The 288358-nt window shown below is 37.6% G+C and overlaps 8 protein-coding genes and 2 long non-coding RNA genes across 28 annotated transcripts; 4 read left to right on the forward strand and 6 right to left on the reverse strand.

Annotated features, from left to right (window-relative positions):
• Window positions 1–955: 955 nt before the first annotated feature.
• On the reverse strand, window positions 956–72074 carry mib1 (MIB E3 ubiquitin protein ligase 1). 5 transcript variants are annotated; one of them, XM_038301527.1, is made up of 22 exons: window positions 71195–72074; window positions 68836–69007; window positions 66316–66445; window positions 62131–62235; window positions 58772–58838; window positions 58126–58330; window positions 56657–56840; window positions 56002–56146; window positions 55748–55881; window positions 50472–50579; window positions 50138–50335; window positions 49851–50002; window positions 16802–16934; window positions 15562–15648; window positions 14936–15094; window positions 10829–11010; window positions 10287–10476; window positions 9290–9368; window positions 9102–9188; window positions 5831–5899; window positions 5035–5135; window positions 956–3845 (listed from the first exon to the last, which is right to left on the reverse strand). In XM_038301527.1, the coding sequence occupies exons 1-22, from the start codon at window positions 71421–71423 to the stop codon at window positions 3705–3707; spliced, it is 3057 nt and encodes a 1018-aa protein (XP_038157455.1). In that variant the 5' UTR covers window positions 71424–72074; the 3' UTR covers window positions 956–3704. The 5 variants fall into 5 exon arrangements, with proteins under 5 accessions (XP_038157455.1, XP_038157454.1, XP_038157453.1 ...); XM_038301526.1 differs by having other exon boundaries at window positions 5831–5902; XM_038301525.1 differs by having other exon boundaries at window positions 9042–9188.
• A 334-nt stretch (window positions 72075–72408) lies between these two features.
• On the forward strand, window positions 72409–75133 carry LOC119794162. Its single transcript, XM_038301573.1, has 5 exons — window positions 72409–72583; window positions 73395–73500; window positions 73642–73725; window positions 74121–74339; window positions 74608–75133. Exons 1-5 carry the CDS (start codon window positions 72535–72537, stop codon window positions 74810–74812), a joined length of 663 nt encoding a protein of 220 aa, XP_038157501.1. The 5' UTR covers window positions 72409–72534; the 3' UTR covers window positions 74813–75133.
• On the reverse strand, window positions 74439–76876 carry LOC119794163. The gene is made up of 3 exons (XR_005282192.1): window positions 76709–76876; window positions 75856–75961; window positions 74439–75449 (listed from the first exon to the last, which is right to left on the reverse strand). It is a non-coding gene; the product is annotated as an uncharacterized LOC119794163 (long non-coding RNA).
• Window positions 76877–82900: 6024 nt separating this feature from the next.
• On the forward strand, window positions 82901–108300 carry abhd3 (abhydrolase domain containing 3, phospholipase). Of its 3 annotated transcripts, none has more exons than XM_038301568.1 (9): window positions 82901–83161; window positions 86286–86449; window positions 88576–88758; window positions 90342–90387; window positions 92956–93068; window positions 93240–93413; window positions 93872–93920; window positions 93999–94164; window positions 108244–108300. In XM_038301568.1, exons 1-9 carry the CDS (start codon window positions 83000–83002, stop codon window positions 108249–108251), a joined length of 1065 nt encoding a protein of 354 aa, XP_038157496.1. In that variant the 5' UTR covers window positions 82901–82999; the 3' UTR covers window positions 108252–108300. The 3 variants fall into 3 exon arrangements, with proteins under 3 accessions (XP_038157496.1, XP_038157493.1, XP_038157494.1); XM_038301565.1 differs by lacking the exon at window positions 108244–108300 and adding an exon at window positions 96453–97963; XM_038301566.1 differs by lacking the exon at window positions 108244–108300 and adding an exon at window positions 94819–95240.
• On the reverse strand, window positions 105740–171719 carry greb1l (GREB1 like retinoic acid receptor coactivator). 11 transcript variants are annotated; one of them, XM_038301555.1, is made up of 34 exons: window positions 171593–171719; window positions 137765–137878; window positions 133039–133198; window positions 131196–131387; window positions 130905–131081; window positions 130580–130756; window positions 130305–130418; window positions 129263–129385; window positions 126814–126951; window positions 126590–126715; window positions 125596–125733; window positions 125237–125422; window positions 123866–124165; window positions 123648–123776; window positions 123264–123398; window positions 121585–121785; window positions 120630–120810; window positions 118843–119032; window positions 117920–118056; window positions 117492–117834; window positions 117098–117213; window positions 116634–116866; window positions 115789–116354; window positions 114803–114908; window positions 114328–114474; window positions 114098–114237; window positions 113821–113982; window positions 113490–113694; window positions 111483–111645; window positions 109441–109668; window positions 109225–109366; window positions 108906–109106; window positions 108433–108571; window positions 105740–107821 (listed from the first exon to the last, which is right to left on the reverse strand). In XM_038301555.1, exons 2-34 carry the CDS (start codon window positions 137828–137830, stop codon window positions 107658–107660), a joined length of 5925 nt encoding a protein of 1974 aa, XP_038157483.1. In that variant the 5' UTR covers window positions 137831–137878; window positions 171593–171719; the 3' UTR covers window positions 105740–107657. The 11 variants fall into 11 exon arrangements, with proteins under 11 accessions (XP_038157483.1, XP_038157484.1, XP_038157488.1 ...); XM_038301556.1 differs by having other exon boundaries at window positions 171598–171616; XM_038301560.1 differs by lacking the exon at window positions 171593–171719 and adding an exon at window positions 142717–142975 and having other exon boundaries at window positions 117920–118053; window positions 121585–121782.
• A 3003-nt stretch (window positions 171720–174722) lies between these two features.
• rock1 (Rho-associated, coiled-coil containing protein kinase 1) lies at window positions 174723–221565 on the forward strand. 3 transcript variants are annotated; one of them, XM_038301575.1, is made up of 33 exons: window positions 174723–175594; window positions 194147–194228; window positions 197127–197227; window positions 197313–197450; window positions 197561–197736; window positions 200983–201067; window positions 201186–201330; window positions 201427–201565; window positions 201718–201809; window positions 202498–202657; window positions 203589–203661; window positions 203754–203842; window positions 204154–204202; window positions 204431–204566; window positions 204811–204902; window positions 205703–205949; window positions 206284–206390; window positions 206475–206625; window positions 210081–210241; window positions 210759–210943; window positions 211423–211492; window positions 211570–211673; window positions 211759–211924; window positions 212022–212115; window positions 212535–212623; window positions 212704–212895; window positions 212982–213147; window positions 217209–217279; window positions 217409–217497; window positions 217618–217696; window positions 217785–218046; window positions 218765–218972; window positions 219202–221565. In XM_038301575.1, the coding sequence occupies exons 1-33, from the start codon at window positions 175502–175504 to the stop codon at window positions 219251–219253; spliced, it is 4143 nt and encodes a 1380-aa protein (XP_038157503.1). In that variant the 5' UTR covers window positions 174723–175501; the 3' UTR covers window positions 219254–221565. The 3 variants fall into 3 exon arrangements, with proteins under 3 accessions (XP_038157503.1, XP_038157504.1, XP_038157505.1); XM_038301576.1 differs by having other exon boundaries at window positions 219635–221565; XM_038301577.1 differs by lacking the exons at window positions 217209–217279; window positions 217409–217497; window positions 217618–217696; ... (1 more) ...; window positions 218765–218972; window positions 219202–221565 and adding an exon at window positions 215195–215566.
• A 1849-nt stretch (window positions 221566–223414) lies between these two features.
• On the forward strand, window positions 223415–233415 carry usp14 (ubiquitin specific peptidase 14 (tRNA-guanine transglycosylase)). The gene is made up of 16 exons (XM_038301580.1): window positions 223415–223430; window positions 224262–224407; window positions 225182–225214; window positions 227047–227151; window positions 227804–227907; window positions 228046–228104; window positions 228189–228319; window positions 228409–228489; window positions 228566–228648; window positions 228780–228894; window positions 229052–229117; window positions 229229–229321; window positions 229428–229556; window positions 229640–229700; window positions 230393–230500; window positions 232571–233415. The coding sequence occupies exons 1-16, from the start codon at window positions 223415–223417 to the stop codon at window positions 232714–232716; spliced, it is 1476 nt and encodes a 491-aa protein (XP_038157508.1). The 3' UTR covers window positions 232717–233415.
• A 30-nt stretch (window positions 233416–233445) lies between these two features.
• thoc1 (THO complex 1) lies at window positions 233446–242954 on the reverse strand. The gene is made up of 21 exons (XM_038301579.1): window positions 242842–242954; window positions 242554–242627; window positions 241998–242058; window positions 241838–241907; window positions 241301–241419; window positions 241157–241205; window positions 240972–241067; window positions 240797–240879; window positions 240647–240720; window positions 240422–240530; window positions 240103–240237; window positions 239879–239979; window positions 239716–239782; window positions 238585–238635; window positions 238410–238480; window positions 238175–238270; window positions 236563–236628; window positions 236122–236205; window positions 235857–236004; window positions 235671–235755; window positions 233446–233828 (listed from the first exon to the last, which is right to left on the reverse strand). Exons 1-21 carry the CDS (start codon window positions 242887–242889, stop codon window positions 233551–233553), a joined length of 1965 nt encoding a protein of 654 aa, XP_038157507.1. The 5' UTR covers window positions 242890–242954; the 3' UTR covers window positions 233446–233550.
• Window positions 242955–249885: 6931 nt separating this feature from the next.
• On the reverse strand, window positions 249886–256218 carry LOC119794196. Its single transcript, XR_005282194.1, has 2 exons — window positions 255906–256218; window positions 249886–250226 (listed from the first exon to the last, which is right to left on the reverse strand). It is a non-coding gene; the product is annotated as an uncharacterized LOC119794196 (long non-coding RNA).
• A 5885-nt stretch (window positions 256219–262103) lies between these two features.
• Window positions 262104–264224, reverse strand: LOC119794198 (aquaporin-1-like). The gene is made up of 4 exons (XM_038301624.1): window positions 263862–264224; window positions 263213–263374; window positions 262953–263033; window positions 262104–262699 (listed from the first exon to the last, which is right to left on the reverse strand). Exons 1-4 carry the CDS (start codon window positions 264222–264224, stop codon window positions 262520–262522), a joined length of 786 nt encoding a protein of 261 aa, XP_038157552.1. The 3' UTR covers window positions 262104–262519.
• Window positions 264225–288358: the final 24134 nt, after the last annotated feature.

Genomic DNA, 288358 nt, shown 5'->3' on the forward strand with positions numbered 1-288358 from the left:
AAGAGACCCCAGTTTTAACCCTAGCCTAGGCTCGTTCTGCATGGAGCTGACATGTTCCCCCTGCGTGTGCATGACTCCTGTGTTCTCTGGCTTCCTCACACGGTTAAAACATGACTGGGTGGTTATTTGGCCTCTCTGACATTACCTTTAGGCACAAGTGTGTCTGTGTCACTGGCGACCTTAATTCTTGCCCAAAAAGTGCTGGAGATATCCACCAGCATACCTGCAAAAACAAACAGGTATTAACAATATAGATCTCTATATACAAATAAGACAGAATTTAATGCTGTATATATACGCGTGATCTAATGTATTTTATCTGTTCCTCTATAGATAATGCCTTTGCTGAAACCCTGCAAGTCCTGCCAGGTCTGCAGGGTTTGAACAGGAGGTGTAAGCTTAAATCATTGTTACATGGATTTGACATGGTGTAACAAGTTGTCATTTCGCTCTACAGCATGTTCTGAGAAAAGGGGAGTATAATAACATTGCGCTTCAAGCAGCTGCACATCGCTGCTTCCTCCAAAGATGAGCCCACACCTTTCCTCGTTATGAATGAAGCAGTCAATGAGCTGCAACAGAAATTACCTTTGCTTGTAATTCTGCGAGGTGTCTTGTCATCCAGTTAACAAAGAAAGATGTTTTTTCTCTCCCCCCCTCACATCCAGTTGGGTGTTTTCCTGCTCTCTCTCTCTCTCTCTGAGGAGCATAGCTGAGCTATCACACGCTGGTGCCAAGTCATCATTAGGTGTCAGTGTTTTCAATTACCCCACACCTCTCCTCCCCGCTGCCACGTCTCCTCTGTGGGCTAGACACAGCACAGCAGGAGAAAAGCAACAAATGCTAATTTTCTTGCTGACATCTGAGCTCAACTTGGAAAAGCAAAACAAAACGAGAGTTGATAAACGCTGCAGCAGCGGTGGGAGACGGGGAACAAACTGCACTTTTAATATGGCATGGTTCGTTTAGGTCTTTATTTCTGTAATATGGTTGTTTTGAAAGCACTTGATCGCAATACAAACTGAATGTTTCTTTCCAGAGGTACAAGTCGTACTGCATATGTCAAACATTCATGCCAAAGATAAAACTACTGATACATATTTAACAGGACAGATTGAAAATAAATTTCAAATGTTTTTATTACACCTTTATGATGACAATACTATAATAAAGCGTATTAGTACTATAGCTTAAATTTTCATAATAGTCAAAGAAATCCAAACTGTTTTCAATGTTTGCTTTGAGTCCTAACAAAAGAAAACACTTTCTGTGGTTGCAATTATTCCACATATTAAAGGGGAGCCAGATAGCAGACTCTCCATTTGGATAAACTCTACTCTTACCACAAAGTTCAGACTCCAAATTAAAACACCATGGAAAAGTCGCTTCACACCTTTAACACAAAGGTATTTTATTTTCGTATGATGCAAATGAACTGACATAGACCTACCTCAAAATAAAAAACAAAAAAAATAACATACTGATAACTGCTACAAAGCTATTGTCAACAAAAGTACATCGCACATGTAAAAACGCATTTCAAAGCAGAATGACTGAGACTTTGAGGCTACATAGTCGGAAGGCAGTGACACCTAGAAATCCTAACGTTAGGGCAATAATACAAAATAAATTATTCTACACTTTCTCATAAATTGTTCTCTCTATGCTCAATAAATGTTGATTCCAAGAAAAGGGAAAGCACTTAAATAAACCTTTCAAAAAATTTCATGTGAGATCGAGAACACCTCCTCCCTACGCATACAGCAGCATCTCATTTGATTACAATATTCATAAAAAAAGCTTTCATTCCAGCAATTCAATCTCAACAGTGAAACTTATCCTTTTTATATTCATTACACTCAAACCGATATATCTGAAGTGGTAATTTCTATTATGTTCAATGATTATGGCTTATAGCTAATGGAAACCCATTAAGTTTCTCAGAAGATATGAATATTTCGTATTAAACACAGACATTTTACCGTCTAGTGTCACGTTGGAGGTTTCTAACTTGACTGGAGCTCAGCAGAGTTATTAAGATCCTGAAAAGAAAGGGAAACGCACTAATACTCACGGTTAAAGTAGGTGACTGTTAACAGAATGCTTTTTCTGAGAATATCAATGGAAAGTTAAATGGATGAAAAAAAATGTTGCAGAGGTTGTTAAAAATGTAAACACCAGATCGAGAAAAAAAAAAGATGGCAGAACTGTTATTCTTTGTCCATTCAGTAATGGGGACGACTGCTGACTTGATGCTTGTCCAGCAGATAGTCAAGGACACCTTCCTATTTAAGGGTAAGCAAAAAACAAAACAAAAAAACTTCAGTTTTTAAGAAGCAGAAACTCCATGAACTATGGAGTTTTGTCAACAAGTAGTAGGGAGACAGCAAACCCAACCTAACAGAAGCTGTTAAAGCAACTAAAGCTCCTTTCACTCATGCAGAAGGAGCCCGGACCATAAACTGTACTGAACCTTATCATCCTTCTCAGTTGGCTTTAAAATAATTCCCCTTTTTGTTGCACTTGTTTAACTTTGAGAGAAACAAAATATTTGGTTTCGATTTGCTATTAGCCATCGAAATGAAACAAAATTAGCATATAAAGATGTATCGCTCTGTGTGTCAATAAACATAAATAAAACAGGTTTGACTTTTTTTTTTCTTAAATTTACTTAAATAAATTTACTTGTCAAAGTTCTAATGTATTGAGATGCAATAAAGACTTCTTGTGAAGATGGCACAGATTGGATGAAGGGTAGATAGCAGTGCTCGCTAAAACTTCAACAGCTAAGTAGAGTTATGTCAGGGTCCTTTGTACGCCAGAAATGTTTTCGTCATATTTGCGTGCAAAAAGGTTACAACACAGGCTGCTCACAGGACTGAAAGCTGAACAAGTTGGCGTGTTTAAGTCCATGAACCACAACTCCAAAAAAGTGCTTTGCAACACTGTGATGGTTGCAGCATGGTAAACAGACATCAGGATGTGATGTGCTACCTGTAGGCAATCAGATTAAAGTGTCCATGTTCTGTCATGGAGCTGAAGCAGACCTAACCAGTCAGTTTTTCAGCGTTTCTAGTGCAAAACTGCCAACCATTTGGTCTCCTGCTTGGAGGACAGTCAGGATAGAAAGCATCAAATAAATCAGGAAAACTCCCCGAACTTCGAAATACAACACCTTGTCTGAAACTTTTCATACTGTAATGAAAAATCAAGTTCACATCTGGAACTTCTGATGCCAATACATTTGCATATGGGTTTTAAAAATACAGTGATGGCAAATGTCACCGGCTGTAAAAACATGCATGAGAACTTTACAACAACAGAAAACAAAACGATAATAAACAGACCTCCCTTTGTCAACGCCTCTGGATAAATCCAGAGGAAGACTAAGCTGAATCTGAACCTCAGTCTTTAGAAAAAAAAAAAGAAAAAAACAACGAAAAAAAAACGATAGGTTTGTGAGTTAAAGTTTAAGAAAGAAAAAAACGATTCCTGCAGAATAAGCATCTGTCTGACTGCTCTAGAAACAAAAAGACGGTAACAGCAAAAAAAAACATATGGGTTTGTAACAGAAGCTCCATCTGATATGACAGAGCATTTGTAGTGTAATGTTAAGACGTGGCTGGCTGACTCCACAGCAGCTGGTGTGGATGTGGCGTTTGTGGGAGTTGTTCGCGGGTGAGTGTCTAAGGAGAGGGCAGGGCCTAGTAAAGGAGGATCCGGCGCTCGATGGCTTTGCGGCAGATGGGACACTCGCTCATTCGGTCTCCACACAACTGGCAGGTGCCATGGCCACACATGAAGATCATGTTCTTCAGTCGGTCCAGGCACACCGGACACATGGTCTGAAGGAAGAAGTAAAGCATGTTTTAGTTTATGTTTCAAGGATAAGTTAAGTTTATATCATACTAGTATTAATACTAGGGCTGGGTGTTTTTAGGAACCTCGCAATTCAATTCGATTTCGATTATTGCTGTTGCGATTCGGTCCGATCCGATGCAATTCGATTAGATTCGATTCAATGCTGATTTTTGAAGCCGTGTGAGTCCAGGAGTTTTAAGTGCAGCCCGGGATGCCAAGTTGTGCACATGGGCAAAGCAGCCAACATGTAATAGTGATAACAGTGATATCGACAGCAACTAGCATACTGGCAGCATTATCTGTAACAACAGCAGCTACTTTTCCGGTTATGCCCCATTAGCTTATTGCCTCCATCAACATGCTCCCTGTGTGACTTCCGTGAAGCGACTTGGTCTGAAGCACATTTGAAACTAATTCCCACTCATTTCATATGAAATGAGAAGTGATGGTTATGTAGGGGTCAGTCGCTCTCAAAGTCCAGCCATCGCACGTCAGCGCGACTCTTTCAGCAGCCTTTAGCGACTCCAACACAGCCGTCTTCACCTCTGTGTACAGTGCCGACAGCGCCCCCAACCGTCAGGAGGTGAATCGATTCTGAGGGGCTCCCGCATCGATTATGAATTTTGCGTGTAATAAATGCGATGCATCGATTCTTCAATTATTTTACCCACCCCTAATTAATACTACATGCATTTACAGTGATGTTGCATCTAAAACTTTTTTTAAGACTTAGACAGGTTTCTTTCACCTAAAGATCAGAAAGATAGAATCAAATTAGATCAGATAGATGAAAAAGATAGAATAGAATTAGATCAGAATGATAGTATAGAATTAGATTAGATAGATACAATAGAATATAATTCAACATATATGGAGAAAAATAAAGTTCAAAATGTAAATCTTCTGTATAACCGGGGAAAAGACAAGCAAACATTTGACAGAACTCATAATATCCTCAAAAGTAACTACTGAGATTCCCACTAAGTTTTCATAAAAGCTGGACCAGAATTTGGTCTGTCCAATAACCTTTTTACAGGGAAGACAAAGATCAAAGGGCATGCATATTTTCAGGACTCCATACAGGGACTTCTAAAAATGAAATTTACAGCATCGTTTTCCTTTTTATTGCCAAGTTAATGATCCACACAATGTGTTGTTTTTTCCCGCTCTCACCTGTTCTTTGATGTCTTGAAGCTGTTGCTGTAGTTTCTGTACATCTGCGTTGACGTTGGTGTTATCTTTATCTCTCTGCAGGGCTGGGATGTTTCCGCTGGCTGTTTGGATATAAAATGGACACAAGCTCACTTTGAGTGGGAAAAATAAGATCCACGCCTAAACAAATGACTAAACAAATTAGGCTATTGACCACATCGGATTTTACTCTAACTATAAACCTTACTGTCAATTAAAATAAAACAACAAAAAAACAGCAGAAATATGGCTTCAGAGGCATTCCCGTTTTGACACAATCTTGGCAGTTAATTATATATGAAAGCTGGAGTTCTGTAAACAAGCAGGAAACACATGCGTTCTGGGTTTTTATCATTTGGCACAACACTTCTGGCTTAGTTTTCTGGCACACATTCTGACCACTTTACCTCAGTAATCCACAAACCTAAAAATCATAATATAAATCATCAGCTGGCACAACACAAATCAACATGCTGTGAATTTGTCAGCCTACAATTCATGATGTACTCCTGAAGTACGTACACAAAACATTCAATCAGCACATTTGGACGCTTTAGTGACAGCTGACATCCCAGAATCTACTGGAAACAGTGAACTCCAGACTGATATACATCACATGTCAATCATATGTTAAATGTCTGCATGAGTTTATGGAATCGTAACAGAGAGAGTAATGGTTATAGAGAACGGGAGATGGGCCAGGGCAGCACTGTTGGGGGGAGAGGGCTGTTTTAAAGCAAGGCTTTGATAGGGGAGGGGCTCGGGGAGGCATACTTACACCAACTTAGTGCCAGATTGTTGGGCTGGAGAAGATCCTGGGATCCCCCTGCCATAGTGTTAGAGCTCCCTGCTGGGAATAACCAGTCACATTGTTATAGCAGGGCTGCCCTCACCAGCTCAGCTGATTGGCCAGTGATCAATGCAACTGGCTACTATCAACTATAGCCTCTAAAGGAGACACAATTTGAAGAGGAAGCCAGAAAGTTGGAAGCAGTAATCAAAGGGAGAGAAATGGAAATTATGGTTCAAAGCAGCAGATGTATATAGATATTTTTTGCAATCAGCCAATGCTTATCACTCATTTAGAAGGCAATAAACAACCTAAGCAAATTAGAAGGGGGGAGTCCAATCAATGAAGGTAAAAGTCATTTTTAGGACAATGATCTGCTTTTACAGCAAATAGCAACAGGCAGTAATAATGTGTAAGCTATAAGCATCCAATGCTGCCCTTTGCATGAGTGTATGTGCGTTTAGGTCTGTGCAGCTCATCAAGGCTGCCGTTAAGACCAGCTGGAGAGATTAAAAAGGCAACAGTGGATGAGGATACAGTTGGTTTCCCTTTTATCTCAACAAAAAATGTGAAAAACAGGATACTAACAACCACTAGTGAGATGCACTGAAATAAATCCCTTGAGATGACAGAAAGCTCATTTAACAAATTAAGATCAAATAAAATTATCTGAAAAGAAATTGAATATAAAATTAAATGATTTTAGGACTAAAATATTTTTTTTTCATTTTATTCGGAAATTAACAAAAGGGATTCTTATGTTCACAAAAAGTTTTCATTAAAAAGCAAGCCGATATTTTACGGTTATAAACCTTACTCCGCCAGATGGATTTGCTCCGCATATCCACCTGGAAACTTTCGGTTGAAGTAATTTTGGGAAGGGGAGAAAATACTGGTTAGCTGATTGGACTATGTTGGTGATAGACGGGCCAAATAAACCAATCAGATCAACGAAGCATATGACGTACTAAAAGCCAGGCTACTCTTGCCGAAACCAGTCGGGAGAAGAGCAAAAACATCTTTTCCTCTGAGAAAAGCCTCCAGAGCAGTGTTTTGCTCTTCTTTCAGTGAAGAAATACTCTGTAATTCCGATAAAACTTGCTCGATAGCCACGCTAACGCTAGTTTCATCGGCTGAAGCCGCCATGTTCTTTAGACTGAACTGTCGCGCTTCTCGTAGCGTCACACCTCAACCCGCCTCAAAGCCAACGCTGATTGGACGTTTATTTGGTGAACGGCTCCAAATTTTTTTCTACGGAGAGTCTCCAGACTGATTAGCGAAATCTTGAAAGCTTGCGAGATCAGGATGGTCTCACGAGGCTATACGGTTATAAGAATACCTATTTTCATACACTGGAATGTCATTTTAATTCAAAATATTTCAAAGTAAACATGTAAATCAAAAAGGGCATGAATGTCAAATTTGTTTTAAACCCTAAATGATGCATTTGAAACATTTTCCTTCCAAAGTGGAATAAATAACAAGGTCACCTTTAAAAAAAAAAACTGGCTTATTCCACAGGTCCTAAAGCTCATTCTGTCAAAATAAACCATCCACATTGATTTGAGCTAACGTTGAAGAATTCTGAGATAATACTTTATCATCCAATCTGTTAAATTTGTACGGCTCAGAGCCCTAAGCATGATAAATCACGAGCATCATAAAAAAAAAATCTTCTTTAAAGAACCTTCAATTATCCGATTATTAATCAATAAATCGGAAAAAAAAATAAACGAAAGATTAATCGATTTGCAAAATAATCATTAGTTCCAGCCCTAGACTGGATTCTAAGCTGCTGAAATACAAGTCTCACTCCACATAGCACAGCCAGCATTTTTTAAATCACAATGGATGGAGAAGCTGCAAACTAATAGAGAAATCCTGGCAAAAACAATATATTTGGCTTAGTGGAGTCAAGGTCAGAATTTTTCACATAAGAAAACTTAATCGCCTTCAATGCATGATGGTAGCATCATCATCATATGGGTCTGTTTTATTGTAAGTATTCCTGATACACAGTTCAAATGAAATTTAATGGTGTCTAGACCAGACAATAACCCTAAAAAAAATCTTACAAGCTTACAAACTTTTTAAATAAAGAAAGAAACCTAAAACAATGCACTTCTGGAATGATCACATTGTCACTGAAACTTTATGGACCCTGATAAGGAAGCAAGCAAGAATAAAAACAGCGGTCAAATATCCATAAAGATTTCTGCCCAAGTGTTTATGACTACAAAAAGCAGAGGATTATTCATTCACTTTCCAAGGGATACCAAAACAAATATTCGCTTGCATTTAGATACCGTAATTTTGTAAATATAAGCCGCAACTTTCCCCCCCACTTTTTCAGCCTTGTGGCTTATATAACAATGCGGCCATTAGGACAATACCTAAATCTATGGATTTTAGCATCCATCATGTTGGCGTCACATTTGCTTCAACACACAAGTACGGTAGCCGCGTGTGTGGGAATGTGGAGATCCTCTACCGCGAGTGGTACAAGACAAAACGACAGCGAGAAAGACGGACATTGCGAGCGCAAGACAGTTTGTGTTAAACATAAAAAACCTGCGGCTTATAGTCCGGTGCGGCTTGTATATGTACAAATCATGCAATTTAGCTTCTGCGGCATATTTTCAGGTGCGGCTAATAGTCCGAAAATTACGGTATATATTTGAAACCTGTATGTATAATTTTTGACTCTAAAATACTCTATTGGTGAACTCAGTTTTATTTTATTTTTTTTATTTTATTATGGTTATACTTTTATCATCAGTTGACTTTAACGCTAGAATTAAAACAACACTCATGCTGAAGCTAAATGCACGCAGTTTTTTTTTAAAACAACAAAAACCCTGAAAATATTTTGTTTAGAAAATTATTTATTATTTTGGAGATTTAACATAAGGCAACAAAGGCCACCTGATATATTAAATAAGCATTTAGAGTGATTGCAGAGATAAAAACATGAAGATTTAACAGTGTTAGCCTAGAAAATAAGTCTAATTGATCTAAGTTTAGTGTCTTTTGCCACTACTGGAAATAAAATGAAAGCAAAGCTAATAAACGTAAAAGAGAAAGAAACTAGATGACTGATTTGAAAGAACTAAAAGTGAATTAGGAAACAAAGGAATGAGAAAGAAAGGAAATATAAAAATGGATGGATTAAAAGGGAACACTTTGAAAATTCACTCACTAAGGTCATCATCATCATCATCATCATCATCATCATGATCAGCGGCATCATCCTCCATACCTTTCCCTCCACAGCAGAGGACAAAGGGGGTGCGGCGTTCCACCACAGCCCGGCACTGTACGCACTTCTTCATGAGGCTGGCACAGTCTGCAGAAAACAGACATGTTCACATCTAAAGGTCGGAGCAAAGCCGCTGCAACCAGTAGCAAGATGGAGGCTATGACGTGATGATGCAAGAGGCGACTTACTCTCACAAGCGCACATGTGACCACAGGGCTGAAACAACACAGCTGCCTTTTTGTCAGAGCAGACTACGCACTCCTCAATCTGGAGAGGGATACAGAACGCACAACTTTTGTTAGCTTTAGCCATGTTTCTGTAGACACAGGTGGCTGGTAAACACAGGTGAAACATCAAAACTGAATTTGCTGTTGAGGAAAAAAAAAAAAAAACTTATGTGGTAGTTATATTGAAAATACACAAAAATATAACAGATAAAGATGACCGCTAAGGAATTTTATAGGTAATTAGAAGGTAAGTTGTAATTATATTTATGTGTAGTATGAATGATCAGTACTGTAAGTAATTAAATAAAGAAGCGTTATATCAATGCAACAATTGAAGAGAACTCCTATAAAACAATGCATAAAAATATCTTAAAGGTTATTAAAGATCACTGTTCTTTAAACAACATGGATACTTAGATTTTGGTCAGTCAATGCCCTAATAAAGCTTGCAAATAACAGGTTTTGTTTAACTGTTGACTGTGAAAAGTTTAACCATATTTGATGTTTTTTTTTTTTTTTTTTTTTTTTTTTAGTAAGTTAAAAAAAAATAATACTTGTGTGAAGACAGCATATTTAGAATTAACAACATGGAGTTTAATTTAATATCGATCTTAGAATTCTATACATGTCCATGTGTAAAACACAACTGGTCCAAAAATACAACCCTGCGGGACCCCGCATCGTGTAATAGTGCAATTAGATGTATATTCATCAATACAAAGTAGCCTGCTGAGTATTAACTACATTGTGTAAAATGTACTAGAGAGCATCGAAGGCTTTATATAAAAATTCATGAAGCATTTGCATTACTTATGGGTAGATTCATCTTATTAAACCAAGTAAAGCACAGTTATTTAATTTGAAATATGTATTTTAAAACTCTCACTGATATGTTCGATTCCTGCAGTTGTTACTTCATTAACTCCTGGACTAGAATCTCCAGAATGTTTAAGATTACCTTTGTTCTGGACTGAACCTGCTCCTTACAGATGAGACATTTCTTGACTCGTGGCGAGCAGAGCGAGCATGTTGCGATGTGTCCGCAGGGCCCAAACAGGGTGTCTCTCTTCATGTCTGAACAAACCATACACTCCTCCAGCGACTCAATGTTGCTATTCAGAGATGGGCTACGGGTGTCGACCTGGCCACTGGAACATTAAGAATAGAGCATTATTAATGTGGGAGTAATTACAGACATGACTGTGTTAGAAGTATCCAATTAGCAAAGTGTTTTATTTTTGCTACAAGTTAAGATAAAAGCAAAAGAAATTATTCCATTCGTTGTCTTATTAGGGTTACATGGTCAATAGGCATGAAAGATTCAGTCGATACTTTGAGTTTTCCTGCTTTTTCTTTACATTAAGTTCAGCCCACCCTCTCCTGGGTATAACACACATTTACCGTACAGACCAGAGTGATATTGATCTTCTTGTTGAGTTCTCAGCAAGAAAGCCGTTAAATGCATTTCCCCAAATGTCAACCAACTCCTGGGACACTTACCTGCTCTTCTCCTTGTGACATTTGGCCAAGGCCTTACAGAGGCTGGGGTCAGGACAGAGGTCCAGAGGGGACTGGCCCTTTTTGTTGCGAATGGTCAAGTCTGCTCCATTTGCTGCCAGGAAGCAGGCGATGGATGCTGCACTCTTCTTCTCTGCTCCCTGGGTGCCCAAGCCCATTATTAACTGCAAGGTATTGGACAGGAAGAGAAGAAAAAAGATAAAGTCTGAGACACATTCCAGAGGTGGGTAATACCTACTTACGCTTACTCAGTTACATTTATTTGAGTACTTGTCAACAAGACTGCACTTTTAGGTAACTTTGAGTAAATTTACGTCTTCCAAAACAAGCACATGTTGACCTAAAATTCAACACAGTATAAAAAAAAAATGTTTGTTTTAATGGTACTTTTATCTACTGATACTTCTAGAGGTCAAGGTAATATGTAGAAAAGATTTATATATTTTCACACTAGAGGTAGTTTAGCCTGTTCTATCATAAATACATTATGAAATGTTAGAAACTGTTCCATAGTTAGAATTATTTTGAGAACTGTTTCTTTTAGCCAAGTTCATTTTCCAGTTACTTTTTTTATTTGTATAAATGACCTTCATCTAGTCTTAAAAACAAAAGGAATTTTCATATTAGCTTAATTTATAGTTTATTAGATTACATCATTTTAAATAGTTATACTGTTATTCTGTACTTAAGAACCTTAAAATACTTTTTTTTTTAACTTGAATTATTTCTTGGCCAGCTACTTGTTTTGCTTTAATTCAAGTAGAAATATGTTGAAGTAGTGCTACTTTTACTTGAGTACAAATATTTGGTATTGCACCAACCTCGGATCAATTCTGCCAATTAGAGCTTTTAGTCAATCTTGTGCTAACGGATCAGGACTTATATCACGATATATCTTTTTTTTTTATCTCGACAAATTAAAAGCCTCAAAAAGACCACCAAAAAGTCCTCAATAGTTGCCTACACAAACTTAGGACCTTTTTTTTTTTCTTTTTTTTTTTACCAAGTTTATAAAGCTCCTTTTAACGTTTTATAACCATTTGCCTCAAAAAACAAACAGATAAAACAACATATATCCTTGTGACATCAGCTCATGATGAATGCTTTCATTATACATTTTTATATTAAAATTAGCGCTGGGTTATTAATTGCATTTGCAATATAATCTCAGTTTAAGAAAAAAACATTTTTAAATCTCAGAGGCACTCAATTTTACATTTACATTTAACAAGAGTAAAAGACTCCATTTCTCGCTCCGGCTCTTTGGGTGGTGCTAATATGCTTAAAGTGGGTTTACCCAAAGGGAACAGAGTTGAAGTCAACACGCAGATTCAAGTATACAAGTAGAAGTAAACACTTTTTCACATAAAGCAATGAAACATTTAGATCCTGCTGAGGACATTTGAAATAAAAAAAAATAAATCAATAAAAAAAACAATATTGGCTCAAAATGAGCCCAATTTTGATCTTTCTGTACAATTGTTCAGCCCCAATTAAAATAAATATTTTTTCAATAAAGGTGACATGACTCTTCTGGTATTTATATAAACCAGAACAGGCATATCATGTTTATTGGAAAAAATATTTTTCAACACACATTGATATTAATTTATTGTCCATAAGTTTTCAAATTTTTACAAACTGTAACAAAATTCTATGCATTATATTATAGTTCAATGGACGGATAAATAAAGAAGCACAAGGAAAATTGAAAGTAGAGGTTATATCTGTTATGTAAATAAAATCCAGTGCCACCAACAGACTGTGTACATGTACCGGTATTTTCCCTTCATTTGAGCCTTTAATTAAGATGACCTGCCAGTGGAATAAGTATTATTGCATTGTTTTATAATACATTTAAACAAAATGCACTTTAAACAAAAGTGTTTTTCCTTATTTTAAACATGCATAATTTTACTCCAATTGCTTACTTGTTGAAATCCAGGGAAAAAACTCATTTCAAGAAAAATGTATTTACTGCTAACTGAATTTTTCCAGCGTTAAACAAGCAGCATCATAAGGACCAAGAATAAAACAGAACATGTTCGATCAATCTTTGTTCAGAAAATGAAAACCTCAGGTCCTCCTTCAGCGAGGAGGCTCATGGTAACTGGTAGAGCTGCAGGGATTCAAAGCTCAGATACGATAACTGTTGACAGGAAAGCTATTCGTTTTTCACTCACGTAATCTAGCCAGAAGCTGCGGTAGAACGAGGTGCTCTGCTCAGATATGAGAATATTATAGGTTTTTGATGAACACGCATAAAAAGTCCTGCATGGTGGGAAACTAACAGTGCATCACTCTGTGGACACCATACCTAAGGTGAAGCATAGAGGTGGCAGTATTATGCTGTGCATCAAGTTATGCGATTGTAACAAATGTGAACAAATTCAGATTGTTGTTTTTTTTTTTTTGCAAAGCACTGTGCATATATTCTGGATTCCTATCTTATAGTAGAAATTAGGTTAATATATCTTAGCTAATCTGAGGAATAGAAGATGTCAGGCAGCATAACCATGTAAACCAGTTTAATCTCTGGTCCCTGCATAACTCACCCCCTTACTCCCAGGAATGAAGTACAGATGAACCCTTTCTCAACCAATTCCTACCGTCCATGTTTGATTCTCCTCAACCAGTAGCTTTTACATCTCTGCTGATGTAGCCATTGGGCCAGCTAATTCAATTCTCATCTTGAAGGGAGGGCAGGACTATGTGAGTGTGACCCAACTACACATTTCTCAAATTAGGCCCGCTGTCTGTCTGTTCTGCTCCCCTGAGGGAGAACCAGAGAGGGGAGAAAGAGGGGCTGAGAGAGAAGGCGGAAAAACAAGTGGGTGGGAGACGGAAGGTGACAGGTAAGGAAAAATCTGTCGCTGACTCAAGGCTTTAAAGTCTTCCCAGCAGCGATTAATGATGTACCGTTAACATGCAGAGGGCTTGAGTCTGACATGCCCTCTTTTGGCCTCTACAAAGGATTCATTTGGTCTGGTGGAGGCGAAGCAGAAAGCCAGCCAACTGCTGGATGCTTCCACTTGAATGATGGGCTGGTGCAGACTCAGCTGTCCATTGAAGTAGTGATGGAGACTGTGAGCTTTCTGACTAAACAGGAATCTGTCATCATCCCTCACAGCGAGCCACACACTGTGTTTTAGTCTAAGTTTGTGAACTGAGGGAAAACTGTGACAACGCTAAACAATCGTCCGGATGATAAATGCCAAAGACAATGACATGATGCTTCAGTGAGCTGCCTAATGGGAAAAGGCAGGTAGCAGGATATGAAAGGTAGGAATTTTATAGATGCAGCAAGACCAAAGATAAACGCACCACCTGTTTGTTTGCATGCATTTTTCTAATCATCTGTTTTGATGATAATGAGAAGCTGCATTCCTTTATTTCTACTAGTAACCTCGAGCTGCCACATTGACCTGTTTTTTGTTTTGTTTGAAAGTATCCTTAAAATAAAATCTTTTATCCTAATGTGTATAAATCTTTGCAGCCCTATATTGAATTAATTCATAATCCCAAATCTTTTCACACTTTTTCTCTTTAAAAGCAACAATTTTCATAAATTTTATTTGGACTTATCCTAACAAAAAATCAGTGCAGAACTATAGCACATGTTTTAAAATCTATGCTGAAAAGTGTGGCATGCGTTGGTATTTAAAGTTGGCGTTTCTTTTTGCTTCTCAGGTTTAAAATTCTTTACAACTTTCTCCCTGACCTGTCTGTCGTGTTCCTTGGTATTCATGATCCTGTTTACCCTCTAATTCTCTCCTAAAAAGAGAAAACTCTGAAGTCTTTACATAAAAGATTGACTTACAGAGATTCAATCAATCATAGATGGCCTCTGTTCACCAACCTTTTAAAGCAGAAATGTCGCTTTCAAACAGAATGTTAAGTAATGTCTCAATGCAACATCATTAAATGTTAAGAGGGAAAACTTTCTCAATGCACTCTAATACCTTTTCTTTTTATAAGCTTGTGATTAAAGGTTGGTTAAAATTGTATTCCTTAAAATCTTAAATGGGTGAAGCTCTATGATACGTCTAAAACAGTAAAGAGGAAAGGTAAAACTGGAACTGAATGTACCGTGTTCTTGGAGGGTTCCCACGGCTCCACTTTGCTGACATCCTGCATATCCTGGAGTTGTCGCAACTGGGACAGCGTGTGGTGACGCAGTGCCTCGTGAAGCGGCGTGTCCCCGTCCTTGTCCTGGACGTCGAGCTTAGCTTCTGCTCGCACCAGCAGCTATAAAAAGATAAAAGATGTAAACAACAAAACAAAAACTGGCAATTAGGCTGGAACTCAAGCAACAAGCATAGAACAACTTTTATTTTATGCTACAGTGCAAACACCATGAATCTGATTTATTGTGCCGCTCCACACAGTGAGCTTCTTCAGTTTTTACTAGCCTCTAATTATGGAGTGTACTTTTGTTTTGAGCCCACAAGATGGCAACGTGGCAGTCTTAATCCAACGCTACACCAGAACACATTTTCTCAAAGAGCATTCTCCTCAGCCTCTTTGAGGCAGGACATCCAACCGTGTAAATGAAACAGGGAGCTGCAATCATGCAGTTCTACTGCCTTTTGTGTTTAGGAGAGGGAAGGAGCAGATAAATCAAGACAGCAGTACCTTTTGGTAGTACAAGGAAGACATTTAAAGATCAGAAGAACAGAGAAGACCAGAATAAGAGATGAAATATAAACACTAACCCGAACTATCTGAGTGTGCTGGCGCTCCACTGCGAGGTGTAATGCTGTCTGCTGGTTAACATTCTGGATGTCTAAGCTGGCGTTGCCCTGGGATGTGGAAACAACAGAAGCATGTCAGTATAAAAACATCTGCTTATGTGGACATTCATCACCCAATGTGTACAAAAATCAGAAAACCATTAGAGCTATAAATAAATAGAAAGAAACGCAATTTCTCTTTCTGTCATGTAAAGAAATATAACTTCAGCAGGTAAAGGGGAAACAGCTGCTCAGGCTTTGTGTGCCTTGACAGCACCTTTTGTCCTCCTGACCGGCAGAGTATCAACCAGGTGAACGAGAGAAAAAGAGACCCAGCATCCTACAAATATAAACTGCTGCACAGGATTTTCATTTTCAACAGCAAACACGCCGTCTGTGGAGATGTGCAAGAAAGATAACTATTGTGATCAGACGGTGTGTAAAATCCCAACGTAATAAGACTGACTGACTGCCTGGCTGGGAATCTGCAGTGCACCTAGGAGCGTGGTGCAGTTTCTGAATAGAAAGCTGAGCCATCACTGCGAACAAGCCCATTGCAGGAACTTAGAGGCGGGGGGGGTCTGCCCCTGCTGAAAGGTAGATTGCACAGTGAACGCTAACGCATTGGGATGTTGCAGCAACATTTCTGCCTTGCACAATATCCTCGTTAACCCAGTTTTAGTCTTGATCAGGTGACTTTTCTGTAAACTCCTGTATGTGTCAGCCTTTAGGGAGCTAAACCTGCAATCCCTGAAGGGAAAAAAGGAAGAGCTTGAACTTATAATTGAGCAAGAAAGAGGATATGAGAGCGGAGCAGCACTAAAGGACACCCCTGGAGGCCGTGTGAACCTTATGGGTTCAATAAAAAGAAGGCAGTTAAAGAAGATTCAATCGGTCTACAGCTTGCCGGCTGCAGGGAGTGCAGTGAGGGCTGCTTTCTATAGTCTTTTGTTGGCTGAAGTTTAAGCTCGGTTGATGCAGGCTAGATTAATGCAGCAATGCAGCTTTATACCCATCCTAATCAGACATGGTTAGAAAAAAGGAGAGGTTTATTTTTCTTTTATTTGATAAAACCAATACAGTAGGTTTAGGGTTAAAAGTGTTTATTTTCTGCTTCTTTTAACAGATAATATGACAACACAAAAAAATGTCTGAACGCTAACAGAAATCAATTAAACAAATAAGCAGGCATGAAGGCTTCTTTTTAAAATGGGGTTACTACCTGGTGCACCAAGAGCTCAGCCACTTCCACATGGTTGTTTAGTGCGGCCAAATGCAGAGCGGTGTAACCGTCGTCCTTCTTCTCGTCTACGATCCACGGCCTCGGCAGTTTGGACAGCAGCACACGCATGGCACTGAGGAGCAAACACACAAATAGGACAGAGGTGAGAGCTGAGCTGTACGAACAGCTTCAATGCATATGAAAGAAGCGCTTTCTGCTGTGAGGTGCAAGTCTAGAAAGTCAGTACTAAAAATTATGTATCAGAAATTTCTCATTTACAATGTGCACAATGCCATGTAAGAGTATTAATTCCTGTCTCTATGCTGAGATTAGATTACTCAAAAGTCGCCCCCTATTTATTGACAAGATCACTTCTACGTAATTGGTTGAACATTTCAGGATAATATATAAAATAATACATATTGCCTTTGACAATGCATTCAAAACACTTATTTTCCCCATTTTGTCTCCATTTGATCGTTTTTGTTTTATTAATTTTTTTTTAAAACTTTACTTTTTAGTTTAGGTCCCAATTTGGATACATTTGAAAAGGTGATAGAGAGACCTACAGGGTAAAAGCAGAGGGCGATAATCTCTGAAAATTTAGTAATTTCCATTTATAACAGCAACCATAATCCAACATCTTTGTGAGAAACGTAGTACGCAGTGGACAGTAGCAGCCCGAAATATAAACTTTACAACATCCTAAGTCTAAAAAAGAAGAAGAAAAAAATAATATTAACAAATAAACATTGTCAACAATGACAATGATGAAATCATTTCGTTGACGCTAATTTTTTCATGACGATAATCCAATACCAAAAATAGCCAGAAGATGGCTAAAGTGCATCTATAGCTAGTGTGAATGAAGGCTGATGTATTTCGAAACCAGGTCGTCTGCGTACGTGTTGCAGTGAACGCAGAGACGTCCCCGCTCACTATGCAGACACTCTGCTGCACCTCTCCAAAATTGCAGGTGACAACAGAGAGTGCTGCCTCCACCAATCAGAGGCCTCTTATTGGTCAAATCTATATCCACTCTACTTTATCCTTATTTCCTTTTTGGTACCTTGCCGGCTTGTTTTGTTTGACTGCCATTGGGAAAAACGACAATGGCACTATTTACAAAACAACAACGCCACAACCTCTTGCGTTGTGGAGTGGAATTACATAGCATAGACCACGCTTCAAAACCACAAACAGCACCCGCCCTCTTCTTCTTCTGTTTGGCTAATACTGTTAGTTCCAGAACGCTCCTTTGCTACCATTGGCTGACAAATGCAAGAGGGATTTTGATTGTCTTTTTTAAAAATGTATTTTCTGTCAATTTATTTTGAAGTTATTTTTTTTACCCACAGGCAATCACTACGGGCCGGAATACTTCAACCCCTGCTTATATGTCTAAAACCATTCCTTTATTGTACATTTTGTTAGCTTATCTGTTATTTTGTTAGCTTAACCAATATGATGTGTTGAACTGGATCTGTTATTTTCACAACTATTGTGAGACACTTTTTCATAAAGCAGGGCAGTAATTTATAAAAAAGTTGACTTGAATTCTAGAAATCAAGGTTTTCTGTCCAACAGCAATGATTAACTGGACGGCAGCATTCTATACCCAGCAATTGTAGTATCTAGGCTAGTGCGGGCAGTCTGGTAAAGAACCTGGTTGTTACTCAAAATTGTAAAGGTTAACTTTTTTGCAACATAAAACTGACTAAAACCGACTAAAACTATGACATATCGCAATGACTAAAAATTCTAGTAAGACTAATAATAGTTTTCGTCCTGAAGACTATGACTAAATCTAAGATGGCTGTCAAAAACAAAAGTGCCCCCGCTGTATTTTTAAAGAAAAATTATGTGATCTATGGTGTCACAATTCAATACGATCTAATGAGAAATTGGTGTAATATTTGAAAAGGCTCAGCTTGTCTCTGTCAGATTTGTCTCTGTGAAGTAGCAGCATTTCAAACATTGGACAGGCATATTTGGATTAACAGCAAGAAACCAACATGTAAAATAGATTTAAAGCAGACGTGTTCCTCCCATTCCTTTAGTCAGAGAGTAATTCCACACCTCCTTCCACACTGCGCTCAAGTGTCCATCACTGACAGCCATAATGGTAATTACACAAGATTTATTTGTATTCACTCGAGTCTCTTCCGCTAATAGAAACAGAAGATAAGGAAGGGGAAATATCCAGTGCTTTAACAGTGCTGTTGAGCAGAAGTGGTCTGTTGAAAAGAGGCGGTGGTCTGGCACTAAAGGTCATTTAAAGGATATGTGAGGAAAACCGAGGAGGCAGAGCCATCACTCTATAGATCGTAGCTGAAGAAAAAGAGATCTGCTTCAATGGAAAAACAGGAATATTTCTAAAAAGAAGAGATGAAATCCTACATTTGTGAACCCCACTTGGTGGTTTCAGTTGCATTGCAGTATTGTTTTAATATATGAGGCCATTTATCTCTTTACACCTGATCCTTTATCTCTTCCTATACTTCCTGCTCAAGCCTGAGGCCATGAATTCAAGCATGAGGTGCAAAAGTAATAGAAATATAAGGCTTATTCTACCATTAAGGTGTTGAGAGTACATCAGTGTTATCTGATGGGAGCAAAAGCAACAAAATGAACATCAAACAAGACCTGTAAGTCATATCCTTTAGTAGCTCCTGTCTTGTTGCGTACACAGTGTACCCAGGATAGGAATTAAAGTGACAGCGCTTAAGGGAAAACTTCTGACCTTGTTTAACCCTGAATAATCATGCAGGGCATATTTTTGAACTGCGACAAAAAAGGAGGCGGATGATTTCTCCTATACGGCTGAACTGCACGCACTGGAGTGTTTGTCTAAGTTAAATAGGATCTCCGACATTACGCTGAGGTAATAAGAGAGAAAAGGCCAGTAGTTGCTTAGTCAATGAAAATATCACACTACTGAGACAGACGTTTAGAGGGAAGGAAGGTGCATCAATAGGACAGTATGAACTAAGATGGCTGGTTTTCTGGGGATTCTTGCCTTACCCTATATCTACTTCATAAGAAAAGATGAAGCAGCATCGTATGGAGGAGAGCAGAGGAAGTGGGGCAGAGATGGAAAGGGCAGGCAGTCAGCACCTTAGATCGGATAGCGCTTTGGTGGCTGGTGTACTGCTGCAGAGACGTGCAGCGTAGCACACAGATCCCAGTCTTTCTCGCTCTCTCTCACCCTTTCTCATTGCACAGAGGCTTATACGCACCTGCATTGCTTGCAGCCATCTTCAGCTACTTAATGCAGAGGTGCACTCCTTAAATTTGATGGCAGCCTCGCCCCTCCTGCCTGATCTCACATTCACCACGTGTCGCCACTGTTACAAAGAAAGCATTTGCTCGCATGCTGTCGATTTTACATCTCAGAGGGCACTTCAGGGTAATTTCATTTGTGGCTCGCCCAGAGGGGAGGGAGCTAAGACTTAAACAAGCAAGTTATTCAACAAAAAGCCACATCAGAGTCTTGCCTAAAGCTATTACAAAATAAACGGCCTCCCGATGGGTAAAAATATCACTTTCTAGGTTTTTTCACCTCCAAGACAGGTTGACAACATAAAAAAACAATGGTTTTCTTCAGCAGAAATAAGAAAATTATGTCAAATTAAGCCATTGGGTTGGGTGAAACCTTCTACTTTATGTCAAACAGCTGCCCATTGAATGATTGTAGCGACTGTATTAAGGCAGATTAACATTTCAAACTCGCCACTGTAAACGACTACTCCAATTCAAGTCCACATTGCTGGAATCTCTGCCATGTTCACTGAGTTTTGCAGACTTTAATACTAATAAACAATGCAGACACTGCTGCATTGCAGTTGAGTTATTTGTGGTAAAAGCAGGAGAAAAAAGGTAAATTAAGAAGGAACTTTAAAAACTATTGTTAATTATTAAACTGTGATTCAAGAGAAAGATTGTTCTGGGCCTTATGAAAAAGCAGGCTATTTACAAACCTCAGATATAAACATATTAAGGAAAAGCTTGGTGGAGGAAAAACTGAGGGAGAGAAAATGTGCTCAAACAAATAATAAGGCTTCTATTTCTCATGCAATAAAATTATTTAAGAGGAATACTTCTTCGATTTTTAAAATAGTGAGCATTTAGCATAAAACACACATCAGTTAAATGTTAAAATCCAAATTGGAATGCAATAATAAATAATGAGGCAGATCATCCAAATATCAGCAAAATCCAGAAAACTTACTGCAGCGTTTTGCCCTCTGAAGAACTCAAAGTTTTTACAGATAAATGAATAATCTCTGTGCATGTAAACCTAGAAGATTGTTAAACAAAATCTTAATCCAAAGAAAAAAATTTTTTAATAGGCTTTCATTTGAAATTTTACTTTTGAATGTGAATTAGAGAAACTTATTCTTTACCTAAAGATGTTGTGATTTCTTCATCATAGATTTGATCAGAGCTAAAATTCAGACAGGTTTATTTATCTGCTATGAGGATTATATGAAGTACATTGAGAGATATTTTTTCTTAGAAATCAACATTCAAATGTATGCAACGGTTACTTTATATGGAGGAGGAAATGAGGTGTAGGCGTTAAGTAAGAAAGGTGATGGAAGTGGGTCATCCTGGGAGAAATCCCAAAAGTCCCTTAAGAGAGTGGGACTTGCAGCCCATCCTGTTGTTTTTGGCTGTAATTTGTCACTGACTGGTACAGTGACACCTCCGGGTTCTGCATACATCAGATTCTCTCGTTGGATGAAAGAGAGCTGAAAGCATGCACACGTTTAATTGCATTTGTCGAACGCTGGGGTTGACGGGGCCCTTCTGCCGCTCTCGCCTGGCTGACAGCCATCTGCGTGATGGTCAGCGTTTCCTTATTACAAGTGGAAGTGAGGAGAATAACTTGGAGAGGACAGAGCAGAACTGGAACAATCAACACGCAGCGAGAGATTAATGGCTGCGCGCAAACATATGGTTGCTCTGACGCTGAAGACGTGTTTGGCATAACAGCTTATAGCCCATGAAAAGAGAGAGAAAAAATCTCTGCATTAGAAATAAGTCCCCAAAATGCCCCACTTTCCTCGTGCAAATGATCGCAATCAACAAACACTTTAATTCAAATACTGGAACAAACCCAACTCTAACTTTATTTACTTTATATTTAAAATACATTCAATATATTCTTTTAATTTAGGAAAGACACTAAGGATTTTTTAAGATTCAGAAGAAAAATGAAAACTAAATCTAATTTCATAGATTATAATTTTTGTAGAATAAACACTGTACACATTTAAGCCCTCTAAGGAGAGAAGAGAGAATAGAAGTAATTAGTCCAACATATTTTCTGAAGCTGGGCTACGATTTTCGTCTTACGCCTTACGAGATGACACAACTTCAGACGATACATGTGGTGTCAGCTCATTCAAGACTGGATCAATACTTCCAGGTCTTTTGAAATAGTGCGCCCAGTCCTTTATAAATCACCCCGAAAGGCAGGAAACTACTTCCAAACAGAATCCCTTCCCTGCTTTCCACTCAGAGTTAGGAGATGCTCTTCATCATGCTTGTCTCAGAGTCCCTAAGTCACCAGCAGCTGGGAGTGCTGCTCGTAAAACTGCTTCCCAAATAAAAAAACAAACAAAAAACAGCTTTGAATGAAAATGTTTGCAAGATATCACATGGTGATATGGAAATAGGTTTACCCAAAGCCAAAACTGAATGATATCAGGTGAGAAGAGACAGAACAAAAGACAAGTAGCAAGATCAATTTTCTAGATGCCTGCCAAAGGTATCTGCCACCCTGCTGTCGGCAGTGAGAATAAAGGCTGAAAGGGTCCGGTCCAGCACTGCTGCAGAAAGCAGAGGACAAGGACCTAATTGACAGCACTCAGTAAAAACTGCTTTCATTAACATGCTATGAAGAGAATCATTTCCCCTCCAATGTGACCTTCCCCTCCCTGCCTGTACCTGAGGCCCGATAGAGAGCATGCCTTTATTATGGTATATTTGCATAAACAGGAATAGGCAGGATGAATTTCCATGATGTTTATAGTTGCTGTACTGTTTGCTGTTGCTTTCAAGGTTGTGTTAGAAGCACTAGATTCGCTGTCAGACATGCCAGGTAGCGTTTTAATAGCTACTCTGAGGGTTATTGGGAAGCATAAAGGCTTAGATTTAATTAAGCGTAAATCACCTGCTCATGCAGAGTGTCTCAATTCATGACAATTTATTTAAATAAAAGAAGTTAGCTAGATAGCCTTATTGATGTGTGGAACTAGTTCTACATATTTTAAATCTGGGACTGCTCCCATTGAATCAGAAGGGACGTGACATTCAGTAGAAATTTTGGAGCTGAACCAACACCTAGTGTCCACCTACCAAAGTTTGGTTTTAGCCAATCCTGGTAGCAAATGAAACAGCAGCAGACGCCATGAGAAACCATAACTTGCGCTTTTAGGCCCTTGCTGTACTCTTTCAAAGAGGACACTGTGAATTCTGACAAAACAGATGTGTAGCTAAATGTACGCCCTTCTACCATGTTTATTACGGTGGGACTGTGGGCTCGGTAGCTCTTGCTTTCACTACAGCTTCATTTCCTGCCGTAAATCATATTAATCCAACGTGATTGGTCTTTCAATTTAGGCTCAAACGATTTAAGCTGGAGTGTTGCAGGATGACTTCATGTGTGAACTTAGAAATTATGAGATAATTCAGCTAGCAGGGAAGTTTCAAAACAAGCGAGTCCATTTCAAAAATCTGAAATAGCATTCTCCTCACAGAAAAATAAAATAAAAAAAATATTTATATATATATATATATATATATATATATATATATAAATAAATAAGTAGAATGTAAAATAAGAATAGGTAGACTGACTATTTAAACAAAAGTGTTACTCTCTATATATATAAAAAAAAAAGCTAAGGTTACTTCCACTTACTTCAGAAATGGTGTAAACTAAATTATCAATTTGGGTTTTTCTTGTTTTATCAGTGTTGCTTCTTTAGAGCAGGGCCTTCCAACGCTAGTCTCTAATTGATATAGCTCTGTAAACCTGGGCAACAGTCTCTGCTTCAACACACCTGAATCAAATGAATTATCTTCAGCATCGCGACAAGGCCCTGTAACCAGCCATTCATTTGATTCAGGACTGTTGGACCAGGAATGCATCTAAATGTTTAAGGAGGGTAACTCTTGATCACAAGCAGAGGGAATTTTTTCCCCCTATATTAACAACCTTGTGCACAAAAAACAAGCCAGTAAGGGTAGCTTGCAAGTTTTGAGCACACTGGATGTTAAGGTGTCATTAATTAGGTGAGGAAATATGTCAATAATTAAACTAAGATTTATATAAAAGGTTTATAATATGATTAAATTTTTTTTTTTTTGCAGAACTTTCCAAAGACATGTTGGAATCTCCCTCTGCTCTAAATTGAACTATTTTGTCTTCGACTTGGCTTTAGATGTGGAGATATCATCTCAATGTTTAAGCTCAATGATGGCCAATTTTTTTAAATTATTTTTTTGGTGTGTGTGTGTTGCCGTTTGTGGATAGCAGATGGAGCTGAGACACATCTTAAAACTCCCCTTCAACTGTCCAGCAGGGAGGTTACCAAAACCCAATAGATGTATTGAATTCACGTAAATATAGATTGTGTCAGCTATTGAGATTAAACAGAATCAAGACTTTTGAAGGTGGAACATCATGGTGTCTACTTCATTAATGAACTAAACTAGGGTTGTAAATAATAATCGTTTTGTATCGATGCATCGATCCAACAGCCGACGATCCGGTGCATCGATACGTCCGCAAGAGTATTGATTCATGTTTTTTTTTCCCTCCGGTTGATTTTTATCCATTTTGCTCCTGGACGTAATTCTCCCTCCCGTGCTGCGGTGGCGATAAACCTATTTTGCCCTCCTACCTCACTTCCTGGTTATACTCTTACAGCAGTGTGTTGCAGTAAGCTTGACACAGACATTTTTAAATTATGCTCAATATTGAAGCGTGGTCTGTGCTACACACTGTGGGTCTAGATATGGCCGAGGCAGCGAGGAAGTGGGGGCGAGTTTAGTCCGACGACGGGGGGACGTGAGGGCCAAAAAGGTCCCAGCATTCTCGCGCACCTCGCTCTTCTAGCGGGTCAAACTTCACGAGTTGTTTTTCCGCAATTTCGGTCATGAAAACAAAACGGGCCATCCTCCTGTCTGTGGCACTGTTTGCGGTCAGCTACAATTTGGGAGAGGTGCAGCGGAGCGTCTGTGGAGGGGGCGGGCACGTCTGGAGCTGAGGTATTTCATTGCACTCATTGCACTGATTTTGTGCAGTATTTTCTGATGCAAAGCCTTGCAGAATCTATAACACAGGGGTATTATTATTTTTCAGTGAATGAGGTTTTAATAGGAATAGGTGGAGTGCAACTTTTCTACTTCTGTTATTTTCTGTAGTTTCTCAAAAAAAAAAAAAAAAAAAGCATAACGATATTACAAAACATTGTCTAGCCTGTAAGGTGTAAAAAAATAAAAAAAAATAAAAAAAATAAAATGAACCAATTAATCGAAAATAATAGAATTGTTGGGTCAGGAAATCGATACTGAATCGAATCGCCATGATGGGTGTGATTTACACCCCTAAACAAATCATACATACATAAACTTATGTTTGAAGGAAAAATTAGCACTAAATCGTTTTACGAGATCTTAATAAGGAGGGAATAAGAGACCACAGTTTCAAACGTGGTCTAAATGAACACTTTAAAGTCTACGCTTTCTGTTAACCCTCCTATCGTCCTCAAATATAGTAACAAATTTGGTCCTTGGGGTCAATTTGACCCCAGGGATATTTACCTCCAGAAAATGATTTACAGAATATTGTTGACCAAGTTTTTGTGACAGGCACTTTGTTTATTTGTTGAATACATAAATAACCCCTTGAAAATCAGTGAGTTGACCTTCCCTCTAGCGCCACCATCAGGCCAAACCTTTAAATGAAAATGAGTTTATTTTGATTTTTTTATACAAATCTTCTCAAATTTACAGGTTTTGAGCACATTCATGACTCTGAGCACATTCATGACTCTTACCAAATGAACCATATTGATTAATGTTGGTGACTCCCCCTTTCCTCTCATAAACATATTTATTTACTTATTTTTATCTATTTTGTTGTAATATATTTGTTGCTAGTTACTGTAGGATCTTACTCACCCCTCCTCTTTTGTTATCCGGGCTTGGGACCGGCAATGGCAGAGTTATAGAGTTTTTTTGTTTGTTTTTGTTTTTTTATGATTTTTTTTGGTTGTTTTTTCTGTTTTTTTTTTGTTGTTTTTTTTTATTCATTTGTGTGACAGAAAATGGATAATGAGAACATGTCACGTAGTAGTTAGAACATGGAACAGTTTTTAGAGAGAAACAACATGGTGGCTGGAAATATTGCCCTTCCAGTCTCAGCATTCCAAAGACTTGCTGTTGCTTCACCTTTTGACTTATAAAGTCCTGCCAAAATTAGCAAGCCAATGTAGGCTTCCAAATCAACTAGATCCAAGTCTTTCCAACTGTCCCCATAAACACGCTTTCCCTCTAAATTTGTCATCCCAAGCACAATATTTTTGATTGATGGTGTTATGAAGAGCTCGAATGATGACGTCATCAACATGGCTGACTGCATATCTGGTGGGTCCTGGAACCATTTTGATTATATTACTTGCGCTATGTCTACCCTGCTGTTTCAGTGGGGAAAGGGACCATATTATTTTTCCATTTTTGGATGAAATTGTGTCTGCTGGTGGTTGAGGGACAACAGGAGGGTCAACACTCTCATTCTCATCAGATGAGAATTCCTCAAAATCAGGGTCCTCCTCAACACAATCCTCAGTCTCAGAGACAGTCTCCTCTAAGTCACTTTCACTGTCAAAGAGCTGCTCCAAAACCTCTTTGACAGTAAACCTTTTCCAGAAGACATTTTCAAAGAGAGAGTGTGCAGATTGCAGTATACTCAGAGCACAGTGAGGAATGATTTGGATAGAGGACTGTAGTGCAAGCTTATGTTTGCTCCTCCCTGATTTGGCATGAACTACCAATGGCGTTGTAGGAATAACCCGCCCTTCACAAGGCGGGAAAAATCAGTTCTACTTTGGCAGGTGTGAGTTCAGAAGGTCACACAGATCCCCAGATGTCTCAGTTCAAATGTATCAACTAAAATGTATCAACTCTGCACCTGCAGGTGTTGTCATGTTAGGTCACTGACAAGTTTTAGCAGCTAAAACAGCTTGGGGTCAAATTGACCCCAGAGGACAACCAATGCGTGTAATATGTATTCAGCACATTAAAAAAATAACATCACAAAAATTTTATGCTTTACCAGTTGTCCCCATCTAATTAGGAAAAGTCATGAAATATGAAGCAAAAAAAAAAAAGTTAACTAATATTTTTTGAATGATAAACATTGAATGGGGTCAAATTGACCCCAAGGACGACAGGAGGGTTAAGGAAACTAAATATCTTAATAAGAAATACTGTTTTAGAAAACATTAAAATTTTACTTTCAATTTTGAGATATCATTAAAAGCAAATATATTTTTGCTGTTGTTGGATCTTATGTGTTGTTGTTCTATATCTGTGTTGTGTTTTGCTTTTAAGGCTTAGCTTCAGTCCTCTCTTACTGCAGTATAATCATAACTTGTCATTCCAAGGCATGGGTCAGTATAAAATGTCAAGGTATGATATTTGAGAGGAACTAAAACCCATTTTGTTATAGAAACATTTAAATCTAAAATGAACAACAGCATGTAAAAGCCTTTAATCAAACACAAAAAAACCTTCTTACAGCAGCAAGATAATATAATAAAAAAAAGAAAGCTTTAATGTTTTTTTATCACTAATTTGTTTATATTTTTAAATAAAGACAAGCAAAATCTAGAATAAACACCCACTAAATTTAGTAGCAGTTTAACTAATCTGTTTAAGGCTGGTTCAGACAGACGACTTCTGCATATCAGGAGCCTATCAGGACCGATAGGAGGGGAGATAATGCTGCCATGTGTGGTGCAAGGTTTAAATAGTTTTGACTTTTTTGTTTGTTTTTATTCATTTAATTCAGATTTTTTATTCTATTTTAGTTTTCATTCACATCTGTTATCTGTTAGTTTGGTATTCACTTAAAACAAGAGAAAAAAACAAAAGAAAGAAAACCCCAGATATGGGAAGACTGCAGCAGCGACACAAGTGAGCTGACTGATGTACCTGGCAGCTGTTGGTGTAATGCAACAACAACCGGAAACTAGACCCGATCGAAACTGAACATTGAGTCAGGGAAATCCAAAAAGCTGGATAGTCTTGGAGTTTGAAATCCTCCCTTGACAGCCTGGCTTAGGAAGCTGTCACTGAGGATTTCCTCAGACCACTGGTATGCAGTGGTCTGCTGCTCCCCACAACTAAAGAATATTTTAAGGTAGGATCATAATCTAGGTGAACTGACTGCAAAGATGAGTGTTAGAGGTGTACTTTCTCACCTAAAAACATCCTAGTTAAATTTACCTCTGCAAAATATTACTGATTGCTGCCAAAAAGGCATTGACAAGGAATTGGTTGAAACGTGACCCACCTGGGCATGGACAATGGCTGAATATTGTAGATGAACTATACACCATGGAAAATTTGACTTTTCGTCTGAGCCTTAAAGAAGGTGACTTTGAGAAAAAATGGCAGAAGTGGTCAATGTTCAAGGCCAAAACCAAACCATAAGAGGAAAAAAAAAAAAAAAAAAAAACCTTTGGTAAATATGGCAACGGATGCTCCCCCCAGCTTGTTTTTTGTTTTTTTCTTCTTGTTTTTTCTTTTGTTTTTGTATTATGAAAAAGACTAAATAAAGAGTTGAAAAAAAAAAAAAAAAAAAAACATCCTAGTTAACACCTAGTTTTCCCCTCATTATAAATAAAGCTAAGGCACTCTCAATATTGCATCTGTCATTGTACACAGAGACCCTCTGCAGACTTTTTGCTCTATGAGAGTGGAGAGAAATAGGCTGGTGTGTGATGTGTTGCGCTTGTACTGTAGCTGGGGAAACCCACTGTATGACCAAAATTGATCTATCCCCAATTTGTTTGTTTTTTGTTTTTTTATTGTCATGTGTGGAGTCTCTAAGTTAAGTCACCCAACAATTTAAAAACATTGCCATGTTACAATCAACAGTGCGACAGAAATCAGAAAAGTAAACAATGGTGAGCAACATTGAAGGGAGCCGGGGCATAGTCGGTGTGCTTTATTGTTCCGCCCTTTTATCTGTCCAGATCTCTCTCACCAGAGCTGCGCCATGTTAGATCAGATGCGACTGGTGTGGTGTGTTTATGTCCATTCCTTACGCTCAATAGTATCACGTAAACTATTGATAACCCAGGTCTGATGCTCCCACTTTATGCCAATCGGATCTGAACTGTTTGAAGGCGATTTTGAGATCGCTTGCAGAGTCGTCTGACCCGGGTAGACATGGGTCAGTGAGCCGTTACCACTGCTACTAAAAAATGTTTTTTTTCCGGGTTTAAACAGGTTTTTACGTCCAGTGGGAAGGGGGTCAAAGAAATCTACAGACCAATTGTGTATATCCCTTTAAAAAGCTAGATCTCGTGTTTTATGGTGGACAAAACACCTTGTTTCAACAGAGTGAAGAGACTGGGTAAGGAAGAGCAGCAGAGAATTGAGCTTTTCTGAAGGTCCTTCGATCAACATCAGCCCCGCAAGCGGCTGCTGTCACTGTATGGGAAGACAGTCTGAGGGACTCCCATGATCTACAGCCTCATGACAAATCTACAACTTTAAATCAACTCCCTCTGCCTGGTGCACCCAGCACATTCCCCCCTTAACATTTACTGCCTGGGCCATAGTGATTTCTTAAAGGAAAGGGGATAACGTAAATAACCAATTGCATCCTAACAATCTGTCTGATTACGTCTGATGAGTTGGACTTCTTTTGTTGTTAAACTCCCACAATGCAGACAGAAGCCAGGGCTGAAAAATTAGTTTGTTAATTACAATCTATTGTTTGGTGGAGTAGAGTGGGGATCAAAGGATCTTGTACAAGCTACTGCTTCTGATGAGCACCGAGACAACAGCCCATATGCTCCAGGATGGCAGAGAATGTGTCTCCCAGCCAACCTGTTACCAGCAAGGGAATGGAGATTGTCTGATTGTACTGTACATTACAGAGACAGGACTAAATAGATATGAAAGATTCCTTAAAGATCCAGGACTGCAATAACACATCATCATTTGTGGTAGCTTGATAATTTCACGATGACGTGCCACAAAGGAGGTGCATCTTTGAATTTCTCTGCATGCATTCGTGCTAAAACATGCCAAGAAATCAATCCTGCTCCTCTATGACCACACAGCGAGGACCAACATAAACCTCCGTTTTGTTATAAACTCATAAAAATCAAAGTAAATTATTTTAGCTTATTTCAGTATGCCAGGTAAATAGATAAACTACACAGTTTTTAAATAGAAGGAGACAGCATTAAAGATGCCTGACAGCTGGGCTGTGGTAGTACATCACCTCGCTCCGTCATATTTATTACAGTCATTGCTGAGGCTCTTAAAGCTGCACAAATAAATCTCTCCCTTTCTAGGTTTGTCAGGAGTAAAGATACTGTTGGTGTTTACAGTGGCTTCATACTGCAAGCTTTTCTCTTTGTATGTTACAGCTACTTTCCTAAAAGCTTTCTATGTCCTTGAGTTCTTTCACTAAGGGCTTTAAACCTCCACATCCCAATGCCATCCCTCCTTATATCCAAATATCCTTCCTCTTTCCTACTTTCCCTCTGCTTCCATCACCCATCGCCTGGTCCAGTGTGTGCCAGTATTCAGGACTCACTGCTTAAGCATGCCACAGGACAAACAGTGCGTTACAGCATGGCTGAGCTTATCTATTGGCTCAGAGCCACACTGGCCCAGCCCTGAGAGGACTTGTGGGCACTCTGATTGGTCACGAGGGTATTGGGGCATGTTTAAGCTTGTCCTCTGGCTGTTCTGCTGGACTGGCACCAGCTCACAGAGAGAGATGTGGGACGGCGGCACAGCGTCTACTAGTGGGGGGACTTTTCAATTCGCAGAGGATGCTGCAGCAACCTGGCACTCCAGCTCGGTGAATGAAGCAGTCGCTCCACTACAGATGGTACTCTAATCAAAGAGTATCTGTACAGCAAGACAACAGAGAGTCTAACTGAACACCTGGGAATACTAACATGCAAAAGATAAATAAATAATTAGAGGAAAACAGCAGCAGCAGAATTCATTGCTTCAAACTACATGGATGGCTTAAGACACTGGAAGATGTGAGATTATCTCAGCGTGAAACCAGCAGCAGAAATAAGGCATTTTCACAGCATTTACTCAATGATCCCAGCTGCTCTGATTTCAAATTAAAACAACATTAAAATAAAACAACATATTCAATGCAGTTTTAATATAACCTACAATCAAGCTGTTTTCTGCCAAAGAGCTGCACCTTTTTCTATAAAACCATGTTGCTAACGTGACAATATTAAATGTTATTTCATTACCAGCAGCTGTTTTGCCTACTCTCTGTCTGAGGTCTTTGTAATGGTCAATGGCCTGTACCTTTTTAAGTCAGATTTAATTTAAATTCAGTCATTAATGTACAGACTCACACACTGCTGGTGGCAAGCTATAGGCAGCCACAGCTGCCCTGGGGCACACAGTGAATCAAAGGCAGCAAAGCAGAAAGGAGAACTCAATTCAGAAGTTATAATGATACATAATAACCAATGGTTCACGCTATTAAGTCCCAGAGGAGTATTTTTTCAGTATATTTTAATTAGGAGAGACAAATAAAATATTTCCATTATGATGAATGATGGATAGATGAATGAACAATAAAAAACACTTAAAAATAATATTGTTATTTGGATGTTTTAGTGTAAGACTTTTTATGACTTCACTTTGATATAATGGTTTAATCTTTGGAGATTTTTTAATATTTAGACAACTATGTGCATGAGCTGTACTTAAATGCAACACAAAAGCTCAGTTGTAGGCTCGTTGTAGGTTTTTACAAACTGGCTATATTCCCATGGCGCCTTGTTTGAGCCGGATGACTGACAGTGCATAACAACAGGTGGAGGAGAGTTACCCCTCTTCTCCTTTTCTGAGTCTCCTTAAAAGTTTTAAAACATGGACACTATGATGGGCTGGACATATTTAGAGGTTTAGGAAATGTAAAATACCTAAAACTTTCTTATACCTTATAACAAGAAACCCACCAATGCCTGGCGGTGTTATAAGTTTTCTTATGATGAATTGGAAAAAATAAATAAATAAATAAAACACACCATCATCATCCTCTCAGTTTTACAGACAGTGTGGAAAAATGTAGTGACTAAAATAGACTCATAGTTTGCAGTTCAATTGTTTATCTGTTCGCCTTTTCTTACACTAACATCTGAAGTAAAAAAAATCACAAGTTTGGTTTAATAATCAAACCTGCCCAATTTATGTGGCTTTATAAAGCTCTACAATGTAATGGTATTTTTGCAGTTTGTGATTTGCTCCAAATGTAAAAGAAAAAAGTTACACATAGTGAAAGATCAGAGGCAGGAGAGACAGAGCAGCTTTTTTCCTGCAGTGAGGCTTGAGGGAAAAATGCGCTGCTGGATCAGAGAGCCTAACTGCCATTGGCTTCCTCCCTCCAGCATCCAGGTTGGTTGGCCCATTCATAAATCATTTTTATTCCTTCAAGCGCTCAGCAGCTTTACCTCTTCAAATGATGCACCATGTTAAGGGATGAGGAGGCAAACAGAGGGGTGTGGGAAGAGAGGGAAGGAGATGCAGTGATGGAAGAGGTCTGACTACATTAGAAAAGGCTAAATCTGTGTTCCCCCCTTTGCTCCTGTCCAACCTAAAAGGCACAATTCTGTATAATAATAAAAAAAACTGCAAGGTTATACAAAGCAGTCACAATACCTAATTTTACTTTTTTGTTTTGAGGGGGAAAAAGTGCTTTCAGCCTAAATGACCATATATTCAGCAATGACTGGAGATCCAATGTAAAATCTTCATGACAACAAACCAAGCAGAAAATAAAATCACCAATTAACATGAGCAGCTTGAGCTATTTCAGAACCTACTGAATGCATTCAGGTTTCCTGGGACTTTCTAAAGGATATTTCACCAAATCCCAGGACTGGGTATTGATTTAAATTTAAAGAATTCTCAAGAATTAAAACAGATTATCAAATCCTTCAACTTTAACAGTATCCTTGTTTTTACTTTTAAAATTTGGATGATTGCCTCAGAAAAATGAATCAAAAGCCTAAAATTGATACGAAATTCATGTAAATGATAAGAGCAAGTCATATTCATATAAGCACAGTCATCTTTACGTTTCTATAAGCATTTTATTACTGATAATCCGTGTCCCATCAGTTTTAATGCACATTTTATCTTTAAATTAAGTGCAGATAAATGGATAGCCCTTATGAATACATGTAAATTGTCTAAATGGAAACCTATTTTTAAAAAGTCCTCATAGAAAGAAAACCTGACCTACCGTTCATCCAGTGAAACAAAACGCATCCATTAGTAGACCCTTAGACCCTGTTCTTATTGATCGATTAACTGCTCAGCTAAACATTCAGCCCCGTGCTATTCATCATGAAGGGAAGACATAAGCCATGCTGTTGTATTTCAGGAGCAGATGGGATTGTGGGATGTAATTGAGATTAAACTGGTGGGTTGGGTGACTACAACAAGCAGAGTGTAAACCCAGAGAGAGAACAAACAAGGCACACAAGGGCATCTTCAGCTGAGACAGTAACGCAACTGGATTGAGGATAGAAACGCAACTTCTTAGTTTGAAGAAAACAGGATGCCAGGACCTAATGTTTTATTTGGACATGTTATTAGGAAGACTTGGGTTGTTCTATCAATTTATTGGCTATTTCATTAAAAAAAAAAAACTGTACATTTATTGCAATTGTTAAGCTGAAGTTCATTAAAAAACAACAGAACTCACACCTTTTTCTGTGTCTTCAAAAGCAAAATATTAATTGAATTCAATCATTTAATTTCAGGTCATAAAATTTGTTAAATATCCGCAAAAAAGGGGTCTTAAATTACATGTAGTTACATGATACAACATTTAACATCCCATCACACACTCCCACACACACCCCTCAATCAACAAACCAAAAGTCCCTCTCACTCTTCTAGCACAAGCTACACTTTATGCAATTACTAAATACTGCATTTTATGTAAACATCTGTGGAAGATATATCTACAATATGTGAATATCCTCTACAAATGTTCTTCGAAAAGTTTTCTATCAATCTTTCTCCAAGCCTGTTAAATATTTTACCACTTCATCTGAGAGTGTTTTATAGTTTTCATCCATTTCCTCTAAGGAAACATTTTCTTCTATAGATGTTTTTAATCTGTAAGTTTGTTAACAAAACGTCATTATGCTTCCATAATAAGGATAAAGATTCTTGGTGTTACAATTTTATGCTGTAGTTCAAGATTAGGGATTTAAGGGTTATTTACACTGTAAAGAAAAAAAAAATCAATGTCTGGAGATTCATACTGCAAAAAATTTGGGTCCAGGAAATGCTTAAGATAAACCCACAACGAAAAAAGGATTATATTGGTTTCACAAGGGGAAATATAGTATCATTATTATCAGAAATAACAAAACAAATTTCAAAATAATGTTTAAAAATCCCAAGAACTGAGAATGACGGTTCAATCAAATCATTAATATATAAGATCAGGTAGGAGACAACTACCGCCTGGTATTTAGAACAACACTTACACAACTCAATGTAACTATAACTCAAGTGTACTTTAATACCCTTCTTGATCTTCTAAGCTACTTTTAAGCCCTTATGTAAAGTTTTGACTAAATGTTTCATCAAAAACATGAATGAAATTCACAACTATTTCTGACTTTCATTGTTTCAGCCATAAACACCACAATAGTAGAGTTTGGAGTCTGTGACTGAGTGCAGAACAACTGTGGGATTGATTACAACTTATCATTTTAAGAACCATTACACTGGGATAATTTTAGGCTCATCCAATCAATCTGTGTCTGATTCCCATATAATTGCATGAAAGAGCATTTTAATGCCTCTTTCTTGCCATACTGCCATTTGCTTCAAAACAGCAAGCATTCCTCTTGAAGAGGACCTGTGTAGCAATATAAGGAAGAACCGACCAGAAGCTGTAGGTATAAAAGGAGCAGAGCTGAGGCTGAAGAACAAGGGAGGGCAAAGAGGACATTTCTCCTGTACAGAACGGATGTGCAGCATGATGAGACCAACTAATTAAATAGATTCTTCAGTGGGTGCGCCTCGGGAAAGCTTGAAAAAGACACTTGAAAATTAATGAGAACTCAAGAAAGTAGAGAGCAATTCAAACTTCCCAGCACCTCAGAGGTAAGGCCGCTGCCTCTGTTCCCAAAAGCAGGATAAATAAATGAAACATCAGAAAACATTTTTTTGTTTTCCATATCCTGAATGTTTCTGTGCATCACAGCTGCCTAGATTTCATTAAAAAAAAGTGCATTTACTCCAAGTTTAGCAGACGTACCATTAGCAGCATTTTCTAGCTCTATATTAAAATGAGTGATAAAGACTGAAGGTGGGTCAAAAAGACAGTGTGCAGGGTGGTACCGGAGGAGTCAGTGCAGCTGGTGGCAACGAAGCAAAGCAGAAGACAGGGATGCTGGTTGGTGGGGTTAAGTATATACAAGTGGAAGCACGAGAAGACCACTTTATTTGGAGCTACTAAAAATAGCCCAGCAAATTGTGCGGGGTCCTATCTGGTCTAGTGCAGCTCTCTCCTTCCAGGCGGGTGGAATCGATGGGCCGGGAGCTATCTGCATGGGATGCTTCCCAGAGCCTGTGGCCAACGCTTGGGAGGGTGTGGGGTGGATATGGAGTGGGTGGGGCAAGAGGAAGAGCAGAGTGGGAACTATTTTTTGCACTGCTTGACTAAAAATGGTCAAAGGAGGTAGTGAGACAAGACACAGGAGCAGCGCAGCAAAATGGGGCTGAGGCGTGTTTGAAATGCTTGGCTCTCTACAAAGGAATAGCCATGCAGTAGAGTCCCACACACTCTAAAGGAGAAAACATGGATGAGTTGAAAGAAGACTTGCTCCAAACTCAGGTGCATAGCTTGGAAAAATAATCAAGAAACATAAAAATCACAAAATGATTTTTCATGATCTGGTATTGTTTATCTGGGGCAATTATAGAATGTAGATAGCTCAGAGGGAGAACTGTAAAATTAACCCTATATACATGTAACATGTCACCTCTGATAGTAGTATTTCTGGAGTACTTCTCTTAAAAAAACATTGCGCATCAAGCAAACAACTCAAAAAATATTCTAAATGCTATTTAAGACTGGACATCCTTTTAAAATGCAACTAAGAGCGACATTCTTTCGCATATGATTGCAGGTGTGTCAGCTGTCATTAAATCATTCTTATTTTAACAATGCAGCAGCTGAAATTTGCTCCACTTTGCAGCAAAAACAAAAGCAGGAGACACAGTGATGAAGATTTAAAGGGGAGGGAGTCTAACAAAACCTGCATAAACTGGAGAAATGTGGTCATATAAGAGTAGTGTATGTCCATCCATTAAATAACCAATCAAAGTGTTAGTGATAGCAGACATCATACTGGACAAACCAATGAGACTTGATCGCTTCAACAAGAGCTGATGTTCTATAGTGGCTACTTTTTGAAATGCTACAACATATCGATTAACAATGACTATGACTTAAAAAAAATTTACTCTGGTATTTGTTTGTCATGTTTCCTAACTCATCAATATGTATCATTAAATTCAATAAAGTTAATGATCCAAAAGGGAAATAAAAATAAATTTGCTAACTAACAAGGCAAAATAGAGAGAAAACATATTAGATATATGTTAAGTTTCATTCCTTTTCTTAAAAGGTATATTGCCTTAATACACCTAAAAAAAATAAGGGTGTTTCAATATTTTTTCCTAATACTATCAGAAAATTGAAGTATTGCTATATCCTTTTCAGTCCATATTATATATATATATATAAAAGATCCTTTCTTCCTATAGCCATCAACACCTACAATAACTAGTAAAACAAAAAAAAAAGGGTTAATGCAACGTTCAATTTCCCTTTGGGATTAATAGAGTATTTCTAAATTGCATTTGAATACAGTGTAGTTATGAGAATTATAAATGTTAAAGAAAAAGTCTTATTTTAATTTAAGATGTATTTTATAGAATCAATTTGATAATAAATAGTACCTTTTCTTAAGGACAAAAAGGAAAGGAAAAGTTTTCTGATTGGATAAAAGCACATCTGTTGTCTACTTCAGACGATGCTTTAAATAAATCTGTCATATTTACTCTAAAATCTTTTGCCAACTGCACAAAGTTTCACTGGGGAGCAAAAGTGCAGTTTAGGAGCACGGTGAAGCTCCGCTGCTCACTGAGTGACGACAGAAAGCCCGGCGAGTGTGGTGGATACACTTTCTCTCTCCTCAACTGATCAGGGCGTCCTCCCAGTTTTCTACCCTTAGAATGTAAATGATGGAAAGGAAAAACACTGCAGTTTCTTTTTTCTACCCCTGCTTCAAAAAAACTGCAGCTGAACATCTTCCTCCGCTAAAGGTATGAGTTGTGTAGGAATGTTTGTATGTATATGTCTGTGTGTTCCTCTTCCCCCTTCTTTCCCCCCCACCTCCCCTCTCTGTAGCACTCAACCCGCCTGTCATTCCTCCACACCGCCTCCCCCCAAAACATTTCTCCATAGAAGCTGAATCAGCGAGTCAGGCGTGCACCCGGCACACACGATGGCTGCAGCAGCTGGAGCGCTCTCTAGGTCATTATGGCTCCCTTCACTACAAGAAGAGGAGGGGAGGAGAAGAGGAGCAGCACAGATGAAACAAAAACTGATCTGACAGGTAATATGTACTTTTCTTTGGCTTTTGGACGGAGTTTACCCCTGATTGGCCTTGACGTCTCACATCCCATCTCTTGCCTCCCTTCTTCTTCGGACATGTTAAGCGCATGGTTTGCCTCTGAGCCGCATAGCCGAAAGAGGGAGTGGAATACACCGTTCTGCTGCAGCAGCTGCATCATTGGGATGCAACTTATCCTGAGAAAACACCTCTTTTAGCTTTTACTGTATCCTTTCACTTGCTCCTCATCTTCAAAAAAAAAAGGAAAGATGATAAATGGGGGCAATGAAAACGGGAAAAGTATGGATAAAGAGAAGATGCAGATGGAGGCGAGGAAATAGAAGCTGGGGGAGTTGCTATGGTCCACATGGATTTTATCCCAGTTTTTTGCACTCTCCACTCTATCTCTCTCATCTTATCCCCCACCCCTCCCTCTGTTGTGTTGCTTGCTCTTGCTCTCTTGTGTTCCTGGCACTGGCCGGACATGCTGCAGCAGCACAGCTCTTTGGCTCATTAGGCTTCATGGTTGCAGCTCTGCTGCTGTCTAATGACGGACTTGTTAACTCAGACCTGCACGGGTGCGGACAGAAAAATGCACCGTTTGCATCCTACGGCTTTTCAATTTAACTTGCCTTCAGGATTCTATCATTTCATGGACTTTTTTTTAACTGTTGTTTATATATCTTGTTTTATGTTTTTCAGACTTTTTTATTTTTTTTACTAAATACAGTGGCAGAGGGGTCTGCTAACCAGAGGTAAGTTTGCAAATGTGCCACACTTTTTAGGACCATGGGGCAGGAGGAGGGAACACTGCAACCAATGAGAGAGAAAAAAAGTATTGGGAGTGAACGAGCAGCGGGCAGGTCATGAGTCTTGGGGCAGGAGAAAAGCGGATTGATGGCACACAGCTGTGAGCAGTGTACTAATACAGATGTGGAGGGAGGGGAAGGAGGGGGGTAAAATTGGGCAGCAATGGCCAGCTGAGCAGATGTGTGTCACAGGATGAACCTTCAGCACTCGGGGCTTTAACCCAGTTCCACCCCCCCCACACTTCTCTCTCTCTATATCAACCTGCTATGGGCTAGGCAGGACATGCAGGGCACACAGTACTGCAGCAGACCCAGCAAGCACCAGGCTAATTCGCTGGTCTATCCCAACGAGCATAGGAAGGAATTTCGCTGCCTCTCTCACCCTCTCGGGCAGCTGTGACATTTCCTAAACAGAACGTCACACCTTGGAAAGGGGGCTTAACCACCTTTCCAACGCTATCTTTGTACTGAGAACAGCTGTCACATCTGCTAACACCTTCTCTCATTACTATTCAAGACGCCACCACTGCAAAACCATTGCAACACTGTTTCTTACTAGATTTTCTGTTTTCTTTTATTCACCCAGTCTCCCACCTTTAAAAGCTGAGCTTGGTTCCCATAACCTCATGCCCTAGTGGTGGTCCCCTTAGTGTGGTTAGAGGCAGCGTCAACTTGTGGAATGTGCTGCTTTGGGGGTAAAGACTCAGAGGACTACTGAACAGCTCTCACCACCTTGCAAAGACTTATGGATTTGTTTGGATCGCTCAGCAACATCAGCTCTGGTTCTGATGGGAAGGGAGACCGGTGAAATCTAAGTGAGATAGAGTGAGGATCTATGAAGAGGGTGGGTCAATGTGCAGGGAGGGGGGCATGCTGAGTACCAATCCACAAGTGCTGAGTGGGCATTAGCTGCTTCATGTGACCTATGGCCTGCCCGCACGCCTAAAGCCTAAATCCTGCTCACAATAGCTTCCTGTTCAACGTGGATCATTGTCGTTTTCAACCATCAGCAGGCGCTTCAGAAAGCTACACTTGGTGGGGGGGGGCTCAGGCCAGTGGTAGAGCTGTGCATACTGGTACGGCAGGAGGAGGCATGCTGGGAATGGTGTTAAAACTGGGTGACAAAATCGCAGCGGAGAAGTCGGATTCAAATGCCAGTGGGCGGAGAGACACAGAGACGTTCAGACTATCGGAGGGACCCTTCATATATAGGCGCACTGCCGCTGCTGCCAGGGAACGTCAAGTGCTGGAAAACCTCTACTAATAACTGATAACTCTTCTTTTTTTTTCTCAACATTTTTTTTCACCCCAATACAAATTTTGCAACTGCTCCCCTGTCAACCATCCAGACTAGTCCCGGTGGCCTTGAAGACAAGCAAGGGGGTTTGCTGGGACTATGGTATGGACAGCCACATTTCTGTTGCCTTCAGGGGCGGGGGAACTGAGTGCTCAGCCTTACATGGCAACCAAAGCGAAGCCTCGAGTGTGGAACTGAATTTACACTCAAAGTCACCTTACAGTGCACACTACCATACTTGGGAGAGGAGAACAGTGAGGGGAAAATGTTCTGCTCCTAACTCCCTGACCTTGGCAAAAAAAAAAAGGTGAGAATATTTGAAAAATAAGATTACCTCCTTGGAGTACATACTTCTTTATGTACCCATATGAACATATGAAAGCTATGGAATGTAAAGAAGTATGTATTCTTGGTGGGGTGCAAGTCCTCGTTCTGAAAACATGTTTCTGTAGATATTTGAATGTTTTTTTATGAATTGTGTGTGTGGCAAAAAAAGGGATAAAAAGTAAGAGAGAATGAGAGCAAACTGGAATGAGAGCTACGACTCATACATTAGCAATACTGTCTCTGGGCAGCCTCACTGCAGCAGTAATCACTGTAAGGAAACTTAATGCTTTTCCCAAACTAGCTGACTTGGCCAATAAAAAGCTCTCATCCAAGCTTTAACAACAATACACTTAAGTAATTATATAAGTTGTCATAAAAAGGTTGAAAGCACGTCTTGTGTTCAGTGATGTAGCGGCATTTGCCACCTACGGCTGTTTGGAGATTCCTTGTGACCTTGCTGAATAAACTGGGGCCACTTTTCATTCTTGGGTGATTTTGCTGCATTACGGTTTCTGACAGTCAGCCAACTGCAACTTAGCACCAACTTCACTCAGCAGTGAGTAGTACGCAGGGAGCTGCTCCTCACTATTAATACTATAATCTTTTCCAGTGCTCCTGCATGGCTCAAGCAAGGTGACTTGGATCAAATCTCCAGCGTTGCTGCTCCTTATAACAAAAAATAAAGCTTGTAACTGAAGGACAGTAAGGATGTTGCATTAGAGTTGGAAATGTATGGATTCTATGTGAACAGTCTTAGCTCCAACTGTCCCCCCTCACCCCGCATTAACCCAGCTGCGCCATGACCCCCCCTCCCCTTTCTCTGAGTCCTGCTCTCATTGTTCACGTTTGCTATGCTTGCCAAATGCTTTGCTGGGCCGCATGGCAGCCAGATTAGACCATCAAAAAAAGTGACAATGCAGGATCAGGGTCAGCTCCGGCATGTCAGCTGATTCTAATTGTTGAATGCTTCAAACAAACAAAAAAAAAGCCAACAGATATGGAAAGAGGTACAGAGGGAGAAATGAGGTGAGGGGAGAGCGATAGCTTAGCATGCAGTTGTTTGCATGGTGAGCTATTCATATCTAGCACTTTCACCCACTCTGGCCCCCCTTCTCTACCCTTTGCTGGGACCATAAATGAGAACCAGACTAACATTAGCACAGGTTTACCTCTCTTTGAAAATCTGCCGATAGCCTTGTATTTCAAAGCCATTTTTATAACTATATTTAGTTTTTTAGGTTAGAAAACAGTTAAGTATTTATTTTGAAAAATATGATTTTTTTTGAATTTGGATTTCAGTCTGAAAAAACGTTTATATTATGGGCCGAGATGCAGTAAGTGTAAACTCAAACAAGCTTGATGTTTTACATGAAAACAAGTAAACGTAATACCTAAGGCTCCATATATATCAGGTATCTGCAAGCTGCAGCTTTTTAACTTTAAACAGTGGCTTAAAAATGACTTTAGCCAAAACTGCTAAACTAAAAATAGAGAGGTAATACATAAAAATGATATAGTTTCAGCTGATTTTTTTTATACAATCTCTGCCTAAAATAATCTCAAAAGAATAACACTTATTTTGCAATGCGCCATTTTAGCCACAAGGTTAGAATCTAAGCATGTTTTTTTCTAAAACCTAAAAATACAGTTGTTGGTTTTAAGTAAATTATCAAAAAACTTGTTTTTAGAGAAGGCTTTTAGAATAAATGATAACCTAGTTGCATCTTCAAGGGGTTGTGCAGGTTTGGGGGATCTAGACAGATTCAATTTAGCAGGACTAGAGAGGAAAATGTCTTAAGATGTGAAGCTGCTGACCTTTGACCTATCTGCACCAATTAATCCGCACAGGGCTCAAAATAACTATTAACACAAGAAAACCTAGCCTGCAAATAAACACCTGAAACCAGCTTCTTACATGATAACCAGATCATAAACAAATGTCCATTATCTCCAGTTAAACTATGCCTTTTATATCTATCAGCCTGACATTTGCGTTAATTCAGCAACCTTTTCTGTAAAGCCATGAGAGGGGTGCGAGTCTGTGCCACGGCCTGCACGTTTCACCAAGCCCTCCCGATAGCCTTGACCTGCTGTCTAAGTGACAAACGCGGCAGATGCTGACATTATCAAATGCTTAGTGCTTGTCGTGCCCCTGGCTTTTGCCCTGTTATGGCCCTTAAATGAGCTGAGCAGCGCGGCCACCTGACTCTGGAGTGAGCAAGCATGGATGTGCATGTGTATGTTACAAATAGACCTGCCTGGTGTGCCATATCAACCTGGCCTTATATTGACCTCTGGGCTGTCTACAAGCAGCGCTGTATATCGCTCAGCTGTCACCAGCTACTCAGAGAATTTCATTTGTGCCTGGCAGAAAAAGTCAATAATTATAGCAGCTGACTGTGTTCATAGGCCACCCCCCGACCCCTGCAAAATAGGGCGACAAAAAACAACTCGGATATTAGAAATAAATTGGTTTTGATTGAAAACATCTAATAAATGTCAGTCAACTGGGCTTTGAATCAATAAATGTGCAGCAAAGTGACTTTTTGAGTGTGAGAGAAGGAAAACAGAGTATAAGGTTTAGAGGGGAAACGATTAGATTTTTTACTGCTTGATGCCAATTGCCAGTTTTCTTTGAAGTCTGACCTGCTGACTTCGATTTTTGTTTTTGTATAAAGGACTATACAAGACAGAAAAAAAACTGCTGTAGGCTGTCAGATTTAAATGTTTTTCCTCAATCAAGAAGAAACTAAACATAATGCAAGTTGATGCCCAAATATGCATCAAAACACAATCTTTTTAAAAAGGGGCTTGTAGTCATAAGAGATCATTTCAGGGGGAAGTTCCTTTCATGCGTTGAATGAATAGGAGATTAAGTGGATATATTATAGTATTTGACCAACCAGTTATACATCAGAGTTCTGCAAATAATCCTTACAAAAAAAGACACAAATAATATCCAATGTTACTCTGCAAATTCACCTCAAGGACTCGAATGAATGCTGCCCCTTCACACCCCTGAGTGCTGCTGTAGAAACACGAGTCAGAGAACCTGTGCATGTAGTTATGCCCCTGCATTTGTCTGTTGGCCGTCTCTGTGACCGGAGCACCAGCATGCTTGCAGCAGGGCCCCATCTGTCAGAGCCGGTAATTGCTTCACGACTCCCGGACGCTTGACTCAAGCTGCACTGCAACAGATTATTATGATCCCTTTCCTAGAAAACGTTTTCTCACTTTGTGAAAGGAAGGGGTAAAAATCCTAGAAAGATTGCAAGGAAGATAAATAGACTACATGGGAGGCGGCTAAGGTTGATAACCTGTACCTGGGTATTGTAGGTGTGAAGGTAAATGGGGTGCAGGTGCTTAATATACCTGGGTGTCACATATTGCTGATAAAGGTGAGCAAGAAAAGTGAAATAAGGAATGTGTACTAGAGATCAAATCATGCGGGAAGCTGGGTTCAGAAATCTATCAGAATGCTAAATGTTCTTCAGATGAAACAAGAAAAACAACAACAACCTTTTAGGTATTTTACACCAACAGGTATTATGTGAAACAATGCTTTGCTAAAGCTGGTAAAATGGAACCAAATCACCTCTTGAATGGATTTGGTCCCCTTCAACCAGCTGTAGCTATGCTTTGATGACTACAGGATCCAGGACTGGGTTTGACGCCTTCGCCATTGAAAGAACAGCACACAGGTCCTCCATCATGAGCGTTGTATGGCTGATGTATCTCATTATCATCTGGCATGATAGGTGACTAACTGCTAAATCTTTGTCCTTTATTTAATAAATAAAAAAATAACATTTCCAAATGAAAAACTGCTGTAGCGTCGTGTTATCTTGACTCAGTGTTGCCTCTCTGCCACAACACACTCCAAACAGCTGTTTGAAACACAGAGCAGGGGATAGGCATGCAGCTGACACTGTGAGTAATACAACACCCAATGTGAGCAAATGCCCTGCTACAAACACACCAGCTAGATGTTAGCAGTTAGTTACACTTTGCATAGCTTACAGATACTTCAATAAACTAATAAGTCCGGGGAAAACAGAACATAATAGACCAATTTTTTAATAAAGCTTAAACCTGAGCTTTTCTTCTGACCTGTACACGTGTTGAATCAATATATTGGACCCAGGTAGACATGATGTAGTCTGGATTTTTAGTTGCACTGAAAGGTTCATATAAAAAATGTTAAAAGTCAAATCCCATTGGGAATTTATTAGGCTGAAACTTGACATTAAATCACCTGCCTTGAAAGATCTTCATTTTAGAACAACTCATAAAGGCAGCGGTAAAGACCAAAGTGTCTTATTTTGGTCTGTTTGTTGGATGTTATTTGAAAGTATAAAAAAAATGTAAGTGATTAAAAAAGAGGTGCAGAGGAACTGCAGAGGAATGGTTCACCTAAGTTTAAAAAAAAAATGTTTCAGGCATTTGGTAATAAAATTGAAAAAAAGGTTTTTATCATTATCATCAGAGAGAGTATTACATGGTATTTAGTATTAAATCTCATAAGCATAAAGGTTTAGGTGTAATAAGCTTGTGTTTCTGCGTAATTCTACTTTTTTCATTAAATTCAGTCATTTAATCTACAAATTATGAAAAGGACTGAAAAAAAAAACATCTTAATTGTTATATCAATTTTATATGACGACTTAAAACAAGCTCTAAATGTGGAGGCAGATTTGAAGAGAGCATGGTTATCGCCAGAATATCATCTCTTTAAGTGTTCAGCTCTTTCTAAATTGAAGCAGGGGGAATGAAAGGCCTAGATGAAGTGGGTAATTAGTCCCTAACAACCCTGCAGTCAGCTGCCTAACAGACATGCACCATTGTCCGTTATTGAGATTTTGATGTCCAATATTTCCAAAAAGGACAGATTCATCTTTCTGGCAGGAAAGAGATAAATAGATGTAGTAGCCGTTTCTCTGTCGGCTGAGCGGCAGCGCTGCGTTATGCTTCCAAAAGGAGAAGGTCTGCTTTCTGCTGCTCCTTCTGTGGCGTCTCACTAAAAAGGCTTTCATGGAAAATGTATGATTTTAACATATGCAGCTAAAAAATGTTAAGTATTTTACTAAATCATCTACATAGGTAATACACGGTAATATGACGTTATTGGCAACCATTAGTTATTTTCTATTATTTGTGCCATGAATCTATTGTACAGTTTCTTTATTACAGAGTTAAAGTTTATTCCTGAATACAAGTCATTCATGAGGAACATTTCAGAAAACCTAAGAAACTGTATTTTCTATCCAACTACATTTTATTTCCTGACACTAAATTAAAGTTGCAGGCTATTAGTTGCCGTGCTACATCCGAATGCTTCCCAAATTTACGTGTTACCTAATAGATCCCTTCCATCTCCTCAGGGCCAGTCACCCTTTGAGGTTTGTGTGTTTCAATCCATTTGAAAAGAAAACTGAGAAGGGTGAAGGAAATCGAGGGGAGCACGTTATACATGTAAAAGACTGCAAAAAAAAAAAAACAATAAAAAAAAACTGTGGGAATGCTTGTTTAAAGCCCATTTATGAATCATGGGATATTAATCTTTTGTTTACAAACCAGGGGAAGCTACTGGCATCTAGAAGCACGGAGGAAAGAGAGATGAGGCAGAGTCCCTGTGTAAAAGTTTAAGTGAAAGCAAAAAGCAATGTACAGCATATACCCCAACTGTTTAAATCCACACAGGTCTTAGGTTTCAGGCGCTACTGATGTGTGTTTGAGTAATTAGCAGGCTGAAGTCTGGAAGGACTCCCCAGTGGGTAGAGCTGATTTCTCTCAGAGTTTGGGACTCCAAAGTGAAAGATGTATTCATCTCCCACAGAGTTCCTCCTTTATATCTTCCTCAATCTTCTTTTCACTCATGTGCAACTAACCTTGTGCTCTTAAAACCACCTTGCAAACAACATGGACAGTGCTGGATCTTCTGCTTCCAACCAAACAGCAGAATTTCACATTCATAGCTTACATTATGAATGGAAAACAATGAGGGCTTCACCTCTCTCTGCAGGCGTTTTGTATTTAAGAGTAAATTACAAAAAGATATTTTTAACTTCAGATTTTTATAGTATTATAGTTTAAAATTATATTGTCAGCTTCCAATTTAGGAAAAAACAATATAAAAAAAGAACATACTTTGTTTATTAATGCACTTTTTATCATTTTCTCTGTTTGTTTTTTTACATCTACAATTTTCTTCTAAACTTGCTTTCAAAATAAATCAAAATTTGTTTTCTTAACCTAGATTAATTAATTTAATCTATTCAGTGGCTATTCAGTAATATTTGTTTCTTCAGATTTTAAGATATCCATAAATATTTTTTTTGGTAGAGTCTAATGTCTGTTTTATGACTGACTGATTCAGTGCTTACAGGTGAAAAACATCCTGCTCTATATTTCTAATGAATCTTTTAATTTGTTTATTTTATTTGAATCCTGTAATCAAAGTCTTACAAAAACAAACGGATTGCTTTTTTAAAGTATTTACCACATACATTGGTCGTCTTTTTATTATATCAGCAGATATAACTTAACATTAAACAACAGTGCTTCTGTCTGTCTCAAAAATGACACAAAAAAATTTACATTTTAAAATCTGGATTATTTTATCTGCTTTCTAGAACCAATATTACTTTAGCTTTTTAGCCATTTCTGCTCATGCATCATTCTGCAGTTGCTTTATGACCCATTGTACTCAATATATCAAATTTTCATCTGAACACGATTCTTCAAATTCCAATTAAGAATGTAGATTTTTAAAAAACGGATGTAATTTACTGCTCTTCTTAACCATTTTGTTAGCTTGTTTTGAGAGCAGGTTGATAATTACCTGATACTTTTTTTGGTATACAAATTAAATCGGATAATCGAATAATAGATTTTACTATTTTAACCTCCCGTATAGCAAAACAACCTGTACTTATGTTTAAACTGAACACAACTCGGTAGGAAATCCAGTTCTCCAAGTTCAAGTTATGGTGCTTCTGTCCCACATGCTGACCTCTAAATAGGGCCCTCTGATTAGCCCTTATTTCTTATGGGCCAACATCAGTACTTTTTTAGAAATATGATTCTATGGCAGAAATTCCTCAAAGCAATCAATCGAAGTGACTGTCTCTCCACTAAACATGCTTGGACGCGGAGCTTTCACTTGGACCTAGGGAGAGATTTGGGGGGCTTTAGGACTTGTGGACTCTCTCTCCAATATTGCAGCAGCTCGAGCGTGAAATAAAAGTAAATGGGAATACTGGAGATGGGGACATATATCTTTGTTTCTCTGAAAGCGAGGGGACAGAGTGTGGACTGAGGCAGGTAATTCACACACAACACAACCGAAGCCCTGATATAGAAAATGCTGTACTCCAGCACTTTTTGCCTGTAAATCAATGCCTCCTACTGAAAACCGGCTTTCGACTGTATGTTCTGAAAGCTGCTTTGCTAATACAAATTATGCAGCAACTGATTTTAAATATCTACAATTCAAATTAGTTCTGTTTCATGCAGTGGGTTCTTAAACAATTTCCAATTACTTTTCTTTGGCAAACTAAACGATTTGAAATGCAGGTAATCCCTGATGCCTTGGTTTTGCTTTTTCTTCTATGTTGTGATAGAAAATTTTAACAAGACCAACTTTCTGAATCTTAAACGGTTTACAGAAGTATAGACAAGAGAATGTGCTCAATTAGATTATTTTGTTCTTGTCTACACTTCCTCAAAACATCCCCAGCACTTAAAGCTTTTGCATCTGTGCCATTAAAGCCATATATCAAGCGGTTGTACAGAGTGCAGTGTATTCAGAGGGGCAAATCTAGTAATGGCTGGTGCAGTTTAGCACGTGTATATCAGTTTTAGTATATCTAAAAAGAAGATTAACGTGAGTACCAAAAGGAGGAAGAGTGAAGCTGGAGAAGAGGAACATTGTAAACATAAAGTCCAATTATAAGTTCCTTTATTTACTTACTACTTTCTTTACTCTAATCTCCAAGCTGGAAAAATAAACAAAATGCTCCCATAGGGTTGGAACTTCATGAAAAGTCAGAAGTTTCTTACCAACCTCAACCTCCAAAATAGCTAACATATAACAGGTGCTGTAAACAACAAATAATTTGCACGTTTGACCATTTTTATAGACAGGTTACAAAGCCAGAACTATGTGGGCCGCCATTTTTGTTGATTTCTGCTAAGAACCTTTAGGCAGAGATTAGGCTTGTCCCGATCCGATCCACGTATCGGATCGGGACGCCGATATTGGCAAAAAAATGCGTATCGACAAAGCATGTAAAATGCCGATCCAGTTAAAAAAAAAACATCTCTAGCAGAGATGGCATGCAGGACTGAGAGTTGTAGATGCAGTGGATCGCGCTCTGACTTTTGGCTAAAGGTGGCAACTCTGTATACCCAATGTAAAACTGTGTGAAAACAGTAGGACCATATTCAGGTGCCGTACGGGAGTCTTTCCTCCTGCGGCAGTTATTACAGAATGAGAAAAAATTAACTGGCTCCACCTTTTCGGGTTGCTCAAGGTAAGAAAGTAATCTGCTGGTTAAAACACATATTATCATACCAGTTCAATATCACAACAGGCTTTGGAATTGATAAGCCACCTACTTTTATGAGAATGTACCCAAAAACAGGTAGAAAAGTCAGCTTGGTGGTGGAAGTAAACCTAGAAATAATACATTATTCACACAAACCAACAATGACAGATTATTGAATCTTAAACATTAAAAATGGAGAACAAACAGCATGTCAAACATCTGTAAAATACAATAAAGAACAACTTCCTTTAATGTTGTCCCAGCATCTACATCAACCACCTTAACAGACCTTGAATGATCAGTCTCATTCAGCTAAGCTCCTCTCTTAGCCAGCTTTACATTCCCATAGTGATAAGAGTAAGAAAAAAAACAACCTGCTGGCCAGAAATAGCCGTCGCCAAGGACAAGACGAGACACTGCTGCAGAAAGCAGCCTCCTCAGGCCAGCCTCTGCTCCCAACACATGGTGAGGGACAAGCAGAACAGTAAAATAAAACTACAAATTAAGTTTAAAGCCTATCAGCTAAACTACCAGTAGTCAACATAACAGACCTGGCCATCTGTTGGAGTAATAGCTGCAGCCTTAAAGAATAACTTGAAATTAAACTGCAGTAAGTGTCTCTAGTGAGGCAGCACAATTACACTTATTTAACTTTTAATGGCCTTACTTTAGGGCTTAAGAGGAATCTGTGAAGGAAAACCCTGCATCAAGCCCTAGGTTTGTTTAAAAGGCTTCATTCAAAAAGATTGTATATCTTTGGAGGGAAGCAGATTGATCTGTAAAGAAAACACAACACAGCCTCTACGGTTCTATTACCAGAAATTCAGACGCCCTGGATCTTTCAAAGAAGCTCATTAAGTCACTTATGAGCGACTCTGGCAGTGCTGCCTCCGTCTCTACATTAAAGAAGCACAGCAGTCTGGGGTTAAATCTGACCCTCATGATCCCACTGTGTGTGCCTAAAATAACATGAAGAAATACCCAGTCATATGAGTTTAAGATTCTGCAACCAAAACAGTGTTTATCAACAGCACTAAGCATCATCCTGAGCATGTAGCCTCCACACAGCCCCGCTAAATAAGCAACCAGGTGCACAAAACGATCACATACCTGGGGTTTCCTCGCAGGGCAGCGTGATGCAAGGCGTTGAAGCCATTATTGTTAGTGATGGTGACGTCTGCGCCGGCCTCCAGCAGCACCGACAGCATGTCATCTCTTTTCTTGCTAATTGCATCGTGCAGAGGTGTGTCACCTTCCGAATCCTTAAAGGGAAAACTTAGGTTACTCAAAACCCTTTAAGTAATACATTTAAAAAAGGGTTTTCCACGTTTCCCTGAAGACACACCTGACCTATATGATCTGTCCAGCCCTGTGAAAAGGTTCAAGGTAATATTTACCTGAAGGCTAGGGTGGCAGCCAAAATCCAGCAAGGTTTTAACAACCTGTAGATGACCCTTATTGACTGCTATGTGTAACGGAGTCTGTCTTCGCTTGTTCCTAGCGTTCAAATCAGCCCCGCCCCTGTGGAGCACCTCAATGACAGAGCCTTCATCACCGAATGCTGCATGGTGCACTGCCCGATCTCCATCTTTGTCCTAAACACAGCAAACACATTAAAAATATATAATATTATAATTACACACAAAAAAATGATATATATCCCCACTTTTCAGCTTTATGACACGCTAAAAATTACACTTTTAGGAATGAATAGACAGAAATCCCACAAACCTCTGCTTCTAGGTCTACGCTGTGTTTAAGCAGCAGCTTGAGGACGTCCACATGACCATTCTGACTGGCTGCCTGCATCGCTGTGTGTCCCGCACACTGTCCATTCACCTGGAGCCATTTTGAAAGTAAGAGGGGGGGGGGGGGGAAACAAAAAAACAGTTAAATGCAGTCAGGCAGTGACCAGTCATCGTAAGAATTAAAATTCTGATTCAGTAGTAAGCGAGTCCATTTGACTGTGCCAGGGATGTTTTTCCTGTATGAATTTAGCATTATCTATGGTGAAAATCCCTGAAAAAGGTGAACTGAAGAAATAAAACTCTGCATCTCACACACACACTGAGCAGTGCAATGTTTTGATGCATGCCCATAGCATTGTCTTTTTATATCACCAATATACAATTTTTCTCTTACAGCGTTTTATTGTCATTGCACTTTCATAAGTACAGAGCAACGAAATTAACTCTCTGCATTTAACTCATCCTCTTGGGGATGCAGTGGGCTGTGGCCCCCAGGGAGCAGTGTGGGGGTTAAGGGTCTTGCTCAGGGACCCAGAGCAGTCCACTCTTGTTCCCTGAGTGGCTTCAGATCAAGAGATCGCACTTGATGTAGCCAGCCATTGGATTACACATCAACAAAACAAACTGATGTTCTATGATATGCTTTTATATATTTAATTAATGTTTGTGACATATTTAGTCGTTTGCAACAGCTAACAGATGCACATCACTATGCGCTATTCAGCTACACAAAGTGTAAGGATTTTTCTCAACTGGAATTAAATAATTAAAGGCAGTTTTAGAGGACGAGAGGCCAAACGCTGGCACTCAAGTATCCGTGCATTCCCATGTCCACCTGAGCTGGACAATCCAGAAGAGTTTGGATCAATCATTGAATGGTTATAGACTGAATCACTGCCAGAGAGATGAAGGCCAAGTGGTTATGAAAGACTTGATGGATGAGACTCCGTTCCTCTGGCTTCATATGAACATAAAGATAAGATTATACAAGATTTCCAGTTTGGATAATGAAAAAAAAAATGTTTTCTTATTATGGTTTGGAACAGGTTTTCAGAAAACACGGTTAAAATGAAGACTTAATCAATAATTTTTTTTTTACTTTCTTCCTGTCATCCATCCATATTTAGAACATTTTATTCATTTATTGCCAGTATTCAATCTGTGGATGTATTATTATTATGTAATCCATCAAATTTTTTATTGGGGTTAAAACTAGTGTTTGATGCCTTTGGGTAAAAGCTTTTTGGAGCTAGTTTTTTTTTTTTTAAAGTAATTTTTTAAATTTATATGACTATTGGTTAACTGTATGTGAAGACAAAAAAATAAATCACTAAATTCTGGTTTTCTGATTCATTAAATGCATTTTAACTAAAAGCTTATTTTCATATCAAAAATAAAAACAACATAAAGAGATTAGGCAGCTTTATCCATTTTGAGTTTATTTTTTTTGTTTAGTTAAAAAGAGAGATCAATATTATGGACATATGCTTTGAAACATAAATGGGGATTGTCTTGTAATATTATTGGTCGGATTTACGATACCATACAAGCTAAAGCACCCGTTTTTTTATTTCATGCGTTTTAGTTGTCAGATAAAAATGAGCAGGTCAAACTAAGACGAAAATGTAGTAAACAAAAATATTTGAATTCATTCTGAAATCATCTCCACTTATATTTACTTAGTTTTGACACATCTGGATTGATTGCTCCTTTTCTTTGCAGGCTCACTTCTGTTAGAACCCCTCTAAAGCATTCTGTATTATATCTACATGCATAAAAAGTGGTTTCTAAATAAAACTGGCTGATTGCTTGATTGATGCAGGAAATTAGTGGGATAGAAGATAAGGGATTAGCGAGGGTGTGTTTGCATGAATAGATACGTATGCAGGACTGGACGTGCATCTTTCATCACCAACTGCAGCACTGCAAGAACTGGGAGCATAAATATTAATGTGGACTCCTCTGGGAGTCTTGAGACATCTCTTGTCCTGGCAGCAGGATCACTTGGCCAGACTCCGTGTGCTCAGCTTTAAGCAAATAATTCCACTGAAAGGCAACAGGGCATCCGGCCAACGTTCACCAATGACACACGCACTCTCATTCACTCTCCTGGTCTGATGGAGAGCGCTGCTGCAGACTTGATGTAAGGATTTCTTTGTATTTCCAGCAGCCATTAGTTTCTGTCATTGGGTAAATACTTTTTTTTTTGTGTGTGGGACTGGCTGCATCAGGACATAATCCTCAACCATATGGGACTTTGCAGCTCCCCAAATGAAACTGAGTGTATGAGGGTTTGTGCTGCATTGCACACCAGAGCTCCCTGGCCCCTCCACTGGGTCCGTCTTAACGTTCTTCTGACTGAGAGGAGAACCAGTGGGAGCAGCTCATTGATTTATCGAGGGAGACAGGAAGATTACTCAATAGATGTTAAGACAAGAATAAAGAAATGATTGTTTCCAGTCCAACAGTCAATGTGCTCAGATCTTTTACATTTTTGGTCATAAAACTTCAAAAAATCAAAAAATGACTGACATCCATCTGGTTCAAGGTCAAATGAGCTGAGATCTTAAAGTCTGCCAGCAGTCTAAAGTACTTGAAACCCTCAAAGAACGATCTAGTTTCATCATTACAGCATAATAATGTCACCATGTGCATGATCACCGTCTCATCAGACAAAGCTATATACAGGTGCTGGTCATAAAATTAGAATATCATGAAAAAGTAGATTGATTTCAGTAATTCCATTTAAAAAGTGAAACTTGTATATTATATTCATACATTACATACAAACTCATATATTTCAGATGTTTATTTTGTTTAATTTTGATGATTACAAATGACAACAAATGAAAATCTCAAATTCATCATATCAGAAAATTAGAATATTACTGAAGACCAATAAAAACAAAGGATTTATAGAAATGTTGGCCAACTGAAAAGTATGAACATGAAAAGTATGAGCATGTACAGCACTCAGTATTTAGTTGGGCCTCCTTTGGCCTGTATTACTGCAGCAATGCGGCGTGGCATGGAGTCGATCAGTCTGTGGCACTGCTCAGGTGTTATGATAGCCCAGGTTGCTCTAATAGTGGCTTTTAGCTCTTCTGAATTGTTGGGTCTGGTGTATTGCATCTTCTTCTTCACAATACCCCATAGATTTTCTATGGGGTTAAGGTCAGGAGAGTTTGCTGGCCAATTAAGAACAGGGATACCATGGTCCTTCAACCAGGTACTGGTAGCTTTGGCACTGTGTGCAGGTGCCAAGTCCTGTTGGAAAATGAAATCTGCATCTCCAAAAAGTTGGTCAGCTGCAGGAAGCATGAAGTGCTCTAAAACTTCCTGGTATGTGGCTGCGTTGACCCTGGACCTCAGAAAACACAATGGACCAACACCAGCAGATGACATGGCACCCCAAACCATCACTGACTGTGGAAACTTTACACTGGACTTCAAGCAACGTGGATGAAGTGCCTCTCTTCTTTTCCTCCAGACTCTGGGACCTTGATTTCCAAAGGAAATGCAAAATTTACTTTCATCAGAGAACATGACTTTGGACCACTCACCAGCAGTCCAGTCCTGTTTCTCTTTAGCCCAGGCAAGACGCTTCTGACGCTGTCTGTGGTTCAAGAGTGGCTTGACACAAGGAATGCGACAGCAGAAACCCATGTCTTTCATACGTCTGTGTGTGGTGGTTCTTGAAGCACTCACTCCAGCTGCAGTCCACTCTTTGTGAATCTCCCCCACATTTTTGAATGGGTTTTGTTTCACAATCCTCTCCAGGGTGCGGTTATCTCTCTTGCTTGTACACTTTTTTCGACCACATCTTTTCCTTCCCTTCGCCTCTCTATTAATGTGCTTGGACACTGAGCTCTGTGAACAGCCAGCCTCTTTAGCGATGACCTTTTGTGTCTTGCCCTCCTTGTGCAAGGTGTCGATGGTCGTCTTTTGGACAACTGTCAAGTCAGCAGTCTTCCCCATGATTGTGTAGCCTATAGAACTAGACTGAAAGACCATTTAAAGGCTTTTGCAGGTGGTTTGAGTTAATTAGCTGATTAGAGTGTGGCACCAGGGGCCATCAATTTTGAACCTTTTCACAATATTCTAATTTTCTGATATGATGAATTTGAGATTTTCATTTGTTGTCATTTGTAATCATCAAAATTAAACAAAATAAACATCTGAAATATATGAGTTTGTATGTAATGTATGAATATAATATACAAGTTTCACTTTTTAAATGGAATTACTGAAATCAATCTACTTTTTCATGATATTCTAATTTTATGACCAGCACCTGTAATTTAGATGTTTTCAAATTGAAAAAAAAAATGAAATAAACTATCCTAGTGGCTTCCACAGGTGGTCCTAAATCAGACATAAATCCGATTGTTTTCAAAGCATCCACAGTCATTATTTTATGCGACTATTACGCCATGTTTCTGGCTCCCTCTACACTTCACCACATTTACTCCGCTAAAGACATTTGTTATTAGCTCTGCTGCATTTTCTTGCCTTCCTTTGTCTTTTTATGACATGGTCATGGTGCTGTCGGCTTAAGTGTTTAATAATAACACTAAGATACTGGCATTTAGCGTTATTTTTTTGTGCTTTTGGGTTTTTTTTCAGTAAAGCCTTGTTGAAAACTTGTAGTGACAGTAAAATCCATTATTATTTCTGTAAACAGTGTGCTGCAGTGTGACGTCTACACTCTTCCTGTGTATGCAGGTCGCTCTGGAGTGCTGAACCATTAAGACAGATCTGATGTGGTCACATGTAATTAGCAGTATTGAGGCCTGGGCCAAAAAGATCAGATTTAAAATAAAAATAAAATAAAACGGGTCAGAACTGAGCATTAAGACCTGCTGTGTTCACCTGTGAAAGTGTTTAAGATTCCCATTTAACTGAGGCTGTCTGCAAGTTTTAAAGCTGCAGCAGGACTTTTTGAGGAAGTCCCGAGATGTTGCTTCTCTTTATTTCATATTATTATGCTGACATTAGATCTTTATGTAGATATGAAAAACTTAAAAGAACAAATGACTGATAACATTTTATTTTACGGTATTACTTAATTTAAATCGAGATATGAAACAAAAATTGGAAATAAAAAAAAGAATTGTTTAAAAAAGTTAACTTTCATTACCTTTTTTTTTTTTTTTTACCAACTACATAGTAAAAACAATGAAATATTTTTGCAGAAAATTTGCGTTTGAGTTTGATTCAGCGATTAACATTTTTTTTTCCAATGGCAATCCTACTTACATCCACATCAGGTCTCTTCAAAATGTCCTCCACTTTAGCCAGGTCTCCATTAGCCGCTGCCTTGACCAGCTCCTCATTGATGTCCCCAGACTCTTGCGTCTCAAATAGTTTCTTCAACAACTGAGACAAACGCTCTGGGAAAACAAGCGGAGACTCAGATTGATTTTCTGTAGGTGCCACAGAAAAACAGAGCAGTGAGGACAAAAGACTAATATGATACTCTCCAAGCGACAGCAGAGCATGTTCACATGTACCTCCTGAGGCATTGCTGACAGCAGAGCCGGAGGGGGCGATCTTAGTGACAGCCGCAGGGTTGTACGTCCAGGAAGTCCCACAAACCTCGACCTTCAGGTCACTGTCAGAGTAGATCTGCTGCACACGGCCCACCTTACCCAAAGTCTAATCGAAGAAGTTGGACAAAATTGTTAGTATTTAAAGGGCAGGCCTAGCATTAAGATCATGTGTGAGACAGTGTGAGGAAGCTAAGACACAGAAAGAAAGTTTAAAATGGAGGAAACAGCTGCAGAAAAAGGACAGAGTATAATCCTCCAATTTTAAATGACATCATCCTGATAACAGCTATATAGGAGAGCTGCACTCTGATCAAGTTAAGCTGGGTCAGGCTGTCCTCAAGGATGTCATCAATAAGGAGGACTGCTGCTGTATGACAACCAGCAGGCGGCAAACAGCCATAGTTAGTGATCAAGGCTACAATGCATTTCAGGTTTTCGGGCTCAGCAGCCATTGAGGGGAGCCAGTCTGGGAGGGGCTGGTGGCATAATGGAGTAAAACTAGCATTATAAGACGGCTCTTTCTTTGAAGCAATGAACAAACTTGACATTGGGGCTGGTAGTGAGACATAAAGGGAGGAACATTTTGGATTTATTCTCAGGATTTGTTCAAACTTACAGGCAGCATGGCCTCAGCCCACTCCCCATGCCCTCTTTGTAGCAGCTTGATGCGGTCGATGTCATAGCAGATCTGGACCAGGTCTCCTACATGAAACTGTGAGCTTCCTCCCTCTGCACCTGCTGCAACTTCCCCGCTGCGCACTACATTAGCCTTCGTTAGCACTGCTGGGTTAAATGTCCATCTGTTAAAAAAAAGTGATGCATCCAAGCAACAGATCTAATTATTTATAGTAGAAATTCTGACAGCATAGCACAAGAAAAACCCTCAGTAGATTCCCACGACAGCATTTTTAAGATTTATCAAAGCAAACAACGCTTTAAAGAAAGCAAACTGATCAGGGAAAATATGAACACTACGCACTGACAGGCTGTGCTAACATCACAAGGAAGAACACTCAAAATTTGCTTTCACCAACAGTGAGACCACTAAAGTGAGGCCATCGGACACCTACAGATGTACAAAGCTGTTCAAAAGAAAACTGTTCTCTACACACCTTAACAATTCTTAATCATTCAGGTAGAATACATAAAAAAACAAAACAACGGTTTTTTTTTCTCTTTTTCTACATAAAGGAAAAGGCCACAAAGAATTGAATAAATAAATGAATTGCTGCTTTAACTAACTTAACTGCATTTTCACTAAAATAGCTAAAGAAATGCTAAACTAGCTTAAAAGCTCAAATTTGTGATCTTTTTAAAATTGCTTAAAAAAGTATTTTTGGGAACTAAGCCTTCTTCATGACATCGCCTCTGTGAATACTCATTGAGGATGGGGGAAAAGAAATATTAAATATTGTTCTTTTATTATTGTATATCATAATTTTAAGATAAAACAACATAAGCTAAAATGTGAGGCAATGGGTAGCGCTGCGCAGCAAAAAGGTTTTGGGTTCGATTCCCGGGCTGGGGTCTTTCTGCATCGAGTTAGCATGTTCTCCCTGTGCATGCGTGGGTTCTTTCCGGGTACTCCGGCTTCCTCCCACAGTTCAAAAACATGACTGTTGGGTTAATTGGCTTCTCTACATTGTCCTTAGGTGTGAATGTGTGCGTGAATGGGTATGTGCTTTTGTGTGTCTCTGTGTTGCCCTGCGACAGACCGACAACCTGTCCAGGTCATACCCTCCGCCTCTCGCCCGTAGACTGCCAGAGATAGACACCGGCCCCAAGGCGACACTGACAAGGACTTAGTGGGAGAAAATTAATGGATGGATGCTAAAATGTGTCTTGGAAGATTTACAAAAAAAAAGGTTGGAATGTAAATAAATCTTTTTAGTATTTCTGTCATTTTGAACACTTTTAGAAGATTTACTTTACTTACTCATTTCATTCATTGACAAGAAATCTACTCCCTCAAGTGCAAGAAACCATGGTTATAGGTGGGACATTTAGAGATTTCTTAAAAAATGCTTTTGTTTTTACCATTCCTGAAAAGCTAGAAAATCTAATCCCATCCTAAACGAGACTTGCCTGTTCCCACTGGGGTACTGGACCACAATGTCATGGTCCTCATCAATGCCGCACACCGTCCCTGTAGTTGTGAGCGTCTCAAACATTCCGTCGGTCCATCCCCCGTGGCCATGCTGGAGGGACTGAACAATCTCCAAATCCAGATCAATGTTGACCAAGTCTCCAATCTGAAGACCACCAGGATTTCTGTTTCCATTCTGCTCACCTGGGGGATGAAGGGAACTTTAAATGTATCAACTGTTATCAACTGCATTAAATATGTGTGCCGCACTGCAAGTCTTAGGAGTCTGTCTGTAGGTGACCTTAAGGAGAAGTATGAAAGAGATCAATACACTGAGCGCTATTTCAGAGAAATACGCAACAAATCTTTCTACAATTTATAAAATAATGGTCATATTGAACCTAATAAGTCAACCGAGCTGTCCTGAACCATTTATCTATTTATAGACTCATATCAACATATATATGATATACATTGTACTCTACATTGTATACTCAAGTAACTATGCACTACTGCCATCTAGTGGCCAAGCAGATGGAAGTACAAGTATAATTGCCCTAATGCCCTTGAATTCACTGCGCTAGAATGAGAGGTGAGAAATTTGGTGCAATAATGACGATAGACACACATCACTGGATTACTTACCTAAAACAGGACAGTGGTCTCTGTAAAACGAGCCTCCTTTGGCATCCTGCACGCATTTCAGGTCCGACTGAGAAAAATTTTAAAGAGAAAACAATTTGAATAATGTGACAGTAGTATTATTGATGCAAATGAATTTCAAAAGACAACTGTATATCTACACAGTTTGGCTACCATAGCACAATGTCTGTAAATACCAACAACATCATGGCGCTTAGGTTAGGCAGTGAAACATAACAAGCAAAGAACGGCTTCAGATCCTTTGGGGGTGACTCAGATGTGTAACCTCTGAGGCAGAGTTAGATGGCAGATATGACACCAAGATGAAATAAAACACCTGAAGCAAAAAATTTACTGAATACAACTAGCCTGAACAGATCTCTCCTGCTAAACACAGGCTGTTCTTTCTAAAGGGGTAAATACTAACTCACAGCAATGAGGCCATCTTCTTATGTTCCTTTTCTTTTGACACGCTGAACTCTTAAAGATATTCACATAGATTTCAAAGTCAACTGGAGTAAATACAAAAACAGTTTAAAATCATTTCATTTATCAAAAATTTAATGTTGTAGAAAACCAGCATTTCCATATTTGAAAAAGAAGTGTTACCTTTTATGAAATATTAAGCTGGATTTCAGATTTACATTTACCAATGTCTCATCAGTCTGTAAAATAATCTATCCAGACGCTATACGGATTCTCAAGATGTTAATTTCTCCCATGGATGTACACATGTTCAGTCTCTTATTCAGGGTTAAAACATGTTGCCATCCAGCAGTGGTCTTAAATTTGTCCTGGGTGATTTTGTGACATCTTGATGAGTCATAACTGCCCTCCGGGATTTGGCAGGTACACTGAGACACAAAAAAGTCACAAGTTCCCATCACACCATTCCTGCAGCATGAGGAGTTTTTTCATATCTCATCAGAGAGAGATCCCTCAGTACCTGTGCACTACCCTGTGCTGACCCCCTAATAGCAGCATATGATTGTTGAATAGGTCTAGCACCCCAAACTCCCATGGAAATTAGTGGGAGTCTGCGAAGGCAACACACCTGATAGGACAGAGAATTTACAGGAGCAGTGTCAATACCTGATCCGTACCGGAAGCACGATCCGTATCATTTCCTCATGTGCAGGAAGATATTTATCCAGTTTGCCGTAAAAAAATAATAATCATGATACTAAAAGTACTTATTTCTATCCTTAAATCTCCAAAGAATGCTAAACTACCTCTTTAGAAGAATATAATGACTTTTCTGAGACTAACTGCGTTTTACATTTTCTCAGTAAAACTGCTTGTTGACATCATCACTGAACATTATCAGAGGAGTGCAGCAAAATAGGATTACACTCTGTTTTATCCGCATTTAGTCATGCCTTTCTTTAGATTATGCACTATTTACCATAAAAATAAAACAAAAGACAAACTCAAAAAGACGACATTTATGGATAAATCAAAAAACATAGTTCCAGGAAGAAGAGTAGGATCCTATTTCCAGGATATATCAGGCACAGGTGACTGATAAAACAAAAAAGGATTTAAACACATGTATTTTCTCAGACAGTAAATTGTGAACATTTTAAACTGAAATGTTTAAGAACTTAAACTTAGATGAGCCTGTGGTACGGATCGTGCTAGCGGTACAGATCCGGTAGTGACAAGCACCACACACTACCTTTAGCTTCTAGTATAAGTGAAACAAATTCTATGAGGCAGACAGCCTGGTGGTTGTATTGGTCACTACATGTCCTCCAGAGCTTGCTGGACTTGTTGGAGTGTGTATGTGATTAGTTTAAAATGAAAGGTGAAAGCAGTGAATGCCTCCACAGCTTTGAACCACTCTGAATTCTGTTGCTTCTCTGTTCACATCTATACATATAAAATCTTAAAAATAGCCTAGTACCTAATCTTCAGTCTTTCCAGACTGAAAGATCTCATTGAACTTATTGTTTGCCTGCTATTTGTCTTAATTTAGTAATTTTACAGGCCAAGCTGTAATAAAGCCTGGACTCTGCTGTCTAAAGGTTTTGGTTCATCAACTTTAATTCATGATATAATGATATTTAGCTTAACTTATAATTTACCTTTATGTTGGTTTGATCACTTTTTTCCCCTTAAATCGAATAAGGATTTGAAAACTGCCTTTTTTATTAAGTCAGTTTTTTATTTTGTCTAATATCAAAATCTGTCCAAAGCCCCTGTCACATCATGACGATTTAGAATAGCATATACCTGACGTACGAAAATTCTGGCAAAAACGATGGCTTATGTCAGATAAGTTATGGGTACGTTTTCTGTAAGTAATGAGCATCCTGAAACACGCTGGCACACGTCGACATTGACGTTGAGAAATGTACGTCTCGTACGTCTAAAAATTTCCAGATGAATACCAGCGTATGCCATACGTGGGACATAGGATACAGGTAAGTTATTTGATCATTGACATACGTTAATTGTAAGTTAGTCATGAGTCGTGGTGTTTATTGAGTCTTTATTGTTTTTTGGGGAGCAGGCGGTAAACAGCAGCTATGTTAATCTTGCCTGCATCTTTTGATGCAGGCCTCATTCCTCCAACTTAAATTTAACTGATTGTTCATAATGTCCATGAAATGACACTTGTGCATTATTTCATGGGCATTACTCTGCAGTGAGTTATATGTAAGTTAGGCTGTTTTTGGACATAAGTCATTCATTATGAATACACTATTCATATGACTGAAATTTAAAAAATACTAAGAAAGTTCCGCGTATGCCAGCGTTTTAGGAGATTCTGGGACGAAGTAAGAAGTAAAAAAAATCACCAGGTGAATAAATATAATTTTATAAAAACATAGAAACAATTCTTGCCATAGTGTTTTGGTTGGATCCTATCCTAACCTCTTGAACTAAAGCCTTGAAAACGAACATCAGATATGGAGCCATCAAGGGGAGTCTACCTTATGGTTTCCTCAGGAGGCAGATGTCAGCCACTTCCCACAAAAGTGAAGAAACCCGATTGGCCATTTTTGTAAAACAGCAAGTGGAACCCTTAGCCAATGAAAAGGAGGCTTTTTATTTGAGACACGCGTGTCGCTGCGTCCACAAAACCCTGAAAGTTGACATGCATGTTCACTTGCCCCCCCCTAAAGAAGCAGGAACAGATTGCTTTTATCATGCAGATATCTTCCCCATTCCATCTGCCTCCACAATAGTTTCTTACACATTCTGGCTGTGCGGCTCTCACAAAGGCCTGGCAGGCATAGAAAGAGACCTCAGCCATGTGGTCAAACACAAAGGGCCCCTGACAGCTGTTCTTTTCAGGGACTACCAGTGAGTCAGTGAGGGAGGGAGCATCACAGTCAGACACAAGGTTTCCTCACCATTCCCTCAAAGCCGACCCGGTACAGGTTCTTGGCCCCGTTGTCCCATAGTACGTAGGCAGCGCTGTGAGGGCTGGCTGCACTCCAGTCCTGGATCTCTGTCACCTGTAACGTAGCATAGATCCAATTAGAAAAAAAAATTGTTTGAATTTCCTGAAGATAAAAAGATTTGGCAAACAAAATGAAAACTACAAATGCCTGGATCTAAGGTATCGGTCCAGGTTTCTGATCACAGCAACTACTCCAAGTGCCTCTTATAATTCACCTGTCTGTGATTAAATCAGCTCTACTCAGTAACATTCCCATAATATAAAAATATTTTATATATATAAAAAAGTGAGTTTTAATAATTACCACCCTCATAAATTCCCCCATAACTCAATGCAGTCCGGTTAGCGGTTTAACAGATCTCAGAAGCCTTACAGATAACGCTAAAGTGACACTGAATGATTTGTTTTGTATAAATATTTAAAAAAAATGTACTTAAAGAGAGGTATAAAAACTATATTATTTTGCTGTATTACATTTGGTACTATGAGATAAACAGGTAGGAATAAGTTGTCTGCAAAAACTGACAAAGGATCCTTGTAGAACACTAAAAACATTTTAAAGAAAATATGATCTCCAGAGCTTTGTAGTCTAGGCATATATTCAGGAAAACTACTGTACAAACTACTACTGTACAAACTACTACTGTACAAACTACTGTGGTTTAAACAAATGCTGTTAAATCGACGGACAGAAAGAATAACCTGCATAAGCATCAGGCATCTGAAAATACCTGAGGTCCTCTTATTAAATACACAAAAGATTTAAATCTAGTGGATGTTGGAGATGATTTACTTCAGCTAGCCTTTGCTATTCCTAAATCTAAATAATAAAAATATATGTACAAAACCTGTTAATGCCCAAAAAGTTTTGGTAAAGGTGCATGTATGCATATGTGCATGAAGATGACCAATAACTGTTTGCATTATACCATAAGTTGGAAAGGATAACCAATGCCAGCATGCTTTATGTTTTGTTTCTTGCTCTTCTATCAAAATAAATAAAAAATATTGTTTATAAAAGAAAAAAAAACATTCTAATCAGTACTCTAAACCTCTAAAAAATGACTAACATACTTCTTTGGGTTTTTTGTGTTTTTTTATTGAGAAACAGTCATGATTGCTACCCTTTAAAAAAGTAAAATCGTTTTACTGTAGGCATAAATTAGCAATGACCTAAATTCAGAGGACAGAATCAATTCAACATTTGTACAAAAATTGGAAATCATAGATTTCCTCCATCAATCACCAGCAGTAAATTGCCTTCATAACAATATTAAAGAGTGTCGAAAGTTAAGTAAATGAATGATTTAATTTAATAACAAACCTCTAGTAAATACTGCAACACAACCTTAATTACTTGCAGCCTGTTTCCTGAGCCAACTGATTAATGGGCCTTAAGATTTAATATTCATGCTAACCTAACAACAGATCTCGGCTGCAGGAGATGTAGCCATGGTTTTCAACACAACACAGTGCTGACAGCATCATAAAACAGCAATGAGATGCTTCATTAATTAACAGCACAAAATAATGTATTCCATCGAGGTGCTATAAATTGAAAACCTCAGACTCTGGGTAAGACTCCAATACTGTGTAAAACAAAGACTGAAATCAACAAACACAGATTTTAGAGTTTTTTGTAATGATGTTCAGGATTCTTTTGCTTTTTCCTCAACAAGTGGGCGATGCATGCAACATCTGTTACTGTAATTAAATTTAATTTATGCCTTTTTTCTCCCCCCATGGAACAAAGCAGATTCTGGGTTTATGTTTGTTTTCTTTCCTCCACAGCAACAGAGACCCCTTGTAGCCAGTAACTGGTTACAAGGGCTGTTTTAATCCCTCGACGCTGACATCAGTATTTTTAGTCGACATAAAATCTTTTAACAATTGATCCATTCTATTGTCTCCCATTTTTATGCAGACTAAAAAAAAAGTCCAAAGCCCCCCTGGCAGCAACCTGCAACAATAATGTTTGTGTTGCTACATCAGCCCTGCTTACTTCTTGTTTCAGCTCGGTCTGATCAGCAAATAGCTGAAACAAGATGATGCGCCTCTGCTGTAGCACACCTCTGTTCAATAATGAGGAGGTAATTAAGTCATTTGATTCATGTGTGTGGGACCAGTGACTTATCTAAAACTTGCAGGATATCAACCTGCCTTTTTTATTAAGTCAGTTTTTTTTCTTTCTAATATCAAAATCTGTCCAAAGCCCCTGTTACACCATGACGATGTAGAATAGCGTATGCCTGACGTATGAAAATTCCAGCAAAAACGATGCCTTATGTTGGATAAGTTATGGGTAGGTTTTCTATAAGTTACGAGCATCCGCAAGTACATCGAGAAATGGACGTGGGGCATAAGATACAGATACAGGTAAGTTATTTGAACGTTGACATACGTTAATTGTAAGTTAGACATAAGTCGTGGTAACCAGCTTATCCAAAATCTATGAGTAACTTGTGTATAACTTATGCGTAACTTATCAAGAACTTATCTCCAACGCATATCAATGTATCTGACGTGATCCAGACGACCGCTGAACGTGTTTCTAACTTACAGCTACTGTTTAATGGCGTAGTGGCACTGTTTTGTTATAAAAAGGGTTTCACAGGAGGAAACCGTCAGTTTCCTCCAGACTTCACCTCCATCATAGGGTGAGCGAGATGGTTAGTGTGATGGATCCTCCCTGCGTTCATGCCCAGGGCCTCCACATACAAACTTCCTAGCAGACATGATGCTGAATATGCTGCGACTGCAAACCTTCTTTCTTTTTCTCTTTCTTTTTAATTTATTGTTTTTTTGTGGGGGGCAGGCAGTAAACAGCAGCTATGTTAATCCTGCGATTAAAGACATCTTTTGATGCAGGAGCAGTGATGCACCTGAGGGGCGCAGCTCTAACTGATGCTTCATAATGCCCATGAAATGATGCTTGTGCATTATTTCATGGGCATTACGCTGCAGTGCGTTATATATAAGTTAGGGGTTTTTTTAGGACATAAGTTCTGGGATATCAGACCTTGAGTTTGACGTCTCTGGGCAACAGCTTCTGATTTATTGTCATATAAAATCCTTTTCTCTCAATCTTGATTCTTGTAAGAAGAAAGATCATAAAAGTCTACTGCTTTAAGATGAGCTGGCTTAGAGAAGCAATGATCTTAATGAATTTTAATTCCTTGAACATTTTGATTTTCTGTCAGCATTCCTATAAATCATAACATGGTTATTTTCAAGCAGGATACTTGTTACATGTAAAAAAAAAAATGCTTTTTAAAAGAGAGGTTTAGAAAACAACGTAATAAACAACTGAATAATAACCTGGAAAACTTTGATTTGGTAATAGGAGCCATACTGTCCCCCTTTTCATCCAAAGTAAATTGTCCAAGAACCCAACCCAAACGCTCTACAGCCACAAGCTCTGCCCGGAAAGGAGGGTAATTAGATCACTTCCTGTTTTGTTTTTTTAACTATGGATCAAAACATGTCTAGGTTGAATTACTGATAGATTTGACCCTATGATACAAACGTTGAGACATGATAAGGCAGAATCTGCTATGCTGCTCCACTAATTATCTGCTTGTCCGTGTCTTAATGAAAATAGATTTCCTGTGAACAAGTCACAACAACATGCTTAATAAACCTGATTGAAGATATATTTTGTGTTTTTGGCTGCTTCAACAATTCATAGTATCGATCCTTCTGTGCATTGTTTTAAAAGGCTCTTCATAAACTAATAAAAGAGTTTGAATTTTTTTTGTTGTCTTTAGTGATTAAACGGCATTAAAAACTTTAATGAAAACAATTATAGTTAAAACATATATTCAAAATTGATCCTCCTCATCAAACAATGCAGGGAAGTTTAGTTTATCATTAAAGTGGTTAAAAGAAAGAGTTCTGTGTGGCTTACAGCAGCATTTTAACCCAGGCAGTGCCCTTCCTGTTTTGTCTGAGAATGTGCAGATTTCAATCAAATCAGATCCTGTGGTGGAAACTAGTTTTTCCAGCCAAAATCTTATGAACCAAAGAACTCCTGGAACCTTGTCTTGCAGGCTCACCAGACCAGCTATCATTTTAGATCAGTCACCAAAACAGAGGAGTCAATAATCGAGCTGAGGTTTAGCGGTTTGTTTCTCACCTTTCCTCTCCTCCCGTTCCCTCCATCCTGGTCTTCCCATTGCCAGTCCACTCCTCTAACAACTCGGCCACCAGCAAAGATCCCTCTGGCTGTAATTTTCTTTGACTTGCGCCGTGACTCCAGAAGCACTCTGCTTAGAGACACAATGGTAAACAGGTGATACTGAAGTACAATTTTTACTCACAAATGTGACACCTAACAGGAGAGGCTACATTTATAAAACTGATAATAGACAAGCTGCTGCTGCTTCAACTGTGTCTGAAATCTTAAGCTAAAATGTTAAAATAAAAAGTATATTTTTTTCCCCCCTTTACTTGAAATGTCTAAGAAGATTTGCCGTAAAAATGTTAATGTGGTGGAAAATAAAAATGCACTCTACCAGATGTCAGCAATGGAGGGAGCTGGGAAGACCTCCACTGCCCCCCGTTCATTATGCAATGCCTGCCTCAGGGGATATAAAGTTGCCCTCTAGTTGAACAAAACGCTGCCAGCTGCTCGACCTTGTGCCTTATTTATGAAATTATAATAGGCCTGATGTCTAGACTATCATTCCAACAGTGGTCAATGCAAAATCAAAACCAGAATGTAGTAACTAAACTCCCTTTGAGGTCCAAATAGCAACTGATCTGCTTAAATCAACATCAACTGAAAAAGTTCCAAAGATGCCTATGAAAAGAAAGGGAGGGAATTACTGAATAAAATTAGACTTAGATGTTTTAGTCATTTTGTTTACACAAGTGTAAAAAAAAAAAAGAAATTATGTTTAGAACAGCTGTTTGGACAATTTCAGTTTTTTTAAAGTGCAGCCTTGAAAAATAGTAAAAAAATATATAAAAACAACTATAAACATATGACAGTGTAAATTTACATTATAACATCCATTTCTTTTTTACTAAAGAGCAATTGCTCCAAATTAACAAATTCAAGGCGGAATGTTAATGTGAGGAAATTTGGGAGGAAATGTTGCCCCGCTGAAAAGAATATCCATGTTTAAGATGGTATATGTAGCTAATAAGTAAGATTTCAATCATCTCTAGGCTTTGGTCATTTCAGTTTGTGTGCCTTTTTATACCAAACTTGTTCTTTCCACAAAAGTGTCAATAAAATACAGACATTAATCACATCTAATATAGATAGTTTATCAATAATTACCTTTTCGTGCTTACAGTTTTACAAACTCCTTATTTACTAGTCTTGTGTGATATTCAGTTGTTTTAGGGAGACCAAATATCCATCTTTCAAAGCTCCTATATTTGTCAAATCAAGTTATGATATGCTGAGATAAACTTATCTGTAGTTATAGATGTTGTAGTAACCAGGTTATAAAGGAAGTCACCATGTCAAACCAGCATTAACTTTACCATTATGATTAAACATGGTTATAGAGAGTGAGGAAATGCTTGTGAAGTGAAAAAAATGTGTTCTATTATTTCGCTTCAGCAGAGGAGATACTTTACTTTAGAAAAAGCAAAACATTAGCCGATATTAGAGCTGCATGCATTGACCAAAACATGCATTCGCTCACAGATTCCTTTGGGTGTTCAGCAGCCATGTTTTAAGATAACATGAAGCACATGCATTGCTGCTCCTTCCATATTCTATCAATTTAATTTCTTAATAAATTCTTCTTTTTTGTTTGAACTGAGACTTGTGTAACATTTGTTTTGTTTGTTCCTTTTTTAACATGTTTTTAACAATCAAATATCAGCAGCACATATCGCAGCTCAGTTAAACCAATTTTATAATAATCATTATTGGCATGGACTTTTAAAAAAATTTCTACTTCAAGGCTTTCATTTTTATTTTCAAATAATGCTGCAGTCTTGTTTTAACATGAAATATTATTTTTTTTTAAAGATAACAGATTGCTATAAAAACATCATCATTTCAAAGTAAAGAAGAGAATGCAAGGCTTCTTCTTGTTGTGTTTTTCAAAGATCTTGTTGCACTTTAAGCACTGAGAACTGCCTGGTTCTAGATGGCTGAGAATCTTCATCAGCAACTCGTTAAGAAACTTAAAACCATACACTGTGATTTATTATTTAACTTCACCTTTTTAAAATCAATCTAAATAAAGATTCAAAAGTTAAACATTAAAATCATCTCAGACTTTTGATTCATCCTCAATATACCTTCTTATAGACCCAGAGGTAAGTGTCACAGTATGGCTGCATGCAGACTTATTAAAGCTATTAAAACCAACAAAAAAAACGTTAATTTCATTTAAAAGACAAAAAAAAAACAAAAAACGTAAAGGTTAACATTTGATTTTTTTAAGACTGAAACGTAAAAAAAAAAAAAAAGAAAAGAAAAAACACCAAGCAGTTGCCTGGCAACTGATGGCTGGTAACATGCAGAGAGGTTCTCCTTTCCTCTTATGCAAACATAGAAAAAGTCTCACACTCCCGTCAGGTAACAGGGCTAGACTGAAGCTCTGAATGGTCCAATGGATGACAACAAACAGCAGGGATTATATAACTTACATAGGTCTAAGGTAGCAGACAACAGTGCAAAACAAACCTCTCGCTGCCTGGGGTGGTGATCCTGTAGAAGCGGTGCCTCAGGTGATGCTTGTCTCCATGGTAACAAGTTGTGCAAAGGTCATAATTGGTGCACTCCGCACATTTCCAGCGAATGCCAATGATTGGCTGTTGACGACAGGTGTCGCACATGGTTCCGTCATGTTTGATACCTGAAAGGGAGATAGACGTGTGTACAGGTTAACAGGTATGGATTGTAGAGTCCTAATTCCTTTCTGCATTCGGTCGAAGCAACAAAGCATTCATATCGTAAGTCATGTTTTTACTGTCTGCTGTTTTTATTAGTCTGGCTCGAGTTTCAAAAGCAATAATTACAACTAAGCTGGACTGGCTGCTTCTGCAACCTTTAATGGTTTTCTTTCACGATATGACTCAACCTTTAGAATAACAATAATAACCACAGAGCACTGCTTCTTCGCCTCTGGATTCATCATGCAGGCTAAACGAACAAAAACTGCTAACTGCTAGTAACTGGAAGAGGAACAGAATGATACCAAGGTATAAATATTTTGCATCTAGATTTTTTTTTTGGCTAGCTAAAAATTTTAAAATTTGTTTCAAAATAAGGCTCTTGTTTTCATGAATAACTTGCTAAACAATGCAACTGCACTTGGATATAAAAGGTAAAGGATTTTTGTTATTTTTATTTCTTTACAGTATTTTTTTTGTTTATCCTTCTACAGCAAATTGTGTTCCATTAAGTGTTCATATTAAAAAAATGGCAGAATGAAGATCCACAGGTTGGACCTTAAAGAAAACCGGGGATCTATTTAAGCCATATCTCAAATTTCTACTAGTTCTAGCTATTTTAATTTTGACACCGAGTCCTTTGAGGCAAATCTTATTATTAAGACCACAACATCTACAGATGGGATGAATCAACAAACTTGTTGTCCATTAAGATGTGCCAATAAATTTGCCAGGGATCAAAATGGATCTTCTGAAATCCATATTCAGCAGCTAAAATACAGATTGTCAAAAGAAATCAACAAAATAATATGAAATTAAAATCCCTACGATTTTCAGTCTACAAAGGTATCAACTAACCCGAGAGCTTTATTCTTTATTTGTTTAAATCAAACCCAAATTTAAGGACATATGCTTTGAGGCACAAATGGAGTTATAAGTGTCTTTGTTTGATGCTGAATTTAAAACTACTTTTTCAAGGAATAACCACTGGCACCTGTTATACTCTTCATTGAACAGTACTATTAGTAGTATTAGTAATAGCAGCACCATATTTTTTTCTCCAAAGCTGTTTACACTCGACCACTGCTGCACTTTAAGGAAAGGAAATGTTCATTTACTGCTAAGCTGCTGCTCGTTCACTGACTGAAAGCGGTACAAAACTAAATTTTATTTTGTACACACTGTGTATACAAAATGACAATAAAAGTTATCTATTCTTTAACAAACTGAAACGTTTAAAATATGAATTAGCATATCAGACCTTGAAGTAAGGCAAGAAAATTTTACATTTTACTATTATTTTTCTGCATTTTTTCTTGTGAGGTACCTTTGTAGTGACATTTGCTTTCCTGTAGATATGTTTAAGGCAGACTCTTCCCAACAACCTTAATAACTTGTAACATTCATTATGATTTTGCGCAGTTTTATCTCAGTCAATTAAATAACATGCTGCTGTCATTTTGCAGATCTCTGATGTTATTTCTATCTTCAAATTTCCATTACTGTAAAAATGTCCATAGCTGTATATTGGTTATTTATTCTACAATTGCAAAGTTTTATATTGATAACACACTTTACAGTACAGTATTTTACTGTTTAGCTTTAAATCTTAAATATTATGTTATTTTTATACACTTTTCCAAGGCCTACAGTTGTGTGACCATTGTATCTATAATCTTTTTACTGCTGTAAACGCCAGAATTTCCCCATTGTGGGACAATAAAGGGATTGTCTATTTCCATTTCTTGTAAGCACAACTTTGGGGAGATTCATCAATGACCTTTAAAAACTTAAGTTAGTTAGGAATTTGATGCAATAACAGGGGTAATGTTTTATATACTTTATTATCGTTTGGGCTAAAAGTATCTACCAATGCTGCTGTAATAAGCCTTATCAATTCATCTTTAGTCACCAGTTCTAAGAGATCAGCCTGCCAAAAAGCAATCACGCCTTAATTCGTGACTCTAAAGCAAGTTTCTTCAGCAACAGAGCTAGGCATGTACAGTTAAAAGTATATGCCATATCTATGTTTATAAGTTACCCCGATAATCTTTCCCTCTTGTCACAAAAAAAAACAGAAACACATCTGTTGCACTGGATCTCTCTCAAAGTAAAACAAAAAAAAAAGTTCTGCACATCGCTAAAGTTACCTGTTGGAGCACTGTCTAATATTCTAATGTCATAAGCTCCAGAGCAACGGTAGTTGGCAGCAGTCCCATTATCCCAAACAACGACCACTTCTTCTGGACTTTCGAAACTCCTGACAGTGCCGACATGCCCCTCTCCTCCGTCCTGTTTACCCCACTTCCAATCGGGTCCACGAACCACTCTGGCTCCGACTCCTTCCATCATCGCCCGGTTATTCCTCCCGGTGGTCATTTACGATCAAGAGCTCGCAAACAAATAACGTGTAGGGTTAGCGAGCTAGCAGACTTATGCTAGCAAGCTGTTGAGAGGGCTGGGTAGGCAGTTTCCAGAGCTCTGAAAGCGAGTCCAGACAGGAAAGAAGCTGGGGGAGAGAAAAAAAATCCACAATAGCTAGTCCGCTGGCTCCAGTCCGCTGGCTAACCCAAGGAGGGTGCTGGCTCGTTTTGGAAAACTACAAGCTAACGTTGTATGTGAATCAATACTTGGGTGATGCCGCCGAGAGGGGAAATATTAGCTATAAAAACATACGATTCCGTAAAATATTTCCAATTTGCATAAATCGAACTTTTTTAGTTTTCAACTCTCCCACAGTTCAAACACATTACAGCCACCTCTTCAACTTAGCAAGCTAACGAGCAAAATGCTATGGATAACAATGCTAACAGTAAAAAAAAAAAATTCCCCCTGGTTCCCCGTCAGTGAGAGCAAATGTTCTTTTTCCGGCGGCCGCTCGTCTTTGTCGCTGTGTAGAAAAGTGCACAAAAATATCCAACGGGTTCCCTTTGTTTTCTCCAGACTGCACCATGGGCTCAACTCAGAGTATACGCGTCGCCATTATACTCAATCATCGCTCGAGCCTCAGACGAGCAACAACTAGCTACGGAAATACACGATGAGGCACGAAGAGGAGAGCCGAGCGCGAGAGAGTCTGTTTGATGTGGAAACAGAGAATGACGTTAAATGGCCAAAAAAAGTCGTCAGTTTGCGGTCAGAACTGAGCATACATAATAATATATTATGAAATATGTATCTTATGTACGGTGGCCGACAGGTGCAAATGCGCAGCAAAAGAGAAAACATGCAAACAAAAAAAAAGACACGCTCACAAATTAAATGCGGCAAACAAAAAGCAAATAAAATGCAGCAAACAAAAAAGAAGACACCCCCGAATGAAATGCAGCAAACAAAAAGAGAGACGCAAACAAAAAAGAAGACACCCCCGAATGAAATGCAGCAAACAAAAAAGAAAACACCCCCGAATGAAATGCAGCAAACAAAAAGTGTTGAAAACGGAAGTGCTCCAGACCACTAGGGGGAGTCAAAGAAAATAGTATTCATTTCTATGGGACCAGATGCAAGATTCAGAGAAAGATATTTGAAAGAAAGTAAAGGTACGTATTACTATATTTCTTTTTAGATACGCCGTCTTTTATAATATTACAGAATAACAGAATAATTTATGGGTAGCGTGATAGACTTTGTGTCAGTCATACCGTTGATAGATAGATAGATAGATAGATAGATAGATAGATAGATAGATAGATAGATAGATAGATAGATAGATAGATAGATAGATAGATAGATAGATAGATAGATAGATAGATAGATAGATAGATAGATAGATAGATAGATAGAGAATTCGATTTACGCTTTTAACTTTCGTATTTTTATCTTTTTTTGATTGCTCTTATTTTTTCACAGTGACTCTGTGAAGTATTATCCTCTATAATGAGGTATTTTTCGGGGAGGTTCTGTGCTTTTTTGTGCTGTTTTTATCATGCTGCTCCCACCGGGACACGCTGCCTTTGTTTACTCCAGAGAACAGCTGATCGCTCTAATGCCGGCCAGCGTTTTAGCCAGACAGCTGAAATACCACCCGAACTCTGGAGGAAAACACGCCGTGGTTGCAGAGGAGGAAAACAACATTATCACTTTACTTGGATTTATCACTTTAATTGGACTTTTCACTTTATTTGGATTTAGTTTTTACATATGCATAGATATACGTACAGATATATATGCAGAAGAGCTATATGTGTATATATATTTTATCTCTTTTTATTCTTATTTTTTTAAATCTTTATTATATTGTATAGTTGGATGTGTGTATATATCATGTAAAACTGTAACTGGAGCGTGTAACAAAAGTAATTTCCCTCTGGGATTATTAAAGTATTTCTGATTCTGATTTACCTTTTTTAGGTGGCCATGTTTTGCTGTTTCTGTGGACAAAATCTAGGAACAATTCAAGTTTTCTGTTTTTCATGTGGGAAGAATGTGCAGATCTTGGCACAAGCTCAAGACACTGGTAAGCAGTGATGGCATAGTTACTTGTAAAAATTAACTTTAATCGATTACTTATTACTACTTGAAAAAGTAGATTAGTGATTACTTTTTTTGGAAATTCACTAAGTTACATTATTTATTTTTCTCCACCACTTGTGAAAAGCTTGAGCGTTGCCAGCCATATGTATGGCTCCTCAACAGCCAACCAACGCATCGAAAGCTGGGGGTCATATTTCAGAAAACAAAGGTGAGTTTGTCAACAGTTTATTGTAATTTTTGTATAAATACCAAGTAGTAGACCTTGAAAAGGTGAATAAATTTAGTAGTCTTCTTGGATAAGCAAACATTTCAAATTTTTAATGCAACATTTTACTCGATTACCTCTACTTTGTCAGAAGAAATGAAGTACTTGCATATCTCTTAATGACCATTATGTTTTTGTGCTATATACAACTTAATTTTATAGTTTAACATTTGATATGGATGAATCAGAAGCTCAACATTTAAAGTATAACAGTTGATGTCTGCTTACTTTATATTTAACTTTGTAGGTCAACATATATTTAACTATTTTCATGACATAGAAACTAGTCCTATTACTTTCTGCTGATATAATTATCTTATAATTTTGGTTTATTGTTGATCTCAGTTCTGGATGGATCTCATGAACGATTTGAAGGAAAGACATCTCTTCAATGGAAGTCATGAGCACACATGCCTTGTGCGGTTTGTCTTCATGGATATGCTACAGAGAGATCTTGATGAATGCAAGAACAGGTGGCATAAACATACCATAAGACCTGTTAAACAATCTTGCTGTCCATCTGGTAAACCAGATGTGATGTATCATCTACCTCACAGGTAATTTTTGTTGTTTTTGTCTTCAACATCTGGTTAATTTAAAACCTCTTTGGGAACTCTAAAAAATAATTTGCCAAAACAAAAATAATGAACAATGTGTTAACAGTATGTCACTTTTTATTCTAACAATTTCAGATGACAATTTCTAAAATGTAAATTTAAATACAATTAATCATTTAGACAGGTTATAACAATAGTCAGAGCAGTAACAGTTTAGTGAAGAAATGTAAATATAACTAAATGTTTCCTGTATTTCTTCTATTCCTAGGTTTGGTGGAACAGACTGTGGTTTCCTAGTTTCCCAGGAGCCATTCGGACAGTTTGTGACAGAGACTAACAACATTCAATGTGGAGATGAACACCTTCAGGCACATTTTGAGAACCTCCAGAGACAGTGTGGCCTAGCACATCCACAGAGTTGGGAATCATGTGTCGAAAACTATATTAAACTGAAAAACATGGTGGACTTATAAACAAACAAGAATCCAAATTTGAAGGTCGCACACAAACAGTAAACAGTGTCATAACTGAACAGGTTTGACAAGTTAAATAGATAGCATTTTGTTTTGTTTTGCATTTGACCTTAATAAAGCCCAAACCCAGGGGAGTTTTGAATCCCAAAGTCCATGTCTTCTTTAAACTGATGATACGTCTTGGACATTGGTATTTTGATAGTGTTGGAGCAGGTGCTACTGACAGGAAAACGAGAAGTGGCCTGAAAGATCAGTTTTGGTGGTGGCAGAATTGAAGATGGAGGTAGTGTGTTCAAGCCGGTGGCAAACATCAGGACGTCCTGGAGAAAGAAACCCGTTTTTTGTTCTAGAAAAGAAGCAATGAGTTTATGTATCAGATATTACAATAACACCAGAATATAGCAATAAATCTTAAAGTCCTCCTTCTGCGTCAAGGAGAAGGTCTCTCCAGAATCCTAGCACTCTTGTTTCCTCATGTCGTCTGCTGCTACCCTTTTCACTGAGCTGAACCTCAAATATTTCCTCCAATATTTTGGATGTCAGCTGTTCCACTCTTGCACGCATAAATGGCCTGAAGATGGAAGCATGCTGCTCCAAAGCATTCTGGAAGTTCAGTGTTGAAAGGCCATCCTTGAATCTATAAAAAGTTTGAAACAGAAATCACCTTAATTATTATCAAAAGAGCTGATATTTTTCAGTAACACAAAGAACATTAATATGTCTAATCTATTTTTATTATTTTTATTTAGCATAGGTAATATTGCTGATGCACTGTGTGTGTGTGTGTGGGTGCTGTTGTAACCATTAATCTCCCGTTCAGTTCAACCTTATAAGCGGAGATACATACTTGATATTACTATAATTAAATAACTTGTAATTAATTATTTGCAACGTTCAAGCTTTTCACAAGTGGTGGAGAAAAAAAATAAATAATGTAACTTAGTGAATTTCCAAAAAAAGTAATCACTAATCTACTTTTTCAAGTAGTAATAAGTAATCGATTAAAGTTAATTTTTACAAGTAACTATGCCATCACTGCTTACCAGTGTCTTGAGCTTGTGCCAAGATCTGCACATTCTTCCCACATGAAAAACAGAAAACTTGAATTGTTCCTAGATTTTGTCCACAGAAACAGCAAAACATGGCCACCTAAAAAAGGTAAATCAGAATCAGAAATACTTTAATAATCCCAGAGGGAAATTACTTTTGTTACACGCTCCAGTTACAGTTTTACATGATATATACACACATCCAACTATACAATATAATAAAGATTTAAAAAAATAAGAATAAAAAGAGATAAAATATATATACACATATAGCTCTTCTGCATATATATCTGTACGTATATCTATGCATATGTAAAAACTAAATCCAAATAAAGTGAAAAGTCCAATTAAAGTGATAAATCCAAGTAAAGTGATAATGTTGTTTTCCTCCTCTGCAACCACGGCGTGTTTTCCTCCAGAGTTCGGGTGGTATTTCAGCTGTCTGGCTAAAACGCTGGCCGGCATTAGAGCGATCAGCTGTTCTCTGGAGTAAACAAAGGCAGCGTGTCCCGGTGGGAGCAGCATGATAAAAACAGCACAAAAAAGCACAGAACCTCCCCGAAAAATACCTCATTATAGAGGATAATACTTCACAGAGTCACTGTGAAAAAATAAGAGCAATCAAAAAAAGATAAAAATACGAAAGTTAAAAGCGTAAATCGAATTCTCTATCTATCTATCTATCTATCTATCTATCTATCTATCTATCTATCTATCTATCTATCTATCTATCTATCTATCAACGGTATGACTGACACAAAGTCTATCACGCTACCCATAAATTATTCTGTTATTCTGTAATATTATAAAAGACGGCGTATCTAAAAAGAAATATAGTAATACGTACCTTTACTTTCTTTCAAATATCTTTCTCTGAATCTTGCATCTGGTCCCATAGAAATGAATACTATTTTCTTTGACTCCCCCTAGTGGTCTGGAGCACTTCCGTTTTCAACACTTTTTGTTTGCTGCATTTCATTCGGGGGTGTTTTCTTTTTTGTTTGCTGCATTTCATTCGGGGGTGTCTTCTTTTTTGTTTGCGTCTCTCTTTTTGTTTGCTGCATTTCATTCGGGGGTGTCTTCTTTTTTGTTTGCTGCATTTTATTTGCTTTTTGTTTGCCGCATTTAATTTGTGAGCGTGTCTTTTTTTTGTTTGCATGTTTTCTCTTTTGCTTCGCATTTGCACCTGTCGGCCACCGTACTTATGGGCAAAAACATTCAACAAAGAAAAAAAATGTTAGCTGTTAATGAACAGAGGCGTAGCCAGAACATTTTTATAAGGGGGACCAATGTACACTGAGGGGTGGCCAAAAGTGGGTAGGCACCAGAATCTGAGGGCAATGGGGTAACTATCGGTAAGCAGAGACTGCAGTTGCTTAGGGGCCACCGACCTCTTAGGGGCCCGTCACTGACACCTGGTTGGCCCGCTACGCAATTATGGACTAGGATGTCTCTTTGCAAATGTAATGGTGCGAAAACTTCCTCTTATATCCACTTGACACTAGGTTGACTGACTGGACCTTATTTATATTCCAACAAACGGCAGATGTCAGCATGATGGTGAGCCGTTTAAACACGACTCCAATAGCAAAGCAGACAGTGGTACTTTTAATTACTATGTTAATAACTGTGTAAACTGCATTAGACGGTTGGTTAAAAAAATTAATACAGTCATATAATGTGTTTCAGACCGCAATAAGGATCTTAAAAGAACAATGTATTTGAGTATTTTATTTTGTACTCACTACAACTTGGAATTATGGGTAATCCAGAGCGTAGTTGTACAGATCGGGTGTTGTACTTTGTATGGGGCCCTCCCAGATAATGTTGCTTACGGGCCTATTGTTGTGTCGTTATGCCATTGCCTCAGGGTCAATCTACACTGTTCCAACAGGAACAAGCGTCCATATTTCTAAATAGAGACAAATCATAGTTTCCTACAGCCTTTGCTAACAAATAGATGCATATATTTAAACATCACTCTAGCTAAAAGGTATATTGGATAAAATTCTTTCGGGAGCAAACATCTTTTCCATCGTCATTACTTACCTACTTTTATCAATATCATTCTACATTAAATTGATATTAACAAGTATAAATATCTACATAAATTGATAATTTAATAGGCTTTTATTAAAATAGTTATTTACAGTATCTATGATTTCACTGAAGACTCTTAGATGACTTGCAGAGACACATTATTTGCTCTTTACGGCATATAACACAAAATCTAGTTGTGAAAGAGCAGGAATTGTGTACTAATCATCTCTAATGTTGGTATATTGATGTGCATAATTAACCACAGTGTTTTTGTTGTCAAGTCATTGTAAATATATAGAAAAGTAAAATGTTTTGAATATTCTACTTGAGAGAAAAAAAATGCTAGGGGTGGCAATGGCCACCTCTGGCCCCCCATCAAGCTCCGCCCACGGTAATGAAACCCCGAGATTTACTATTTCTAAACAAGGAATTGGAGACCCTATCTATTGTTTAAACCTCTATGTCACTCACACCTTACTTTGTTAAAATTTCCCAAATACAGGTAAAAAAAACTACAACACTATTTTAAAATGATAGACTCTTTTTACAGAAAGCTAATAAAATCTGCTCTTATTGATCAACTCAGAGCATTTTTAATTTACAGGTACTTGAAAACACTTATAATACAAGGTTGTTTAAAAAAATTTATGGATTATCAAGATTTTAATTTCAAAACTGGATTTAAAGTATAGAATTTGGTGTACTAATTTCTGTGATAAACAGTCTGGAAACATTTTTACATCATTGTCTTGCTTACAGCAGTCCCTCACATCGAGCATGCATATAGTGACAGTGGAGAGGAAAAGTCCCTTTTAACAGGAAGAAACCTCCAACAGAACCAGGCTCTGTGTGAGCATACTTCAAACAATATATCATATTGAGAGAACAAAGTCACACTCAGGGGCTTAAAAATTGAGCTTTTAGGCTCCTTCTCTGCCTCATGATCTAAGAAAGAAAAATCCCACCATGGCGAAAGAAGTATTAAAATGTAACCTAAATGTGTAAGTCTGGCTTTTAAACTTCAATGGTTTTCAAAATAAAATATCGAGCACATCTACACATGAACAATGACATAGGTATGGCACTAAGTAGTCCATCCACTACACATACGCTTGAGAACAGTTTGATCATCAACAGTTTGTTGAAAAGTTGTTGTTATTCAGTGGGGATATACACTGTTGAAAAGATGATATACGTACAATATTCTGATGGAATAAACATCTATATATTTTTTTTTTTTTATTGGAGGAAGGTTGTTGATTTTTAGTAACAAATAAGTGTGCCTACCTTTCATATGCATAATAAATATCTTCTTTGTGCTGGCATTATAAGATTTTTGGTTGTAAACTATACTATTGTTTATATGCTTCTCCACCAAATAGAGGGGCTCACTAAATATACATATAAAGAGTTTATATTTCTGTTTCATTTATCATGAATGTAGCTGATTCAGAATTTGCACTGACAGTAAGATTTGCAGATACTACCAAGTCCTCATTGAAAAGAGCTGCCAGATTAGTTTAATAATTAAGAAAAATAAACCTATCACACATAGTGTTTACTTTTCAACAGCTAACGTAAATAAACACCTTTTCTAATAAAATTTAAGATTAAGTGGCAGTCACTCCAGTTTACAATCCAAATGAAGATGTAAACAGTTGTAGTGGTCCAGTGGTTGTTGGTTGGAAAAGGATTTACTCCAAAACATGTCTTTGCTTTGGTCTCCATATCTTAGGGCAGCTTAGATTTAAAAATGAGAGAGAGAGAGATGATCATTTTGAAAATAGCTCAAATGTCATGTATTATATAAAGTATTCAGGATCTGTGAGTGTGTAAGAATAATCACATTTGTATACACAAAGTCTCCTCAATAATACTGCAATACCTAATAAATCTGTTAACACTGTAATCTGTAAATACTTTAATACCTTAAAAAATATGTTTTGCATAGTAACCTTATAAATAAAAACGTTTCTGCACTAGACAACACAGTTTCTGTTGGGTTGCAGTGTTGCCTCAAGGCCATTTGGATTACAATATATTCTCTGTTAATTAAATTACTGAAAATGACTATGCGGTGAAGCTGGAACATTTGGGTCCCTTGTGAGTCTGTAAACACAGGGGCATTACTACGCTTCGGTTATGACATCAGGTTTACCGCTGCCCTACAAGTATATTTCATTTGTTTTAATCACTTTCTGAAAACGTTTTTGTATGTATTTTTTCTGTAAAATTATAATGAATGATTTTGTACCTAGTTACTCTATGAATTAACAGGAATGAGATTACAAGTAAGTATTTGTACTCTTAATTCATCATCCTGTCATCCAGTCTTTGGGTAAGAGGTGGGGTGTGATCTGAAATCATGATGCAATGACATAAAGTAAATAAGGTGAAAATTATGTGTTTTATTGTCTTGAAACTGTTTTTGTAAATCACCATTTTGATTCTAAATTGTGAATCAGATCACAGTGTTATTTATCCGTAATTACATATTTCAATGTCAATGTACTAATTTTGAATTTTTAATCTTTAAATCCTAACATAAACAGGGAGGTCAAAATTAACATTACAGCTTCTTGCTTTTGTCTGTGAACACAAAACACAATCTTCTAAGTATTATCCATTCATCCATCCATCCATCCATCCATCCTTCCATCCATCCATCCATCCATCCATCCATCCATCCATCCATCCTTCCATCCATCCATCCATCCATCCATCCATCCTTCCATCCATCCATCCATCCATCCATCCATCCATCCATCCATCCATCCATCCATCCATCCATCCATCCATCCATCCATCCATCCATCCATCCATCCATCTATTCAATCTCCTTTCTCCTGCCACCTCCACTGGCTCCTTAGATGTGCACTGGTTGTAGTCTGAGCCCCCTCCAAATGACTGAGGTTCCCTCTCATTCTCTGGAGAGTTCCCTCACACCTTATAGAAAAGACACATTTTGGCTGCTTGGATCCAGAATCTCCTTCCTTCAAAAAGCTCATGACCAAAAATGAGGGTAGGGGAGTAGATCGACCAGTAAAAAAAGAGCTCCCTTTTGACTCAGTTCTCTCTTTACTATAACAGACTGGTACATTACCTGTTTTACTGCAGATGCACCAATACTTTGTTCTATGACCATGATGAAAACCACATTGCTCCTACTGAATCCGAGGTTTGACCATCCAATGGACCTTCCTCTCCAGAACCCTGTAATAGATTTTACCAGAGGTATCGAGAGTGTGATACCTCTGTAGTTACAACACACTCTTGTGTAGGGTGGAACAATACCCCAGTCTGCCCATCCAGGGTAACAACATTAACAAACACAGCCCCACAACATCCACAGCCTTGAGGTACTCAGAGCCAATCTCATCCACTCCCAGGGCTTTGCCTGAGAGGAGTATTTTAATCACCTTTAATGACCACAGCACCAGATCTGGGAGAACCTGACCCAAAGCCCCCTGGCTCACCTTCCTCAGTGGAAATTGTGCTGGTGGGATTCAGGAGGCCTTCAAAGTATTCTGCCCACCAACCAATGAAGTCTGGAGTTGAGATTAGGAGCATACCATCCCAACAGTGTTGATGCTACACTGCTTCCCCTTTCTGAGATGACTGATGGTGGACCAGAACCGCCTCAAAATCATACGGATGTCATTCGCCATGGCCTCTTTGACTTTGTCCCATGTCAGAGTTTTTGCCTCAGCGACCAACCGAGCCACGTGTAGCTTGGACTGCCAGTAACCATTGGCTGCTACCAGAGTCAAGAAAGGTCAAGAAAGCCTGATAATACTATTTTTTCAGCTTAACAACACCCCTCACCACTGGTGTCAACCAGTGCATTTGAGGGGTACCACAGCAACATGTATCAACAACCTTGCGACTACAGCTCAGACTAGACTTCTCGTCAATGGAGGCCAGGAGCATGACCCACTTGGACTCAATGTCCCCCATCTCCCTTGGAATGTGTTTAAAGTTCTCCTGGAAGTGGAAGTTAAAAGCTCAGTCTAATGGGAGACTCTGCCAGATGTTACCAGCTAATTTTCACAACGGGTTTGGGCCTGCCAGGTCTGACAAGTTTACTGCCCCACCATCGGAGCCAACTCATCACCAGGCAGTGGTTGGTGGACAGCTCCGCCTCTCTCTTCACCGGAATGTCCAAGATGTGCAGCCACAGATCAGATGAAACAAAAACAGTCGATCATTGAACTACAGCCTAGGGTGTCCTGGTCCGATTAAAACTGACTAAAACTATCACATATTGTAATGACTAAAATGCGTCTGCGACTAATAACAGTTTTCGTCCTGAAGACTAAAACTAAATCTAAGATGTCTGTCAAAAACAAAACTGGTTATCATACTCATCATAAAGGGTCTCTGGGCTGAACTTTGTCTAATTTCTCACCTAGGACCTGTCTGCCTTAGGTGACCCTACTGGAGGCATCAAGCTTAGCACCTAGGGTCACTGAAACTCAAACCCCTTCAGCACGGTAAGGTGGCTGTTAAGGGAAATCAATAAATATGATAGTCTAAATCAAATTTCATCATGACCAGCCATGTGCAATTTATTTTTATTTTACATGTTGGTTTTAATATTCAGGTATAAAAAAAAGAATAGAAAAGCTTCTCAGTTTAATAACAATGATATTATATTTTAATCTACCATGGGTGGGATGTGGTGTTCTTTTGTATTGTTTATATAGGGGAAACAAATAATCCCAATGAAAGCACTGTAAAACATACAGTAATTATTAACTGGCCAGATTGTAAAAGCATCATTCTTTATATTATTACAGAAATGTAAATGTACATTGAATTGGTCAAAATAGGGTAAATTCTTTGAGCTTTGTGTCACTGGTCAGTTCAATCAGAGCAATGTACCTTCCCTGTCTGGCCTCCAGGGGGCAGAGTAACACCTTTTGGGAGTGCCATGCATGCCGGTCAAAGAGCGCCACCTCTCGCCTGTCCTTATATTCTTCCTCTCCTCAGCTCCCCTTGACCGTCTCCTTCACAGTTGGCTCGCAGGCAGACGCAGCTGAATCCCCACTGAGCTGGCCGCTGTCCTTATTCCGAGAGAGACAAGAGCAACCTTGCAATGATCTCGCTGGACTTGAATTTCAACGTTTTGACAAGGGACCTGTCACATTATTTGGAAAATCAAGTGAAAGTTGGGCTTTTCGGCTCAGGAGTGGGGCTGTCTCTGGTGCTGGGCTTCAGCGCAGCTTACACCTGCTACTATTTAATTTCTGTAGCCAAGGTAAGTCAGTGTGAACTCCACCACCCACGTCCACTGGGCTGTGTGTGTTCAGATGTGGACGACAGATGGGTTTACCCTTGAGGAGCATCCTTTGGCTGTCAGGGATGACAGCCGAATGGTGCGTTCACTGACCGCGGTCTCTGCCGGTTACAGCACATGTGCTGCCGAAACGCATTAATAACATTCGCCTTCAGCATTATGACATATAACATCTGTGCAGCTGTGGCTTAATAGCCAAAGCTAGATGGAGAGACCATCCAGCCAGGCTCGAAATATATATTTTATTTACCTGAAACGAAATATGTTTCGACACCGGCTAAGGTGCTTGAAGGGTTTTATGTAACGCATTTGTGTTCCACCCGGCGAGCTGTGGATAGGCTGCTCGCATTTAAACTTCTTGCAGCAGTAATGGTCATGTACAGAAGAGGATTAGGGCCACAAAAAAAAAAAAAAAAAGTTTAACTGATTTTAACATTTTATTTCAGTATAATATGAGAAAAATGTCAGAATTCTGACTTTAATCTCAGAATTCTGACTTTTTTCACAGAATTATGCCTTTAAACTCAGAATTCTGACCTTTTTTCTCAGAATTCTGACTTTAATCTCAGAATTCAGATTTTTTTATCCCCTTAGAATTCTGACTTTAATCTTAGAATTCAGATTTTTTTTTTTTTTTTTTTAGAATTCTGACTTTAATCTCAGAATTATGACTTTTTTCTCAGAATTTTGGATCTTAATCTTAAAGGGCACCATGAAGGAAGAGATGTGGGAGCGCTAAGCTTCACTGACACATATGTGAATTGGTAGAGAGGGCCAGTAACACATTGGTGGAAAATTGCAGAATTAGATGACTTTTTATGTGCACAAGGGGTCCCGGTGATGCTTTTTCATTAATGGAAGAGCAGAAGGTGATTAAGAGCTAGTTTAGTCTTTAAAACAGACATGGCTATGGCTTGATGCTAACATCTTTGTTAGCTGTAAATATTCAGTCAGAATTCTGAGATTAAAGTCAGAATTCTGAGAAAAAAGTCGAAATTCTGAAATTAAAGTCAGAATTCTGAGAAAATTTGAAATTCTGAGATTAAAGTCCGAATTCTGAGATTGAAGTCAGAATTCTGAGATTAAATTCCGAGTTCTGAGAGAAAAAGTCAGAATTCTGAGATTAAAGTCAGAATTCTGACTTTTTCTCACATTATCCTGAAATAAAATTTAAGAATCAGTTAACTTTTTTTATTTTTTCAGTGGCCCTAGCCTTTTCCGTAGTCATGTTTTGTGATAAATGACTTTAATGTTATTAAGAAACGTTTGTAGTTTATAAATGTAATATTAAATCCGTCCAGTGAAATACGCGTTTGGAGGTTTTATCTTTAAATTGCCTGATATAAAATGGGCAAGTAAAAGTGCAGGGGTATGTTTATGAGTAATGAAATTGTTATACTATTTAAAATTATTTGCTCCTGTTTTCTTATGTTTGTTTTACCGTGTGATTTAAAATGTATCAAATATTTTTAAATTATAGAACAATAGTTGCCTGATATGAAATTTAAAGGAAATTGGCATCCAATAAAACAGCCTTCCCACGCCGCCTTTTGTATATAAAAATGGAAATGGGATTAGAGACCTTTCTACCCCCAGGTTATACCTGCCAGCCAACGAGTCAATGCTCATAGAACCTCCATAAGTCTGAAAGGGCCCTTTTTTTTCATGCTGTGACTCATAAAAATGTAAAGTGTTAATGTTAATTAAAAAACTTATTATCATTACCATTACTGAGAAAACACTTTGATTTGAGCGTTTAAAGACTTTTACATGAAGCAGTTCTGACAAACTTTTAAAATGAATCTAATAACTGTTGCTTTTGAATTTAAAGGGGGCCAGTTTTTTTAAAAAAAAAACATTGGAATTTCTGAAATAAGTTTGATTAAATATTTCTTATTCAGTGAAATACCAACAAAATATCCCTACTATTTTATCTTTTTGTGTGATAGCAAGTTCCTTTTGAGAACCATATCTAAATCTACACAATAACAGACAGTTTGTTGTTTTCCTTATCTTATTTTTGTGTCCTTTAAATACACATTTTTTTCTATACTTGAGATATTAAATGTGAGCAGTTTTTAGTTTAATAAGTGGGAAATTAAGAAAAAGCCTGATGAAGATTTGGTTTATTTCCACACAAGCTGTTGTGTTGTCTTCATAGATTTGTTTTAATTTAGTCAATGTTAAAATATCTAAAGTTATGGGTATACCCAAAAGAAAATAAGTCCAAGCTCAACTGACAGTTATTAAGGTTAAGGTGATTCTAACTTCAGTGTTGTGTACGTCATTTTAGAGTGTGCTGTTGGGTCCAATAGTGCAGCTAGGTGGACTTTCACATTTCTTTACCATTAAACCTGGTATAGATAATTGTGACTGAGGTGCTATAGCTCATGGAGCGCGTTTGGAACTACAATTTGTATAGAAAACAAGAGTAGTAGTTAGGAAAACCTGGTTAAATAAAGAAGGGTGTTTATATGCAGATAGCTGCTCACACTGAGTCTGGTTCTGCTGGAGGTTTATTCCTGTTAAGGAATAAGGGAGTTTTCCTCTCCACTGTCACTACATGCATGCTTGGTGTGAGGGATTGCTGAATCAATCAATCAGCCAGTTTTCCTTCTATAAAAAACTTTAAACCAATCCGACTGTATGATCTAGATTAATTGTCTCTGTTAAGTGCCTTGAGATGACATATGTTGTGAATTGACGCTATATAAATAAACTGAATTGAATTGACTTAATTGTATTGTGTAACCACCTCCTAAGTTTTGGGAACCACTTAGTTACCTAAACTATCCCTAACAACAATGGCAACTTTTGCACTAGCTCCTGTTGTTTTTATCACGTTGGGTCTGTGTGCAGAATACAAGCACTGATGTATGCTGGAGCAGAATGTCTCTATCAATGTGCTTATATCAGAGAGTTTAAAGGAAGGCTGATGTAATCTAATATTAATATTTTGGATGTTATCATACTGATTTTGAATATCAAACCAGGGCATCCCTTATCATCACAATTAGACATGTGGACTAATGTTGTCCTGCATTACTTGAATTACTGCAAAACTGTATTTTGATTTCATTTTCAGAAACCTCAGCTTATTTCTGGTGGTAAGCAGTTTTACCAGTTTTTAAAGGAGCAATGTCCAGTGGTGTCGGAGACCTACTACCCAACCTTTTGGTGCTGGGAGAGTCGGATCCAAACTCTGCTGAGACCTTTTGTCACCGCCAAACCTGGAGTGGTTTATAGAAAGTAAGTCCTTCTCTGTCATAAGTTGACTTTTTATTTTTACTCTCTAGTTTCTTGTGAAATCTCAAATCAAACTAAAGAGCCAAGAAGAACAGATCTTTTAATTCAGTTTGTATATAGTAAGTACCTAATACCCTTTGAAGGAAATTTGCTCAGATTTAACTAAAGCAATTAATGTTGTATTAGTTTTATTTTCCATTAATCTTTTTGTCTTAGTGCATTTCAATTTCTATATTGATAATATTATTTGTTTTACCTGAGGTTCATCCTGTTCTCATTAGTCTTTATTGGTGCTGCAATATATTACTGGCTTCTAGGGTCATATTTAAATTATTTCACTGTCCAAAGTTCTAAACTGTACTAATGCCATCAGTGCTGTGTAAGGTGGTGGTTAGATAAATACAGAGATCATGTTTGTGGTCTTTAAAGAATGGATTTATAGAGTAAATAACACACCATATACGGTTCATTTGCCATTCCAATCTGCGTTTGAGGCGTCTCCTAATTTGATCTTATTAGACTCTATCTTCAACATCCCAACAAAAATCAACAGACGTGATGGTAGAATTAAAAATGCCGTTATTTGTATTATCTATTTGAAGTGTAAGATGTATTGCTTTCTGTTCCAACTACATTCACGCTTCTAATGCACTCCTTTGTCAAGGAGACTTGTACTCCCATGGTGCCCAAGGTGTATAGCCATCTTAGTGCAGATGCCTGATAAAAAGCGAGGTAAGAAAAATGGTCACATTTGCTGTACTTTGAAATGTTCCTCAGGGAAGTGCTGGACAACCTCCTAGTGCTTTAATGAATTTATCCAAGGTTGACACAAAGTCGGCCGATGTGAAATGTTGCCATTTGTTGTAAGCGATACACCTTTCCCCACTTTGTGTGCATGTTTCTGTATCAGGCCTTCTTGAATTTAAAGTGTTGCCTCTGGTGTATATTTCAGCACAGGGTTCTGTAATTTCACACTGGTGCCTTCACCTAAAGCTGGTGGAGTTTCTCACCAGCTGGCAGCATGGTTTTATAAGCACTGCAGTGTATAAAAAGACGTTAGCTCCTGAGCTGCCCGGATCCAGCTCTACAGTGCAGAAACCGGATGGCCCTAAGAAGCTACTGGTGCATTAGCCTCTTTAATGTAACTGACCACATGTTGCAGAGTCGACTGAAAAGATGTTCACAAGGCAAATAAGGCAGCTGTCTGTGAATACTCTGCTCATATATCAAATTCCCCTCTGACTGTCAGCTCTGGGGAAGATACAATGAAGTAATCAGTTTACCTGGAACTCATCTGAAAGCCTAGATAGTGTAGAGGATGGAGTTAATCACCACTTTTCCTCTAATTTGCACCATTTTTCATCATAATTGTTATTACGTGTGGGAGGTGGGGGCATGTCTCAGTGTTTCTACCCAAAAAAAATAAATAAAAAGAAAAAAGTGTAAAAAGCATTTTGTATTCCAGACTTTGTTTCTCAATGTCTTAAAGTTGTATCCGTCTATCCATTGCCTGTACCTTAATATTATTGCCGAGGTGCAGCGGGTACCCATCTTCAGCAGTCAGCGGGTGAGAGGCAGGGTACACCCAGGACAGGTCACCAGCCCATTATAGAGCATCTATGCATAATCACTGCAATATCAATGTAATTGAAGGTAATCATAAGCTTGCTTCAATGCAATGTATATAGTCAGCTGCTTCATTTTGGCTCTCAGGGATTAATTTTCTACATTTCTAATATATTTGGACACTTAGAGAACCACACACTGCCATGATTTAGTGTGTATCTTTAGTGTCACTCATTGTAAAAACATAACAACAATTGTGAGTACTTCATGTAGCTGTAAAGAAAGGAAAGTCAGGGAAATGTGGGTTAATTATAACTAATATTGTCATTTGAATTTTTCTGCATTGAAATTTCAATTAAAGATTTATCTGATATTGTGTGATTGAAGTTAGATTCTGGAAAACTATGGAAGTTGGAAATGGAAAGGTTTCTAGGATCCCTGACCTGATGCTCACGCACAAGTGAAGCAAAGAGACGGACATATACGGATGCTGATGAGAGGTCATTTTCAGGACGAGCCATGCTGCTGAGTTGCATCTTTCTCTCTCTCTCTCTTCTCTGCAGTGAGCTTATTAAGGCAGCAGATGGAGGACAGATATCTGTGGATTGGTTTGACAACGATGGCAGCCTCGCTTATCCCAACCCTGCCACCAGGCCTACAGTGCTCCTTCTCCCCGGCCTGACTGGCACCAGCCGAGAATCCTACATTTTGCACATGGTCCAACAGAGCCGGGATCTGGGTTATAGGTGGGTGGTCTTGGCCAAACACACTGGCTGCAGCCCATTGCTGCACAGACATTCAACGACACTGAATTACAGACTTAAACTGATATCTGCTGTCTAGCATGATATGTTTTGCTCTTTTACCCATATTCCAATGCAGTGTTCTCCATCTTTTACGCATTTTTTAAGATTGGTAATCAGAATCCTGCCCCAGGGTTACTTTAGGTGAAGTGCACTAACAAAGTGGGCAGCTCGAGCCTTTCTGAAGAGCTGTTCTAAATAGCCAGACGTTGCACAAGCTTCAGGACTTGCATAGGGATGCAGTTTTTTTCCCTTTCTCCTCCTTTTCTCACCATCTTGAACAGCTTGTCTCTGTGCTCCCTGTTCTCATTCTTTTACCCGGATTTGGGAGGACATGGAGGAAGAGAGCCGGCATATTCAGCATCTTCCACCGCTCACGGTTGTCCGTGTAGCTTAATTAATTACAGCTTATCCCTGTACAAGCTTCTGCAGCTTAGCTCCGACCAGCTTCTGTGCTGCAGAGTATGTTTAAGCACCCCTCTGTCGCTGCCCCGCCTCCTCCCTCCCAACCTCAGTCGCTGCACAATGCTGCTGACTTGCACTGGTAGAAAACAGCAGGACTGACTCCGCCAGATAATAGATGATCAAGGAAATGTGGGGAGGAAAGACGCTGACACCGTTTTAATTTGTAGTACATGATTTCTAAGCAGCTGGGAGCTTTTTCAGATCTTGATTATATTTCTATTAAAGAATATTTTACTAAAGCTATATTGAAGTCAGTTAATGTTTTCCTTTGAAAAGTTGTTGATTTTCATTTTTCTTTTAAGCTTCTGCTAGAAATATATGAAAAAGAAATAACAAAATTGTCTTTGTATATGTAATGCACCTAATTGGACAGTTAATTCTCTATTAATTAATCTGCTTCTGCAGTAGCATGACCTCATACAGAAATATATACGTTTGTAGTCGTAATAAATAAACTGGATTATTACTGAAAATCCCATTCCTTTCAGAGACTTAATTCAAAGTGAATATTTCAAACACTCATGCCTGTTGAGTATATAATCTTTTCACTTAAACCTAATGAATGCACAGCAATAAAGATTAGAACATTACATCAGACCAATTAAACTGTTTTTACACAGAAATGTGGGCTGAATGATAATAAGTATTTTTTAATGCTGGTTTAAAGGCTTTTTTCAAAAGGTATTTGAATCTGACAAACAAGACCAATCTGAACAAATAACTTATTTGATATGACTATAAGTATTCAGTGTTTTATAACATAACTATTTTTGCAAAAAACTGGTTTAAAAAGGCATATTTAGTATTGCTTCTGGAATAAATATAAACTGCAGCAGCTGGTAAGAAAACCCTGAAAACCATTAAGGAGTAAACTGGTTTAAAGACATCCCACCATGGGTTCTATTTCTATGTTAAAATGTACGTTAGATCAGGTAATTATTTTATGAGGAGTCTGTCGAAAGGAGCTGGAAACATCCAACTGTTATTTACAATAAAATTGCAAAGTTTCTAATAAAAATGACACTAAACCATAAATGTATATATATTTTTTACCATTACAGGTGTGTGGTATTCAACAATAGAGGCGTCTCTGGTGAAACTCTACTGGTAAGAGTTCATGACATGTTATGATTTTCTCTTTGATCATCAAACAATTTCCCATGTCATTTGCCTGTAATCCAAACTACACATATGTGAACAATAAATGAATGAAACTTGAGTTTTCAGTCTGTGTCACCAGCTTACATACAGGATAGCCCTTAGGTAAACCACATGGACAGAGCACAGCAGGGATTAAGTTGCTGAAACGTAGTTTATTTGAATAGAGATCCTTAGAAATATGAGTAAGCAGCACAAGCTCAGATCGAGCACCTTTTCTCGTCTTCCCTTTAACATGCAGACAAGTTTGCCTGGTTTATATTTTCTTACTTGCTCACTGTCTTTAGATGATAGAGACACGAAAATAAAGAATCCGACGTCACATAGATTTAAACCCGTGTTGCTGTAGGGAGCATCTTGAAAGCTGTTGACTCAGCTGCATTCATACTAAAACAAGGAGTTGGACTCTGTAACCTTGGAACCAGACCAAGTGTTAGAAAAGGAGGATTGTTCTCCATTGCTTTAGTTGGAATTTGTGCTAAAGTCTATGCAAATGAAATAGCATTGCTACATTTCTGTGACTGTGTTCTTGGTGTAGCTGTAATGAATGTCCTCTATTGTTTAATGTGTCCAATTGTTCTGAATCACCCTCAGTGTTCAGGATTTCCCTCCAACAAATGTGAAATTTGTGAAGGATTACAAAGTATTATTGGCTCCTAGTTGCCTAGAGTGGGAAGTCTTTACAGTATTAGTTCAATTACAGTTTATATGCTCCTGTCAGTAAGACTTTTTAGCCTTTGCTCAGGTGTCTAACCTGTTAATTTCCCTGGAAAAATGGATTAATTAGCCTAAAATGAAAACTCCACACGTGCAACATGGTCACTTCTAATCATTGTGACCATGTTGCTCATCACCAAAGATAAATCATTCTCCAACTGAAATTTGCCTATAGCTACATTAAAGGTCAAATTGTTCATTAGATTTTTTCACATTGCAGTCTGTTGTTTTTGAATTAAAAAGTTGACTTATTCCTTTTCCTTCAAAATGTTTACTGATGTTACATTTTTTAAATTATATTTTGGAGGAATGTGGTTCATTTCTGACAAGAAAGAAACATGATTCTAAATCCAAATCTGGGATTAACAATATGCTTTATAGTTATCAGAAAAAAGGGTTGAATCCAGCAGTATTTGCCCTTAAATAATATGAAACCACTGCTGTTTATGTTAGTGTCCTGCTCCAGCTTTACACATATACATTTACTTTACCTTTGTGAGTTTTCTGCCCATTTTAAGAGTTAATACGTAAAGCACCAAAAGATGAGGAAAAACCTCAATTTACCTTGCTATGGGTTTGGCCATGAATTTTAATTGTGGGACCTTAAAAAGCCAAACAGCATCTTGAGGTAGCCCCCTTGTTAATTGGGTTCTGTTAGCCAGCTGGCTGGTTTAAAATATGAATTAACTGGCTCTTACTGATAGTATAAAGCCCGGCATACACTGTGCGATATTGTTGCAAGCAGCTAAAGCTCAAACTGTATGACGAAACCGCAGGGTTTAAAAGTTCACAGCTCGCAATGTATGTTCTCACAATGTGAGGTCGGTCTGATTTTCTCCCGACCTTACGATGCCTGATCGGGAGGTGGTTGTGAGAGGCTGATCGCCCTTTGTTACCTCCTGTATACTTTACGACGCATGATGAGGCTGAAACTCTGCCCAATAGAAAAATTCTCACATGACTGGAGAATCTTCCTGAAAATGGCAAAAAATAACATAACTCATTAATTTTTAATAAAAAGTTAAATATAACATTTGTAAATATAGGTCATTCAATGTAAATTTTTTACTATTTTTTAGACTGTAGAAAATTAAGAGTTAAAACATAGCTCATCTGCTGACTTCAATTAAAACACGGAAGTATTTCTGATTTTCTTTTTGTGTAACTGTGGAGTTGTTTCACACATGCTCAGAAAAATGAGACACCTGGGTTGGATATTAAAAATATGAAATATACAAATGTCCTTTCAAAGAGTAAATATGAAACTAGCTGCTTCCCTAGTCTTCAGTCCATCACACAGTATAATATATTCATGCTCAGCTAAGTAAATGTCCTGGTAGTTCTGAGTGTTAAGTTAGGGTTCTGTCATTATATTTCTAATCTCTGTTGATGCTGTTTGCAAAACAGAACAGTATGAAACTTGCTTTCATGAACAAAAGCTGCTGAGGTTCTAATAAAAAATTAACTGTTAAAGCTGCAGCCAGGGGCTCATCACACCTGCCAGTAGTTATTAAGTTCATTTTGACAGGACTTTCAGTTATTTTAATGGGAGAAAGGAAACTGATCGGGGTAAAAAAAAATATATTTTAGTTAAATGTGTCTGTTACACATGACAACTGGAAGGCACAGCCCCTATTTATCTTAGCAAAACTCATACAGCAGGTTCTCAACCCATTAAGTCTTCAGTTGTATGAGGACCATAAATATCTACACATTGCTCTAGTATATTCTTCATAATATCTGTCCTGCAGATAGTCAGGCAGACAGATACCTTTGATTTAGTCTTGCTGTCCTTTTCAGACCCCAAGGACCTACTGCGCTGCTAACACAGAGGATCTGGAGACGGTCATTGATCACATCCAAAAAACCTATGAAGCTGCTCCAATGATGGCTGCTGGTGTATCAATGGGAGGGTAAAGAAACATTTCAGACTGGCAGACATGAAAACATCATTAGCAATATCATTTTTTTGTAAGCATATTTTAGTGCTATGTGGCAATGCTAAATCCTAATCCTGTGAATTAAGAAATTAGTTTGAAATGGAATTCCTGCTTTCCTTCAGATGGCCTTTTTCCATTTTTCAGGATGATGCTGGCAAACTACTTGGGACGTAAGGGCCGGAAAACATGCCTGAAAGGGGTCATGGTCTTCTCAGCAGGCTGGGATGTGTTTGAGTGCACTGCGTCACTAGAAAAACCCCTGGATCGTTTCCTCTTCAACTCCTACCTCACCAGCTGCCTACAAGCCTCTGTGCACAGGTCAGCCGGGGCGAGAGCCGGATTAGCCCAGCTACTAACACAACACTAAAATGCTGCTCTCAAACTACACTCGCTCATATGCATTTATATGTTTATATGTGTGAAGAATATTTCACTGATGTTTTTTTAGTTTTTTTTTAGTAACAACTGAACATGAACTTATCCCAGAATTATTATAGTGGTGCTTGTCACAGTTTGGCTCACTTTGTTTCTCCTTTTTAAATATATTATTGCTGATCTTTTTGTTTTATACACTTTAGTTTCATATTTTATAACAGATTTTTCTTCATTTTAGAAACATTTTAGGCAAAACCAAAACGTAGAGAGATACATAAAAAATAAAATTGAGAGAATAATTTTAGATATAGAAATATTCTGTCAGAAGAATTCTTACATTTGTGAGAAAATCGTCTAAATCTAGAGTTTGCGAAAAGTATGACTGATGTTCCTCTCTGCAGACATAGGCCGGTGCTTGAAAAGTGCTACGACATTGACCATGTCATGAAGGTAAGAACACGTCATGGTCAAGTACCCACGTCATTTTAAACTCGGACTGAATCAAGGAGTTTTATCGACTCTCTACAGGCAAAGACTATCCGGGAGTTTGATGAGAGGTTCACCTCCATCATGTTTGGGTATCCTTCTAATGATGACTACTACCGAGACGCCAGTCCTGTACACAAGCTGAAATCTGTGCAGGTGCCAATGCTGTGTCTGAATGCTGCTGATGACGTCTTTTCTCCATCTCACGGTGAGCTGCATTTGTTTTGTTTTTTTGTTTGTTTTTTATCACATCTTAACTATCATTAGCCTTCTATGTTATACTTGCAGAATTGTTTATTATAGGAATGAACCACTTGTGATTAACTGCATTTTTGAGTCAGTTTTATCGGTAATCAGGCCTGAATTATAGGAATGTGTGAAAAGTGTAGAAATTATTTAAACAGAACCTGTCTGACAACAAGAAGTAGGATCTAAAGGAATTTCAGAACAAATGAAAAATGAAGCTGATGTCATGAGTACTAACAATGAGACATTGGGGTGATGTATGCTTTCAAATTCACGTAGGGTTTATAAAATTTGCGGCAACCCACTCCTGTCAGAGAAGTCTCAAAGGGTTCTGTAAGTCTGAGGCTCAATCCAAATTGGGCTAATAGGTAAGGGCACTTTAGCCAATGTGGAAGCGCGTCATTGGTCGCCATGATAATTGCTGTCTGAATAGTGCAGGTTGCTTCCTAACAAAATGTAATTTAGCATAGAGACCTCCTGACGTTCCAATCTGACACTATACAGAACATGCAGACACAGCCTATCTTACAAAATGTAACAAAAATACATTATTTCCTCACGTGTACTATGTGTGAAACATGCAGATGTTCACACCTTCATATGTTTTGGGTTTCAGAATGGAGAGCTGCAGCCGCTCACTACATTTATTTAATTTCTGTTTTTTGGAATTCTTTTTCGGAAGGCTCTTGTCCTAATTGGACAGTGAGCTTTTCCATCCCGTAATGACGTCCAGAAGGCTGAAGGCTGTCCGGATGCATCACAGCAGTCAAGAGGTCCTCCCATCTACAATAGTGTTCTTACTGTTGATCCTGCAAAAAGTGTAGGAATAGGAGGTTCTAGCTCCTATGATGCACTGTCATTCCCACAGTTTTTCACAGATGAACATAGTTCTTTCTTGTGTCAGGATATCCTGCTTACGGATGAACAAAAGGCTATACTTCTTTCATTATTCCGGTATTTAAAAGAAAAGATTACTGTATTTTCACGACCATAAGGTGCACCGTACTAAAAGGCGCAATCTCAGTTATGTGTGTCATTTCTGTATATAACACATAAGGCGCACCGGACTATAGGGCTTTATATACAGGTGCATGTCCTCTACTACGTTTAAATACCTCTACTGCGTATTTAAAAATAGAGCGGGAGCAAAACTGAGTATGATTGTGCTTTATTCATGTATTTATTACAAAGTATTAATCAAACCCATCAAAGTCATCATCCTCTGTTTCTGAATTAAACAGCTGTGCTAAATCAGACATGCCAATTTCCCCTTCTTCGCTGTCAGAGTCACTTTCCGTGCCGGGTGGCTCCTTGGAAATGATGCCGGCTTTTGCGACAGCTCGAACAACAGTGCCAGCAGACACGTTAGTCCAAACATCAACAATCCATCCGCAAACTGTGGCGTAACTTGCCCGGTGTTGCCTTTCACTTTTCGTGAAACTGTGGTATCCCTCTGTCATCCATCGCTCCCACGCCGCTCGCAGCCTTACTTTGAACGGCCGGTTCACACCGATGTCGAGCGGTTGAAGTTCCTCTGTCAGTCCCCCCGGGATAACAGCGAGCACAGCGTTTCTTCCGCTAGCGTTACAACTTCTAGTCAAACAGTGACCGTCGAAACGCTAGCCCCACTCGTTCTTTGCTCGATGATCCACAGCTCAAGTCTTTCTTCCAACTAGGGCCACCTCGCCTTATGTCCGTGGAAACTCAGCTGCGTCTTCTTCACCTGTCAGAGATCGTTTTCCATCTTCCTCCACTTGCGAACCATCGATTCATTTATCTTGAATTCTCTCGCAGCTGCTCGATTTCCATGTTCCTCTGCATAGCTGATAGCCTTCAGTTTAAACTGTGCTTCATAGGCGTGTCTCTTTGCCATTTTTAGGGTTGTTAAGACAACAATGTTCTGCTTAAAGCACATACCTGTTCTTTTATACACAAGCCACGCCCACACTTCCCCCTTTAACGTTCTCAAGGTGGTCTCAACAATGTCTGCAGATACGGCGCACAGCACCATTGGGCACGCCGCACATTTTGAGAGAAAAAAAAGACGTTTATATGCGCCTTATAGTCGTGAAAATACGGTAAATCGTATTAATCCTAACCCACCTAAAAGAGAAATGGTATAGTCTGATTTAGTGTTAAATGGTGAGAGGTAAATGATTGTGTCTTTTCCATGTGTTTATCTGTCTGTGCGCATCAGCCTAATATAGTCCCACATCCCAGCAATTACAAACATGTCGTAATTGTTTACAGCCATTCCAGTGGAGGCAGTGAAGCAGAACCCTCACTTGGCCTTGCTCATTACCTGCCACGGGGGCCACATTGGCTTCCTGGAGGGTCTGTGGCCACGACAGAGCACTTACATGGACCGAGTCTTCAAGCAGTTTGCAAAGGCCGTCATTGAACAAGGCGGGCGACTCAAAGACCTCTCTTGATAAGACAACTTCAAGTGATCCTCAGTTAATACATTTTTAGCTCCCCCCCCTAGTTTCATCATTGTCTTCCATGTTTTTCCACTACTTTCCTTTTCCTGTTTCTTTCTTTTATTTAAACTTCTCATACATTCCCTTTTTTCCTTAACGGCAAATCCTACCCATAATTTTTGCCTCTTTGCCGTGTCTTTTTGCCATCTCTATCCTGCACTGGTCCATGTTTTTTTCCCATTTAAAAGGGCCTATTATTATTATTATTATTGAACGCAGCTCTCCTGTAGCGTTTAACATTCAAATCTTTTAAAAATGGTTAAAGAATTTCACAAATCTTTAACTCAACAAACTCACCAATAAGTGTCTCTGCTCATGTGAGCGCTGAAATGTTGAATCTTGTTTATACCCCTGTGAGGTCTTCTTTTCCATCCAGTAAACAGTACTGTCTAATTTATGTAACTTTATGTAGTTTTTAGCACACACATCAGTAGGATTATAGCCCTCAGGGATAGCCTTTGTTTCTTTTCCTCTTTCTTTCTGTTAAATGTCACTTTTGTCAGTGTGCTTCCTTCATTTTGTATATCCTAGATGTTCATAATCTGTTAACAAAGCATAATATTATTCCTTTTGAGTTCTAACTGGAGGTGTGGATTACACTTGTGTGTTTTTGGGAGGTTGAATCCATGTGCTATCAAATATGAAGCTGCTGTCAGCAGACATTTAGCTCTAAGGACTGAAAGCAGAGGTAAGCAGGAGTTCTGGGTTTGTGTGCCTGTAAAATATCTGGCATCTCTTGATATATAATTTGGCAGTAAAAAGGGAATCTTTGATTTAAACTTTCAAAGACCCATTTTCTGTCTTTTTTTGTAGTCAGGGTGGGTTTCTGGAACCAGACATTTACCCCTTCTAATTTAAAGCATATAACAGGATAAAATCCAATGATCAGAGTAGATGTCTTCCCCAGAAAACTCTCTGCAGGAAAGCAGAACTCTGTGAAAATGCTTTGGCTGGCTTTAGGAAACATAAGAGTGGAATAAATGTTGTTGCTTTTTTTTATTTTGTCTCATTGATATCCCTAGTATAAATCCCTTGTATTTTAATCTATTTAAAGTCTGCACATCTCATTCAATATCAAAAGGTTTGTAGGTTTCTATAAGAAAAAAAAAGATTAAAATCAGCTAACTGAAACTAAGGTATAAATTAGGGGTGAAACAATTATTTAGATTAATCATGATTAATTGATCATTGAAATAATCAACTAATTTCGTAATCAATTCATCGTTAACTGGAGTACAGCAACTTTATAACATGCCTTTAGCTGAGAGCGTGACCCACTTAGAGCAGTAATTATATCAAATTGTAAAAAAATATATAAACATTTTGCATTTAAGGTAAATAAATGTTTTCGTCTATCAATGTGCTCAATCCAGAACTCCTCAAGTGGAAAGGTTTTAGTTTCACCCGGTTTAATTTAGTAAAAAAAATCATCTTTAAGGAACCTTTGGCTATCTAATTATTAATCTGTTAGTAGAAAAAATAATCAACAGATTAATCGATTTGCAAATAACCATTAGATTAATTCATTTTTGTTGCTTCTATCAGGTTTTCTAGATCGACCTTTTTGTCAGTCACACCTGATCAAGCCCACTGTCAAAGACAGGACTATAAGACATGTTTTCTAGGTCACTTATGTACATCTAATTCTAGTCCCCTGATAATACAGAATGCAATGTCAAACAATGCATTTTTTCCTAATGTCAACCTTCAGGGGATGCTTAATACACAAAAAAAGTATGTATAAATGTATAAAATATATGAAGATGTGCAGTTCTCAACCTCATCCAGTTGCTTATCATCCCTGAGTAAATCCTCCACCTCCATTCATTTGAACTCTTCCATCCCTGCCTCATGTGATTTTGATTTCATTTGCAGAAAACAAATGAGTATTACACAAAGACAATCTGGATAAAGCATAAAAATGTGTCTCTGGGGCCTCATTTTAGAGGAACATTTGAACAAACAACAATTTTAGCTTATAATACTGGATTAATATGAAACCACTGACATTTGCAGTTATTAAAATTCTCCATAATTCAACCACAGATGTAAATACTCTAGGATAGCTAAGCTAAAACATTTCACAAAACAGGACAAAACAGAAACACACCTACTTTAAAGTGTTGTGTGGATAACAGTTTGCTTAATGCATCCACGGAGGCAGTCGGTACATAATGCCAGCTAATTTATATAAGGGTGTAACATTACTTTGGTAACATTAAAAAAAATAAGTATATTTTGATGCCAATAACTAAGATCAAAATAATAATAACAGAAAAATGACTACTTCTATAGGAAATTCATGATAAACACTCACAGAATGAAATACATTTTTTAGGGTTTTTTTTGCTGATACAGGCACTAACATTTCTTTCCTGTTTTTTTATCATAGCAAGGCAAGGCAAATTTATTTGTATAGCACAATTCAGTACAAAGACAATGCAAAGTGCTTTACATGGTTAAAATATAGGAAAATAAAACAGAATCAAAGCAAGTAGGAAAAAAATTAAATATAAAATGCAGAAACAAAAAGGAATATTAAAAACAGTTGACTAAAGAAAATAAAAAAGTTGAACTAATGATGTTTCAGTTGAGCTGTTTAACTAGAACAGTCGAAGGCAATCCTAAACAAATGTGTTTTTAGTCTTGATTTAAAGGAACTCAGGCTTTCCACGCTTTTACAGTTTTCTGGAAGTTTGTTCCAGATAAATGGAGCATAGGAACTAAATGCTGCTTCTCCATGTTTAGTTCTGGTTCTAGGTATGAGGAGCAGGCTGGAGCCAGAAGACCGGAGTGGTCTGGAGGGTTGATACACTGATAGCAAGTCTGTGATGTATTTAGGTGGTAAGGAGATTTATAGACTAACAGAAGTATTTTAAAGTCTATTCTCTGAGGGAGCCAGTGTAAGGAATTGGGGTGATGTGCTCTACTTTCTTAGTCTTAGTGAGGACACCGGCAGCAGCGTTCTGGATCAGCTGCAGCTGTTTGATCCACTTTTTAAGCAGACTTGTGAAAACACCGTTGCAGTAATCAATTCGACTAAAAATAAACGCATGGATTAGTTTTTCCAGATCATGCTGAGACATTAGTCCTTTAATCCTGGAAATGTTCTTCAGGTGATAGAAAGCCGACCTTGTAATTGTCTTTAAATGCTTTTGGACGTTCAAGTCTGAATCCAGTACTACACCTAGATTAGCCTATTAACTTTTCACTTAGCTTTTTACTTTTTTCTTCACTTGTTAACTTTTTTTTAAAGTTTATTTACAGTAGGTAATTAACTGTTCACCTAATTGGTCAAATAACAAAATGACATGTTTAGCCACTAGCGGCATCTTTGCTTAATTGGTTGGATATAAATCGTGAGTTTCTAGACCTCACTGAGGGATGGGGGGAACTCCATTTGTAAGGGGTATGCACGTGATTACAAACAGTTACTTGCCCTATAAAGAGTAACTTAAATGAAAAACCTTTTTCTTTATCTGTAATATCAGGATTTAATTTTATTCAGTAAAATTCTTACTAGATTTACTAGTATTTGCTGAAATATTTTATAAGATTGAACTGAAAACTCAAAAACAATCCTTACTGGAAGTGTAATTTGAACCAAACCTAATGAATTTATTTAGTCCTCATGTTGAGGTGGTTTAAGTTGTTGCCTATAAAGGAAGGGACCTGGGTTGATTCCTGGTTTCTGGCATGTCTGTCAGCAGGTTCTAAATACTTGATAAAGTGACCCCTGAATAAGGGAGCAGCTGAATACCGAATAATTAAATCTGTTTCATTACAAATGGAATTTTTATCAAGACATCTACAGCAACCAGATTTGCACTGTATTTAATGGTACTGTAGAGGTGGAAATGGGAGTTGTTGTAGACGTTAGAAAAAATGTGTCATCTGGTTTTTTGGTCTCCACTTTCAGGTGACCAACATTATATCTGCAAGAGTGACCTAGAAAAGACCTTATAGTGGGCAGTGACCAGATTCGTACTACGCTTACCTATGGCAGTCTAAATGAAATGCGCTGTAGACGTTTAAACAAAGACATTGTCTAGTCTTGTACTCTGCAAAGGTGATCTAGAAGAGTCCTTATTCAAACGTGTCTTTGCGCAGGGAGTATATTAAGGAAAAAAAAAAATCTATACCTGTACTGGATATCTTCAGGATGTCCAAACAATGGAACGCTCAAACATTTACCTTATTGGACGATGTGTAGACATTCCTTATCGGTCATGGACCCAATATAGACATGATCTGTATGCCCATCAAGCGTCTGTTTAGTGAGAGGGGAGAGTGTACTTTTAGAAAACTCAGAGATATAACATCTGTACAGAAAAGTCTACCTGTAACATGGCAGGTAGAGACATTTCTTTAATGGTGACAGTAGAACTGTACTGAATTTGACAAATTTTACTTCTCATTATATATAAACTAAGGGTTCGAATAGCAATTCCAAGCAGGCAGATTAGGTTTAAAAATGTCCAATCACTGAAGTAGTTATAATGCAGACAACACATCTGTTGGCATTGAAGAGATGATACAAAGAGGCATGTTTCAATCCAGAGAACTCATCTACTTTACATCTGCTTTCAGTTGGCATGCTGCTTGAGGGCTGACTGAAGCTTCACATTTAAGCAAATATGCAGTATACTGATGACAATCTACTGACGTGATTAAGTTTTACCTGTAGATATTCTACATGCACTTTGATTTTTAAGTTTCTGTTTTCTGTTTGTCTTTTGTTGAGTTTCACGCACACCAAATAGTTTTATGGAGGATATGGAGAAAATTAGATCCATGACGAGGAATGTAAAATTGCACTATTAAGTTGATACTACCATGCCTCTAACTGATGCAAGGCACTTATTTCAACGGAGCCATGGAAGTGAAAAGCCTAAAGGCTCAACAGAGCGGAGTGTGAACGCCATGAAGTTCACTTTGTGAAAAGCTGGTTATTTCTGTGGCTCTGTGGTTACTTGATACAGCTTGAGTTAAACAAAGTAATATGTGAGGACACGGTTTGCACATTGGCTGTCTGAAGTGGTGTTTGCTGCTTTAAAAGATGTGCAGTTTATATTGTTCCCAGTCATTTTTGCTCTTCTTTGCCAACAATGATCAACGGGCTGGCTACCATTAATGAGTTGGCATGGAAGAACTGAACCATTTTGACTGGTGGCCAGAATTTCAGTAATAAATCTGCATGAAACTAAATGACTACATTTTCCTGTGAAGTTTCCTGGTTAATATGTTTTGGAAATTCGCTGTATTTCTCCATCAAGTCCTGTAACTGTAGCACCGAAGACCATTTTGTTTTCCTTGTTGTATGCTGCATTTAATTTTATATGGCACATAAAAGAAGACAGGCAGACATTTCTTTAAACCGTGCAGCAATAACATTTTGAGTCTTTAATATAAGTACTACTGTATTGACATTATCATCATTAGTCTATTATGCTGTACTTATTAAAATATTAAACAAAATGTAGTTCAATTTGATTCCTGTGTCCTGTGCTTTTGTTTACACTACATATTCTCTGCAGTGTTGATGAGAATATATCTATGATGTGATGAAAAATTTTTTTTTATTCCACAATTAGAAACTTACAGAGCTCCTCTCTTTTTTCTCAAATGGACCCCCTAAACCATCATACAGAGGGCAAGACATTTGACAATCTACCATTTGAGAGGCTTTGCTGCAGCATTAGTGTGTGACTGCAAGGTCTCGCATCACAACATTAGCTTTTGGTCTCTGGAATTGACTCAATCCTCACTCACTGGCTTAACAGCTGAAGGGATATGCATCGCTGCAATGGTGGATGTTATCCATGAAAGGCTAACTGTAATCCTGCAGTACTCTACTTACCTAAAGTGCATTCTCCCAATAAGTCTTTAGAGAGAATTGTGTTTTTACTCTGATGGTGTAGGGAAGCATTTCACTGAATTGATGTGAAATTAGAATGAGTTTCTTTTTTTTTTTTTTTTTTACTCTAATGGTATAAAAAGCTTATTTTCAAGAATTATTGGGGAATAGGATTGCTCTCTGTTCAAATGCCATCATATAAAATTCTAATCATGAGACAAATTCCCCTTTCCTCTTTCCCAGGACCAGGTACTGACTGCTGTCTTCCTTAAATCAGTTGATATAGTAAGACGTTTTCTGCCTTCTTTAAAATACAGTATTAGCAATTTTCTAACTGTTCATGATTCCCCCACAGGAGTTTACAATAATCTTCTCTTTCCTTAGACTAAAATCTTGTTTTGTAACAATATTTTGAGGCTTGTGGCAAAGAGAGTAAAAAAAATTCAGGTTGAACAAACTATGGTGCTTTAAACTGAGCACAGGAATCCGTCCAACATAGACTGAATTAAGTCTGATGTAGTGCAACCATCAGCAACAGGAGAATGATTAATACAGCTGAAATAGTCAGGAATCTAGTGCAAGAGTCTACAAAGCTAAGCACTTCCTTACGACTTAAGAAAAACAGGTTGAACATCATCAGGAAAATTCCAACTACCTGTGCATCTAAATATATGTACTTAACGGATGCCCTGAAAAGCAAGTGAGAACAAAATCTGGATTAGAAAAGTTCTAATTTTTCTTTCTTATTCCTGGCCTAAAAAAACAAGTAAATTTTTTGTGTGTGTGTTAGTGGAAGAAAAAAAAAAAATGATATAAACATATACAGTGGTCCGTCATTTATTGTGGGGGTTCAGTTCTGAAAAAGCCCTGCAATAAACAAAATAGCGGATTTAATTTTTATCTATTCAAATACATGTTAAGGCATTAATTAAAAACTGCACTTAGATAGTCAACTTTTATCTGACTGTATGATCTGGTTGAATTGTCTCTGCGGAGAGCCTTGAGATGACATGTGTTGTGAATTGGCGCTTTAGAATAAAATAAAAGTAACTGAATTGAATGTGGTTTTACTTCAGCGCCTCTAGTTTCTAGAGTCTAGTGGCAAAAATGTATTTAAAAAACTTATTAGCCTTTGATTTTTTTTTCTCACTGACCTTTCAGAGCATCTGTATTAGCTACTCAGTAATTAATAAACAGAATATCGTGTTAAAATGTTGTGTTAAAATTTTCTTATTTTATTAGTTTTTTTTTTTATGAGGCATCAGAAAGTCTAAAATCCTTTGGAGTTAACTGTTGTATGGGTTAATCCAGATTTTTACATTTTCTTTATAAGCTTACTTGACAGGCATTATGGTGCAATACAGTTATTACTGGTCTGTCTTTGTCATCCCAATCTGCCAGGCTGCAAATAGTCATGTGACATAACACACAGGGGTTGTAGGTAGATGGAATGTGTGCTCTAATATTATCTCACAGGAGCTGAAATAGTACTGTCCTTGGACCAGCAATGCCCCTGTGCCCTTGCAGCACTCTCAGAGAAGATTCCAGCATTCATTAGGAGGCCATTTCCCCTATGGATGATTAGCTGGGTCATTGTGCATGGATACAGCTTATCAGGAGAGGTGTTGAGAGAAGAAAAACAGTAGACAATGCTTAGGAGAAAAAACAAAAGCCTGTGCTCAGTCTCTGACTGAATAGGTGCTTAAAAAAGAAAGGATTTCTGGATTCTAACCAAACTTGAACCCTCACATGAACTTTTAACTACTCCAATAATGCTTTAAATGGACTTGAAAACTGCATTAAAATACTAAAATTGTATTGTGGCTGGCTGCTCAGTGTCACAGTGGGTAGCACTGCTGCCTTGCAGGAAGAAGGTTCTGGGTTCGATTTCCGGCCCAGGGTCTTTCTGCATGGAGTTTGCATGTTCTCCCTGATCATGCATGGTTACCTCCGGGTACTCCGGCTTCCTCCCACAGTCCAAAAACATGACTGTTAGGTTAATTGGCTTCTCTACAGGTGTAAGTGTGTGTGTGAATGGTTGTTTGACTCTGTGTTGCCCTGCGATGGACTGGCGACCTGTCCAGGGTGTACCCCACCTCTCGCCCATTGACTGCTGGTGATGGGCACCAGAGCCCCTTGCGACCCACTCGGGATAAGCGTGCTAGAAAATGTATTGTGGCCCCTGGCCTCTTAAGGCTGTGCAGGCTTGTTTTTGTTATGCAGGTTCAGTTGTGACAGAATACCTTCCTTGTTGGCTGCCTGAAGGCTGCAGAGGAGCAGTGACCTCATTGGACCAGCAGAGGATTGTCAAGCCAATCAGACGTTGATGAGGCCCACCTACACCATATAAAATGTTTCTGAAAAGCATTTAACTGGGGGACAGCGAGAAGGAAGAGGTTTTGTTAAGCTGTTCCCCCACTTTTGGTGTTTACTGCTTTGGGCAATTTTAACTATTTGCTCTTTCTTGTTCTGTTGTTTGAATCTGCTTTAGGTGGACTTTGTACAAGCCAGAAGCTTGTGTTTGGAAAGCTTGGTGCTCCCTTTTGTCTTCTTTTGGGTTTTTTTGAGTTTACTCTAGTCTAAAGTTTAGACTGACTTGTTTGGACATTTTGTAATTTAATTTGCACTTAACCATTCTTGAATTTGTTGCCCCTTTTCTTCTGTTTTACTTGGGTTAAGTTGTATTGTATTTTTGTTTTGTGAAGCCATCATTTGTAGTAGATAATTTTACATTCCACTCATTTTCTTTGGACACATTTTTATGTTACTGCCTCTGAACCCATTTACCTTGTCGGTGTAACAAGTACTTTTGAATCACACCAGAGAAAAAACAATATCAGAAAGTGAAAACATTTATTTGACATCAACTTTTTATTTTAATGTAGATAAGTTACCTTTACAAATATGCCCTAAAAAAAATTGCATTTTAGGCTACTCTACGTAATTAGCAATAACATGTAACCTGTCTTCTAAAATTTTTGGGTGAATGAAGATTTTTCTTTACAATAACCTGATAAGTCTCATTCGGCTGGTGAAAAGTGGTCCATTTAAAGTGGGAGACTTTTTAATTTTGAAACACTGCATTTTTACCAGTTGCTTTTCAGAAAGTAGGTCTATCACCCCTTGCCGCTAATTTGGCTATATAATATTTTTAAGTTTGGTCTGTAGTATACGAGAAAAGTCAGACAAAAAAGCAAAAACTCAGAAGTCATTTTTATTACATTCATGTTTTTTTCAACAATAGGACTCTACTGTTATATTATTCACAGCCAGCAATCACAATGGTAAACATGAGGTAGATCAATCAGGCACCAAGGCTACCACCGAGCTGCAAAAGACATCGAGACACATTTCAGTGAAGATTGTGAGAGCAAGTTGCATATTAAGTATTAAATTATTAAAAAAGAAACCAATTGAATAGACCAAGTCTTATGGAATAATTATGAGGGGGAGGGAGTTGTATATTAACAAGTAACTTGAATAGTGCAAGTTCACATCTCCGACCCCTTAATGACATTCAATAGATCTGAAATAACATCCATTTGGGTTCCTGTGCAAAGCCTTCATAGATGTTCTTGAGGTGGGAAGTCCCCCCACCTCAGCATGCAATCAAATATCTAACTTTACCATGATTATCAGTCCAAAATACTTATCAAATAAATAAAAAACTCCCCAATAGAACTACATTTCATTTATCAATGAAACTTCAACACGCGGACAAAAAGGGATACAAACATATTTTCATAGATCTAGGTAGATTTCTTCTTGCCTTTTTGAAGCATAAAATGCAGAAAGACGCAACCAAAACTATACTGAGTAACACAAGGCTAAAACATAACATCAACCGTCAGTGGGGAAGGGGATGGCATAATATATTAGTAATGTAAACAAAGATTTCAACAGTACAGAAGAATAAATTCAAATTATTCCTTCTAATTTTACTCAAACATTTCTTTGTCGTGTCATTTTTTTTCTTCATTCTGATTGGTTGTTATGACAGTATTTGTGTCTGTGTCAAACATAATTAAGGCATTTTCTTTTAACAACCCTGTGGAAAATGAGAAAAAAAAAATAAAAAATACAAAACACTTTTCAAGTATGCCTTTTCACCTGTGTGTCATCTTACTTTAATTACCCTTCCTATCAATTGTGTGGGAAAACAGTTTAAGCTACACAAATAGCAAACGTACGAGCTCCCTCAGAACACAACAGGATCCAAAGTCCTAGGCACAGTCAGCAGCATGACAAATGGCAGTGATGAAGCTTGATTATGACATTTTATCTGTCTGACTGTTCAGGATTTTAGTCAGCAAATGTTCATAGTTTATTCTAAAACATGGGCTGCTCTTTCTGATTGGCATTACCACATTGGCAGGGGTTAAAAAAAACATCTGGATTTTAAATAACGGATGGAATCTACATTCTTTCAACATCACAGCTTGTAAACTTCCTTAGCTGTGATAGAAATTCAGTCATGTAGAAAGCAAAATCCTCTCTCTGCTTCTTCTTTGATTGTTGATGCCATGTTCATGCTTTAGAGGCAAAGTAGAGAAATTACATCTGATAAATCAATAGTCCCCGACTCTTTAATTCCCAGTAGAGGAAGAGAATCAGCTACATCTGAAGATGGAAACTGCTTGTTAGATAACCTTAGTGGTTATATTATTACGCTGTAGAGCACTGATGAGCTTCTTGGAGTTTCAGAGGCTGAGCTGGAAAGCAAATGGAGAAGGCAAGGTGCAGCTGAGTCTTTGGTGCCAACATAAGTTAATGCACAGGGAGAAGAAAACGTAACGCCTTAAATCCCTTAGATCTCCCTCAATTTGAAACCCTGAGTTAAAAAGAAAATGTATGTCCCGATGTGGACATACTGGATTCAAAGTTCATGGATCCTGCAACAGTCAAGTGTTGGATCCATTTTGGCCAAAAACAAACAAAGGTTCAATAGAGCCTTTTTTTTTTTTTCCCCCGGCAACAGTTTTCCTTTTGGTAAAAACAAGCTCAACTGGAGACGAGTCAACGATCAAGAATCAAACAAACTGTTGTTAAGGAGATCTAACACCACTCCTACATGGGACTGGGTTATCCCAGCTGCAAAACTACTGAACACCCATGGGTTCAAACATGGCGGCCAGTCAGGAAGTAGAGGGGCCGATCCTCACTGCAGTTGGCCGTCTGGAACTCGTCCCGCAAACGGAACTGCCACTCGTCCTCCAGCTCCAGCCGGACGATGGTCTGACGCAGAGAGCTCCGGTCCTGACAGATCACACAGAGGGTGGCACCTGTAGGCAGAATCCAGGCTATTAATGCTCCGTGGAAAAAAAACTAAAAAACTCATGCTGTTGAACTTTCTCACAGCCTTCTATGTTACCACCACATACTTCAATGTATTTTTAAAGGAGAACAAAAAGCAACAGGCTGGCAGATCTGACAGGTGGCACATGAGAGGAGGAGCTGCAGAGGCCCATAGCTCAGGTGGAAGGATTTGACAACTTAAATATATTTAATTTATTATGAAGGGGTGGACTGAAAAAGGGTAAATGCTGAAAGACAACATAAGCCAAATTTCTGTTTGTAGTTTATTATACTATATTTTATCACAAGCTGCTGAAATGTTGAGGATGAGCAAACCCAGAACACTTATTATTATGTTATTTGTATGGTGGTGGCAGAACCATGGTGAGGGAAGGCTCTTATTTTACAGGGATATGAAAGCTGGTTGGAATCAATAAAGGGATGGATGAAGGACCTGCAACTGCGGTGCACATCATGAAGGTAGGTTTTCATAGGAAAAAAAAAATTGTCCTAGTCTTTCAAATAAATCCCATTTTAAATCGAATGAAGGACGTGGCTGTAATGTGACACATAGGGTCACAGGTAGAGCTTCTGTCACCTTTCAGAAAGCGGAACTTCTTGAGGAGTCCGGAGACGACAAAGGAGTCACAGAGGTAGAGCAGCAGGCCGCTGAACACCAGACCCTGATGGTTGAGGTTGGTGGAGTGTGGGCGAGAGTTTATGTAGCACACAGAAATCTGTCACAAACATGAAGGGCAATGCATTAGTACTGCAAGGGCAATGTAAGTGGGTTTGATGAGAACAAATAAATCAGCATCTTGTGTGGAATAGACAAAAAAAAAATCTTTACGTAAGTAGTTTGTGCTGAGGTTTTGATGAGTCATATGTTATATAAAGTAAAAGCCTTGTTAGCATTCATTGCCTGCACATGCACTTATTAGCAGGTCAGAATGTTCTTTGCCATACAGACAGGCATTCAGTGTGGCCCAGGAATATTTAACAGGACAAAATCTTCAAACTTGAAAATAAATAAGTACAGTAGGTATGAACAGGATCTCTGAGGAGAATTACCTCTGGACTGAGGTTGAGGTAACTATCGATGGACAGAACTGGGTTATTTCTGTTCTGTACGGCCTTAGGAAATAATCTGTGGCTGCAGCTCTGCAGGAAGCTTTCCAGCAGGAACTGGGCCGGGGCGTCCAACAGGGTCTGCTCGCTGTCTGGGGCACAAACATACTGAGACGGGCTGATTGAAGCCTTGTTTTCGATTTCCTGAGGAGGAACACATGAAGGTATGGTAGAGTTAGGTTGTGTTTATTAGAGGAAGTAGGTCATTTTTAACCACTCTGAAGGTCAAAGGGGTTATAAAAAAAAAAAAAGCAAGACTTACCACCAGCTTTGGTTTAACAACAAAATCTTTGTTCCCACCAACTGGAATGTGTTTCTTCATCAGGGAGAAGTTGTTGAAGCAGCACATCAGCAAGCCGCTGCTGTTCACCCTCAGATTAAAGTCCACCTCTTCGCAGCCATACCTGCTCACAACAGCAGCGACCAACGATCACAAACACAGCACTGGTTCCAAACAGCATGGCGGACATGAACCTACCGATTAAGGTCATACTGAACGTTCTGTGTCAGGTCCACGTTCAGGAGGACAAAGTCATGGAGGTGACAGCGACTGAAGGGGTTACGGGGAGGCCTGCGAGCCAGGGTGCTGCTCCACTTACGGATGCCGCACATGGCATACAGGGAGATCTTGGGTGTGTTCTCCATGTGCTGCAGCACTGCTTTCAGAGACACGTTGGTGAGGGTTGAGCTTCCGTCAGATGATTCACTGAGAAAGGGCAAAAAAGGGGGTTCAGACTGTACTACTTTAACATGTCTCTAATTTAGCTATGAATAGAACTCTGAAACTTTTAACAACACACAGCCTCACACAATGTAAATAAGGAAACATGTAAATCATTGAGCTATTTGGCTAAAATGGAAATGAGGTTGAGAAAAGCTATTATCGCAGGATAGTGCATGATGTCATGGATTTGAATAGTTTTGTTTGTTTTTTCACGCCATTTGTGGGTTGAGGATAGTATATTATTAAACACCATTCTAAGAAGCTTTAGCAGGTTTTTTATAGAACATTTGAATTAAATTTTCTCAACAGATAGAGTTTAAGATGTATATTTTAGATGTATATTTAAAGGAATAGTACACCCAAAACATGATTAGCCTTCATTTTCTACTCACCCCCATGCTGAACAAAACTCTGGAGTACTTTTTTGATATCTCAAATGCATCTGGAGATCTGGGAGGCTTCTTGCTGTCTGCTGACATTCAAATAATGGAGGTCTATGGTGCCCGAGACAGAAAGGTCCATAAAAGTCCATAAAAACGTGTCAATATTCCTCCATACTGCTCGTCCAATGTATTCCAAGTGTCCTGAGTGGGTAGCGTCCATAATTTACTCGAAACGAAGTCATTTAGAATGTTTTTAGAGCATAAACAGTAGTGTATAGGATTTCCTAATAGCGCCCCCATGCGCGCTCACGACGCTACGGAAGCCGGCAGACCAAACCAGCGCATTCAGCTCGGCAAAGAACTCATGCTCTTCCTCAACACTGAAGTCCTCAGACATTTTTCTTTCGTTGTTTCTTTCTTTGCACAGGTAAACAGCACATTTCTTCTTCTACGCTTGCATCATCGGCAGAGCAGACGCTGAATGCGCACTTCCTTCCGGTTTGGTCTGCCGGCTTCCGTAGAATCGTGAGCGCGCATGGGGGCGCTATTAGGAAATCCTATACACTACTGTTTAGGCTCTAAAACGTTCTAAATGACTTCGTTTCGAGTAAATTCTGGATGCTACCCACTCAGGACACTTGGATTACATTGGACGAGCAGTATGGAGGAATATTGACACGTTTTTGTGGACTTTTGTGGACCTTTCTGTCTCGGGCGCCATAGACCTCCATTATTTGAATGTCAGCAGACAGCAAGAAGCCTCCCAGATCTCCAGATGCATTTGAGATATCAAAAAAGTACTCCAGAGTTTTGTTCAGCATGGGGGTGAGTAGAAAATGAAGGCTAATCATGTTTTGGGTGTACTATTCCTTTAAGGTCATCAGCTTGGAAACTGTACATTTATCTTTGATATTATATAAAATATAAGAAAATTCCGGGTGTTCTTTTTAAGAAATGTTTATGTTTTCTCCTTTTTTAACCTCTTAAAGCCTAAACCTTGGAATGTCTGACAGAAAAAAAAACACTTTGAATCATTTTGAATAATCTTAAATACATGTTATTAGTTTCATTAATGATACATTACAAATTTCTACACAATTTCTGTTTACTACATGTGACTGACAATATAAATCAGTTTTAAAAACAAAAATATCATCATGTTGATATAGAGGCCTTAAAGAAACTCGATTTACTTAGTTTTAAACTGTTAAAAACTAAAAGTAAAATATAAACAAAAGTAAAAAACTATGTATATTTAAAGGTCATGCAATATATGTATCTCTAAAAAACTTTAATTTAGCTTGGCTCAGGGTAAAACGACTCTTTGGATTTTAAATATTGCAGACTTTCTGACTAGTAATGATTCTCTTCACTTTTTTTCTCTAAGCAAGGTTATTTCTGCCTCACTGTTACCTTCCATCTGCCGGCTGGTGGCTGTTCCACAGCACGCAGGAGTCGTCCATCATGACAATGAAAGGCCATACGTCTTGTCTCTTGATGCCTTGCTCCTCCAGGCGGTTTCTCTCCAGCTCTAGGTTATGGTACGACAGCTCTTTGATCATGAAGCGAGCAGCACCTTAAAAAGACAGGAGCATATTGGTCAGCCTGATTTATACTTCTTTAAAAGTTCAACTTCCAAAGGGTCATTAAACCATAGCAAATTTCTGATGGAGTAAATGGAAATACCCATTCTGCACAGTATAGCTAGGAATTACACTTAAAATGTAAACCATGGCAGTTTGATAAAAAAAAAAAAAAATCTGCTTTTATGATACAGAACACAGTAAATGTGGAGTGTGGATAAAGAACGGTGTTTGAATGAATACTGGCAGGAAGCCATGTCAGTTTAAGGGGTCAAGGTGACACAGCTGTCATCTGTCAGAGTGCAGCTTAGCTTTGATTGGCTGCAATTTAAATCACCTTATTATGCTGTGTATGTTATCAGAAAGGATGGCTTCCTCAGATTGGCTAAAAGAAGCTTTTACCTTTCACCTTCTACAAACCTGCTCTGAGTCACAAGTGTAATCAGCAATGACCCTGTCGGCTCAAACGTAGCAGTTATTATCAGTGTGATGGGCAGTAAACAGAAGAATTAGGAAACCCTCTAGCAAACATAAATATAAATATTTCCAGACGTGAAGATTATTTATACATAAATAACTCACAGTTATCTAAAAGACAGACCGAAGGAAAAATGTGTTCGATCTGAGTGTTTTTTCTTGTAGATATTACGTGAAATGATTTAAAATCAGGATTTCATACTAGATTTATCTAAAATAGTATGACAAAGTTACTTTCAAATTGAATATATTTTTTTTCTTCTCTTTTTCTTTTATTTAAGTTCACTGTTTTCTGTATTTGTGAGAATCAACAGCATTGAAAAATACATAGATGAGCATCTACATCTGGACAACTGTAGAATTATACAGCATGTTATACATTTATTGGGGAGTTCGGTGCTTCCCTTTTAATTAAAAAGAAATTTTTCCTGCCCCCCACACCACTACCAATCTTTAAAACAAAGAACATTAAATTGCACTAAAACATATTGCAATAAAATAAACTACAGTCCCTTTTAAATAACAGAACCACAAGTTCTACCATGCCCCCTGCAATTACACTGAATGCATCCCGAGTGGGTGCCCCCCCACACTTTAGGTGCCACTAGGTTACAATATATTAAACGCCTTCAAATAGAATGTGTCTCTTGCAGCAGTAGCTCATATTCACCATATCAGAAGAATTCAAACTTAATGTCAATTAATGATCAAACTAAATTAATTAAGTGACTCTTATTGGGAGTGCTAATGGATACAAACAAAAGACTATGTGCAAAAGTAATCACCCTTCATGATGGATTGACATTGGCATAAATCTGACTTAAAACCATAAATCCTGCTCTACCAGATATTGTTTTCACTGCTTGAAAATTGTGATTCATGTCTAAAACCCTCCAAAATTAAAGAATAAAAGTCGTTCTATAAAGCAAATAAATCAGCCCTCTCTTTAGGCCAGTTTAGGCGTCACATTGAGCTGCGGAAAGTGAGTGCACTGCTCCATTCAAGAATAATGAGATGCATACATTTACACTAGCAACTACTTTAAGAACACAGGAAAGGCAGTAAAAGACCAGAAAAACAAACTTAAATTGTACACATTTATAAAAGTTTTATAAAAGTTTTACAGTTTTCTATCCCTTACAAAGAGGTCAAAACGTGGTTTCTTCCTCGTTTTACTCTCAGCCTAAAGCTTTGCAAGAAACATAAAAAGCTGATAAGTAAATTTGTTAAGGAACACGGCCATTTTTGGCAGATGAAGCAGTGTTTCACATGCTGGCCTTGTTTTTATATTCAGCAGCAAACATTTCTGTTGGATTAAAGTTTGAGTTAACTGGACCTGCTGAGCCATTACGATGCTTACCAACTCCAGCGTTGTTGAACGTCGCCGGCAGGACGAGCAGGATGTGGTTGGGCCAGTACTTCCTGTAGTGGGGCATTTCAAACTGCTTAACTACAAGGATGTGCAGATGAGCGGCGCCCTCCATGGCGTGGAAAAGGTTCAGCAGGCCGTGCTCTTGGCGTCCTGTGGTTGGGGTGAAGATTGGACTCTTCAAAAGCTCAGGGTCCTGTAAAGAAAGACAAAGTATGAACGTTTGTTTATAGTATCATAACTCAACCTAATACTATATGTTGATGACATCTGCGTGAACTTATTTTATCCATCTTTGAGTGAAAGGGATTATTTCTCTAACCTTGGTGGAGACCAGAGGCAGTCGTAAACTCTCCAGATGACTGCCCTGATGGCTGAATACAAAGTGCTGCTCCTTGGCTTTAGGAATGAAAAACTGGAGCTGGACTTCCTCTCCCAGCATGGACGAGCAGAAGGTGAAAGCATGTAAGGAGCACTCCGACAACTGTAACAACAGAATTCATTCCATTTGAGAGATGATGTTAGAGGATCTAAGTAATAAAAATCAGGGGCAGGAGGGGAGCTTCTGTTGATGTCTGAAGGTGTGATCTGTAGCTCACCTGTGTAGTAGGAACCGCCTCGCAGTACTGATGACACTGCTCACAATGGTGAAAGGCATTATGGGCAGCAAACCTACTCAGGCGTATTGACTTTGTCGCTCTCTTGCCTTGTGTTTGGTTCTCTCCTTCTTTCTTGAGCTCTGCAAACAAACAATAAGACTCGTCTTTATAATGCAGAAGTTCTCCTTAGGAGGTTAAAATCTTTAACTCATTTAGTGTACATTTCTGACCTTTAAAGAACTTTGGCATCTTGTCAGAATAAACAGGGCTGGCCTTCCTGAATTTAGGATCCCTGGGATTGGGGTCAAAGGGCAGCTTTCGAATGTCTTCGATGTCGGGCCAATGTGTGCTTGCTTGGGTTGTGACATCTGTAGTTTCTGCCATTTTGGAAGAGGAAGAAACATTTCTCAGCACTACAATGACACAGCAGGAACCATGTTTTTTTTATTCCATTTACTTTCAGTTACATTATTTGAAATATGAAAATCAAATATGTTTTTATTTTTACACATCCTATTTTTAGCACATGAAGAAAATAAAAAAACATGTTTAATCCTAGCTTCACAGGAATGCTGCTGATAGCAATATCAAACTTTACTCAACAATAATGTGTCCCCTACACTGAGCGTGCTGTTGGCAATTACTTCAATAATACTACACTGAAAAGTTATTAGAAGATTTAAGTAGGATACATGTGAGTCCTACCATCCTCCTCATCTTCTTCGTCATCATAGACGTCTACCTCCAGCAGCCTAATGAGCATACGGAACAGGATGCGTAGAAACTGCAGGTAAGCACCAGTTTTTCCAACCTGGCAGGGGACAAGAGAAGAATGAAATGATTAATACACATCCAGGTGAATGAATGAATCAATCTATCCATCCAAATCTATCTATCTATGTGATTGTATGCCCTCTGGACTCAGTGCGGGAAGTGGGAAACTAAAGGATCTAAATGAACATATCTGTTGGATAAGGTCTCTAACCCCATGCATGAAGCTGTTGCAGAACTGATGAGCTCCTTCAGTGACAGACTGCTGCACCCTAAATGCACCAGGGAGCGTTATCACAGATCCCTCCTCCCAGCAGCTGTAAGACCTTATAACCGTAACTGTTCCCAACAACCTCCAAAAAATTGTTACATTCAGGTTGATTTTGCACGGTTTCTACTTTAGTAAACTAACATGCTGCTGTCATTTTGCACATCTCTGATGTAGCTGCTATTTTTCAAATATCCTATACTGTAAAAATGTCCATAGCAGTATATTGGTTATTTATTCTCCAGGTGCACAATTGTATATTGTTAAAACACTTTAGTATAGTATTTTTAACTCTTCACTATTATGTTATTCTTATACACTTTTGTAAGGTCCACATTTGATTGACTATTTTTTCTAGAATCTTTTGTTGCTGTAAAAACCAGAATTTCCCCATTGTAGGATAATAAATGAATTTTCTAATCCATCCATCCATCCATCCATCCATCCATCCATCCATCCATCCATCCATCCATCCATCCATCCATCCATCCATCCATCCATCCATCGATTCATAATGAATGAATGATAATGAAATCTGTTAATAAGGCCCAGTCCAAATTCAAAGTAAGTGAACATTCTCCACCTAAATGTTAATTTGTCCAGAAAAAATGTTTTTTCCTTTTGTAAAGAAAGATGAGTGTAATCATTTTACTTGTGGGGGTCCGCTGAGGAGCAGGCGCCTTGGATGGGGCACAGGTGGTGCTTCATAATCAGCATGATGCTGCCTGGCAACAGTCCACTGCCGGTAGTACAGGCTCTGCTCTGCCCCCTGCAGGTTGTGTGTGATGGGGGGCCTCAGTGGACTGCTCCAGGACACGTCTGCATGTGGCAGCAGAGAGAAGGAGCTCAGATGACTCCCAGATTCCCCTGACAGGAGGTTGTAAGCTGCCCGTGATAGGATGACAGTTCGCGGTGACACCCTGGAGGGCTTGGAGGTTCGTCCTGACTGCGTGGACTGGCTGGGCCTCTGTGTGGAAGAGGAGGATGGGGAGGGGGAGGAAGATGAGGAGCTGGAGTAATGAGAGGGAGGTGCGTTGGGGACTTTGAGTGAGTTGGAGGAGAGCTGGCTTCCCAGAGAGTCGCACTCCTGCTTGAAACCGTCGGTTAGGGTGGCCATGTCTGAGGTGAGGAGGCCTTCGGGTTGGGAGGTGGATGTGGAGGCCTTCTGGAAGGAGTCGGCCAAGTCAGATGAACTGACACCATTCTCAACCAGGGAGCCTGATTAAAACATTAAGAGAAAATATTTGAGGCAGAATACAGAGAGTTACACTTTAAAATGTCTGTTAGTTTTCAAACTGAGAGAAAACTAGAGTAAAAAAAATAAGAACGTGTCTGTTTTATCCAAATTAACACCAAACTCCCTCAAAAGTGTAATCTTTAAAAGGAAAAATAATAAAATTCAAACCCAATTGTTCATGATCCTTGCATGGAGCTCAGCCTGATTCTCTATATGTTTTTATCTTTAACATGACTTTTTAGCTTATCTCAGAGACCCACCAGAGGCTCTGGTTGCAGCGCTGCCGTTGCTCTGAGGTCTTTCCAGCTCATCCCCGTCATTCAGACTGATATTCGTCTTCTCTCCATCAGATTCCCGAGGAGCCATAGAGGTCCTAGAATCCTGGCCCACATCCATCGAGACATAGGTGCAGGCCAGACCCACCTCCTGCTCCAGGGCGGTGCGCGTCAGGTAGCTGGAGTCTATCAGACGCAGGTCTGTGTACTTCAGAGACCTTGAGGATCAAAAACTTGCAGATTAAAGTTGAGAAGGATTTCTAATATTCGGTTTATTTATTTTTGCTTAAGTTTTTACCAGAATTTTATTCTGAAAAATAATACAAAGCTTAAAAAAGGACCTAAATTATAAAAATAATGATTAGGAAACTCCAAAATGAAATCAGTTGGAGTAACTGATAGAAACTGGATGAAAATCAACTGCCTGCTGGATGTTTTGTTGTGATTACCGGGGGAAGGTCTCTCCAAGAGGGTCTTTCCCTGTGAGGATGACTATGCAGGGTAGCCCCTCTAGATCCTCATATGTGTGTGGCACCCATTCTTCATTTTCACAGCCTCTCCACGCCTGCAGCAGAAAAAATGTTTTTTTTTTGCACAGTGGTTAAATAAAACAGTTAATCCTGATTAGGTTCTTTATATGTCAGATTTTGAATGAGGTTCAATAATACAGCTTCATCAGGTACATATTTTTTAGCAGATGGTGATTATTCATGTTTATTAACTTTAAGGAGTAATTGGATTTTTGAAAGCTTTTTTTTTCTAACTGAGGGCTTATTTTAAAGGTTTTTATGAACTTACATTTGATCAAACTACCGCCAGAATCAAACTTGAAGTTATTCTCACCCTCAGGATGTTGATGAAGTTTCTGGAAAGGCTGAGTTCAGATGCTGGACTTCCCAGCAGTACAGCGAAGCACAGCTGCAACCCCAGCTTGTCCCTCACATCCTCCAGTCTCTCTCGGGCCAACATCGCAAGCTGCAGCGAGGGGACGCGTACCAGCAGCATGTGGCCGCGGCCCTGGGAGCCCTCTCGACTCGGAGCGTTTATTAGGTCCTCAACCATCGCAAGGGTCTCGGGTGTGATGTGATCCCTTAGGGACGGGGAAGAGGTCAGGGCCATCATGGCCTCGGTGTACTGCTGGATCAGCAGATAGCTGCGGATCACCATGCTGTGCAGGTGGGGATGTCTGAGACACACATTGGAGAGATTTACTGATTCTGATTATCCTTTAGAGGATTATTAGAGAAGTTACAGCTGAATATTCAGCCTACCTTTCTAAGAGAGTATGAACCATCTTCTCAAACGCATCATCACAGCGCAGGATGGGACTGGCTACGCCCCACTGCAGGGAGCAGCTGTAGTTTCTCAGGCCAAAGTAGACCAACTCATTATGGGACTGGTCCCTCTGCTGGAGAGAAATGTTCATTACATTCTAAATATTTGAAGGATTGTTAAAAAAAAAAAAAATGGAAAAAAGGCTGGTAATATATTTTTGTCCAGCAAGGGGAGTGCCTGAGTCATGATACTAAATAAGTCCAAAGAAAAATTATGATTCCTCTAGTTTTTAGCAATCTGTAATCAATTAATGAACTAATAAAACAAAAACAAACAAACAGAATGTTACATTTTAAATTAGTAAATGATTAATTAACTTTATAACAGATAAAAAGAATAAAGTTAATGGTTTTAATGTAAAAGCATAGAAAATGACCACAAAATGACACAGGATTACAATATTGATTTCATTAATAACTGTGATAATAATGGTTTACAAGGTGAGGAATCTTTTAAAACCCTGTCAGGAGGAAAGTGAAGGCTTCTAAATTACGATGAATCCCTTTAGAAAATTTGCTTTAAAACATTTGGAAAATGAAAACAATCATTTGATCAATTTTCTATTTTTATTTATTTGATTAAATGTTAAAAAATATAAACAATTTGAGAAATCACCAGAGGAATGAATGAAATAAAGAAACAATTAACTAATAAAAACATATGAATGGTATTAAAATATAGTCTGATCAATTCAAAATTAAAAAAATGTATATATCAAATGCTAAAAAGGGTTAGTAATTCTTAAATAAATCATTAAACAACATGATTTCTAATACTTCCATATATGGCTACTTTTATATCTTTTAAGAGTTTCAGATGTTTTTTGATGTTGTTATGCATACAAAAATTTTAAACTCACCATGTTTTCACTCGACGGCCAGTGAATTTCATTGTGGATGCTGATGCGGGATTGATGAGTTTGCAGGGTGTAAGGGAAGCAGCTGACCTGAAGGACCAGGAGGTTCATGGCTTCCAAAACCTCCTGGCAGTTCACTACCCGGTCAGCCAGACCCTGCAGCTCCCCGTGGCAAACAGAGCCTGACAGGGCACTGGAGATAAAGGTAAGTCATGGAGAATTTAGATACCGTATTTTCTTTGATAACATATGAAAACAGGTTTAATCTGGGCCATGACCACACACAGCTTATATGTTCCTGTTAAAATTCTTGTTGCAAAAGAAGACAATCTAAATAAAGGTGTCCTGAAAAACAAAACGTAATCAAAGTACATGTTCCCGACAGCATGATGCAAAAACTGTGGTTGTAAATAACAATTTCCAGTGTTGAAATGAAAGGTTACGGGGCTGGCTGCTGAATTAACCATTTTCCAGTAGACATTTAATGACACACTCCGCAAAGCGGGTAAAAATAAAGTTGTTTGACCAGGGCTGAAAACCCTGCTCAAACCCTTCTTTACCATACATGTTCCTCCATCCTGTTTCAAGTCCTTCTCAAGCAATATTTTTTGTTATTTATAAGATAATAACATTATGTTTCTACAGCCAGAAACTGGACAGATCAATAATTTTATTACTTTTTAGGAAAAGTACCACTTCATTGAATAAATATTAAACTATCTGTTTCTGTCTCCTTGAATTCCAGTCGGCCTCAGCAGATGGCCACTCACACTGTGCCTGGTTCTGCTGGAGGTGTCTTCCTGTTAAAAGGGAGTTTTTCCTCTCCACCGTCGCTACATGCATGTTTGGTGTGAGGGATTGCTTTTGAGTCAATGAGTGGATGCAATCAGCTGGTCTTCTTAGATAAAAAACTTTGAACTTATCTGACTTTATTATCTGGTAGAATTGTAAAGTGCCTTGAGATGACATGTGTTGTAAATTGGCGCTATATAAATAATCTTAATAGAATTTAATATTAATAACAGAACATCAATAATGAACAAACAGGTTCTCCTAACCTCATTAGTTTTGTTTTGCCATAAAAAGTAGAAAAAAAGAAAAGCAAACTTATTCATTTACATTACATGCATGGACGACTCTTACTTTAGGTGTTTTGCCAGCCCTAACTCCCAATCCAATATGGCTGCTTTGCATCTAATGCATGGTAACAGCTGCAATAATAAACAGATTATTTTTCATTTTAGAGTTAAACTTTTCCCTTATATAAATTAACCATCATTTCCTGAATAGATTCATTTATTGCTTGAAAACATAACATGTGAAGACTTACATTGTTTTAGGTCATATTAAAAATTTTTTTTCTTTAAGTGAAGCTATGTGCTGCTTTTCTCTTTTCTAACTTGCTATAAGAACTTGGTTAAGCTGGGTGTGACCTGCGAGCTGCATCACACTTCATGTTTTTGCATCTTATATTTTTCTTACTCTTAACTTCACCACAGCTTTGACTGTTTCTAACTCTAAGGCTATTTGCTTCCTCTGGATATCACTGAAGGCAGTGCAGTTAGTGCATATTAAAATCACCCAGCCTAGGTTTAACAATTTTCAATGGAATGTCTTTGTTTTCAGTTGCTGCAGCTGTTGTTTGATTTCTCCAGGGTTTAAGACGGACAAGGTTGCATATCTAGTCATAACAGTCCGTTTTTCCCCACATGCTGCTTTTCGCCAGTCCACCAAAGTCAGAGCTGTTTATTTTTTTTTTAAGTAAGAGACTTTCAGAGTCTTCTTCTCACCTTGTCAGGTCGACGTGAGAGTTATCATGAATAAGGACGAATAGGGTGTAGGGGTTTTGCTTGACTTTCTTCATGAAGGCCTCCATCTTGGTGTGAACATCAGCGTCCAGACGCACCACGTACTTCTCTGATTTCTGGTGGGCTGTGTATGCATCTTCGTTTCCCAGATCCACAAGGACTCCTTAACCAAACATTTAGTGAAAACAAACATTTAGTGAAAATGAGACTCATATTTTTAATCTGTGATTTTCATCTGTAGTGTAGACTTTCACATCTTAACTACAGACATTTTCAGAGGCTTACATTACAAAAGATTCATTAAAGTTTTAGAGTTTCCATACATGAGCTAAGTTAAGTCACCTCAGATGTTTCTATAGTGGTCAGGTATTTTTAATAAAAAGAAAGAAAGAAAGAAAGAAAGAAAGAAAGAAAGAAAGAAAGAAAGAAAGAAAGAAAGAAAGAAAGAAAGAAAGAAAGAAAGAAAGAAAGAAAGAAAGAAAGAAAGAAAGAAAGAAAGAAAGAAAGAAAGAAAGAAAGAAAGAAAGAAGAAAGAAGAAGGAAGGAAGGAAGGAAGGAAGGAAGGAAGGAAGGAAGGAAGGAAGGAAGGAAGGAAGGAAGGAAGGAAGGAAGGAAGGAAGGAAGGAAGGAAGGAAGGAAGGAAGGAAGGAAGGAAGGAAGGAAGGAAGGAAGGAAGGAAGGAAGGAAGATGATTGTTTGAGGGTATGAAAGATAGAAGGAAGGATAGGAAAGAAAAAAGAGGGACATAAATCAGTCTGGAATTACAAACATACTATTTCTCCTCCCAAAATTCCTACTGAGATAGAAAATGCAACCTAATTTGACACTTCTCCCTACTTACTTTGAATGTGTATGATCTATGTTGTCATAGATCTGCAGCTCAAAAGAAGGAAAAAAACATGATCTCCTTAATACCGACACTCTCTTTTCAACACACCTGATTGTCTGATGCGTTGTGCCGTCTGGTGCACCAAAACATGAGATGGAGGAACCAGAACCAGAAAGTCCACTTTACAAAAGCGACCTAAGTCTAAGTTCTGGGTTCCTGAATCAGCGATGGAGCAAACTTGGGAGAGAAGACTTCGAGCCACCGTCAGCTGGGCCGGGTAGATCTGGAAGAGCCTGTTTAGGACCTCTGCTGCAGGAGAAAAAAAAGTATTACATCTGTCTGTCTTTCTTTCTGTCAGACTTTTAGTATAGGTCTTGAAGGCAGTTTATGACTTAAAGAAAATATAAAACACCTGTAGAAACCTAAATCTTCCAGATAAAGGTTGGACATAACTTATGTAAAAGAGACTCTTGTTAATTACACACATTTATTCAGGATTATAAAATATAATTATTGAATTTTGCACACCACAAACAGTAACAGTGGTGTAAATCATCAAAGATGTGAAGTGTTACATCTATAAGATGAATGTAATTTTGCTTTTTTGCACCGAATTAACACCTTGCACTGTTTTAGGCTCCGCCTCTAAGATTGGATGCTCCTTCCTGAGTCTCAGCCCAATCAAGATCAACTTCACACTATTTATTACACTATTTGTAGCATCTAATGGGCTTTTGTAGGGGAGAGCTGCATTTTGTTTAACCCCAGTTTTCTCATGTTTAGGTTCTGGTTAGGTAGGTTATTTTGTATGTTTGCATATTTTGGTTTTAGATCGAGTTATGAAAGTCCACTTTTCTTTTTCTTTTAGGGTTGTTTTGTTTGTTATTTGGCCTAAGCTCTCCCTAAAGCCTTTACCATAATTTACTTAAAAGAAATGGCAGAGTAAACCTTTTTAAATGCCTTTTTGACTCCTTCAATCCCCGTCTAAATCTACGTGGGTCCCTTATACCTCCTAGACCCAGCCAGGGGATGTAACAGAAGTTTAGGTTAAACCTTAAAATTCAGATACCAGAAATTGCTTAATACCCGTCAAAACGATGAAGGGGTGTTATTTGATGTGTAAAAATGTATTTTTATGTCAACTTAAAAAAAAAGGCATCCCTTTTAAAAAAAACTTGAAAATCTCTCAAAATTGGCTGCAATCTTTTATAAATTAGATAAAAGGAGGTTTTTCATTACTTGTGGAAGTGAACTAATTTACAAACAGGATTATTCTCACCTAAAATAAAAGCGGACATATCCCAAAGCAGACTATTCCAAAGGTAAATTCTACAGTTCTTATAAAAATGTATATGCCTCTAAGTTCAAATTTCACATATATATATAAAGCAATTCTTTTAAAAAACTTCACAGTGTCATAATTTTTATAGTTAACATAAAACTGATATCCATTTCTGCTTTTTATGTAATTTGCTTAATACATTTGAATGAAAATTTGACCACTAAAAACAATACAAAGGCCTGTTTTGTGATTACAAAAAATAACTCCTCTAAAAAAAAACAAAAATCACAATAACATCAATTTATTAATTTGTACCTAAGGATCTAATGTTTATAGATTTCTCTATTACTTGGATCAATCCCTCATAGAAATCCTACGGGATACTTTTTAAAACATTTTGGTACCAACACCAGTTGTATTCGCAACAAAGCTCAGAAACTAACCATTTGGAATACAGTTGAGTTTTTTTTTTTTTTTTGCACTCAGCCATACAGAAGAGTCCAACCTGTGTCTGGTGGTGGCGACATGCTGGCAGGCTCCTGGGAGTGGATGTTGTCAGTGACATCGCCCTGGAAGGGCAGGATGACCTGTCCTTTCCGTCTGCGCTGATATCGTATGAGCTGCTTGTCAAGATTGTCCCCTGGAAAAGAAACAGTCGCCATAGTCACACAGAGACATGGAGACAAGCACCAGCTTGGGCATTAATCTGATACACAGAACCCGGTGTCCTGGTTGAGCTCTGTGTTCTGCTGGGAAACATCCAGACTGTTTAATGCATTTTATAGAGACGTGCAGTATGCAGATTAGGCCTATTTACTTATGAATATATTTGGACAAATAAACAGTATATCCTTAAACAATAAAAGTGCTGCAGAAAACAGAAACCTACCAAGAGAGGTGGTTTTGAAATGAGATGCCAAGACGCTGACTTTTCCAGTTATGAGTTCGTAGCTGATCTCTTTCAGAAACTCGTTGGTTGTCAGCATGCCTTCAGCTAAGGCGCGTGCTTGGTACTTCCCTACATGGGACAGGTGTGCTCACATCAGCTTATAAACTGGGCGTGCAGTTTGATCATGATAAAGATGGAAAATAGTGCAGAAAACTCACCCAGAACAAGCACACAGAACTCGTTGCCGTTCATTTTCGAGGCACATATGATGATGACGTAGGTGGGCAGGCGCTGCTGATGCTGAGGACCCTCACAGAGAGAACGAAGGGACTCAGAGATGCCCTCCCCCAAAGAGTTGTGGGTGACGACCACCTGTACGCTGCCCCCGGAGACACTGGCTTCCAGTCGAGCAAGCCATGGAAGTTGGGATGGAGAGATAGTGGGACCCCCGGGACAGCATTGCATGGCCTTTAAAACTATATGCTCCAGCTCCTCCCTCAGAGGAATCTGGTTAGAAGCTGCAGGGGTTAAAAACAAGAAATATGCTTCTTCAGTTTCCTTTCATTCCTTTCCTTTACCGTTTTGCAGCTGAGTAAGTAAAAATATAAACATATAAAACAGAACTTTCCTATCATTAATTAATTTCAAAACATACAAGCACATATATATAATACAAATTTACTTAAACTGAATGGAATATTTTAAGCATTTTCTTTATTAATTTTGCCTGACGACTTACGATACCACGAAATTGAGGGAAAACGACTTATGAAACTAATTTTATAAGGAAATATCTTATTATCTTGACTCGACTTTTCTCCAGCAGAAATTCACTGACACCCTGCCCAAGGATAGTACATCACTTAAGGCGATTCATTTAATTTATTGTTTATTCAAATTAGAACTTTGCATATCAGCCAACATGTCAGCAGTGAGCATCGAAGTAAATATGCCAGAGTTAGCACAACAGCTCATTTTCTACTGTTGTCCTAAAGCAGGTAAGAACATCACCTACATAAAACATAACGTAAACATGAGGTTACAAAAAAGATAGGATAACCTAAGAAAGTAATCTACATGTGTGTGAACGTCTGGTTGGTTTTTAGCCAATGTATGTTCCACAGACGCTGACAGAGGGTGGTGATCGCTAAAGAAACCAGCTGTTCATAAAGTGTTTTTTTTCCCCATCCTACTGATGGAAAGTTCAGTAAAAGAAAACAATAGTGGTAGAAAACAAGAGGGATTCAGACCCAGTGCCAAATCTCTACACAGGGTAACTAGCTGCACTTTTTTCTGCTGGTTTGAAGAAAAAAAAAAGATCAAATCTTAAGACAGCAAATTCAGAAGGCCAGTATTTAAGCCAGCTGGACTAAATTTTATCATTAGATGTAAGCCATAGTCTTAGTAAAAAATAAAGACCTGAAACATATCCCTTTATATGTAATAAATCTATAAACCTTTTGTATTTAACTCATTGAATAATATATGTGGTCTATTCTAAAACTTACTGAGCTGACTTGATAAAAACAATATGTTGATGGTAGTCTCATTTGTTTTGCAAATGAATAAAGATTGGAACAGGTGCTTACCCAAACGTGCAAGGTACTGTAAAGTGAGCAGGATCATCATCTCCACACTGAGCATCTGACTGCTGTGGAGACCCAGAGTCTCCAGGTTTTCCTCTGTTACCTGGTTGCACTTATAAAGGCTGACCAGCAGGGGGCTCACCACTATATTGCCAACGTTCCCATAGAAATAGGGTAAAGTGCCATGCCCTAAAGAGAAATATCAAGATTAAAATTGGAGGCCACTTAAATAGGACAATAAATGAAAATGGATTAGGATGGCAAAAATCAAGAATAGCACATTTTATTCAGACATAATTTAAATTGCTTTGCTGAGCAGAGTAGATTGGTTACTGAACAGGTGAGTGAAAAGAAAACTATACCAATGAGAATGACGGGGCGAACTCCTGAAGAGTTGAGCAGGTTTTCAGGGACGATGACTGTTTCTCCAGCTGTGACAGGCTGGGGCTGAATGACACCAGCTACCAGGGGAGGAGGGGAGGGCACTGCTAATACAGAACCTGGAGGATCAATAAAAAAAAAAATACTCATATAAACAGAATACCATTGCTTATGTTAGATTTCATAGCTGGAGTTGCAGTGACTTTATATTTGACTGTTTTGGTTGTTATGATCATTAATAATAAGAAAATATGCAGACTTTTTCTCCCAGTATTGATCATGGCAAACCCTAACCCTACACCAATGATGGAGATAAAACCTTAGGAGTTAGTGAAAGTACATTTAGGCTGATGTTTGGAGTGAAAAAGATGTTAAAAAAAAAACTGATATTCATTTATGAATAGCAAAATTCTCCATAACATTTGACCAAATCCACAGAAAAACAAGGAGCTAAAAACATGTGCCTATGACTTATATCCAGATAGGAACAGTCCTCTGTCCCCTTTCCCTGTGTGGCTGTACAAGCTTATAATTTTGTATTACTTACAATGGGAATTTTCAATGAATAAAAGTACCCCCCCCCCCCCCCCCCCCCAAAAAAGAAACAAACCGAAAAAACAGTTTGATTATTCTTAATTTTCCGGTTTTGATGCTGATAATTATGAAGAGTGATCCCATTAATTCTCACAATACAGCTTTCCCAAAAAATGTAATCATCCAAGTTATTTTGGCACCGAGTTGTCCTGCTCTATCTCAGTGAGCACTCAGAATGAATCATCCTTAACAACCACAGGATCTAAGTGACGTCAGAGGTAGAATCATCTCCACACTAAAGGAAAGAAAATCTCTATTTTTCTAATATTAGAGAGCCACGGCACACAGGGTCACAGACATGTGGGCACTCAATGAAAATGGTTAGCAAGCAAACAAAAGTCATAGGCAGGGTAATAATAAACAGAGAACAACGTAACAAACCTGGAGAGCCAACTATTGGGCGGATGGCCGGCACAGGGACAGCCGTTGGTGGGACTGGGACCAGGGCACTGGGATGCCAGCTGCGATGGCGCTTCTTCGGGGGACCGGAGTTCATAGCTGAAGATACTGATCATCCAACAGAGACAGGAATCAGTGTTAGAAAAGGCAATGCAGATCAAAAGGGAAAAAATGTGAAGATAAAAGAAAGGGAGAAAATGGCCTACCAGGACTGTCTCCTAAATCAGGAGTGCGATAGCCCTGCGCCTGAGGAACCAAGGAGACTTGGGGTGAGCTCAGTAACGATGAGTGCACATCAACACCTAGGCCGTTCGTTGGTCCATTCACCCTAAGAGCTGTGGGAACTGCAGGCAACACACACACATGCAGACTTTTATATAGTTAATTAATCATATACGGTTCATATAAAGTATTCCACATTTAGTCACATTATATCAGCGAACTCTAACAGCTGTGGATGTCCAAATATGTAATGGCCACTTACTTTGGCAAAGTAGCCCGAGCTAATGCAGACTGAATCTAATTATTAGTAATCACTGATCAATCAGCAAGTAATGACACATATTCTTAAATAAAAAAATGAGGTATAGGCCGTTCGAACAAATGATTAAGCTTTAATTTAAACTCTGCTGGACATGCGTTTAGAGTCATTGTCAGAATGGAAAGTGCACATCTGCCTAAGTCTGAATGCTTTATTGTGCTTCACCTAAGTAGATATTCTTGCAGTTGGCCAGAATATCTGCTTTTAAATTGTTACTAGGTCGTCTACACTGCTCTACTATCTATAAATAAATCCAACAACTATTTCAGTGTCGTATAAAGACCAGATTTGTGGAAAGTAAAACTAAAGGCTGTCCTGTCAATAGATTCTCCCATATGACCAGCAATGTTACTTGTTAAATTACCGAATGTGAAAATGTGCTGGAGGTATGAAATCTTTTGGCTAGTACTGGGTTAATGTTGCAAGTACATCCTCAGACTTGATGTGTGACTGTTCATTGTAATTTTTTTACAGCTGCAGAAATAAATAAAAAAACATCCAATTTTCTGGAGGCTCTAGCTGATTTGATATTTGGACAAGAAACCCCACTATAGAGCTTAGTTTATAAGGGGAATGCTTCAAAATGTGAAAAGGGGGGGCGGAGATGATCATCCTAATCCCAAGCAGCAGACCCATGCCGGAGGGTCATGGTCTACGCTCCGTTACACCTTATTAGGCAAAGGTCTGTCACCATTTTACTGACACGGCTTCATGTCCTATGACTGTTCTCACAAGACACTACTTGTGCAAATATTACACTTAAAAGCATGCATGAATTAGCGTATCAGAACTGAATCGTATACAAATCTGCCGCTACAAAACTTGTAATCTTTAGAATTTAAATTTTACCGGATTTACTTTCAGATCACAGGATTCCTACATCCTTTACAATTCCCCGCATTTACTTACTTTGAAGGAATTTCAGGCACTTCTCAGTCATTAGGTCCTCACCCTGCCTCTTGGCTAGACCCCCCACCCCCCCAACAGCACCTGTTCCAGCTCTACATTTAGGTGAGACCAAACCTATAAACATATCCAGCTAAAATTCAACAACCCATTTCAGTCAAACATGCAAAAATAATAATCTGCAGTGAAAATGCACTGCAAAAAATGATCTATAAATAAGTAAGACATTTCTCAAATTAAGTGTACTTACCCTTAATTTAAGTGGGTGACATGATTTGCTAATGGAATGAGTATCTTTACTCTTAAAATTAGATAATCAGACAATGTGCACTTGAAATAAGACAATGCAATTGTTTTTTTTTTTTTTTGTTTTAAATGTAAATTGTCTTGTTCCATTGGCAAAGTGTCTAACTTACCTGCTCAATTCAAGAAACCATGCACTTATTATATGAAAAAATATTATTTAGCTTTAAAAGTTTTGCAGTGTGAGTACTGCACCTCCAAGTATTCAGATAAAGGGGTTTAATCATTTTGGCCTTTCTAGCAAAACTGTTTTCACATCAGTTATACAATAGTTTAAAACCTCTCCCCTTTGTTTGCATACTTACTTTATGCCCTGCTACCTATTCAAATATCAGAAACATTGTCTTTGTCCTTAAATAACTTTTAAATCTAAATATATGTTAATCAAATACTTAATATAAAATGTCCTTTACTATGTGATTTTCTACAAAGGAAGAGCAATAAATTAAAAATGAATCAGACCTAACAGTGGTGAGCTCGACGCTACAGCACCGATTATTGTGTGTAGCCTTTGCCTGTCAATATCACAACCTTGTAAAACGTCTAATGGGCAAGGGCTTCGGAAAATCATTACAGTGTTTCTTCCTCCGGTATTGATCGGTGTGCATCCACACACTCGTGTTTGTGTGTGCTGCTTGATGATCTTTGCCTCATGGTCAGCAACGACTCCTTACTGCTTCACCACATTAAGGGTTGTATCCAAGCAACGCCTCTGAATGCAAGGACAAGCTCATTCAAGTGAAGGTTCAGTCAAGGTTGATGCTTTGTGTCAATTTTCCCAAATGTCCAGCGAGTGCAGCTAAAGTTTGTTTTTTTGTTTCTTTTTCTCAGTTATTTATTTAAAAAACAAGATAATCTGCTAATGAAGTATAGGAAACTGAATTATTAGGAGAAAAGGCCTTTACCTATTGGCAGAGTCTTGTTCCCAGGAGTGGAGGCCAGAGGTTTGAGGAAACTACAGTCCCTTCCAAGATCTTGACTGCCAAAAAAGACGGAGGACGCTTGTGCCATCCGGGTGGGTGGAGAATCTACAGTGAAAACACAAAAAAGACCCAACAGTTTTGAGGAATCATTTCAACCAGCGTGTAAGGTCGATCTGTCATATTGTTTGTTTATGATTCATTTAGACAGCTGTAACCTTCCTCCATTCTTCCTATTGATCAGCCAGGTTTCATCAAAGTGTGAAATAATTACAAGTCTCATTGGTGAGATCAGATTAAAGTCCAACAACTAAAGCTGGTCAGCCATTAAACACAATGGCTCACACTGCAAAAAGATCTAGAAATAAGTAAAAATTTCTTAAATTGAGTGTATTCACTCTTAATTTGAGCAGGTAAATGGGATAGTTTGCCAATGGAATGAGTAATTTTACTCTTAAACTAAGATAATTAGATAATATGCACTTGAAATAAGACAATGCAATTGTGTTTTCTTATTTTAAGTGTAAATTGTCCTGTTCCATTGGCAAAATGTCTCTTTTACCTCCTCTATTCAAAAACAAATGCACTTATTTTAAGAAAAAATGACTTATCTAGATTCAGATTTTTTGCAGTGCAAAAAAATCATTTTGTAGCTTTATTTTTTTTTCGTTATCAAAACACATATTCCGTAATATTCAATAGATTAGTTGAGGCTTGTATATTGGAGTATAGGTGCCTTTTGAAAATATTTGAAAATAATAAAGATATGCATTTTTTTTGGTCTTTTACTAATAGAAAAAAGGATAAAAAATATCTAGAAACACAAAAACATTTCTTAATTTTTTTTTCCATACTTAGTAAGTGGTTGAAAATTCCTTAAAGAAATTTCAGTTATTTTTCAACAATTAAGTTCTTTTTTTATCTGCAAACTGCAACAGCTTCAAGCTTAATCAAAAAAATGTGTAATCCCTGACTGTGAGCGAGTTATCTTTTAAAAAGGCTTTTGTTTTTCAAACAAAGAGCTCACCTGAGAGAGAAAAGGGGGACGAGCTGGTTCCACCATTTTCTTTGCTGCTCAGGGACGACGATGAACTGGGTTTGGAGGTCGAGGCGCCGCTGGACAGCTGGCGGGTTTTACTATCTAAGAACGCAAGGAGAGATGCACATCATTAGACTAGTCTGAAAAGAAATATATACATTTCAGTACCCAAATCAAACAAAGAAAATATGTTTTCAGGTTTGAGAGATGGCTGTAACACAAGCCATGCTATTCTGATGAATAAATCCTGTATTCCTTTTCACCTTTCCAGCAAATGAGGGGTCCTTTGCACAGAGCACCATGGGAGTTCTTCACCAGGTAGTATTTTAAGTGCTTCTGCTTCTTGGGTTGGGTGGATAACTTCAGATTGATGTGATTTGAAAACTCAGTGAAGTATCTGAAACCCTTTTCCCCACAGCCCACACAGTTTCCTGAAAAACCTGGAAGAACAAGTCGCCCAGGTTAGCATCATTCTCCTAAACCTATTGCATGAAATTAAAGTGCTGATGTTTTGCCAGGGCTGAATTCTCATTTTACAAGGAGGACTAAAAATTCTTAATCTATCTGAGATCATAAGGGCAGACTGACCTAAAAGTGCATTTTTCCCGTTCTCGTCTGGCAAAAAGCGACGGTCCACAGCACACACTAGGATGTGCTCTGGGATGCTGGGAGACTTTGCGCCGACCAGCTCAAAGCCTGCTGGGACTTCGATGGGTTCTGCTGCTATGGTAACCAGACGGAGGTCCTTTCCAGCCTGGCAGAATCCTAAAGGGCAATTATGATTGTCAGACGATGAGGCTTAATGGAAACTATTCTGGTATAAATATGAATGTCTGGAGGAGAATGTTTTGGAAAAAGTTTTTCTTTTATAAAGTAAACCTGTTGAGATGATACCATCGAGTGTGCAGCAGCCATCAGGCGCAGGAGTTTGCAAGTAGGGAAGTGGGGGGCTGCTGCTGTCAGAGTCCTCCTCGTCCACCAGCTCATCCAGATCGTTGGAGGAGTGACCGTTCAGGAGGTCATGACCCACCTCACCATGGAGTGCCATGTCATCTTTTGACTTTACATCTGCTGGAAACATCGCAAGTAATTATAGTGATAAGAATGTCTCTGTACCTTATTTAGGATTTAAACCAGTCCAACTCTGTAGCAGAAGCTAAGGTTAGTCTGCATTTATACGAATGTTATTGAACATGTGTCCATTTTTAATTACAACTGTCTGACTTGAAATGTGATTATGTATTAGTGTCTCTTAGCTTTGTTCTCTCTATGATGTATTAGCTCAGACATTTTATAACTATCTCCTATCAAGGGCCCAAGTGTTTCCTGCAAAAAACCCTTTTAGATAGAGTTATCGCTGGGGCTCAGACTGTATCGCAGAGACGATTAAGATATATATAAATGGTTTGAGGGTCCTGCTTTTCAGTAGACAGATTAGGGGACTGTTGGGCTCAGTTTGTCTTTTGGAAAATGTTGGTTTCAAAGTAGGGCCATGGCAATGTAGAGAAGATGTAAGAGTTAGTTTTTGTCCAATCTTAAATGTCATTTTCGTGTTGAATATGAAGTCTAGTAGAGGTAGACTGAGTGGAGAAAGAGAAAGTAGAGTGTTGGATGCAGTCTTGGTTGGGGTTTTGGGGTGGGAGGCCCAGAGCCATCTGTTGGGGTAACGGGAGGGTCTTCTTTCTATCCTGTGGGATTTGGCGGGGAGATGACCTGTGATAGGGTTGAAGTCATCTTTTTGGCTGGCTGTATCTTGGCTGGAACTAGCTGCACTGCGCTAATCATTTGTTTACTTTCTTGATGTGTTCTGTTCAAGGGCAGAGCTGCTGTTGCAGACTGACATGGAAAAACAGATTACCGGTAGATGTGAAAAGTTTTGCTCAAGACCTGTTTAGAGAGAAACCACATTTCTTGAAAAGATTCCCTTAAAAGTATTGAACTCCTTGAACTTTTGCAACCACAAATGCAAAGTATGACTGTGTGTCAAAGACCACCTTGAATAAGTGCATAACAGTGATGTACAAGGTAAAGAATGTACTATTTTTAACATTTATTATTAATAAAAGACTGATTCTGCTGTGGAGATCCAAAGCTTACATGCAATCAGCTGTTGGCAAAACAAGTAAGATGCTTCCAACAACTACGGTTCAAGGAAAGCCACCCGAAGTATTTTGTAAAGTCTGCAACATGTTACAAAGGAACACATGCAGAGAAGAAGCTGGTATAGTCAGGTTGACCTAAATAGATTTGTTTAGCCAAAAGTTTGGTCTAAGACGGAAAGTTTTGTTGACAGAATGCTTTTCATAGCTAAATGGATCAAGTTAGGTAAGGGATATATAGAAGCGTAAATGGGGCTATAGTCCAGACGTAAAACCTAATAAAAATTAGTGGCGAGACAAGATAATGGACATTCTCAGACAATTCAGGCATTTTGACTGAATCTAAGCTGTTGTGCATAACAGAATAGGTGACATTCTCAGTTACTAGATAGACTGGTAGAGACATACACCAGTGTTGACTTGGCAAGGCTGAATATAAATCCAGGTCAAATGTTTCATTAAATTTGTTAAATTTGAGAACTTTGCATCTTCTACAGTGCGCTTTGTGCCGATTTATCACATTCAACTACATTTTATACAACAGTATCGTCAGTTTTAATGTAATAAAAAAAAAAATCATCAGACCTTTTTTTTTTTTTAAATCCATCTTGTGTGATTCCTACCTTCCATGTTTACTGGATATGGTTCCGGCTCCAAGTAGAGCTGTGTAAAGATGGGCTGTGGATCTCCGCTGCTGGAGCGCAGAGACGCTTCGATCGAGTTGTGGAGAGCCTCCTCAAAACGAGCAGACTTCAGCTGCCCCGCGTACGAATTCCCCATTATCTGTGGGAGCACAGAGAAAAAGGGGCAGCACTGCGATCAACGTGCAACGATGTTTATCTCTCTTCATCGATTTTGCACCTTACATAATAATCAAAAGCTAAACATTTGGCAAAGTTAACTACAAACCCCCTCCTTACACCTTATTAGCTGAAAATTATGGGTTGATTATAACCTACGATTGAAAATGAGGACATTTTTGTAAAAACATCTGAATTATTATTTAATATTTAGTGGTTTCTACACTTCAATAATAAAGGTGAAGATAGAGCAAAGTTTCATGAACTTCAAATTGTTTTTGTTTATTTTTATATTTTGTTATATCGGGCAGTAAAACATAAATATTGGGGGGAATTGTTATTTCATGGAAACTATTTATATTTCACTTATTTTGAACTAGATATGTTGGTAGTTTCAACTTTTTCCTTGGTAGAACATAAAAAAAGTTTTATATTAAAGGAAATGTTTGTTTCACTATGGTTCAGCCTTGCTCACATTAAGATAATCCCCATTAGAACTTCAGTGGCTTTTTTCAACCATTTCTGGCTTCTCTCAGCCTTCTGTTCACTCGGGTCACTGTGCCTTCTCTGCCTCTTCCGCTGCACCTCCCCACACCCCCAGTGTCCACAGTGTCCACTCGGGGACATCTGCCGAGGTCGGAGCTGCGTGTGTCTGTGATTGGCTGGCTCTCTGATGCCAGCTGGCAGCTGGACAGAGGATAGAGCATGTGGTTCAATAATGATTAAAAAAAACTAGCAAAAGGAGGGACAAAGGGGGGAGTGAGCACAGCACACCACAGGTAACTAAACCTGGATAACAGCAATGCGATGGTGGAGTTTTCCTCTTCTCCAATATTTTTAGTTTGTCATAACACTTCAGAGCTGTTCGCAACCCAGGCAGTCAAACTGTGAGAGATGAGAAGCAGAGGAGGAACATAAAAAGTGGGGGTTGGCCTCTTTCCTGACACACAAGTTTGACCTGAAATGCCTCTTTCTTGTTTGTCCTTGGACTACATTCGACTGGTGCAGACCAGTGTTTTGGTAAACACTACAGGAGCCAAAAGGAGGAGGTCCAACTTGAATACTTTGGCCACATTTAAGAAAAAGAAAAAAAAAACTCCTCATTATAGTCTGACAGAGATCCTTCAGAGGTTTTAGATAAAATGACCTAAACTTGACCAGAGCGTTCAATTTAAAAATCTGTTAAAGTTAGCTGTTCTTTTTCCCTCTTTTTCTTCACAAAATTTGTTTCACAAATTAAAAGCTTCTTATTGCATAATGTAAAAAAGAATCTATTATCTTTCATTATTTTGACATTAAAGAGTTATAACGAGGCTTTAAATTCTCATGCAACAAAAGCCATGAGTACAAACACAGCTTCATGGAGCATAACCACAATAAATTTAAAGAAAACTGTACCTCATAATGTAATAGCTTTAATCTAAAGTCAGAATGAAACAACTACTTCCAATGATAAAAAAAATAGGTTCTGTAGGTTTAGATGGATTAGCTCCCTTTTATATTAATCTTTTATTCTGTGAACATGTACTCTCTACACTGCAGTCTCAAAGGGGGCCAAAAACAGGAAAGAGAGGTTCTAATCTGAGAGGATTCTTATTCCACTAGATTCAATTTAATTTGATTTGGGTTATTTCACTTCAATTCTATTAATTTCAAAGCATATATATAGCAACAACACATATTATCTCAAGGCACTTTACAGTCAGTTTAATCAATTCATACTGATGGGTTAAAGTTTTTTATCTAAAGAAACCTGGGTGACTGCAAGTGGATCGCTGACTTTGCAGAATCTACACCTCCCCGAATGAGCATGTAGTGATAGTAGACAGTTGCTTGCATATTGTCACTGACTTTGCAGCAATCCCTCATATTGATCCTACATGTAATGACAGCGAACAGCAAAACTCCTTTTAACAGGAAGTAACCTCCAGCAGAACCGGGCTTAGTGTGATCAGCCTTCTGTCAGGGCTGAACTGGAGAACCTAATACATTTAAAAAAAACATTTTAATAGCATGTTAAGGGTTATTGAAAAAACTAAATGCATTTTGACACTATACATGACGATGTTGGCATAAACCTCAGCTTTTATCCTCGTCATGTCTTGGACACTGTTTTAGTTGTGAGCCCACTTTGTTTCTGCAAACTTAACTTCATGGTCTGAAAGCGCACAGGAGCTGTAATCATCAAAGATAGATTATATTCAATGCTCCCAGAGAATAGCTAAAAATAAAATAAAATATTAGACTTTTCTGCCTTCCTGCTTTCTGTAGAGCACTATGAGCTGGTATTAGCACTTCACTTGTGCTATACTCAGAGATGGGAAGTAACGAAGTACAAATACTTCGTTACTGTACTCAAGTAGATTTTTCTGATATTTTTACTTTACTTTACTACTTATTTTTATGGCAACTTTTTACTTCTACTCCTTACATTTTTACACAAATATCTGTACTTTCTACTCCTTACATTTTAAAAAATTTGCTCGTTACTTTAGTTTTGAATCATTTCAATGGAGTTACCGTTATTATTTTTCACGTCATCAATACCAAATTCAATCTAATTGGATGGGAATCTACGTTGCATTTGACGCACCACTACAAGATGAATCGACAGATTCGGCGGTATTCATTGGTGGCAAATCATTGCAGCTTGGTGGCGGTGGCGTTAGCATAGTAGCATGGACGACGAGATGATTGAAAATGAACACAACGGAGATCTAGTCCTATTGGCAGACATCCATTTAAAATGTAGGCAACGGCATGAAAAAAGTGGTTTCTACTTTTACTTTTATACTTTAAGTAAATTTACAAGCCTGTACTTTGTTACTTTTACTTGAGTAAAGAAGTTTAATCAGTACTTCCACTTTTACCAGAGTATTTTTTAACACAAGTATCTGTACTTTTACTCAAGTACAGAAAGTGAGTACTTTTGCCATCTCTGGCTATACTAATACCTTTAAAAGAGTGATGAATAACACACTCTTGTTTTCTCAGCATGACTTTGCTTTTTGAATTCAAAGGTGTTACTTTTTCTTTCTTTTAGAAATGGTGTCAAACAAAAGCTGAAGACCTGCATTAAAAAAAACTTAAATAATGTTGTGCCATACAAAGAATGAGGGAGGGATCAGCTACATTTTAATGCATTGTAAAATAAGTCAAATGGTTTGAAAACTCTACAGCAAAGCAGAAGGAAAGGGAAATTAGTAGCCTATTTATAGGTCACTGATGTTTCAAAACATCTGCAAAGACGGACTAAAAAGGCTTTGAAACTATTCTATATCATAGAAGCTTTTAGCTGTCTTTGAACTGAAACAATTAATGACACTTGCCTGTAACGTAAAATCAGCTCAATTTTGCTTATGTATCCTGTGTTTTTCATAATGCAACTTCAATTAAAATCAGTCAGTTTTGAGTATTTACATTTTCCAGGTGATGGTTAAACAGACCCCCTTCTGTTTTGTCAATAGTAAGCAGGGTGGGAATTTGGTTTAAATTGGCTTTTTTCTCCTTCCAGGCTTCATTTTTGCCCACGCCTGGACAGGTTTCAGTCCTCCTGTTTACTTAACAACCTTCCTGGGGAGGAGTTTGACCATCCAAGACAAAAGACAAGATTAGAAATGCCTGACTGCGCTGTCATCCAGATAAGCAACTTAATAGAATAAAGCTACAGTAATTCTTGCCTAAGTGATGGAGGAAGTTTACTGAAGAGAAACCAAGTTTCCTGTTCATATTATTCCTTCTTTTTCTTTTTTTCTGCCTGGCTGAACATGAAGCCCCTACAGACCTATTTGTCTTAACCTGGTGTCACCTGGAGGTGAGCTAAGAGGCTGACCTTTTAACACCTGCGTGCCCAAAAAGAAAGAGTGACCATGACAAGGGGTCGCAGAGCGGATGTTTTTCCTCGTGTAACTCAAAGGTTGATGAGGTCGAGTGGCTGCAGCTAACTTGATGATACATCAAACCAACAGGAAGAAACAGGATGGTGCTGTTCCTTGGTAAATAATCATGACCAACAAATGAAAGTTGAAATTAGTGAGCGGTGGCCGGGGAGAAGCTCAGTTAGAACCATCCTAAAGCCCAAGTTAACAATGAATTAGCGGGATCTTAACTCAAAAGATTTCTGGAGGCCACAGTGGAGCAAATAGGAAAGCATAGTTGCCCTGTATTGGGTAAAAGCATCAAGCTTTAATAACGCTTTAGAAAATTACAGGTTAAAAGCCACTGAAATCCACTTTCCTTACAGGTCCTGGAATTAAAGTCTGTTTTAAGCCCTTCTTTTACCTTTGGAGATAAAGATGCAACCAATATTATTTGTATTTGCTAAACAAAAGTAATAATGCTACAAATAAGCAAATAAGACTACTTTACCTTTAAAGCTTACATGAGATTGTGGCAGCTTTATAAACCTTAATTAAAACTTTTGAGTTAACTAGAGACATATTTCTGAATGCATTTTAGCATCTGCCTGTAGACGCTGCTTTCTAGTGTAAATAATACATTGATGTGTGCATTATCACAATCATAAACATTTTAAAATGTGACAACTTACAATGTCGGACTGTTCCCACACGTGAAGGGACTCGTCTACCTCGGTTACATGCTGAATCTCTAACATTCAGTGGAAACCTTCAGCAACAGATGGTGCTGTTCCTTGGTAAAACACCTGGAGGATCAGAAACAGATTTTCAATTAGCTCGGAGTTTGATAACACAAGGTTTCATTTCCTCAGAGGAAAACTATCTGGTCCAGTGGATAGTTCTGACATTTCAAATAAAGAACTTATTAACAGGGACTTATCTTTAAAAAACTGAGATATTATCAGTTCTTTGGGTATGAGATCCTTTGAAACACCACAGTACTTTCCACCAAAGTTGAGTGTCTCTGGTGAAGCATGATCCGACTGTTTTCAGCATGTTTGACACGCTGCAGACTCTCAATTGAAATGAAGAAGGTTTTGTGTTAAAGGAGTTGGCTAATAAAGCCATCAGTCTGGCACTAATTCATTCTTTCTAAAAAAGCATCAAGGAGCTCAAACTTTCTAAGCTGAATGTCTAATACATTTTAAGAGGTACTCGGAAAAGGTTATTAAACACACAATCATAGAAAGATTATAAAAATGCTACTACTTCCATCATATTCTCTGTTTAGTTTAAAGTGGTTTTAATGATATACCAAACAGTTGAGCTAATGAGAGTGCTCTCCCGCTGAGTAGTGTTTCAAGTCATGAAGCACTACACACTCATTTATAAATCTATTTTTTATATATATCTGTAAACCAGAGGTAGGCAAAGTACTCATAAACGTTAATTAGGCATAGCACTACTTTACGTTTTTATTTAGTATAAGTAGAAATGAATCAACCAGGAAATTACTAAACTAAAAGTAAAAAGTTACTAGGTAAAATGGCTGCTCAAGTACGAAGTAGGCGTAATGTTAGCTCATAACATCTTATTCAATGTTTAAAATTATGTAACCAGACATTTATATGCGAATTCCTGGTATTTCAAAGTGAATAAAAAATACAAATGAATGTAATGATTTCAAAGAAAATTTGAGGAGAAACATTTTACCGATTTAATTTTCTTTATAAGCCTTTAAAACCAAACTTTACAACATAAAGCTGAGAAGGATAACAAACTTCTAGTAACAATATCTACTGTTTGTTGCTCCAGTAACTTATGGTCGGTACAGTAACCAGAAAATCTACCCAACTAAAGATAGTGATAATCTCACAAGACTACGGTAAGTAAAACATAAAGTAATACTACTCCCAAAACATACTCTAGTAACTGTAACTGAATAATGTAACTAGTTACTACCCACCTGTGATGTCCCTCATCAGTACTTTTAAGTGATCTAGAGCATCTAAAAGATGCATGTAATGTATGAAACCAATGCATCTTTACTCAAGGTATTAATACCTTGAGTATTAATACCCTTCTGTGATACTACCCTGGTTCTCTAAAAAAACAGCTCGTGATTTATAAAAATGTAACTCTAATTATGAAAAAAACTTAAATATATTGTGAGCTGCTAAATAAATCATTTTGTGTCTTGATAACTCCCATTTAGAAATACATTTATGTTAGAGAAAAACATTTATTTTTCAGTTCTCTAACTTTACATACATAAACAAATATATTTGTTACAAAACATTTTTAACACCAATAAAACTCACATTTTTTTAGCTTTAGTTGTAAAGGACCATATTTCCTATCAATTTTCGCACCATGTTAAGCTATGGCATGGTCTGTTATGTTTGGAGTTGGAGGACATGGAAGAGAAGAGGATATGTTCAATCATTCCACAGACAAGATTTCTAAATGCAGTGAAAGTATCACTTTGACTAACAGCCATTAACAATACTACAGGTGCATTCATGTTAACTCGGAAATGAGAGTTACCTAATCTCAGTTTTCAAGTTTATTACTTGTGGACTCCTGTATTTCCTAATGTTTGTGTATGACCACTTCAGCCACTGTTATAATCACTGCAATGACAAAAAAAATCCTCTTTGTGAAGGTAATTAGCACTGAAACATATTGTCTCATAAATAATGTTAGCATCTGCTTAACGACTTCCTGTTATTGCCAAACTAGCTCTAGTTCAGGTTTTTAATCCTGGACTCTTCAAAAGTTCTGCTCCTAATTTAGATTATATGTTGGGCTGCAACTAATGATTATTTTGCTGATTATTTAGGCTATTGATCATATTTTCAATTGATCGATTAGTAATCAGATAGCTGAAGGTGCTTTATAAAGGTTTTACCGAATTTGAACCAGTTGAAGCTAAAATTATGCTAGTTAGTTACTTTTGAATAGAACATATTTGGAGACAAAGAAGGGTTTTATACTTGAAGCAAAATATATTTATGTAATATAACATTTCTTACATTTTTTGGGTTATTGACTGCTAAAAATGGATGGTTCTTTCAGCAATTGGCACTTTGTGGGGTCTATACACTCCACTTAATGATTCACCAATAACAAAATAAATGGAACATTATTTGAAACAAACAAAAACAATGTTTAATTTAGATTTAATTATATAAAACTATTTGGGGTTTGCAATACTTTTTTCTATTTTTGAAAACAAGTTAAAGGATATGTTAGGTGTTGCTAGGTGATCAAGACCACATTCGGTTGAGAAGTTCAAAAAAAGCTTGACTAAGGCCTTAGAGCACTAGTCAAACCGGCACTGGAATATTCTACACTGTTTACAAACCCAAACATATTTTACTTAACTTTATTTGTAAAACAAACAAGAAATATTTTTGTACTTCCCCCAAAAATAGCTAAATCTTGAGAAGCTAATTTCTTGTATCATCTTGTATTGTGTTACTATAACCCTACAAACTACAACTCTTACCCCAAAGAAAATACTGCTAAAAATTTCAAGTAAATTATACTTTCCTGTAGCTTTATCCATTTCAAAAAATCAATTTATAACAAAAAATGCAGCTAAATTAGCTTTTTAGTTTTTTTGAGTGTTCCTGTAATTTAGAAGGCCAAAGTAAATAATGCTCCATGCAGTTTGTGTTGCAGGTCATAGCAGTCCAAAGAGCATGCTAACTGATTAAAATGAATGGAGGCACTTATGACCACTCAAACATTAAGTGCAGCCTGCACCATGAAACATGTATGCTCTACTACAAGGCTTTAAAAATGTGTTACATGATACTACCATGGCCTTGGGGTCTATTTTCATTAAACAGAGTCGGCTGTTTTAGCATGCCGCAGCGGTTCCTACACACAGTAACTCCTTGCTCAATGGATTAAACAACTACCGGTACTGTGACCCTTAGACCAGGTATTGTCTGGCTGCTCTGGTTTTGATATACTCTAAAACAACAAAAGCAAAGTTCTCTTCAAAAACACTGATTGTTCCAATCTAGTCAACCGTCACCTCTGACCAAGGCGCAGTTCTTGATAGAGGGCAGCTGGATCTGGGGGTCCAAGTCCTTCAAACAGCAAAGGTCCACAAACTAGAACAACTTACATTAACTGACCACACCGGAGTTTGTTTTGTGAATGATTAGCCAGCTTGAAAGAGTTAAAAACGTCAATGTGTCAGGAGGAAGCGTGCAAGGTTTTACCTTTGAGACTGACTAAAGAAAAAAAAAAAAGCTCTATGGAAAAACCATATTAGCTTGTAAAGCAAAATGATTTTTCCGCTGTTTAGTGCCTCCACTAATTTGCCTCTATGAAAACATTTACACTGAGCTAATGACCCAGAATCAAGGAAATATTTAGATTTTTATCTGGCCATGTAGGCTTGACAACATAGTAAAAGACGAAACCAGAAAACTAGATGAAAACACAACCCCAGGGTGATTTCAGGGGTTCCTGTTTTTCCAGTGATGAGACGGGAGGGAATGTTGACGTGTTGGTGTAATTTCCCACAAGAGGAACTTAGTTCAAATCTGAAAAGGACTCACTTTAATGACAGCAAATAATGTGCTGCATTCAGACATTTATATATATTAATTAAACACAGTTCAGCTGATTTATTTATATTTAATATAAAAAGCGGAAATCCTGTAAGGAAGCCCAGATGAGATAAAACACAAAATAAAATGCACTGATGTAATTGGGTTGTCAAGACAACAAAAACTTACAAAACATAAAAAAACAGTTACAGCTACTAAAAAAAGCATTTTTAAATAGGAATATAAATGATATCTAAAATCTTAAAATGCAAATATTTAGCAATTTATCATGTAAGTATTTTTAAAATGTATGTTTGGTGCAAGAATAACCATAACTTGCGTCTTAATTGGATTACATCTAATCCAATAAAATTGTGGGGCATAAAAAAATAAGTAAAAAACAAAACAAACATAACTATAATTGGGGATCTTACTTTTTACCCTGCCTTCTGTTTCTCTCCAGTCGTTCTTTTGTTTCCCTCTAAAGGACATAATTGCATTACAATGTTTACAATAGAGGCAGGATTAATCTTACCTCCCCACCTTAAATTCAAATTGGGCAGAGCCTTCAAACTACAGTCAAATTAAAGCAAATAGCTAATGCCTCTTTACATTTTATATCCAGATAAGCCTAAAAAAATGCAGAGTATTCGCATACAATTTGACTCGACACCCAGCAATTGTTTCATGTTTGCTAAGTAGATAATCAGATAAAGAAATAAAAAAATAAAATTACAAATCTTTTAAATTTTTTCATTTCTTCTTAGAAAAATCCACATACTATCTTACAGAAACTCATTAAAAAACAAACTAATTCACACTGCATTTCTGTATTTTCACATACAAGTTAAATATCTATAGGTCTTATGCGGGAAAGAACTTAGTCCCTTTTTAACATTAGAACAGACACAGCCCATCAGACATGAGAGAAAAGGGGGATGGGGTTGAGAAATGGGAGAAAAAGGACAAACATCCCTTCACGTTGTCTAAATGAGGTGCTAAAAGCCCATATCATTAATGCTGAATTAGGGTCACATGTGGCACACAGCCAAATTAAACAGCTTCTTCTGTACCTTCCATGACTCCTCAACTCCTTGATGAGCCCTTAAATCCAACTTCGGTGTACAAAATCCACAAATGTTCACACAGCTCTTCAAACAAAACCCATCATATACAGTAAATCCTTTTTTTGTGAAGTTTTTATCCAAGCAGGAAAGGTATGGAGTCTCAGTCCTGTCCTGTAGTGAGCTTCGTCATGATTCCATGCAGAAAGGATTGGGAATCCCTCAGTGGAGCAGAAGCCCTCCTTCTCTCTCTGCCTCTCTATCTCACTCACATGCAAACAAACATGAATCGACACAAACCCCTCCCCCTAGTCCCCTGCACACTCCTCTGTCCTGTGCCATTTGCCAAGCAGGAGGGAATCCACTGGGGGCTCATTCATCTCGGCCCTGTGGGCCCCCCCACAGTGACAGATGCTATTGGGGGCCAGAAAAGCTAAGATGGGTGTGAGTGTGTGTGTGTGGGGGGGACAAAGACATGGTCTCACATCTGCCTGTTGAACCACGGCTCTGCCACGCGTGACCCCCTGTGCATCAAGACATCCTCCACGGACATTCTGGAAGTTTTCATTTTCAAGAAGTCAGGGGTAAAACGCCGCAAGTCGGGGGTGGCAGTAATTCTTTCAATCTGCTCTCACGCTCAAGCTCAGCTCAGCTCAAGCTGCCACACCCAACATTTTATTGGGGGACCAATTTAGCTGTAGGGAGGGGTAGGTGGGGGGGATCTATCTCCACCAAAGTAGGGACAGGAATGTCAGGTCAGCTTGAGCATTTTGTTTCTGCAGTCTTACCCAGGGTTGACCCCGCACACCAGGCTTTTTAAACTCCTGTTATAAATACCAGAGGCTCATCCGGTCAAAATAAATAAACAGAAATGTGCTACAAATCTACAGCTGCTGGCAGATGCTGGGGATTATATATCATTAGTGATCGTTGATAGCACCTTATCACGTTGTTGCAAACAGGAGAGGGAAGCAAGTCACTGGGTGGAAAGTTTTCACCACACATCTTAATGTAAATGCATCAAAAATAGGGATTTCCCAGTGTAAGATTCTTACCAGTTGATCTGGAATATAATTACAATATCTTTATAAATTCTCTACATAGAAATCTCAAACATATACTTGTCTATACTTAAAGTGATATATTGCAGATTTGATAGTTATACAATTTAGAATTATGTATGAAATTCAGATATTTCTATTTGGTACATAGATCTGAGTAAAGCTCTTAAAATTGATATTTCTTTACATTTCTTCCTTTTGTCCACATTTATTTCTACAGCTAATATAATAGATATATTTCAGCTTAGTACTGTGATACAGAGCTTATATCGCTTGTTTACATAAAATATAGATTGACATACAGAAGCTGACATAGGCACTGGCAGAATTAATGAAAACAAACCAAGAGCTTTCCACAACGGCAACTCAAGTTAACAGTGGAGTTAAGCTATATTTAAAAAAAGCTAAAAATGGCCTCAAAACAGTATTTATACTCATCTAAAGATGCCTTTTGAGGCACAAAAATTCTAATTCCTGGAGGTGGAGGTTGCATGTCACCTTGGAATAGGAAATTTTACAGCATAAGAACAATAGATAAGCAATGACGGCAGGGATTTTATGAGTATCCAAGGTCAGACACTGAGAAAATGACTAGTTTTTGCAAGTGGTTAAAATAGAGCTTGATTGAGAAGCAATTGTGCAAAAATCAAACTAACCAGGAAGCCAAGTTAGCCTATCATTGCTAAAAAAAAAAAAAAAAAAAAAAAAAAGTATATTTCTTTTCTGTTACAGATTTTTAAAATGTTGTACCAAGATCCAACATCCTCAAGTCTGAAAATTTGTGTTGCATCATTTTCAAGAGAAATCTGAAATTTTTACAGCATTCAATTGGTTGGTTGATTTTAAAAAGTCACCTCAGTGGAAAAACTGGTAATATATCTAATTCAAAAAAATTAAAGACACCTTCAGAAATAAAGAAACAGTTTAAAAATAACCTAATAAAATAATTTTTGTCTGTCGAAGGTCTGGTTTATTTGTAGGTCTAGATTGGGTTCTGTGGTTCTTCTTTTTAACAGTATCATTTAATAAGTAATGCTTGAAGGTATATATTTTTGTAAACCAACCAGTATGATATGCTGGCTTTTCTTCAAACTCAATAAGGTCAGAAAATGTTGGCAAGAATTTGTCAGTCAAACATAAAGTCTTTGCAAACTCCAGCTCTCTGTTGGCAATGCTTTTAACTTGAAAGGTTTTGCCGCAAATTGATTGCATACATTTTTTTTAAGCAGAGATAAACATCATTTCGAATTAAAAAAGCCTTTTTAAGCGATGAAATTCAAGCCATTTTTTGTGTCTAGATAAAAAAAAAAAGTCTTGACTATAGGTAGACCAACTGTCAAACAATGTTCAATATTTAAGTTGAAATTACATTAGCATTGTGAAATTTCACAATTTCACATAAAGCTCAGGATTTTCTTCTCTCTGTGAGGGATCTTCCAGTTCATTACCACACACTTGGTCAAGAGTTGTTTTAACCAAGTTGTGCAGAGCTCTTCTCACCTTCTCTCCAATGGTTATATGGTGGCACTTTCAGTGTCAGGGCTGCTATAAACAACAACATCAGCCAATCGTGGCCTTCATTAGCTCAGAGCTTTCATGCGCTCATTTTCTCAAACCTACCAGATTTGCCTAAACACCAGGGTTTAGTTTCACCCAATTGTTCCTATTCATTACCATATTAGACCAGATATTGAATCTTCTAAGACTACTCCAGGTGTGTTTGAGGATTTATTAATCTGTTTTAAGACAGATGAAATCATTACATGGGTCATTTTGATAACAGCAAGTTCAAGCAGGGGAAAAGAACCATCAGCATCATTTATCTCCTAGCCCCTGACTTTGACGTGGCCTGTCTTAAGCATCCTATTGAAAACGGAGATAATGAGTAAACCCAGCATTTTCTCTGTCCACAAAGACTCTGTGCCAAAAGAAACAAAAGAGTGTAGATTGAAAACTTTCCCGCCCCTAAGCTCATCCTTCACCACAGAATTGAGCACCAAAGGGGACAAAGGGGAAGTGGCTCTGCCAGTGCCACCAGGAAAGACGAGTCACGTCATCAAAAGCGGTGGTTGTGGGCGGGGGGGGAGGGGGGTGGGGGGTGGGGGGGGGCTTCAGGCTTTGACAAGCTGTAAGAGAGGTGAGGTATGAACAATGTTCTTCTAGCTCTAGTTCTTTTTTTTTTAGGATGTGTGGCCACAAAAATTAATTAAACATTTGGGTGTAAAGAAATGTAGTGACATGAGAAACTGCAGTATTTCTTATAAAAGCCCAATCCAGTTGCTGTCAGCATGCTGTTTCAGCTGGTCACGAAATTCTAAGCCAATATAAAGAGTTTTGGATGAGAAGCTATTATCATATGCGTTGAGAAAGCTTTGCAATTTGCTGCAGCCACTCCTCTACATATAGAAAGTGGCAACAGTACATATACTGGGCAAGCAGGAGGTGACTGTAGGAAGGAATTGGCATTAGGAACACCTTGAAATGAGAATTGAGAACTCTAAGATACATCCAGTGCATTAGGTAATCCTAACCCTAACACTGACATCTCACAAATATATTTAGCTAATCCCAAAATAAACAGGTAGAATAGTTTGGTATAGGTTGGTTGAAATGTGTTGCTCTGCAAAATGATCTAGAAATAAGTAAACATTTCTTAAATTAAGTGTATTTACGATTATATGAGTAGGTAAATAAGATGATTTGCCAATGGAATTAATATTTTTACTCTTAAAAGGGGATAATTAGATCATATGCACTTGAAATAAGACAAAGCAATTGTTTATTCTTATTTTAAATGTAAATGGTCTTGTTCCAGTGGCAAAGTGTCTCACTTACCTCCCCAATTAAAGAAAAACTGCACTCATATATACAAAAAAGACTTATTTAGATTTCAATTTTTTGCAGTGGTCTTTGGTTTCTTATTGACCTGGTCTTCAATGAAACGTTTCTAAACTGACCGTGTGCCGGAATTTACACTCTGTGGTGATTTTGGTCTTTATTTCTGCTCACAATGTAGGGAGATAATATGATGTTTATAATGGAGAGTCTATGAGAAGAAGGTCATGAAAAGCTATTTAGGTTTGCCATAGGGTCGTAAGGTTGAATGTTGTAAATGGATGTTTTGTACAAGGATCAAAACCAGAAAAATCAATTTAGGAAATGATTTGATGAATCTATCTTTATAATTCTTAAGAAAAAGCTTACAACATACATATAATTGAATGTCATGGTTTAATATGCAGATTAAATGATTTATTTAGATTTATTAAACAGATTGAAAATAGGGGAAAATAGGAATAAATTTGTAGAAACTGTTAAGGTGAGAAAATGACTCAGTCACCCTGCAGCTCAACAGTAAAAAAAACTCCAACAAAAAACATAACAAAACAGCCATCTTGTGAAAATTCCCGTGGCAGAATCTGCTTCTCCATCAGAGCACGCTGGGCTTTATGTAACGCCCGCCGGTGTGAGGACTCACGCTTTCGTTTACTATCCGTGTGGCAGCTTTAATTTCCTTATAAAAGCCCCCCCCCCAAAAAACCTTCCAAGACCTCCTCCTCCTTGTGCTCCTCAGGACTACCTGCTGGGCCCTGAAGTGCAAATAGGTGCTAGTGAGGATAGCAGATGAGCTAAGGTCACTCAAGGCTTTCCAGTGAGCCAAACAAACAAAGACAAACATTCCAGATGAATGCCATTGCTGAAGTCGGCAGCAACACAGAGAAAGAGAAAGACAGTGCAGGGCTCACTGAAGATAATGGCTTCAGGGTATATGTGTGTCTGTGTGGGCACGTGCTTGCCTGTGCACGTCTGTGCACGTGAGTTTTGTGTGCGTGTGTGTGTGTGTGTGTTCGGGGGGTTATCTCTGCAACTATAAAGTGGGGTGAAACAGGGTTTAAAGCCTGATGTGACCAGAGGCAACGGGGGTAGGATCTTGGGCCTGAAGTGGTGGACAAAAGGAGCATTTGAGCAGATGAAGAAGTCATCATCATTAAGCCACTGGAGGTTTACTGTCTAGTTATAAAAGTCATTTTAAAATTTGGGGAAAGAAGGTCGGTGTGTGTGTGTGTGTGTGTGTGTGTGTGTGTGTGTGTGTGTGTGTGTGTGTGTGTGTGTGTGTGTGTGTGAAAGGGCAAAGGATTTAGGGAAGCCTCAGAGAACGACCTGGTAACTCGCTGAGGAACGTATAGGAGCTAATTCATTAGTGGACAAGAAGGCTTTGTGTTACCTCTGGGCTGATTGGAGTGGTGACCTTGCCACACACTGCGGCCCAGAGAACGGGTTTAAGGGCAAGGTATTTAACCTTAAACTAAATCTCAGCTGCAGACAAAAGCCAGCGTGATCTCATGGCTAATGCCTATCAAACAGAGAACTGATGCAGCACAAATGGAAAACAAGCTCAGTTAAAAGATGCCAATTCGGGGAAACACTGCTTGGTGTGGCTGCTTCTTCAATAAGAAAATCGTAGATAAACGACCTTTAGAATGCAGACTGAAAGATATCATTATGTGTCCAACTGGAAGTGTAACAACGGGTCAATTCATTGATTAATAAATCAATACTGAATCTGCAAAAAAAATATTAAGATTTGTTCTCACAATTTAAATATTTTGCAACTTCTCTGGAAAATAATTTTTTGTGCTTTGCTCTAGTTTAACAGAAATTTTACAATCTCATTTATATCTAAGCTGTAAATACCAAACTTGTAAACAATCCGTAAACTGCTCATTCAAATTTCTGCAGCACAACCTAAACATATGGTAGTCCTTTGCACTGACATGCATTCTTTTAACTATTATGATTATTCTAATTCATAGCTTTAATTACTTTAACATTGTTTAATTTCAATCTTATTATATATATATATATATAAGTGATATATAAGTGATTAATATCTTTATGTACATTTCAAAGCTAAATGATTATTGTACTTATTGTACTTTGATTATTGTATTGTACTATTGTGGACTGGATGAACAAAGTAAAACATTCTTCCTAAACTGTATGCAGACCATAAAGTTTATCCTTAAATAATTCATACACTGGAATATTTAGACTTGCTGTTATCTTCCATGGATAAAGATTTTGTTTATCATTGGGAAAACAGACTTTTATTTACATTTTGGTTAAGCAATTTGGATGCCAGAATTATTTATAATTCTGTTAAAATAGGTAAACCTTTATGAAATACCATTTATTGATATTTTCAACATTCAACTTGGACAATTACTGTTATGTATGTTTTCTATAACATGAAAAACAACTGACAGTTTACAAAACAATTCATGACTGTGGGAAAAAAGGCCTGCCGGTGAACCCAATCTGCATTTTACAGCAGTGCTGGGTTGAGCGCCAGTTCAAATCTGGAATGACCAGAGAGAGAAACAGAGCCCTAATACATTTATGGACTTATTCAGGGAATAATTGAAGAGGACAACAGAGGTCTATATCATACAGTAAAGCTGTCATTGGAAGTGGTCGAATGTCGGTCAGAGCTGAAGGATGAGAGAGCTTAAAGAGAAACAGTAGAAGTTCTTAATGTTAGGGGATGAAGCTGTGATATACTGGTAGATACTGGCAAGTAATCTAGGATTTTATGTCACAATAAAATGTATAAAATCGAAATTAATGAAGTTAATTCTTAACCCTGTTCCATCACCATCACAGCTTCTTCTAACATCTGGTCCACACTAAATGGCTCATCCCAAAGCACATCTTTGATGAGAGCTGACCAGGCCATGTCCCGGCAATAAACTGTTGTTTAGACAGCCCTGTTTGTAATGGGAGGTAAAAGGACGGCCATGGATCATGCTGAAAGAGCTAACACTATCAAAACATTTGCTCTTATCAGATGACAAACCAAGCAAGAGGGGTCAGATTCCCAGTTCCAGGAGCTGGCCTGAGCTGCAGTCCCCAGTCCCTCCACATCACAGGATGTGCAATGGGTGTACAAATGGGAGATTTCACTATTGATCACTGCAAGCAAAGTAAAAATCCCTCTACTACTCCTATAAAGGACAACTCTGCAACCTCTGTTGAATTTCTATATCCAGATTAGTGTTGCAACTAATGAATATTTTGCTTCGTTTAATAATTGGATGGCAAAAGATTCCTTGAAGATGTTTTTTTAGAGAATTAAACCAGGTTAAATTCAAACTTTTTCACTTGAGGAGTTCTGTATAGCGCATTTGATAGGCGGTAACGTTGTTTTTTATTTTATCTTAAAAGCAAAAGATTTACATATTTTACAATCTTGGTATAATTACTGCTCTAAGTGGATCGCTGTGTCAGCTAAAGTCATGTTTCACAGTCTCTGTACTCCAGTTAACTATTAATCGATTACTAAATTATTATTTCAATAATCAATTAATCATGATTCATCTGGTTAATTGTTTCATCCTTAATACAACTATAATATATTTTTAATCCCATCCTAAAAGATTAATTCACTTAATGCAGTTTTAGTCCTCTGAAATGTTATAAATTAACTAGATAACAAATCAGAATATCATCAGACATTTTAAACTATGCTTGCCATTAGTATCAAATTAAAGCCATTTCCATAGAGCAACTGTACACATAAAGTTCTGCTGCCAATAGGGCTGATAGACCTTTAACTCCCAGTTTAACCCGCAGCCCACACAAAAAGCAACCACATCATAATCCGGTAACAACAGTTTTTTGGAGGATTTTTTAACATTGCATAACAAGCAGTTCCTCCTCTAGACCAGAGGGTAGCAGCAGTGACTATTGACAGCTTCTGCACCAGACTCAAAAAAAGTCTAGAAGTATTATACTGTAGACAAAAATACAGAACAGGTGAGCGATGCCTTGCTCAAAGTCTTGATCTGCTGATCAATAAAGAAAACATAGAGTGGAGAGCAGAACAAACACTAGAGGCTGCAAACACACACTGTGCTTTATTTATAAACTTATGAAAGGATTTTAAGGAAATTGTTATCAAAGGTGCACCTCATGCCAAGGAACAATTCATTGAAATTTAGTAAGGATCAACATCATGTGCGATTTTAAGCTCTAGCTGTAAGTCACAGTATGGGGCAAAATTAGCTGCTTGGTGGAAGTCTGCAGGTTCTTTTCTGGTTAGCGTAGTTATCGCTCATGTTGAAGAGGAGCTCAGACTCATGACTCATTCAGCGATGGATCCGACCATCTCAAGTTACATAGGCACGTTTTTGACAGGTGCAGCCTGAGCGTCAATACGTATCATGGATTTTATGCAAGCTTCATTTAAAATATCACAAATTAAAGGTATTACTTGGGTCAAAAGTGATGATGTGTTACTTTAAGATTTTGATCTACTAAAATGACATCTCCCCCCACCTAGGATTCACTCTGATATAGTTGCTGTATGCTTGCCTAAAGAGAATAATTTGTCTTTTACAGTTGGTTTAAACATCTGGGCTTAATAGTGTCTAAAACTGTCCTGACACTGTAGGTCAAGCTTCAAGTAAAAAGATATACAAATTCCTTATATATTTAATGTAATAAGATGCTTATTGCTGGATTTAATACACTTGAAATACTTTTCTAAAAGGATGACAGAAAAAGTATTGGAGTGATCAGAAAACCACAGAATACATGGTATTGCAATGGCCAACGCAATACCAATGTGTGGAGCACCACAAAGAACTGGGAGCTTTATTTAACAGGCTGTTAAGTTTCAGGTCTATGCTTTAACCATCTTTGGTTCTATCTTTGGGTAATATATTTAGGTAATTTCGAGAATTTTTATTAAATCAAATTGTCTTTTATTTAACAGCAAAAATGGATATGGATTTTGCATTATGTTTTTTTTTTCAGGATTTATATAAATATTATTGTTATTTTATTTAAGACCTTATTTCTGCTTTTTAACTTGTCTTTTTATTCCCTTATGTGAAAATCTGCTCAAAAGTAATCTAATTTGACAGTATTAGAAGAAATTTCACAAGAATATTCCTATTCTAAACCAACGCAATTTCAGTTTTTTTTTTAACCAAAAACGAAGAACAATAAACATTCAATCTAACAATCTAACCTTTAAAGCCCCATTTCAAAATGGCAAAGTATCAATAAAATTTGTAAAGATTAGCTATAAGGACTGATATCAAATACATATTCAAACACCTCTATTGTTAACTATCCTTCATAGTATTAGTACAGACACAGTAGAGCAATTTATTACTAAATACCTTTACAGAAAGAAATTCTGATTTCAACTAATGTTGTTGTCTGTTTTTTATACTCACAGGAAGTCTCAGACATTGATCCTACGACAACATTTTTAGCACAAACAGGTTAGGCACAATTATTTTGTGCACAATTATCTTCACATAAAAATAATATCTATCAGTAATTCCTCTTTATGTAAAGATTGTGCCCTCTTCCACATGCAACTTTTAAAATGACCTAGCCTAAAATATAAATAATACAAGTTGACTTTGAAATGGCAAATAAAGTGTACAAGGAAAGACAGTAGGAAGGATGGAAAAACACAAAGAAGTAGGCTAATAGAGAAAAAAAACAATAAGAAATTAATGGGATAATAATTTAACTTTTTTTGATCTCACATTGGAGAAATTCACCTCTACATTTAACCCATCCTCTTAGGGAGCAGTGGGCTGCCATTGTGGGCACCTTGGGAGCAGTGTTGGTTAAGGGTCTTGCTCAGGGACCCAGAGTTGCAGTCCGTGGGAGTAGGGCTTGAACTAAGAACCTCTGGATTCCAAGGACAATGCCGTAACCACTAGGCCACCACTTCCCCTAAAAAATAATTCTCAAAAAGAATTTACTAAAAAGAGGGATACATGATACAAAGAAGGAAAAAAAGACATAATAAAGGAATGAAGTAATGCAGGAATGACAGAAGATAGGGATGCTGCAGGACACAAAAAAGGAAGGACAGATAAAAAGGAACCAAGGGTTGACATAATGAAGGACGAGAGGAGAAAGGCTGCAATGAAGGAAGCAACAAATGACATTTGGAAGGAAAAACCCCGAAAGCAAGATAGGAAACACAGAGGTATACAAGCAAGGAACATAAAGGAGTGTAGAAAGAAGAACAAATGTGATATAAGAAAAAGATGCAACAAAGACAGAGTAACTGAAGAATAAAGGACACTAGAAAGGAAAGAAAAAAGTGAGGGAGGACAAAAAAACAAACAGACAAATTTAAGGCAAATTTAGAAATGAGAAATATTAGATTTGTTTCTTTTCTTACTCACTTTTCATATTACTTCATATTTAACAAAATGAAAAAGTGAAAGTGAATTCCATACTTTTCAAGGTAAATTATTAAATGCAAGGCTAATAAAAAGGTTAAATGATTGCCACAGCAAGACTGTCTTAGTTTTAAAAATGTTCCTTTCATAGACAGTAACCTAATTTCTGCTACACAGGGGCACCAAGCTCTCCTGTAGAGGACAAAAGAAAGAGCTCTGTTGTCTTCATCAGGCATCCAAGGAAAGATCCACTTTATACAATGGAGTCGCTCCTCTCTTTTCCTTCCTAGAACGGTCTCAGGCACCTTGAATCTATTTGAGTGACAGTGTGACAAAGAGGCTTCTTAATGTCCCGACGAAGGAGCCTCCTCCTCCTTCCCTCTAAACTTCCTTACTGGGCGATCAGCTGTATCCATCATGCCCCCTCTTCCTGACCCCCAGGCGGCACTGCTTTATCAGCAGTACCCCTTCCCCCGTTAGCTCCCCCCAGTCTCTCGCCACCCTCCAGATTAATAAGCACCAGGTTGCCCGCGGTGACCAGGCTTGCACTTAAATCCCTTCAGCCCTCCTTACAGCGGCGACCGGCAAAGACACGACTGTTTTTGTCCTTACAGGACAATGAAAGAAGAGTTACCCTTTGTTTAGGATTTGACCCACACACAAATCTTGCCGATGGAAAAAAGGTGACAGTATAAACCCTTCTGAGGGCTTCATCTAGTAGCTATCCCTTTAAGATAGAGATATAACTGGGCAGATGTGAAAGCAAAGCCTTTTTAAATGACAGATGAATCAGCCAAAAATAAACGACTCATTTTCAGATCAGAAAGCAATCTGATATAAAAAAAATTGTCTGGAAATAAGAGCCTTAAATAGACTATGTTTATGGCTCTACACAATATTGAGAATAGCACAAAAAAGAAACCAGGTTACAGTTTAAGATTAACTACTACATAGAGCACATGGCTTCAGGTTCGTCTTATGTATCTGTTTGGTCGTATTGATGGATGGCAACCTGTCCAAGGAATGGCTGCTGTAGTCTGTCCCTATTTTTTTTTTTTAACTATATATATTGTGACATAATGGGGCTTTCAAAATCTAAAGTGGGTTGCATGTGAACATTTCAAAACCCATTACTTGATTCTTAATACATTTAAGTGGAAAATGTATTTATACTTTCGGTTGGTAGTTTTTCATGATGCCCTTTTATATGGGCAGTACTCAGCTGCCGATACGCACACTGGGGGAACATGGAAGAGAAAACAAAGAAAGAGGGAGGAAAAATGACCTCTGCTCCCACAGAGGAACACAAAGTCTTCTCATCAGAGCGTCAGGTCTTGGTCACCGTAGCCTTGGACAAGCTGCGACAGCCTATGGAAAAGCCTTCTGCAACAGGCAGCACTCTCCCCCGCAGTCCTGGCAGCGTCAACACATACTGACCTTGTGTAGAATCCTGTTTGGGGTTATGTTTGAAAGTTTGGAAATCAGTGTGAGCAAGGGCAGGGTGCTTTAGGAATGGTATGTGTGTTCAGAAGGCAGTAATACTGCTGCAGGGAGATACAGAAAATCTGGCTGTGAGCCTGAGTATTTCCAGCTTTCAGTGGGGCAACTTTAGTTCATCATGCTTAATACAAAAGAACTGGACAGATTACTTAAAATGAAGTAACAAAAAGTTAATTTATTCGTTTGGGAAATATCTAAAATTGTATCAGTATCAAATATGACGTTTAAATTGTTTTAAAGAAATAATCAAATATAAATGACTCTTTGAACCATGGTGAAGGGATTTATGTGTTCAGATGATCGCAGAGCAAACAGGCACTGGTTGAGGGGTCAGGTAAAGTGGTTAAACAATCCCTTATGACGGCAAGAAAATAGAGGCATTACGGTGAAGCCGGGACCTAAACCTGGAGGCAGGCCTTGGGTTCGGGTTCATCATTCTCAGGGAAATTTGCAGTGTTACATTTGCAGGACAAACTTTGTTCTTAATATAGACAAAATAAATTTTAATTTGGTCTAACCTGACCATAGCCCCTTCTTCCAGCATTGCAGGAATGTTAACTGTGTCTTCACATTCACTGTAAACAATTACTGCAATTTCTAGTTGTCTGTACTTGTTTTATTGTTTTACAAGGCAAAACTGTATATTGCAATGCGCTATGGCTCAAAACTAATTACAGTAACCTAAATCAGATATTTACAGTAGTGCATTGTAAAATTACAAGATGGTTTTGTTTTCACTTGGTTCTGACTGAACAAGACATATGAAGAAACACATTCTAATGCGAGCCTGGATGTGATCATCCTTATAGGGGGGCTAAACCTTTGCTTAGTAACCAGAGGCAGACAGTAGTGTCTGTAGGTTTTACATGTTGATTATTATGATTTATGAATACCAAAAAAAACCTCCTACCAAAACATAAGGGGAGATATGAAGAAAAAATTGCTTTAGTTCAACCAATGAAACAGCACTATGAATGAAAGAGGCAAGCTTTAGATGCTAACTGCAGATGATGGAGGGATCATGGTGGAAGATCGGATAAGTCCACCAGGGAGACAAAGCCAGGGCGGGGGGAGGCTACTGCCTACCGAGGCTAGCCCCTGGTTGGAGAGATGATAGGAGCATAGCGGACAATCAGAGAAGCATCCCCACAGACAATGCAGGGGAACAGAAGAGAAAAGGCAGCAGCTGGCGGGTGAGCTGGATCTAGGACCATGTAGGACCTTCTACATACACTGTGCCATTTGCGGTTAAGTGGAGGATGGGGTGTAAGCTGAAGGCATTTATGATATATCATTATACATGACATTTATATAATTTTAGGTCATGTAAGTTACTTGATTGTTTGAATTAACATTCTGAGATGAACAAAGTATTTTTCTTAACTTCCTTCTTGTTGTGATGTTCTTACAGCAACAAACTGGACACTAAGCACCGAGGGCCAAGTGGTTGTAGGCCCACAATAGAAAGTTTTGGCTGGATTGGCAACATGTTTTGCAACTATTTCATTTTCAACCTGATGCAAGATATGTGCTAAAAGGTGATTTTATTGGAATATTATTTTGTTACATGTTCCATTATAAATAATGTTGTGTTATTTTTATGCATTGCAAAGCCATCCTCTGGTTAAGTTTCATAAGCCAATACCAACATTTGTATGTTTCCATATTCCGTCTTATAAACTATTTTATTTATACATTATCCATTGTACTTCTTCCTGTCATAGGCAAAGGATCCCCTGTTTTTCCCCCCTATACAAATGTTTCTAAGAGTTTTCACTCACTGGACATTAAGACATTAAGAAAACTGTGGGCTAATAACCAAACCAAATATCTTGCACCAAAACGATCAAGTCGATCGACCCAAGAAGGAGGAAGGTTTGGGAATAGGAACACCAGGGCCAGGCCTACTGTTTCTGCACTTCTCAGAAGATTAATGGACTTTAAATAGCTTTGAGCCTGTCACAAATGAAAAGACAATAAGACAATGCATTTAACTACCCAAAGTAGTAAATAAATATTGTAGGTTTTTATATGTTACACATTATAGTAGTGTAAGTGACTGTACAGTGATAGGCTGAAATAGTTTTATACAGTCCCTCTCATCTCTACGCCAGGAATGTTTAAAATATAGAAGTGTTGAGGTCACCTCCATTTTAATAAACTGTATTAAGTCTTAATCCAAAATGTATTACCACTACATTAGATTATCTTCTCCTGTTAGATAAAACCTTTATAAAGCCTTTTTATCAGTAATCACAGCACTTGATTTGATAAACAAAGATCAACTGTAGAAACATACTACAATAAAATATTGTAATATGAAAACACATCTGGCAATTTTAATTGCCAGGTAATCCATGTAATTTGAATGGAATGCAATATAATGTTGTGAGCTAAAAATACAATTAATGGTTGTTCATTATTGTAATTTTTATACGGCTAAAAACTGTATACAGCATCAAATAATATGCTAGAATTAGTTTTAAAACACTTTATTGGGAGCTTTTTTACTTGTTATTTCCAGTAAATTCTACAGTAAAAATGTTTGGGTGGATTTTGGAATGCTTTAAAAATCCTGCCTTCTGCAAGATTTGTGGAGTCTGCAGCTAATAGCTGTCCTAGCAACAGCTGAGCTTACTCCGTTTGTTAGATGAAATTGTAGCACTTCATAAAAGGTTCAAAGCTTAGTTAATATGCTAAACCTTAACCAAACTTCTGCAAAGTTGTGCTCCTGACCTGCGGGTGTCTTTGTCTTAATGATGCTGTTTAAAAAAGACAAACCGAGTGTGCCCGTGGAAATTTTTGACCTCTGATTCCCTCACAGACATCCGAATGATAGTGAGATTTACAAATAGTTTACAAGCAGGTGGACAAACTGTTCATTAGCTGATTAAAACCTTGTAAATATATATCCCCTCTATACGATTAGATTTATTCTAGCACTTCACAGTTCTGTATTTTGTTTGGGTCAGTGTATCACACAAACTTCAATAGAAGTCCCTGAAGCTTGCAATTGTAATGTGATCAAATAAGAAACAATTTACAAGGTATAAAAGTTTTGCAATGTACAGTTTTAGTAAAACCTAGTCAATTAAAGCTTCGAAATAAAAGAAATATATGAACTTCTGCACCAGTACAATAATGGAACAGCAGTGTATAAGAAGAACTGTAAGCATGCAAGTAATAAAAAATAAAAGAAACATAATGGTAAATACCCAATTTGTTATTTAAAAGCTCATAAAATTCTTCAACAATACAATAAATTTTTAAAAGATGGATATGTAACTATTTACATTTTATTTTCAAAAAAATTGTATGTCAAAAATATTCTGTATAATCAATAGAAAAAACTTTTTTGGCATAACAGCAATCAAATCCCGTCTTGTAACAATGCTTGTATTAAATGGCATTTCGACATTTTTTTTGCTCCAGGTTACTTACTATTAAAATGCAATATAAACTATGCTAGTAACTTAATGGTAATGCTTGGAAAAAAATATCATTGTATAGATAGATAAAAGTAAACGTCATTTAGTAGCATCTAGAAAATGAAGTTACAGTTGAGCAGCAACTTCTTTTCATCAGAGAGAGTGATGGATATATTTAGCATGAGCAGAAATTTTCCACTGGTGCAAATTTGGACAGATGACAAAAATTCATGTCACACTGACCCACGGATATTCTTTTAGAAATACAAAATCAGGAAGTGCAAATGCCCTAAAACTTCAACTTTATCTCTATAATCTCTGCAATCATCTAATGAAATAGAAACATATTTTTACAAAAACATATTTAAGGTTAAAAACCCATGTAATTGTGACAGCATTATTAAATTCAAAACAGGGCACTTCAGGAAATGTTGAGAGGGCTGAGCTAATCAACCAACCTGAACAACTCAGAATCCCTCCAGTAAAAGAAGATCATCATTGATTAAGGAAAATTGCCCAAAGAGCAGAAGAAGACAATGAAATTTAACCTAAAAATAACCCCTCAGACGATTGTGGTTGAATCCTCTCCATGACACAGCACACACTGTTCTTTTACAGAAGAACAAGAGAGGTGCAGGAAGAAATTTCTGGCTGCAGACTCTGTTCCTGCAGAGCTGGCACCTGTGAGCAGGGGTACACCCAGTGAGAACACACTGTTCCATAACAGCACTGTGCAAGAGGGGATTCTCAGATGGATGCTTTCCAGGCTTCAATGGCAAGAATGAGGCTATGTAATGCTAAGTGCTCTCTGTGAAGCATTGTGAACACTTTGCTCTTCGTGAGCTCATACTGGTGTAATGGAGCCCACAAAAATCCTCAAAGGTGGATCAAAAAAGAGGAACACTGTAGATATGAGCCCAAACTTCATACCACTAAGCATCTGTGAAGTAATTTATGTCAGAGGGTTCAAATCAGTAAAGAAAGGAGAAAGTCTTCCTTAACCTTGACATTTTGGCATTGCCCTGCCAATCACATCCATACCATGGCATCTAAAGCTGTTGCCAATTCAGTTGTATTATAGTTGAGCTGCAAATGTTAGTCCAGAAACAAAGGGTGGAAGCAAAACTCCTTTGAGAGAAATTATTCAAGATTAGCATTTAAAGCCACTAATTCCAGCGGCCAGAAAGAGGCTGAGCATTTTAAAAGAAGACTACAGAGTGGGTCCACTTCATCGAGCAAGTCGGTGATCCAGCAGTGACAGATAAGAGCTTAAACAGCACGTCAGAATCACAGATAACAGGACAGAAGGAAGTGCAATCTATTAGGGTCATATTCCACTCAAGCATAAATCCACACACTTTAGCAAACGCTTTTATTATCTCGCCCAATTTTCATCCCAGCCTCCCTAGCAACAGAGACCAGAATATTTAGGGCAGTGTGTTTGGTTATACTCCTAGACTAAATGTCCTACATGCCTGATAGTGAGCTTTTATCAATTACTAAAAACCAATTGTAAATAAAAAAGGTAAATGTGAATTGAATAAAAGTGTTTTTCTTTGTCATGCATGCTCTTAGTATTGCCTGATATGTGAAATAAGCTCCCCTCTATTTACAGCAATCAACTCTATAGGCTCCATTAGTCTGTTCATGAGAGATTGATCCAGGTCAGATTCTCTAGGCTTGTGTGTGGATGTGATGCGCTGCGCACTCCTGTTCACCTGACCACCTCGTTGAGTCTCTGTCGCCACTGGCACAGCAGTATGGAGCTAAATTGTGACAGCTTGCTTGAAATTCTAGCTTTCATATTTGTTGGAACATGTGTGCATTTCCATTGTTTGAATTTAAAATTTTTGGTTTGTCAGTGTTTGAATTTTCATAGTTTGAATTTTTAATGCAGAATCTCACATTTGATGTTAAAGCAAGCCATAAATTTAGTTTCATATTTAGTGCGACAAATAGGGATAAATTGGAGTCTGAAATAAGATCAGAGGAAATGTTTGGGTATTTTCAAAGGAGATCAGATCTGCCCTAGGAGTGACCCTCTTTTTCCTAAAAGTTTGGGGCTCTATTATCAACAACTTCAATAGCTTTCTTACCTCAGATGACATTATGCTTCTAAAATCTGTAAAGTTGCTTCGACAGACTAGATTAAAACTTGTTTTAAAAGGTTGGAAAACCTCAACAAAAAATTCTGAAAACATTTTATATGTCCATTTTGAACTAGTTTTTAAAGTTATATTTTGCTTTTGGACATCTCCCAAAAATTGCTTTTCGTTCCATGTCTGTGCAGGACTCGTTCAACTGTAGTTTATCACCAATTTTAGCCTGTTTCTGAACAAGATATTCACTGTAGAATTAAGGTGGCGGCAGATAATTCTGGAAAGGAGAACCCATCACTTCCTGAATATGGTGATGGCTGGACATTGTGTACAACCGTTTTTACAAATGAAAATGGGACTTTCGGGGCCAGAGAGACATCTAGGATTGATTGATTGGTTCTTAACTTAATGTTTGTTAGTAATTTTATCTTTTTCTTGATTCATTGAAATGAGGCTCTGGGTAGGACTGATTGGAACTCAGAGCTTCAATAGTTCAATTAATATTGTTTTAGCTTCAAACATGTCAGGCTCTTGCTTTACCACAAGGTATTTAGGGCTCTATTTAGTAGTAGCCAGCTGTTCTGTGGCACTACTGAAGAAACACACCATATGTGTTTATGTCTGCTTATGTCACCCAGTGCTGGAATTCTATTTAGGCTCAAAAGGGACCATCAAAACACTATCAAGACAGTTGCTTGGTGTTTAAAAATGTATTTTTTCATGATCAAGTGGTTTTTGGTCTTTGATGTAAAGATCTATAATGCTACCAAAATCCTTTAAAGATAACCCATGGTTGTAAGGCCCAGAAATATCTAGATAGCTTGTCTGATTTCGTTGGTCTTCTTCTCTAATGTCACACTTTGAAACAATGTGTTTTTAGATCTAGCCTTAAAATACATCTATAGGGTGCCGTCATTTAACTTGTTTAGATGTTTAGAAACCTATTATGCATATGTACAGTCATTAAGAACAAACTGTATGAACTAAAACATTTTTTTATTATTTTTTACATAGGAAAAATAAAGAATCGTGAAACAACAAAAGACTTCCTGCAGGTGAAGCTAAGACATACAGTAACAGCTGACGGTGGAGGGCAGCGAGGAGGAAGACCCTCCCCCAGCACAGGGATCAATGCACATAAATGGAAAAGGTCACAGACCTTTGACATCTCCTTTAAGCAGGGGGAGGGGCATAGGTCTTTGTCATATTGGTTTTAATGATCCAATTGTCAAATGTCATACAACATTATATGGCTCCGACAGTCTGAGTCATATTTCCCCATGTATGCCTCCACTGCATATCCACTTAGTAATCCTGTCAGCCACATTTTGAGGTTTATATGATAAAAATACATAATATTTGTCCATTACACTTATATTTTCAACTCAAATGCCTTGTTTAGTTTTCACCCACATCTGTTTATCCTTTTTCTCTCTTCTCTTCCCATCCAAAGCCTCCCCTTAGCTGAACTCTAGGCCTTATCTGCTTTCACTCCCTTGGACTTTTTGGTGCATTTCTTACTGCAGATTTAAACACTTAGATGGGTAGGATGTGCTTACATTTTATTCATGCTTTTACTGAAATATCAACAACAAGAGATCATTCGGTCCATCCATAAATGAGTGGTTCCAGATGTGCACTTTGAGAGACTTAACTGTTCAAACCACAGCTCCTGAGTAACAGAGAGTGATTTAGAGTCACTGAAGGTTTTCCTTCATTGATTTGCACCCAGACATTTGCAGGGAACACAGTGTTCCTGGCTTATTATAAAAGGTTTAATGTTTACAACAGAGGACGTGGAACACATTTAGCTCTGTTAATCAGAGCAGAGAGGCTCTTTTCATTTTAATGTTTGGTTTAAAATCAAGTGTTCTACAACAAACTTTATACATTCATTTATGTTTACCAGTTTGCTTGAAACTATTAACACGAAAACATAGAAAATAGGGACATTTCTAAAGGGTTGATTCATTTTTTTTCTTTATGTCTTTCCACAGAAGCACAAATTTGGATAAAAAGATTACCTCACAACAAACTGAACAAGTTCTATTTGAAAATCATAAAACTTGGAGTTTGAAAGTTATTTTAAAGCTCTTTGTTTGTTCCAAAAAGAGTAAAAGGGTATGTGTGGCTGTTTATCCAATGCAGTCAAACTCTAGAGAATCGTGTCCTTAACCCTTTTACATTATGATGCAAGTAGATGAAAATAATCAGTCTGATGAAAGCAGGAGAATCTAACTTTTTGCAAACAAAAGATCTGGAAATGTTGAAATTTTGGTACTTATTTTTCAGTTTGAAAAGTGTTTGTAATTATGAGTTTATGGCCAAAACAAGCATCATAGTGTAATTCATTGTTGTTTGTGTCTACTTTTTTTCACTTTTGTGTATAATCCGCTGTGTGTTTATTGTTAGATTAGGTCAGTGATGCTTGTTTTAGCAGTGTTTGGCTTACTTGGTCACATTTCTTTCTTCTTCTTCTTTTTTTTTTTTTTTTATAATTTGTGTAATTTTGGGGGATTATTTGCTTTTCATTTTTTTTCTGTTTTTTTTTTCTTTTTTTTGTGTGTTATTTTTAGGTAATTAAAAATATGCTTTGTAGTCTTCTCTGTGCATATCTCTGCTTGGTCCCTTACTCATACCTCCCTCTTTTTTAGGGTTCCAGAGCAATGTTCGACATGGATGTCAAATGGTGAATTTTAGGCTTGCTTCCTGCAAATATTCAAACTCAGATAATGGCTTGGTATACTTCAAGTGTTACAGTATAAGCAGGTAGAAGATAAGAAAATATGCAATTATGTGAAATATAAAATACCAATACTACCTAAGTAGGCAGGTTTTGATCTATTGTTTAACACGAAGTCTGCTGTAAGTATCAAAACATTTAATTTGTTACTAAAACAATATATAGCTGCAGCTCTAACGCTAATGAATAAATGTTATAGAAAACAGAAAGGAAAAAATGTATCCGTTTTTTGTAAAAAAAAAAAAAAAAAAGTTTTACTATCGATTAGGAAAACATTTTTGAATATCATAATATCAATTCTGTGAAACTGCGCACTTCAGTCATACCATACCAGGGTATCTGCCCCAACACGTTTCTTCTGTTTTGCTTTTTTGTCACACAAATGAATGTCAGACAAAGCTAACCCAAATACAAAAAAAAATGTTTTAGATTTAATTCAATAAAGGAAAAAAGGCTAAACTATTGTTGCCCCAAGTGAAAATGTAATCATCAATCTTTGCTAAATCATTAATAAGATTGTGCACATGTTTTGAAAAGCTAACTTTTTTTTTTTTTCTTGCCACAGGTCAAAAAAAATCCTACAGTGTATGATAACATAAAATGTACTAAAAGATCTCTAAAAGGAACACAAGAAGATGCAATCCACATAAACTTAACAGATAAGAAACAAAGAACTGACATATATCTGTCTGGAAAGACTCACAAAACCATATCTATGGCTTTGACAAAGTATTATGAGAGTTATTAACCACACATGCAGAAGGCAGGGGACAGATGTGAAATTTCCCAGAGCTGCAAATTTGCTCCAAGAATGGTCACTCCCCCAGGAGGTTAGAAAAATCCCACAAGAACACCTAAAGCAACATGGGACTCTTTTATCATAGTTAAGGTCAAGTTTTATGATCTAACATTGAAAGTATTGGAAAAAGTTGGCATCCTTGGAGAGTACCGTGGCCAAAACACTGGAAACCAATCAGAGAACAAGGAACCACCTTCCAAAAAATATCTTGATAATCCACAAACCTTTTAGAAAAACATTTCCTGGCAAGAGAAATGTCTCTATTTCAGAGTTGAGTCCAGTCACATGTGGTGTAAAACAATCATTATAAATATATGGTCTGGGTCTGCTTTACTGCTTTTGTGTCATTGACTGTAAATATTAACACTGCGATGAAGATCAATTATTGCACAGCTCTAAATAACAAAAGCTGACTTGGAGTGAAAAAAAACAGAAAATGTGTATTATTACAACATTCTTTGAATTTTTTTTATAATAAAGCTGTTTAGGCTCAGCTGATAGCTCCATAATTAACGCCAGACTCAGTAAATTGATAAATAACCTTTTAATAATAACCTCCTTTCTATAGTTTGTGAAAAACCAAAGAAGCAAAAAGCAATGATCTTGCTCTCACTTGGACTTACTCTGATGGACCATCTGCACTAATAATTAGAAAAACCCTTAATCAAAGGTATCTTTTAAAAAAGAACATCTGTCTGCTTTGGCAAGCCATCCCTGTGGTCCTTTTGTATCCTAAATATCACAAGTGGACTGCGTGGGTGTTTCAAAACAAAGGTTCTCCCTCAGGAATCAGTATGTAAAATGGATATGTCTCTGTTATTGGTTGAAAAGCCAGAAACCGGTGTTAAAGACTGCAACACAAATCAATAGGTTTGTTATGACAGAGTGAGCATAAAAGTGATCTCTAACATTTTGATTTGCTTTGACACGGATTATAAAACAGATTACCTTTTGTAGAAGCATCATTTTCTGAATTTACCAAAAAAAAAAGAAAAAAAAGAAATTAGAACTAGGCAGCAAAAGCAGAAATCTTATATAAGCTAAAATGTAATAGGAGAGAATAGAAGAAAATTAATCAATCTGTTACCGTGGTGACAACTGTCTCATGTAGAAATGGATGCGAAATATTACCCATCGTTAAGCTTTTATAGAAGAGAAAAACACCCTGCATTTTGGGACATTTTTTGTTTGCCTCACATGGCAAAAACAATTTAGAAAAAAAATATGAATTAAAGAGAGAAATAATACATGGAAATAAAGCAGTAATGAGATAAGCATTGTATATTTAAAAACTTTATGGGAGGATAAGCAACTAAAGATTTAGCGTTTTTATGGAAAATAGGAGGACAGCCATGTTTTCAAATATTGATACAGAAACCAACAACATATGTGATTTAATGGGAAATGATGACCACAATTTGAGCAACATAATGGATTATTTCAGAGGACATGCATCACCTCTGTTTTGTCATTTTGACAAAAAGCTCCAACACAGAAATTCAGCACCAAAGCTGACAGTTTTAAGCCTCCCAACAAAGAAACATCCGGACAGAGATGTCTCCTTCAAGGCTATTCTCAGTATAAAAAAAAAACAACAAAAAACTGTTCTATTGCAGGAGTGGTGTCATGGGGCCTTACTTATCTCCACCCAGATTAAGTCCCAATTGTTGGTCAGGAACAAAGGCAGTCAGTAAGGAAACCAGCCCCCCAAGGGCCAGATGGTCAGCGTTCAGAGCCCCCACACCACCTGACCCTTTCAGCCTTTGCTCTCTGTGACAGGGCTGCACGTGCTTTCATCGAGGAAGGCCACCCAGCTAATTCACAAGGCTCATCAAGAAACAGTAATACCTATGTGATTTCAGGGCAATTTGAGAACCATTTCATTTTAATTGGACAACAATAAGGTGAAGGATATGGTAAAACAAAAAATCCTGTTTTAGGATATAAAATATTAGTCACTAACATTACATAAATTAGACTGGAATATTGTAAATAAGTTGTTTAATATCGGTTAAATTTGAACATCGGCCACTTTATATTTCTTGACATTCTGACCTAAATATTTTAACTTTGATTTGTTCAGCCAACCATTACCTATTTGTATTTCTTGTGTGCGGTGATCTTAATTGTATTCTGTGTTAACAAATACGAAGCTTGGAACTTCCATAAAGACTTGTGGAAGGGGAAATATCTAAGTTTGATATAAGATTCAAGCTTGTATTAAGCTGTACCTTATTTAATAACTGCACTAAAGTTAAATCCAATCATGCTACCAAGCTGAGCTTCTAATTCCTAGCTTTTGCTGCTAGTACCACACCTGAGCTGAGGTTGGCTATTTACTTTATTATTTACTAAGCTGATGTTATTAGAGAAAAAGGTTGAAAAGCCACTTTGTTTGAATAGATTTCAAAATATTGTATTACTATTTTATTAATTAGTCATCCCTCATTCACAAATCAATTAGTTTTGTGTCCTTTTAATTAGGGATGCACGATATTGGGATTCCGATATGCCGATATTTTAAAACTCATGTAGCCGATAACCGATATCAATACTGATGTTAAAGCTGGACAAAAATAAGTAGTCATTGAAAATAGCAGTTTTATTATCCATTTCTGACACTTTGAAAAATAATATATTTTCATATGCTGACATCAAATTGATTTTTAAAAACGCGGTATCGATCTATTTTACTTTCAAAATCTCGTGAAATTTCATCGTTCTGTTACAAACTCTCGTGATATTTTGCAAATTCTTGTGAGATTTTGTTAGTAAAATAGATCGATACCGCGTCAATATATCAACATATAAAAATACCGCAAAATTTTGTGAATTATGGGGGGATTTCGTAGCATAACAATGACATATAGCAATATTTCATTAGTAAAAGACTGATATGGTGTTTTTAAATGGCAATATATCAGCATATGAAGATATTGTGATATTTTAATGTATCAATATTTTTTCCCTCGTCTTTAGAAGTTTTTAAGTCTGTAAAAAAAAAGTTTTTGAGGAAGAAGAAGAAGTAGTATATATATATATATATATTTTTTTTTTAGACTTTAGAAACTCAGAAGCTGATCAAATATCGGGTTAAATATCGGTGGGGTGGCCGATGTCCGATATTCAGTTTTAAGGCCGGTACAGGCCGATACCGATAGGGGGCCGATTATATCGTGCATCCCTACTTTTAATATGGTAAACAATTATGAAAAAGGTTTTATGGAGGGTGTTCACTACTAACCATTAAGCTTCACATGGAGGATATTACATTCACAAGTTATTAGTTAATGCTACATTCACACCAAATGTAATTAGAGTAGCAGAAATAGCCGGTTTACATGCTAAGGCTATGGTTGACGCACATCAAGGGCACATCAAAAATTCCTGTAGGAACTTCTGAGCATCTGAGGCGACTGATGCGCTTCGAAAGAAGCCCTCAAAATGCTGGCCAGCCTGAGGCCGCTACTGCTGGGGATTCCCAGTGACGGCTCACCGCTGGTATGCGGGGGTCTAGGTGGCTCTGACAGCATTCTTAGTGGACTGACTACACAGATTATGTTTTGAGGTGGACTTTATCCCTTAAAAATTTACTAAAACTACGTTTTACACAATTGTCAAACCAGTTATAGCAAATCACTAATTGAACAGAGGAGCTCACAAGCATCAGATGTACCTGTACATATGGACATTATATACGTAGACCCCTCTTGGACAGGATTTGTCTATCCTGCGAATGAGTCAGTGTCATCAATCTACAACATTGATGACACTTTACATTCCTCATTAGTTGTTGGCGGTTATGCACCTGAAGGTTGTTCACTAACCAGTTCACTAACCAGCTTCTCTAATTATTTAGCGATAGAGCTTGGCTAACTGCATGCAGCGAGGCTAACGCTTTGTTCTACTTTCACAGCCTCCTTCACATGTCATGATCTAACATGGCATGGCTAAAGACAGGTATGACTGATTTAACACTAGAACTCCCAAAGCCGTTGACAGTTCGGAGATTTTAAAAGGAAGGAACTTTATGGTAACTGACGTTTCCTGTTTCTATATTTCCTTCATTTTCACATAGTTTTTTTAAAATAAAAAAAATATGTAGAAAATAAATATGATTAATTTTACCTCGATCTCCCCCAGATGTCATTTTGACAGCTCTATTAATTGCATTGTAATTTTTTCCTGTGGATGATTTTGTTCAGTACCGTTGCCTAGCAGCCAATATTCTATCTAGAACTCTTTGGCTAACGAGGAAAAAAGCTTTTCAGCAGAAATCTAAGAGCAAAACAGGCTTTAGAAATACTACAACAATATTGATGATAGCGACTGGGTGGACTGATAGGACTGGGTGGGACTCAGATTCTGACAGAAAGTCAGAGGATGATCGCCAACATCATCACGGACATATCGGTGACCCATCCGACAATAGTGACACTTTTGTTCAAGGTTTTGATAGCACTGCCCACACCTCACCCGGTGCACTCAGCGGCCCAAAAGCCAAACCAGAACCCGTGTTCTACTATAAATCACACAGTTGTTTTGGATCAGATGATTAGAAAGTATTCTGTAAAAGCTCTAACACGAAGGTGGCTTGTGGCTGCATTTTACAATCTCTTGGACATAGCAGCTATAAACACATTGGTTTTGTTCAAAAGCTGTTTGAATGTCACTGCATTACCGCCACCAACTAGTAAGGAGTGTAACAGCTTTATTAGGGGTCAACTAGCAAATTTCTATATATATATATATATATATATATATATATATATATATATATATATATATATATATATATACTCTATATATGATATTGTTATTACATGAGAGGTCTGATTGTTTCTTTTGTTGAGAGCACTTCGCTCCCAAGCTACTAGTTTAAAAGGAATTCTAATTCTAAAAGTGGAATAGGAGGTGGACATTTAGTTCCCCTTCAGTAGAAACAACTTTCAGTTTTAGTCCATTAGGCAGACACTATAAGTACTTTAAAGACTAGGCCAATAACATTCCTTCTTGTTAAAAGAGATATTTAGTGGCTTAGTTAACCCCCAAGCCAGCTCTGTAGATATGCTACTATAGGCTTAGGCTGCTGAAGGACATAAGGATCAGTTCCCCTTGCTGCAACATTTTACATTCTCCAATGTTGCAAAATTTCAAATTCTAACATTTTCTTTTTTTTCTCTCTCTCTACATAGGTTCTACATCTGTAATGATGTTCTGTTTAGCTGTGACACCGTCCTGGAGGGAAGCGTCTACTGGGCTACTGCTGTCAACAGTTTCATATTACAGATGATAGAGTTGTTCCTGTTTTCAGTATTGAGACCCCATTCTCTCCAACATAAAAAGTTATTGGCTCAGCTTTTACTGTGACTAGCTACTTGTTCTTTTTCATCCTCTTGACCTGCAAGCTGGCTCAGTTTGTCTGATTAACTGTGTCTTTCCTAGCCAGAGCCAACTATGGAGCAAGTTTACTATTATACCTTCTATACCTTCCTCAACATATACAGTATTGCTACATCGGTGCATCTTTTTTTCTTTTTGTGTATCTGCCTCCATCTTTTTCCCCACTAAGCCTGGTTCTGCCCGAGTTTCCTTCCTGTTAAGAGAGAGTTTTCCTCCATGCTGTTGCTACATTCACCATCAGTGTGAGTAACAGGATGATCTGTCAAACGGAGACCATTAAGCTGGAGCAAGGAGCAGGTGGCTGATTAGAAACATGCTGCAGATTAGAGGGAAGCGGAACCAAGGAGATCATAGAAATGGATCATAGAATAGAATCATAGAATAGAAAACAATTATGGACAATACCAAATAAAAACAAAAAGTCAAAAAGATTATGATTGTCATTGCCTATTGATAACACAACTGTGTTTAGCGTGGTAAAGGGATTCCAGTCCATTTTGTTGCAATATTTCAGAACGCTTCCAACCCAATTTTGACAAGCTGACATTACGGCTAAAGTTAAACTCGCAAGCAAGCTCCTTAGCTCAGTTGTATCAGAAAGAGTAGTTACTAAATAAAAGGTTTATATGCCACTTTGTAAGAATACAATTCAGCCATTTAGCTATACATGCAGGCTCGGACTGGTAATCTGGCAAGAAACTGTTGTGCGTCTCTAGATATTCCAGACCAACGTTGCAGAAGCATACCAGCAAAACTGATTCACAACCAGACGCAAGCCAACATTTGATGTGTGCGGGTGCAGAAGTATAATCTACCCTTTACTCTCCAGCCGCAGCACCTACCTGTGACAGTAAATAACAAAAAAAACCTCAAGAACTAATACAATATTAACTACCTAAATGATACATGCAGTATATATAGCCCTTCCTTGTCATGCGTTTGGCATATGGCGTAATTTTCTATTACTGTAAAATCCTTGCAACAAGCTAAATTATAATAAAACTAAAATGCTTTCTTTAACCCAAGCTACGATGATCCTCTTGTATTTGGTGAATTTATGTTCGAAAATTTTGCAAAAATATGTTGAGGTGCATGATGGGGTTTTGCATAAAGGCTAACGTTTCCTGTCTTACGTACATGTTGCCAGATTGGGATGTTCCCCAATCTGGGGGTTTAGGAAAGCAGTCTATGGGTGAAAGATATTTTTCTTTAGATTTATGGCCTAAGAGATCAATAGACTTTGGTTCAAATTAGGCTTTAGGATTTTGTTTATCCAGGCAGTTTATGAATTTTTTTGGGCTGGAAAATGAGAATCAGTGACATGAGTGGGCCGGTGTAGATGGAAAAATGTCAGGGCCGAAAACAGTTTCCAGTCCAAGCCTGTATACATGTAACTATATTAAACATTTCTGGTGCAGACATCATTGGTGAAGGAAGCTACTGAATAATTACACTCATCTTAAACCTGAACATGGCTTGGAACATAATGTGTGAAGTTGAAGCTTGAAAATATATATTCTGCTGAGTTTAAAAAGTTTAAACAACTTTGCACATAAAGTTTCATCCAACTATAATCTTTTTTATACGTTTTGTTTTGGATTGTTTCATTATTCCAGATGATGTGAAATTTTGTGAATAGCTAGTTAGAATTTAAATAATATAGTTAGTGAAAATGTTTGGAATTAAATTAATAATAATTTCAGTATCTTGCAGCTCTTAGAGTTTCATTTTTGCCCTCACTGAAATATATGTTAAGTGATTTAATACGTGCATGGATGTGCAATTGACACAGGAGTAATGTTTTTTTTTTTTTTTTTTTACAAGATTCAAAACATTGCAGTTTTAATTTTTTTATGTACTTTTTTGTACATTTAAATAAAAATTAAAGATATTTTATGAAATAATTTATAGTACTAAAACCTAGTAAACCCACTTTATGAAAAAATACACACAATTTTAGATATATTGCTGCTCTTCAAAGGAGAAACAAAGATAACTTCTGCTTACTGTCATCCGATAGGATTTCATCTCAGCTGGTTTTAACAGCAAGCCTTAGGCAACTGTCTGTTTCTGCAGACAAGCTCTTAAATTTGTGATCTGGCCCCAGACCTCATATAGCCTACTTGACATCATTAACAATGACTCAACACACGCAGAATCAATACGCTCACAAGATACATACATTTCCTCTAAGTTTTACATTTTCACCACAAAAAATAATAATAATAAAAAAAAATACATAAAATGAAATAGACAGAAACAAATAATAATAACAATAGACTTTACAGTCGGCTATCTGTGAACTATCTAAGGCATTAGGCGAGGCTTCCCAAACAAATGAAGAAAAACAGGTTTTTCCAAGCGAAAACCAGCATCAAAAAGAGCAAAAAAGAAAAGTTTACTCATATTTATTCACGAATCTTGTCAAGATAATTTTTCCCTTTAAAATGATTTCTCAAATCATTCACTTTTTTTGCAGCCACTCACATTTCCCCGATAAAATCTGCGTTAAGAAGAAACTTTTGACAGACCGCTTGAGCACGACCACCTTCCTACAGTCTGTCGTGCATTTTTTTTCTGGCATGCATGTACGGTCATACATTAAGTGCAAAATAACCCGATGTTAGGCTTTACCTTACTGGCATTTGAAGCCGTTACGCTGCGCCGCCGCCATGTCCGTGGAAAGTCGCGTCTGTGAAGGTGAAGTTGCGCCCCTGACTCCAAACGCGCCTCCTCCGCTGCTGCTTCAGACTCAGCTGATCTGAGCACAGCCAGCCACCAGCTGACGTCACAACTACTGTAAGAACTGGTGCAGATCAGCAGAAAAATCCACTCAAACTGTAGCAAAAAAACACAAACATTTAAACTAAAACGATAGATAGATAGATAGATAGATAGATAGATAGATAGATAGATAGATAGATAGATAGATAGATAGATAGATAGATAGATAGATAGATAGATAGATAGATAGATAGATAGATAGATAGATAGATAGATAGATAGATAGATAGATAAAAAAAAGACAATAAAGATATATGTATGCTGATTGATAAAAGTATAAGCTCCTGTTCAGGATAACTTTGCTGTTCAAAAATTATTGAACAGCAAAGTTATCCTTTTTATGTATTAATATATCCCTAACTTAAATAGAATTTTCATCCTTATTGAAAATTGATCCTTATTCAAAAGTTCTGTTTCAAAATCTGGGGGGTGCTGACATATCTATTAGAACACTGCCCTCTACTGGTCATCATAGTGTTAGTATTGCCGCTATATATGGACCGAGAGCTTTTTTTCTTATAAGCCGATAAAATATCTAAATGGATGGTAAAATCTATCTATATATCTATCTATAGCGGGTACGTAAGGTATTCTACGGAAGAGGATTAGGGCCACTGAAAAAAAAAATGTAAACTGATTTTTAAATTTTATTTCAGTTTAACATGGGAAAAAAGTCAGAATTCTGAGATTAAAGTCAGAATTCTGACTTTTTTCCCATACTATACTGAAATAGAATAAAAAAAAATCAGTTAACTTTTTTTTTTTCCAGTGGCCCTAATCCTCTTCCGTAGTATTCAGACCCATTTAGATTTTTCAATCTTTTTATTGCAGTCATTTGCTAAAATTTGATAAAGTTCCTTTTATTTCTCACTAATATACACTCAGCAATTTATTTTTAACAAATTTGTTTGCAAACGTGTTAAAAAAATCAAAAACTGAAATATTACATCATCATAAGTATTGAGACCCTTCTCTCAGTATTCAGTAGAAGCACCTTTTGAGCTAGTAAACGCATGAGTCTTCTTGGGAAGTTTTTCACACCTGAGGATCTTCTGCCATTCTTCCTTGCAGATCCTCTCCAGGCCTGTCAAGTTTGATGTTGAGAGTAGGTTGATAACCATTTTCAGGTCTGTCCAGAAATGAGCTCTGGCTGCGCTAGTTGTTCCCAAGCCACTCTTCTGTTATTGTAGCTGTGCGCTGAGGGTCATTGTCTTTTTGGAAGATGAATCTTCAGCCCATTTTGAGGTTCTGAGCTCTCTGGAATACGTTTTCTTCCAGGATATCTCTCTACTCGGACACGTTCATCTTCCTTTTAATTGCAACCAGTCTTTGTGTCCCTGCAGCTGAAAAACACCCCATAGCATGATGCTGCCACCACCCTGTTTCACTGTTGGGATTGTATTGGGCAGGTTATGAGCAGTGCTTGGTTTTCTCCTCACATGATGCTTAGAATTAATGCCAAGAAGTTCAATCTTTGTCTCATCAGATCAGAGAATCTTCTTTGTGATAGTCAGGGAGTCTTCCATGTGTTTTTTGGCAAACTCTATGCAGGCTTTCATACATCTTGCACCTCCAAGAAGCTTCTATCGGGCCACTCTGCCATAAAGCCCCAACTGGTGGAGGGCTGCAGTTATAGAACTTTGTGGAACTTTCTGCCATCTCCCTACTGCATCTCTGGAGCTCAGTCACAGTGATCTTTGGGGTCTTATTTACCTGCCTCGCCAAGGCTCTCCTCCAACAATTGCTCAGCTTGACTGAACGGCGAGGTCTAGGAAGGATTTTGGTCATCCCAATCTTCTTCCATTTAAGGATCATGGAGGCCACTGTGCTTTTAGGAACCTTGAGTGCTGCAGAAATTCTTTTGTAACCTTGACGAGATCTGTACCTTGCCACAATTCTGTCTCATGATTCTAATTTGCTCTGAAACTGCTGTAAGGTCTTATATAGACAGGTGTTTACCTTTCCTAATCAATACCAATCAATTTAATTAAACACAGCTGGACTCCGATGAAGGAGCAGAACCCTCTTAACGAGCTCAGAATAAATGGACGGCATGTGAGTTAAATATGACTGTCACAACAAAGGGTCTGAATGAGGTGGCAGTAATGCACTTTGAAATTATATGCCAATAGCCATTAAACATCACAAAACAAGAAGGGTTTGAACATTTATGAACATTTGATATTTCAGTTTTTCTTTTTTAATAAATTTGCAAAAATGTCTACATTTCTGTTTTTTTCTTTCAAGATGGGGTGCTGAGTGTACATTAATGGAAAATAAATGTATTTATTTTTATTTTAGCATATCTATCTATCTATCTATCTATCTATCTATCTATCTATCTATCTATCTATCTATCTATCTATCTATCTATCTATCTATCTATCTATCTATCTATCTATCTATCTATCTATCTATCTATCTATCTATCTATCTATCTATCTATCTATCTATCTATCTATCTATCTATCTAATTCCCCCTCTCTTCAAAGGAACAAGGTAAAGCTCTACTGGTAATGATGATCACTTATTCTGTTCAACTCCCTATTTTTCACAACAAATTGTGTTTTATTATAAATAGTTATTTTTACACAAGTTCGAAAATACCCGACTGTGTAAAAATAATGGCAAAAAAGAAATTAGGAAAGTAACATTTGCGTGCAAAACATATATCTTTTAAAGCGCTCTTAATTTTTTTTTTTACTGCGATGTTTCGCTGTGTGACCAAGAAAACCATATATGGTTTATATTACCGAAACAAACAGGAAATGGTAGAAAAGAATAGCTGAATCACTGGAAGAATCTGGAATATAGTATTTCTTTATTATCTATACATGTTATATTATTTCTCTCTGTTTTTTAATTATTTTTATAAAATGTGTTTTTAAAATGATTAAGTGAAACATTAGGATTGCAACGTGTTGCGCCTGGGCTCCTTTGGTGCGGCGCGGCGCCGCGCATGCGCACTGCCTTTGACATTTTGAAGCAGCTCCTCCGGGGTGTTTGAACAGGAAGGCGGACATGTTGGCCGAGCTGTGTGAGAGAAATTGTGCACAGTATGCGATTGTTTTCCGAAAACTAACACACAACTTACGTGATTCCTATTTATATTCGTCGTGAGGCTCTTGCTGTTGAGAAGGGGGGAAACTCGACTTTCACGGACAGCTGAAGGGACGCAGCGGAAGGACTGCCGTTGAAAAACCTGAAAGCGTCTCCCGTATTTAAACTTCGAAATTTGGAAGAAGCAGAAGTTTTTTCCACCACAACTTCTACTTTTGAGCTGTCAGATTGCGGCTTTCTGCATGGGCCTGGCACAGCTATGGGAACACGCCTGGATTAGTCTTCCCTCTGTTTATTTTTGAACATTGCATTTGCCTATAATTGCCTTTTGTTTGCAACGTTTTAAGCCCTTATCCTCAGAGGCATCCTACGGTTGTCTAATCTGTCGCCGCATTTATCTTTTGACACTGAAGTTGGTTGCCACTCGCAGTGAAGAGGGGGGAAAACATTCCCCGACTTGGAAAATGTGGAGTGGTAGGTGCCACTTGAACGTCTTAATTTTCTCTAAAAGCTCTGGGACAGCGATGTATTTTCTTTGAGGTGCAGCGTGAAGTTCACACGAAGAAAGGGACGTTCGGCTGGCTAGCTGCAACTGGCAACGGCTAGCTAGCTAGCTAGCTAGCCAGCTTTCTTGCCTCGCCTGGGAGCTGTTTTTTTTTTCTTCATACCCTACTCTTGGAACTGTAATTGGCAGCAAAAATGTCTGGAGGAGAAGGCATGGAGGCACGGTTTGAGAAAATCGATGCTATGTTACAAGACCCCAAGTCGGAAATCAACACGGATTGTCTACTGGTAAGTTTTTAGCTTGTTAGCTAGCCCTGTTAGCTACCACTCTTCGGGGTCAGTCTATTCCTTGGAGCAGAAATTCTTTCCGAGACCAACAGATTGTCTCAGTTGTCACTTTGAAAAATAGCTGACATTGACGCCTTGAAGGCATATTTTCCCCCAACAGATAGAAAATATGTAAGCATCTCTACCTGACAGCACATTTGATGCAGGCCAACTTAGTTCACTCATTTTCTCTTCTAATAAATAATTTTGTCAAATCGAAAACGTAGTTGCAGCCTGTTCTAAAATCAGAAGATTCACACATTTCCTTCCACCCAGCTGATTTTTTTTTCTAGGAGAGCCAAAACCTTTTACATGACAGAGAAAATAAAACAACAATACATGAACTGTTTTTTTGGCACATGTTGCTGTTTTAATCAGTTTGGGTAATTTAGTACCTATAAGGTTTGTTTATTAACTATTGCTGTTATTTGTTTTTCAGAAATTGCCTGTGATTATTTTTCTGATTACATTGCTCATAAGCAATCCATATATATACATGAGTGATAGTCAAGTTTTGGTGAGTTTAGTAATTGTATAAAGAAAAAAGAAAAACGAGGAAAAAAAAAAGATAAGAAAACCAAGGTGCCCGATTTCTTGGTTAACACTTCTAAACACTTATACATAATGCATAACATGTTTGTTTATTCGGCTCTGGGAAAAAAATAAAACCACTTTCAGTTGTCAACCTAGCCCTGTCAAATTCCCCATGCAAAAATGTGTTATTCCCATGTGGAAAATTGTTTAACAAATTTTGGTTAATTTATAGTTTATCATAGGATTATCCAAGTTAGTCAGAAGAATCCACAACTGGGGGCATAAAGAAAAATTCATACTTTCCCTGAGTATATAGAGACCGAAATCCATTTTGAATTTGCATTGAATGTGAGCTATAGTTCACAAGTGTATCATTTTAGCTGATTGCTACTATAAACATGCAAAGTTGGGGGAAAACATGTTTGGAGAGATATGATAGGCACCCACTCTTCCTGTACTGGGAAAAAAAAAAAACACCTAACTTGAAGATGCCACCTACAAAATTGTTATGGTGTTCTCAGGAATGTATGATTAAATTTCCTTAAATGTGACAGATTATGCTCAAACTGTTGAATTTTAGTTTTCCCTCTATTGACCTGGCCTTTTATTTCCACTGGGGTAATAACTTCTTCTTTCCTAAGTGGCTTTTCAGTGAATGTTGATACTGGACTTGTTTAACTCTGGGTTGCATCCTCTTCTTCCTGATGTGTAAAGCAGACAAATACTGCACTTTCAGGCACATGTAGCTAGTCCTTCAGGATGAGGGAGGCAGTTACTGATCCATTATTCTTTGCTTGATTTTTAGCCTGTCTTCTTTTTTTTATTTTTCTCATGATGTCACAGAAGGAAGTATTGTGTTTGAGGTGTGCCTCTATTTAAGCCATGGCATCATCATCTGGGCTTTCCTAAAGTGTTTAAAGGCTTAGAAGCCTACATGTATGTAACCCCCTAACTGTGTAGAGAGCTTGAAAAAAGAAAAACAAATCATAGTAATCCTAGCTAACCAAAAACATGAATAGTTGATCACAATTTAAAATATTTTACTATTTTTTTTATTATTTCATGTTTGTAAACAACACATTTTTGTTGTGTGTCCATAACAATATTGACAATGATGTAGAAGTTGTCTTACTACCTTACCAAGCATCAAAGACTGTCAGTTTGGGAAGTGGGAGTCTGCCCTAAAACCCCACCCACGAGACCGTTGCAGTGTTTTGTTATGAATAGGCTGCTGTAGATGGCTACCTTGTTTGTTAAAAAAACAAAACGCTTTAAACATCCCATCATATACAAGTGAGGCTAATAAACTCACCCAAATATCCACACGCTCTGCATAGTTAAGAGTAAAAACCTGTGGCGACTGTGCCTGTGTGGAATCCCCACACAAGGGGTCCGTTTATCACTTTCTTTCTAGAGTTCTCACCCCTGATCAATGAATGGTGGCCTTTTTTGCCAAGGCTCCCTCACCGCTACTATGCATCTCCACCCACAGCTTAATAAAATTCCATACTAATCAAATAACCTCTTGTTTTTGACTGGTCTGAAGTTCCCAGTGTGTCCCTAAGCCATTCTAGAGAGAGAGAGAGAGAGAGAGCTGAGAACAGGCAGGCAGCTCTGAGGTGGCAGGGTGTGGGCTCTGCTTTTTTCCCATAAACCAAAATTATGTGGACTAAAGAGTAAAGACTCGTGTTCCTGAGGGCTGTGAATCAGACCATTTTAGTCATAAAGCAGTCAGGGTGCTTGGCTCTGAGTAATGGGTTTATCAGAATGCACACTTCTGGCTTTGTGTTTGCTATCTTTGTTTCCCTGCTTATGCATTCTGTTTGAAGTGCCCTACTGTTGGAACTCTGCTTTTGTTAGAGGCTTGCTGTGTGTTGTGTAAATATATTTAGCCTCTATATATCGCTCAGCCTTGGGATGGGATTTTTTTTTGTATTTTCTTTTCCTCTTTCCTTATCTTCGGTGTCAAAACAAATCACCCTCGCTCTTTATGGGTTTCAAGAAAGGCTAAGCAGAGGAATTTCTCACTGCTGCAGAAACAAATTTATAATTTTTTAAGTCATGTAGCTTGTTAAATGGTTAATTATCCCAGATTTTCACAAGTTACACAGGCGAATGTATTTCTTTCCCTGCATACTCCGAATCAGAAAAAGCTTTGTTACCAATTACTGCTTTACACATCTGAATGCATATGTCAAAATATGGCATCTACGTTCGTTTACTGTTTTGCCTGAGTTTGTCTTTTCTGCCTGTCTTTTACTGATACGGTTTGGTGTTAAATGTATAGTCACTTTACTGCGACTCTATGTCACATGTTTTTATAGTTCCTGGCACAAACTCTCTTGTTACTTTGGCACTTTTCAGGATTGAAGTCAGTCTGTGTTTATCCCTCATCTCTTATTTGGACTTTAAATTTGTAAGAGGAATAATTACAGGAAAGAGCAAAGCAAGAAAACCAGATTTTAACTTGATGATCATTTTGAGCGCTCTTTGCATGAAAGGGTTCAAATATAAGTGGAAGCTGCAATTGGTTAAAATTGATATTTTCAGATTTTCTTTCATCAATGATTTACTGAGGCTGAGCTTACTGAGTGGACGCCTGAGCACAGTGAATGAATGTCTCACTCGTGTTAAAAACCTTTCTCTGTCAGCTATCTGTGCCTTCAACAGACAGGCCTGACTCTTAAGGTGTTTTCTATGCTGATAGTGCAGGAGTGCCTGGTCTGGGTTCACTGCAGAGCTGCAGTTTTGACAGGGCTATAACGGTGTGTTGTCAGTGCTCTTATTTAGCTTGGAAGGCTTTGGTGGTATTAGTTAAGTTCCATGGGGAAGTGGTTCTTACATTGCATGTCGTTGCTACTAAAGAAGTAGAGTTTGTTTTCATGGACAGGAGTAGCACATTTAAACCATTGTTTTAGATATTTTTATCTATTTTCAACTGATGGCATATCTTCAGAATGCTTAGTGCTCAGTTCATTTAAAGCTTACAAAGTGTGTATTATCAACCTAATACCTTTTGTTGCAATATAAAGAGGAAATGTATTTTCACAGATGATTAGTTAAGGTCTTTTGGACATTAAACAATTTTGGATACCCAGGAAAGTAAAATCAAGCTTTTACTTGTTCATATACAATAGAGCAGAATTAACTTGAGTTCTAAATCATTTAACAGAAGGAAACTTGAGGTTTTCAGCTCACAGAAACAATTCACCAATGTTCAACTTAGATAAGATTGAGTTAACGGCAGAGTTTCTGTTTAAATGCTGATTTATATTAACGAAGCAGTAATTAGTTGACTGCATAGACTAGTAGAATCAGACAATTTTGATATGACAGGCTTTGATCAGTGATCAGCAGCTTCATTGCTTTCTGTTTGTTTCATTTTTTGCAATAGACCAAATATCTCCCACATGTTTTTCTTTCTAATTGCTTCATCTAGCAGTCTGTTCTATACAGTGAGATAACTTTGGGGACATATGCTTTGATGCCTAAAAAAGATAATCTCACAACTCCTCTTTTTCTTTTCCATTTTCAACAACTACCTGTGTTGTATCAGATATCGACTTTGATATTAAATAATTAGCTGAATGTCAATCCAGTGTTCTGATCTAATTGTATTTTATATTATACACACACCAGTACAGTTACAGCGGTTTAGCATAGACTTGATGACAATGATGATTGCAAAGCTGATGATATTGCACAGAGCAATCATGTTCAATTGTTACCTTTATTTTAACATGTTTATGCATCATTCCTTTACTCACATTGCATAGTACAGTGAGGAAAATAAGTATTTGATTGCCATGCTATTTTGCAATTTTCTCAGTTAGAAATCATGGAGGGGTCTGAATTTGTCATGGTAGGTGCATGTCCACTGTGAGAGATGTAGGAGTGGTTCTGTAAGAAACATGGTGTGGCCTATCCAATCTCCAGACCTAAACCCAATAGAGAATCATTAAAGGGAGCTCAAACTCCGTGTTTCTCAGCAACAGTCCAAAAAGCTGACTGATCTAGAGATGATCTATGTGGAGGAGTGGTCCAAAATTACCCATGTGGTGCATGCAAAACCATCTGAAAAACTACAGTAAAACATTTGAGCTGTAGAATTACAAACAAAGGCTTCTGCCCCAAATATTAATATTAATTTTCTCAGGAGTCCAAATACTTATTTGCGGCTGTATCATATAAATAAAGGGGCAACGGTGGCGTCGGTTGTAGAAGTTTGCCCTACAACCGGAGGGTTGTCAGTTCAAGCCCCAGCTCCAAATTTCAGTGTTGTTGTGTCCTTGGGCAAGACACTTAAACTACATTGCTTACTGGTGGTGGTCAGAGGGGCTGGTGGCGCCTGTGTGTGGCAGCCTCGCTTCTGTCTTAGAGCCCAAGGGCAGCTGTGGCTATGATGTAGTTTGCCACTATCAGTGTGTGAGTGCGTGCGAATGACTGTATATACTGTAAAGCACTTTGCTCTAGTCCTCTGACTTGAAAATGTGTCATAAGCACAGGTCTTTTACCAAATAAATAGTTAAAAATAAATCATACATTGTGTTTTCTGGATTTTTTTTATTTTTAGATTGACTCTCACAGTGGAATTGCACCTACGGTGACAATTTCAGACCCCTCCATAATGTCTAAGTGGGAAAACTTGTAAAATAGCAGGGTGTTCAACATTAGATCAGATTCAGCATCAGATCGATATCTGATTTTGGACAGTACCCTTAGCCCATGTATCGGTATAGGATTGGATAAAAAATAAAAAAAATAAAATGTTCGGTGCAACTTAAATTTTGTAGGGTGGAGTGTTAGAAAGGGTTTGATCAGGTGATATTACTTAACCACAGAACAATAGTCAAAAGCGACAGGTATGAGCAAGATGGACCCATTTATTATTAAACAATGGGTTACATGAAATTTAAACACAAGTGTATAGAAGGGGCAATTATTTCTGTCATCTTGTTTATATCTGACATTTTAAATGCACACCCATTTATTCTGATATGCAAATTTTGGCTATTGGACTGATATCAATATCTGCTTGTTACATCCCTAAACCTGCAGCTTATTTTTTGTTTATGGATATATAATCTATAATCCTTGTCTTGTTTAGTGTTAATTATAATTTTTGTTTTCACTTCACCTTATTCAGCAAGGTTACCATAAGAAAAAAAATGAGCAATGTCAAAATTTTTCCATTGCATTTGTCCTTTAACATCACATAGCAGAATAAATGCAGCCAGTTTTGTTGAGTAATGTTAACAAAAGTACTGGAGAGTCTACAGAGAACTGTCAAAACAGCTGACAAGCATCTTAATGTGACGGACTGGTTACATTTTTCTTTTAATGATGTAATATTCATGTTGTGTGCAAATTGTGCACAGCTACCCCTGACAGAAGGATAGGTTGTATTATGAAGTCGGCCCAAAAAAAGAATTTTCATTCCATAAAATCCAACAAATCTTTAATGGCTTTCAGATCTAATGCCTAAACCTAAACCACTACTAATACTTGCACAATTTTTTACAAATATCTGACATGTTTTTTTTTTGTCTTTTTTTTATTGTTACGACTTAAGAGCAAGAGGGGGAAAAAAAACTAAAATCAATAAAAAGAACAACAACAACAACAAAAAAATACTGAAATCTTTATGACTACATTAAGGTCAGCAGTTTCTGTTGCAGGAAAGTTCAGTACAGAGTTGTCAGCTGTAAACTGCTCTCCTCAGCCATTCAGTTATGGGAACAACAATTGGCTGAGCTATTTGTAGCTCCACATTCCCCAGACTGACTGATTATGTTCAGGAATGCATACTAAAATGATCTTGTCTTTTATAAACATTCCTGTTTTAACTTTTCCTCCTTTTATATTTACCACCTCTTTCCCTCATACCCTTTTTATTTTTGTCATTGCATTTTTGTCTCAATTTCATGTGGATATAGAGAGCTCTTGGCCCATGTCCTGGTTTTACTTTAGTTAAATAGTTATTTTATTTAGGAAAGATCAAAAATAGTGAATATACAGCAAAGTTGTGGTTAAGAAAATTGTGCTTGGTGGGTGGAAACTTGTTGATGTGCTCCATCGCTGAAGCATTTTCACATGAAGGCCTTTCTGACTGGGATTCTTGCTCACTTGGACTTTGTAGGATAATGGATTGCCCCACTTTTGCCACCCTTTGGTTCACTCTCACAGCCATTTATCCAGTGTAGCTGTCAAATAAGCTGTGTATCTAGGTAAGTGGGATATCCTGTCGGTTTATATTATACTCTGCAGGAGACGGTGAAAGTAATTTCAGCAAAGTGAAGAGGTAACAACTCTTGTGCAAGGCTAACTGGGGGGAAAGATGTATGAATGATGGTTTCTGTCAGACTACTTGAGAGCAGTAAGGAAGTGAACTGGTATTTTATGCTTTGAATGGCTTCATGGGGCTGTCTGAACACATTTTTGTTTACATGGGCTCAGCCTACAGTGGAACTGCCTTTATTTGCATGGCCAGCTGAATGGCTGTCTGCACAATTGGTCACGTGGGGGAAGCTCATTGTGTTGATGAAGTGGCAGAAAAGTTGGGCCTGCTCACATGCCTTATGTTGGCATGTTGAAGGAAATGATGTGGCTGAGACTTGCCTGGAAATTTTAGCTCAGACCTTAATGGCTGGAAAAGTGCTTGTGTGAGTTTTTCTCCCTGAAAAGGATTTTAAAGAACTGAAGAAATGATTGTCGTACGAGTGTTAACCACTGGTATAGAGTTTTTTTTTTTCTCTTATTAACATCTGCTTCCTGAGTAAATGTGACTGTGTAACAGTTAAAATCTACCTCTTACTGATTTAAAGCAGTAAAAATATCATCTTTATATAATGTCATGTTAGATCAAATGCTGCAGTAACAGTAAATGGTTTCAAGAAACCTTTAAAAGTTTTTACTTTTAGAATTTTCTTTCATTTTTTGTTTCAAGCAAAATAAAAAAATAAAAAAAGCTGTATCAAAGTTCCATTCTGTTCATTCCTGTTGCCTATTATTTTTGTGCTATGTACATGTAAATCATTCTTGTAATACACCAATCAGTGAAATTCTAATCTATTTAGCCATTCCATGCGACCTCATCTCTTACCTGTGACTAACACTTAAATCCTAAAAAATGTACATTTTATTTTGTTTTTCATTCGTTAAATTAAGGTCTTCAACATTTTCTAGGCCAAGGACCCCCAAACTGATGGCTAGATGGAGCGGGGACCCCCTTATTATATATATTGTATGAAATTGTATTATATCAAACTGGTCCTATAGTCACTCTTTAACATATGGAGTCATGTAAGGAAAGTAATTTCACCCTGGGATTATTAAAATATTTATTATTCTGATTCCTGGTTGATGGGACAGGTGTTGTAAATGAAACGGTGCCCGGCTTGAAAGAGCTGTGTGTCGCTGAATGTGTGCATTGATGACTGAAAGACATCTTCTTCCTCCATTTATCTGTTTACTACAGTGTGTTGAATTCTTGTTAATGTGTATTTAAAGACATTTCAATTGGTGGAAAAAATTGCAGGGGTGAAATAAAAAAAAAAAAAAAGTCTAATCAACCAAAACTTTCGAGACCCCCATGCAGTACCTCTGTGGACCCCCTGTTAAAGACCTATGCATTAAATGAATCACAGATATGAATTCAGACTATTTCTGTTTTATAAGCACATAGGTGCTTTTTTTTTTTTTTTTTTTTTTTACTTGGTAAAATTAGAGAGGTTGGGAATTGGGAAGATTTTGTAATTATGTTGTTAAAAAAAAAAAAAGAAAATTTCCCCCTCACTAATTGTATAGATATTTGATAATGGTTCAACAGGTAATCAGTATTAAGTAGGAAAAAAGCTGATGCGTTCCGGTGGTTTTTAAAAAGCTGCGTGCTACTTCTGCCTCTTTTTAAAGGTGTAAATCCACAACAAATGCCATAAATGCACGTGTTCTGTATTCGTGTATTTAGGATAAAGCTGTATATATACACTTTCTGTAGCATCTTAACTTCATTTAGTGATTTATGAGGTACATTTTTGTGCTTTTAGAAATCAACCAGTACCGAAATCTTAGGGTGTTGCTATTTCCGGTGCTGTTTGTGTACTATGATGACAACTTTGCCATGCTGGCTTCATCTCCTCAACATCTCCTCCTCCTACCCACAGTTGAGCATATGAACCATAGCTGGATCTCACAGCAGGTGTACGCAACAGTACTACCATGATTATTTAAAGTTATAGATGATGACCATAGAAATCCATCAATTTTAGTATTTTAAGTTGACACTTGCGTCTAAGGAACATAGTGTTTCCCTAAACCTTTTAACTAAGCTTTTTGTTTTCCTTCAACAAATTTGTACACGTCTGTTGTATGTTTGACGCGGTTGACTGTCTGTTTTAAAACAGGCATGACAGACGAAGCTTTGCCGTCATTAAGGAATAATCTAAGGTAGAACAGATCTAAAAGGTTTGGCATAGTTCAGGTTAGGGAGGACCATGCATGATTGGCAGCTGGAGAGACCATACCAAGGAGCTACAGATTTATTTTATTGTGGGAAAATTCTATAATGTCAGTTTTTTTTTTTTTTAGAGCTTCTTGAGGTTTACTTAAGAAGTTCTTATTCTCTAGTAAAAATGGCAATCAAAATTTTTAAGTGACACTGGCATTGTTTTCTGGTTTTAGTTTTCTTATTACTTTAAAAATCATAGTTCTGTTTTAATAAAATTTAACTCTTCTAGATTGTGTCTTTTTTTATTCCAAAAACAAGATAGACTGCTGATTCATTAATGATTAATTGATTATTAATCTCTAATTCCCCCATGCATGTATCAACAGGGTAGGCTATCATTGCACCCACCCATTCCAGGTAGGCAATAAACAGTTCTATTGAATTTACTTTGTTAGTCTTTTTCCAGCTTCACAAATGTAGGCAGCAGCTAGACAGAAGTCATGATAGCAGTTATTTTACATCCAAGTAGTATGCACTTTTTTTAGTAGATGGTATCGGTATAGTATTGGTATTGGGGCCAATAAATGACATCTAACCACACATGAAAATGTTTCAGTCCAAGGTTTGTTTGTTTTTTTCATTACCTTGAAGGCTTGCTTGATTTTATTATTTATTGTTAAATGTATTAATTGTCCTTGTTAGAGATGTCCCGATCCAGGTTTTTGCACTTCTGATCCGATACCGATATTGTTTTTGGACTTCCGATCCATTACCGATACTGGCCGATACCAGCCTATCCGAGCATGTATTTAAGTTTAAGTTAAAGTATTTAGCCTTAGTTGTAAGACTCATGTTGAAAAGGGTTTTAGTACTCTTGATAACATCTAGCCAGCTAAATTAGGTGAGATTGAATAAAACACAATGCTTGGTAACAACAAACTTACCTATTTATTAAGAGATAAACACAAACTGGACAAAATTATGAATAGCAATCTGAAATTGCACAGTGAACAGTAAAACCATAAACAGTTAAAGGTGCAAGTATTACTGTAAGTTTTAATAAAAATGCAAAACAGGGAAACACTGGCGCAAAATAGTGGAATGGATCGTTTCAATCGGCGAAACTGGAAAATACGGACCGTTTTTTTTTTCAAAAACTGGATCGGCAGTCTGGATCGGCATTTTACATGCTTTGCCAATACGCATTTTTTTGCCAATATCGGCGTCCCGATACGTGGATCGGATCGGGACAAGCCTAGTCCTTGTACTGAATTGTGCCATACAAATAAATGTGCTTTGCTTATCCAGAGTACATTGTTTCAGGACTTTACTGTAACCTTTCTTTGGAAAGTCCTTACTTCTACTTGCATGCATAGACTCGTGTGCTAGCTAACAGTTTCCCTTTTGTTTTTTGTGGCAGTAAACCCAATATAAATGCTTTGCTGCCACCTAAAGTGTGTTGAGGAGACTGAAATTGTCCCTTAGTCTTGTTAAATTTGACCTAAACAGAATTGAGTGTATTTGTCATTTGAAAATTGTGTTTAATTAAATTGCTATTTTAAATGTTTTAGATAGATGGATAGATAGATACATGGATGGATTGTTTCGTTTATGAAAATCTGGCTATGTTCACAATGCATGTCTTCTTTCTCAATTCAGTTTTTTTTTCTTGCTTTAACCTTTTCATTTCATCTGCAAGTGTTCGCCAAGTTCAAATACTATATATATATCTATGTATCACTCAATACATATTAGGGGTGGAACGGTTCACAAAATCCACGATTTGGTTCGGTTCACGGTTTTGTGGTCACGCTTTTCGGTTCGGTTCAGTATGTTGATTGTTAGGAAAATCTACTATGTCTTGTAAAGTACAACGCGTATGTATAAACCCTGTTAACGTTTAATTTAATATGACATATTTAAAAAAAATCCCCATCATCATCCAGCAGATGTTCAGTTTCTGCCTAAATATTTTCTCTCTGTTGTGGATTTTTTAAACAGGAATAACTAGGATCAAACATAGTTTGTATGAATTATGTTTGTTCTCTGCTTCCAAACTCATCATCTCTTCATTCATTCCTGCAATAAGAATTTTCTTTTAAAGTTATGAGATGTGCTCTAGAATCTCACAACTTCTTCCTGGTCTGTTGAAGCACCAATAGTCTGCATCCAATTATTTAATTAATTGCTCTTAGTTTTTGTATTATATACGAACTATGCTCTAATTTCTAGTTGGCGGTCTGTTTTTACTATAATTTAATTTGACAAACCGGGTCTTCTCTACATTCTTTTTCCTGTTTGGTGCGATTGCAATTGCGGGTCTTGATCTGGACTGACCGGAGCGGAGCAAAAAAGAGCTCAGTTCCATATTTTGACGGTGAAAAACGGAGAAGACGTACGAGGACAGAGAAGTAGCGGAGGATGTGGAACAGCTCTCATTGATTTACATGACAGACAAGTACTCCGCACAACGTACGTGAGCAGAGCGGAGCGCTGACGGAGTATGTGGAATCTGGGGGTAAAGGAGGACAAATACACGTCCGGCTGAATGCGGCGCAGGACACCGGACAGTGCAATAAAAATCCGGACTTTCCGCCCTAAAGCCGGACATCTGGCCACCCTACTTCCAACTCCTGTTCTTTCCCACTCGCCATACCCACACAATTCTCCACAACAACTGATTTTTTTCTGCTACACCCGGATACGCTGCTTCGCTTCTTCTTCTTCTTGTTTACTACTGGTGGTTGGCTTTGTTCGCAGTACCGCCACCTTCTGCTCTGGAGTGTACACGCTTTGCCTATGAGAAAAAGGAGCCGCGCATGAACCGAACGAAACACATGCGAATCGAACCGAGACAGTCAAACCGAACGGTTCGGACAGTTTTCATAAACCGTTCAATCCTTAATATATATTAGTTATAACAATTATGATTTATTGAGACTGGAACTGAAAAGAATTTTACCTGAAGAAAAGGAAAGGCTGGAAAGATTTTAACACCAAAGCAGCGTATTTCTAAACATACAAGTCTTTCAGCAGCTACTACTGTTTTGATGCAGTACTTCCATACCACTGCTCCAGTTGATGGTGCTTTGGAACCCTGGAATCCTGTGCACTATGGTACCATTTTTATAGAAGAGGCTGTCGCAGTGGAAGATGTGGACTGACTAAAACCCCCAAACAACATATCTATCAAAATAAATGCCATATCTTCTGTTGAACATATACAGCACTTGCTTTTTCTCTCTATATTTAATTTTGATGTTACCTACATAGAATATTGCCATATTGTTTTAATATTGTATAGTGACCCAAGTATCATATCGCAACATCCTTGCCAATACTTAACCCGATTAGTTACATAATACATTTTGATATGAAACAAATAGGGGTGAGTATTTACATGGGTGTTACGATACGATACAGGTTACGATACTTGGTCCGCGATCCTTTACTTGGCCAAGTATTATCATAATATTATCACAATATTATAATATAATATATATTGCAATATTTTTCTCACCTTTCAAATTAAATGTATAGATAAAAAAAGTAAGTTCTGTATGTGTTAATCAGAAGGTATTGATCATTTAGATCATTTATCTTTGAAATACTAATATTGTTTAGAGCAGCTATTGGCAAGATCCATACCATTTACATTTTTTTGGCAAAATATCTTCCATAAATTCTTTTCAATTAGTTTGTTGGTCATGGATCACTTCATTATTACATTCAAGGCAGTTACACAGGTTTGTTTTGTTTCATTCAACCATTGAACTATACATGTTTTGTTCTATGTCTTAGAATTCAAAGAACTTCCTCACAAAGGGACAGATTACACCTGTACTGTTTGTTAAATGCCACTGCTCTTACCTCAGGTGCTGCTCTCATTGTCTACTCTCCTTTTCAGTTTGGGTTGTTTGGATCCTATTTATATTCTATTGTTCTACAGGCAACATGGCGCAGTCTGCTGCAGGTGTGTTGTACCATGCAAGGGTGCATCATACTCTGCAGTTGAAAGCAGCTTCAGCTCCACTTCTATTTATGCATTCTTGAGCTAACTTTTCTAAAGAAAACAACGCAAACGAGGTCAGCCATTGGAGCAGAAGCACACATTAAATGGGAGACATAAAATAAGATAATTGTGACGTGGAAGATGCCAAAATATAAAAAAAAAATTCATACATATAAATTATGTTAGTTCAGTTACTAGCACTGCCCCATCATCCCCCCCCCCCCCCCCCCCCCCCTGACAACTCTAACATATAATTGACCAGTATGGCCAATTATTACCCATTGACCCATTACAATATACAGTCCTGAATAGTAATGGCATTCCATTTACAGAAGGTGTTGCCCATTATATCCATTTTCCCCCAGTATACCCCTTAATATCACAATGAGATTTTGTACTTGCAGTATATAGCTATGATGTTTATCACTGTCATCCTTTCTGACCTTATTTGTTTCCTATTGGCCCAGCTGGCTTTGTCTTGTGTTCCAGCCCTCCCTTTCCTCCTCCTTTTTATCATAGCTTTACAGTCTTGCATTGATTGGAAATATAAATATCTGCTAAGGGATTCAATATTTGGGATGGACCTTTTCTCATCTCTTCCTTAGTTTTTGTAGAGAACTTGCTTGGCCACATACCTAAAATAGCTCTCTGACGTGTACAGTCCTGTTAAGGAATGTTACTGTGGCTGTCCAGAGTTCTCTGTGGCAGGAAGTTATGCAAAAGTGCATTGCTGCGCTGAAAGCCTTGTGATTAGGGTCCCAAAAGACTCTGTTCTTTAGTTCTTTCTTTCCCCTTTAGTGTAGGCTGGCTGGATTCCATATGGAAAGCAACATCCTTTTTTGTCTGTTTTTTTTGTGTGTAAGAGCTTGAAGGTTTTCAATATCATATAGAGATGGCTTGTTTTTTGTTTTTCTTTGTTTTCCTCTCACCGTTTTTAAAAACTCGCAAATGAGTAAGTTGCTTTTGTTCTTCTTACCAGCTGCTCTCCACCTCCCGATTCTTATCTTGCCCCTCCTACCTGCATTTTCCCTGTTTCCACCCTTCCTGTAGGGCACTATTGGTGTTATGTCTTTCAGTGAGGGGTGTGGCTGTGACCTCCACTGTTGAGTAGAAGGAGCAAAGTTGGCTAAGAGGATTCCTCTGTTGGCCTGAGCTGCTGATTCACCATGTGTCATCATTACTTTGTACAAGGATGCAAAGGGAAGCATGTTATTGAGATATTCACAATACTGGAATGACAGGATTCCTGTTGTGATAGTGAGTTTGGAAACTTTTTCCATCAAATACAGACTGTTGGAAAGAACTTGCATCACACCAGTGTTTATTACCTCTAGCAAGCAAAAGACACAAAGATAAGTGATATCACAAAATACTTCTTTTACTAGCTATTCTTGCACTCTCATACCAACTAGAGGAAGAGCACAGCTACACATGTTGAAGTGTTTATGCGTCTGTTTTGTTGGAACCACTTTGGATTATGGCAGATTAGGTTAAACCTTGGCAGTGGCACTTAGTCAAGATTTCAGTCCTTCGTTTTAAAGCTTTAGAAATGCCAGTTTTGTATTTCACATACAAAAAATGGTATCTTCACAACTTTAAAACCTTTATTCCTTAGATACACTATATTGTCAAATGTATTCAATTAAAACAAATTCTTGTTCTTATCAATTCCAAGGCCAAAGGGAGTATTGGATTAACCTCTATACCTGCACACTGCCTCTGCAAACATAGGATGCAGCCTGTGCAATAAAGTCCAGCAGCTATATGTACTGTCTGTTAACCGTCAGTGGTTGTAGCAAAGCAGAAGAGATTGCAAACAAATGCTGTTTAACAAATAGTTGTTCTCCATGTAAAGTCATAACGGGGGTTCAGCAGATGCTGAGGAGGTTTTCAACTCTCTGGAGAGTGCTTGGTTATAGATATCCAAACTAGGGCTGAAACAATGAATCGGGATCAATCGATAATTGAAATAATCGTCAACTAATTTAGTAATCGATTAATTGTTAACTTGAGTGTAGAGACTCTAAAATTGGCCCTTAGCTGCAGAGCTACCCAATTAGACCAGTAATTGTAAATGGTAAAAAAAAAAAAAAAAAAAAAAAAAATATATATATATATATTAGGGGTGGAACGGTTCACAAAATCCACGGTTTGGTTCGGTTCACGGTTTAGTGGTCACGGTTTTTGTTACACCGAAAAATAAAAAAATTTATAAAAATTAATGAAAAAATAAAAATGAATGTAATTAATGAAAAAATCCCCCAAAATTAATGAATTGTAAATATTTTTTTAATGATCCGCGGAAACCCTGGATCATTTCCACATGTTTTGCTGCTTTGAATTTAATCATCTCGCACATGCCCTCTACGATCTCCAAGGAACTCAGAGCGGAGCGGACGGAACCCACAGCTGAGGCTGTAGACTTTGCTTTGTGCAGGCGGTCTGGAGCGCAGCGGAGCGGAGCGGAGCGCTGACGGAGTATGTGGGATTTCGGGGTTAGCCTGACATGTTGGTCATGTTTCTGTTGGCACAAACAAAACGTGTTGCACAATGCTTGCACACTGTTGCACTTTTATCCACAACTTTCTTTCCGCCGTCATCGTAGGTCACTCTAAATGCAAAGCGGTCCCATACAGCAGACCTATAAAGTGCTGCCGGCGCGTCTTCCAACTCCTGTTCTTTCCCACTCGCCATACCCACACAATTCTCCTAAACAATTGATTTTTTTCTGCTACACCCAGCTACGCTGCTTCGCTTCTTCTTCTTCTTGTTTACTACTGGTGGTTGGCTTTGGTTGCAGTACCCCCACCTTCTGCTCTGGAGTGTACACGCTTCGCCTATGAGAAAAAGGAGCTGCGCATGAACCGAACGCAACACACGCAAACCGAACCGAGACAGTCGAACCGAACGGTTTGGACGGTTTTCAAAAACCGTTCCATCCCTAATATATATATAAACATTTTCCATTTAAGATAAAAAAAAAAGTGTTCTTTGATAATATGCACTATTCAGAATGCCTACATTGGAAATATTTTAGTTTCAACCGGTTTATTTTTGTTAAAAAGTCTTTTTTAAGGGACCTTTGGCTATCTGATTATCAATAGATTATTCGAAAAAAATAAACAAATTTGTAGTTTTGCTAAATAATTGTTGATTGCAGCCCTAATCCAAACTTCACATTGCTTTTTTAAATTTAACTGGGAACAAGATACAGGCCTTTGCAATGTAACCAGTTTGTTTGCAAATTTAACCACCGTGATGGTGGGACTAAAATGGAAAAAAAAATCGATATTTTTTTTTTTTTTTATGGGTATCTGGGGTTGACACACAACCGCAAATCCATAAAAAAAACCTCCATAGAACAGCATTGGATGAACTACAGTGAGAGACCTCATAGGGCTAGTCGATTGGTTTTATTAATTAGAAATTCTTTGTAAATGAAAATTTAATTTTTGCATATTTTTCATCAATCTACTTAGTCTCCTTCCATAGCTTAGAGATATCGGTTAATCTTTTTTTTTCTAAGATATTAAACACGTGAATATGTGTCTTCAGTCAGAGGCTTCTTCAGAACCGCTGTAAGACAGACAGCTACAGAAGAATCTTCTTGCTCACAGCCATCAGGATCTACAACTTGTTGAAGAAATTTGCATTTATGAGTTGCAGCAAAATTATTTTTCAAATTAATTTAAAGTCATATTTATCTTACTGCAATATACAGTGAGTGTTTCATTAATGGGTCCCTATCAGGGTTTCGCCAGGTTGGGGTTAGGAATTAAAAATAGGCCATTCAGATCTTCAGAAATATCGCTAAAATAGAACTACCGGTAGGAAGAAACGGTTGCCTATGCTGTCTTTCTGCTTACATCCATTCATTGACTTGCTCTTAACGTGTGTGTACTCAATAGGGAGGGTCACAGGCCTCTGTTGTTGCTATTCTCTTATTCTGAAGCTTAAAAGCTTTGGAGCAACTGAGTGACTCATCCATGTTGTCAGAAACTTTTCCTTCACCCCAAATTTGCTTTTTAAGGAGAGGAGGAAATTTATTTATGGTGCAAGCTTGGCTTTACTAATTAGAACATTTAGCCAGACAGACATAACATTTTTTTGGATTAGAAATGATAATGAATAGAAAATAAAGTGAACAGTTTTTTTTTCTCAGAATTTAATATTTCTATAAACAAGTAATTCTTGCTCAGCCATATTTGCTTAACAAATTGTCCTTATAATTATCTTTTTTTTCTGTCTGGTTGCCCTGAGCTTTGTGTAACGCGCACTACAGGCATCCTTTTGCTGCTTCTGTCATTGGAGAAAGTTCACCTTGATTTCTTCAAGGCTCAGTTTGCTCAGTATAAACAGTGAAGCTAACATTAGCTCAGCTTATACAAGGTTGTAAATTTAAGATGAATCATAATTTTAAAGCCTATGGATACTGCTCTCAGAACACATTCATGACTGTGTTGAACAAAGTCCTTCAATTATGACTTCACTTAAAGTCAGACGCTCATTGAGAGTCAGTGGGGGTGAACGCACCCAACGCGTTTTTTCTGAAAAGGGACTTGCGTAGCTCAGATTGAGATAATAAAGGATAGCATGTTATTTTAGGTATTTAAGGAATCATGTATGCCATGCAACTATGTGTATGTAATGAAAGACCCTCAAGGAGAATACAAAATGGAATCTTTCAATAGCATGAGAAAACAGGTTTGGAGTTGAACATATTGTGGAAAAGACTTTGCATAAACAGTCAAACATATTTTAACATTTTTAAAACAGAGTACTTTACCTATAATAGGAGTTGAGGAGAACAGAAAACTGAGAAAAGTAGCAATCCTCTTTGAGCCGCGCAAAAACAAGGGACAGTAGAAAGTGCAGCTAATCATTCTCCAGGGGAAAAAAAAAAACAAAAACTTGGACAAACATCACAGATCCCTCTCTGACAATCACCTCTCATTGCTTCACTCTGTATCCATATAAACCATCCCACAGCCTTTATTGGTGCGTTTTACTTTTCTTAAAACTTAGTTCCCATATTTTTAATATAAGCCTATTAAAATTCTCCAGCTGTTTGGGTTTAAGAGGTGCTTGACAGACTCATCAGCTGAGGCTCTCCCCGCTTAGTAGGAGTCTGTATAGGCAGTGCAGTCAGTGTGACATGAAAAAATATATGATGGTTTAGAAAGTCCAACGAAACTGGTGGGACTCTGGCTTAATTGTCAGTATTTACATTAATCACTTTGTGTGTGGCAGTGAAGTACATTTTTACCAATTCTTTTATGAACTGGGGTTATTGCACAATCAATGCTGCAGCCTTTTTTTTCTAAGAAAAATATCAATATAGATCCCGTATCAATATAGATTTACCCATTGCAGTGAAAAGAAACTCCTTTGTGTTTCTTTTATTGTGTTTCATCCTTTGGAGAAAACAAGTCTGTCTGAATCAAATCAAGTCTCTGCTCTCCTTATTTCATCTGTAGAGTGTTTTTTTTTTTCCATCTAAACCTTGTTCCTCTTCCCTCAGGATGGCTTGGATGCTCTGGTATACGACCTCGACTTCCCTGCCCTTAGGAAAAACAAGAGCATTGACAACTTCTTGAATAGATGTAAGTATCTTGGATCATCGCTTCGGCTCTCATGTATTCTTTTTAAACAGGGTCTCCCGTTTGTACTCACAGACCCCTGTTACATTCAGGGTTTATCTAGGCCCAGAAGAGAAGGCCGTTTTTGGGTCACTGTCAGTATGTATGCTTGGACACAATAGGTGGCTGCTGCTTAGTGTCCCTAACAAAGGGGCTTTCATAAATGACCAGTGACCCACATGGTGCATATCAAGATTGGCTTCTTTTTCCCAACTGCCCTGAAATCTTAAACTCCTCCTCCAGTTGAAATTTACATGTAATGTAAATATTGTTTTCCTCTAAAGTGTAACTGATTTTCTTGGAAAGGCCATCTATCATTATACACAGTATCCCTGAACTAGTTTTACAAAGCCAGCTATTCTGGGGTGGGGGGGCAGGGCTCTGATGTTGTAACTTGGCCATGTATGTCTTTAATTTCCTGAATAACATCCAGTTAACCTATAATTTAATGAAAACAACAAATACTGCCTCTCATCCGTTTTTCTGCCTGGGTATGTTGCTCCTGGTTTGTGTGGAAGCTTTTTATTTTAAAATTTTCTTAGCTTCACAAAAGCGGAAAAGTAATTGACCAAGGAAGGAAAAAAAAAAAGAACTGCCGCTTCAAATCTACTCGATTATTCCTTATCCTGTCTCTTTGTGTGAAACACTGATGGATTTGGACTAATGGATTAGCTGCTGGACCTTAGCAGTTCAACTTGCCTGAAGCGCTCTGGGCTTCAAATTCTTTCTCTGCGTTGCCCTCCACAGTAGTTTTAGTGTAGTAGTGTATTTATGCAGAGAAAAACGCTGGGAGAAATAATCCTACAAAACACACAATTTACACAAATGTGCATTAGATAAACAAAAAGTATAAAATTCTATATCTTATATATATTTAAAATGTGGCCATTGGCATGCTATTTTATTTTTGGATCTTTTAAACTCTGATGTCTTTAAAAGTTGTGTTTCCATGCAAACTCGTGCCATTAGTGACCTTTGTGAATTAAAAATGATCCCCCTACCATAGCTTTGACCAAATTTGGCCTAATGATGGATACGATCTCTCCTAAGGGAGCTCAGAGATATGACATTGGGTAGAAGCCAACTCTCAATCAGCAACAAACTTTCCCTAAACACTCTGTCCTTTTTTCTTTCTTTTCTGGTTAGTTAGGCAACAATTCTGCTTACTCTCCATGACAGAATTATTCAAATCTTATATTTTACAGGAAGAAGTCGATGGCTCATATTCTTTACTGGATAATTTGTCAGCATGCTTTCCCATTACTCTGGAAGCCCAGAGATGAAACAGTCATTCAGAGGCATAGCATTAGTATAGAAATTCATGAAATTTTAGTACAATACAGAGCTCCTTTAATATACCATCAGTCCAGCAGGTGGTAGTAATGAGAACACACAGCGTATTTTCCCTTTCTTCACAGCACTTAGCATCGGGTGACCAGACGACCTCTTTTCCCCAGACATGTCCTACTTTTCATACCTAAAAAAAATGTCCAGGGCGAATTTCTAAATCCTCCGGGATTTTGGTCAACTAAAGTGCAGCAGAACTGAGCCATCAGCACCGTGGTGATGTTGGTTTGAAGTTGGATATTGGATATTCTAGGTCCGCTGAGTCAGCAGGATCTAGCAAACGGTTGATCCGACTGAGGTACCCCGATGTCGACCAACGTCTCTCAGCGGTTCCCTCCTCCCACACGCCGTGGTGCAGTTAGGGACCGTCAACAAATCTTTAAACCAAGCTGTCTTGAGAAACATAAATCAATAAATTCCTTATCTTATGACCAGCTAATAATAAAATATCATGCCAATAGATAACACCTAAGGCACACATGCTTTTATGCAATTTTAAGCTCTTTTTAAATTTTAAGATATTTTTAAAGACAAAAGTCGACTTTTCTTCAATAGCTTCCAGCTCATGTGACCTACTGACTCAAATTCTTTGTGAAATTGTTTTACTACATTAGCCTGATGAGGCACACTCATTTTTATTCCAATTTAAGCCTTTTTTCAATTTTAAAGTTTTTTATACTGAAAGAATTAGATATTTCTGCAATAGCTTCCAGCTCATGTGACTCCAAATCTATTCTTTGTGAAATAGTTTTATGGTACTACATTAGCCTGATGAGGCACACTCATTTTTATTCCAATGTAAGCCTTTTTTCATTTTTAAAGATTTTTTTATACAAAAAAAATTGAGATGTTTGTTAAGCCTTTGCATATTTTTGCCTTACCGTGTGGGGGGAAGCATACCGTCGGGTTCGGGCGCTCCGTCCCTGGCTGGCTCAAGACCAGGTACAGCCCCGGAGCTGATGGCTCGGTTCGAATTCCCGGTCCAGTCCAGTCAGTCTTCCTTTTCAGAAACCCTAATCTGGTAACCCTAACTTAGCAAGTACAAAGTTGCATTATTTATTTATATATTTTTAAATACATCAATGTCAAATAATGTATTTTTAAATCAACCTACTTCTGACAAGAGTTGCTTAATAACTGCATAAATAAATATATCTACAGCAAAAACAGAAATGTTTTTTCTTGAATATTCTGGCAGTTCTTAACACACACCTAATGAACGCTTTATATCCCTTTTGGTCATTACAAGCAGCTATCAGGCACTGGGTAATCCTCGAGCCCCTGGCCAGGCTTGACTGTGCTGTTTTGGGATTGCCCCTGCTTCTACAGCCTGGTTAGCCTAATTAGCCATTGACGCCACACTAGCCCCAATCAGCGGGGCTCTGCAACCCAAAAAGCATGTTAAAAAGTATAATCAAATTTTTAACTGATGAAGTTTTAATATGTTCTTTCTTTCTTAAAAAAATCTTAAAATGACTTTCTGTTAAAATATTCTTTGTTTCTTTCCCCTACCAGATAAAAAAACTATTAGTAAAATAAGGGATTTGCGAATGAAAGCAGAAGACTATGAGGTGGTTAAAGTTATTGGAAGAGGTGCATTTGGAGAGGTTCAGTTGGTGAGTATTTACAGTTTTATTATCTTATACATAATGGTATGGATGATTATGAACTGACAACTATTCTTTTTTTATCCTTTATCAGGTAAGACACAAATCCACACATAAAGTATATGCCATGAAGCTGCTGAGCAAGTTTGAGATGATCAAAAGGTCAGATTCCGCTTTCTTCTGGGAAGAGAGGGACATAATGGCTTTTGCCAACAGTCCGTGGGTTGTGCAGGTAGGATCTTTATTTGTTGTCTAAATGTAAATTTAAAAAATATGAGAAGATTTTGATTTCTATCTTGATAATTTCTCTGTAATAAATTGGATGTGCTTTATTTTTCACAGCTCTTTTTTGCATTCCAAGATGACCGCTACCTCTATATGGTGATGGAATACATGCCTGGTGGGGATCTGGTTAACTTGATGAGCAACTATGACGTCCCAGAGAAGTGGGCCCGCTTTTACACAGCAGAGGTGGTGCTTGCTCTGGATGGAATCCACTCCATGGGTTTCATTCACAGGTGATTTGAACCATATGCCTTTTTGCCCCTATCTTCTATTTGTTTATGTGACTATTAAGATATTAGATAAGCAATCTAATAAATATGAACAAAATCAACAATTAAACTCATATACTTACTAAAATCAAAAGCCTACTATGATCTTTTAAGAATAGTAAACATATCTTAGCTGCTATTGTAAAGAGTGAATAATTTTGAGTGAAAACTTTGATCTACACTTTCTTCTCTTTAGTATTTTAGGTTATATACCTCGTTTTTTGTTGTTATCCTCTTTTGCTAATGTAACTCTGGGAATAGATGTCTCAGAGCTAGATGATAACCCAACAGATTTGCTCTCACAAGCAGACCATTATGGCTGTTGCCACAAGGTTTTGTTTGGTACTTGTATATGAAACTTGAAAATTGTTGTGGGACCTACAACGGACATGGAGACTGATAGAGACTTAGGGGAGAGAGAAAGAGACAGAGAAAGGAAAATAGCACATGAAAAGAGAGAAAATAAAAAAGCAAAAATAGAAAACACAAAGATGTACAATAACAGCTAGTAGTCTGCTTCCACACCTTTATGAAATGAGAGGGACAGAAAACAGCGAAATAATAATAGCCAAAAGAAGACAACAGAGAACGAAAGTAAACCTAACAAAAGCTTCAAAATTAGTGGTTATCCCTTAGATATCCATGTGGGTGTGAGGCAGAACTTAGAGTGATTTCTAAATATTATTCAGGGTGGTATATATCTGTCACTGTAGCTTGGTATTTACTATTAGTGTGTATCCATGAACGCCTACATCCAAACTCCCAATGTATGCATGAGCTTGCTCCTTTATAAAGGATTTACAAAGCTCCTTTTGAAGGAAAATATGCTCAATAGCAGGTGTAGGCGGCCCCAGACTCACCCTACAGGGCCCAGGATCGTTTAATAGGCGACTCAAGCCTATTAAACAATCCATGGGCACCCCATATCACTCTAACTCAAGGAGGGCGGATATATTAATGGCCGCCCCCACCAGAGAAGGGCAGATGAAAGCAGCTGGAGCCTGACTCCTGAGTGGCCTGCCTCTGTAGGCAATAGTGCTGAGGTCCTATGGGCCTGGGGCAGTGAGTCACATTCACTCAATCCCACCCTTGCACCCATACAGATATATATAAGCACTCAAGACAGCTGTACACACTTAGACTCCTCATACATACACTGTCCTCCCAGGTCTAGGTGCCAATCATTCTAGGAGGAACAGGCGCACAGACACAGGAGGAGATCCTCAAACGCCTCACAGTAGGAAAGGTTCAGGTAGCCGGAGGTCTAAAGGGCAAAAAAAAAAAAAAGGTTTGGGATCGGATACCACCAAAGGGAGGAGAGCGGCAGTGTAGCCCAGGTCTAGCCCCAAACACCAGCCCAAACCCTACCCCAGGAGGGACATCCCTTACCAACGACGCTAGCCTCAGCCCCTCCCCGGCATTCCCTCTATAAGCCACACCTCCATCCCCAAAGATGCCAAAGCAGGTATCCAGCCAGCTGAAGAGCCCACCCTGTCATCAGCCACCAGTCACAGCCATTCCAGGCCTCCACATCCATATGGTCCTCTCATATCCATTGCTACCAGCCAATCAGGCCCAGACAGTCCACCCCTCTAGGCCAAGTACAGCATGCTAGCCACCCAAACCCAGGTGATAAACACCCCCAAGCATCCCCTCACCCGTCTGCAGGTACAGGATGCACATATTTACAATTTCTACTAAATATATTGAAGCAAAATTGTGCAGGGTCAGATCTAAGTTATATAACACAATAGGAATATCAAACACTACACAGCATCTCTCACAAGCAGTTAGTTGAAATAAGCAGTTTTTTTTTCTTTTACATTTTTCTGATTTAAGATTTATAATAAACACACAATCTCTTGGTGTTGTGAAGCTTTTGCTATTATCGTGACCTTGTTGATCAGGTCATCTAGCTGGTCTGAGTCTAAGACAAGTTTCTTCCTTCTAAACTAAGACTGGCCAATAAAGTGATATATCAATTCATTTGAATTTACCATTTATAAAGATTAAATTTTAGAAGACTTAGAACTTATTTTATGTTTTACTAATGCATATTTGGGTTTTAAGAGTTTAGAGTCACCCTGTCGCTGTTTGTTCTTAGATGTATACTCAGAACTGATAAGCTGGTTCATTGTGTAACAGCAACTAGCTGCAAACATTTTTCTGTTATGTTTTTCATTGTTTACAATGGCAGAGCCTGCCAATTTGTTTTACAAGCAGGTTTCACAGCTCATATTTAGTTGCACTTTGACTTCAGAACACCTCCCTGAGGGCATGCTGGAAATGGGAGCATTTTTCAAAAGTAAAGGATGTCATATATCAATAGTTTTCATGAAAAAAAGGAAGCAGGCAATATAAAAACAAATAACTGACTTACAATTGATTGTCGATTAAGGGTTTATTAGATTAGAATTTGTTCTGCCTGATTAACTGATGACGTACATTAGGGATATTTTTGTATTGTAGTGTTGCTGCCATCCAGTAGAGGGCAATCACTAGTATTTGTAGGATAAGTAATGCTGGAGCAACTGCAATCTGTAGCACAAACATGAATCAGTCCAGCGTCCCGTCTGGTATTATTTACACTATTTTATGGTGACAAGATTACAACTTATGCGATTCTGCTTGTAAATATAAGCACTTGATAAACTGTAGTTATCAGCTAAATAGTGTTTAGCCATTTGGCCTGGTTGCATAGTGGAGCAAATTTCCTATCCCTGATATAAACACTTGAATTTTGCTTCCAAATACTTCAATTGGGGCACTACAAATGCAATCAATTGTACATATGAAAGGAGACTTAAAAAGACAAAAAACAAAATGCATACATTGGTATTTGACTCAGTTTAATTACTTATTTCATGGATCCATGCAAGATGTCATACATTTCCATTGTTTAATCACTAATATTGATCTAAGTTGGTCAGCAGGGGCAGCACTGCTCTTGTCAAGTCAGTAGCTCTTTAATGGACCAATTTTGGAGGTGAATAAATAAATTCACGGCTTATACATTTATAAAAGATGTTGTAATAGTTGGGACCTTTTGTAAAGTATGTTAAGTGAGGATTCTCATATTCTTTGGGTTTGGGCACTTTTAGCCGTCCATTGAGCGGTGCAAGTTATCTTTGTTTATATCTTTGTAGCTAACATAGGTTTAACGTGAATGTGCTGTTTTTGCTGACTGTTTATATGTTTTTGTTTCAACAGAGATGTAAAGCCTGATAACATGTTGCTCGACAAATCGGGTCACTTAAAACTTGCAGACTTTGGAACGTGCATGAAAATGAATGAGGTACCACTTACAGTCTCTTTATGAAAAGCAAGAATCTGGTTGAAAAAGAAGAAAGTCTTAGATATTCTTACTTTTTCAATAATATAAATAAATGAGTTTGAAATGTCTACCTTGTCAGGATGGAATGGTACAGTGTGACACAGCAGTTGGAACTCCAGACTACATTTCACCAGAGGTACTGAAATCCCAAGGAGGAAACGGGAACTATGGAAGAGAGTGTGACTGGTGGTCAGTGGGGGTGTTTCTTTATGAGATGCTTGTTGGTGAGTTTTATCTCCCCCCCAATATTTTAAGAATAAAGCTGTGACTGACCACAGAATAGGCCCTTTTCTAATAACTGTTGTTGGTCTTCTGCACAGGCGATACTCCCTTCTATGCAGACTCATTGGTGGGGACTTATAGTAAAATCATGAACCACAAGAATGCCCTGACCTTCCCAGATGACAGTGACATTTCCAACGATGCCAAGAATCTCATCTGCGCTTTCTTGACTGACAGGTTGGATAAAAACAGAAATCTTTGTTCAGAAATCCACTCAGTAGACCCTACGTGGATAGAATTTGGATAGAAGCATACATTTTCAACGTGAATTGCCTTCCACTGTCATGGAGTCCTTATTCCATCAAATTCTAAACACTTCTCCCCTGCAGGGAAGTTCGGCTCGGCCGGAATGGAGTCGATGAGATTAAGAGGCATCCTTTCTTCAAAAATGACCAGTGGACATGGGAAAACATCAGAGAGAGTACAAATATTTCATGTTTCTTTCCTTTTTATCATCATTTTACAAAATCCTACTTAATTTGGCAGCAGCAGTACTGTTATTTCAATCATCAACCCGTGATCATTTTTTTCCCATTTGACCTAGTGCAGACAGTTGCAGGAAATTCTTGCAGACAAGCCATTCATTCAGTATCCTTTCCAAGACTAAACGTGATTCCTGCTCAGAGAATAATTGGCAAGCTCAGCCTCTTTGAGGCCAAGATGGGGAAGCAGTCCAACTCCAATGTAAATGTGTTGGGAGTGACGCTGCAGTTCTGAGCGATTACAAATGTAGGGTTTAATCCAGTAGCTTCTGGCAGGTCTGTGGTGGCTTTATGTTTGCTGCATTGCAGGGCTGAAGTCAGGACTTAGGTTTTTGCTGCCTCTGTTGATTCTGCCAGTTAACTGTTTTCACTTGGTTTGAAGTTGCCTTTGAAATATAGCTAATGTATCAGTTTGTGCAATGACACTGAAGCTTATTGAAAAAAAAATCTTGATTTTGATTTTAATAACGATGTGCAAATAACTAATGTTCAAACAACATATTACCAAGAATTCCAAGATGACAATTTCTGTTGCTTTTAAATAATAATAGCAAGCTTTGACCTAAGTCTTTTGCCCTATATTTAATTTATGTGCAACTGTTTTTAATTCTGCTCTGTGTTTTGTAGCCGCTGCCCCTGTGGTGCCTGAACTGAGCAGTGACACTGACACCAGTAACTTTGATGATATCGAGGAGGACCGAGGAGAGGAGGAGACCTTCCCCATACCGAAGGCCTTTGTGGGCAATCAGCTCCCTTTTGTCGGCTTTACATATTACAGCACTCAGCAGTAAGTCTGTCAGGCCATCTTAAAACCATCATTTCAACCAGTGCTTAAGCTAAACTTTACTATTATATAAAGACGAAAGAATTACATTGTTGAAATTTTAACCCATCTTTAGAACCTTATCACTCTGAAATCTGTTGGATAAATTTTTAATTTTTCTTTGGATAGGTGAGAAGCTAACATGCTAATGAAGCATGGTGTTTATAAATCGCCTCAGCTGATTTTGATTCAGTCAGGGGCGATTTCAACAAACCAGGACATCTGCAAACCCCCCATACATGAAAGCTTGACACGAAATCTAAAAGATCTGGGGTCTTAATGGAGAATGTAATATATTGATTCAGCCTGCAGAATGAAATAAGATATCCATTTTAAACAGCTAAATTCAACAAAAACTCCCTGGTATACATCGGACTGGTTTGTTTGACCAAAACAACACAGAGGATTTGTTTATTATCCAATAAGAAAAATTCTACTTGAGTTGAATAATACCTTTACAAAACCTCACTTCAGAAAATTTTGAATTAACCCTTTAACTCCCAAAAGGCTTTCAACATTTCCAAACCCAGTGGGTTCAATGGTAGACAGAGGTTTAATGCTCAGCACCATGAGGCAGCAGCTGTACTGTTAGCCTCAATAAACCTGCGGTATTTGGTAGATAACTCAGCCACCTTAATGATTACAAGAAGAAAGGACATCAAAAAATACAATGATTGGTAGAATTAAGTCCTGAATTATAGAAAGCATTTGTTGTCTAATAAATAGGTATATATAATTTAAATACAAAGTCCTGTGTCACATTTTCTTTTTTTTCACCATTTACATGTTTTATGATTATTTCTTAAATAAAATATGGTTACAGTTGCCTTTTAAAAATGTTTACCTAAACTGAAATTCGGAAGAGATTCATAGAGACCTTTTTTGACCCCCCCAGTCATTTGCGTGGTCCTGCTGCCTCAAAGACGAGTGACAAACGTAGCAGTTCAACGAAAGAGGACAAGAGTCACGTGAGTGCATCACACATGGAAGCTAAGAACACAAGATATAAAATGTTTACCAATTTTTTATCCTGCAATAAAACTGGCATTCTTGTTAATAGTTGGAGAACCTGCAAAAACAGATCTACCAACTACAGGAGCAACTCCACATTGAAATGCAACAAAAAGATGAGCTGGAACAGAAATGCAGGTATGGACCAAGTCATTACTCTTTCACAATTTGCATTTACTGAAATGGTTCAAGTAAAAACATATGAAGTATTGTGACTTCATCCCTGCTGAGCTTAGTTGTTTAAAAGAATCCCACAAGCAAATGTTTCTGGTTAAGTTGGGATATTTGAAGGAAGAATGCACAGGGATAAGTTATTCCCTTGGTGTAGATGGATCCCTTACACTCTGGTGGAATGTGACTCTGATTATAAACAGGAAACATTACATACAGCAGTAACCGTGGGTAAGATTTTCAAACTACTTTATATGATATGTTTCTGTTCCCCCTAGGACGTCAAACACAAAGATGGAGAAGATTATGAAGGACTTGGATGAGGAGGTAACTGTTCTTTATAGAAATTTCAAGTAAGCTAAGTAAGCATGAACTGTTTTCAGTGCCGTGTTGACTAAATGTCATAGTTCTTCATTAGCTTTTAGGTTTGACAAAACATCATTACTTCTGAGGAAGTGACGCTAACTAAATGCCTGTTTATCATCTTTGGCTTTGGTTAAGTAAGGATTTGGTTTCCTCTGCATCACAGCGGCCCTCTGTTTTTCCTTGCCACAGGCGAACCTGAGGAAGAGTGTAGAAGCCAGCATGTCTCTGCTGGAAAAAGACAAGATTATGCTGCAGCACAGAGTCACAGAGTATCAAAGAAAAGTTGACCAGGAGGGAGAAAAAAGGCGCAATTTAGAGAATGAAGGTAAAACTAATGAAGTACTGCTGAATTTACAAGTAGGATGTTTGTGTAATCCTCTGGGATCTTTGAAATAGAAGAACCTCTTGGTGCATTTTTGTATCTTTATCACTTTTCTAGTTATTTACATCGAAGCATTTAGCTATGAGATTTCTGGGACATATTTTTTATAACAAAGAAGCTTTAAGGCTATTTTAGAGTTTTTATTTTGTGGATTTAAACATGTAATGTGGCTTTCTTTTCTTTTTAGTGTCAACTTTAAAGGAGCAGCTTGAAGATATGAAGAAGATCAGCCAGAACTCACAGGCCTCAAATGATAAGATTGCCCAACTGCAGAAGCAGGTAGCTCTACACACACACACCCCCCCACACACACACACTGATTGCCTGGGTAAGAACAATGCCCTCAGTCAATCTGCATCAAGACTTTGATTCAAAAAGGACTGGAGCTTTTTTTTCTAGCTGTCTGAGGGTGTAAACCCTCCCAGTCAGTTACAGAAACATATAACCATCCCAGCTTCAGTTCATTTCAAGTGTATCTAATCAGGATGTTCATGTGACAAACCAACACAAAATTATTGTGAAGAAAGGGGATACATAGGTGTCACTTACAGAAAAAATTTGACCCAACAACTATTAGTTGTCTGTTATTTTTATCAACCATTGCAAGAAAGACAGACATAAGAAGGCTAGTTAGAAAGTCTCCACAAACTGTGGAGGAAGAATCTGCAAACGTTTGGAAGGATGTTTCTCTGGTCAAAAGAAATGTTTTTTTGTTATTTGTTTTTCTCATCACGATTAATCAGTTCTTAAATAAATTTTCAGCACACATGGAAAAAAACATCACATAGGCATAAAAGTCCCAGTGCTTTAACCAGTGGCTTAAAAAAATGAATGATAGACTTTGAAGATTTGGTTTTGTAATTTTATGCAGCAAATCCTTTTTCTTTCACTTCAAGAGTGCTTAATAGGTGTTCTGAATACATTGCAGTCACTGAATACTTTAGGATTGCAGCTAACTTTGCTTGTTGATTCTTTAATGAAGCAACCAGCTAAAGCAACACTGATGATACTTTTCGCACTCTACTGCTTGAGCACAATTACTAAAACTTTGTTGTTTTTTCTCTTATTGTTACTAAAAGCTGGAGGAGGCAAACGACTTGCTGCGTGCAGAGTCAGACACAGCAGCAAGACTGAGGAAGAGCCACACAGAAATGGCAAAGTCGATGAGCCAACTGGAGACTATGAACCGTGAGCTGCAGGAGAGGAGCCGGGCGGGAGACGGAGAGAAGGCACAGCTGGAGAAGGAGCTCCTGCTACTTCAGAGCACGCTCGAGTCAGAGCGAAGGAACTACAGTCAGGGATCAGAGGAGATGAGGGAACTGCAAGGTGACTTGGTGTTACTCATGCCAGTCTTTAACTTTAGAGAAGGAAAGGCTTAATTTGAGTCCTTCTGAATTCTTTTATCCCAAAATAGCATTCAAATAGATGCTCTGCCTTCAGGGATTTAGCAAATGATTATTTAGGCTGGAAACAATAAGAATATGAAGATTTTCTTATGCCCCCTCCCTCTCATTAACAGAAGTTTAGAATCAGTGTGACATGATTAGTTTGGAATGAAGGGCCTTAAAATGTATAATAAAAGTCAAGCAAACAATTACTTGGGCTGTAAAAAGATTGATTTTACAATTAAATTTGGGGCTGACTTTGTTTTTATATGCAGCGAGATTGGCTGGACTGCAAGAGGACAACAAAAACTTGAAGATCAATCTTTCTAAAGTGGAAGGGGAACGTAAGCATGCCCAAGAAAGGAGCAACTACCTTGAGAAGGTACACACAGATTACACTTGCAGCGAGTATTTCTGATCTAAAGAAGTAGTGTTGATGTTGTCTTCATCTTTGTTCTCACAATAGGAAATGAACGGTTTGGAGATTGACCTGAATTACAAGCTGAAGACCCTCCAGCAGCGCCTGGAGCAGGAGCAGACAGAGCACAGAGTGACCCGGGCACAGCTCACTGACAAATACGAATCTATTGAAGAAGCCAAATCAGCTGTTATGATTGGTATGCCAGCCCTGTGTCGCAGCATGCCCGTCCATCTTCTCTGAGTCTTTTCTTTTTTCAGGGGAGATAGATTTCATATGTTTTGCATCATTTGCTATATTTTAGTAAAAGACTTATTTAAGCCTCAGCTTTTTTTAATGTGATCTAAAGTTAGCTTAAATTCAGTGTTTGGAAGCCACCGAGCATGCTGGGTAACTGCAGGCTGATAAGGATTATTTGGCCGTCAGTCTAACTGATCACCGATATATAATGGGAAATTTTTGGGCAGATTCTTGGATAGGGCTGGGTATGGTTCAAAAATTTTCGGTTCCGGTACCAATACCGATACCTTCACTTCGATACCGGTTCCTGAACGATACTTTTTTCGATACCAGTTTTATAATATCATTCGAAAAAAAAGAAAATTACACAACATAAAAAAGTACAAATCTTGAGTTTTATTTTAAGCTCTGATTTTTCCATTTACATTTTTCCTCTTACATAAAAAAAAAAATTTCAGTGTCTAACTGTTACATTGTGAGGACCTTTTTACTTAGCAGTTTTCCTTTAGAAAAATGACCATGTCTGACAAACAAGCCCGTTGAATGGGATCCTACTGACAGCGCACCGCTGGTATGTGGGGGTCTGAGCAGCTCCGACAGAAATATTGGAAGGCAGGATGAACTGACTGCACTGATTAAGTTTTCAGGTGGATTTTCCCACTTAAAAACATAATAAAACTACTTTATTCCCACTGATCACAGCAAATATAGCTGCAAGGCAAAGAAAGGATAGAGTAGCTCCGCCCAACGCGCGTCAGACACACTTTTGCACCGCGCAGCCAGAGCAGCAAAGCTTCTTCAGCCGCGCGTCAGAAGCTGGTACAAGCAGCAAAAAAGGAAGCAGCAGACGTGATTTTGCTGCTCCTGCTTTGTCCAGTTTGAAAGCGGCATGATTCACTCCGCTCTGGCTTTGCTCTGCCCACTGGCTACTGAGAGGAGGATGGTCGCGCTGGCTGCGGTCCGCTCTTCTTGCAGTCAAACACCGAGAAACTTTCTACTCTTAAATTATTTCCGTGCACGATGTATTGCATTGCGCACTATTAGCATCAGTCTTAATAAAGTCAAGCCACACTTTTGACCGTCGTGGAACCCCTTTAAAATGCCCTTAAAGGGGTTCCACGACGCTCACAACCAGTTCACAACAGATACACATGAACCCTGGCTGTAGGCGTGACCACCTGTGTATTTTTCCTGGATGACGCAATCACGTTAAGTGTTACAGCCAATCACCGAAACTTGGTACCGAAAGACGAGGCGTGTTTCGATACTCTGTAGAACCGAAGCATTTCGGTCGGTACCATAAAAGAACCAAAGTTCGATACCCAGCCCTATTCTTGGAACAGATATTGCTTTTTCTTTCTCTATTTGCATCCCAGAAATGACACATCGATAATAAATGTCACGCATGTCTAAATTTAAACAAAAAGATCTATTAAGCAGTCAAACCAAAATCTAACATTTTATAGCTAATGTAAAAGAGTGGCAATGCATGCACCTACATGATCCCAAGGCATAGCTGCTTATTGCACTTATTGTTTAATGCTTGCAACTGTCGGCCAATTCTGACAGCTAGAAATGTCGGCCGGCCGATGTATCCATCTAACTTTATAAGGTGTATGGATGAACCCGTGTACATCTTAAAAGGCAACTTTGGAGTGTTAAGTCAGAAAAGGAAGTCACAGGACAAATTTCATCCTAAAACTGTAAGCTTTGAAATAGAATGTATTTATTGAATCAAAAACAGATGTGCATTTCTACTGCTCAACTGTTTTTTTTTTACCTAATTTAAACTGGTAACTGAGAAATGGACTGGTTATACCTCTCTTTTGGATCAGGTCCATTTTCAATGATACTTGATAGAAAACTTTTTTTTATTTTTGGATCGAAAGTGGTATTAATATCAGATTGATGCACCTCAAATTTCAAATGCTCTAAAATATGATCTGGATTTTCTGGACTTAAAAAAAAGTCCCATGTTAAAAGAGAATGACTCCTGATATGGAGTAATAAGCAACAAGAGGATTAGGAGGCTTAATGCAAATCATTAAAGTTATCAAATTCCTTTTGGGAACATTGCTAATAGAGAATTCACTCTTCTTGATAACGGTGAGCCTCATGCAACAACATTTTCATATTCTTGTCGTAAATTTCTCTTAAAAAAGACGTGGGCTTTTACGAACACACCACAACAGATTCATCAAATGTTCTTAACATCAGTAAACAATCGTAAATGACCCTCGTAAACCTGATGCAGTCAACCTGTGTGTGAGTGCTGGTTCCCTAGAAATTTAAATCTGCATAATTACTACCCCAATAATGCTATATATCTGTACATATAAGTGGGAGGGCTATGACTTCCCACTTTCTTCAGAGGGTGTTCATTCATAAAAATGGCACTGAAGATGAAGAAAAAAACTTTACAGGTTCAAAAATCTGCTGACTGGGAGCTGAGCTGCAACATTAAAGGACCAGCGAAAGCTTAGCAGTGAAATAAATCACAATAGCTGTAAATGCTGTGGGCTGCAATGTTATAAAACTAGAACATTAAAATAATATGAAAAGAAAAATAATTTGATACATATGATGTAAATGCTTAATACGATTTCCCAATCACCCATCATGACAACATTCCGCTAAATCTCCTTTTAATACTCACACATACCTGCACTGTACATCTCCAGACCTCGTCTGTCATCCCTTTATCATATTCTCCATCTTTCTCATACATGAACATAAAAATGTTAACGGTGAAACTCAAATTTGACCAATTCAGACAGACCCAAACCACAAACATTCCACATTTGTCAGAACAAAGCCAAGAAGCTGCCATGGAATAAAGTGAATGCAGGTGTTACCGTTAGAGGAGCTTTGCTGAACCCTCCGTCCATTTTCTCTTCCAGATTTTATTGCAATAGTAGCTTGATCTGCACTGTTCTTTGTTTTGATGAAATGACAACAAATTAAACCAGTATCCTCTGGATACCGACATTCCAGCTGCAGGTGTAGCGACCGATAGTTCTGTCATCAGCAAATAAAAATGTAATTTATAGTTTCAGAGTTGCATAATGTCACATAATAAAGTGACAAATGATTCTAAGTAAAACAAATGTAATCATTTAGTAAGAAATTAGGTTTGATTAACAGCTGACTGATTGTGCAAGACTCCTACGTCAAGTCAACAAACGGTGAATGCAACATTTTCTCCTAAATCACTCCATTAAACAGCGAATTTGTGCGTATGAACGGTCCTTGCATGAGGCCCATTATTTTTAAGCATGTATTAGAACTCAGAATAAACTTTCCTTTGATAGATTGTTCCTGGAGTCTTTTTTTATTTTTTATAAGGTCTCCATTTTTCCTGACTACATCTGTTGCTTTAAACATCATTTTGTGTCTGTCCCTGTTTGACTGCAGCTGTTCAGCAGAAGATGGGAGAGGAGACTGGAGCCAGGATAAGGGCAGAAGGCCGGGTGGTGGAGGTTGAGAAGCAGTGCTCAATGTTAGAATTTGACCTGAAGCAGTCGGTGCAGAAAATGGAGCAGTTGATGAAGCAAAAAGAAAGGCTGGAAGACGAGGTTAGTAAACTGCTGATGTTTATGAGATGTTGGATTTATTTAGGCTACCATAAATACAGTGTTGAAGATAATGGGTTTGCTCATTTTTGTTCAGGTCTGGACAAGTTAGATAAAAATATAATCGAGTATTTTCTAATACTCTAACATGGGTTAATTTTTTTTCCATTACTGCAATGGATTTCCTTCAATTAGAAAAAGATTTGTATGAGCGTTGCCATTTAGACTTGTTATTTAATGTATTCGACTGATGTACAACTTAGCAAAGTTGCCATTTATAGAGAGTTTTTCTGGGGTCAGGGAAATGAGGTATTTGAAATTAAGCATACAAGGAAAACAGGAAGAAGGGAAGGACAAAGCCTTGTGTGCTTCCTCCTCTCCTTACGTGCTTTGTCTTTTCCTAGTTTGCCTCCTTTTTGGCAATAATGTAAAAATCAGAAAATATTTTGTGACTTTACAAATTTAAATGTTGCCTTATATCCCTCCAAACCCTCACAACTCTTAAATCTTCATTGATTAGGTGAAAAGTCTGCACATACATCTGGAACAGGAGTCAAATAAGCGAGTCATTGCCCAGAATGACTTGAAGAGCCGCACTCAGGATGTTGACCGCCTACGGTGTTCAGAGAAGCAGCTCAAGCAGGAGATCAACACCGTGCTGGAAAGCAAACGCTCTCTGGAGTTCCAACTGGCACAGCTGACAAAGTAAGTTTAAAAAAAATATGCTTTCTTAGTGGTGCCCCATTAAAAGGTAGACTGAGTGTAAGAATTGTTTGGAAAATAAGTGGCTCAACCAATCTGGCACTTTGATTTACTGTAAAACGAGCTGGCAGCTCTTACTTTTTAACCCTGCTGCATGGGACAGTAAAGCTCTTAGGAGGTTAAGGTGTGAATTGCTTTCAAATTGCCTGTTATTCTCTAATAAGTGCTATTATTCTGGATTAGAACATAAGCATGGCAAAGCTGATCTGAGACAATGTTTACCCAACAGGATTAGGCCAGCTCCATCCACTAATTAGCTAATCCTTAACCCAATGTGTTCTAGTAAATAGCATAATTTTACATGCTTGTTTGTTTTGTTCCTTTTTGATATTTAAGTTTGTGATTTAAACAAAGGTCTTATTTCATTTCAGTTGAAAATAACTATAAATACCAGATAAATTATTCTGGATTTGTTTCAACAGGCAGTACAGAGGCAACGAGGGACAGATGAGGGAACTTCAGGACCAGCTTGAAGCCGAACAGTATTTTTCTGTAAGTGAAATTCCAAGGATCCAAATCCCTCTGCCGTTCTCCAACAAGGTAAAATGCTCATCTGTTTTCTCTTTCAGACACTTTACAAAACTCAGGTTAAGGAATTAAAAGAGGAGATAGAAGAACGGAACAGGCAGTTACAAGAAGCACAGAAGAAGGTGCAGGATTTGATAAGTGATAGGTAAGGGATGAAGTCGTCTCAATGTTAGTGCGGCTTTGATTATCTGGGTTCAAGGGTTTTAAGTTGTTTATTTTGTGCGACGCAGGGATTCATTGTCTGCTCAACTGGATCTGACGGTAACCAAGGCCGAGTCTGAGCAGCTCGCTCGGGCTCTTCAGGAAGAGCAGTACTTCGAACTCAGCCAAGAGAACAAGAAAGCAACAGCTAGGCACAAGCAGGAGTTGGGAGAAAGAGAGGCCACTATTGCACGGGTGAGCTAAACCGAAAAGTCTTTGTTTTAAACTTTATGGTGTGGCTTTTGCCTCAGAAACCCGGAGTGAGATTTTTTTTTATTTTACTTGTTTGCAGCTTGAGGAATCGAATAAAACACTGACCAAAGATGTGGAGACCCTCAGCAAAGATAACACAGAGCTGAGTGAGAAGCTTCGTCTTAAGGAGGAAGGTACGGTCCTTTGCTCAACTGTGTCCCTGCTCCATTGTAATTATGTAATCATGCTTAAGTTGGAACACAGTCTGGAAAAGGCAAGGCAAGTTTATTTATATAGCACAATTCTTTACAAGGACAATTTAAAGCTCTTCAAAGCATGAATTAAACAATAGAAGGAAAATATCACGTTTTGTCTATCTGTTTGTGCTTCCACATCCCAGCAATGAATTATATTTGTTCATCAATCAATCCTTATATCTTCTTTTCACTCCATATTTACATCATGACCACTGCAGAGCTTTCTGCCACAAATGGATTGTTTTAAAATAGCCTTAATACTACAATGAGAACGAAGGCTTCTTTAAAGTTTAGAAGTTTTTAAGTATACTGCATAGAAACCTGAAGCACTAAATACTTCATGCTTTGTCTTTTAGAATATGTCTCACAGAAGGAAGAGATCATGGCTTCAATCAAAGCCAACTATGAGAAGGTGCTCCAAACAGAGCGCACACTGAAGACTCAGGTAAGCATCAGAGGGTCTACAGAATTAATGATCTGATTACTGGCAGAATAATTACTCAGGGTTGGTATCTTTACTTTCAGGCTGTCAACAAGCTGGCAGAGATCATGAATCGTAAAGATATGAAGCTTGACCAGAAGAAGAAAGGCAGCACTGCAGAACTGCGCAAGAAGGAGAAAGAGAACCGCAAGCTTCAGCAAGAACTCAATCAAGAGAAAGAGAAGTTTAACAGCATGGCCATCAAGTACCAGAGGGAGGTCAATGATATGCAGGCGGTGGGTTACAGTCTCCATTACGGAAAACAAATGCTGTGAGTTTTCTTTGAGTTTTAATCCAGAACTCTTGGCTTTGCTGTCTCCAGCAACTTGCAGACGAATTCACACATCGCAATGAGCTGCAGATGCAGTTGGCTAGCAAGGAAAGTGACATTGAGCAGCTCCGCGAGAAGCTGAACGATTTGCAGCAAAGAATGGAGAATTCAAGCATCACCAGCTTGCAGACTGATGAAACGGACAGTAATCCTGCAGGTAGGAGTTTATCTTTGAGAAGTAGGACTCAAATGACTGGGGAATTATACAATTTAAGACTGAACAGTTACATGATTGAATTGTCGTCCTACTTTTTTACCATCTTAAAAATCCATTATAAATTTTTGCATTCAGAGTAGGAACTACGTTAATATATGTCCAAATCAGCTTATTTGCAAACAGTAAATTTACTGTTTTGTTTAACATATACACAAAAGTTAAGAGACGCTAATCTGGTGGCCAGTTTTCGATCTTCAGTTTTTGTACAGCTTTGATGTGCCGGTAAATAAAGTCACGGTTTTTCTTCCCCTGTTATTGCTTTAAGTGGCACAACTTCACTTTTATGATGTGAGAAGTACTTCTTCACTCTAACCTACTAATTTTATCTATCAGGACCAATAGTGCACATAAATCACGTTGTAATGTTTCCAATGTTATTTAGTTGAGCCTGACCACCTTGTCTTGAGCAAATGTAACTTCACTGAAACATTTTCTACATGTCGTGTATTTCTACGTTTTCTTCTCTTTGTTGCAAATCAAATGTAACTTCAACATCTGGAGGAACAGTGTGACGAACTCTTTGAAATCAAGATAAGTTCATTCATTTATGTTAAGATAAAGGGTAAATATTGACCCATCGGCTTAAAGGTATAGTGAAGGATGTTCTTTTAGCGAGTGGATCATCAAAATGATTGGTCCTCCTAAATCATTCCGGCGATATACGAATGTGCTCGTCCCCATTTTCACTTACCGTTGGTGAGACTGACATAGAGGAAAAATTACAAATCTTCTTTTGAAAAGTAAGCTTGTATTAGCCATGCAAACAGCAACTTTTAAACAGAGCGTGCACGAGGACAAATGGGCTTGTGCACGCTCTCGCACAAGATTTATAGGCATTCCCTCTCATGGGCGGGTACAGGTTTGTGCATATGCTTTTTTTTTTTGGTGACGATGGCAAATCTTTTAAAAAAATCATGAAAATCCTCCACTATACCTTTCATTTATTATATCCTGTTGTCCTCCAGTGTAGTGAGTTCTGGCGCCCCCACATGTTTCAATCCAGAACATTGATCACAAAAAGTGGAATCAGTTGATTTGATTGGATATATCAAAACAAATGCAGTGCCTGCCTTTATCATAGAAAAAAAACTTCAATGTGAAGCTGTCACATCTCATATTTATTTAACACACATGGATTAGAGAGGATAAAACTGGGCCACTCTTGTGGCACTCCATCCAGCCTTCTTGTTACCTGCTGAATGTCTTGCACACCTCTCTTTCTAACAGTGTTAATGGTAGAAAGTCATTTCAACAGCTTCTTAAAACTGATCTCCTTCTAGCTTTAAGCCGAATATAATATCGATCTTTCAGTTTCTAGTATGGATTTAAAATATATATAGATTTTTACCTAAAACACTGAGGGAAAATGGGCTACCTCTGCACCGCGACCCTGGCAGATAGCACTGTGCAGCCCTCTTGCTGTGCGGCACAGCGCCATATCTGTAGTTGAGGCCGTCACAGTGGAAGACCTGGACTCACTTAAACCCCAAACATGTATTCCAAAATAACTAAACAATCAATATCATCTGATGAACATATACATCACTTTCATTTTTTTTTTTCTATACTTTTAATTTTGATAGCTGGGAAAAAATATTGCAATACCGTGATATCGTATCATGACCCAGGTATCGAATCGTGTTACCCATGCCAATACTCACCCCTATTCTTCTTAGGAACAGCTTCTATGCAATGATTGTTAGCCTGTGCTGGTGTCCTTAGGATGGTTATGTTCATTGATCACTTTTTAAGGGTTATTGGTGAGGTCTGAACAAGCTGAACACTGAAAATCATCAGATTCTGGTCACCATCCAAGTTGTCTGGCATCTCTTAACTTACGTTTAGCACGCTGCATATCAGGAAGCTCATGCAGCAATTGATTAGTTAGCATAAGCTACTGTGGTTACCAGCATTAAAAGCCTTTGCAAAGCAGATGTACATAATTTTCTCTTGTTAAAACATTCTCTTTTATTTCCCTCTTGTCCAGTTGGTTCTCCTTACTCTTATCTCTGTAACTACTATTCCTTTTCCTCTGTGAGTAACTCGGTAGATGATCCCCTTACCCGTCCTGTGCTGCAGCTGTTGTGTTTCCTTTTTTGTTTTATTTATTTATTTTATCTGATTTCTTCAAATGTTCTGCCTGAGCTTCGGTATCTGTTGAAAGAAATGCAAAACTACAGCTGGAAGGCTGAGAATGAAAACACCTTTAGAAAATGATACTAAACATTGACACTACGGTGACTTGAAGTGAAAACACAATACTACCTTTAGCAGTAGTCGCCCAGTGTCCTATCTCACCGCTGGCATGTTTGTTGTGACACTAGAAACGTACTTGTATTTTAAAACACTGTTCTTTACACTTGTTAAACTCCTTTTATTTATTTTTTCCTATCTCTGTCAGCATGTTCACCAGTGATGATGCTAACCCAAAGATTTCTCTCACTCTGCTCTGTTGCCTAGACAAACCCCTTTCAGTTCACTGATCCTGTGGTTCTAGTTTTTCAGCAGCATGAACCAAACTCCTTTGTTGTTTTATAACAAAAAAATGTAGAAACAGTTGAACTATAACCTGTGATCATGGTGTTTGTGGAAGGACTTGGTGTTTGGAAAATAAGAGTCTAAACGTTCTGCCTGCAGTGCTGACCATAACGTACCAAACAGGGTTCCTATGCAGTCTGGAAAGTCTTCTTCAGCAGTCTAAATGTTTCTCTTCTTCTTTCCTGTCTTATTTTTCTCACCCACCCTCCTTGTACACTTTGTTCTTCCTTCCCTCCTTTTTATATTTTCTTCTTTTCTTATGTCCCACATCCAAGTCTTCTTGTCCTTTCCTGTTTTAATTCTTGTCTTACCTTGTATCCTGTGTTTCAGCCCTCGTTCAGTCTTTGCCTGACTTCCCTTCATGTATCCCTTTATTCCATCCCTCCCTGTGTACTACCACTCTGATTAGATTTGCTAGCTTTCCTTGTCCCTTCTCTTCCTCGTCTGCCTCCTTTTCCCACCCACTGTGCTACTTGTCTTCCTTCTCTTCTCCCTTTTGTTTGGGCTGAAACAAATAACCGGATTAGTGGTGATTAATTGATTATTGAAATAAACGTAGACTAATTTAGTAATCGCATAATCGTTAACTTTAGTATAAAGACTCTAAAATATGCTTTTTGCTGACAGAGCTACCCACTTAGAGCTGTATTTATATAAAAAATTCTAAAAAGAAGTATGAAAACATTTTGCTGTTAAGATAAAAATGTTTTTGTCTGTCATTATGCTCTAACCAGAACTCCTCAAGTGAAGCTTTTTAGTTTCACCTGGTTTAATTTAGAAAAAAAGGATTCTTTACGGAACAATTTGATGTCCGATTTTTAATCAATTAATGGAAAAAATGAACGACAGATTAATCAATTTGCGAAATAATCATTAGCTGCAGCCCTTCTTTCATTTTCCCTTTTTTTTAGTTTATTCTCTTTCCATACATCCTCTTTCCTTTATTCCTTGCATCCTTTTTTATGTTCTAGCTTGTCTTCTTTCTTCCTTGTGTTTCTCTTTAGTTTCTTCTGTCCTCTCTTCCCTCCTTACTTTCCTGTAATGCCTTTTATTCCTTCCATTTTTCCAGATTTTGTAGGTACATTTTTATAGCTTTCCTACTGCACCATAGCTGCCGTACATTCATATTTCTTTTTGTATAAAAAAAAAAAATGGTGTAAAGGATAGAGAACTCTTAATGAAACCCTGTAGGAACCCTGTGTGAATAGAATATAGATGAAAAATGCTGTTAAAAAGCCCCTAACCCTGCTTAATATTCTCTTCCTGCATGGGCTAGCTACAGTCTTTCACCAATTTGATTGCAGTCTCCTTAAACCTTTTTATATTTTTATTTATAGCAGCTTTGTAGTATAACCTTGGTCTCCCCCAACCCCCCAGTTAAGTTAGGATTGCTGCATGGCTTCTCTCTCTGTGCTGCATAAAGTGGACAAATGGTAACCGTTTGCATACGTGTTTCTTTTTAGAATCCAGATTGGAGGGCTGGTTGTCTATTCCAAATCGTACTAATATCAAGCGATATGGATGGAAGAGACAGGTACACCCCTTTGTTTTGTTTTTTCCTACCATCTCATTTGTCTTTTTTAAAACCTGACTCTACTACGAACGTTTTGACCCTTAAATTTGGCACCTGCTCTTTGTGTTTGATGTGTTTGATCATTTGCAGTATGTGGTGGTGAGCAGTAAGAAGATTCTCTTCTACAACGATGAGCAGGAGAAAGAACTGTCTAACCCTTCCATGGTACTTGATATCGAGTAAGTAGTTTGTTATAACTGTGATTTGAGGTTGTTTTTTTTTTCTTTTTGCACAAAAATGTTGTCTGATATCACCACTTCTAATTCAGGTCGAATCTTTATTTATTTATTTTTTTATAGTAAACTGTTTCATGTGAGACCTGTCACCCAAGGGGACGTATACCGCGCAGAAACAGAAGAGATTCCTAGGATATTTCAGGTTAAAATCTTACATCATGATTGCTGGTTTCATTTTTTTCCTGCCCGCTTTCTCATTTACTCAGATTTGTGTACATTTGTCTGTGCAGATTCTATATGCCAATGAAGGAGAGTGCAGAAAGGAGCTTGAGGAAGTTCCTGTCCCTCAGGGCGAAAAGACCAACTGTCTTGCACACAAAGGTCATGAGTTCATCCCCACACTATATCACTTCCCCTCCAACTGTGAGGCCTGCGCCAAGCCCCTGTGGCATGTATTCAAGCCGCCTCCGGCCCTGGAGTGCCGCCGCTGCCACGTGAAGTGCCACAGGGACCACCTTGACAAAAAGGAAGACGTTATTGCTCCTTGCAAAGGTAGGGTAACACTTTTGGTTAAAGGAAATCTAAGGCAGAAAAAAAGGAAAATCTAGACTTAGTTGTCCAAAATCTCGTTAGTTTCTAGGTCTATAGATAAGCATTGAAAAATAAATTCAGCTTTAGTATTTCAAGCCTAAATCTAAACCAACGGGGTTGATGTGTTGTGGTTTACTTTTTAGATGAAATAAAAGGCGTTAATAGAAATTGTCATTATTTTTTCTTCTCCTCTTCTCACATTAGTAAGTAGGGGTGTGGGAAAAACGATTTGGAGATATATTGTGATTTCGACTGCCCAGTATAATATCGATCTTTCAGTTCCTAGTATCGAGTTAAAAAAAATCCAAACATTTTTACCTGAAACAATGAAAGAAAATGGGCTACCTCTGCACCGCCACTAACTGATATAGCTGTGCAGCTCTTTTGCTGTGCGGCACAGCGCCATAACTGTAGTTGAGGCTGTCGCAGTGGAAGAATCAAACCCCAAACAACACGGATACCAAAATAACACTTGCTTTTTTTATCTTTACGCTTAATTTGATGGCTGTGAAAAATATCGCAATTTACAGTGATATTCTAATATTGTGATGTCATATTGTGACCCAAGTATCGTGACTCGTATCCTATCGCAACACCCATGCCAATACTCGCCCCTATTAGTAAGATGTATTTATGGACCTCAGTTTGATTGTTTATCTGCTCCCTTATCTCTTAACAGTAAACTATGATGTCACCTCTGCCCGGGATATGCTCTTACTGGCCGTGACCCAGGAGGAGCAAAAGAAATGGATCGGCCACCTTGGGAAAAAGATCCCAAAGACCCCACCTTCAACATTCTCCAGAGTCTCACCTCGTAGTATGTCCACTCGCTCCGGACCCAACCAGTCCTTCCGCAAAAACCCTAAAAGCAATACAGGAAAACTGAGGTAACTTGACTGTGTAACTTTACATGTTCTTCTTAAACACATCTTAAACACAATTTTACAGATTCAGGATTGAAATAGCTTTAAATCACTGCATAGCATTTTTTTTAGGGGCAGTAAGTAAGGGTGTGCTGCAGACATAGTTTTTTTTTTTTTTCTTTCAATCCCAGCTTGAAGGCTGAGATGTGGTAAAGTCAGTCACATGACCTGCTGTTTGTTTCCTGTGTTGTAGCAGAGCGCAGTCCAGCCTCCATGCAGCAGACACAACATCAAGCACTTGTTGACAGGAACTTCTTCAGAAAGTGTTGATGTTGTATTTTAGATTTTCCCTACTCACCTTCAAACCTTTTGTATTTATTAATAGCGCTACTGGGTCCTTTTTTTAACATGGGACACTTCCTGGTTGGTTGTTTTCCCTTCCTCCTGGGATCTTGACACTGTTTTTTTTTATCTAATTGACACTAAAATGGTTTTGGGCTCATTAACTAACATGATAGAGGTTGGAACGCTCATTGGATTTTTTTCAAATAGCCTTTATTCTCTCCTTTATCTGTCAAACATGGTCCAAATTGAAGCTGGTAATGTAGTTACATTCTCTGTTTGACTGAATACTAACAAATGTAAATGTAAATAGTTTTTTTACTGGTGTGTGTTCTGTCTTTCAGCTAACCATCTGAACCGTTGGGACTTTTTCTGGACTCTAAAACTTTCCCTCTTTTCTCATCAACAAATTGGAAAAAGCCTGTATTATAAAAGAAATGTATTGAAAACACATAAATTGCTAAACTAAAGCCGCTGAGAAACTGCGATTCACGCCACAGCACATTATGGTGGACTGTAAATGGCAGAATCTGCTCCATCTGCCTTTTTCTCCCCCCTTTAAAATGTGTCAAGCTCAACAAACTCGCAGTTCTACATTGTATCCAGAAGATGGCGTAATTCTCTCAAATTAAGAATGGACAACAGATGGAAGGCGTTCTCTGTTTCATGTTTTTTGACGGACATTAATGGAAACTGGAAATGTAGGGCGGGGGTGTATGGACTCCTGCACGTGTGTTTTCATTGTAAGGTACTGTTATACAGGATTTTAGTCCTGCAGTAAAAAGTTGGATCTCAGGGGGTGGAAAGCGGATTTACGAGTGAAGTCATTTCTTTCCCCACCTGACTGATATCTCGGCTAAATTTAACAGTTGTTTCCGACTTTTTAAAAATTGACAAAATGCCTTCATCTAGCTATTGTTGCTGGTCTTTTTGCCTTTTGTGTTTAGTTTCTTTTTGGTTTGTTTATTTGTTTTTGTTTTTTTTACACTTTGCAACTCAGTTATCAGATCTGGAAAAGCGTTTTTTGTTTTTCGGGGGTTAATGAGTATTAGGTGTTTCGAGTATTGAGAGAGCAGCATGCAAGATCATCATTTAAATCTATGCATTATTTTTATTCTAATTATTTTATTGCTCCAAGCCATAAGGAGAACTTGGCTGTAATGGCATATAGGAGTCGTAAAACTTAACGGATTTTGTTTTCTGTTTATTTGGTACATGTCTCTGTAATGTTTTTTTTTTTGTAATGTATTGCCTTATACTGGTTGATGGAGAAATGGCTCAAAAGGAAAACATTAAGTTAACTAATGTAAAACTGCACTGTTTGACTTGAGTGTAAATTATTTGTAGAAGACTAAACAGGTGTAGCATTTGGCCCCACCTTGTGCCTTAACGTTTGGATATTGATTTTACTGCCATATCAGTTCTTTTGTTCTTTCATTTTTTTTTTGCAACATAAGATAAATCTTAACTCTTCCATTGTTTTGTTTTTTTTAAGAAATTGCAACCTGTTTGGTTTTTATCAGAGTTTTTTTTCTGGTTATGAACATCAAAAAAAATATATAAATATATTAAAATACCTCTTCATGGACACAAAGTTCCAAAACTTGGTTCATATGTTAGAAGTTTCATAAAGGGTTTACGCAAAACTAGTCTGTATGAATGATGGACATATTAACAAATAAGTTGTTTTTCCTGTTAAGTTTAATTTTTTCAAAATCCCCCATTCAGAGTGTACATAAAGAAAGGATTATAGCATACCTCCACGGTCTTTAATTTGTAATATTTCTATTTTCTTTTCAGTAAAAAAAAACAAAAAAAAAAAGCACTGGAAATATGATCTCTTGTCTTGGATAATTTGCATGGGTAATTTGCATTGGACCCCGCACTGATGGATATGTCAATAAACATATCATTATCATGTTTTTTTTTTTTGTTTACTTGTATTTATCAGTTTAAATCTAACTTTGATTGAGGTTGTCATAACAATCACTTCAGTTCTGAGTTAAATAAAAAAATTGGTGCAAATAATAGTTGGGTGAACAAAAGCTAAAACCCACTCTACTTTAAATGACAATTTTGAAGGTTATGAAATATTTTAAAGAGAAGATTCCATCTATTTTCAGTCATTTTTAGAAAATAAATAATTTTATATTAACTCAAGAGGGAGATATTGTATGTCTTTATCATAGATTTCATGGTTATGGCTGACAAATGGAAAACCCAAAAAACTAAGTAAAGATTATGAAGAAATAAACAGAAATTTCAGGCTTCTAAATGGTTTTGTTTCTTTGTATTCAAACTTGGGGTCTTGTTTTGCATAGATTGCAACTTTCAACATGGAGGTGATCATCTGCTGGGACTGCTGATGTGTAAAGGAGGCACTAGTTGATGTAGAAGGATTAGAATCATCTGTATTTTGTGGTTTTCTCATCTTTAACACTTAGATATTTATTTTTTTGGTCATTGGACCAGGGTTTACTGCCTTTGACACTGTGGGCAGGCACCATATCCCGGTGGAACATGAAATCAGCTCCTCCATAAAGGCTGTCAGCAGAAGGAAGCATGAAATATTCTATACTATCATGGTTGATGGCTGCACACTTCAAGGAAGACGAACCAACACCATCAGATGACATGGCACCCTAAATATTCAATGAGTGGACGAACCTTCTGTTTTTCTGTACCCTTCCTCCAGACTCAAGGTCTTTAATTTTCCAAACATATTACAAACTTTTCTGTCAAATATTATTTTACACCAGAATGGGAAAAGCTCTGTATGTGTTAAGGCTCCTTGTCCAGCTCCCTTATATTTTTCAATTGCTTTTGGCTGACAATCCTCTCAAGGTTAACCCTGTGGCCGGTGCATCAATACGTACCACGTCTTCTCCTTTCACTGAACAGCTTTGGCTACAGGACTCTGAACGACTTGCTTCAAAGGGCAGTAGCCCCCTTGAGGAGAAACTTGGTGACCATCTTCTGAACATCTTACCAGTCAGCATTCTACTGGATGGTGCAGGAAATCTTTGCACATTCATTTCTGTTAATAAGCTTAATATGGTGTGATACTAATATTTGCACATTATTTAAAATATAAATGTAAAATAACCAAGGATTGTTTAATCCAGAAGTGTCATGTCACGGGGGAAATGCTGGGAGGTTGATATTAGTCTTAAACAGCCTCTGTGTGGATCATAATCTAGCTTTGGATATTTATATAGAATCAGTCCACAACACAAGCGCCCTCACGTCATAAGATCCGTAAAAGTAAATCAAATGGTTATCTGCTTGCTAACAAAGCTGCCTGTTGGCAGAGCTGACTTCAAACACGTTAACTCAACTTGAAGAAAGAAGATGTGGAACGTGGTCTTCCAAGCATTGATTGCTCTAAAATAGGATAAACGGCTGGATAAACATGGATGGCAAGGATCTTTAGATAATCACTATCTTTGGAAACTTCAAATTGGACCTCAAACATGCATTCGGAGCCCATTTGAACTACTAAAGGACAGTTTTCATAATTTCAGATTAAGAAATTGTTTAACTAATCTTAAGTTCTATTTTCAGTTACTATTTGCTTCACAGTCATATCAAGTTATAAGTTATAATTGTTTATTATAATTAATAATTATTATTTGTTATAGTTTATTGTGTACATTTTTCTACTACTGTCAAACTCTCCAATTTCCTGAGATTTAATGGTCAATTACAAATCTGTACTGAAAATGACTAAATTGATATTTTATGATTTTAATAAACTGATTAATTTTAAGTTTTCATAAGCCCTAAACAAAGTAGCGGAAATTTTTCTTTTTCTTTTTCCTAAAATGTGCACAGATACTGTAGGCGAAAAGCCTTCCAGCAGGATGACTAACATATTATCGAACACTCCTCACCAGTTGGTGGCGGTAATACTCACCTAACGTTTTTGCCAACTGCCATAAAAAATGTCAAGAAGAAGAAGAGCATATTCTCGGGCGCATCGATAAGTTCCCAGCGTGTTGTTGCAGCGTCATCCTGTCTGAATGAAGTTCAGACCCACAACTAGCCAGCTCCTCATTCGCGCCCCAGTAGACTGACACCAGAAAGCAATATTAGATACTCAGAGAAAAGAAATACTGCCAAACATGCCGGTATTTACAGGTATGCTACTACTTTATGACAGCGGGTTTATTATTATAGTTAAGACCAAAGCGCCATTCTTTACACGTGCATACTCGAGGAAGCGCAAATATGTTAGCTTAGCATCTAGCGTGCTATGTTGTTAGCGAGCTAGCAGTCAGAGGATAACCATCTACATTTAAAACAGACTGTGGCAGCTATTTAGCTGAGCGCTATTGTAAAACAAACACATACGTGTCATTTCGTTGTCTGTTAAGTGTTTTTGGTGTTAGTCCATCTAACTTTATAATGTGTTTGATGCAGCCGGTTTGCTAACTAGCGCCTTTAACCAAACCACCTATAGCCGTTGTCAAGCTAGTTTATTAAGGAAGCTTTAACGTCTGTGTGTTTACCTGCTTTTCTAAAATTAGTAAGTTAGAATAAAAAACTAAAAACACATTTGTGCAAGTTGAAGTTGTTTTATATTGTTATTGCCTCTTAAATTGGACATTTATAAAAAAAAAAGAAAACCAACTGCTTTAGCATTTATAGTAAAGTTAGCCTCATGACTGCTTCTTTTCAGGACATTGTTTACTTCAGCATGTTAGTTTTTTAAACCCATAATATTATAAGCCAGTTAACGTATTTATCACAATAAAAACTTCTGTAAAATGGTAATATATTGTCTATATAGTGTAGTAGTCTTTGATCAGGGAACCAACACTGTATAGGACTGTAGCAGCTATTTTCCCTGAGGCACAAGATGCTGTGTCATACACATACAACCATAGCAGGATTGTTATGGTGATGCCACTATAAAAAGGTTAAGTATAAATATAATAAGTATGTTGTTGTTGTTTTTTTCATTTTCAGTAAATGTGAAATGGGGCAAAGAGAAGTTTGATGCAGTGGAGCTTAACACTGAGGAACCTCCCATGGTTTTCAAGGCTCAGCTCTTTGCCCTGACAGGAGTTCAGCCGGACAGACAGAAGGTCATGGTGAAGGGAGGCACTCTGAAGGTACTAAGAAAGCATTCTGTTACAGCTGGTTTAAATTTCCTCGTATGAATTTTCATTGGGTTTATTTTAAAACTACCGCTTGTGTAACAAGCATAATGAATGCTATTGATTATAATTGCATTAATAAAGTCTGATTTTTGGTACAGAAAGTTGGTAAAAGTAGTAAACTATTTCAACTGTGGTCTAATTTTACTTAACTCTCACATTGTGACTGCTGCTGTCTACCAATTAGCCAATAGTCAACAGTCATTTCAAGTGCTACATCCTTTGTATGTTTGTCTGTATTTTCGTAGTCATTATTAAACAAGAACTCGTTGATTGTAGACACTAAAAGCTAATAGCTGTGTAACAAATGCATCCCTCCAGCTGTCTCTGTACAACTAACATCCCAAGTTGTCCTCTTTTTTTTTTTTTTTTTTTTATAGACTTGGACAGATTTATTTTGTCATTTTGTATACACGAGTGTCAACAAAAAGAAATTTCTTTTAGAACAGCTCTAGACAGTTTCATATTTTAAAGTGCAGCCTTGAAAACAGTAATAGATACATAAAAAATAGTAATATAACTGTATATTTACAATTCTAACATTTTTTTTTTTTAAATAAAAAATAAGTAATATAATGATAAAACAAAAATAAGAGCGATTTCCTTTAAAATGCCTACAATTTCTACAAAAATAAAATAAAATGCCTACAATTTCTTTTGGTATGACTATTAACTTTTGATCAGACATGCCTTTTATTCCAGCTGATTAATGTTTCCTCTCTATTCCAGGATGATGAGTGGGGAAACATTAAACTGAAAAATGTGAGTATTAATTGTACCTGGTAGGATCATAGGTGGTGTTTTGTTTATTTTTTTAACCTAATTTCTTTCTCCTGATATCTATCAGAGTTCTATGAAATGCATATAAATTTGACACATTTCCTCCTAGATCAGTTTCCATAGTTTGTTAAAAAATAAAGTATTCAGGTTTTCTGTGGAAAAGGTGGATGCATCGGGGGAATTCTAAATATTTCACAAAAATACACCATGGTCCTGTTTCAGAAAGTGGGCATAGACTAGTCTGAGTAGAGGGCAGTTATTCTGAGTCAATTTATTCAGCTCTGTGATATTCAGGATTCTGTGGTTATGGCGTTTCTCTCTGACTGACAGTCTAGCTGCAGACAACTTGAGCCGAACAGAGAGGGTAGCAGCAGATTGTCTGACAGATGTTGTAAACCACAGACAGGGAGCCTGGGCTCTGCAGCTGTAATGCTGCGCTGCTCAATTTCTAAGCTCCAATGCAGCAAGTTTTACCTAAAAAATGAGCAGCCATGATAAGGTGACCAATTCCATTCCATTAAATAAGAGGAGAATTGTCCTGTAATATGTGTGAATATGAGCTGATCCTTCCTGAGATAAAGGTTTGGCTCAAACATTAATAGTATTGTAAACACTTGCTGTGTCCAACTGTTAAAAAAAAAGGGTTAGGATCAGTTTTGTTTATTAAAGATGAGAAGTGAAAGATAAACAAAGCTTTTATTAAAAAAGTCACAACTAGTGTGGGGGTATGACTGAGCGAGGGGGAGAAATCTTAACAGGATGATTATTGAATATTAATCTGGGAGCTTTAGATTGTATTTTCAGAGCTAGTTATTTGATTTTTTTTAAAAATGTATTTCTTATAACTAATTGTGAGCATAGTCATCCAAACTTAGGTGTGTTTGCCTTCTTGAACATCTGAAAGTAAATCATGAAAAAGTAAAGAAGGCAATGGCAAACTAAGAGAGGTAAGAAGCCATGGACCGAATAATATGAGGAGGGAGAGATAATTGCTTCTTTAAATGTGCATTTTATCTGTCCATTTTTTTTGTAATACATTCTAAAATGCTAAATTGGAGGATGGTCAAAGATGTATATATTTTTCAGGATTCTGTTGTAGACTTTGTTTGCAGTCATTCTGAAGGTTTTATATATTTTTTTATATCAATATACAATGCTTCAGCAGAAATGAGGAAATAACTATTGTGACATAAGATTGTTCATATCATTCAGCCCTAAAGCACAGGCTCCTCCAGTAAAGGACGCTGTTTCTGATGCTTTTTTCCTGTCAGGTCTCAGCTGGTCATTTGTTCAAAAGATTCATGGTAACTTCTAGAAATGTTGCTACTGACTAGAGTAACTACAGTAACAGAGTTCTTGTCTGCTAAAATGCAGGTAATTACCCCCAGAACTTATTCTTAGTTCTTATCTCACCTTTGTGAAATTGGGCCCAGGACTTTTTAAAAGTCTAATTATACTAAACTGCTCCACAGATCTAAAATTCCCATTAAAATGTAAAGTATCATGCCATGCATGGCATCAGTAGGGGGATGATGGTTCATGAAATGTGATGAGTGTTTTTACTTTGTTCTCCACATCTAACTCCTAATATGAAATAAAAATAAAAATTTATCTTGGGATCCTTAGCTGTTGAAATCCAAAACTCTTGGGATTGAAAATGTTTTCGTGTCCAACACCTTAACACCCCTACTAAGAAACCACTGTAAACCACAACTATAATGAGACACAATCACAGACATGGATAAAAAAGCATTTACTAACCATTGAGCCAGAGGGTAGACACACTGATTTTAAGTCCTAACTGTGTTTCATAGGGAATGACCCTGCTGATGATGGGCTCTGCAGATGCCCTGCCTGAGGAGCCGGTGGTTCGACCCATGTTTGTGGAGGATATGACTGAGGAGCAGCTCGCTTCAGCGGTTGGTACATTTGACAGAGACGGTTACAAAGAAATTTCTGTTTTCGATGATTTTCTTGATATTAGTAATGAATTTGCAAAAATATCCCAAATTTACATAAAGTCATCAAGCTGTTTTCCTCTCATAAGTTATGGCGGTATAGTTTGAAGTCGAAATGCACATTTGTAGTTCTGCAGAATAGGCATCTCAGGCTCCTTACAAAGATTTTTAAAAATGCTTTTATAATTAGGGTTGCACAATACGTCTTCAGATGTTTCAGTAATGATCTAATCATCTTTCACAACAAACAAATGAAAATATCGAAAATGGAATGTTTGGAGCTGATGGCGTTGCACAGAGAGGTAGTTTATAAGTAATTGGTAAACATCTAGGAAACAAAAAGTGATGAACTGATGTCACTCAGCTATTGAAGTAAAAAAAAAAAAATTCAGATCTGAATCTTCACAAACCAAAAATTTGATTAACGAATAAAATGGATTAATAGTCCAGCCCTGCTAGCAGCAGCCCTTGATCTGTGAAAACCACTGGTTAAGCATAAGATCGTTCAGTTCGGATCACCAGCCAACTTCCTTCTTTCTTTTAATGTTAAGCTGATTTTATTCTTAATACCTCTGGAAAGAACTTCTGCAACCGTTTGTGTTGCTGTGTTCAGATGGAGCTTCCCTGCGGCCTGACGAACCTGGGTAACACCTGCTACATGAACGCCACTGTGCAGTGTCTACGCTCCGTGCCGGAGCTTAAAACGGCTCTCAGGAGGTAAGGAGTAAAGACATGGCATAAATGATAGTTCCAAAACTTCGGCATGCTGAATAATTTAGGTTGTTACTAGTTTTGGTGAAAAACTGGCGCTTTATATCCTGATATCCTGTTTCAGTGACCTTTTATGGTTCATAGGTATTCAGGCGCTCTGCGATCCTCAGGAGCAAATGCCCCGGCACAATACATCACTGCAGGTTTGTTGCTGTTTTATTTTCCATTATAATTTTTTTCAAATTTGTAAATGTTTGTAAAATTTGATTTCTCTTTTTGATCGTCAGCGCTGCGGGATTTATACGAGACTATGGACAAAACCTCCTCCAGCCTTCCTCCCATAATTCTGCTGCAGTTCCTCCACATGGCCTTTCCACAGTTTGCTGAGAAGGGAGACCAAGGACAGTATCTTCAGCAGGTCAGGAACCCCTGGATTCATCTCTGTTGCTTAGAGTTAAAACAAACACAGCATTACATCAATTTATTAATTTTCTTTCTGTTTCCCAGGATGCTAATGAGTGCTGGCTGCAGATGATGAGGGTACTTCAGCAGAAGTTGGAGCCACTTGAGCCAGAGACTCCCATGGAGGTAATCTCTATTTTACTTTGTGTTTTATGGACTATGCATGTTTAGTATCTAATGGTTTTTTTTTTTCCATGTCTAGACTGAGTCAGCAGGTGGCGCTGTCTCTGCATCCTCAAAGAAGAACTTTATTGATCAGTATTTCGGTGTAGAATTTGAAACTTCGTATCCTTTCACCTTATCTGTGATAAATTCTGGTCTCCGGTTATGTTTTTCTATTTTTAGTTATTTTCTTTATTTAAATGCAACACAGCCATGATAAATATTCTGTAGTTTGACTTAACTCTTGAGTTCAGCATGAAATGCACAGAGTCTGAGGAAGAAGAGCCAATCAAGGGCAAAGAAAGTCAGCTCCAGCTCAGCTGCTTCATTAACCAGGAAGTTAAATACCTCGCTACGGGGCTGCGACTGGTAAGTACTGTTTAGGGTCGCCCATTATAGAGAGTCCAGCTGCCACCAATGGGGTTATTTCACTTCAGAATGCATTTCTGTAACTTAGCATCTCATTATAACGTGATGAGCAGTTAGTCAGCCAGGTGATGTAGAGCTAATCCTGTTCTTTCCCCAGAGACTGCAAGAAGAAATCACAAAAATGTCTCCAACCTTGGATAGAAACGCTTTGTATATCAAATCTGTAAGTATAAATTGTTTCCTACTTATATATTTTTTCATTAAGTTATTGGACCAAAATGTGACGTTTTCCCACCTGCCTGCTTGATATTTATCTGTCCTTATCCTCCACCAGTCAAAAGTTAGCCGCCTCCCTGCCTACTTAACTGTCCAAATGGTCCGATTTTTCTACAAGGAGAAGGAGTCGGTCAATGCAAAAGTTCTAAAGGTTTTTCCCTCTTATTATTATTATTATTATTCCTTCACAGCAGCTGTCATTCTAACCCCCTTGGTAGAACTAATCTTTTATTTTTTTTTTATCATGAATTGTGAAGGATGTTAAGTTCCCACTCATGTTGGACGTATATGAGTTGTGCACCCCGGAGCTCCAGGAAAAAATGTTGACGATTAGGTCAAAGTTTAAGGAGATGGAGGACAAGAAACTGGAGAAACAGCAGCAGAAGGTATGAAAAATGGTTTTGAATGTCTACAATTTGGATTTATTTCTCTGTATTAGTACTAATTTGTATTTATTTTTTTTTATCAGGTGTTGACAAAGCCAGATGAATCAAAGGAAGTAAAATATGAGCCGTTCTCTTTCCCAGATGGTATGTTGAGTTATTCTCCCCAGCATTCCATATTTATTTCTCTATGCATAAACATCCACTATAACTTTTTGATTTTTTTTGGATTTTTATTTTAAAATGAAGGTATAGGTATGAGAACTCAGCAGAATCTGTAATTACGATAAGAAAATTGAGTAGAAAACCTGAAAATATGAAGGATCTATTACACCATCAGGCTTAAGAAGATGATGCTCTTTTTTTGTTAATAAGCACACTTTATAATAAATAAAAATCAGATAAATTTCATTTTAGGCAGTACCAAAGTCGATTTTGGTATCCAGATCAAGGCATGTAAGACAAGGGAAGTTTATAGAACATTTTAATGAAGTAAAGAGTAGAAAAGGCCAAACATAATGAGACAAACATAAATTTAAAAACATCCCACAGTCCTTATGACGACTAATGATGATGTGGCTGCAGTGAAAACTGGGCCGACGTTTCACAGGAGAAAGTTCTAGAGGTTCATATCTGCATTCCAGAAGGGAGGCTGTTGTACTCATTAAGGAAAGCATTACTTCCTTCATCTGTAAGACGTTATTTACAAACATATAAAAAATCAAAAAGGTGATTAAGTTCATTAAGGTCTTTTGTAAACTAAGCTTTCAATCCATGTTTTTGCTCAGAATGGAAACTCATTTGATCTGAAATGATTAGAATTGATCTCCTCCCTGTAGACATCGGTTCCAACAACAGCGGCTACTATGACCTGCAGGCTGTACTGACACACCAGGGTCGCTCCAGCTCATCGGGGCATTATGTTGGATGGGTCAAGAGGAAAGAAGGTAACCGCATGTGTTTGTGTAATCTGAATGCCACCAAAGCTCTAATAGTATTGACTTTATAATCTGTTTACAGAATAGATGCTGTAAACACAGATGCTCTTGGCACTCTGACTAAAATCTGCTAATTTCTCACCCAAACCATGAAGAACTAAATAACAGATACATTTTTACCCTACAGTGAACATACCATGTTTCTGGTTTTCCTGCAGAAAAAGGCACAAAAGCTGCACAAAGCTCCTACAGAGGACACAACTTTGATTCAGCCTGAGAGAAAACTGAAAATATTACAGCAGACTGTCATTGCTTTATCCTTGAAAGAGCTCATTTTATTTTTAAACATTCAGGATTAGAAGGTGCTGGCAGTCTATTTAAAATTGTATTGTTGATGTAAAACTCTACTGATGCTACCTAGCATAGCTTCATAGACCCAACATTCTAACCGCTAAGACAGGTAGACGCTTAACAAAGAATATTAATAGGAAATTATGTCTATAAACTCTCATCACATCTCAGCCTGCATCTGCGCCCACATATCTTTAAGTTAGGGAATTAACCTAAGTTTTCTGAAACATGAATGCGCTATCTTAATATGGGGCACGCCGCCAGCACTGTCTCCAGAACTTCTAGTACATTACGCTAGGGATGCACGATATAATCGGCCCCCTATCGGTATTGGCCTTAAAACTGAATATCGGACATCGGCCACCCCACCGATATTTAACCCAATATTCGATCAGCTTCTGAGTTTCCAAAGTCTAAAAAAAATATATATATATTACTACTTCTTCCTCAAAAACTTCTTTTTTACAGACTTAAAAACTTCTAAAGACGAAGGAAAAAATATTGATACATTAAAATATCACAATATCTTCATATGCTGATATATTGCCATTTAAAAACACCATATCAATCTCTTTTACTAATGAAATACTGCTATATGTCATCATTATGCTACGAAATCCCCCAAAAATTCAACAAATGTTGCCATATTTTTATATGTTGATATATTGACGCGGTATCGATCTATTTTACTAACAAAATCTCACAAGAATTTGCAAAATATCACAAGAGTTTGTAACAGAACGATGAAATTTCACGAGATTTTGAAAGTAAAATAGATCGATACCGCGTTTTTAAAAATCAATTTGATATCAGCATATGAAAATGTATACAAGTGTCAGAAATGGATAACAAAACTGCTATTTTCAATGACTACTTATTTTTGTCCAGCTTTAACATCAGTATCGATATCGGTTATCGGCTACATGAGTTTTAAAATATCGGCATATCGGATATCGGCCAAAATCCCAATATCGTGCATCCCTACATTACGCCAGCAGTCTCTACTGGCCAGCAGAAGAGACCTGTTTATAGAGAACCAGGGTTCATTCTTTCACCTAAAGTTCTCTTTCAACATCCGTTTTAGTTTCTCACTATGACTAATTGTGACTACCGTGTTGCCAGATAAGCTTACTAAAGGATCTGAATGAAGAACTGTGTGGTAACATCCAACCTATAGAACCTAGTGAAGGTATGTGGCGTTGCCCAGCTAGAGTTGTACAAATGTCCTTCAAAGGTTTGCCCTGTAACAGTGCCCAGGATGACAACATACCACAAGTGTGATGACCTTATTAGGGGTGAAAGGCCCCTTGTCTCATAGGCCATGGTAATGGCTCCTTCTATCTAAAGCCAGAGACATTGTTTAGTGAGGCGTTTTCTTTTATGTGGTGGAGGCCATGATACAAACAGCTGCTCACATTTCCGGAAAGTTTCTATGCTCATGCAGCTTGTTTTAGCTGCAGGACCTTTAGATGCGCATCAACCACAGACTGGGTGTAAACTAGCTACTGCTGCCATTTTTAATTTATATAAAAAAAAAACAAATCCTAAAGAATTATCGTATTTGTACCTGTTTTAGTTTAGGATCATTTTGTGATTAATTCATGATGATTTGGATGAATAACTACTTGTGAGATCCTAAAGGATAAATATTGTGATCAGTATGAAGTTGTAGAACCATCTATCTGTAACGCCAAGACAAGTGAATTTTTTTTTTTTGTCCTTCAACAGACGAGTGGGTGAAGTTCGATGACGACAAGGTGAGCGTGGTCTCACCAGAGGACATCCTGCGGCTGTCTGGAGGAGGCGACTGGCATATAGCTTATGTTCTACTGTACGGGCCGCGGCGGCTGGAAATACTTGAAGAGGAGCAGTAGCTGGAGGGAGATTTCTTACACAGCATCCATATTTACAGATTGCCATTTCCAAGCACTGTCTGCATAGATGTGCAATAAAACTGGTGTCTTTAAAGATTTTTTTTTTTGTAACCAACACTTATGCTTGTAAAAGAAATTGTGTTAATGTTCAACCATAGTGTGCTTTGAATATGGAGATTGATGAAAGGCAACTCTCTTGACTGGATCCTTTAGATTTTAAAGTCTGGCTCAACAGTTTCTTTAGAGGTTTTATACACATTGTATATTTTTAAAGCCTTTCAAAAGGTGATCACAAGAGCAAAAAATATTTCTCTTTAGCCATTTAACCACGTTTTCCATTAAAATCCCCTCCAAACTGTTGTCCTTGACATTCTGGATTGTGTTGGATTCATAACAGAACACTTGTTCACCTCCTGGGCCTTTGGGTTCAGTCTCAGGTCTTAAGTGCTTGGCACGCTTCATCTCCTGCGATTGTTCTCAAAATGTATTGACAGATGAGGCTCTGTCTGCCAAATATCCATTAATGCTGTTTTCAGGGAAGTGGTTTGGAACAGGTTGGCCTCATGGTGAACCGTGTGGAGGAGCTTAAGGATGCTTGGCTTTGGGACGCTTACTTCAATGTATGTCAAATCCGAAACATCCACTCTCTGTAATAAGTTATTAATTGATTGCTGGTGAAAATAAACAGTTGAAACCAAAGTGTGATTTTATGTGACCTTGAGACAAACATTTTGAAAAAGAGTTTATTAAATTTCTACAGTGAAAAGTTTTGAAACTATAGCACATACGAAAAACAGAAGTTGCTCTGCCGTAATGTTAGAGATTAAACATATTTTACGATTCACTGAGACTGTCTGCAATCTGGGAGAAACCTGAGGCATTAAGAGCCGTCACCAGGTTCTCCACTGTAGCCTGTTGTCCCTCCCTGTCCTGCCAGGCGACCAACAGCAGCTTGGCCTGCATCTCCACGTCTTCACTGTCCGTCTCGATTTCCCGCATCTCTGCTGCCTTCATATCCAAATGAGAAGCCAGCGTCTTCCACTTAGCTCCCAGTTTGACTGCAAGTTCGTCCATCTGCTGGCCCGTTACAGTCTTACTTTGGATGCTCGGACCTTTAAAAGAAAAACAACTTGAAATTGTATCATGCTGAATAGGATGTGTGAAATATAAATTAGATCATTTAAGCGTTTTTTTTCACTAACTTGTTGATTTTAAAACAGATTGGTTTCCCAGTTTAGACACATACTGTATATTGATGCTGAATTAACCCTTTAAAGCCCGATCCAAGAATAAAACAAAACAGAAAATGACTTTTTTTGGTTTGAATTCCTTATTTGCCCTTTTAACAAAATATGTAAAAAGAAAAAACAAAAATAAATTTTTGATATAATTTATTACTATGTGATAAGTCAAGATAATTTTTTGTGTAGTCTTCTACTGGCTGTTATCAGGTATATCTGATTGTGTACAATAAGATTTTGAGCAAAGTTTTTACCATTAAATTATGCAAAAGGTGTCAGATGCAAAACATTTCAGAAACCGTATGTATCAAATACGATACATTTGGCATTATAGGGTTAACTACTGTTACTGACATCCACCACATGAGAATTGTTGAAACTGCTTCAGCAAAGCATGTTGATGGAGAATTGGGATAAATAAAGCTTCATATATAATAGGATGACAAATGTATTGAGAAAATTTATGAGGCAAAATTTATTCAAGACCTTTGGAGAAATTCAGATGGACTAGAAAGGTGGAGTCAGCAATTAAAACATATTCACACAAGATCAGTTCTCAAAGGACACAGGGCTTTTACCTATTCTAAGTCATAATTCATCTTTTGCTATAAACCCTTGATTTTCTATAAAACTCAATTGGAGGTTTCAATAGGCTATAAGCTCAACATGTTGGCATTTTTTGTAGATATTTGTTCAGAAAAAGAAATCCCTCTTGGGTATTTTAAATTATTTTGAAGCGCCTGGAGAGAACACTTGACTTAAAACAATCAATATTCTAGACACAAACCAAGCACTAAAGTTTAACAATAAACCAGGTAATGATTATAACCTTTATTCTTACAGTTGTGTTTGAAAGTTAACATACACTCCCATTGCAGAAAATGATTAATTCACACTAGCAAAACTGAAAGGAATTAATAAAAATAAATGAGAATTTAGTAAATAAAATACAAGTTTTGAGTTTCAGTTTAAAGAGATATTTCAAAATATAAAACTCTGAACATTTCCTAAAAATTACAGAAAACACCTGATTTCAGCGACTGACTCAAAGTGTTGCTCAATAAAATTGAGTTCAGGCTAGTTATTTTAATATATGTCCATATCTTGGTCTATATCCATCTTTTACATTTTTAAAATTATTCTATTTATTAATATTGTCAATTTGAGTTTATTTTACCGACAACTGATTCTTTTGTCTTTAATGAAAAGCTATGTAAACTTCAAAGCACAACTGTATGTGTTAAAAACCTCAAAAATAAACAGCAACCTCACTCCTAAAGCCAGCTGATCCAGCTTACACTGGAAGAATTTTTGCCCTTTTTGGGGCCAATTCTCCAGTCGTGCAAGAATTTTTTTCTATCGAGCCGGGTTACAGCCTTGTTGTGTATTGTGTTGCATACAGGCGGTAACGAGGGGCAACTAGGCTCTCACGACCAGGAATCATAAGGTAGGGAGAAAATCAAACATGTTTGAAATTCAGATAGCCGTCGTAAGACTGCAACAGTGTGTCGAGCCGCACCGTGTGAGAACATGCATCGTGAGCTGTGAACTTTTAAACCCTGCGGTTTCGTCGTACAGTTTGAGCTGTAGCTGCATGCAAGGATTGAATATTGCACAGTGTATGCCCGGCTTTAGTGTAAAAAAGAAGAAAAAAAAATGGGCTGACTTGTCTTGGCTTACTTAAACAATGAAGCAAGAAATGGTCAAACTTACTATCATTGCTTTCTTTAAGAAGATTGTCTCCATTATCGTCATCATCCTCTTCTCCGGTCTTTATTTCTTCTGAAGGGATATCCTTCTGCATGTTTGCAAAACATGGAAACAAAACAAACCAAAATACTAGTTTTTAACATTTGCCTCATTTTGTTTGACGTTTCTAAAACAGGATTCTAGCCTCACCGGCAGCTCTTTGGCCAGTTTGCTGACCATGCTGTCTAGGTAGTCTGCCAGGCTTTTAAACTTCTGGTTAGTTGGCTGAAAGAAGTGTGGACTCCTCCTGGACAGCAGCCTCAAAGCTCGCCAACCGTAGTTTGGGTTACGCACAACCCTGGGAAAAATGAGCATTGTGAGAAAGAAAACGTCCACGGAGCAGAGCAGGCGGATTGGATTGGATAGATGGGCTTTCACATGTTGCTGTTAAAAGTATTAAAAGGTGTCAACTGACTTGTATTCTTCCTCTATCATGTTGACTGGATCAGCCTGCTCGATGGCTTCAGCAAAGAACTCGTCCAGTGATGGCATAAACTCTCTGGGAAAACAAACACCAAATATAATCATCACCTTGCAGAAGTATTTGTTTACGCAAAACTTTTTCAGGTCACAACTACAAACTTCAAAGTATGTTCCTGGTGTTTTATGTGAATCTATGCTTGCTGTGCCCAAATAAGGCTGGGTGCAAACTGCACTCTTGGTTTCGTTAATGAATAGATTTCTTCTCACAACTGTTTGAAATGTTTTTTTTTTTTTTTTTTTTTTTACCAGTAAGTGACTTCTAAAGCCATTAACCTACACTGGGTTAGCGTAAGCGTTATCACAGCAGAAAAGGCCAATTACACTACATTGAAGATTGTGGTTGTAGGATATGAAGTCATAAAGTCCAGAATACCTGCTTTCAGATTTGCAGGCCTCCATGTTGTCGTGGTTCAGGTTCCACAGTCGAGTCAACTCATCGCTAAGAAAACACCAAAGAGAAGGGGTTAAAATTTAAAAAAGAAGTCCTACATCCTGCTGTAGGTCTAATCTAAAATCATTTGGTAGCTTCCTGATAATTTAATGCTGAATCTGTCAGAAGATACATTTAAAATGTAACGGGGCATGGGGCTCTAATTTCCATTAATTAATTATGAGAGCATTTAAAAAATCATAACTGATTACTAATAACTAATCCTACACAATCCATAACTAATTAGAGTAGGGCTGAAACCATTAATCTGATTAATTGTGATTAATCGATTATTGAAATAACTGTCAACTAATTTAGTAATCGACTAACCGTTAACTGGAGTATAGAGACTCTGAAACGTGCCTTTTGCTGACAGACCAACCCACTAACAGCAGCAATTATACCGAAATTGTACAAAAAAACCCCCCAAAAATATTTCGCATTTAAAATAAAATAACTTCTTCGTCTGTCAATATACTCTATCCAGAACTCCTCGAGTAGAAACGTTCACCTGATTTAACTTTGGAAAAAATCTTCTTTAAGGAACTTTTGACTATCTGATTATTGATTAACTGAAAAAAATTATCGACAGATTAATGGATTTGCAAAAATAGTCATCAGTTGCAGCCCAGCATTACAGCATTTGAAGTTTGAATCCAAACCATTATAATAATGGAAAAAAGGAAATGGAAATATTAGATGTCTGATTAAAGTGAAGCTTTATGATCTGTGGGCTGCACAGGACTTAAAAATAAAGATAAGGTAACAGCAGGTGCTGCATGTTTAAAATTTATTTTTTCCCCCTAAAGATTTTAAGGACCTGTAAGAACCCTGTGAATGTTCATAAATCATTAAACGTGACGGGAGTCACCCTGAGCCCTTTTAGCTGATCAGTAATCTGACAGGTTACTAGCGACTTCATCGCTTAATACAATTTCCTTTTCAGCAGCAGTGCTCTCTAGAGACTGACACGGGAGTGGATTTTCACTCCTGTCCCGTCCCACTCCCACAGAAAAAAATTGTGTCCCGTCCCGATCCCGGGCCAGTGTAGAAATCTAAATCCTGTCCCGTCCCACTCCTGGTGAAATTACTCCCACTACAATCCCGCTCTCATTCAGAATGACTCCCGCTCCTGAACCACTCCCATTCGAGTCGAGTTCACCACTAACTGTTGGTCCTTCCATTGTTGTTTTTGAGCGCGGGTGAAAAACTCAGAGCGGAAACACTGTTGGTTTTTGGGTCGTGTAGTTTTTTTGACTCGCATTATAGTGTACCGTAGGCTTCAAGGAAAAAAACTACAAAATGGCGGCGCCAGTACTGGATTTTTTTTTTCTTTCTATTTCATTTTATTTTTGGCATCTATCCTAGTTTTTTTTTTAGTCACTATTGGTTTGCTCCCGCTCCCGTCTGCTCCCGTTAATGTTTAATCCTGTACCGTCCCAATCACGTGATCGTTACTCATACTGACTCCCATCCCACGGGAATCCCGTGACCCGTGGGATTCCCGAAAAAATGTCAGTCTCTAGCGCTCTCCCCTCCTGTTCAGGTGACGTACTTTCCCATGAAAATCTTGCGGTCTGGCCCTTTTCCAAGGAAATCCTCCGGCGCTTGTCTTTTCCTGGTGGGTCTTTTGGGTTTGTCATCAACTGATCTGTTCAAGAGAAGAAGAAAAAAAAAAACACATAACCACTTTTTATTTTGACCTCCTGTAAAAACAAATAGGCACAAAGGTATGTTGATTTAAATAGTTATCATCTACCACTGTAAGTTGGCGAAATTCCTCTCTTTACCTTTCTTTCACAAAACTTGGGCAGCCCTCGTTCTTCCAAGCGTTCCAGTTTTCCTCAGTGTTCAGGATATGCTGCCAAAGATGACAGTTTAATAATGTGACAATACCTGAAGTACGGAAAAAAAAAAAACTGAAAACTGAGGGGTCATTGAAATATTTCTGCAAGTGTGGCTCACCTCCACCATGGTGGCAAACTTATCTCCATCAGGAGGCGTTTCTCTCAGCAGCTAGAAGAGCAGAACAAACCTTATCCATCTAGGTACTAATAACATCTGAAGAATGAAAATACATCTATTTTACTAGATACTAAGGTCAAATATGCACTGTAACCTGACTCTTCAAGGCCACATTATTATTCAGACTTTATTAGAATGTTTTTTTTTTGTACATCAGGCAAAGCAGAGAGAGAGAATACCTAATGGGTCACTTATTTTATAAACTGTTATCATCTTTGCAATCTGTTTCGATTCCTGTTAAAGTAAAAAAAGCCATGGGTTCACACTTATTACATGAGTTTACTCAACAACTAGCATCAGGAGCAGGATCTCTGTGGACAGACCACAAGTCAGGAGGGTTTAGTCAACGTGGGAGCAGAGTCGGCGGTCCATACCCTGTCAGAGGTTAGGAAGTAAAGAAAGGAGGCTCCTCTTTTGACGTCCCTGGCAAATCATCAAAAGATCTAAAGCAAAAGAATAAAAAAAGAGCTGCTGCATGCAGCTGAACTATCTGCAGGACTCAATCTAGAGGAGGTACCCATGTTAACCGTTGCATGTCCAACACGTTATGGGTCCCCCTTTATTCATTGGTTCCTGCAATAAGAACTGTAACTCAGTCCAATTGCAGCAAATTGTACTTCCTAGGTTCTATTTCTTCACCTTTAGTAGGGATAACAGTAAGAACTCTGTTGTGAGTAGTAAAGAAGCGCAGCCTGCTGTGAAACCTTCTGGATGTCATTACGTGATGGAGGGCTTTAAAAATACATCCTCTAATGTGAAGGATTTCTGGATTCCTTCCTAATCACCTGAATGAAAAATCTTGAGAACCCTATGCTCAAGGATGCTTCAAGGATGATCTGAAGCATCCTGCTTCCTCTTCCTACCTCCTTCCTTACTGGCAGCACTATTCTGAAAGCATTTATCATGGCGGCTGCAGATAAACTTCCGGATTGGCTAAAGTTTAGCCAATATCTATAATTATCCTTATTATTATTATCTATAATAATAATAATAGAACTTTATTGATCTTAAATGTAAAAAAAACTCCAAATAAATCTGGAGCTGAAAATGTTTAATGAAATATAGACAAACCTGATAAACTAGCTTAGTTGTCTCCTCAATCCAAGCACTCTGGTCATCATTCAGAACACAGCTGGAGCTGCATCACGACAGGCAGGAATAAAACCATGAATATTCAAACATTGATGCTTTTTTGGCCCTCGGAGCTTAAAAGGAACATAAACACACATATCACCTTTTAAACTTAACCTGGCCCTTCAGATACTGGAAGAGGATCAAGTATTGCAGCAGTATATGCCGCCTGAAGTTGCTGTCGCTAAGCTGCAGGTCCATTAGCTACAAAGAGAGAAGGAAGAAAACAGTCAAGCATAGACCTTTTAGTAGATAAATGTAATTGGAAAACAAAAAAACACATTAGTGCAACCTTTTTATCAATGGTATGGAGAATGAGCTACGAACCTTCTCACTTGTAAGGAACTTAGCAAAGTAAACATGCTCCCCATCAGATGCTCTGAGGTCCTTCATCTTCCTCTTAGATGCCTGCATGTCATCCAGCTTGAAGCTTTTGAAAACTGCAAGGGTCTCATCTGAATACTGAGAAGAATGACAGCAGGCTGGTCATAATTTAATCAGATCCTATTCTCTGGGATATTTTCATTCAATCATATGTAACAAGAAGTACTTTACAAAGTTAATTATTTAATCCTTTACTTTTATATTTGCTCTGATCTGATAGTAAGAAACAATTTTCTTCTGCTTTCATGCTGAAATGGTTTACCTTCAGGAATGTCATCCATGAGAATTTATCATAGCACTGCAGCGGATTCCTAAAGTAGTCTTGCAACGTCCAGAATTTTCTGTATAGGTTATAATCAATTGGGATTGAACTGAGAAAAAAAAGAAAAAAAGGAATAGATTTTAATGCACTTGCCCAGGAAAAAAATAGGTTGTAAGTTTGAATGATAAGTATAAACCAAGCTTAGGGAAAAAAGTTTTCACCCACCAGGGGGCAGGTGCATCATCCTCCCCCATTTCCCCTTCCTCCACCTCCATGCTGTCCTCCTTTTCATCCGTTTGCTGTAAAGATAGGAAGTATGAAAATAAAAGCTGCAATAAAATCATTATAAAATCATTATCAAGAGTCAACATGTACCTTTTGGCCAAGAGTGCTGTCCTGCTCATTCTTGTTGAACACTGTTACATTGTCCAGATTAAACTGGCTCTGAAGATTCAGACCTGCATCAAAACACAGACAACTTTCAAGGATGTTTTTGTCATTTGAAATCATTATATACAAAACATAAAAAAAAAAAAACAGTTCAATTTACCTGACTTTTCAGACAGAGGGAAGAGTCGTGCCAGGAAAAGCTGGATTCGTCCACAGAACACTGTGTTCTGGGATTTGGACAGCCTCCTCAGAAGATCTACACAGACAAAATAAAATAAAGAAGAAACATTGACAACTTGATTGTTCTGGGTATAAAAATCTTTATGGAGGAGATTAAATATTTACCGTTACACATTCTCAACAGGTAATTCTTTCCCGCGCTGTAAAAGGAGCTCTGAAAAATGGTGACACAACAAAAGCAGGCAAACCGTTTAGACAAAGATGCAAATATTTTCACAGCTTGAATAAAGAAAAATGGCATTTTGTTACCGATTTCCAGGTAGAGACATTTTCCTCAACAAAACAAAATATTTTGTCACACATGTCAAGAGGAAGGCAGTCCAGCACATCTCCCAGCAGGACAAAAGGGGTTGTGGCGGAGCAGATTCCTGTACGAAACGCAGAGGAAAGCAAAAGACTAAAGGCCGAGAAGTGCTTGACGCTGACTAGGTCTGTGTGTATGTAATGGAGTGCAGGCTTAAAACATCACATGTATTAGTAGAAAACACAGATGATGTCCACAATGCGTATTTATAGTCAAATTCTAAGATGTTTTCTTTTACAACTATATACCCTCGATGTAAGGAGCTGTTGTTCGTCCACCATGGGTTTTCTTACTGAACTGTGTAGGTACAAGCTTTCTAGGTATGTGTTGAGGATAATCAGGCTGTGCGGACACTGCGTGGAAGTTTGTCTTAAGAATTGAAACTAACATTGACAGAATCTTCCTAAGTATATATTTCAAACACAGTAAAAAAAAAAAAAAAACACTTATGAAAATTAGCTTAAATACTAATAAAATCATACCCTCAGTAACAGCATCAATACTCAGGTAGATGAGAGACAAGTATTCGTCACAGCTCGTTTTCTGCTCAACCTAAAATGCAGACCAAAAAAAACGATCATTAAAGGTTTGGGGGATCTTGTCAATTCAGTCAATGGATAAATGAAAAACTAAATGCCTTACAATCTGATCACCAAGAGCACCCCGGAGGGCCTGGTCAAGTGTGGTCTTCTTTTCTGTCTCACTGAAACAACAAATACAACTTGAATAGCTTGTGGGGTTTTTCACTTTGCCCTCTTTTTTCCCCCCCCTTTATCCAAATGATGCAATATTTAGGTTTTTCTTCACTGCAGCAAGGGGATAAATGGAATTCACTGTTTTAGAAAAAAAATATATATTTAAAATGGATCCAATAACTTTATGTATCTCTATTAAATTTTACTTTTAACCTCTCTTACTGAGAAATCTGAAGCCTGAGATTTTAGCAGTTTATCCACTATCCTAAATTATTGGAATATAATTTATTCCAAATGATGCTTGTATACAATTAACAACATAACAGGTCACCGAGGGCAAAGGATATTGAATTGGTGAATGTAATTAGGTTATATTAACCTGATAAAATAGTTAATGTGTTGCTAATTTCAACATACAGCAGAAAATTCGTTCTGCAACTACAAATAAATAAAGCTAAAACAAAACCCATCAACAATAAGAATATAAATATTGGATAACTTACTTTCCAGAGATCTGGTTGAACACAGTGATTAAATGTTTGCAGGTTTTCCCACAGAGTGCCTGTCTGGCAGCAGCCTGCACATTAACGAGACATAACAATATTAATCAAAAAACGGATTTAAACGAAGCTAACTTTAGCTTAGCTTCAAAGGCTAACTGCTACCGTAAGATATCACAAACTAACTGTAACCCTGAAGACTCAAAGCCTCGTCTTCACAGATAGATAAACAAAAAACGTTCAATTAAATTAATCTCTTTGTGACAGTTATATAAAATAATAGTTTCCTACCGTAAATTTCTCTTTAACGTCGACAAAGTTGAACAAGGGGGGAGACATTTTTACACCGTAACCACCGGAAATAGAAACGAATTACTTCCGGGGTCCCCCCGCCCCCAGATTATTTTGTTCTCCCAGCCGAGACAAAAAAATAAATAAATACATAAATAAAATTATTCTAAAAATAAAAAAAATGAAAACAAAATAAAATCACGTCTCATCGTTCAAGAAAAAACAGATACAATTATTTTAGAATCATTTGTAATACTTAGTGCGGACATGAACAAACAAACATCTTCGTTCACTTCTAAGATAAGAAAAAAAAAAAAAAAAAAACACACATAAACACATGTGGTTAAAGTACCTAAAAAATACTCAAGTAAGAGTAGCACTTTTTTTTTTTTTTTTACTCAAGTAAAAGTGAAAAGTAGTCATACAGGAAAAGACTCAAGTAAAAGTACAAAATATTTGGTTAAAAAAAAAGGTTACTTGAGTACTGAGTAACTTTTGGATACTAACATCAGATTTAAAGATTTAAGAAAAGATTCTGCCATACAGGCTTTATGTGCAAGTTCTCAATCAGTACAATGAGAACTGTATATATATTAGGAAAAGGTATCAAACTTCCAATGTTAATATTTGCTCTTTACTGTATGTTTAGCTGATTTTGGAATGGTTCACATTATTCTCAGAGCAGAGGACAAAGTAGTCAGAGAATTTACTCAGGTAGGAGTAGCAATAATTTACAAGAATATTATTCAAGTAAAAGTAAAAATTATTTGCACAGTAAACCTACTCCTAAAAGTACAAGCTGTCATATGTGGACACACTGTATATACTCTATATATCCCATGCAACTTTTTCTTCCTTTTTCTCCTTTGACTATTTGAGCTGATTATCAATCAATCAATCAATCAATCAATCAATCAATCAATCAATCAATCAATCAATCAATCAATCAATCAATCAATCAATCAATCAATCAATCAATTTTTCAAAATGTTACTCAAGTAAATGTAACTGAGTAAATGTAACTAATTACTACCCACTGGTGTATATAACTAAACTCCACCCAGTGATTGCCAGAAAACTATGAAGCTCCTTCCTTCAGTGGTGCTGCCAGACGATGGCAGACTTTTCTGACTTTTTTCTGTGTGCCAGTGATGAAGAAACATCCGGTGTTAATTCAGTGTTGTTCCATATCTTAATAAATTATTGAAAACGGTCTGCCCAATATTGGGGAATAAATATGTTGAAAGTATGGGGATATTTTTGCTCTTCTTTACTAACCAAAGCCTTCGAAATCCTTCTGATCTCTTTTAACCTTTTTTCAAACTATGACTTTAAGCAGGATATGAATTAGAAATGTTAATAAAAACGAAACAAAGCAAACAAACAAACATACAAAAAAACAAAAAAACAACCAGTTTGTTCCTTATTTAAATTTTTTATTATACCAGATTGGTTGGTTTTCACACACCATCATTCACGGATTACAGCAGATGGTATGCTACAATGTATTTTTCTATTGCAAACTCTTGTGCGCCCAAAAGTGATACATTGAATAAATTCCTTTCTGATGGTGCATGCTGATTATGTATGACTTTTGAATGAGCATGCATAAATAAATATATTGTAGGAATGTGTAATAACAACCAAGCAACCGTCTTGCACTGATAAATGTTGCCTCAGATCTTTACATCAAAAAGACCCCCTTTAATTAACTATATATATTGGTTGAATTATTATTAGTTGATACTAATATTAATAATTGTAATCACGGTCTAGCTTTCTGTGAGCAAAATTCATTCCAACATTGACCACATGGCGGCAGTGTTGCACATAGTTGATTCCACTCCAGTAATTTGAACTTCCAGACTTAAAGACTAAATTGCTATTCGTATCTCTTATAAATGCTGCATTCTGTACACTGTTTTCTAACTTCATATATCCAATCCCTTTTTGTTCATTTTTTTTTACATACTAATGTTATATTATTAATTATATTATAAAATATAATATTATTCATTTTCTAGCTGTGTGACTTTCTAAATTAACTGTTAGAAAAATTAACAGGGCCAGAGGTAAAGTTATGGTGGAGGATGTTCTTTTTCCGTGTGGATCATCAAAATAATTGGTCCTCCTAATTGTCAGTTATTCTCTTGATATGTTTACACAAGGTCGTCCTATGTGCTCGTCCCCATTTTTACTTACCGTTGGTGAGTCTGACATAGTTGAAAAACTGCAAAACGTTTTTGGAAAGTAAGCCTGTATGAGCGATGCAAACAGTAACTTTTAAACAGAGCATGCATGACAAGAAATGGGCTTGTGCACGCTCTCGCACGTGTTTAAAAGGCGTTCCCTGCCGGGAGTGGGTACATGATTGTGGATGTTCTTTTATTTTTTTTTTTAAAGTGGAGAGGACGGGTCTTTTCAAAAAATTCGCAAAAATCCTCCACAGTACCTTTAAGGTCATTTTTGTCATTTATGTTAATAAATAACTCTCCACTGCATCACATGAACCATATTAGTTTGTTTTATACATGTTAGCTTTTATGAGCATTGCATCATGTTCTGGTCACACAGGTCTGTGCTGCAGGGCTTGAATTTTTTTTATTTTTTTTGATACAATACCTTTTTACAATGTCCCAGTACATATCAGGATCTCTGGAACATGACAATTATTAAACTGAAGTTTCCTACTTATCCAAGGAACACGAAAAGATGATCTGAAATTTGCAGTACAGTTCATGACCTCTCTGTTTAAAGCTGACTTATGATTCACTTCCTGCTCCTTGTCAACAAGTGTTTAAATCCTTACTGTGAAATATGAAGTGACTCCTAGGAGAAGAAGTGCTGTAGTTGTCAAATAAGTAGTGTCACACAGAAGGAGTGAGAATGTATTCTTAGGATTCCTGTGTAGTCTGTGGAGCTGAAGATAATGGGTAGTGAGGGATGCTTTCACTGGAACCTTGCTTCTTACATTTTTACCTCCACCCTACAATTTTGCAAAACTTTTAACAGATAGTTGCTAAACCTGATGAGACACAAAAAGGGAGTGAGAATCATCTCCTGTTTTATAGGGAAGGGAAACCTTGTCTTTCTTAACAAAGTAAATTTCCACTAGCATAATTCACAAATTCTATGAAATTATCAATAAGAAGAAAATAAAATCTCCCTGATTAGATTACTGGATCAAATCTGATTTGCTAAAATGCAGAAAAGCTAAATCTTTGAGACCCTTTCCCCCTTAAAATTATAATTTTTCAGTGTTTCTCTAAAAGCAGTCTAAATCAGGTCAGTTCCAGTCTCCCAACCGTTTCTTTTGCCAAGACGAATAAAATGAAAAGAAAGCCGAACGGTGTCTGATGCCAAGTTCCAGACCAACCCAGTTCAACTGCGAGAGCCAGATAATTTGATGAACACTCCGAGAAAAATTAAGTTGGGGGTAACAAAAAGAGCATTGTCTATGTTGTTGGAGACAAACTTCAAAACAAGAGGCGAAACACAATGCTCTGACCCCTGAGGTTAAACACACAAAGGAAGAGGGTTTTAAACTAGTCCTGTTTGTCACATGGTGCAAATTCCACCATAAACAAAGCATGTGAAGAAGAGCCACTGTCATATAAAGAAGATGAACCCATTTTTAGATTTAACACCACGCTGCACCTCAGCTGTGAGCACAGGATGAAGCCAGATGAAGGTCTACATACAGAGCGAGGACCCATATTTCTAATTAGATTGAGCCAGCTGTTGTGTTTGAATTTAGTGATGGATGCTAATTCCTGTTGTCTCTAAAGCAACTTCCTATTTATGCTTCAGCTGCAAACTGTCTATGGATTTGTATTTGGTAAAAGCTGCATTATAATTTCTTGAATTAAAAGAGTTAGATGGATTTTTCTGTTGCACAAAAGGGGACATAATATGAGGCACTACTTTACTGCCTCATAAGATTTTTTTGGGACATTTCGTTAATGATCTTCGCACACGGAGGACAGCACCATCATGTTCACCCAACCGCCCAGCTATTGTGATTGGTGCCTAAGCTAACAATAACTTATGTGTATTTAAACGACCTTGGTCGGATTGCCCTGGCAGTATTTCTCTGTTGATGAATGTCCAGTTATGGAGCAGCTTAAAGTCATTTGATGTTTATTCAATGATTAGCTAGGGGTGTGGAGATCATGAAATATCCACAAGCCATAAAACAGAATGTGAGAGGGGCCACGTGTGTGGATAGAGAGACAACATTCTTGTGTCAGAGCCAAGCGGGAAATCTCCATGATGGCCCCCATCTTGTATAATCAAGGTTGTTGTTTTTTCTTATTATACAAGATGGGAAAATTGAAAGTGTTTGTTTATCTAATTACCTGACCCAGTAGACAAGGTTATTTGAATCACACCCTCCAAGGCATAAAACCAAAAAGTGCCATATAGGTTAAAATATTCCAGCAGTAAGGTAGCATAAATTAAAAGAAATTGAATTTTTAAAAGTTTTTAAATGGTCTTTATTGAGTAAAACACAGTCCCCAATTCTGGGGTTGCAACTGCAGCATTGTTGTTCCACGGCCTATTAAATAACAAGGCATAACTGTTCTACAACATTTATTTTTTAACAGATATTGTTCATATTCTTATGTGCATTCGCCCCTTATTCAGTCCTATTGTGATATTATCTCCCATCCATGCCTTCATCCCTTCTTTCAACAAATTGGATCCAAAATCGTGTTAACTGGCTCTACTTAAGCTCTTATTAGTGCATGCAGAATGAATGTAGTTGTTAACTATTAGCAAAAATACAGATGAATAAACCAACTTATAAAGAAATAGCAACCACAGACACAAGTTGATCATTCAAATGATCTTAGTTTCATCAAAAAAATCCCACATATGAGGTTTGAAGCTGATTTTTTTAACTGCATTCGACGAATAATGTCCAGGGACATATTAAAGATGTCATGATACAAAACAACTGCAAATGCTTTCTTATTTTTGTTACTTTTCACAAATTTCTGGCTAAAGATATAACTGGACTAAGTGGGACAATAATGCAATAATAATAATGTCACCTGTACAGCTTATCTGTAAATGAAGAATTCACTTTCACTGAACTGAAAAACTCCTGAAATTAGTTTTGGAATATGTAGCTAGCTCACACGTACAGGCTGTGCAGAGAACCTTCCTCCATCAATTTTTAAATCATAGCACCTGAAAATAGAAGGCATTAGAATCCGAGATGTGTTGACTGACCCAGATCCACCGTCCTTTAATTACGTTGTTATTTATGTCATTGTGACATTTATTCAAGGCCCGGTTTATTTGCAAGAAGACATTCTTTTCTGACACAATTGTAGATCCTATATTGGAGTTGCAGCTGGATGGAGTTCTTAAATTTTATAATGTAAGTCAGCATTTGCAACTTTGATGGCTGAGCAATTGGCCCAACGATGAGACACGCACGTACTCGCATTATTATGTAATGTTGCAGTGTTGTTACCTGAGCATTCGCAGGAAAACTATGTTGCATAATTGATGCTAACAGTTCCTCATCAAGTAAACCTGAGCAGGAAACACCAATAGTTATAATGTAAATAAAGAAACAGATGCATAAACTAGTGAAAACTTCTTTTAAGATGGACCAAAGTGTCAGTCTTTATTTCTTTTTTTATATCAGAAGCGTGTAAGTTCACCTAAAAGTAGAATGTCATGAAACATTCTGATTTAGCTTTGCAGAAACGTGAACATATGTTTTTTTTCTTTAATCAATACTGTAACAATATTTCCACACGTCTAAAAACACCTGTATCAGATTCTCACAGGCTTATAACAACAGCAGAACAGTCAGATATATATATATCTGTCAGTTTCAACTTCTGAAGTACACTTAATCAATGAAAAAAATAAACACTATGCATGTAGTTTATTTTATTTTAAGTTTATGCCATGTTATAAAAATAGGCAATAACTTAAACATTCAAATTGCATCAAGCCCTCTCTACGTCCTCTCAAAATCAGACAAAGGAAGATAAGATTTTATCTTTGCAAGGATCCTTTTATAAAAGATGAAGGATCATCCATCATCCAGGTTTTTTACAAACAGACAACAGAGGGAAGACAGGGCACCAACTACACTGTGGTACTTAAGCAGGGCAGGGGACTGCACAGACCAAGCACAGGAGACTCAGTTTTTTCCTCGTTTAGATAAAAAAAAAAATGCCTTCTGGAAAATATGTACAGCAGACAGGCTGTAATTTGTAATTACTGCTAGACAGATTTGAATGTTGTCTTCAAAACAATAAAAAAAGGACTTTGTGACTTTCAAAGATGAAACCCAGAGGCAGCAAATGCAAGGTAAAAACAACAGGTGCTAAAATCAACCCCTGCACACACAGAGGAGGGAGTGCTGCTAAAAGATTAATTGGAAAAAAATCTATTTGCCAGATAAGATCAAAACAAATTTAGTGCTGTACCTTAAATACCAAAAAGTGAATCAAGACAGGTCAAAGACAAATCTAAAAAGAACTTGATTTTCCAGCATGATAGTTCAAACAGTCATTTATAACTTTAAAAGGACAGTTTCAGTGCTGTACGAAATTTTAAAACCAGACTGTAACCTGTTAACAGGACAGTTATTAACTACATATAACAAATATTAACCCCTCAGATCTTTATGAAATATGGAAGAATTGAATAAAAAATAGAGAAATAAAAGCAGAAAACCAGTTAAAGGCTGCAAAAGACTCGAGACAGGAACATTTTGTAACAATAAAATGATTTAATCAATATTCATGTAATAGAATGGCCTAGTTAAATTCCTGAATCTATTGTATATCAGTGGCAAAATTTGGAAATTGCTGCATGTAAAACTTAATCTAACTTAGGTTGATGTTTTTTTTTAAGACAAATGGGCAAAGACAGATGTGCTGAGGTTTTAGAGATTCAAAACAAGATATTTGAAGCTGCAATCACATCTAAATGTGTTTTTTTAAACCACTTCAACATTTGTGCACAACTTGTTGATTTATCACATAAAGACTCCAATAATCTCTATAGAGGTTTGTGTTTTCAACTTGGTAAAATGGTTTAACATTCAAAGGTTATTATGAGTTTTGCAAAGCAGTAAGAGTGACACAGCACCATGTGCTTAAACAAATATGCTTTATTTGTCCTATAATTGTCCTTATTTCTGCCTGACAGACCTGCTCCTTTGATCAAACCACATCTGCAATAGTACCTAAAAGTGCCTCCTTCTCTTTTTCCTGGATTGTACCACAGCCGAGCATAGTAGATCAGATCAGATCCAAGCCTTTGTTTTGTCACACAAGAGCTCATCTTCAGTTGACAGCAGGTCATTATACAGCCGCCCAGCTTCCACACAGCTGCTGCTTCCAGTAAACCTGAAAAACCAACAACACAACATTCATGTTCAAACTTAAACAGAAATTTCTTAGTTTTCATTTTTAGATACAGGATCATCTAAAATATCACTGGCAACTAGGATTGAGAAGCAATGATACTACATCCTGCACAATTGTTCTCCAAGCATATCAGGAGAAACAAAGCACATCAGCCAGATCACACTGAGCCAATCTATTGTACGAGGCCTCTGTGAAATGGAGGAACCATCTGCTAAATTAGTGACAAGGGAAATGAAGGAATGTTTTGATTCATTCACCCCAGCAAGGTGTCCCACCCCTACAGAGCGACCAGTGGTTACAGACATGTACCTGCCAAAAATATTGTCAAGTATCAGTGAGAGATAAGATAATAACACTGACACACATTTGAGTGGGACTGTAGGTCAACATTTTCTCATGTACTGATCCATTGAGCTGCAAAAAAAAAAAAAGAAAAAAAAAATTCCCATTTTCCTATTCTGTTACGATCAGACATGATTTTTACATTTTTCCTGCATTTTACTCAAATAAGCCACTGAGAAAACTGACAGATTAAACAGAAGTGTTAAGCCTCCAATGATCCTTGCTATACTGTTTGCACGGAACCAAATATGCTGCATAAATCTGCGAATTTACTTTTTTTTTTTTTTAAATCAGCCTGATTCACAACATGAGATTCTGAGGAGGTCAGCAAAAGTTTGCAACCACAAGTCTTTGATAAAAGACGGTTTGCCTCTGCTGCACACAAACAACAGACCTCAATATCTCACATTTAGCAGTTAATCACCAGTTGTCAGCAAGTAATGCAGTCCTAAAGGCTTGAACACCACCTTTTTATGTAACCTGATTAAACTGTCTGCATTCTCTCCAAATTCCACCCAGTCCTCGCACTAAATTTAATTTATCTAAAGAGGCGTGAGTCAGAAAAAAAAAAGGATTCACCGAGAGCTTGTTAACACTGAGCAAATGTGTTTTTTCTGGCTTAAGACTATGCAAAAACACCCTGCTAGCTGCTGCACTCACCATCTGAGCTATCCAGGATATCAGGACGCTGTGCCTGTCAGTCCTCATTAAGCTCAAATCGATGCCAGAATTCAAGTAAGCTCCATTACCATGACTGGTATTGGGTCCAGGTGGCAAAGACACTAGTAAATTACTTTAAGGTAATTTGCAGGGATTTCATGATAGGCCACCTGGTGAAAAGAAAGGTCACATGTCTGTATTAAGATTCTTCAAAAGCAGTTTTCTGGTACGGTGTGCCTTTTCTTAAGAATCCCGCCACGTGTTTTGGTATATGTCTGGTTAAGATTTATTCAGCTAATGACTAAAACTTTCCTCAGTTTGTCTTTATTTAAAAAAAAAATGCTCTGTCATACTGGAAGGAAAACATATATGAAAACTACAGCAAACGTCCACCCTAACCTTTGATCCAAACTGTTAGTATCGACCTGTATGTAGTACCCTGTATTTAGTTTCTGCAGAAGTATTATCTCCACAGCATTATACTGGCATCATGGTGACATTCTGTTATGGTTTTCCTCTAAATCACAGATGTCAACCTCCAGTCCAGTCCTCAAGAGCAGGAATCCTGCACCTTTTAGATGTGTCTCTGTTTCAACATGAAATAATCAGGTCATCAGTATAACTTTGCAGAACCTGACTGCATGCTAGGGGAGTAATTAAGCCATTTGATTCAGGTGTGTTGGATCAGGGATATATCTAAAGATTGCAGGATAGCCTTTGAGGACTCCCCTGCTCTAAATGTGAACTAGTCCACTATTTTAGCTTTCAGTCCCATCCAACTATACCTACAGAGTCCACGGCCCCTTGGGTAAACTTTTTATAAATATCCTCCTTGGCTTGCCTGACAGGTTAGGTAGACGGTGACATCCTTACCAGCTTGCAGCTCTGTCATACCCCTTCTATCTTCGGATAAAGGACTGAGCAGTTGAGAAGTTTCTTTATAAACTCAACCTGCATTAAACTCCCCTTTAACCTCTTTTTTGACTTGTTTGATGTGTTTCTTCCTCTGGATGATGACGCAGTATTTATTCACAGACAAAAAATAATTAAAATAAAGGAAAGTTGTATTCATACTTGAATGCTTATCCTCTATGTAGAAATGAAGTGTAATGGGGATAAAAAAAAGCTGCAAACTACTCTTTTCTCATAATGATATCTAGGAAACATGAAAACACCTCATTTAATTGTGTTTCCACCTCCGAGATTTCCTTTTACACTTTGTGCTGGTCTAGCACAAACAATTTAGGTTATTAAAGCTTCTGGTTGTGAAGTATAAATTCACAAGGAGAACGCAGAAGAGCTATGAAGGTACTGTTGTTAAAGCTGAAATCATTATAGCCCCTTGTTGCAGAGAAGCCAGCAGATATTTCATTAAACGTTCAGCAAGAACATTTTCTCCGAACTCTTCATTTGGATCTCTCGCATGCTGCTCAGACAACCATAAAGCAACATGGTGTAAGCAGGGTTTATGTGGCATCTTAGTGATGTTAAACTAAACCGAGGCAATACATATGGTTCTACCAGCGACCCAGCAGGGGGCATTGTGTGTAACACTGACCTTACCTCATCAGCCCACCAAGAAAACTTTGACTGGAGCAGGAAGGGCTGAGACCTCTGTATTTCTGAACCTTTAAATGATCTTTATTTCTCCCCTGTTCAGTACTTTTCCATTTAGCTTAAGGCTGAAATGAACTGCTATCAATTGTTAACCTTGTAGGTTAGAAATACAAAAAAACGTTTGATAAACAGTTCATAGCAATTTCCAGAAGAGGAAAAAATATTAGATGGAAAACAACGATTAAACTTTGACTACTCTTATAGGTAAGAGACTTAATTAGTAAAGTGACTCAGTTGACAGCAGGTTTAATAACTTCATAACTGAGGCAGTAAGCATCACCCCATTCGTTAAACAGCCATCTCACTTTAGGAAATAGTGCCAGACTTTACTGGGGCTGAACTGTGACAGACATGTGTAGAGACCATAAGAGACTGCTTTCATACATCCATTGTCCCAAATAATCAAAAAGCTACATTTGATTAATTTTACTACAACCAAAATCTTGGAATCCATAATGTATTTCTTGCATCACCAAAAGTTTGATTGAATGTCAATTTTATCTCACAGGATCAATGATTGTTTTATTTCTGCACCAGTTAAGCATTTAAATCTTTACCATCTTACTTAATGGGTTAAGTCTTCTTGATTTTTTTTATCCTGTCCTCATGGCATTCATATTCTATTTTTAACCACAGGCAAGGCTGTGCCGACTGCTTTGAAATTAACATTGGTAATTTACTGCTGAGAAGGATATTTGACCTTTGGAAAGCACGAGAAGGAAACCAGACTCCTGCTCTGCCTTTCTGTGCAAAAGAACTTGTGGGTTAAAGGGTCATGCCACCTCATGTCATCCTCTCTGAGGAAAGTAAGAGGAACCTTTTAAAGCATCACCTTTGCCTCTACTGACGCTGCTTCGCATCCCTTGTTTTTCTATATCCAACAAACTGTATCTCTATTATATTTGGCCCCTGAGTTACATCCTCCACTAGAATAACTCAATCTATATTGAATGGGTTTCGGCTATGAATCTCACAAACACAAGTGTTTCATTAACCAACAAAGAGGTCTAATGAGAAATTCAACCTGAAAAACTCACATGGAGAAAAGGGCAATTAAAATAGTTTTATTGATTCATATATTTTAAGTCTTTGGCACTCAGACCTCAGTGGAAAACATTAGCTCTGAAAGTTACTTCGTTAATGTGCAAGAGTAGATGAATGAGAACAGGGGTGTATCTCCCCAGGTCTTAAACTGGTGATGGATTGGAGATAGAGTGCAGAGGAGTTTGGTCTATGGACCGCAGGTTCAAACTTGAGTTTCAATGTGAGACTGGTAGATTGCGTTAAGCTGACACCCAGGGAGAGCCTGGTTCTTGGAAAGATGGATTGCCAGCCTGGATAAATGCAGGTTTACATGAAACTTCCATGATGAGCAAGAATAAAGCAACCATGGAGCAAGAAACTCCCCTTGGGGAGAAGCCTCTGGCAGAACTAGACCCAACATGACAGTTGTCTTCCGGAAAGACTTGGGATGCCTATAGGAATGCCAGAATTTCCAGAGAGAGTTAAACTTCCAATAGGGACGAGGTAGCAGAAGCCGCATGAAGAAAGAGTCAGATGGAGCTTGGCACCAGTCGTGGAGGTGGGTTGAACCAGGCTCATCTGAATCAAAGTCAGACATGGTACGAACCAACTGGGCGAATGCTTTGCTTTGGCAACAGGCTGATTTGTGGATTTGAAAGCCTTTTAAACTGAGCTCTAAATGCTGATTGGGCTTCTAGGAGGTGTGGTCCAATAGTGGTTGATTGCATCAAAGAGAGATTAAAGCTGCAGTCTGTAACATTGAGGAGAGAGCAGACTTCGACTGAAAATTTGAAGAAAAAAAGGTTTCACTCCACTCCCCCACCCTCTCTGCTTCACTCATGCCCCACCTCCAAGCTCCACCCCTCTCACAGCATCTGCGCGGCTACCGCATGCGACCAGAAGGGGGGGCGGGATTCAGCGTGTGTGAGCTGTGATTGATACTCCATCAGACGCTCCTCTGGCTGTGATTGGTTGTTTTTACTCGTCCCGAATGATTCTTTCCAGATTGAAATACAGGCAGTAGGCGGTACCAATTGAAGCAGTTTTTTTCACAGGTTACATATCACATGTACTGCTGTCTGGGCATAGGGACAGTTTTAGCCAATATGACAAAAAAGTGATTTTTAAAAACTTACAGACTTCAGCTTTAACCTCTGATTGGATGGGGTAAGCAATTCAGTTTATTTAGTTGAACTTCCACCTACTGTATGGCTCATTATTATGCACTAATTAGGGTTAATTTGTAGTAGTTTTGGTGCCACAAGCTGAAGGATCAAGGCTGGCAGGAGGGGTATCTGGGACAGGAATGTGTTTTGTGCTGGGTTTGGTCTGAATATTCCAGTGAGGACAGACAGACAGTAACTGCTTTAAAACAACAAAGCATTTCATCTTTGCTGACAAATTTATGGCAGATAATTAAGAATGACAGTAGTTGAATGTTCTAAAGTGGTAAATACAAAGGGCTAATCTATTTCTGCCTAATTTTAACCAAAATCTTTATTTTTCTAATGTTGTCCTAATATCACACAACCCTTTTATTTTCTTTTATTTGTTTAAGATATATTAAAAATAAATGTGGTTTAAAAGCATTTCATGTAAATCCATATCAACTACAATGAACAATGAAATAAACAAGTTTTCTGAGTTTACATCTGCATGTACTCTCCCCAGCTAATTGATTGGTCAGAAGGGTGGCTTTCATCCGACTTGGGGAAAGATCTTCTCTCTGGTTATGGGGAAGAATTTCAGAGCTTATTAAAAACTGACTTTGATCTTCTGCCAGTAGGAGCATCACATCCTCACCCTGGCCTGAACTCAGTTGTAATCTTCATAACTTTAGAATTTAGGATAAAAAATGGATATGTTAAGAAATCCAGACTTGCAATCATACAAGTGTTCTTAATTTGATGGTATTGTGATAGATAGGCACCACTGTGATTAAACAATGCAAAAGGGGAAAAATCACAAATGAACGATCAAAGTGTTAACTGTTAAGCAATGTAAACTAGTACTTACAAATTTTGCGAAGTGCCTTCCATGGGCTACAAACACATGATGCTGTGTTACATTATCATGATGAATAATCCCTGTACCACACTACATAGTGGTGTTCATTATATCCATCCGAGCTGGTAATCCAGAGACCAGATTAGTCCAAAGACATCTGTGTTGCTTTCATTTGTTCTGTTGAGAATAAACCAAGCTACTGACTTTGTCTGTGTGTATGGTCTTCCTTAAATAGGTCTCCTGATCACATATTATCTAGCTATTACTTATTGCCCATCACATTTTTCGCAGAACTGTTCATGGTCTGTTACCACCCATGATGACATCAACTGCTCTTGTAAAAGACAGATTGCATACAGTTGCAGATTTTGTAGCAAAACTGCAGCAGATGTTTTTTTTTTTATTTAATCTGATCTACTGCGGTCACTAACTCTGAAATAATCTAAGGGTCTATTAGAAAACTGTGTTATTTTGCCCCAACAAAACATAAAGAGCAGACTGGTGGAGCTGAAGCAGCCCAGGCTCTTTGAAAAAGAGTTGAAATTCTGAGAAAACTGCCAGTTCCTCGAACACAGGCAGGGTCAATACAAAGTGTAAAGGCCCCCGCCACATTATTACTGTGAATTCCTAGAAAGCTGCCCTCTGGAACATGTACAGCAGGAAGTGACGTTATTGTGAATCACACAGCATGCATACAATAAAAAAACATGCATCAGAGCTTTCATCCTAGCTTTCCCTTTTATTCCTTTATACGTTTATTATGGATCAATTAGCTTATGGTTGCAACACAAGGAAATTCGGAGAAAGAGAGATATGGAATTGGAAAAACAAAACAATAAAGATAGGTCAATAAATCGACAGCTTCAGTACACTGAATTCTTAAACAATGAAAATCATTATAATGTGTGATGAAGGTTTCTTAAAGTGATACTCACTCAATGTTGAACCAAAGGTCAATGTCTATTTATCTTTCATCAAATGGAAACTAAAGAATATACTTTTTTTATTTTACATGTTAAATTTGATAAAAGAATAAATGATCCTCAAATTTATGACAAATGAAAACCTTTACTGGTCCACCATTCAATGCAGCTACTGCCACAAATCCTTTGGTGTATCTCTCTAGCGGTTTTGCAATGAAGAACTGAAATTTGCATCTAAAGGCTACAAGAGAGGGAGTTTATTGCCGTTTTCTATTTGAAGGATATTGGAAATCGAGCAACTATATTAAAAAGGAGATTTTGAAGTCTTTCCCCAGACTCTAAACTAGAATTAGATCTGGAAATTGAGTGGGTTATTCTTTTACTTAATGGCTGAATTGGCTGAATGTTTTTGGTCTTTGTCCTGCTGGAGGGTGAAGCTTTAAACCAATCTAAATTCCCAAACCTGTTCATCTTTCCTTCAAAATTTGACAGGTCCCCCATCCCTTCTATAAAGAGAAAAACATGAAGTCTTAGCTGGTATAGAACAAATGGTAAAGAACTATTTGTTCTATACCATTTGTTGTCGATGACTGTGAGGTATATTATTAGTAGATGTGAGAGCATCTGATGTTGTTAGTTGTTTTTTTTTTCTGATTAATGCTCCTCTCTTCATCCTAAAAGCACACATTGAAGTTCCTGACTGATGAAAACATTTTTAAAAATCGTATTTCAATTATTGCAATTAATTACATTTAATAGACTTCTAGAAATATAAAGATAGATAAAAAACATGTATATGTATTTAACAACGTTGAGGAAAAATAAAAATTAATCAAAGCAGCATGTCAAGTTCAAGCATAGATAAAAAGTGGAAAGTTGGTCAATTAGAGGGTGGATAGGGCAGCACCCTGACAACCATTGGCCAATAAGTTAATTAGGCTATATTTTTCAGTATTTCTTATTTTCCATAAGAGGAACATAAATGATAGAATTGCTCAGCCAAGTGAAAGGGCATAAACTTGTATAGGTTTTCACAAACCAAGCATGTAATTGCCTTCCTGCAGGGTGTCTGAGAAAACAGGCAGAAATTGATGCAACAGCAATACATTGAGCAGACCTATCCAAGCAGGGAGCCCTTTTGAATTTGAGAGAAGAGGTAAAATTTCTCATACATATATGTCAACATTTCATATTCTACTTTTGTTTTATTTCAAAATCAACAAAATGAGGTTTAATCTTAAGAAACAAAATAGATGTCTGTGGGAAAACTATGGCTCCTTTGAAACATGCAAAAAAGGAGTTTTAGCAGAGGAGCACTGTGCAAGCTTTGGTTTCTACAGCTTGGCAGTGTAAATGTCTACACATATAACATGAGCTCCAGTTCATGTATTATAATAACGGACACAGACAAAGATCCCTTAGGGATGCAGAGGTCTGGACCCTACTAAAAAAAAAAAAAAAAAAAAAAAAAAAAAAAAAATATATATATATATATATATATATATATATATATATATATATATATATATATATATATATATATATATATATATATATATATATATATATATATATACCTTGCTGCCTCTGTAGTTACAGTGGTTTTAATCCATACCAACTACTATCACCCCAGTGCAATCGGAGATAACTAACCTCTAGAAAACATATAGCAATTATTTCAAAGAAACATATGGTCAACAGAAAACTTGCTAAATTTTTTATGAGGGACATTAGTTACATATGTTTATGTAATATCCAACACTATAAGAGACATGGTTTTTAGAAACTTTTACTTTTTTGGGCATTGTTTGAAAGAAGTGCGGAGCATTGCAAACAGCTAAGCACTGTGTGGTGACAAAGAGCAGTATGTGACAAAAACACGGAAAGGAGAGGGCATGGAAAGTGACAGTAGTTTCAGGTCTGACCTGGAGATAATCTAAATTATTTCAGTTTAGAAAACTTAGACATAGTCAGTGGATTAAGAGCCAATAGGAAAGTAGACTACTGCTACTGTATTTGTTTTTATCTTCTGTAAGGACCTGAAATACTTAATGGGAAGTATATAAAGATGGTGGGAGCTCTGTCAGTGCTGTTGTTTTGTGCTAAATGAGTCGCTGGTAAGAACACTGTCAACACTTCAAGATTGTGTGAACGTGTGAATAAACGGGTGAATGACTGAATGCAGTTTAAAGCTCTTTGGGGTTCTTGGACTTGATAAAGAGCTTTACAAATACAGGCCATTTACCATTTCTCATTTACAGTGCAATTCAAAACAACCTCTTTTCTTACTACAGAAAATGAGACTTAAACATAGATACAATAAAGTGCTAAATTAACATGGTTACTTTATTGTGGAGGCTTGTCAAACTCTAGCTTTTACTCGTTTTGCTGTAGAATTGCTCGTAGGTTCAACTTTTATGAAATTATAGACATAACAGTAAAGTTTTTTGTTTTAGTAGTTTGATTGCTGCTGAAATATCTGTTGCTGTTAGTTATTTTCTTATGTAAAATCTTTTCTTGTCTTTGTTTTGTCCTACAGCAAATCCTACAACAGGAGGAAAATAAAGTTTAATCTTCAAATCTGCGAAAGTTCTCCGTCATCCAGGTCATGGTCAGGCTGGAAAAGTTCTTGTAGCTTGAAAACTTACCAAATGAACAGACACACCCCAAATAAAACAAGAATAATCTTGTTCTACAGTTGAACCACAGACCAGGAAACAAGACAAAAATAGCTGAAGATGGGAAATTTAAGAGAAACACTTAAAATCCCACCTATGTTTCAATTTGTCAACAAAACATGCAGAGAGATAATTTCTGACCTCAACATTGTTAATTTTCTAGAATCTGACAGCAGAGAAGAAACGTGGACTTCTAAAAAGAATCATCTTCATCTGTGAAAGCTGATTAGCTATGAACGATCACGTAAAATAATAACATAGGCTTATGAAAATGTAAATTTCTGAGATTTTACCAAATACATTGCTGGGTAGTAATGGATGCTTATTATTCTGATTCAAACTGATAAAAAAAAGTTCTGTAAAACCAATTTTTTTTTAACCAAATAAATCCACTTAGCCATAATATCTTCTGCTATCTTCTTCTTTCTCTAAAGAAATATAACCCACCTGAGTCATATCTCAGACTCCCATGCAGTTAAAGGTGTTTCTTCTTTATCTGCATTCCTTTGGGTTCATGCTCTTTGAGCTGCTGGGTTCATCTTTTTAATGAAGCTGTCCACCTTGCTCAAAGTTTCAAAGAAACCTTATAAGGATTCACATACCAAAAAATTATTGGGTAACCACGTTCAGTTTGTATTTTAATGTCATTTGGTTAATATAAAGCACTTAACTCTTATTAGTCATAACCTAATTTTAAATTTCACTTCTTCAAACTATCAATCCTTGAAATCTGAGTTTAAAAGCTCAGTTGCAACAGTGTCTGGGAATAACCGCACAGTGTGTCTTTTATTGTACTATTTTATTTTACATTGTATTTAATTGAACTAGCAAACCAACTCTAAATACTTTTTTTTTTTATAGTGCCCTGAATTAAGACATAGTTTCCAGCTGCCATGCTCTGCCCCACCCCCTACAGAAAAAGGTTTCTTTCAAAATAGCCACGAAATATTTTCTTCCTTACTGTCCTTGCAGCAGTGGCGCAACCTTTTCTCTCATATAGTATAAATTCTTGTGCACTGCTGGTAGAGAGTTAAATACACATCTTCTATTTGTCCCTTCACTCTGGGTCAGACAGCGGCTCCATATTTAGAGGCTGGTGAAGATTAATTACTTTTTTCTAACTTGCTCTAGATTGACTTTACTACCCGCACGGACTCATTGCTGCATCAGCACAGCGGATTTTTGGCAGACATGATTAATTTATAGACTTCCTTCACCTTTAAAAATTAAATTACTTGCCCTACAAAAAAAAGGTGATCGGTCTGCAGCCTGCTTGCTGTGCAGGATAACCAATCAGATGTTAGTTTATCTTTCTAGGGACGTTGCAGCAATTATTTCATGTTGTGTTTTAGCACAGGAAGCCAAACATTTAAACACTTTAACCATATATTTCATTAAACTTTTAAGGACATACTTGCAGAGGCGTAGCCAGAAAAGGGTGGCTAGGCAATAACCAATGTAAACTGAGGGGGGGCCGAAAGGAGATAGGCACTAAAACCTCACGGTCAATCTGCACTGTTCCAAAGGGAAAATGAATTAGCAAAACATCCATATTTTCTAAATAAAGACAAGCTATATTTTCCCACAGCCTTTGGTAACAAATAGATGCATATATTCAAACATTCATGCTTTCTAGATAAAAGGTATAGAGGATAAAATTCTTTCAGGTTTGAGTTTTGGGCCGAACATCTTTTCCATTGTCTTTACTTACATACTTTTATCAGTAATTATTCTGCATAAAATTGATATTTACAAGTACACATAACTACATAAATTGATTATTTATTAAGTTTTTATTAAAATAGTTATTTATCTATGATTTCACTGAAGACTCCTAGATGACTTTTCTGTTTACCACATAAAACACAAAATCTATTTCTGCTTAAATTCTGTATTTATCATCTTTAATGTTAGTATATTGATGTGCATTAAAAACCACAGTGTTTATGTTATCAATTAATTGTTAATATATGAAAAAAAATTTTTTTCCACTTGAGAGTATTACTGTTGCCACTATTAGAGGGAAATAATTGGTAGGGTGGCCACAGGGGTGGCCAATGATTAGCTAAGGGTGGCCATGGCCACCCCTGGCCCCCCATCTAGCTCCGCCTCTGCATACTTGCATATCATTTAAATATACCCCAACTAAAAAAAAATCATGTATGCTGCTCTAGAGAGTTTTAGAGGGGCTGGTGTCTATCCAGTGGTCATTAAATCAGAGGTAGGGTGCCGGTTCAAGCCCCAGCTCTGTCTAACACTGTAGCTGGGTCTTTGAGCAAGACTTTTAATCTGCTTTGCCAGTTGTCGGTGGTCAGAGGGCTTAGTGATGCCAGTGTACGTGGCCTTGTCACCATCAGCATGAATGGAGGAATGACTGACTGTGGTGTAAAGGGATTTTCCATTTACCTCTTTAATATGCTTCGAATATGTGAATATTTGGTAACTTCCTACTAGTACGCTGAGGGTGGAGGCATGTCTAAGATATCATTGTTGTTTTACTCGGCCATTATTTTTTTAAGTATTGACGTGTGAAAGGTTTACAGCACGTAAAATAAATAAAAGGTCTACATTATTTTCGGTTAAATAATAACAACAAGATGAAAAAGTTACAATTGTTCAGGTTAAGTGTTTTTGTTTATTTTACTTAAAAAAAGTGAGAAATTCAAGTGGACACAAAAATATCTTATCTGTCAGCAATAAGAAGTGATACAGGTATATAGAAATGTACAAAAATGGCTCAAGATACAATACTGATATGGAAACAAAAGTTTTTTTTCAAACTGCTTTGTTTGGATTGCAATGCAAGAGGGGGACATTCAAGCACCAGTTTGAATGAAAAGTTTGCACTGGGTCAACAACAAAAAAGTTACCAGGAAGTGATGCTAAATCACCTATAAAAAAAAAGAAATCTCATTGGTTATTAATAGCACAAAAATGGTTAAATACACTAAGTTAAAGAGCTTTTCTGTTTTATATATTTTTACAAGAGCATAGACATGTACATTAAGGTTCGTGTTTGCAGCTATTTCGACGTCATCTCCACGGTGGTTGCATCATTGCCTCCGTTGACATCGTAGTCCCCCACGGGCCCACTCAGCAGAACCTTCATTCGCTCTGGGAAGTCATCGAATTTGGGCGAAAGCAAGAAGTCATAAATGAGAGCTGCAGCCACGCCTCCGCATATTGGACCCACCCAGTATACCTGGAAAAGACAGCTGTGGTCAGTCAAAGTGCAAAAAAAAAACCTGATTCTTGGTCAAATTTGAAGCTTTCCTTTTGGCAATTTCTCTCACTGAATAAAATAATGGTTACAGCAACAGAAACTAACTTGTATAGGTGGTTAAATGCTGACATTTGGTAGGGATCAGTTAGATGAGCTTAAGGTAGTCACATTGCATGAATGTGGAGTTGCAGGGGATGCATGCAGAGCTTGTGAGTTTTACCGTCTTACTTACCCAGTGATTAGTGAAATCACTCAGGATCAAAGCCGGGCCAAACGAACGGGCTGGATTGATGCCGCAGCCTGTGTAGCTGATCTGAAATCACAGCAAATTAGAATTTATTTTGGAATAAGGGAGATTACATTAGGCAATGCATAAAAAAAAAAAAAAAACACATTTTGAGAGCTTCTGCATGTTTACTGTATTTTCTCCTCACTGAAATGTAGTGCACCTGAACTAAATAAACATTGCAGTGTTTTTGAGGATAAACTCACAGCTGCCAAGTGTCCCAGGCAGACCGAGAGGCCAATGGCCAGGGGTGCTGAGCCAGTGACATCACGTCGCCTTTTATCAGTGACAGCAATGACACACAGCACGAGCTGGAAGGTTGCCAGGAGCTCTATGCCCACGCCTTGGCTGGGGGTGACACCGTTAAGCTGTGAGGGTTAAAACAAAGAACAACAGCACACTGTTAGTGGGTTTTATTTTGGTGGACGGTTTCCCATCACCCCTCCTGGTTTCTCATTTAGAAGCCTGCTGGTATTGTCCTGGATCTGTCCTGAAACTTTGACAGCAGTTTGGCAGACAAGAAACATTCAGTTCGGTTAATGGTAATCAGCTTTATCAGCAGTGCTTAGAGAGAAGATAGCCCGTTACTCAATACTGATATATTTGTGTGTAAAACCTAAACTTGTAAAAACACTTGACTCAAAGTTTTAACTGTGCATATGTTAATTAAAAAAATCTTCTTGCAGCTTTTAACATGTTCTAATAACTTCTATTTACTCCTGAGCAATAAGCTTAGGATAAAATGAATAATTTCACCTCAGCTCCAATATGTTTACAAAAGCTACACCTTGCTTTAGATACAACCAGATGCATCATTTATCTTTGGGAAACAGCATAGATTAAATTAATACTCACAGAGTTTAGTCCCAGTGCGTCGGTGCCATTTGGACGTGCTCCATACACAATGCCACTGGCCAGGGCTGAGCCCAGCATTTGTGCAACAATGTACATCACTGCCTTTAATACACTAATCTGGCAGCTTGCAAGCATCCCCAGAGTCACAGCAGGATTTAAGTGGGCTCCACTGATGTGGCCTAAACTCTGGGCCAGCGTTGCAATCGCAAGTCCAAAGGCCAGCGACACCTTCACCTCCTGGTCTGGGTGGGTGTTGTTCTTGTTGCCGATAGCCGTGGAGATGCTGAGAAATATGAAGAGGGTCATGCCGACCAGTTCAGCCAAAACTGCCCTCCAAAACTCCTTGCTCTTGAACTCTCGCATGGTGGCTTTTTGGTGAGTGGCTGTTTGGACCTTAAGTTGGAGCTGGTTTACTGCAAATTCTGGGCTAAACTCACAAACAACTGCAAACAGCTTGTATATATAAGGCCTGTGTGCTGATAATAGTTGGTGGGCGGGCTTTGGAAAAAAAACTGAAAGAGAGGGCCACGCTGAATTAATGAGAAATCCAAAAGACTGGTCTCTCACATCCCTCCCTCTTCTTCCTCCTATACCCTCCTCCCCTCTCCCAGCAGCCTCCCTTTGGAACCCTCTCTGTTCTTTGGACTTTAGTGAGTAATAGAACTTTGTGTTTAAATAGCAGTATCCAAAGGTAAAATTTGCTGTTATACAAACTTGGAAAGTTTTACAGCAGATTGTGATCAGAAAATAAAATGAACTGTCTTAATAATACAAAAAAAAAAAAAGAATTTTATGTTTAGTTTGACCTCTTTATGTTTGTGCCTCATCTGCATTATTAATCCAATAGAAAATGTTATCATTTTTTCACAGTAACAGTCAGCAACAACACATGCGTAGGGGTTAGATAAAAAAATAGACAACTCCCTAGCAGACGTTTTAGGTCTCCTCCTTCCTCACTAGAGCCTTTTACAAGACCACCCAATAGATCTCACACATACCTTTTAGGGGGGCACAATCAGAGACAAAGATGGGAAAAGAATGCCCATAAAGTTCTTTTTAAATTAATCTTTTGTTTAAACTTTGAACTTTAAAATGTTTAACTTAACCCAGACTTTTAAAAAAGCAACAAGGTAATTAGAAGCAATAACTATTCCTTAACTGCATCCCGTTTTATTCTAAAACATCAATGTACTTTAGTAAGGTTTTATTTAAAAGATGAACCCAACGAAGAAGTGGAAGCAAAATTATACATGGGTTTCAACTTTTTATGCAACTAAACTGTGGTGGTCATATTTATCCAGGGTTTATGTCCTTAGGGTATTGAAAGTTTCTCCCTCTCAATTACCATTCAATTATTGGTTTTTTATTTGATCTTCTTGTCCACCTTTACAGTTTAGACTGACAGCTTTGTCTTGGCACCTTTGCAGATGTTAGATGCTCAAAGAGATTATCGATGTCTTGTAGGTAAACCCTTCTTCAACTTTTCCATAACTTTATTGTAGGGATTCTCTGTGAAGGCAGTTGGTGGTCAAAAGTAGATGCATGATGCACATCATGCATCTAAGGTCTTCGGTTGTGTTAAAAAAATACAGAACCATGTGTCATTTTCCTTCCAATTAACAAATATGAAACACTTTGACTCAGTCTGCTTCATAAAACCGGAATAAAATCCATAATTTTTTTTAAAGAATGTAGACCATTTCCAAAGTTATGAACACTTTCTAAAGGCAGATTTATATCACACAGTCATAAATATGCAAGATGTTCAAGTATATGTTCTTTATCTTGAAAGAATGAAGCCACAGTAACTCATTAACTGAAAGGATGTTCTCTACGTAATTATTAGTTGTAGCATTGAGCAAGCAGTGAAACATCAACTCTGGGAACAGAGGTGCCTGTTGCAGCTGACTCCTAACTCATGGATCTGTTCCAGTAACAAACCTGCAGCATGTATCTTCGCTGCCCAGTTCAGCACTAAATGCTTTAAAACAAATACTGATAAGGCCGTCAGTATAGAAACTAAAAGACTTAACCATGATATATATTTTTTATGTGTATGCTCTTTCTACAATTTTCCATACTGTATTCTAAACTGAATATTTTAAGACTCTTAGTGAAACTGTTTTTCATAAATTGTTCAGCTTTCTGTTATTGGTCATTTCTGTATGCTTTCATAACGAGCAGAATGCTATTCAGATGTAGTTTTGAAAGAAGTAACTGACCGAGAAAAAAAATTGACAACCTTTTAATTATTAACTGCGTCAGCTTGTTCTCAGTCAAACCTGGTTCATATTAAGAACATGGCGATGATCACATGAGACACTGACAGGAATGAGGGAAAAACTCGCTTGAATATTTCCTGCAGAGCAATGAATCATGCTCTGTCTAATGTTGACAAAGCTTGTCTCAGAAATCTCCATGTATCGTCATTTTTGATTAATTTCTTTTTTCTTGACTAGATTTTTCTTAGTCAGGATAATTTTGACGTAAAAGTTAGTTGTTCCTGTCTTCAGAAAGATGTAAAAATGACTATTGAATTTTCCCTGGAATGATGTCCTCTGAATGTGCATTTGTAGAAAAGCAAATAAATAATTATATAGATATAGGTTTTTCCCATGTTTTTAGGTTTTTTGTATTTTAATACAATAATAAGAAACATGTTGGAGACATAAAAAGACTAAGGCCATTTTTTTGTTAACTTTTCCCATCTTAAATGTAATACAATATATTTCTTTATTATATTGATTCATTACACATAGGGCAAACCACTTCAAGCTCTTCTTGTAATTTTGATGAATGTTCCTGCCTTACATTTAATGAAAACCCTAAACTGAATATTCAGATGACCAAAATAAAAATCCTTGACACCTTCCTTAAACACCTTTTCCATATAAAGTTTAGAGGAAGGAAAAAAGTGTTTTAGAAAAAGGTACATCAGCAACAGGGAAAACCATAACATGAGACGATCCATTCAATAAAGTGATAGAGCTTTACGAAAAGTATTCTGAGCCAAGAGCTGTGACCACATATGAATCATAGATATGGACTATAAATGTTGCAACCCTCATGTCAAGCTGATCCTTTAAAAGGGACATCAGATGAGTTCTACATGCAGATGCGTTAGGAAAAGAGGGCAATAACCTGGTTATATAAATCTGCTCCCCCATTTTATCATTCAGTTTTTTATTTTTTTTTACAAAAAGAGTACAATTAGTTTAAAACACCATAGATGACATCTCCATAAGAGATGATTGAATCTGGAATAAATTAATAAAGTTTATTTAAAAACAAAGAAAAACAATGCTGTTCTTTATCCAAACAAAAATAAAAACAGCTGAAAGAAATTTGAAAAATGTGAGCGTCAGATAAAGCTATTTTCCCCTTGTATCTTTGTTTGCGCAGCAGTTCAGATTGGAGAAAATATGAGAAAAATGTTTCAATTCCAGGAAGCATTGATAAACCCCAACAAACCTCAGATCTGTTTAGTTATTGCAACCACCTCATTCACTATAAATGTAAATACTGTGATTAATTTGTAAGCGTGAAAATATTTAGTATTATTAAATCTACAGTATAAACTAGGACATAATTTCAGATATAGAACTGACATATCTGCTTTTGCCGAGGAAACCTGTGGGCTTTTCAAAATCAGAACTAGATATACAGTATATTGATAAGGAGGAATTGTCTCATTGTTCTCATTCTGCTCTGGCTGTTTTTGTGCATACTGCTAGGCCGAAGGAAAACTTCATTTTCCAGGATAGGATTGCAGAGCTGAAAGGGCGTTGAAAGTTTGGTATGTTCCAAACTAGCCAGAGGAGTGAAGAGGAGTTTAGAGCAGCAGCAGGAAAGGCAAATAGGATTTGGATCTGTGCTGCACAGTGTCAAACCTGACTTTAAATGAGCTGCTCCCAGGGGAATAGACAGCTGGAGCTTAGTAGACAGATGAGACTTGGTAACATTAGAAATGGTCTGATGACTGGTTAGAGGATTGATGTTTGGCAAAACAACACTTGTCATCTATTTTCAGTCATACTACTGGATGTAATTTAACACTGTTATTTTTTCTATGCTATACTATCCTTGTATGTGTAAACAGAATTCATTTTCAAAGGGTTTCTAATGAACATTTAGAAAAATAAATTTTTATGTTTGGAGGAGCTGGTGTCAAGTTTCTCACTGATTTTTAATGGCATACTGCATTACAACCTCAGTGATATGTGTAAAAAATGTCCTGATGGATTGGGACTAAAATTTAGAAACAATGTGGGGGATATATTTAAGTGATACAATTCTCCAGCATTGTTCTGCATATGGTTAGAATGTACTGGTTCACCACCTTCATGCTCTCAGTGGAAAACAGCTCCACTCAACCCAGAATTTAAGACATTTTGAGGGTTTTTAGGAGAATAAAAGCTTTCAACACATCACTAGTGAAAAACTAGGGAAGGCATGCATATGTAATATTTTCTAGAAAATATCTTGCTTAAATTCAAACAACTTTAACGCAATAATTTGTAACTGTAACATCCGGGCTCAGCTCCCCCTGAAGGCCACTGGTGGAAAAGTACTGTTTCACAGTTAAACCACTTTCAACCATCCGATTGAGAAGTCATGGAGTTACTTATTACAAGGTTACATTTATTCCTCCAGAATAAAATCGTTGTCAGTTTTGTTGTCTAAAAATAACTATTACCTTAGCTACTACTCATATTTAAGGGGAGCTAAGACTGCTGTGAAGCTGTCCTCTAGGTCACATGACTCCTTCATCAACAGATCCAACCCTCTCAAGCCACATAGGCAAGTTTAGGATATTGGCATCCTGCATGCAGCATCAATGCAATCAAAGTGCTGTATATTGAATAAAAAATTATTTAATAAAGCTAAAATAAAACTAACACTTGGGGTCAAACTTAGACGGAATGCATAATTGATTGATTGATTTACATTATTGATCTTATAGTAGAGAAATTTACTTGTTACCTTGGCTCAATAGCCAAATAGAAGAAGAAGGTGCCAAAAGAAGGAAAAGGTTCTTGGGGTATATACAGTATATTCAGTGCATCCACATGGGTATTTATATATATAGTTATTGCACTTGATATAACACAAAAAACTGGTTATTGCACAGGGTATTAAATAGTGTACTTTCTCACTTTAGATATTGCACAAGATATTGCCATTGTATTGTCGCATTGTAGAGTCTGATGGCAGCAGGGATGGATGACCTGCAGTAGTGCTCCTTTTTACAAACAGGGTGAATAAGTCTTTCACTAAAGGAGCAGCTCAGCTCCTCTACAGTCTGGTGAAAGGTGTTGTCCATGATGGATGTAAGCTTGGACAGCACCCCCCTCTCAGCCACTTCCTCAAATAAATCCAGAGAGCGGCCTAGGACAGAACCGGCCTTTCTCACCAGCTTGTTCAGTCTCTTCCTGCTCAGCTCTGCTCTGCCAGGGGCCCAGCAGACCACAGAGTCATACAGTAGAAGGTTTTAATCAGGGGCCGGCTCAATCCAAAGGACCTCGGCCTCTTTAAGAGGTGGAGGCAGCTCTGGCCCTGCTAATCAGAGGCGTAGCCAGAAAACTTTTATAAGGGTGGCCAGGCAATAACCAATATACACTGAGGGGTGGCCGAAAGCGAAAAGGCACGTGTCCGTGTTATAAGTCTAGTGTTATAAGTCTAGTCCAGTTTAATTATTGACCTGAACACCCAGGTACTTGAAACTCTCCACAGTTTCTAAAAGTAAAGTAAAAAAGATGTCTGTAATGTAGATCCCTTTATTGGTAAATGGCATGTACTTATATAGCGCCTTTATTCAAGTTAGGAGACTTGACCAAAGCGCTTTACACTACATTCATTCACCCATTCACACACACACTCACACACTAATGGTGGCAAGCTACATTGTAGCCACAGCTGCCCTGGGGCTCACTGACAGAAGCGGGGCTGCCATACACTGGCGCCACCGGGCCCTCTATTGTCCCACAATGGAGAAATTCACTCTCTGCATTTAACCAATCCCCCTGTGGGGTTAAGGGTCTTGCTCAGGAATCCAAAGTGGAGGCTGTGGGGATTAAACTGGGTACTTGCAACCTTCTCAGAGTACAAGCGCAGTGCTCCAACCACTAGGCCAACACTGCCACAAGGGGTAGTGAGGTGGTGGCTTCTCCTGAAGTCGATCACCATTTCTTTCTTTGGTCTTATTGGTGTTAAGACACAGGTGGGTCTTCTCACACCAGTCCACAAAGTTCATGATGACCGATCGATACTCCAGCTTGTTCCAGCTGAATAGTATTAATTTATGTTCTGTTTATATCACTACAGAGGTATAAAATGTAAATACATCGTAAAGCTGGGAGGGGGATATTTAAGTAGGAATGGAGTAGGAGTGAATTCTCTGAAATTTTGCAGATGTTTCACTTTATCCAACCAAAAGTTCACAGAAACATTTCTAGGTTTCTGAGGTGCTTTGGTCATTTTTTGTGCTGAAAGTTGACATCCAGCAAAAGACCTTAAAATAAAGTTTCAGCCAAGAAGCAGGTTTGTACTACATTGATCTTTTTGCACTGTACTTTGGCCTCTTACCAGACGTTGATGGAGTTGCCAAAAATTGTAATAAAGTAAGAACAGCACTACTATAACATATTTTTACTCAAGTAGAAAAAAAAAATAAAAATCTAACCATCCAACAAAATAAGTGTAAAAGAGTAAAAATATATTTGGTAAAAACGCTATTCAAGTATTGAGTAACTGATCTTTCTGCTATTTATCATCATTAAAGCTGATTTAATATCTTAATAATTATGTAAGGTTACAAAACATTTACATTTAAATGCTAATTCTGATGTTTGAAACAATGACATGACAATAACTTGTCATAACAACTGTTTAAGGTGAAAGAAAAGCTTTTCAAAAACAGATATTTAAGATATTTTTGCTATTCAACAAATTTAATGAAAACTTACAGTATATTAAGCATGTAGATTAGAACAGCCTAGATTAATTCCAGTAACAAGGTACAGTGAAATATTTACCGCAGCAAAACAAGCAGAGGCTCCCTGAAACATGAACTATTGGTGTGGGTCTCTGTCTCTGTGATGCATTTTTGTTTAAATAAGCTTACTTTCAGCTGAGTGAAGTTAGTCAAGATGAGTAGATTAGCAAGAAATGTTACTTGAGTAAGAGTAGTGATGTGTCATCATATTTTTACTCAAGTTAAAGAGAAAAGTACTCTGTAGTTCAACTACACTTTAAAAGTACATTTGTTTAAAAAGTTAATCAAGTAAATCTAATAAAGTACCCTGGTTATAACCCACCTCTGTCTATTACATATAGTTATACATTGAAGAATAATAGTGACTTTGTCCATTTGTTGACAATTACATCTCCCAGTCTGCAAAAAGAGGACATAACGTATGAATATAATCATTGTCTAATAAAAGCTAAACACCTCATTGAATTCATAGAGAAGCAACATATTCTCATTATCAGTTCGTATGAAATCGTACGAAAAGTTATGCACACTATTTCGTACGTTTTGGACAAAAAACACATCAGTGCGTATGCGCTGGCAGACAGAAAAAAAAAGCAGATCCGCGGACGGACGTAAAAATGGGAAAAACAGTGCAATCATCACTTATTCATGTCTCTAACTACGTTGCTTGCTGTTTTATATCTTAGGGTTAGGGTCAGGGTTAGGTAGCCTGACGTAGTCCGACTCAATTCTAGTCAGAATATGAGTCTGATACTGCTCCATAGAGCTGTGATTATGGGGCGTGTTTCGAACGAACCAGGAAAAAAAAGGCCTCTGCACTCAATTGGATAGATCTACAACCAATAAGAGCAACGGAGTGCGTGACTTATGTTAAGCGAGGCATAGTTGTTGTCCACAAAAATCAAAGCGTGCAGTTTCACGCCTAGAATAAGAAGATGAGACTTGATCGCGTTTCTCTGTTCCTCTTTTAAAATTAATTTGCTGTCGATATCTTCTAGAACAGACCTAATAGCAGAATCTACTCACCCAAACTCTCCAGCGGCAGCCATTATTGTTGTCACCCTAGCGCGCTTTGGTCACGTGGTTGATTACGTTACTCTTGATCATCTGTCCATCATCGTATAAAGTCCGCCCTGACAATTTGATTGGATCGCCTGACAGTGGGCGATAATACTCGCGCTACTATGGAGCAGAGCCAGACCGAACTTCCCCGAACTCAAACCTTGTGGGCGGGACTAAGTTCTGACTGGCACCCAGGCTAAGGGTTAGGGCTAATTGTATTTTAAATTCTAAGTTCTTGAATAGTGCGTAAGATGCGCATGCGCATACGACGAAAAAAACGTCCAAAACGTACGAAATTACGGTGCATAACTTTTAGTACGATTTCATACGAACTCATAATGAGAATACACTGAGAGAAGTGACCTAGAATGCATTTTGAAAACTTTTGTTCTGATTATGCAAATATAAAAGTAGTGAACTTAACTGAAGCAAAGTTCTTTTGTAGAATTTAGAGCAGGGGTCTTCAACGTTTTCAAAGCCAAGGACCCCCAAACTGATTGCGAGATGGAGCGGGGACCCCCTAATTATATATATTGTATGAAATTGTGTTATATCAAACTGTTCCTATAGTCACTCTATTACATATGGAGTCATGTAACGAAAGTAATCCCTCCCTGGGATTATTAAAGTATTTCTGAATCTGATTCCTGGTTGATGGGACAGGTGTTGTGAATGAAACGGTGCCCAGGTCTGAAAGAGCTCCTGTGTGTCGCTGTATGTGTGCATTGATTACTGAAAGAGATCTTCTGCTTTCATTTATCTGTTTACTACAGTGTGTTGAATTCATGTTAATGTGTATTTAAAGACATTTTAATTAGTGCAAAAAATTGCAGGAGGGAATATAAAAAAAAGGAATCAACCAAGACTTTCGCGACCCCCATGCAGTACCTCCGCGGACCCCCTAGGGGTCGCGGACCCCCTGTTGAAGACCTCTGATTTAGAGTATACACCTCTGGCTGCATCCACCTGTGTTAGAAGCTTCTTGATCTTTCTGTGAAATAAAAAAAACAAACAAACAATGAAAAAGTGGTATTCTGCCAATGGGCTTGGGAAGACCTCCCAAAGTAATCGCTGTCACTTCTAGTTTAGGACTTTCTGTTCACTAGCTGTGTCTCCTCTGTGGGCTCAGATATGCAAGGCAGCCTCTGCATACTCGTTTTGAAGAACAGTGCTAAAATATTTATTTAGATTTCTATTAAGATGACCAAAAAACAAAACAAAAAAAACCAACTAACTGTATGATATATGCTGTGTAACTAGAGGCTGATGTCTGTTTTTCATCCTGTCATTCAGCAGATGTAAATGAGGAAATTAGGAAAAGCAGTGTTGTAGGTATATCCTGAAGTTCATTTCCCCAGCTATCTGCAGTGGCGCCTCTGTCTTCACACTGCGCTATGTGTGTTCTAAATTGGTCTGCTCAGTCGGTGTGCTACTTCCTCAGTAGCTACCCATGCAACTTTGTCTGCATTACAAGCAATCATTTTTTTTCCTTTATCAAATGTCATCCTTATCTCTGCTTAGCAAAAGAAACTTCTTCAGACCAAATCTTTAACAGCTCTGGCCCTGTGTATGATAGTTTTACTTCAAACATATAATACAAAACTATTTTATTTTGAGACAAACAAATTATAAATACTATAACCAATTAAAGAAGAACATAACATTAAAGAATTTTGTGATTCACATTTCTTTTATCCTAAAGATTTCAGTGTGTTGTTTTCTTCCCGTATTAGTTTAGTTTTGCTGGGACAGCTTTGACTCAAACATGCTGTCAGCATTCGATGGAAATACTGATTGCTGAACAAACAGAATGGAGAATTTAAGGCCGGGAACAGAGACAACACAGAGACCTAATGACCCATGAAACAGCTTGCGACAGTTCTGAACCCTTTTACTAATTGATCCAAGTTTTCTAATTATGCTCTAGCCACAAAATATTTAGCCATCAAAGGAAGCATTCCTCGTGGTAACAAAAAAACACTTTGAAACAGTTCTCCTTGTTTTATCAAATGAGGAAAACAATCAAAGCAAACACTTTTTATTTCTTCTGTTAATCTTAGATATGTTTTGGTTCTCCCCTTTTGGACCTCATTTTGAGTTTTCAGTTATTTATGTATTTCTGTTTGTTGGTAATTGGTTTCTTTTTCATTTTGTGTTATATTTAAGTTGTGTTGTGTTTCTTGAGTTGCTCTCTGTGCCAGTCTCCTTTCCCCAGCTCCCTTCTAGTTACTCCGATACTCACCTGCTCCATATGATTTCATTAGGCCATTCTTTGTTCCCCCACATATACTCCTTCACTGCAGTTTGTCATCGCTGGTTTCTTGTTGTTACTTTGCTCCCAATGTGTGTTTATCCTGGCGTCTCCTGGTTTTTGGTTTCCTGTGTTTTGTTTCTTTTACTTTTTTGATTTCATTAAACCTGTAAGAACTCATCTCTACATTTGGGTCTCCAAACAACCCCCACCCAACTTGGACAAAAGAGGCTTACACAGACATCCATCCATTCTTTCATTTTCTGTCACGCGGTGCTGGTGCCTACTGTATCTCCAGCTGTCTATGGTTGAGAGGCAGGGTACACCCCTGGACAGGTCGCCAGTTACTCGCAGGGCAACCCAGAGATGAACAACCATTGACACACCTAAGAACAATTTAGAGAAACCAATTAACCTAACAGTCATGTTTTTTGGACTGTGGGAGGAAGTACCCGGAGAGAACCCACGCATGCAAACGGAGAACATGCAAACTCCATGCAGAAAGACCCCGGGCCGGGAATTGAACCCAGACCCTTCTTGCTGCAAGGCAGGATTAGAAAATTTCCCAAATAGTTTTTATTTGTACGATTCTATAGCCTTCGTTTTTAGTTACCTCTCTAAATGAGTCGCTTTTCAAACATGAATTTAAATCAAATTCCTTGTATCATAAAAACACAGATAAAAAATAAAAAATTCCAAGCTAATATTTTTTAGAAAATGTGAGGTTTTCAAAGAGCATTTAAAAAGAAAAGCTTTTGTTTTATCTTATTGAACATCTGGATAACCGGTGGGAGGTTCAGGGACAGATTGTAGTCAAGGAGAAATATTGTGAGCAATATGGAAAGACAGAAAGGAGCATCTTTCAAGTTAATTTGTCTACTTTAATAAACAACAACCTTGACTGGATGTCTTAGCTTTAATGTTGGATTATTCACTAACACCCATTTATGGTACCATTTATTGTGTAATCAACAACACACTATGAATCACGATTCATGAGGAGTCACTAAAGGTAGTTGGCTTAACTTAATCCGTTGTTGCTTCTACTGGTCCATATTTTTCAGATGTGCAGAATATATATTTACTCACCGCTAACAATTAAGTCTTATGAACACAGATAAAAACATGAACAGTCATATTTTTATCACAATAACATTTTTGTTCTATGCAACATATTTTTTTTGCACACTAAGACTTTTTAGAGACAAATTTCTATTTTGAGATGGATTTTGGTTTAACTGGTGTCGGTCATATCAGTAATGATTATTTTAGGGAATCTTTTCAGTGAAATACATATTTAAGTATAGTTATCAGAAAAAAATGCCAATGAGTTTAGGTGCATCTGGACATTGAATTTTGTAGTGACGTGTGGATCGATACCTCAGATAGCAGGATTTTAGTCTCTAAAAGGTGATGAATATTAATGAGAAGACTGCCTAAATGCAATCTTCATAGGAGACAATTGTCCATTTTGGTAAGTAATATTTAATACTCTATACACCATTTAATAACTAAAAGCACAGCATGCTGCTCCTTCAGTCACTGACAGAGATGAACCTACTGGCAAATTCAAAAAATATTTTTTGGAGTCATTTTACCAACACAAATAGTCAAAATGCAACCACTGTCCCATTTCAGAGAGTGGTATTAAACTATTCTGAGCAAAGAGCAATTCTCCGAAGTCAACTTATTTGGCTTTGTGATATTTAGGAGTTTTGGTTAAAGAACAGGTGACATAAATCAGCAAACTCGACTCTGAGTTAAGTCAACCCAGAATTCAGTCAACATGAGTATATAAAAACCCTCATCCATGGAAAACAGAAAGCACAATCCACCATGGCAGAAAGAGGAAATAAGAGGCATCAAAGTGCACTTTGCCTGCAAATAGAACTTCAGGTATTAATGACATCGTATGGAGATTACAAAAACATTTTAAACAAAATAGCCAAATTAACATGACATAGATAAGTCAATTAGTGAGTGGGATTTGACAGAGAATAAATGTTTTATCCTCAACACTACACTTATTTATCATAAAAACAGATGTGTACCTGTGCACTCATCATATTGACTCATTGGATTTACACAATTTGTTGGATGGCAGTTTTTCCATCCAACATGCTGTAATTGTATTGACTTTTTTCAACACAATTTAAAAAAAAAACTTTTAAAAGGAAATTAATACATGCACCAAATTTCAAGATATTTGGTTGGTTCAACTTCATGAAATCTAATTCTGCTGACCTATATTTGTCCCTTCATTGAATTAAGTTATGTTCAACTAACTAAGAACATTTGAATAACCAAATGACAAATACATTTTTTTTAAAACTAATTTGTATTTATATTGCATTATACATACAGTTTTCATACATATGGTGTTACATCAATTAAATATTAATGGGAAGAATTACTTTAGGTATGTTGAACAGTAAGAAATTGTGTGATCTCAAAGAGGTGCTTGATTCATTTTTTTTTAGTATGTGTAAAATGTGTCCATGTTAAACCCAGCAAGCGCAAAAGGGAAATAGCAGGAAACCAAAATAAAATATAAATGGTGGGACAATTGTGTTAGAGTAACTAAATATGATTTAGAAGATGCCAAAAACAGTTGCATTATTTTTTTCAGTGTTTGGGAGTTCTTTGAGGTTTTGATTGTCTTTTGTATTTAGCTTTCCCTTGTTCTCTGTTATTGTTTATTGTGGTTTTTCAGGTATCACTGTGTTTTAATTTAGTTTGTTGTTTTCCCTCTTAGTTTTTAACTCTTTAGGAATTTTGTGTTTTGATTTTGCTTTAGCATTCTTTTGTCCTTTCTCTGATTTTATTGTTTAATTTATTTAATATCTGGTTTCATTGGTTAGATCTTTCCATGGTTCTGCTATAGTATAGTTCAACTATAGTTTTGTTTTTCTCTTTTAGTGTGTCTGTCTGGGTGTAATCAGTCTGAGGACTTTCAGCTGTTGTCATGCTTGTTTTTCTTAGCTGCCTAATCATGCAGCCGAGTTCACCTGGTTATCAGTCTTTGTTTGCTCATGTCATTTAACACTTATATTTCTGTCAGTTTGCTTTTACTTTAATGGCTAAATATTTAGATAATTGAAATCTCTGTTCAGCCTTGCTATGCCTTATAAATAAACCATATTCTGGGTCTAAGTGTTGTTTTTTTGTTTTTTTAAAGGATTAAACTTCTCAATTTACTGCAACTTAATTTAGCCTCTGCCTGCTCATATGCACTTGGGTACATCCAAGCTGCACACCATCGTACAGATTAACCCTGTCTTAAACATTAGGGGTCACTCAGATAATTTGAACTCCCACACATTCAAATTATTCATCTAAAATAGAACTATAGGTAAAATATGGATAAAAAACAAACAAAATTCTTCTAAAATTGACAAGAATCATATGAAATAAAATATGAGCAATCTGTTGAGTTCATTTCATAACATATAGTGAAATTGAAACAAAAATAAGTAGTGTCTTTTAATAGAGGGTAGATCTAAGCATTGTCATTATTCAATTGGCTCAGCCAAAATCCAATACAAAACCATTTGCTAATCTGTAGGGGGACAAGAAAATGTATATTTACATATGCTGTCCATTCAGTCTCAATAAGTTAAATAACTTTGCAAAAAGAAGGGGCACAAATTTCAATAATTTATACTCTATAAAGTTTTAATTTAGGGGCACAAAATACATTTTCATTCAAAACTATTCAGTTTTCAACATACACATTATTGAAACCCAAGTATTTTTTTCTGGCTTTGTGTTGGTATATTGCATACATAACATTAAATGGTTTAAAACAGAAAATTGCTAAAGGATAATAAACCAATATTTTTTTATTTTTTTTTTACTACCTACTCAATTACATCTCAGGAAATAATGTATAATGTTTTTTTTTTCTCTGTGAAATCAAAAACATGAAAATAGCTGTTACCAGCTTAAATCCTTTTTGACTAACAGATGAGTTGTAAACAATCGCTATAGTTAAAACATTTTATTTTTTGACATTAGAAATCTCTTAACTCTATATGAGCTACAGGAGGCCCGTGGGTGGATACCTTTAAAGCTGCAGCGAGTTTCCACTAAAACAGGTTTTTAATGTCACAGGCTCTTTATGTCACCCATGAATCACATACAATCTTTTTTCTGACACTTGCAAACTTTACATGCATATTTGGAATGCTTTACAGCAGTTATAACACTATCACAGTGTCCTATCTTTTCAAATTTGATTCATATGAGTTTAAATGTTAACAAATAGTTAGCTGACTTTTCATGATTACTAAATAAAATCAAACTCTGCCTACACTGTCTGTTAAGTCTTTGATGAAATTCAGGGAGCAGACTCACAGTTACAAGCAGGGGGGCTTTTCTTTATCAGTGTGAGATCCGTGTGGTTGTTACGTGACGATCCTGGCCTGCTGCATGTTTATTACTTGAGTAAATCCTTTTCCCTTTGCCTCCCCAACCACTACAAAAACCATTTAAAACATTTCTCAAGGGCTCAGTCAGGGGTTTTGCGATGCCATGACAGCAGCTTCAGCATGTCAGTTTTCTTGTTCAGTAAAGCACATCCTGCTTAACTCTATCCAGAGAGTAAAAAGGAAAATGTGGAACACAAACTACATTTAAATTCTCTAATAAAAAAATATTATTTTATCATATATGTAAAAAGAATAAAGTAAAACACTATAGTGTAGCTGTTGCTCTTTAAAATACAGATTTTACTAGCATAGAATAGCGATGTTTGTATCTTTTAGAATATCCTTTTACAGACAATAAAAGGGTTTTGTATGCTGACTTCACGCATTGTAAAAAAAAAACTATATCTTTTCTAGTAAATCGGCCTTTCTGTCTACTTTTTTCCTCAGGTAGCAGCAGGTTTTATTTGGTCTTTATGGTGATGTGCTATTTTGGTCCAGAAACAAGTTTGTAAAATAATAAAATGTGGCATAGAAACTGATAATGGAGGACTTTGTACTTGGAATAAGCTCATCCCTGGCTTTTATCCAACATGTTTAGAGATTATCTGCACCGAACTGCTTCTTGAGAGCATAGAAAACAAACTCCTTAATGAGTCTTGTGTTTTTGTTGCATTTGAAGCAGATGTAGATCTTTTCACTATACACTTTGTTTAGTGCCCTCTCAACTCTTTTTCTCACTTTATTCTCACTTATATATATGCCTAATCAGTAGACTAGTTGTATAAAAAAAAGAAGGGGGATGGTGGATTTTTTATTTTTATTTTGGAAGCTTACATAGCCTGCTTAATACAGCCTATTAACCTAAAGTAATATGCATGTTATGGTTGTTACATGTCATGTATGCCCGTCATTGACCTTGACCAAGGCACCTTACAGTAGAACTGCAGTCAGTCTCTGGACTGGCATGGCTATCACTACCCCTACATGGTTATGGACAAATGCAGAGGACAAACTTCTCACTGGGATCTGCTTCATAGTCATGGTAGGCCACGTCTTTGATTTTATTTAATTTGCTCAGGCTATTCATAAGCTCACAGCCTACCAAATGTTGAAATCCCCCCCATCCCCCTGTACTCAGGTACGGTGTCTAATCAACATGGAGCTATGTATTCTTTTTGGACCTACTAAACACATAAACATTTTCTGATAGAATCTTTTGATAAAGAAGAAGTATTTAGGTTGCCTATTTTTTATTTTTTTATTTTTAAATAAGCAACCTTTCTACCAGGTAAAAATTCAGCAGCAGCTTTTTTCACCTATTTCCTACAGGCAGCTCATTCCAGACACTGCTACATCTATGCTCACCTGTTTGGTTTATAGCCCCAGGACAGGAAGAGCGAGTTCTCCAGCCTGTCTGCTGCTTATCATCTGAGACACATTTTACTGTGTAGCATATAAAGTCCATGCCCTGCATGTTAATTTTTTTTTACCATGTTAATTTGATTGTCTGGCAGTTTGTGTATAGTTGACTTAATATGTATTTATCGATGTGCTTTTTCATTAAAGCTTTTTCTAGATGTGACATTGGCAAGGAGTAAAAAAACAAACAAAAAAACTTGAAAACAGACAAAAAAATAGAAAGGAGAACAGATTGGAGAAATATAAGGAACCTGACCTAAGTTTTAATAAACTAAATTTACTCAGACTTACATAATCAAGCAAGTACCAAGTTATTATTACCAATTCATAGTATTACTCAATATTTATATCACATCTGCGAGGTGATTTTTTATTTTACCCCTGAATCCTGAATCTGATTACCTGAAAGTGTACCACGTGCAAATATTGGAAGGAGAACAATTCTGTAAACATTAGTTTTCTTGTTTTGTTACAGATTCTCAATTAGTCTTCTATGCCTGACTGAACAAATCATTCTAACTCATTAAGGGTCCGCTGCCCTAAAAGGTTTAGATGTACCCCGACCTTCACACACCTGACCTGGATAGGTGTGCTTGAGTACTGTAGAGACAGATCTAAAACATGAAGGGCAGTGGAGTGATCAGGGTTAAGAAACCACAATTTAAAAGTTAAAAGTTAATTCCATTTTGGCTTTGGCTGTTTGAATAGGTGGGCTACTCAGTGGCACAGTGGGTAGCACATGCTTTGAAGCAAGATTAGATTTGTGGCCCGGGGTCTTTTTGCATGGAGTTTTGGATGCCCTCCCTGTGCATGCATGGGTTCTCTCTGGGCACTCTGGCTTCTTCCACTGTTCAACAACATGACTGTTAGGTTAACTGGCTTCTCTAAATTCCCCTTAGGTGTGAGTGTTTGCCTGAATGGTTGTTTGTCCTGTTTTTCTCTGTGTTGTGCTGTGATGGTCTAGTGCCTCTCGCCCATAGAAAGCTGGAGATAGGCACCAGGAGGATAGGATAGGTTCCTTATCCTGCTCCATGGTGAAAGTTTACCCAGTGTCATCTTTTGCACCATCTTCTATACTTTGATTACACTTTTGTTTAGCTTCCTTCTTCTCAGCCCTTACACAACTGGACCCCATGCCAGGATTCTGCCATCACTGTTTGTCACCATGGGATCAATGGAGAAGAAATTTAAAAATGTAAGGTTTTTTTGTCACACAAAGTATTTTGCATGTAGGCCAGAAGGTTACATTTAATAAATGATGCTCAACATTGGCATTCGTACATTCACGTAACACATTCTGTCAACATATGCTAACTGAGGTGTTCTCTAACGAAATGTCCTGGAACCTTTCCCTTAGATATAAAATATCTGCACATCAGAGAGCTAAGGGAATACTACATAGTAGTTCACTTGGGTTATTGCACTGGCATTGCAGAAAAGTCCTGACCATATCTCATATAAATTATTGCCAGTGTGTTGTTGATATACAGTGTCAGATTAGTTATGACATTCCACTGTAGAGAATCCCTACTGGCACCCTCTGGTTGCCAGAGGAACTTATAGTCCTGGAGGTAGCTTCTTATGTCCTTATGGGCACAAATCCCCCAGTAGTGAATGCAAGTTATTGGCCGAGGGTGGCCATAGCCACTCATTCTAGCTACACCCCTGGTTACACCACAGTGCACTGTTTAGGAAAGTAATGATGAAGCTGTCTCTACAATTGTTAAATAAAACGTAATAGTGGATGCCGTTGTCTCTGACAACAGTATCATGGCCCCATTATTAGCAACGAAAGAAAGTAAAAAAAACAAATCAAACAACGCATGACTTTAGAAACGCTTGCTTTGAAAGTTTGATACATGTCTCATTTAAAACAAAATATGGAAATTGCTCAAATCTGATGTTTTCTTTTTTTTTCCTTGTGTTATCGTAGCCTTTTTAATTGTGACTGGATCCCAGTTAATTTTTTCTGGGGTTGCAGGGGGCCATGGCTGCTTTAAATTCTCCACAACCTTATACCTGGCCTGACATTAGTTTCTTGGAATTTCTCTACTTTATCACAGTGTTTGTTCAAAAAAAGTTTTTAAGTAAATTAAGACAGGACAGCTAGATTTATTGGATAATTAAATTACACACTGTTACACTCTAGTTATTAAATACGTAACTTCTAAAGGCAGTTGATTCCAGTATAAGAGTATGTAATACACAGTAAAGTATGGCTGATTACATATAGGTTGGTAATGTGAAAAGAATCTTATGCTAGGTACATAAAACAGCATTTTTATTTTATTCTAATAGAATCTGATAAAACTCTTACACATGGTGATAGCTTGTTCAGTGTAGATGTGTGGTTGTTAAGGTATGCCCTGTTTTGTATCAGTGAGAACATTGGGTTGTAAATTATGTTGAGTTATTTTTTTCAACCAAGGTGTTTTTTTTTCTCTCTAAGAAACTGTCATTTGCAGTAAATCCTTGCAGTGACATCACAATCCATTTTATGAGGGGCATTAGAAACTCCTTATTTCTAAAAAATAGATAAAAGCAGTTTGCCCCTCTGTTATAAATCATCCAAGATACGTCACATGGAAAAATGTTAATGTTTCCATACATACAAATATAAAAATAACGTTTCTTTTAAAAAGTTTTTAAATAGAACATTAAAAGGTTGATTTTTAACATCTTGCTTTTTACTGTTAACATAATAGTAATCTTGGTAAATTTTAACAAGAAGATGAACTCAAAACTATGATAAAAACATTGAGTCACCTTTCCTTGCAGCTTCTAAACAATCTCCAAATTGACAACAAACAGGAATAATTAAAATGTTTACAATACACAAAGAATGCAGTGATACTACAGCGGAGGGACATCATCTACTAGAGAATGAATGTGGCAAAGATACACAATTATCAAGTCTCATCCAGTTGATATTAGACTATATTAGGAAATTTTTTTATTTACATTTTAAATTGCCTCTAGTATTATACTACTAACTTAGACAACAGGCTTAATTTAGCCATGATTTCATTTTTTTCTTTGAAAAAAGATAGACAGGGTGCGTATATGACCTAATTACTGTGCCCACGCACATCTTCATAACAAAACAAAAAGTACTGACCAAATAGGCTTTGTCTAACTCTCTCTAAACGATCAAATATATGGAAAAAGTATAAAATGATTTGTGCCCAAATGCAACTGTTACCTTTTACAAATAGTATCAGTTGGTCAATGATGTACATGCTTCAAAAACAGTAAGATACTGTGTCAACTGACCCAGGCAAATTACCTGGAAAAGGAAGACTGGTAGAAAGCCAGTCAGATCACAAGAACACACCGTCAGCAAAGCTCTCCTGAGGGATAAACATTAAGGCTCAGGCCCTGTAAGCAAAGAACATCCGCCTGCAGGAAGGTTAGGCCTTTTAACTGATTAAAGGATTTTATAGATTAAAAACCCCAAAACAAAACTAAAACAACAACTAGTGAAGAAGCAATGCAACTTGCCAGCGAGGGTTCAGACCCACCTTTTTATGCCAATGGGAAGGGAACCAAATGCTGATTGTTACTAGGTCGACCCATGTTTGAAAAACCTGGCTTAACACGCATTTTTCAGGGATAAAGAGGCTTATTTTTTATTATCTAAAACGTAACCTTTGTAGGAGAAAGCAACGTGTTGGTTCTCCCACTCAGCTCAGAAGGCTCTGCTGGATGTGCTTTCTCCCCCCCAAACAGATTTGATTGGAGGAGTCTGTGATTAATAATGTTTAGAACTAAATCTGAGTGATACACATTATTAATCTGGTTTACATGGTTAATTTCACACTATTACAGCCACAAACAGATTCTAATCTGTTCTGGGCCATCTTTAAAATATACCATAGCATATCCAGCCAGTATGTGTAAAACCCTCAATAATTAAGTTTTTCACTTTCACATCTGCCATAAGTTGTCACATTAAAGAATCCCGATAATAGATGGGTAGCTGCTAGAATAGGATAAACTGTTACAGACTGGCACATCTAAATACGTCAATTTTGTGTTAAAAAATGCTGATTGATTATGTTGCGAATTTATTATTGTTATTTGCAGTATCCTTTGCTTTGTTATTAAACTTTGTAATATATTTGCACTTTTTGATCCTTACATTTATTTCATAAATGTTTGTTGGTGGTTAAAAAACATACACCCACCCAGATGCATGCTGGTCCTATCATTGACAGCCTATTTATAAACTTAAAGGTATATATAGAGGATGATTATTTTCCGGGTGGATCACCTAAATAAGTGGTCCTCCTAATTGTCAATCATTCTAGTGTTATGTTTACGTAAGGCCTTCCTACGTGCTTTTCCAGTTAGCTATCTTTTTCTGTGCATGCGCACTTTCAGGCTTATATATGTGGTGAGCTACGGTTTCAGACATTCAGTTCTTTCTGCAGTTCTTTAAGACTGGCTGAAGGTTGAAAGAGAAAAATTATCTAGGAAGTGTATGAGAAGAAAAGAAAGGCCTCAGAAGAGGTACATATATCCCAGAATGCTCTGTGTGCAGAGCTTTGATGACACATTCGCCATAGGCGGTCGCTACGTGAAGGCGGCGACTAATAACAAAGATGGCGCAGGCACTGTGCAGTGGACCAATGGGGAAGTGATCCTCTCTTCGAACGGAAAGTTGACTGAGTTCCCTGCTCTAAATAGTGATTAAGGTATTTAGGGATTAGTGCGGACGTTCGGACACAGTAAACCTGTATGAGCTATGAGAACAGCAACTTTTAAACAGAGCGTACACAAGGAGAAATTGGCTCGTGTATGCTCTCGTGCAAGCATTTTTTTTTTAAGTGGAGAGGGCGGGAGGATTCGAGAAATACCTCCACAATACCTTTAATTTACCCAAATTGCTTATAACTAACCAGAAACAAAGAAACATAACTACATAACCAAAAGCACAATCTCAAAACAAATATCAAACAATAAAGTAAAAATAAATAACTTTAAATAAATTATTGACAAAAAATAAAATCTAGTCAATTATTAACAAAAATTAATTGGCTCCTGTGAGCTGTTGGCTTTTGTTCTACTGAAGATGTCCAGCCTAGATGGGAGAAGTATTACTATAGACTAGAAATTCAGCCATTTATATTTGAGTCAGAATATTACTCTAAAGCTCATTAGTCATAGAATATAGAAACATGGGTACAGTGGCCAAATCAAGTGCTGATTAGCAGAATAATTGTCTTCAGAGTCTAAACCTGTATGATTCCATGTCTTGATGTGATTTTTTTTTTTACCACTGTGGTCACATTTTCATCCCTATATACCATATGCTGCATTTCACGCTATTTAGTGACAGCAGTCAATCCATTAAATACACCACAAAATGAATTAAAAAAATGACATTGTTCATAACTTGTTCATAGCTGAGCTGAGTGAGAATGTTTGTTACTGCTCACTTAGCTTTTTAGAGTGTAATTATATCTGTCATTCGCAGTGCTGTTGTGGTGTGCTTTGTTGTATAAAGCTTATACACTGTTGTGTGTATGCTTTAAGTGGACAAATTGTCAGCAAAATGGCTTGATTCTCATTAACAAAGTATTTGTAAAGCTAAATGTGTTCTCAACAATATAATGAAGCAAAGTATTCATGGTATATCTATAAAACACAAGAAAAGCAATACCTTAGATGAGAAATTTCTCAATAGATAAAAGTTGAAGTTGTGCTGAGGCAGTGTGTTAAAGTATTTTTACTTCATAGAGTGTCTGCAGTTCACTCTGTAGTCCCACCCAACATAAACATTAATTTTGATCATAGGCTGAAAACAAAATATGTTCATGTAGAAACTGCATTCTGATGCAGAGATGGGAAGTAACAAAGTACAAATACTTCGTTACTGTACTCAAGTAGATTTTTCTGATATTTTTACTTTACTTTACTACTTATTTTTATGGCGACTTTTTACTTCTACTCCTTACATTTTTACACACATATCTGTACTTTCTACTCCTTACATATTAAAAAATTGGCTCGTTACTTTAGTGTTGAATCATTTCAAATGGAGTTACCGTTATTATTTTTCACGTCATCAATACCAAATTCAATCTAATTGGATGGGAATCTACGTTGCATTTGACGCACCACTACAAGATGAATCGACAGATTCGGCGGTATTCATTGGCGGCAAATCATTGCAGCTTGGTGGCGGTGGCGTTAGCATAGTAGCATGGACGACGAGATGATTGAAAATGAACACAACGGAGATCTAGTCCTATTGGCAGACATCCATTTAAAATGTAGGCAACGGCATGAAAACAGTGGTTTCTACTTTTACTTTTATACTTTAAGTAAATTTACAAGCCTGTACTTTGTTACTTTAACTTGAGTAAAGAAGTTTAATCAGTACTTCCACTTTTAGCAGAGTATTTTTTAACACAAGTACAGTATCTGTACTTTTACTCAAGTATGGAAAGTGAGTACTTTTGCCATCTCTGTTCTGATGTCACCAACGTCAGACAAAATGATGGATAGATGTTTTATTAAAGAGGCCTTTAGCACTCTGCTCTTATAACTCAATATTATGGAAACTAAATCAGTCAGATAATTTGTTGCACTATACCACAAGATTATGTCATATTTATCAAGAACATGTAGAAGTTCATGGATCCAACAAAGCAAGGCTGCCAAAAGCTGTAAAATCATGAGGGAATGAATAAGATGAAGAATAGTTTTGAAAATTTCTCTCAATCCTCAGGGTATACTTTTCTTTTACAGTGGACTTCTCCTCAGAGCACAAATTCAAAACGGATAAAAAGACTTTAAAAGGCCTGTACTTTAAAGGTGTCGACAAAACCCAGAACCAGCTTTTTATCCAGAAATGTGAGACATCGCACATGATAAAGAGCTAAATGGAGCAATCTGCTGTAACATTTCAGCCCCTGAAAGAAATAATTTTTTTCTGAAAAAGCAACATTGACCTAACCTTTATTTATGGATCCCGAAAAGGTTGAAATATATTTGAACAATGTTAAAGTACCATTATACTATACCATTATATAAAGGATAAACATTTGAAGGAAAACAAGAACTAAATGATTCTTCATTTAAGATCAGTGTCCCCATTAACCCAGTCACCATGTGTAAGGTGCAAAGGGAGTCAAAATTCTGAGAAGAGTGGGTACAAAAGACACGTCAATTGGAGACTGGTTGTAGAAACAAAGGAAACTGCAGCCTGGAAACTGTTAAGCAGTTATACTGCATGGCTGGCCTGCTGACAGGAAATAATATGAGACTGGTCAAAGACAGATAAGGTCAGATCTATATCCTGAAAAACACCAAACAGTCTTATGTTGTTATTGTATCATCAATTTATAATATCAGTTAATTTTATGTCTTTAAAGCTTGGTCGTAAAAACATTGGAATAAACCCCCCAAAAAAGGATGGAGAATACTTATACATAGGTATCAGTTCTTTATCAAGTAAAATTTTAGATGTATATTTTAAATACTGCATTATTCTTGAAACAAAGAAGCTGCTTTAAGAAAGGAGAAAAGGAAGTTGGCCTTTCAAAGAAGATGTTTCTTTAGAGGTACACTTGGGATCAAAGGTTATAAGCTGTGCTCGCAAAGAATGGTCACATAAATTTTCTTTAAGATTGGTAGGCACGGTCATTCAGTTACTTTTTAATACGAGCAGAGAATCAGCCAATTACATGCAAGCAACCCAAATAATTTTAGGCCCTCAGATATTGTGCACAAGACTTGCCAAAGTAAAACAGAGAATTAGTAAGAACCTAGATTTAAATTATTTAAACATGACCTGATTGTTGGTCCATGATGGACTTTTTTCAGCAATAAACATAGCAATATATAACTGCTCATTTCTTGCTTAACAGAATGCACGTCTAAATGATACAATAAAAACTTAATCTCTTTAACAGTTTTCCTTTAATTGTGTTTGTCAAGCAAACATTGCAAGGTACAAAGAAAATGTAATTTCTCGAAAAAAAATATTGACACTACAGAAATTGATGCATCAACATTAGTTTGACATATCTTTCTTTTAATCTGGTTTAATTTGTAACTTTTTCTTTGGGCAGGTGACAAAAATAGCAACATTAAAATTTTTAAAGGATTTAGTAGCTGATGATGTTCTAGCTTAATTTAAAAAAGAATACCATTTTTGGCGGTTTGAGACTTTTAAATATAAATTATTCTACAGTGTATAAATCTTTTCTGTCTTATGTATGGGGTAAGGTATGCCGGTCACTGATGGATAATGTCTTGCTGGGTTTCTTTTTTAAAGTTTTTTTTTACTTACTCAACCAGTGCCTTCCTTTTCTAAAGATTGTTGACCATT

Source organism: Cyprinodon tularosa, unplaced genomic scaffold, assembly GCF_016077235.1.
Source record: "Cyprinodon tularosa strain WSP-4 unplaced genomic scaffold, ASM1607723v1 ctg47, whole genome shotgun sequence".
NCBI classification, from domain to species: domain Eukaryota; kingdom Metazoa; phylum Chordata; class Actinopteri; order Cyprinodontiformes; family Cyprinodontidae; genus Cyprinodon; species Cyprinodon tularosa.

Bases quoted from the DNA above. Each gene is read 5' to 3' on its own strand.
- mib1 (XM_038301524.1), bottom strand. From the start codon at position 71,423: ATGACCACCGGGAGGAATAACCGGGCGATGATGGAAGGAGTCGGAGCC. The intron at 9,369-10,286 runs GTAATCTTAAAC...ATCCCTCTCCAG, and splicing joins AGGTTCAGTCCAGAACAAAG to ATTGAGGAGTGCGTAGTCTG. The intron at 9,189-9,289 runs GTAAGTCGCCTC...TGTTTTCTGCAG, and splicing joins TCACATGTGCGCTTGTGAGA to ACTGTGCCAGCCTCATGAAG.
- LOC119794162 (XM_038301573.1), top strand. From the start codon at position 72,535: ATGGGACCAGATGCAAGATTCAGAGAAAGATATTTGAAAGAAAGTAAA. The intron at 72,584-73,394 runs GTACGTATTACT...TACCTTTTTTAG, and splicing joins ATATTTGAAAGAAAGTAAAG to GTGGCCATGTTTTGCTGTTT. The intron at 73,501-73,641 runs GTAAGCAGTGAT...ACTTGTGAAAAG, and splicing joins GGCACAAGCTCAAGACACTG to CTTGAGCGTTGCCAGCCATA.
- abhd3 (XM_038301565.1), top strand. From the start codon at position 83,000: ATGATCTCGCTGGACTTGAATTTCAACGTTTTGACAAGGGACCTGTCA. The intron at 93,069-93,239 runs GTAAAGAAACAT...TCCATTTTTCAG, and splicing joins GCTGGTGTATCAATGGGAGG to GATGATGCTGGCAAACTACT. The intron at 94,165-96,452 runs GTGAGCTGCATT...AATTGTTTACAG, and splicing joins CGTCTTTTCTCCATCTCACG to CCATTCCAGTGGAGGCAGTG.
- greb1l (XM_038301555.1), bottom strand. From the start codon at position 137,830: ATGTTAGAGATTCAGCATGTAACCGAGGTAGACGAGTCCCTTCACGTG. The intron at 118,057-118,842 runs GTGAGTTTAAAA...ATTTCTCTCCAG, and splicing joins GGCCGTCGAGTGAAAACATG to CAGAGGGACCAGTCCCATAA. The intron at 109,107-109,224 runs GTAAGTCTTGCT...GTTCCTCCTCAG, and splicing joins TTGTTAAACCAAAGCTGGTG to GAAATCGAAAACAAGGCTTC.
- rock1 (XM_038301575.1), top strand. From the start codon at position 175,502: ATGTCTGGAGGAGAAGGCATGGAGGCACGGTTTGAGAAAATCGATGCT. The intron at 211,925-212,021 runs GTGAGCTAAACC...ACTTGTTTGCAG, and splicing joins GAGAGGCCACTATTGCACGG to CTTGAGGAATCGAATAAAAC. The intron at 217,697-217,784 runs GTTAAAATCTTA...TTGTCTGTGCAG, and splicing joins AGATTCCTAGGATATTTCAG to ATTCTATATGCCAATGAAGG.
- usp14 (XM_038301580.1), top strand. The intron at 227,908-228,045 runs GTAAGGAGTAAA...TATGGTTCATAG, and splicing joins CTTAAAACGGCTCTCAGGAG to GTATTCAGGCGCTCTGCGAT. The intron at 228,649-228,779 runs GTATCCTTTCAC...TCTTGAGTTCAG, and splicing joins GGTGTAGAATTTGAAACTTC to CATGAAATGCACAGAGTCTG.
- thoc1 (XM_038301579.1), bottom strand. From the start codon at position 242,889: ATGTCTCCCCCCTTGTTCAACTTTGTCGACGTTAAAGAGAAATTTACG. The intron at 242,628-242,841 runs GTAGGAAACTAT...GTTAATGTGCAG, and splicing joins ACGTTAAAGAGAAATTTACG to GCTGCTGCCAGACAGGCACT. The intron at 238,636-239,715 runs GTTTGTCTATAT...CTGCTCTTCTAG, and splicing joins CAACTAAGCTAGTTTATCAG to CTGCTGAGAGAAACGCCTCC.
- LOC119794198 (XM_038301624.1), bottom strand. From the start codon at position 264,224: ATGCGAGAGTTCAAGAGCAAGGAGTTTTGGAGGGCAGTTTTGGCTGAA. The intron at 263,375-263,861 runs GTGAGTATTAAT...TAACCCTCACAG, and splicing joins ACGCACTGGGACTAAACTCT to CTTAACGGTGTCACCCCCAG. The intron at 262,700-262,952 runs GTAAGTAAGACG...TGTCTTTTCCAG, and splicing joins GTGATTTCACTAATCACTGG to GTATACTGGGTGGGTCCAAT.